At 41.6% G+C, this 237,295-nt stretch overlaps 3 protein-coding genes across 12 annotated transcripts; all 3 read left to right on the top strand.

Moving 5' to 3' along the window:
• Positions 1-31,738: 31,738 nt before the first annotated feature.
• LOC146647818 (receptor-type tyrosine-protein phosphatase F) lies at positions 31,739-203,474 on the top strand. 9 transcript variants are annotated; one of them, XM_085388314.1, is made up of 34 exons: positions 31,739-32,226; positions 95,438-95,612; positions 113,409-113,554; positions 114,336-114,477; positions 135,184-135,372; positions 139,974-140,084; positions 146,576-146,845; positions 148,136-148,717; positions 149,016-149,149; positions 149,502-149,646; positions 153,822-154,127; positions 154,912-155,105; positions 159,895-159,921; positions 162,956-163,073; positions 163,495-164,079; positions 164,833-164,933; positions 165,545-165,792; positions 166,994-167,072; positions 168,164-168,388; positions 174,500-174,654; positions 178,136-178,248; positions 180,655-180,687; positions 182,074-182,171; positions 185,792-185,915; positions 186,254-186,429; positions 190,984-191,103; positions 191,792-191,946; positions 192,425-192,710; positions 193,984-194,162; positions 198,117-198,243; positions 199,173-199,298; positions 200,346-200,500; positions 200,639-200,774; positions 201,413-203,474. In XM_085388314.1, the coding sequence occupies exons 2-34, from the start codon at positions 95,513-95,515 to the stop codon at positions 201,479-201,481; spliced, it is 5,754 nt and encodes a 1,917-aa protein (XP_085244440.1). In that variant the 5' UTR covers positions 31,739-32,226; positions 95,438-95,512; the 3' UTR covers positions 201,482-203,474. The 9 variants fall into 9 exon arrangements, with proteins under 9 accessions (XP_085244440.1, XP_085244439.1, XP_085244442.1 ...); XM_085388313.1 differs by lacking the exon at positions 31,739-32,226 and adding an exon at positions 76,535-76,873; XM_085388316.1 differs by lacking the exon at positions 31,739-32,226 and adding an exon at positions 76,535-76,873 and having other exon boundaries at positions 163,495-164,067.
• A 3,065-nt stretch (positions 203,475-206,539) lies between these two features.
• On the top strand, positions 206,540-207,880 carry larp6b (La ribonucleoprotein 6, translational regulator b). The gene is made up of 3 exons (XM_085390475.1): positions 206,540-206,556; positions 206,632-206,818; positions 206,933-207,880. Exons 1-3 carry the CDS (start codon positions 206,540-206,542, stop codon positions 207,878-207,880), a joined length of 1,152 nt encoding a protein of 383 aa, XP_085246601.1.
• Positions 207,881-210,259: 2,379 nt separating this feature from the next.
• Positions 210,260-219,566, top strand: LOC146647820 (neurturin). 2 transcript variants are annotated; one of them, XM_085390185.1, is made up of 5 exons: positions 210,260-210,414; positions 210,583-211,011; positions 213,674-213,793; positions 216,641-216,950; positions 217,449-219,566. In XM_085390185.1, exons 4-5 carry the CDS (start codon positions 216,668-216,670, stop codon positions 217,889-217,891), a joined length of 726 nt encoding a protein of 241 aa, XP_085246311.1. In that variant the 5' UTR covers positions 210,260-210,414; positions 210,583-211,011; positions 213,674-213,793; positions 216,641-216,667; the 3' UTR covers positions 217,892-219,566. The 2 variants fall into 2 exon arrangements, with proteins under 2 accessions (XP_085246311.1, XP_085246310.1); XM_085390184.1 differs by lacking the exon at positions 213,674-213,793 and having other exon boundaries at positions 210,261-210,414.
• Positions 219,567-237,295: the final 17,729 nt, after the last annotated feature.

Genomic DNA, 237,295 nt, shown 5'->3' on the forward strand with positions numbered 1-237,295 from the left:
CAATTATAATTACAATTTTTTTTAGTTTAAATTTCACAAGCATCCTAACGTCTTTAAAGATAGGCCTGTAAAAGTTATTGAAATACTTTAAAACTTTGACAGCGAAATTTTATGTTCTAAAATTAGAATATCTCACTCTCAAAAGTATCGATCTATCTTTTGGAATACAGCAAATATTGTCATTAGAAAACAAAACCAAAACAGCCTCGGTCCGAACGTGCTATACAGTATGAATTGGAGGAGACACCAGAGTGCCGGTGAGGTTGTAAGTGCTTTGGTCTGTAGCGTGTGCCATGACCCCTGGCAGGGCCTATTAGAGGAAATGTCTCTGTGGTCTACATGCCTCCAACCTCTCTGGCAGCCACCGAGCAACATCAATTACACCCACAGCAGCTCCAGCCTATAGCTACACTAGTATATTGCCATCACCACGGGGGTAATTGGTCCACTATACACTTCCAATTCTGAGCAAGTCGCAGCCTATTTTTCCAGTCAGTCGACACCGGTCCATGTTAAAATAGTTATTACAGCCCGCAGCTTCACTATGGAGTCCTGAAATTGAACAAGGGGGGAGGAGCAAATTATGATACGAGTAGCAAAGCCAGTGATCAACTGTCACATTGTTGATGAATTTAGGACTGATGAACTTTATGTTTTGGCATTGAAAATCTCTTACTAGGTGTAACGTGCAGTACAGTAATGAGGGCTTTCCTTCGCCCTGAGACTGAGTGAGATTGCATGATGCATCCTGCTCCCTGCAGCGTATATGACTTAAATGTCCTTTTAAGTGGTGCATGCATAAACTGTTGTTGGAATTATACGTGTGACCTTTTCATTTAGTTTTCAGTTTTCTTCCCACCAGGCCAATGCCACCACTTAAGGTCACTGGACAGTTCTCTAACAGGCAGGATGACAACAATAATTAACTCCATTTAGTAGAGTCAGGGATAATGTAAATGTCTCATGTCATTTCTCTTTATAATCCTTAACTTGACTGATATTAGCCCTGACAGCAAAAGGACACACACACACACACACACACACACGTTAACACTACAGTTACACGCTTGAATGCTTAATAACATGCATATATGCTGTGAAGTGAGGCACACATGCATGCAACTTTATTTCTGCTTATGTAATGATAACATTTAGTAGATGATAAATAAATATAGCGTAGGGGTTGTATGTGCCACCAAATGCACGTGCACATGCAAGCTGCCCACAGTTGTAATATATTTTCTGTCCTGTGTGTGTGTGTGTGTGTGTGTGTGTGTGTGTGTGTGTGTGTGTGTGTGTGTGTGTGTGTGTGTGTGTGGTGCAAATTGCGCAGATGAAAGGTCAGATGAAGTACAGCCTGGCCCAAAGCGCAGCATGGGGTGTGTATATTCAAAGAGACAAGTGAGGAAGGAGCCACATCACGCCTAAGTAAAATATTTTCACCAAAATTCAGAAGCGTGCAGTGCTCGAATAGATGCACAGAGAAAGAAAATATAAACACAGAGTTGTGCAACCTACACTACGGAGAGATAAAGACAGACATGCAGAACCGCACATGGGTACACACATACAGAAACACCACGTCCCCTGGCTGAAGTGCTGGCTGAGGCACTGGGGCCAATTAGGATGCCAAGGCCAATGCATCATCTGAGGGAGCCAGCTGTCTGTGTGCTGCCCTGATGTGGCTGTCCTCGCTGTGCTCTGTAAGCTCTCTGCTCCGAGGGGCCTGGACCAGATCTGACGGAGACAGGCAATCTCTCCCTCTCTCCCTCAAAAAACAGGAGTCATGTGAGAAGCAACAGGTAAGCTGGTTGGCTCATTCAGCAATTTCATTTCCATTTCCCAGTTTAAATAATTAATGTTTGCTACATTTTAAACATTTAACAAGACCTTGGTCAAGTGGATCGGTATCTTACTTCCTCGCTACAGCCGTGTTGTTAGCCGCGATGTTTTCCAAAAAGTAAGACCCTATTTCTCATGAATAATTTTCCTGCTCTTTCGAATAAATCTCTGTCTTTGTCAGTGGGAAAACGAGGTAAACATGTCAGAACTTTTCAGAAAATTTCTTCCTCTTCCCCCTTGTCTCACCATCTGCTGCTGTGAAATCTCAAAGTCTTTGGCTTTCTTTGTTCTTGATAAACATCAGCGACCCACTGGCACATAAAGTAAAAAGCAGTATAGAGGCTAGCACGGTCTTTTTTCTCCATCTGATAGCTGTGCTAGTATCTCAAAATATATTTGAATCACCGCTTCACATACACAAAATGTAAAAGCTTAAAAAAAACATTGATTCATTGATTAAAAACACTGAATATATAGAAATAGGTCTAGGTATATATAATAATTAAAAGGAGGCTGAATAGTGGCTTTATTTTCAAGACAAAGATGTGATGTGCAGTTGAATCAAGAAGTGCTCAACCTTGACCATCTGCTGGGTGGGAGGAGGGCTGAAGTTTCCCAGAGGAGACGCAGAAGTGCTGCTGAGGGTGAAGGAGAAAGAAAACCCGACTGACAAGAAGGAAGGACAAATACATGTAGCCATTATGCACCGTTTCATATGCAAAAAAGCTCAATATTAAAAATACTTTAAACTTTACATGAAGCTTTTTGCTATACCAGGAATTGCTATGCACACTTTTTTAACAGCGGTGAAAACAAACTACGGAATTAGTTTATTTTTATGGCCTTAGGTAATTTCACAACTAATATAGAGGCAACTTTGTGTATCCATCAATCGATATGGGCACTTTTTCATCTTAGTAACTCTTAACCCTACAGTGAAATATTTGGTTGTAAGCTCAGATCAGCACTCTGTGAGCCAACAGCCAGCAGAATTAACTGTCAGTGCAGCAGCTTCAAGTTTTGTCATAGATCACAGGATTTCTTTCCCAGTTTCTTGATTTGGAGAGCGTTTGTTGACTTCACCAATTTAACTCCATCCGTTACAGTAAAAACTTAATACAGTATTGCGCTAAAGTCAGTTCTTTATATTCTTTATATTTTGCTAGCTTGTTTTTATGTGGCTGATATGCGTATAGGGATGGGTTTCCTTTTCCGCTTCATACATGTTGTATCAAAAATTTCATCTAGATCAAAATATGTACAGCGTACTTTGCACTCAACCAGTTCAGCGGGATCGCAATCTAAATGTGCAAGGGAAGATCTTCTGCTGTCTAAATACCTTCTGGAAAATAATTACATTGCCACCAGTTGCTCAAAGGCAAGTGTTCCAGGGTTTCGGTGCTGTGTAGAACATTTAGCTATGATCTGGGAGCAGATTCAGGCAGTTACAGTGGCTTGCAAAAGTATTCGGCCCCCGTGAACTTTTCCACATTTTGTCACATTACAGCCACAAACATGAATCAATTTTATTGGAATTCCACGTGAACGACAAATACAAAGTGGTGTACACGTGAGAAGTGGAACGAAAATCATACATGATTCCAAACATTTTTTACAAATAAATAACTGAAAAATGGGGTGTGCGTAATTATTCAGCCCCCTTTGGTCTGAGTGCAGTCAGTTGCCCATAGACATTGCCTGATGAGTACTAATGACTAAATAGAGTGCACCTGTGTGTAATGTAATGTCAGTACAAATACAGCTGCTCTGTGACGGCCTCAGAGGTTGTCTAAGAGAATATTGGGAGCAACAACACCATGAAGTCCAACGAACACACCAGACAGGTCAGAGATAAAGTTATTGAGAAATTTAAAGCAGGTTTAGGCTACAAAAAGATTTCCCAAGCCTTGAACATCCCACGGAGCACTGTTCAAGCGATCATTCAGAAATAGAAGCAGTATGACACAACTGTAAACCTACCAAGACAAGGCCGTCCATCTAAACTCACAGGCCGAACAAGGAGAGCGCTGATCAGAAATGCAGCCAAGAGGCCCATGGTGACTCTGGACGAGCTGCAGAGATCTACAGCTCAGGTGGGGGAATCTGTCCATAGGACAACTATTAGTCGTGCACTGCACAAAGTTGGCCTTTATGGAAGAGTGGCAAGAAGAAAGCCATTGGTAACAGAAAACCATAAGAAGTCCCGTTTGCAGTTTGCCACGAGCCATGTGGGGAACACAGCAAACATGTGGAAGAAGCTGCTCTGGTCAGATGAGACCAAAATGGAACTTTTTGGCCAAAATACAAAACGCTATGTGTGGCCGAAAACTAACACTGCACATCACTCTGAACACACCATCCCCACTGTCAAATATGGTGGTGGCAGCATCATGCTCTGGGGGTGCTTCTCTTCAGCAGGGACAGGGAAGCTGGTCAGAGTTGATGGGAAGATGGATGGAGCCAAATACAGAGCAATCTTGGAAGAAAACCTCTTGGAGTCCACAAAAGACTTGAGACTGGGCTGAAGGTTCACCTTCCAGCAGGACAACGACCCTAAACATAAAACCAGGGCAACAATGGAATGGTTTAAAACAAAACATATCCATGTGTTAGACTGGCCCAGTCAAAGTCCAGATCTAAATCCAATCGAGAATCTGTGGCAAGATCTGAAAACTGCTGTTCACAAACACTGTCCATCTAATCTGACTGAGCTGGAGCTGTTTTGCAAAGAAGAATGGGCAAAGATTTCAGTCTCTAGATGTGCAAAGCTGGTAGACACATACCCTAAAAGACTGGCAGCTGTAATTGCAGCAAAAGGTGGCTCTACAAAGTATTGACTCAGGGGGCTGAATAATTACACACACACCACTTTTCAGTTATTTATTTGTAAAAAAAATGTTTGGAATCATGTATGATTTTTTGTTCCACTTCTCACGTGTACACCACTTTGTGTTGGTCTTTCACGTGGAATTCCAATAAAATTGATTCATGTTTGTGGCTGTAATGTGACAAAATGTGGAAAAGTTCACGGGGGCCGAATACTTTTGCAAGCCACTGTAAGTGTAAAAAGTGAGATCTCCACATAGGCTGGATCTGACAAATGCCTACAGCTCAGTTCCCCACCAGCTTATCACCTTTTCCCTTGAGTTCTTTCATATACCAACCAGTATCCAGAAGCTAATTTTCCAACTGCTTTCTCAGCTTCAGTGTCTGCTACACAAATCAAGAAGCTACTACCAGCTGACACCAGCTTAGGAAAGGCATTGCAATGGGTTGCCCAATCTCTTCCACCCTTTTCACCACAGCTTTCGAAATCATACTCATAATGGTGAGTATGGAGTCAGACCACTGACTGCCAGCTCTGAGGAGTTACACGGACACGTAACAACTCTTCTCCAAAGATCAGCCTGTACCACGCTCAACCTGAAAAAGACTTGAAGAACTTCTTTTTGCATGGAGGATTTGTAGGAACATCCACCCAGCGCTTGGAGGTACCTTCTTACTTGTGTTTCCTCCTTCTTCTTTTACTGGTGTTTTGACCTCTTTGATCTCTAACCAAATTGAAAGTCAATATTTTGTATGACTGCCTTTAATCTTGAACGCAGGATAAACTCTCTTAGACGAGCTTTCTTTTAATTTCTTTAATTAGTCATATTAGTCACCAGTAGTTCTCCAGGCTTCATGAAGGACATTCACAGCTCTTCTTTAGGTGTTTGCAACCTTTTTCTGCATTTTCTGTTCAGATTATTTGACACTGTTTCACTAATATTGAGGTCAGATCTCTGGGAAGGACAGTTTATGACTGATAGTGTTCAATTGTCCAGGTTTGCTTTTACTGCGTTGGCAACATTATCAGACTGAAAAATGAAGCCATTTCCAATGAGATGCTTCCCAGATGTTATTGCATGGTGGATCAAAATCTGACAGTAATTTTCTACATTCATAATTCCATCAATTTTGACAAGATTTGTTGGTGCAAAAATAAAATGTCAGTCATATATTTAGCCATACATTTGCCCTTCTGTTATGTGCAGACACAACATTGACTCATTCCTTGAATTAGTTACTTTCTTGGTGGTTGAAAGATTCATGGTTAATACGAAGTGGCTTAACAAAAAGAAAAAAACATTCCTCTGAAAATGGCCAGGTAAAAGGACTAGACTGAAAATTGCTCAAAACTTTGAAAGACCTTCAGAAACCCTGGAGAACTATTGCTTAACACCGCTTTAAAATTAACTGAAGTCTGGAACCTTGAAAGCTAAATGTGAATAAATGAGGGGTCACTCAAGATTTTAGCACAGCAAGCCTTTAATTAGTTTTTAAGGGTTATTGTCAAGTAAGATAATCCATCAGAAAGTTAGTTTCTATTGCAGTATGTTTCTGTGATTCACGGGGCTGGTTTTGGATTGTAGTCGAGCTACAGCAAGAGAGCGGTGCACACTAGATGCTGTGGGTGCGACAGAAGTTCCTCTTGAGAGCAAACAACGCAGAGGCCTGTTCCAGGGGATGATAATTGAATGAAATAGAGATTGGATTGGAAGCTTCTGTCAGTGCCAGACATATCGTCAGGTTGATGACTCGTACCCCCAGGGTCTGGCTGGTGATAAAGAAACGGCCTACTTGGATTGCTCTGTGGTTTGTTTTTGCTTTTAAACTGTCCTGCTCGGACCAAGTGGCTCATAAATACACGTAGAAAATCCTTTTTTTCTCAGCACGAGTACTTGAGCGCAATCTTGTCCATTCCTAGAAAATATGCAGATACTCACATTAACTGGGGCTTTCAGTTAAATACAAGCATACACGTACACATACACACACTCTAACCCACACACTGAGAAAAAAAACAAAGGAGGGAATGGGAACCCTTTCAGTTTTAATTAGTCGCTGCTACTGTGTTTTGGAGGCGGTGCAGGGGTCAACAGTAATTGGGTTGTTTTTTTTTATATTTAGGCATTCAGAGCAGAACGGAGGGATATGGGTCACAGCGAAGTGATCCCAGAATCCCACTGCCTGCTTTCCACCCTCTCTTCCTGCCCCCCAAACGCCCCACCATCCGCTCTGGCACCATCACATTAACTGGAAAGACTTGTAGATCCTGGCAGGCCTGGCAACTGGAGAGAGGCCACTGCACCACCCTCTCAGCACTGCTCCAAGTCGGTTTTCACCAAGACCAAATGGAGGAATCTGGAGAGTTCAGCTGTGACATGAAAGAATAGCCTTCTGGGAACATGTCTGGGAAAATAGAAGGAGGCAAGGATTCAGAGTAAGGCAGAGGAATTGCAGAAGTGATGCCAGGATTTTCTTCACCAGCAGAACCAGGAGAGCCAAAGTGTGGAGTGCCAAGCCAAACGGAGGGAAGCCAGCTTAGAAATATAGAAAAGGAGATGATGGGAATGGTAAGAAGCTGAAAAGATTCAGTGAGAGCACTGCTGCGGAGGATAGACACCATCCAGATGGTCAGCTCAGTTGCTTACAATAAATTATTTATCAACTTCTTTCATTTAATGACACCCAAAGCATAAAACTTGGTCTTTACTTAGTATGAGTATTCCTATGAATACTTGTTTTGTGACAATTGCATCACATTAATACAGAGAGTTAGCATAAATTAGACACAACTACATAATGAATGCACATGGCTCTCCAAGCACTGAAGTGCCTTTGAGGGGTATTATGATACAGCAGAACAATGGCAGTGGACTTTTTAAGCTGATTGCACTAGGCACGTTTGAGTGATTTGAAACGATGTTGAAAGAGATTTTCTCACAGATGTGTATTAAGATGAAATCACCTGTAAGGATTCTGATATTGCAGGCTGTTTGTGATAGATTGTAACTTTTAGCTTATATTGTAGGTTATTGCAATTTACCTTTTTATACATTAAGTTCTAGTGTTCAGGAAGGTTTATACATTTTTGCTGACAGAGTATTTTTTAAAACGAATATTTGTTTAAATTTCGTTTTCCCTGGCATCCAGCTAGAAGTCAGTGCGTTCCATTAAACATGATAGTTGTGCCAGCTCATAGCAAAGTGCAGAAAAAATAGACTATTTGTATGAGGTACTAATGGTTGAATGTAATTTCTTCCCAGTGAGATTCTAGCTAAGCATTAATAATGAGACAGGACAGGCCTGTCGAGTTTAGATTTCTCTATATTTTGAAGAGGTGTGAAAATGCCTCTACAAAAAAATATGCATTCCTACAAAAACGTGCACAAACACGTTGAATGAATTGCATAGTTTGGTTTTCAGCAAGTTGCATGTTCTTTATAAAAGTGCAAGTTAGTAGCCAAGTGTTACTTCTAAGGCACTCATCAGTATCATGAATGTTGTGGTAATTTGGGGCTTTTGATGATTTCTTTGAAGTGTTTTTTCCAGGGTGGAATAATTGTACGGCATATGTAATTGGTGACTATAAAAACTAAGGTTTTATTTCTTTTGGATTTTCTCTAATCCACATTACCTTAATGCCCAGATAACTGGAACATAACCATAACAATAAGCCATGACAGGTACCAATAGGTAGCTTGAATATTAGTCTATAGTTAGAATATTATCATTTCAATTGATAACTGAACCATTGTTTTAATAGAATCCAGGTGGAATTATTAAAGCGGCCTCTCTAAAGATGTTTTAATTAACACACATCAGTATTATTAATTCACCAGTTGCAATTAACAAAATTTGCTAAACAGTTTTGTTTATTTTATCTCAAATAAAGAACCCAGTGTTTTAAAACCATGGCATATCAACACTTAATCTGCTTCTGCAGGCAAAGCTGTATAAATACAGCGCTAATTTAAAAAAAAACTCAGCTGTGCAGGTGGTCTCTTTATATTCAGTTTAATTACTTGATCGTGGGGCGATCGTGGCTCAAGAGTTGGGAGTTCGCCTTGTAATCGGAAGGTTGCCGGTTCAAGCCCCGGCTTGGACCGTCTCGGTCGTTGTGTCCTTGGGCAAGACACTTCACCCGTTGCCTACTGGCGGTGGTCAGAGGGCCCGGTGGCGCCAGTGTCCGGCAGCCTCGCCTCTGTCAGTGCGCCCCAGGGTGGCTGTGGCTACAATGTAGCTTGCCATCACCAGTGTGTGAATGACTGGATGTGTAAAGCGCTATATAAATACAGACCATTTACCATTTACTCCTTCTTAACCAAAGGTCTGGAGATGCTGCCTGCCACCAGCAGTTCCCTGTCTTGCCACCAGGCAACTGCTTGGGAACCAAGGTCGGTGGAGGGATACACTACGGATACTGGATGCCTGTGCTGGCATTTCTCCTGCGGTGTTGCTATCAGTGTGTGAAGAGTGGGAGAAGAGGGTTGCATTGACGATCCAACACAATGGGCAGCACATTGAAGTGGTCAGAAACTTGTAAATAACTCATGAAAGAATAAAGTTACGTTGAAACCAAGCACACCATTGTTTTTCTTGTGACATTACCAATAAGTTTGATGTGTCACATGGCCCTCTTCCTATTGAAAAAACAAAAGTTGTATCCAAGATGGCCGACCTCAAATGGCCACCATGGTCACCACCCATCTTGAGGAGTTTGCCCCCTCACATATACTAATGTGCCACAAACAGGACTTTAATATCACCAACCATTCCCATTTTATTACGGTGTATCCATATAAATGGCCCACACTGTAGCAGTGGCAATAGCAGGCGAGACCTGTTATCCCTCAAGGGAAACTAAATGCTGCTGGTCTAGACTTAACTCTGTGGGAATGATACTTAAATATAACTTCCACTGTTATCGTATTATTTCCACAATTTATTTTGATTATTGAAATTAGCTCATTTAGGTAGTAGACCAGCCAAGTCTCAGAGGATTTTCTTTAGTAATCACTCCAACACTGGTTGGAGTCATTATTCAAAAAAGGTCAAGCAAGATAATTCTGTAAAGTAAGGCAGTATGTTACATAATTACTCACAAGAGAAAGTCATTCATTACACTACTCTTTATACTACTTTAGTTTTTGTCTGTAACACTAAAATGCAATGTCACATAGTTATGAATTAGCAAGTAACACATCAACACAAATCCTGGCCCTAATGTGGACACACGTGCAACCTTTCTTTTAATGTTGTTTGAACAGTTTAAACACAAAAACAGCAACACACAGCAAAGATGAAAACCAGCCCAAAGAGACTTTAAAGCAATCACCACAGTGACTGTACTTTATAATCATGAACAGGTAGACACAGAAGCTGTAAAGTGTGATTGATCAACACTGACTTTGCTATCTTTTGAAGATCAGATTCTAGCTGCTGAGGTGAGGTCAGCATAGACTCAGCTTTATAACACCACTCTGAGCTCTTTGCTAGTTTTGTGTTTGTGTGTTGTTTGTGTAGATGTGTGCAAAGGGCTGAAGTTATGTTAGCAGTATAATGCAGTTGTTTCTGTCCTAGGCGCCAACTCATTACACCCAACACTGCCAACAACACATAAGAAAAACTAACCCAAAAAGCAGTTGTTTGTAACACTGCATAAAGGCGACAATATTAAATATTTCAAAAATATTTCCACCAGTTTTGTCGCATTCTGTTTTTTCGGTTAAATTTACTACTTTTACCTGTTAATTTTCTATTGAGCTCAGCTAAAAGTCACCTCTGTTCAGAAATTTGATTAGCTTAGTTCAGTTCAGTTAGAAATGTAATGAACAACAATCAGCACATGACCCATTTGGTTAAAAGCAAGAAAACAAGGCTTTCACAGAATAACAATTCCATCTTGCAGTGGTGCACCACACCACTTCTTTTCTTTAACTCATCTTGCAAAAATACCACCGCATTGTTCTCACACATCTCAAAAGCATTGGCATTCCCATTTGTGCATGCCATACGTCACTTTTGTAACATTATGTTTGTGGAGAGAAACCCCGATGCGGCTCGGAAGTTTTCGGCTGCAGGGGAAACTGAAAGCCCGGAGAAGCAGAAGCGATTTTCGCATTCTGCCAGAGCTCAAGCTTTGAATCATCATTAGTGTGATTAATTTTCCCTCCAGTCCTACAGTCCTCATTGGTGATTCCCCTCCAACACTTTGGCCATGCTCCACAGAAGTGACAAATGTGTTCCCATGGAAACAGACCTGTCATGCCATTGTCACCGCTGGCCTGTAAAATAAAATCCAGCTCTGCCAGAGAGGAGCCAGCTGGTGACCTGACTGATCTCACATCAGTACATCAGTGTGACTTTTGACAACCAACTTGCTATTAAACTGCATATGAGCTCTCACTGTCACCAGCAGACACATGCCCATAACAGTTTGTTTTGGTCCCTTTGTCTCTCAGCCTCTTGTCCCTTTTCCTTTCTCTCCCTTTGGTACGTCTCTTTTTCTTCGCTTCCCATGACCTGGGCTCTACAAAGACTCAGCACATCTCACTTTGATGACACTGGTCAGTAGAAACACAGGTGCCCTGAGGGGGGACAAAGTCTCTCAGTCACTCACTATTCACTCAGAATAGTTAAGAAGTGACTTTGTTCTTATGACTCAAAAAGCAAAGAACGTTCTCTGTGATCAGAGGCAAGTGGAGCAAGGTTATGGCACAGAGATAAATCTGTCAGTTTGCAGGAATCGCCTGATCACACTGCGTGGAAAAAAAACATTCTCTTACAAATGAGTCGCTATCGTTGCTGCAGGTAATATTCATTAAATGATGTCAATCACAAAAGAACTGTGTGTACTGTAACATATCTGTTTCCCTCACAATGGGACTCAGTAATGTAAGATAAAAGAATTAAAAGTTAAGGCTACAAAGAAATACAAAACTGAATTTCCTCAATTAACAAAATCTGGGAGAGCATTTTGTTAAAAGTTCAAAATTATGGTCATTATTGTTCTCAGTGTAATTACAGAGCTCTGTGAAATTGTTTTCCAGAAAGCATAGGACATTTTGCCTAACTTAAAGATACTTGGTAACCTAAGAAAGTCATTAAGTAATGATGTCACAATCAAACTAAGTTAATTTGTAGACAGGTTTTTTTTGTGTGTGTGTCATTGTACATCCTTCACGTACAGTATTTTGTGACTTCATCACATCAGCAGTAGGCAGCAGTTTAAGCACAGAATGCCTGTTGTGATATAAACACCTCTTTCCATCTGCTCCTGTTTTAATCAGTCCTTTGTGCAGCGTCTGTAGGCTGTTTATCTGCGGCTAACTGAGTCTACCCACAGCTCAGCTCAGTGAAATGCATCCAGCATGTCGACCTCACATCCCTCTCGTCTTAATCCAACCCTCAGCAAATGTTCTCCTGATTAGACATGGCTCTCAACATACGTGTCTTTGCTTTCACGAGGTGGGAGGAGGCGAATCGATACTCAAAATCTGTCTCAGGGTTCTAGAAATAAAGGCTCCAGTGAGTTTTGTGAGTGTCAGGAGCCCTTTGCTGTGAAATTGTTTTTCTTCAAAATATAGTGGCGAGCCTGAGAATGCATAGGCCCGCTTCATATGTGTAAAGTTGGTCAGAAGGTTCCTTTGTGAGTGCGCATGCGCCATTAGCGTGCTGCCTGCTGTAACCCCTAATTTCCCTCGGGCTGAATAAAGTATTCTGATTCTGATTCTGATTCTGATATTCTGTGTTTGGAACTTTCAAAGAGAAAAGTATTGATGATGGAATTACGTAACTCCTTTTCTTCCTCTCCCCGGCTCTGTTATCTTTTACTCTTTTCCCAAAACAGTTCATTAAAAAAGTACAAAAGAGGAAGGCAGCAATTTCTTCAGCTTAACCAAGTGTTACTGACATTGTTGAAATCCCACTTTTTGTTTTAATGCGTGTGATGTATTCACCGGCTTACATCTGCCAGACTTCTGCTCTGCTACATGATGAATTGATTAGGAATATTTTCCATGAATTATTAATGAGGTATATTTAGAGAATTGCTGATATTTGAGGGGTCATGAAGCCCAAGGGGTGGCGGTGTAATACATTTATATATGCTGCTTAAATTTCAATACAGTATGCAGAGGGAAAACAGGTGTTGTGCCCTTAAACAGGGGAAATAGTGAGGAGAGGTGAAAGAACGGCACAGACACGCAGCTCTCACTCTCACTTGTCTGTATTGAGTTTCAGAAGCAATACAACCAAAACAATATTCTTATGGATGCACTCAGTCTCAGGACAACTGTATCCAAACTAAGTCACTATTGTTCGCTGCATTAGCTGATGAGAATACTTTAGATAACATGAACTGTAGCATTAGACAAAAACATCTTTTTAACTCGCACATGTTAGCTGACACAGTCACTAACTTTTCACAGCAATGAAATAATACTTTAAGTACTGCATGTCTTTCAGTAGTTAACTTATACAGATCGTAACAGAAAAATCTTCACACAATATGGCGGAGTAATAGCGAAAACTAGCATACGCAGCAACAGAGATTAACTGGAACTTCTCAGCAAAATAGTCTGCAATTCACATCTTCCGCTACAATGAACAATGATAACAATGTAATAATCAACAGTAACACACATTTATACAGATTTGTGCATGACAGTTACCTTAAACAGGGGAAATAGTGAGGAGAGGTGAAAGAACGGCACAGACACGCAGCTCTCACTCTCACTCGTCTGTATTGAGTGAAGGAGGAAGCGCGCGAACCCACCTACTGGAACCCTGAGGCATTAACAATGGATCGACGCACAATCAACCCAGGCAAAACTTTCACTGCTTATCTCTCTCTATATTCCCACTGCATATTCTATTCGAAAACAGTCAAAGCAACAAATAAAACATTAATAAGGGCATCACATGAAATATAAGGAACAGAGATGTACAACTTCAAAACTAATCAAATTTATGATCCACCACACAGGCAATTATAAAACCTGGATGTAAGTTATACAACATAAATGAATACTCTTGCTGGTCCATGCTGCCTCAGGATGCTGACTGTCCCAAAGTCATAGATTACACACCGTTTTACTGCCACTACATGACATGGAAAAGATGGATGTACAAATGAGGGAGCGCGACAGTGCCTATCAGGGCTCTTTCTGTGAAATGCGGCGGAATTGGCCGCAGAGAGAGGACTCGGGACATATTGCTTTGGTTAATGACTGGTGACACTTGCAAGATTTGTGCTCTTTGAAGGTCGTGCCCCTGCTGAAGTCACACATGGAGGGGAATAAGTCGCGGGTTGATCCCTGCTGAAAGCTGCAGGAATGGACGGAGTCATGATTCATCTCTATCTCATCGCTCCTGCTGCTTGGAGATTCCACGGACGGCTGCTCTCTGTGACACTTTCTTCACTAGCCAGCTCTCAGCCAGTGACAGGAACCATGTGCTAAAATGTGGGCAAGTAGATGGAAGCACTCTGTCATTCTCTGTTGTAAGAACTGTTTGCTAGTATTGGGTAGCTATTAAAGCACCGTTTCACCATTCTGCTGTAATTCCACATTAGCCAGCACTTAAAATCATCATGATAACATTATAGACAATTCTACTCAGACACATTTGATGTGTTATGCAAATACACTCGCTCAGCACTTATGCACACTAGTTAAGTGAACCTACAGAAGCTTATTTTTTAAATGTATTTGTGAATCGTGTTAAAAATTTGCCTTTTATAGACACAAGTGAGTGTAATATGAAGTTACACAGACAGTTCAAGTATATTGGAGAGACACCATTATGTACACCAATGAGCCAAAACATTATGACTGCACACAGAAGTGAGCGCTGCAGTGTTAAACGTCAGAGCACACGTCAGAGTGTGGGATACAGGCCTATTAGACTGGACATCTGTTTTCATAGTTGGACACCAGAGCAGTGGGCAGATGTAAACCACTATGTTAGAATCCATATTGTTATGGAGGAACCACCAGCACTTCATATTCATACACTGATCAAAAATACAGTGTGGTTATTAATGAGAAATGATGAGGTCAAAATTACATAATGAGGCTGAGGAAATACACGCTGCACTGTGAAGCAGGATGTGAGGCTTAACAAGGTTGCTCCAGTTTTAACCCCGACTTTTCAAATGTGGTTAACTTCTTTCCAGGGTTCATTCTCATGATGGCTTCTGCTACAGAGCTGACCTGCTCCGGAGCAGGTTATGCTTGAGATAAGAGTTCAACAAGTATCATCGCTTACTGACTAATAAGTTCTCAGCAAAATAACATTGCAACTCCCAGAAGACCCCATAGCGTCTCTGCCAGTGCAGAGATGGTATTAGGATCAAAGGTTTGGTTTTTTTTTCCAAAGTCTGTCTTAAAGTCTTTGTATTTCCCTGATGAGCAACATGAATTATTGGAGCAACTTTATTCCTTCCTCTCTTTTTTCCTGCTAGCAGCAAGCAGCAGAAATGTTATCATTCAAGATTCAATATATGGTTTTAAAATAAGGAACTTACTTGTCCTTATTAATGTTATCAATATTGCAAATATACCCGGCTCAAGAAATGGAAAAAAGGAACGTTTTAAAAACACATCAGATTTCATTGGGGGAAGAAAACACACTGATGTGGATTTGGTCACATGTTAGGAAAGAAAGGACGCCACATCATTTATGGAAATGATCATTATCAACCTTCAGAGGGTGTGTGTGTGTGTGTGTGTGTGTGTGTGTGTGTGTGTGTGTGTGTGTGTGTGTGTGTGTGTGTGTGTGTGTGTGTGTGTGTATCAGCTCGAACATTTTTGAATGAATTCTGATAAAACTTTACAGGCGTGTAGCATGGGGTCATGTTAACAATCCAGTAAAATTTGGCTAACATCCACCAAGGTCTTCAAGGTCATCTTAATGATTTATTGGTTGAACACTGAAAAAAGCCTTAGAAAGAAGGATTTTTACAAGTGTGCTGTCAACATAGAGAGAGTACTGTATGAGGATTTAAAATATTGTATCACATTTGACCTTTGAACTTTCCTTGAACTGAACTGAAGGTCAAAGTGATAATAATGCTATATAGAATTAATTAAAACTATGTTTCCTACTGTGATTGTTCGCATTGACAACATATAGGGATATACGAGGATTTAGAATCAGTGTATTCTAAACATTATGGGGAATCTAAATAATGTAAACATTTTCAAGAGTTTAAATTAGTGCTTTCAGCGTTAATCTCGTTAAAATGACGTTAACCCCATAACTGCATTAATTCGGAAAATCTCCTTTAGCGAGTTAGTGCGGATCGCCCTGCGCTTGGGACTGCACGGTGCTAACGCATTAGCGAGCTAACCGCGCTAACGCATTGACACCGTGCAGCCCCACCCACAGGCCGATCCACGCTAAGTCGCTAACGGAGTTTTGCCGCGTTAATGCGGTTATGGCGTTAACGTCATTTTAACGAGATTAACGCTGACAGCACTATTTTAAATATAACAACATCTGCATTGCATTATATCATCAAAACATTCTGAATATGGAGAAATCTCTGTGTGCAAAGGGACAAGGCTGAAAATCAGTACTGGGTACCTGTTATCTTTAGGTCCTCAGATGGCACTGCCTTAAAAACAGGCACAATTTTGTCACAGAAATCATTGCATGAACACAGTTCCTCTTCAAGAAGTCCAGATTCTGGTTTCCTAAGTTCCCAGATATTTACAGACTGCTGTTAAAAGAAGAGGGAATGCTACACTTTAGTAAACATGAACCTGTACCAACCTTTTTGAGATGTGTTGCTGCCATCACATTCAAAATTAGCTAAAATGATATAATGTTTTTCTTAAACTGGTCATTTTTCTTGGTCTAAACATTTGATGTTTTGGTGTTCTCTTGAATGAAATATGGGGTTATGCAATCAGTTTTTATTTTCATTTTACACAGATTCCCAGATTTTTCAGCACCGGACTAAACTATGCTTTTCATGTCACCTGTGTTCAAACCACTGATTTTTGTACAGCAGTTTTGTTGCTTCAAGTCTTCTTTGTAAACTGTTCATGTTTGTGTTTGTGACATGCTGCTAACACCACACCTTACATATGAACACACTTAAAGCTAGATTGGGAAACTTTGTGGTGCTTAGAAAATGGTCCATTGGGCCAACCCATCAACCACTGAGTTAAAAACATAATCACAAAGACAGTTCTTAATTGAGGTTTTCCCCCTCAGACACAAAAACATGTACCTTTTTTAGACTTCTCATTCATGCAGTGCACATTAAAGGTTTTAAGATTCATGCTACGATTCACAGGAATTAACCATGGTGTATTTAAGCACCCTATCTCTTGTGCAGTTTATCTTCATTAACCCAGAGATCAATATGTCATCGGCTCAATTACAAGAGGCATTGATGACATTGAGCCCACCATCCATATTTGTTCCGAGTCACTTCATCCTGTCCTTAATCCAACTTAGACCATTTATTTGTGCACCTTCAACCATCTTGGGTATAACCTATTGCGAGACCATTTTCATAATAGTGTTTGTAGAATAAACAGAGCTTGTTATGATTATGTGTGCAGAGCTCCTGCACGTGCCCTGTGGGAGAATGGTTGGCTAACAGAGATAAAAGAATGGCAAAAGGAGTGCTAAAACATCTAAATTTTAAACTATTACTCTGCAGTAAATGAGCGGGCAAATGCAAACAAATGCAGGGTAAATGAGGGTTTTAGCTAATATTAACTAAGCTTATAAGTCAGAGCAGTTAATGATCTTTCAAATCAGCTCATGCTAGTACAAGAACTTTCAATTAATGTCAATTTAAAGCCTAAAAAACTTTTTTTATTCAAGCAATTTCAAGTCTGCACTGATAAGAGTTTTTCTTAGTGAGGAAAGTTGGTCTTGATGGAACTGTTAAAATTAAAGAACAATTACTTCCGAACACCCCACCCAAGGAAAAAAAAGAAAAAAGAAAACAGATTCAGGGCTTTTTTTCCCTCTGCTGCATTTGGACAGTTTCATGCATTTCAAAGGTTGTTTTTTCCTTTTTCTTTTTCTCTGTTTAGAGCCATTTCAGCTCAGTTGTATAAAGAACCATTTCAAAAGAGCTTTACATTACCCCATTACGTTTTTCAATTTCATCATACAGAAGCTGAGACAGAAAGGCTCTGATGTAGGATCACAAAAGTGCAGACCGATGCTCCTTATGAAATACTGGCTTCGGCTCTTCCGTGCTCCTTTAGCACCTTCCTTTGGCTGCCTCTTGAGCGGAGATCCACAAAGAAGTGATTCGAACTCGTGTGATGAGGACACAGGTCAGAAGAGCTGGTAGACTGCTGGTCAAAGCTGAGAGGAGCAGGTGTCACGAAGCTGTGTTTAATAGGATCTTCTCAATCTGCTTAGATGTATTCCATGACTCCAGAGCTGTGTCCCACTTACTGGATGATATTACTCCTCATATCTTCAGCCGGTCTGGTTTGTTGTGAGGTGGTGATTGAGCTAGTCAGCTGAAGTGAACGGCAATCTCTGCTGCCTTTGATTTGCTCTAATGGCCCTGTGATTTCTATTATTTTTGGAGTGCACTTTTGGCAGCTATGCCGGGACTTATTAGACTTGAATTTTATGCATTGAATACAAACAGGTTATATGTCTGCAGTAATAAAACAACAGCTTTGGTATACGCTAGCTTAACAGAAAAATATTTTGTTGCTCCTATGCGGTTTAGTGCATATTTCATTAACAGTCTGACACTTTTGAAGGAAAACATTTCTTTCTTGTGCTTACAGACCTGTTTTTCATCCCTAAACTGGAGATGCAAGCAGCTCGAGACTGTAATAAATAAATAAGTCCCAAAAAGTAGGCATGCCCATTGATGCCCATGACCTTAAGAGACACAGAAGCAAACATGAAAACACACATGCCTGGCCTGCTAATAACCTGCTTAGACAGCCTGGCACACTGAGCCATCTGTTGATTGTATGGTCAGCTGCTCATCACAAAGCCTCTTGACAGCTTTTGTCTTTTTTTAGTTCTGTCACCTAGCTTCTATGGGTCATGCTCTTGCTTCCAAAAGGGCTTATTTCTCTACTTAGGTTGCTCCAGCTTACATCCTTAGAGAGACAAAGGCCAGCACAGACTTTCTATCTTCACTCACTGGGCTGCCCACCGCTTCTTGTCCAAGGTTTAGGTGGTTAAATTTAGATTTAAAAAGACACTGTGCCTTTTTTTTTTCCAAAGCTCAGCACATGAGAATAGTACACCAAAGTATTAGAGCCACATTAAGAAACAAGAGCACTGATAGGCCACAAGGACAAGGGCTATAATAAAACTTTGATGTTTTCTGATGTGTTTATTACCATATGATGTCAGCCTGTTATGCCATAGGGCACACTGAAAAAAATGAAAACTGAAGAAATAAAGTGATTTTTTTTTTTCAAGGTCAGTTTTAATAATGAAGGTCAAGGTACATGTACCTTGACCTTACATAGTATGTTTTTTTGTTTGTATTTGTTGTTTTGTATTGTGAAGTTTGAAGACAATCCATCAAAAAGACCTTTTCATTAAAAAAAAATGTGGGTAATATAAAGTTTTTACAGATTATGTGTGACCTTGACCTTTGATCTTGACCCAGTTTTCCAATAAATTAAATCAGAGCTGTTGTTGGTATCAACTATCACAAAAAAAATTGAAAATTATATGTTCAACACTGTGGAGGCTAGACTGCTAACAAACTGACAGAATTTTTTTTTTCATTGTGTTAAAACAACAACTTTAATCTCCACATTTCAACCTTATTCTCAAAATAGCATTTTGAGTTTAATAGCAAAATGTAAAATAATCAAAATGAACAACAATGGAAAAATGCTTCTATCTTTTTTTCTTTTTTCTTTTTTTTCATTAATGCGTCCATAATCCTCATCATGTTCAACAGTGAACACCGGAAAGCATTAATCTGATTTTGTTTTTTAAACTCAAAACTTTTTAGGACATTTCCTAACACAGACTCTGGCCTTCTATAATAGCTGCAGCATGCGATACTGACCTCATGGTATACCTATATACAGCAGATACGTAACTTAATATTTGCACAATCCCATGCAGTTCCATACGCCACTTACTGTAGAGGCGCCTGACCGCTGCATTAACCCCTGCTCTGCCACCACTTTGGCAGCCAGCGAGATAGTTATTTTCAAGGCAAACACAATTAAAGCTGTGGGTTGAAACACATCAGTAGGGGAGATGTGAGGGAGATGCAAGCATCTGTATCCTGACATGTTGTGTAGCTTCCTGCCTCCTCTCACATAACGCTGCACATTTGTCACCCCCCCCTTTCCCGCCTACACGCTCTGCTGCTGATGTGGAGGAGAGTTCATGCTCTTTGGAGTGGCAGTCTCACTTTTATAGCAACAAGGAGGTGCGGGGCCGACACCCTCACTGGCAGACGTATTCATTATTCAATAAATATTTTTCATATTCCGAGTTATGAAAGCACAGTTCTTTCTTGGTGTGATTATCCTTTGTGGCTGTTTGCCCCAGGCTGTAGAGAGAGATAAACGAAGCATACCAATGATCGATGCCTTCCAGGAAGGACAGTAACAATATATTAAGTAGGAGGGATTGACTGTTCTCCCAGTTTTTTAAACATTGCTTTGTCTTACTTTTCTTCAGTTAAAGTTTTGTTACTGTAGAGATCAGATTAAACCAGCAATACTTAATGCAATCAAGTAATTGCTGTGGAAGGTATTGTACTAGTTTGCTTATTGAGGTAAAGGTTAAGGCCTGGCACTGAGTTTGAGGGTTAGCGGTTGGAGAGTGAAGATAATGTACACCAGTAGAGCTTCCTTAAATGGTGTGTGTGTGTGTGTGTGTGTTTTGTTGCTGTGTGTGTGTGTGTATCTGTGTCTGTTTTTCGCTGTGCTGAGCCATATTGAAAAGATAATCTGTGTTTTTGTGCCATTCCTGCCAAAAACAGTAGACTGATAACCCGATTTGCTGGTAACCTTACACTTGGGGGACACTGATGACAAATACCTTCCTGGGAGGCCTTGGCAGCCGCAGCCCATATATTACTGAAGGGTCACCTTGGCCCAGTCCCCATCTCATCACAAAATAGCGTTCAGTACCTTCTCACTGTGGACAAGGCCATACTTCATGCTGCCATATATCTTAGCTGCAGGAGCATCTCTGGGTGTATCAATATAAATAGTAGAAAACTGATAAACTCAGTGAGGATGTTGATGTTGTAATGCTCTGCGAAAACGATATTATTTTCCACAGCGTTGCAGAGATAAAAACTGCCTGCTCGCTGATTCACGTGAGGGATTGGAGTCTGTCTACAGTACACACACATGCAGGCAAACACACACAGACATGAAGACAGTCATGCAGAGTATCATCTAAGACAAGTATAATGCAAGATTAAGTATTGATGTGTCACAGCACCATAGCCCGAGGTATTAAGCTCTATCTGGCATGTGTTACAATAACTACAAAAGACAATATTCCGAATGTGGAACAGGCCTTGTAGCAATTGTAGGATGTACCAACTTAAGACATGCAATAAAAGTTAAAAAAAAAAAAAAAAAAGTACAATAAAAAATAGTAGAAGGGGCTGATAAATCCCGGTTACCTAGCAACAAGCGGCTTAGAGAGAACTCAACACTAACTCTGGCTTTCGTTCTGTGGGCCAGTCTCATTCCATTTTTCATGATTAAGCTTAGAGAGGGAAGTCAAATTTAGAGACAAACAATCATTGTGGTGTTAATTGCTCAACTGCTTCTGCCAAACCATTAGCACAAGCTAAAACTGTGAGCTATTGTGTGGCAGGACGATTTGGAAATCGACAATAATCAAAAATTGTTGCAACTTGTTGCTAATTTGTAGCATTAGGTGTGTTTGTTCAAGTGTAGCCTGTGGTTAAAAAATATTCCTCTCAAAGACTAATGAATAGATGTTTGTCTGACACTGATAAGTATTGGTGTCTAGCTCTGGTGCTGTGTGTGTGTGTGTGTGTGTGTGTGTGTGTGTGTGTGTGTGTGTGTGTGTGTGTGTGTGTGTGTGTGTGTGTGTGTGTGTGTAAAAGGGGTGTTAAGCACAAGAAAAAGTTTGCAGCTTGACTTTTATGCCAATACGAGTGTGTGTATAATGGATATGTGTGAGTGTGTATGTGTGTGGAGCAAGTGCGTATTTCTATGTGTGGGTAGAATCTGATAGGTGCTCCCTTTTTCCTCAGTGCTTCACCTCCGATCAATGCCCTCCCACAGGAGACCCCATGTCTTCACCCACAAAGAGGTTCTGTTACCTCCTCCCTCTTGTCTGGGAAACAAGACACCTCTTTACAAAAAGTGCTTTTTTTCAACCGCTTTCTTTTCAAGGGACCTTCATTTCATTATTCGCTCTTTTTGCGCTACCTGCATATCTGGTAGAGATGCTCTACTAATAAGGAAACAGATACAAAAGAAAGGGGGGGGGGGGGGAGAAAAAAGAAAGTACAGAAAATAACAATCAATAAGAGGCCCACCTGTCTCTTGCTGTCTCTGAAATTGATCTTCAATTTGCTGTTGTGTTCAGTGGGTTCTTTGGTTAACAGTTTTACTTGTATTTTCCTCTTTTCTTTGCCAAATAAGTCCAGTTAACCTGGCGGTTTCTTTACGGCAGCAGTAATGGATGGAATGGCACGCTGTGAGCACTGTGTCCTCACAGTAAGAAGGTCATGGGTTTGCATCCAGTCTGGGCCGTTCTGTGTAGAGTTTGCATGGTTGTCTGCTTGGGTTCTCCAGCTACTTTTACTTCCTACTACATTTCAAACAAATGCAGTTAGTGAGGTTAGGTTAATTGTGATTCTAAATTGCCCACAGGTGTGAATGCCCTGTGACAGATTGGCCACCTGTCCGGGGTGTACCCTGCTTCTCACCCTGTGACAGCTGGGACAGGCCCTAGCCCCACTGCAAGCCTGAATTGGATGAGTGGAAGAAAATGCATGGATGGATTGTTTGCCTGTGTCACTAATCCCACTGAAAAGTAGCCACTACTACCAATAATAATATTACCATTTATACCAAATCTACAAGGTAATTACAATGGCCCCCCGATGAGCAAGCACTTTTGCAATAGTGGGAAGGAAAATCTCCCTTTTAACAGGAAGAAACTTCCGGCAGAACTAGGCTCTGGGAGGGGCAGCCATCTGCCATGCTACTTCTGAATGTGAGATCCTCCGTATTTCCTTCTATGTGTTGAAACAGTGACTCTATCACAACAAATGTACCAAATCGTCTCTTAGATACTCAAGACAGATATCACTTGGGAAATTTAGGCCACTTTGACACAAAAAGTGATGTTTATTCGCCGGCTTGCCGGGGCTTCAGGTGCACAATAAAATCACAGAGCGCACACAAACATAGTCAGAACACGAATTCCAGAGAGATCTAAGCTGGAACTGGTCCAGAGTTGCACAACAACACAACCTTTAAGAGGAGATGGCTTAAATTTAAATCAGGTATGATTACTGATGTTTATAGATGGCTTTGTGGCACTATTAATGTCTGTTAATAGAGTCTATTAATGTTGAAGCTATAGTCTAGTACTAGAATGGTGGGGCAGTGTGATAAACAATGTAAAAAATAATAGTGAAAGAAAAAGATGGGGAAGGACACTGTTTTTGAGCAGCAGATTGAAGGCCTTTGTTTCACCCCTTTAGTGAAGTATTTAAGCTGACTCTGAAACTATGGTTCAACAAGTTTGTGCTTATGGTGGCATTTTTAGGGACGCCTGAAAGTGGCTGCCGACTCATGCAGAAGGAGCAGGTTGACAGCCTTTCAGTGCCTAGCAAATACAGATGGTATGGTGTGTAAATGGAGGCTTAAGGACGGAGACACAGAGGGAAGGAGTGGGGGTGGGATGCAATGAGACGTGTTCGTCTGAACTGAGACACTGAGCAAACCTAAATGAAAGCAGAGTGTGTCTGAATTAAAGGAGAAGATAATGGGACAGAAAGAGGGAACAAGATGAAGAGAAGCAATTGAGGTGAAGTGAGAGAACACTTGGAAGATACAGTGAATGGGCAGAGAGTGGGCTGAGCTGAGAAAAGGAGCTGTTTACCAGAGAGAGGAAGGCAGCGAACGAGAAAGAGACCGCAATAGAAGAGAGATAGATAATCGACGCGGGTCGGAGGGAATGGGAGAGGGGGCGGTCGAGAGTGAAACAGACAGTGACAGAGTGCACAACGGGGAGAGAATAAGATAAAGGTATAAGCAAGGGCGGAGGTTGTGAGGGAGAGATTTTCAAGAAATGGGTGACAGTCGTACTGCAAAAAAAAAGGAAAAAAGGGAAGAAGAATTCCTGTTCTGTCTGCTGGGTGCAGTCCTTGAGCCGGCCAGAGGGCAGCCAGGACGGATGCGGCCCTGGTTGGGGCTGTGGAGGGCATCGGGCAGGACAAGCACTTGCAATGGGGACATTAACAAAGCGTGAAATTAAAGCTGCCATGCTGCAGGGACCCTGGATCCTTCCTTAACCCACAATCATCATCACCCCTCTGAGGCCTGCCTCAGAGGCTGGAGGGAGGAAGTAGCTGCGGGGCATTGACAGGATGCTGAGGGGTAATAGAGCTTGGTGTATTACTGTAATGATGTGTGGAGAAAGGACAGAGGGGGGAGATTATAAAGGGAGGCTCTAATCACTCCTGCGTGACAGCACGGCTCTATCTGGTACCACAGGCAGTAATGATGCCACACACAGGTGTTCATGGAGTGACAGCACCGAGCTCTGTGTGTTTGTGCGAAATCAGAAATGCTGACAAGGCACATGTTCACGTGTGTGTGTCTACGCATGTTTCCCAATGTGAACATCTATGCGACCTGTCACTCACTGCGCTGCACCTGCATGTCTGTTTTCTCAAGTTGAGTTCAGCTGACAGGATGAGGTGGTAAACACTCTACTCAGCATGTTGATTTACAGCGGAAATGCTGATGTGAAATGGCAGTGGTCTTAACCACCAGTTTTTTACAAAGTATTTTAAATTCGTATTTTTTTCCCTACTTTTTAGGTTCCTGAATAACGCTGTGCTGAAAAAGAAGTTGTTAGGACATGGGTACAAATCCCCAGTGTGTTGTTTTGTTATTTATCCAGAAAAAGAGACAGAAGATCCACTTGCTTCAGTGTTTTAACACTGGAAATTGAATATCTTTTTGCTTTTTGGGCAGAACAAGCTTTTTCACCTTGGGCTCTGTGACAAGCATTTTTTTAACTGCCTCATCGATTCATTAAAAACAGTAAGCAGCACAGGAATCAAATTTAAAAAAAACAAACACTTTGTGCAGTCTTAGAAGATTTTCTGTTGATGCATTTTTCACTCTCCTTACATCACCGTTAAAAGAGCTGTTATATAATTACATTATTTCCTCTGGTAAAATGTTCACCTAATTAGATGTTTTCAAGCCTTTTATGTCATTGAGTGTAGCAATCTGAGCTCCCTTCAAAATCAACAACGTCGCTGTAAACAATCCAGAATGTACAACACAAATACTATGTGCCACTGTCATCTAGCTTCAGTTGGCTGTCGTTAATCTCAAAACACCGTCATCCCCATCTTCAGCAATCTAATGTCATCCCTGCTCTGCTGGATGAAAATGAGGACAGCATTGATTTTGTCCATGTATGCATCACTGTCATGGAAGCGCTGGTGCTCTGCTGCAGTGGCGGCCAGTTAATAACCCTAGTGTGAGGTCTAGTGATGGGGCATCATCAGCCTGCTCTGTGCTGCTGTCAGGAGCCATTTACCCCAAGCATCTCCTCCCCTAATGGAACATCTAAGTCAATAAAAACAATCATCACTGCCAATTCTACTGAAAGCAAGGAAATTATTTTAGGTCATCAAAGAAAACATGGCTTAGGTGTTTGAATCTATCTGTCCAGGGAGCAGCTTGATGTGCACTTAGCCAGACAACCTATTACAGTCTCGATCTTCTGTATTTGTCTTGTGTGAATACATTGATGACCCCAGCAGGGTTTTTTCAGCGGTGAAAGCCAATTGCCTCACAATGAACCGGCTGTTGTTTGACCATGCAGATGCTGCAGTTTGAGCTCTCTTGGTGGGCCGGGGAACTTGTTTAGTGGGAAACAGAAATCTATGTCTGACTGTGTTAGACTGGGTACAAACCTTATCAGCGGCCATGTTTTTACTCTCACCATGGTTTAATGAACCACTCTCAGCATCCACTCAATATCTCTTCAGCGAGGACCTCCATTGTGCTGCCAAAAGGTCAATAGCTGGACAGTGTGTCTTTGAGAGGCTTTCTGCCTTACTTCAGGACTCTTAATGGTGTTCAATGGAGAGAACCACATCATTCCCAAGGGGCCGTTCCCAGATATCCGTCCGTGATACCTAATCCGGGCCCATTAGCTCTCCTTCCAGCCGTGAAAGAGTGTGTCTCTCTTGCATCTCAGGAATTAAAAATTAACTAGCTATTATCCATTTGTCTGATGGGATGCTGTGGATGGTTGAAACAGCAGATTCCCCCAGCGATGGCCTGCAAGGGCCGGTTTGTGGAACCCAATCTGCTGGAGGGAAAACGCTGACTGTGATGGCAGGAAGTAACAAAGAAATAATGTCTCTCCATCACATCCATCACAACCGACTCGCATCTGTAACAGCTAACAGCTGGCTACAACAAAATGACCTCCCCCGTAAAAAGCTGCAGTCTATTCCTGAGCCGTCATGAAGCACGCCTGACCTTGCTGCCAGCGTCCTTACATATGTATGCACTGTCAGTGCACTGTCAGTATAGTGGAAGCTACATATGACTCACACCAAGCAGAATGTTGCGTTTTCGCTCACGTCTTGTAGATGTTTAACATTTAATGAGTAATTATGTCATCATATAAGATGGCACGTTTGCCGCCGTAGGAAGTGCTGCACTGCAAAAAGGCAAATAGTGTCACTGTTTTCAGCAGTGTTCAACACTCAGCAAAATCCTCCACATTGCAGAATAGAAAACAATTTGTGCTGTGTCGCCTCCTATTCCTTCTTAGATCCTTATGCTTAAGGGCCTTGCCAACCTGCTGGCTGCCATGCATCTCTCTTCTATTGCTGAGTGGCTAACTACTCTAACCACACTGGGAAAAAAGGAAGGGAAAAAAAAAACAAAGAAGAGGAGGACAGGCTTGTTTCTCTGCCCCCATCCCTCTGCAGGAATTTTCTGCCTTTGATTTCTTCTTTTTTTCAATAACCAAGGGCTCTTTTCACCGTTGCCAACTCAATGAGAGCTTATGCGTCCTTCATCCAATTCCAACCCACCACTCTCTGTCTCTTGCCGGTACTGTCTCTTCCTCTTCGTTTCTCTGCATTTCGTCTTATAAATATAACTTCTGTGAAAACGTTGCTGTGTGTTTCTTATGGTTCCAGTCTTTGAAGAAGAGGAGTATTTCAAATCATTCACAGCTCTCTCTCATGGCTTCAGAGGTGTACATTTACATGCTGTTTAGTGGATCACGTTGTATTATCAACATTAAAATCCTGACTAATAGAATGTTTTCTTAGATATATTGGAAGAGCTATTTTCCTGTGTCTTTGGGTTAACTAGAAATATACACAGTGGGAATCCTTTCTGCTAATTCGTGTATGTCACACATGCATTTCCTGTCTAAAATTGCTAATGTGGGCTGCCCACATTCAGGTCCAGACCAAAAAGGCTAGGCAGCGCCTGTATCACCTACGACAACTGAGGAAGTTCAGGGTCTCTCCAAAGATCCTCAGGATTTTCTATACAGGTGCTGTGGAGAGCATCCTCACACAGAACATGACATCGTGGTTTGGGAACAGCTGTGTGAAGGACCAAAAAGCTCTCCAGAGAGTGATCCGTACAGCAGAACGCTGCTGCAGGATTGCTCTCCCCCTGCTTCAGGACACCTACACCAGGAGATGCCGGACTAGAGCAGCGCAGATACTGAAGGACCCGTCCCATCCTGGCAACAAACTGTTCCAACTTCTGCAATCTGGTAGAAGGTTCCGCATCTTCCGGGCAAGGACAGAGAGACTCAAGAGGAGCTTCTATCCCCAAGCCATCCGTGCCCTAAACACACACACCCGCCCTCTCACATCATCTATAATTGACTGAGTCAGGACTCTTCCAGACACTAAACCAAGGCACAATGTACATTTCAATTCCTTTAATTTTAAATATGTTTACATTGTCTATCCTGTAAAATAGTCAGATGTCTATTCATATTAATGTACATAATTCACCTACTGCACATTCACCCAATGTATATACTATATATATATATATATATATATATATATATATATATATATATATATATATATATATATATATATATATATATATAGATATATATATATATATATATATATATATATATAGATATATAGATATATATATATGTTTTTCCTCTACACCCCCCCCCCCCCAATTTTTTTGCACATGTCGAGGAGCGTGTCAGGCTACATTTCACTGTGTGTTATACTTGTATAACTATGCATGTGACAAATAAAGAACCTTGACCTTGACCTTGAAACCACATTTAACCACATTCTCAGTACCAGTTTCCTTTTCCTTTTGAATGAGATGCAAAGGTAAGTATCTAAGTTTGGGTCTTTATTCTCTCTGACTGCAGGGATAGTAAACACAATCATTAACATGTTTGACTGCATGTTGGTTAATGATACAAGAACTCTGTGTGTTCTCATCATTAACTTCCATTAACTGTTTTCCTGCCTCATTGAATCCTGCGTTAATTGTACAACAGTTATAAGATAAAAGTATCCTGCTATATGGAGTTCGCGTTAGGTCTTTCTATCATTATTTATCAGCTCTTATCCAAAACATGTTTTCATTAGGATGCGTCAGCTGCAGTAATACATATAATATGTTAAATAGACACATATTGTACTACATCCAGTTCCAATAGACAAGCGTAGGATGCAAAAGTTATGCCTGCATTGGAAATATTTCGAAAATGGTCTATCCACCATGTATTGAAACAGTTAGTATCAGGAGTCAAATCTGAATTTTATTATTATGGAAACATCCAAACAAGTGCAGGGAGATGTCAATGTCATTTTAAGAATATTTAACGGGGAACTTTTATGAACCAGGACAGAACCAAATCAGATTATATGAATCACAGACTTTCCTGGGGGGATTGTGGTAATAATGTAACAGTCTCTTATGAGAAACAATTTTCTCTATGAATTTTGAAATAATTAGCATCTATATTTTATCATAAAAAGCCAATTTAATTCTAATAGCAGCATAGATAAGAAAATAGAGCAGAGAAGTTAAGCAGACTCTCGTATGGACAAGTATATGCATGCAGAGTCTGAATGAGATTAAGATGTTAGGATTGGGGGGGATTTGTGTTTGGCTGCGTCACAATAATGCCTCTGATCAGTCCCATCAGTAAACATTTCTGGGTAAAAGTACCAAAACCTGATGCAGAAATCTTTTTAATATTATTTTTAACCCTTCATATGGAAATTTTTTACCCACTGTGGAACTCCTTGTGCATACAACATGCATAAGCTCTACCCACATCAGTGATTCTCAAGTAAAGGAACAGTGAGGGCCACTCAAAGAACTTCAGTGTCTCTTGAAGTAGTTCATAGTGAATCTTGAGAAATACTTTAGATAATTCTCCAGCAGAAGCCAGCCTCTTTTTATTGTCAGTGTCTTGACTGACAATGTTATTACTTAAAGAAAACCCATTTTTAATATCAAATCAGAAAATTTCCCATTTGCTTCTGGGATGAATAAAACCTCCCTAATCTACACAGAATGCATTTGTTTTAGTCACTTGAAAAATCCACAGCATGAGTAAATTAACATGCCAAAAGAGGTAAGTAACACTATTTCTTCTTAGAAGTCCAAAGTTAATATTAGTCCTGTGTGAGATCTGTGTGTTCAGTTTACATTTAGTCATAGTCCATATTCTATTTTTGTACAACTATTAAGTCAGCCTCAAAACCATCAAGTGCCAACTGAGGGTCTTCTAGATAGAAATAAATTTCTTTACAAGTAATTTCTCTTGACTAATTTCCCCACAGAGTTCAATAAAAATTTAATAAAGAGGAACAACTGATAAAGGGATCCATGTACTGTATGAATCTTCCTCCTAGCAGTGTTGTGGTTTAAGGCTGATATGGTACCTCAGACACTTTTTGATTTGCACTAATTTAGCTACCAATCAACTTCAAATCACAGCAATAATTATGAAGAGAAAGAAGTTTAGACGGGAGAGTTCGTTCCAGTACTATGATGAAAGTAATTGTTCAATTGACTGAAAAAAATGGTTTTAAGGTTCTGTGATGTATATTAGCCCTTAATAATTATAACATTAATGTGCAAAAAATGGAAGATATTCTACTGGTAAGAGCATCACAGTACAAAACTGTACTGCTAAGCAAATGTTTGGAAGGACAAAGTATAGTTGCCCTTTTAGAACTCTTTAGCAGTACTGCTGAAAAAACAAACACACACACACACACACACACACACACACACACACACACACACACACACACACACACACACACACACACACCACTAGACATGTTCTTTGACCTTGACAAACAAAGATTGTTTATAGGTCTCTAACACTGTCCACGAGAGATGTCTAAAACTGAAAAACAGGCCTGGTTTTGGCCACCAGAGATATGTAATGGCGTTATTGGACACATGCACCACTTTCTCTCTGTGGCACCTACATACTGAAGGTTGTTGTGTCAAAACAATGGCCTCCTTTAAAGTGTAATAAAGCTGGCTCGGCCTCTTATTTGTGCAACAAGATTCTATTCCTGGAACAATGCATTAGACCGTGATTATCATTTGTCAGCCAAAAGGAACAGAATTCCCTTTCAATCACTCAGAGGTCAGGTAGCAAGTCATTTTGTTGAAGTAGAGGTGAATATATTCGTGAGCCTCTGTGTGTGTGGTGAACTCAGGACCTGCTTGATTGCCCAATTGCAAGAGACATTTATGGCAGGGTAAAACCTTGTGTAAACGTCATTTGCACCAGTTATTAGGAAGGTGTGGCAGATAGGTTGGAGCTGCAGTACAGCAGGGGTTCTGCCAAGCAAACGATTGATCATGGTAAGGTTAGAAGGCGGAGTAGATGGGTTGTCAGAACCCTGAAGATATTTAGGTCCTCATTACTGGGGGTCACAGTATCCATGACCTGCACGTTCAGCTGTGTCGCTTGAGTGCTCATGCACTAACAGCCAGGCTGCACTGTAAGCAGAGCCCATTCTCTGTCCCCGTGAATTCTGTTGGTCCCAAAAACTGTCCTTGATTGCCAGTGGGTTACAATTAAACTGGATTCCAAGTCCAGATTTAAAGTGATCACCATCAGAAATAAAAAATTATAGCGTAATATACAAGGATTGCAGACCACAAAGTCAGTCTGCAAATCTTTCTTAAAAATAATTGTGGATTGCTTTAAAATCAGTGCAGTATTTGTTGTCAAAAAAAACTTGTTAACATGCTTGGGTGTCACTGCACAGTGGGGAATTGTTCTTGCCACCATCTCCCAAGGTTGCCTTTTAAAAAAAACAAACAATTTCAGCTAGTGGTGAAAGAGCTACAAAGTTGCTTAGCACTTATAAATTATATTCATATATATATTGTACCTTTGTACAAAGCCTTCACAAGGTGAGATCAAGGATGAGGTTTGAGGATGCAGATGCATTTTATTAGCTGAAGAGTAGGGCAGTACTTAATAGTAAATTTTCTATTCTCGGTGGTAATTCACGACTTTGCTCGTTGCAGCAGTTAGTAGACAGTTTAATGTAAGAACTCTGTGTTTGCCTTCTGAACCATAATTAACTTCCAAATTCGCGTATTCGTTGCAGAAAAATGCCTTGTCTTCCATAGCAGTTGCGTATAGTGTAAATAGAGAACTCAAAATGACTGTTTTGAGAGCCCCCTGTGTCTAGTGCGTGCCTTCAGAGGCTACAGGACTTCAGGAACAGAGATGAATGGACACAGAAGCGAGTGCAGCCGAGTGAATCCGAAAATCCTGCTGACCGACCTGTATGTGTTTTCTCCACGGGGGCAGAAAGAAGCGTGACTGTGAAGGGAGAGACGTAACAACTCCCTACCTTCCACAGCTCCTTCTGTGGGGGGAGACTGTGCGCAGACTTGTGCTTACTAATTAACTTGCCAGAGAAGAAAATTCACACAAAAGAGAAGAAGTCTCATTTCTTATCGTCTCGGGTTTTTTTTCCCCCTCACATGCATGCAGCGACACTGAGCACTTAAAGCTGACGTTAACCCGTTAGCGGCGAGACGCAGGAGCTGCCACGAATAGATCCAGTATCCACGACCCCGGTCGGCTGACCGGGATAGGACCTCGTGTTCCTCTCGCACTGGACTCGTATCTTTCCCCCCCTCCTTCGCTTCTTTTACTCCTTGGACTGGTTCTAACTCCCGTTTTGTGGCTGTTAATTACATGAAGTGGATTGTTGTGCTCGCTACAAACTCAAACCGGGACTAAACGTTGTGGTAGAGAGACGGAGAGAAATGCCAACGGCCGTGACAAAGAGGAGATTCAGTAAGTGCACGTTATCTCTGTCTAAATGTCCCCCATTGAACTTGAGACGCGGCTTTTAGCGGTGCCGTTAAGTTGCATAACTTGCGGATTTTTTTTATTGTTCAAACGTTCACGAATTTGTTTGTTAAAAGTGGAAACACTTAGAAAAAATGGCATTAAAGGTGCACTACGTGAACTGCTGTCGTTCCGTTTGGGGGGGGAAATGGGGCTCCGACTAACCTCAGACAGCCACGCACACAGTTTGTTGCTGTTTTATACATGCTAACTCTAAATGTATAGCTAACAGCAACTTTTATTTCAGTGCCGAATGAGAGCGACTAATATGTGGTCCGCTTGAGAGACGGTCCAAGAAATATCCTGCCTCTCATTTCATAAAGAAAGCTACCCACTCAGATGTAGGTAAAAGGGAAAAGATGAGGTGGAATATTAATCTTATTTTTTCCTTTTCTTTTTTTGTAAGCGCAAACCTGCGCATTTCATAGATTGCATGCACTTTTCAGTGAGCAGGAGTCTTCGCAGGACCGAAATCTTTAACCATGCTGAAAATCTGTCGACAATTACTAATGAAAGAATAAACGGGGGGAGCAGTGGTGGTCTTTGGGCTGCGAGCCCATCGTCACCCTGTTTTTCTTTCTTCTTTCATTCCTTTTTTTCGCAGGGTGTGTAATTGCGATGCGGTGATTTTGATCCCATTTTGATCATTACAATAAATAACGATTTGCCCGGAGGTCCTAGCTGTCTCCAGACCTGGCTTTTTCACTTCGTGCGAGCGTGCATGAGTGCGCGGGCACGTCGGTGAGTCCTCACCCCCCCCTCTGGCATATGAAATCTTTGCTCTGTCTTTATTTATCATTACCAGACAGGTCGGTGAGTCCTTGTATGCCCATCAGTTGCAGAGGCTCCTGTCATGTGTGTCTCATCCCTCACACTTGCTGCAGCACTGGCTGCAGAGGAAGGTTTCATGTCAAGAAACTGCTCCTTGCAGCTCTGGCAAGAAAAAGAATAGATTTCATCACCAGCCCTTCATGAGAGACTTTAATTGTGGAGCAATTTTTATGACAGCGTTTACAATTTGCAGGTGCGCCACATCATCTGATAACCTCGAGGCCGGTTCAGATCGTGAACAGATGTCAATTGGTTTTTCACTGGGTGGATATACATATAGATTCCTCAGCATTGCATCAATCCCTCGCCCTGTTGGGTTTATTTAAAGAAAGGATTGGAAGCAATTTTGCAGGGTTGGTTATATGCTGAAGTGGGCTCATGGCCGTGCTTTATCAATACACGAATCCGTTTAAAGCTGTCACAGACACAATGAGGAGAGCTAACCATGAGCCACACTGTAACAGGATGATACAGGGTGAGTTAGTTTCTTGGAATTGCATCAGAGGCTCTCTGCAACCAAATCCTGGGCCCTGCTGCATGTTTGGGTTTCTAACTGCCAGCTGAAAAAAAAGTGACCCGGTGTATTTCTATTCTACATTTGTAGTGAGCTGTCCTATAGATGGTGTGTGGCTTATGCATATAGATTATTTTACCAGCAAACGTATGGATTTGTCAAACTTGGATGTCATTGCTTTCCCAAAGTAGGTGATTCTGATGGTGCTTCTGTTTGGCTCCATGTTTCTGAATTATTCTGGTGGACAGACATGTTATCAATTAAGCGTGTGTTGACAGAGCTGGAGCGTTAAGATTTTCTTCAAATTGCTTTGGATGGATTGTAGGGGAGTTAGAGTTTTTTGCTGTGTTTATCTTGGCTCATTTTCCTGTTTACTCTATTTTTTTGCGAGCTGTGAAAGCTATTGCAGAATGAATCTATATCTTTTTAATGCTCTCAGTGAAGTGTGTTTGTATTTTTGACCATGGTATATGTTTGTTTGAATGCTGGCACATTCCCACAAGCCATTAGGCTTAATTTACACCCCCCCCCCTCCCCCCAAGAAAAGACATGACTTATTTGACTGTGATTGCCGCAGGATTATACTCTGGCCCACGATTGCTTGCTTGTTTTGTTTTGGATTTTGTGTGTGTGTGTGTGTGTGTGCAGGAAAATATCCTAGGCCCTTAGGCGGTGACGTCATTGTGCACACTGAAATTAAGTAGTTCTTATTACTGAGGTCAATCAGCACTTTGCTAATTTCTTTGCTGATTAAAATTCATTGTTTTATTCTCCAGTTTTCAGAGCAGATATTAAACAGATCAAAAAACTTTAGCTAAGAAATCTGCTTTAGTTAAGATACTTTTTGGTCAGCTTGAACTGCACTGTAGACAAAGATGTGTTCTGCAGTGTTTCCCACAGAATTAGACTGGGTTTGAGGTATGTAAAGGATAAGAGATCATTACTTTGCTGGTTCTCCTTCAGTCGTTCTCACATCATTTGAACTGACTTCATCTTAATTGTCTGGAACTGCAGGTAGAAACAATGACTTCTGTCCTGCTCTCCAGCGTCAGCAAGTTCAGCGTAGCAGCACCAACAGGTGTTTCCCACCTGCTGCAGGTTCTACTTCAGAATGACCGTTTAGCTTCAGAGCAGAACAAGAGCTACAGTTGGCAGATGCAGTCAGAGATGGTGGAAGGTTGCTGAATGACATTGAGGACCACAACAGCGATCTGTCAGAGGGAAAACATTAGACAGGAAGGACCAGGGCTAAATGGCTAGTAGCAACTGAGCTTTCAAAATAAGAGTATCTATAAATAAATGAATAAAATTTTTATTTACAAAATATTGCAATACTTGGACAGTCATTAATATACCTGCACAGCTTGCCTAAGTGTGTGTTTTTAATCAGAATCAGAATCAGAATCAGAATACTTTATTGATCCCTGGGGGAAATTATTTTTTGTTACAGTGCTCCATTTTAAACCAACATTAAGACAAGACAGACAATACGCTAACTAAGAATAGTACAATATATACATATATATACATACATACATACATAAGTCACTTATAAATAAATATTTGGAAAAGAAACATGTGTAGCTGTAGCAGCAAACAGTGTGTTAAGTGGATGCGTTGTACAGGGAGATGGCCACAGGCAGGAATGATTTCCTGTGTCGTTCAGTGGTGCTTTTCGGTAATCTCAGTCTCTCGCTGAACGAGCTCCTGTGACTGACCAACATGTCATGGAGTGGGTGGGAGGTGTTATCCAACATTGTCTTTATCTTGGACAGCATCCGCCTCTCCGACACCACCTTGAGGGAGTCCAGCTCCATCCCCACAACATTGCTGGCCTTACGGATCAGTTTATTAAGTCTGTTGGCATCTGCGACCCTCAGCCTGCTCCCCCAGCATGCAACAGCATAGAGATACACTTTTAGATACACTTTTTAAAGCCATTTAAAGCCATTTTAAACCCAAATTCTGAGAACAGGATTTGTGACATCGCATCGAGTTTGGAAGATAATCCTTGTCCACTGGGAAATATACAGTGTTGTCCAGAAACTTGAAGCTTGCATTGCTGATGAGAATGGGCTTTTGTGATGAGGGGGACATCTTGCATTCAGTGGTAGCGATGCACCGATCGATGTGCTGGTAATCTGAATCGGCTGGCTTGCTGCTGATTTAAGCTGACACTCACTTTCTTTTCTAGCAAGGGAATTTAGGTTTATACTGCAGAGGAAGTTTTGGTGCCCACCCAGGGAGGTTTCATCCAGGTCTGAAGAAAAATCCACTTTCCTTTTAAAGATTGGAATACCTAGGATGTCACTTCCTCGGGTGGGATACTCAGGCATTTGTATTAATCGAAAACAAGCAAATAAACAACACAAAACAGGAAAATGCAAAGATTTAAGTTGAAAAAGATAAGGGAGTGATTGGATTTACCCCCTCCTACACACACACACACAAAGCCAGGAAAAAAACAAAAAATTTGATTTTACAAATAAATCACATCAAATAAAAGGCTTTTTATCAAAGCATGGCATTTCTATACATCTAAAGCAGGCCTGTAGGCAATCATTATCAACATGATAGTTTCAGGTTTTTGGTATTCCTTTAAATGGTGGAAAGCTGTCACAATTAATTTAGCAAGGACACACACACACAAAGTAAAAGTAACGATACTCTAACCTGCTTTTAAGATATTTGAGTGAAAAATGAGGTTTTTCACTGAGGATTTACTTTCCTTTTCATGTTGTTGATTTGTTGTGTTTGTTGGCCTCAGTACATCTTTGGCCTTTGTGGTGATTTGTGTATTCTTGTGTAGGGTATTTCCTAGCAGGCCTGGTTTGGGGCTAGTAGCCAGAGCATCTGCCTCAGCTCCCTCATATGCCGGTACTCCCTGGCAGGGGCTGGGCTGAATGGCACTGTTAAGGAGCTCCAGCTCCTCTGTGGCCACACACTGAAAAACCACTCGGCACAGCCCTCTCCCCGCCGATGCTTTCTCATGCTTTCAGTATGGGTAAAATCTTGGTAATTTCAGGGCCCTGAAGTTCTAATGAGAGGTTTTGCCCATAGTGCGTTGGTCTGTGGTGGGCGGGATCAGCATTTCTCAGGTTTATAGGGGATTATAACTGTTCTGAGATGCCTCACTGGCCCACTGTCAGGGCGTTGGCACAGAAAAACCAAAACTCTTTTTTTTTTTTTTTAAACCACTCAAACTGGTTCAAACTGGTTGTGATGTGTTTCTGGCATAGAATTTGTTTGTCTGTAAGCTAAAGTTTACAATCAGAGCTGCAAATCAGGTCAGTAACTGTAGGTATAAGGGTTCAGATTCACATGCACATATGAGGTGTGCTGATTTTTCCGCCTAGGGGATCAGGATATCTTGCCGTTGCATCTATGGGGATGCTGCAAGCAGCAGCTATTGTCCTTTTTAGCATCCCATCCCCACATAGAGACAGGGTGCTCTTAGTAGCACGCATGGTGGATTTTTAACAATGCCTGTTCCTTAACGTCAGCAGCATAGAGGCAAAGAATGATTTACTACTCTGTCTGCAAGGGTAATGTAGGAGCAATTTGACTGCTGATTGAAACCAGGTCTACCATTTCAGAGTCCACTGGTGGCATTATAAACCATTTACACCAATGTTTTACAGGGCACCTCTGCATTTGGAAAAGTGGAAACAGACACAGGGGCTAAAAATGGCCTGCTCTACCATGTGCCCCCCCTTTTTTTTTTATCCATTCCTTGTGCGGTTTGTTGTTTTTTACTTCAAACTATGTGAGTGCTACTGAGTGAAGTAGTGAATACAGATGACATTGAAAGGTCATATGTTAGGTTAATCAGTTCTGTCTGTTTTCATTTAGGCAGTCGGAGATATAGGGGGTCCATCTGCTTTTGATTAGGCAGCCTTTTCCCTAAGTGGTAAAGCTTTTCTCTCCAGCTGCTGAGAGTGAATTAGAGCCATGGTCCAATTTGTTTGTGGAGACCTATGGACATGTATGTAACTTGACTTGCACTTGTGTATACATAAAACATCGCTATTACTTAAATGGACCAAGCAGCGTCGATTGAGTTTTTACTTTGAAGCACAAATCGACTCATTCCACAGTTAAAGTGTCACTGAAGAGCAAGAAAAAGCGAGTTTTCAGAGAAAAGTTCCAAGACTAATGAGTGAAGAATGCTGGAATTTGATGGCTCAGCCTTGAGGATATCAGTGATCTGTTATTGCCTCTATTTATGACAAGAACTCAAGAAAAGCTGCAGTAATTTCACAAACCTGTCAGCTGAGGCCAGTGACTCTGGTGGAGTGGGGCTTTATTGGTTGCTTTATAAGTTGAGTTAGTGTTGCTGTATCTCACTTGTATTATTTAAAAATATTTAATAAAAGCTGGATATTTTAACATTTGTTAAAGCAAAGATGCAAACATCAGTGAAAACGGTTGGCATTTGCTGCACTATAATTAAATACTGTCTTTAAAAGGGTTTTTGATGCAACTTTTGAAGAACTTTTGAAGATTTAAAATCCCGAGAGCCCAGAACATCACCGTCTCTTTTTTTCCCTGTTAACAAATTTTCTGATGTGAGAAATGGAAACTCTGGACAACTGTGGGACATCATACACACAATGTGCAGTTAGCTGCCCATTGGTATGCATAACAAAGTCTACAGTGAGATGTAGAAACTGTTGCTATTCATCTGCTGTCCCTGGGATCTCAGACAGTCCCAGATGGCTCTGCATTCTCAAAAGGCCATCTAATTAAAACCCGTAACCTCCAAAACACACAGAAGTGGGGTGTCTTGAGTTTAGTAACTGTTTTTTTTTTTTTTAAACGTCCTATGTCAGCATTCCTGCTTTTTTGTATATTTTCTTTTCAATTAAGCAAAAGAGAAAGATCAGGATCATGTGATTTGTTCTTAATGATGGCATTGTGTTTATTTTTGCCTTTTATTAAGAGGAATGTGATTCTTAAGTAGAGAATTATCAATAATAATGAGTTTGGGGCCTACTGATGACGATGCTGCTGATGGCTTGGAAAAATGTACAGTACAATGTCGTAAGTACTTATACAATAAGTTAAGTTACGATAATATATCCATGGAAAAGTGGCTTAGAAATTACTATCTGAAATACACTGAATATCACTGCCTCTGTGTTCTCAAAAGAAAAAAATATTTTCTGCTTTTCTGATTGCTAAATTATAGCGTATAACATGCTTGTTGTAGCAACACGTTGTACAATGTAGCATAACTCAGTGCGGCGATAAATCAGGCTATTGACCATGCAATTTCCTCAGTATCTGTTCAACAGCAGTGATATGGTTGTTCATCTGAAGCGATGTCTTGTGGTTTGGCACTACATGAGAATGTTTTTGTTGCATTGTATGTGGAGCAGGGGCGGAGCGGGGGGGTGGCTTACGGGGCTTAAGCCCGGGTTGTTTTGTCAGAAGCCCGGGGTATTTTGGAGTGTAATTTTTTCATAGTTAGATGCCTGGCTGACAACTGTATAAAACAAAAAGTACACACAATATTCGAAGCACATAGTGCACACTGTGGGAATTTACGACTGTGCGTGAATCCCCCCCTGATATTGGTATGATCCAAGCTCAGGCACTAAGCGACTGAGCGAGGGGGCGGGGCAGCTGCTGCCCGTGAGTGCGCTGTTGGAGAGACGGAGCCAGCCATACTAAGGAGAGCTTAAGTTTGAGCAGGTACCAAAGCAAATCATTCGTACCGTACAAATAATGTAAATATGACGGTGCATCACGAAAGATTGATATCAAACTGATCACTTGACCAATATTACGTTACTTGCTCTTCAAGTGAATCAACAAATGGCGAAATGAAAAGCCGAACAAATGCTATTTTTTTTTAGAGTCTTAGCTTACGTGTGTTTATTTCATATTCTCAGTTCTTACCCTCCCCGACTAAATCGGTTTCAGTTATGTACTGAAACATAAGAATGGACATTAGAGGGTTCTTTCAAAGAAAAAACTCAGGTAAATGTTATTTTATATATTATGCTTTGTATGTTGTTCAGTATATTTCTATGCAAAACAAGAGGGATTTCAGTACACAGCAGGATATTCACATTTGTAACCAGATATTTACATACACTTTAGGGAGAAAACATAAAACATTTTTACTGTACAACATCAATTTAGAGTAAACTTTTGTTTTAGATAAATATTGAAATATATTTTGAATTAGTTAAATTTCAGAATAAAGAGAGACAGAGCTATTTTTATCACTTTCATCAAATTTAGGAGTACATGTACACTAAATTTATTGTTAATTAATAAGAAAACTCCAGACGATTCCATTCTGAGCTGAAGAAGCTTCTGATAGGTTAGTAGAGTCCATGTGAGTAAACTGGTGGCACAGCTGTGGATGCATATAAGGCAAAACACAGAGCCTGTTTCTTTGACATGGGAAAATCAAGAGATGTCAACCAAAACACCAGGAAAAGAACTGTGGAGCTCCATAAGTGTGGCTCAAGTTTGAATACAATTTGGTGCCATTTGCAATTAAGAAATACAGATAGTTTCTCTCTTTACTCTTAAAGTTAACAAATATGTTTTTATATTTATCAATCTAAAAAAATAAACATTTAGTCTGATTTGATGTTACAATTAAAAAAGTGTTTTTATCTGAAGAGTAAATATCTGGTTTCAACTGTATATTTGATGATTGTCAGCACAAAGAGGGAGAGAGAGGAGAACGAGGACAGACAGGTCCTCATGTATCTCGTACCTAGTGTTTCTTTTTAGGTTTGTTATTTTTCAAATTCTGTATTTATTAAGTTCTGCAGGCTTGTTTGCACAACAAGGCTAAATAATTATATAAACTTTTCTCAATCTAAATAGTGGACTTTGGTAGAATTAAAAAAATAAGTGTAGTGCAGGTCTATGATGATTTTTAGTGCTATCATCTAGTTCTGATTCTGGTTCTGTCTTGGTTAAGTCCTCAGTAGTCCTGATTTTGAACTGTTGTAGTCCTGTTTTAATTCTGGATCAGTTCTGGGTCTGGTTGAATTGGGGTTTAGTCCTCGTGTCTTGATACAGCCCTGACCTTGTTCTGCCTTGCTGCTTAATTAAAAAACTAGTTTAAGGTGTCCTGCACATGTGATATATATTTTTCCCTATATGAAGTCATTCTTTTTTGAACAGAGCCTATTAATCTTTCAGTCATTTCTACACCCCCCCCCCCCCCCCCCCCCCAAAAAAAAAAAAAAAAAATCCCACATGCATACTACTCTTTGGGCTAAGCCCCAGGTGTTTCAAATGTCTGGCTCCGCCTCTGATGTGGAGGCTTTTGTTTTTGTATCATCCCACTGAGAAACCTCTTGCAGAGACTAAACTCCATTGTTACACTTTGTGCTCTCGAATACCGTAGTTTTATGCCTTCATAAAGATGGTATCATAGTAAATTGAAAATGGAAACATGAGACTCGTCCTCAGGCAGACCTTATTTTTGCGGTGTTGAAAACATATGAAATTGTAATGCCACTGTAATGCATCAAATCCAAATGTGAATTTTATGAATTAGAGTCCAAATAGCTTCATGTGCTCTACACTTGCCGCTCGTGGGTTATTACTTCTTTTGAAGGAGACGTTGACATCAGTTTTGTGGATGCTGAGGCTCGGGCTTTGCCACTGTAGAGGGTATTATCCCATCCTGTGTACTGGTAAACGTATCGGGCTGTTGACAGGAACATGCAACGCACGTCTAAGGCCTCGGTGCCTTGGCCGTTCATCTGCCCAGTCAGCAGAAGTCTGCAGATGACGCACTCTTTCATTTTAGACAAATGCTGGATGGGGACAAATGGATAGAGCAGCGGTTCAGCGGCTGGTGTCATTCGTTGCGCTTGTCATTGACTACCTATTCTTTTCAGCTTCTCATCTAATTAGGGCACACTGACTCACATAGTCTCACAAACACACAGATTGGTACCTGAATTGATGCAGAACATTACATGAAGGTCAAACAGTCAGCTGTCTTATCAAGCTGATTTAAATGTCACATACATAGATTAATCACTGAGTGCAGTTCACAACGAGCTAGTTTTTCACCCTAAACACGGTTTGACTTCTCGATTTTCAGAAATATTGCCTTACACTAACACTGGGTAAATTATCTTTAGAAAAATAGGAGACATGCCCATCTTTCATTTAGTGCTTTACTGTTCTTCATTGACATGTTGCAGCATAGTTGCCTAAGTGATAATGGGAAACATTTGACAGTCATAATGCAATTTTCCAGTTATGTTAAGAATCATGACTTTGCAAGTTTTATCTCGCATGCGTTCTTTCTTTAGATGGATGTTAGTACACTCCAGCTTTCTTTCTTTTTTTCCCCCAAAAGCTCCTTTGCTCAAGGGAATAACTGTCCAGTCCATTACCAGCTTTGGTGAGAATATGGTTATACGAGGACATGGATTCTGGGCGCTCTTTAAGGTGCAAAAATCTTCCGAAAAAGAGCAAGAAATCAGTATGAAGAGAGGACACTCGTCAAATTCCTTTTAGCGTACAGCCTCTGTAAAAGCAGTTGAAGTCTCACAGTTGGTTTGGTTTTTAGAGGCTTGGTAATATTGAAATTGTGTCAAGACAAGACAAACATTTTTTTTCACACGTAAACAAAAACTGAGTAACTGACCTTGAGATGGTTGTGGCAAGTGAATTGTGACACATGAGCCCTCGTTGGCACTAACTGGTCATGCTAAAACACAACAGTTAATGGAAGAAAAGTGCATGCCTTGCACTCAGTCTGCCTCGCTGATATGGCAGATGGATAGGATTTTAGGGAGTGGGGGTGGGGCTCTTTGGCAGTGAGGGACAGAGATGACAGCTCTTCGTGTGTGGAGGGCTACCGAGGGCCTTGGCTCTGAGCACCTATTGTGTCCTCCTGACAGAGCCTTGATGCCATCAACGACCATTAGTGTTGACAGCATGTCATCGTGTCACACTGCAGCTCACGGTGAAGCAGTGAATAACTAAGAGCAGCAAATAAAAATGGCACACTGAGAAATAAACTGGATTTTGTAATGTGAGTCTGAAGATTTTTGTCTCCTATGTTTTGCAGGAAGGCTTGTCAGAGTTTATAAAAGCTGAACAGACCCAACACTTCATTTGAAATAGAAATATCCACTTCAAATAAATCACAAAGAATACAAAAACAATCAAGCTACAACAAAAAGACTAAATTATGTGCTGTCTAAATCTCATCTTGACTTTTGGCCTTTCCTTCGAGTGAGACGGTTGGGAAAGCTAGTGTTATGACACAAGTGAAGACAAGTGACTCCAATAAAGCCATGTAATGAAATAATTCAGTAAATGAATTAAGGGCTGAGCAATGCTTAAACGAGGACTTTTCCCACGGCTAGTCGCGCATTGCACAAACCCCCCAAAAAACCTAATAATATGAGGCTGCCAATATTGTGCCATCAGGTCTCTAACTTGTACTTGTGAAATACTGAAATGTGGAAAGTATTTATATATTCAGAGTATAAAGGATAGCATCTTTAGGGTCTCTGGCGTTAAACAGGTGATAACAATCACAAACATATGTGAATGTTTATTCTTTTTTTAAATTTATGTACTTTTATGATAGTTTGATTCCTTTAGGATGTTATTCGAGTAAGATAACAAGATGGCCACAACAATCACAACAGGGGGACGAACCTGCAAAATTTTGTACATTTAGGCCTCACGTACACGGGTAGTTTTGAAAACAGAGATTTTATTTTATTTTTTTTAAAATCCGGTCCACACGCGCAGATTTAAAAAAAATATCTCTGTCCATATGTAAATGCAAAAAATTAAGTCAAACACTGTTAAGAACGCGCCAAATCCTAACCGCGTAGAAATGTTGGCCAATCAGAAGTCTTGAAGCCGGAGAGGGAAAGAGTAAGCAAAACCTTAGAAGTCTTAGTTTCACTTATCCAAAATGCCATTGACATGTGAATGAAAGGCCCAAACACATAGAAAAAGCTGCATTTTCAAAAATATTCATGTACATGTGGAGGTAGTTTTACACTAAACAACAAAATCTGCTGTAAAGCCAATGTGGAAATGCAAAAAAAAAAAAAAAAAAAAAAGTTCCTTCAGTGGCCACTTGAAGCTGGCTCTGAAAGCATCAATCGTAAAGTACTCACCAAAGACTCTTCTGTTAAAATGCCCAACTCTACATCATTAAATAGCATAGGGGTTTTTGTGGGGGGTTTTATGTTTTGGTCTGAAAAACCTTTTTGGTTTCCCCCCCTTCAGATATCACTTTACAAGTCACTCAACTGGAGTCTGTGTTGTTGGTTCTTGTGGAGCATTTCGATGGACCAATATTTGTAATACTTTTGCTGTGTGCTACAGACTGTCCTAGGAGTTTGCTCCAGTTTTAATGAAGGAAATTCTAGTATTTTATCAGTCTGTAACTTTGCACTAACTCCAAAATATTAACTTGGCAGTGTCCAAAATGGTAATGAACATTAGGCTTCAAAATGCCTAGTCCAGAGCAAATGGGACGCATTCCCATCGACCTTAACAATAGTAAATAACCATATGCTTTTCTTTAGTGTAAGTCCACCTTCTCTGATATTATTAACAAAAAAACAAAAAAAACTTTAAATTTTTAAATTGCATTTTAAAAATTGCCAACAGATAAAGCTGTAGTGTCTGATACTTTCCTTGAGGGATTTGTTTTAGTGTTTCACTCCCATCTCTCTGCAGTGAAGTAAAAGTAAGAGGGAATGGAGAAGCGCTGAGACTTTTGAACTTGCTTTTAATGGAATATCTTTGCAGTGACCAACATGATAAGTTGTTTCCTGGATCCCATTTATATATAAATATGGGCTATGATAATATAAATGGCCCTGTGTGTAGGTGCACATAACCAACATTCATCAGACTCACAATAAGTACATTTCAAGGTTACACACTGCAGTGCACAGCTGAAATCCTGTCGAATTTTCCTAACTGTAGTCAGAAAGTAATGGAATATCACAGCATGAGGTTACAGAGTGGTTTAGGTGGTGGAGGGAGGGGAACTCATTTGGCTCTGTTGGTACTAAATGGAATTTATTGTAGATTTAATGTCTATGGACATTGGATAAAAGACTGCTTTCCATTTCAACAAGGTCTAAAGGTTATTTTCCATTACCGCACATTCATGGGTGTGGTAGATCTTCCAAATAAATAAATATTTATTTACTCATTTTTTTTATGTTTCTTTTTATAGTGGCAAATACACAAGCATAAAATGCAAAATACAGCATATCATAGTATTAAAGCTGGAGCTAATTTTCAGCTTTTATTGCTAGATAGATTTTTGCTTTAACTTAGAACTGTATTTAATATCGTACACAACATATACACTATTATACAAGACAAACTACAAAAATATTAAAAAATACCCAACCTGTTCCCTAGAAGGATGCAAAGTCCCTGATGACTGATGACTACGTGCACTGGATCAACAAATGTGACTTTATTTTCAATCTTAGTTTTAATTCTTGGAAATTTTGGATTCTTGCAAGAATAAAATAGTAAACCCTTACAAGAAGAAGGCTAAGGCATTCTTAGTCTTCATAGATACACCTGAGAAGTGAGCTAGTTTGCATTTAATGATTTAATGATGGCATTAAAACTTGGCAATTTCTTTGAACCTGACTTTAATGAGATATTGCCAGTTGCAAATTTTAAAAAGTGTTATAAAATAATAGTGTAGTCAAATTGTTTAAGCTAATCCACAATCTTTTTGGAAACATTTCTTTTACTATTACAAAAATGATTTTGATTAAATTAACTTGAACAAATTTGTCTTAGAGCAAGTTGCAAAGTTTCCCTCAGGAAAAAGTGACGTATACGTAAACAGTATATGTCTATTTCACAGGAATAGATATGTCTTAGTCCACATTTACATGTTCTGTGTTTTTTCCCTTCTTTTTTTTTTTTTTTTTGAATGTCTCTTGATGATTAGCAGCCTAGAAAAAAGTTTTGTTTTCATGTCAATGCTGCAAGAGTTTCTGAACATATTTGACCTGGAAGGAGTTTTCCCAAAGGTCTATGACCTAAAACTGCATTTGCATGTGGATGACAGACAGAACAAGCAGTGTTTTGGAAGAAAAAAAACAAAACTGTGTGCTGTTGAACAAGACCTTTGTTAGACCTTTGTTAGACATCCCTTTTAGGCTTATATTATAAGTTATATTATGTCAGTGTCATTAATTGTTTTTTTGTTTTTTTTGGTGTTCTGTAGTATTGTATTCCTATCCTGCATACTAATTTGCGGTGGAGGGTCTGTTCTTTCTTTTAACCTGGTTTTCGTCAGCTCTGAGTCATTATGATTTATAACTAAATTTTTTGGATTTTTTTTTTTTAGTCATAGCTCAAACATTTTACTTTACTGACACCCTTTGTTTGTGCCTACCAGGAAGAGTCAAGAGGACCCTATGGACTCAGCAAGGTGAGATCCATGTTACAGCTCCACTAAAAGGGCAATGATTCATGAGGCTAGCTCTTCTGTCCCTGGGGCTGGGAGGAATAGCTGGCATTATCTTCTGCAAATGGGTTTGAAAATGCTCTTGGCCAGGTTGACCAAGGCTGATTTATAGCTCAAGATGCGCTAAATGGCTTGGCTCTCATTCCCAGCATAAGTATGAGCCCCTACTACCACCGCATGCCTAAACATGCACACAGAAATGCAAGTATACTTACACCTCGCCCAGTTCACTGCGTTCAATCTGCAGTTGTGAAGTTTTCAGCAGACGAAAAGAAACAGAAGTAAATTTATGACATCAGAGCAGAATAAGTAGTCTGTAGTTCTTAATGTCAGCCCAAGGATAAGCAGTTTTCTACCTTTATCTTTCTTTGTCAAAGCGTATATACAGATATGAACCTTATCCTTGAGTTGAAGTTGGAACCACTGTCAAAGAAATAGAAATTGCCTCCGAAAAAAATTATTCCTTTTTATCTTGAATCGAAGATAGAGCTCCTCTTTCAGAAATAGTGTGAAACAGTGCAGTTAAGCTTCTCTGGACAGCTTAGTCTTAAGAATTTTCTTTGAGTGTTTCCCATCCTAATAAGTTGTATTTCCATGTCTGATCTTTGGATCCTCTTGGCAGCTCTGAATTTGTTCCAGCCAGGTAATATTGCATACAGTACTTGAGATAAGACGGCATAATCTGAAAATGTTTGGAAAAGCTTGAGTCCCTTGAAATGGTGCCCATTTATTTAAAGCCTTCAATTGTCACAAAGCAATTAATGTGGCAAACAACATCACCGTGCCTCTCGGAAGGGCTCAGGATTCTCTAGTCCCTATTAAGTCAGGCACTCCCCTCTCTGATTCCCATGCTGTTTCCTATGTAACATATAGAAATGGTCTCATGCTTCACACGCAAAGGGGCATTAGTCACATTGTCAGGTAAACGAGGACTGCGTATGAACAGGCGGATTGTAATTGAAGGTCATAACGACATCAAACATGTCCTTTCTTGTGATTGCATTTAGCCTTTTCTTATAGAATTGTAGGGACCGGCAGAACCAGAAATCGGGAAATCATATTACAAATAAGGTTACACAAACTAGATATGACTTAGTTTGTGAAACGTCTAAAATGCAAACTGACAGTGAATGTTTTAGCCAACATCACCTGCTTGTAGCGTTGCAGCAAACCCCTTTTTAGAAGATTCCTAGCTCTGTCTCACCATTCTTACGTAAGATCCAAAGGAAGGCAAAATGTGAGCTCAAATCTTGTCTCCCAGATGAGCCTCTGGAATTCAGTAGAGGATCAGCAGCAGTAACTCTGGATTTTAATGAGTGACATTTAAAGTCTCTCTGTGTTAGAAGTCTCCGCATAATGTTTGTCCAAGCTATTATGTATCTTCTCCTGCACCCCCAGCCCCTCATCAGAAAACCAGCTTTTCCAAGCAGGTTGTTAAAGTTTGTAAATGGTGTACTTACAAGTGGATTATTTAAAAGGTCCCCGTGTCAGACAGATCTTTATCTGGCGGCTTGGCAGCTTGACTCTGGCTCACTTGGCTTCCTGTGTCTGCATGTTGATTAGCTTGTTTTTCTCCCCTTCCCTGGCTTTGGTGTGTAGGTTTCTGAGCTAGCTCGTGTCGTGTAATATAGGCCAAGCTAGGGAACTTTTTAACTTATTTTCCAGTAGAAATATATTTTTAAGAAAACATCATCAACTGATAAGATAAGACTACGTTATTATATTAAAACGAGTTCATTTTTTATGTAAAAGGAAACTAAAGACATGAGAAGCTACCAACTGTAGTTCTAGCTAGCTGGTGATGCTGAATGTTGAGAATGCTCGTTTGGGCCCATTGAGCTAAGCCTCCTGACTCGGAACAATAAAACTGTGATCAAATACTACCCTTAGATAGAAAGAGAGAGTTCAGTGTATCTTGACTGTGTGAAGATCGTTAGCGTTACAACAGACCATTGAGAGCCCCATTAAAGCACTGAAGCTTATGAGTGGCTGGCCTCAAGTGTAAAATAAATGACAGTGGATGAAGGAAGTTGAGTGCTTGACATCAAATTTTGTCATGTTTGTTTGTTCAGCACTTGTTTGATGAAATACTCTTAAAGTAAATTCTCTACATACAAGCATTTTTTCTCTCAGTTGTTATTATTTTAGTGTTGATTTTCTTCTTTAACCTGAAAGTGTGTCTGTTGGGAAAACAGACACTAATTTGCCTTTTCGGCACAGACCAGTAGAGTCCATTTTCTACACATCTGATATGTTTTTGTTTTTTTTAATATATAGTTGTCAGGCAGGCTATCATTTCAGACAAATAAGTATTCGGACCACTTTCTAACTCTTTGATTAGCTTACTGTTGTTGTGCCCCATCACTGAGAGCGGTGCTTTTGGATAAAGAAAGGCAAAGGTAATGTTTAGCTGAAAAGTGCATTTTTCCCATGGATATCACTCTGCTATGTCTTCACTGAGTATTTTCAAAGTAAATGGGAAAGTAGATTGATAGTGCTGTTTGTGATTGCTTTTCATGTATGAAGCTCTGAAGTGATAGAGGCAAGCGTCATTGCCCACCCATACAAAGCTTACGAGATGGGGTTTGAAGTGAAAAGCATGAGACATGCTGCGAGTCTGACCCAATGAAAATAAAGAAAAGCTGTTAAAGTTTTTGTTATCTTTTCTTCTCAACGATTGAGAAAATCATAAATGTTTGATTTAAGAAAGCCCGATGCAATATTTCAACAGTCTTTACAACCTTTTTTCCCCAATATTTTATTCTTGCCTTTTCACAGAGCGTAGTTACTAGCATGACACCATGCCTTAAATCTTTGTTCTAAAAATGATCAAAAATGAGGCTAAGGCAAGTACTGAATAACAAGACATTCACTATTATGAAGCGTCATAACCCAGAAAAAAGGTATTTCTCACATTTGCTTGTTTCAGGTCTTATCTATGCTTTTGTACCTGCACAAAGCTGAGCCACTTTGATCTAATCTGAAAGTAATGTTCAGGCATACTTTATCTGCTGAGGTACCACAACCAAACAAACAAACATCAAAGTAGAAAGTTGGGAAATGAGTAAGATTATTTTAATTGAAAAAATAATTGGAGTTCTAAATGACTCTTTCAGGAGAAAACCTTTGCATAATATTGATAGAAAGCAGCAAATATGGTAGCCACAGTTTGGTCAAAGTTATCATAATTAGGTTCTCTGAAATGACGCACAACTTTTAGAATAGTTTTGACTTATACTTTGGACAGTGTCGCATTGTTGGTAAATGTCTTGGTAAGGTTATTTTTTTGCATCATGTAAAATAAAACGAATCCACATGTTAGTGCTGCCATTTTCACTGGTCAAAGTGATAATGTTCTTTACAGCCGGAGATAGAAATTTTTAATGAACCGTATTAGCCCATGTTAGTCCTTGTGCCTGTTACTTTATTATCCGTGCACCAGCCCTCTGGCGTTGGGATTATTCCAATCAGATATGTCAGGTCTCTTATATAATGCTACAAAGTTCACGGGCAGCTTCATGTGGGTGTAAATTAAGATCAGTGTTTCTTTTAGACGTATTTGATGGCTCTATAGTTTTGTTTTAATGAGCTATGATTATCATTACCTTTTAATAATTAATTTGCAAATGAAATATTAACGAGTGTCTGGATAGTGTTTGCTGTATATAGGTAGCGGGAATGTTGAAATGTTTGCTCCTGTAGTATGTTGCCAGCTTTTTTCATGAAGCTTTGCCTTGTGCCAGGTAGCTAGTGAAAAATAAGAATTTCTTTCTGATCAGTTGGCTGCTTAAAGAAATGGTGGTACATTTGACCTTCTGGATTGCTTAAATAAACCCATGAACAAATAAACCATTGAATGCCAGTAACCATTAGTCTTAGTAAGTGCAGGTTTCTGGCTTTTGTCATTGTACTTGAGGTAATATTTGCAGAGGTTTAACTGTGAATAACTGAACCTTTCTGACAGGTAGTGGGCTGGATAGTATTATGTACTGCTTACAATGTTCCACTGGGGTGAAAAAAAGGTTGGGTTGGAAGCGATCCAGGACCTTGTCCTGACTACACAGGAAATTGTAACTTTGTCGTAATTTGTCTGGAGGGACTCGAACATAATGGTTTTACAAATTGTACAGATTTGTAGCTGCACGTTTGTGATCTGATCACCCAAGGAAAACATAGGTAGCAACAAGGTCACAGACCCAGAGACTTTCCATAGCTCGCAGTGAAATGTATTCCAGTCCCTGGTTTTGGTTCAGAATCAATAAAGTGAAGTCCTCCAAAATGCCAACAAACTAAAATGATTTATAAGATAAGCAAAAATTATTTGTGGTCATCTGCATATTCATTGCTGACTTGTCCCATTATTCAGAGACTCATTTACATTTTAAGCAGCATATCATGGTCAAGGACTGTGTGTTCTTCCTCCTGTGAACCTCTGGAGCATTGCAATGAGTTTACTCTTTGAGGAAAGAGATGGGCCTATTGATTAGAGACAAATTGACCTGTGTTGGGAACAGATGAGTAGTCACTCAGTTCTAAATCTAAAGCATGGCGGTGATTGACCTTGTTCAAACTAAATTAAGGCAACAAAAACATTAGCATGTATTTTGTAATTGTTTCTGAATATGCATTAATAACTTAATCACAGATTAGCAAGATCAATGGATGTATTTTACCATGAAGTAGTAAGGAAGGAAGATGCTTGCCAATTATCTCTCTCCCTCTAGCTTTTATCTGCAGGACTCTTTTGTCACAGATGTTAATTGCAAGTAAATGTTTGTCAATAATATGTCAGTCCATCTGGGCTGATAAATATGTCTTGCGTTGGATGTGTGACAACCTAAATATGAGCAACAAGTGTGAATGTTATGAAATGTCAAATGCGCGATGATTTGTTGATGAAATCACATCATTCTTGATTTCTAGCCAGTTAAAAGAAAAGTGTGACTTTCACAAAAACTGATGAGCTGAATTCTTCTGTGCTGTACTTGAATCATCAAAAAACAAACCTTAACAGACAGATCCGCCCCCAAATAAGCCATTTTATTTACTTTATTTACCTAATTTATGTGCCTCGATTTAAGAGTCCCTGCTGGATGGGACTGCCTGCATACATACAGTCTGCCTAGCAGTTAACCATCCAGGAGACAAAAAGAGAGAAAATAGCTTTACTTCAGTTGATGACAAGTAATAAGCCTCCTGGAAGTGCAGCAGAAGATGTTATCTCCATGTGATAGAAGAAAAGCAGTAAACCTGCGGGGGAAACACAGATGTTGAAGACCTATATTAATGCAACCAATGAATATATTATTTGAGCCTCTTGGGTTTAAAATAAATATGAAATTTTTTAGGTGAAACAGCCAGCAAAAGAAAAGACTTATCAGTGACATATTGTAGTTGTTTACATATTTTGAGCAAAATTTGTGGTGGCAGAAATGCACTGTATTTTTCACAGGGATATGCAGATGTGAATATGGTGCTTTACATATTTGTGTATGTGTTCTTTCCTCTGTGTTGCTGCAAGCACCCTAGGCAAAAGAATGATGAATTCATTGTTGCTTCTTCTGCACTGGTGCATCTTCTGTAACTATGTTTAAAGACCACTCTGGCATTTTTGCATGTTTTAGCCCACCCAATATGTGCTCGTGATGCTTGATGTAGCAGCTCTATAGCAGCTGGGCTTTGCTTTCTGTGTGCTGGCACTTGCAATGGCATGTGGTGTGTTCGTGTACTCTTGGGAAAGTCCAACACTAGAAAGCCAAAATGATGAACGTGAAGTAGGAAAAGGTTTTTTTTTGTTTTTTTTTTCTCTCCTTAGCTGCAGCCTGTGTTTATATTGACTGTGAAATAAGCCATCTTTACAATCCTCATTCTTTATGAAGCGTGGATGCATTTCAGCTATTGTCAAGCAGTAACAGTAGATTTGTATCAGGTTAATCTTTTTTATTTTTAAAAAAGCCTCATCACTCACTCTAATTTTCTGTGCAAAAGTCATGGAGTAGTAGCTTTAGGGTGCTTTTATAATAATATATTTTTACAGTCAAATACAATTGTCAAGAAGTTGACCAAATGCACACACACAGGGCTATTGTTCTGTAATACAGAAATCATAATACCTCACAAGCATTTTTGCCTTGTTTGGGGAGCGATTTAAGTGACTGTGTCCAAAATGAGCAGAATAGAAGCACTGCAAAGCCCGACGAGCACTTGAAAAATTGCCCAACTCTGAATTAGACACAAAAAGCTGTGAAATTAAACAGTTCCTCACACGTGTGATAGATTTCAAGGTTATCTCCGTCATTAAACGATGGAGGAGACAGACATTTCAGGGTTCATGCCGGAGCCTGAAGAGTGCTGCGGCAGCCACAGGTCCAGAGCTCAGTAGGTGTCTATCCTGAGGCCCTCGTTCGCTGTGGTGCACTTCTCTAATGTGAGCTTGTGCTTCTTTGCATTAGCAGCAGTGATGCTTCCATTTGACCAAGCTGTTAACAAGTCAGTGCCATGTTTGTGTCCAATGCTAACACAGTAGGAGCAGCGAGAGTGTGCGCACACGGCTGGATCATCTTGGACACGTCAATAAACAGCCAGGGAAGATGAGGATTATATTGCTTCTGTCAATCTAGAAAGTCAGGAAAAGTAAATGACAGTTTTGCCTCGGGGTAGCACCCAATAATATAGTATCTTGGCTGCTGTGTATGTTATTAATCTTCATAATAAGGATTAGACCCACCAGCAGGCTTTGACAAAAACAATCGACCTGTCACTCGAGGCCAGTTACTCAATATTCATATTTACCCAGTCTGCTGCGCTTGCCTTGGCCTGCCATGCTTCACTTGTCTGATCCCTCTTCCAACCAGCTCCATCAGCATTAAAGCGTCTTAAAAACCTAATTTGACTCTAAAGCCACTTAAATTTTTCTCAAGTCTTTTGTGCTTAATTGAAGTTTTTTTTTATTTTTTATTTTTTATAATACACCTGGTATGAGCCACAAGATGCAGAAACAACACTTCATTTACTGTACAAAACTAGTGTTGGTAATTTTACATGATTATATGAGCTTATTTTGTTGCTGGTTTATTATTACCACATTTAAATGCTTGACTTGGATCCTCTTGGCGCCTAATGCAAATCTCCAAAAGTCTTTCACCCCCATTTTTTTCCCCCCAGATAAAAACATCAAGTTCAGACAGGTCGCTAGTATTCAAGCTGCTCTTTCTTTTATTCTTCTGCTGTTTGTCAGAGTTTAATGTGGTATTAATATAAGAATACAGATTTTTTTTAAATGGGTATTGAAATTCTCTATTTACAAAAATCTATCTGCTGGTGTTTGGTGGAGAACACTTACTAAATATCAGCTCATGGCAAACAAAAGTACAATATAGTTTGTTGCTAACATGCAAAAATTAAGCAGAAATAAGTAGGAAGGATTTTAAAAGCAAAGCATTTCTGACTAAAGATATAAAAGGAGAGTAAATATGAGAGAAAAAAAAAAATCTAAAGGGTAGGAAAAGTAACAGAAACATGAGGTATGAGAATTCTTTTTATATGCTTTTTTTTTAAGTACTTCCTGTATCATCAGAAAGCTCAGTCTGAAATGAAATGTAATTTTGTGGATGAACCTGTGCAAGCTGCTTTGGACTTTGTGCCCCTTAATTAGTGATGCATTCAAGCACGATACAATTAATTGTTTAACATGATACAAATGGATCCAAAACAGTGTTTTTGTGTTGATTTTCTTAAAGGGTTTGAGAGGATACCCTGCCTGTCACTGTATCACAGCTGGGATACAGGCCCCGCCACCCTGAATTAGATAAATGGAAGAACATAAATAGATTTAAATGCTCATTTTTCCCTTCCACATAAAGGAATCAGTCGTTCTTGTTGAAACTGCCTGCAAGAATGAAACAGAAAGCACTTAGAGTCACGTGCACGTGAAACAAACAAGAATTTTAAGTATTTTGCGAAATGTGTTAATTTGAGCTTGATTTTCATCTTGGATTCACAAATTTGAATATTGAAATTTGTTCTCGCAGTCTCGCTGTTAGTCAGAGTGGCACTTTGGGGCACATATGACAATCTGCTATCAAGCAATCAAGATAGTGGTTTTATTGTGTATGGTTCAAAACGACCTATAGTTTACATGTTCCACCAATTACTGCGCGCAGCAGATGTATTTGGCTGATTTTTAAGGAAAATGACTGCAAACACAGACTAAATGGCCATACTGTAACTTGAGCCAGCAGCACCTTGTTTGTATGCTGGCATTGCTGCTTCCTCACGCCCCCACATCAGGTCCCAGTAATGTTCTGGCAAAACGAATCCGTATGAATAGCCATTCTCTGTGATTTTCCATGTTACTGCTGATTATATTTACAGAAAGGCTTCTGTTAGGCTTACTCATTAATACAAAATTTGCAGCAAGGACCAATTAATATTATGGAGTTGTTGAAAATAATATATTTTAAATTATTCACAGTCAGTTTAGAGCAACACGGACGGATTTTCCCAAGGACTTTCCCCAAAGGCTTTGTCTTGCCCTGTAAAACAGCCAGTATAACGCCGCATATTAATTAATGAAAGGATTAATCTGACAAGTTCAAAGTCATTAATTCGTTTGGTTGCTTGTGCTAGAGTGAAAACAAAATCTTCAGCTTCAGCTGAAAGCCTTTCTTCATTTTTAGACCTTTGTAGTCTTGAAAATGCCACACAAATGCTTCTGCTTGTTCTGTGCCTTTAATAGACATAAAGTTAACTTCTGTCAGTTTGTGCTGATTATAAGTGATATCCTGTCTCTATGACGTCTGGCTTTTCATTCCACCTCCCAGTGTGACCATTAGAGACGACACTAAACACATTTGATTTCCAATTTGGTCTGACAGCATGTCTGAAGAACTTAGAGTCACCTATATTGTCTAGCAGCAAGATATCCTCATGAAACTGACTTGAAAGCTGGCAAACTCACCGAAGAAGTAGATTTTCTCATTTTGCGTACTTGTCAGGTTCAAAGCTGCATTTCAAGTTGTTTCACTATAGCTACGAGAAAAGATTTTGTGTCGGACAGTAAGTGCTGAATGGCATCAAGGTTTTTATTGGCATGTTCGTCTTGATGCCTCATGAACCTCTCCAAGATTTCTCCCATCAATCTAATACAAGAGAGTGAGCGTCTTCACAGGCTGTCTGCCATTCTTTCATTGTGGCCCTGTTGGGAATGGTGATTGGATCTCAGTCAACCAGCAATAGATTGATTGGTCTTCGACCAGGACGATCGAGTGGCCCTGCACTCTGCGCACGTGTTTTTAGCTTTGTGCGTGGTGTGGGCTCTTATCCTGTATGTATGCTGCTCTCTCTGAGCAACAGCACATCTGTTTCACTCAATCTCCTCTCTCTATTAAGTTCCTGTTTCTCTTTATTCTTTATTATTCTGGTTGCTTCCGTACGTTTTTTGCCGCTTAACTACTCCCTCAGTTTTCATGCTATTTGCACTGTTCAAACTTTAAAAAATTCTGCTCTTTCTGCTAATTATTACTATGACTTTTGGTGCTCATAACTTCTATACTTTTTGAGATATTGAATTTTTTATGCAATATTTTTTGCCCATTTCTGCCACATTATCAGTGGGGTCACTGATTTTCCTTGCCTGGTTGAGCTGTGTTTTAGCTCAGTGAGATGAGCATCCGTTCTCGGACTGGGAGGTCCGGGTTCAAATCCCGCTTATGGCAACATTTCTTTCAGTTAACAGTTAAATTTTTTTAAATTCTTTTCAGCACAAATTTCAGCTTTTTCAGCTGTTTTCAGCAAAAACCTCTTTTCAGCAGAAATTCTGCTGATTCACCTCTTTTCTGCAAAATTTTCAGCCTTTTCACCTCTTATTAGCACAATTCTCAGCCGCTTCTGCTCATTTCAGCACAATTGTCAGTCTCTCCACATCTTCTTTGTGAGAATCGGTTTGGCTCAGTGAGATGAGTAGCTGCCTTGAGACCAGAAGGGCCAGGTTCGAATCCTGCTCAGGGCAATGTTTTTTTTTTTCCAACTTTTTCAGCTCTTTTCAGCAGAAATCTTCAGCGTTAAGGCATCCACACAGCATTTTCGCAGGAAATGCAAATTTTTCTAGTTTGAATTGTCTCAGTCTCTGCCAGTGCTGCTGTGCTCATTCTCTTGCTAGGTACAGAGAAGGATGATTTTCCCGTGAACAAGTGTTCCTGATGTAGCCATCAAATTGTTATCTGAATCTATTCCCTATGGAAATTAGCATGCACAATGACACTATTAGAGCACGTGTAGTGTAAAATGAGGAAGCTAGACAAGACGTGAAATAGCAGACAAACTTTCCTTAACGCTCATGAAACAAAGACTGATTTGAACAAAAAATAAAGCATCTCTGCAAAGGTAATGAGTTTAGATTGCACAAAAATATAATCCCAAGAGATTACACAAAACACATAGCCTGTACACACATTTCATTTTTATTTAAAGAAAACATTCACACTGGCTGATCTCAAGGCACGTCACTTGTGTGCACCATGTTGTATTAGTCTATTCCTTTTTTAATGACTTGGTAATTGCTTTGTCCCAGGTTATTAAGATGACTGCCATGCACTATTACACCAGTGTAATGGTGTGTAACTATTCCTTTTAACAAAGCTATCAATCACAGGTGTTACTATGGTTACAGTAATAGCCATTATGCAGATGTTGTAGTCAAATAAATGTAACACCTTGCGAGGTAGCACAAGGACCGTATACAGCTTCTACTACCTGAGGAAATCAAGTTTTATGAGTTTTATGAAGAAAAAAATGAGTGGTTATGAAATTCTGTAAATGTTCATCTTTCTATGGATGCTATTTATAGTTTGCCCCCCCCCCCAAATCCATGCTTGAGATTAGTTTTATGAAAATGTACTCGGCCTGCGGAGCAATCATAAGGAATTCAATCATCTGTTTTTTTGTAGAAGGGCCAAGCTATTTCAATCAGAGCTGCTTAAACCTTGGACTCTCTTTTTTTTTCTCCTCTTGAGTTGTTTGAAAGTTTTTATCTAAATCTCCGCTGCTTATTCCAGCCTTGAAGCTGCATAAAATGGAACATGGCAATTCAAAAGACATTTTGTGTTTATCCTGTCGGGCAGGCTAAGGGGTGGTGCAGACGAGTTGGCCCTTTTGCTGTTAGTGGCCATTAAGCTTTAAGCACTGTATGGTATTGACCTTATGGTGACAATGGAGATGACAAGGGCCCGTGGGTCTCTCCTGGAAAACCAGAAAATGTGTCCTTCAAGAGGTTTTCCTTCAGACGTGGAGCCTACAGCTAAGAAAGGTAAGAGTGTCAGTCAACATGCTATTTGGAGAGATCTGAGAAATGTTATTGTAATGTTATTGTAGACATTGCTGTTTCAGAGTATGGTCTGTTCAGGGTACTTCTGTCCTGGTTAGTTTCGTTCTTTGAAACCAAACATGTGTTTACAGCAGTAACTATTCCTAGAAATGCCCTAAAAGGCAACCCTCATAAACATGAGTGAGGAATTAATAAAAGAGGTGGTTGTTAAACTTAATTGTTACAGTTATGCTTTTTCACTTCCTGCTCTTGCCTCTTTATTTACTCTCTAATCTTTTCATTCCCTTCTTACTCCTAACCCCCAACCCCCTTTCCTGGCAGTTTAGTCATCCAATTCCCTGCACCCACTTACACACCTGTCCCACATTCCCCCATCACCTCTGTTAGTGGAAAATGAGTTGCTATAAAAACGAACTGCCAGGTTGTTGTAACGGCATTATCTCTCATAGCTTGTTTTTCTTTTAAACACGATTTATTTTAGCTTCCTGTCTATTTTTGAATAGGCCTTGTTTCTGCCAAGTTTTTCCAGTGCATTTGGCTGCGTGTTGCTGACCCAAGCCTGCCTTGTAATTTATGATACACATTGTACAGAATCCACCTGTGAAGCAGGAAGAACTGTAGGCTGAGCTAATGATAGCATTCAGACTTTATCACTTCTGACCTCTAATTGATTTAATCAAAGTTTGTAATTTGTCATTAATTAGTCATAGCCATATGGGCTGCGCTTGATGTGGAAGTTAAGGCTATTTCTTCCTCTTTTCCTTTAACGGTCACTACAGCAGATCATGTACCTCCACCTTCACCCTATTCCTAGCATCCTCCTCTGTCACACCACGCACTACATCTGTGAACCTTCGCTGTGGTCTTCCTCTTTTCCTCCTGCCTGCGAGCTTCATCTATAACAAGTCCAAACCATCCCAGCCTTTCCTCTCTAACTTTGTCTCAAAAGTGCTTTATTTGAGCTGTCTCAATTTCTCTCATAAATTGCCCACACTTTGACTGGCGCACTTTATGGCCAATAAACCACAGTAAATCTACATGTATGTTTTTTTTTTTTTGTTTTTTTTTGTTTTTGTACATTTTCTCTGACAAAAGTCTATAAAGCAATAATCTCAAAACGAACATGAAAAATGTTATGATTAGGGAAAAAAAACTACTGAAAACAATTTAGAAAAGGGATTTATGGAAAACTCGGTATTGCTAAATATAGGATTTATTGAGTCATATCACACCAGTATCCCCCAAAAGCCAAAATGGGAAACTCAAATTCATCATCTCTATGCAGGCACAGTTTCAGCTTCCTGTGTGATGGTGTTGTGAAATATTGCACACGCCTAACAGAAGTTTAACCTGTGGTGGTGATGCTGGAGCTTGTTGACTCATTTTGGAAATTTCACCACAGTTTTTCATTGCGAAGGTGTACAGTGTACACAGTGTGCACTCACCACTTTTAGGTACTATTAGGTACACTTTGCACACATGGCCGATAATCCCACTGTGTTCATAAACGGATGGAGTCAGCAACAGTACTCGGGTAGGCTGTGGTATTTAAACGATGATCAGTTGGTACTAAGGGGCCAAAAGTGTGCCGAGAAAATATTCCCACACCATTATGCCACCACCAGCCTGAACCATTGATACCAAACAGGATAGATCCATGCTTTCATGGCGTTTACACCAAATTCTGACCCTACCATCCAAATTTTACTGAACTTTTTTCTCTTTTTGTGACAATTTCCTGTAAATGGATGGAAAAATCTCAGTAGATCGTCGGTTTCTGTAATACTTGGACCAGCCCATCTGGCACCAAGAACCACCACATCTTCAACTAACATAAATCAAGTAACTCGATCTGATGCTCAACATTGTTATTTGTTTTAAATTTCACAAGTCTTCTTGACCATGTTTTTATGCCTAAATATATTGAGTTGCTGCAATGTAATTGGATTATCCCATATTTGCATTAACAAGCAGTTGAACATCTTGCAAATTGTTGTTGGGGCTCTCACCATTCATTGGGACAGGCCATCTTGCCGGTTAGAGAGGAAGTACTCATTGAGAAGTGGACAGAGAATCAATATATCATACTGGTTGAGTACCATAGCAGTCAGTGGAACTGGCTACAAGACAGTGGATGATTCTCTTTAGCTGAAGAAATAGGTTTTAGTCAGCTTTAGTTATACAAACTGTATAACTAAATGGCTAATTAACGGGAGAGCTTTGCTTAGAATTACTTAGTTTTTCAGTCCTTTATCATGCACACATTTTTTCCCTACAGTGTAGTTACTGTACTGTACAAGATGTAGTCCTGCTACTTAAGAATGAGTTCAGCCAGAATGAGTCTTTTATTTTTTTATATTTTTTTTTAATACTTCAGTACAAGGGTTGGGCAATTTCTTGCGGTTCCTCTGAATTGTTGTTTTTTATTTAGTTTGCACATACTGTTCTGAATCCTGCTCTATAGTCCTTCGGAGGCACTCACAGGTCTACGTCAGAGAAGGTCTTTTTTTCCCCCTCCCTTGGAAACGGCGCCAAAGTTTAACGTGACAGTTCGTGCGGTCAAAACATGGACAAAGATGCGTACCGCCCTTAAAACGGCCCACTAGTTCCTGTGATGGAAAAAAAAACCAAAAAAAAACCGTCCTATTGTGACAGTCTTGGCTTTGCTCCACTTACCCCCCACCTCCGCCCCTTGACCTCTTCATTAGATAAATAGGCCAGTCTATTCTCTGGCCTTCAGTTGTGATTGACAGCATCTGGCTGTTTCCGATACCCACCGTGAGAAATGTGGAGACAAAAGCCTCCATCTCCTCCATTTTCTCACAGCTTCCTCTTCTTTCTTGCTCCCTTGTATACGTCTCTCAGAAACGGAGCATGTATGATATCATACTTCTTTGAATGATCCACCAATATAATGGAGGGGTGGGACAGAGCAGATGCTGATTTTCCCCACTCAGGGTGTTATTTTTCAAGAGGAAGTAAAATTGATTGGTCACACTTTGCATAAGGATGGCAGTAATAGGTCCTCATGTGATAACAATGCTGTACTGCATGCCGTTTTCCTCAGACATATCTTCATACATTCCTGCGAGGATTTAGGCACATTAGGAAAATTATTTGGTGGGTCAAGTTAATGCACCAGCACAAGCTCCGCAGCTGATTTTCTCAGAACATCCTTCACTCCTTTGCTGTACGGCTTCTCTTAGTCTTTTGTTTTCATTAATATACTAAGTGTTTTATGCTCCTGGAATTAGCTGCAGTTAAAGATGTGATGAAAATCTGTTAATAAACAGGGGTTTGGTCTACATTTAGATGGAAGTTTCTAAACCCCTTCCTAGATTCAATTCAGTGTATAAACTTAGTAGATTATATTTATTGTTAACTGATTTTTCTTTTATTAGTTGATGAATTGTTTGTGCAACTGGTTTGTTTAACCAGCTGCACAGACAGCAAAAATAATTAATGTATAATGATGATTCAGAGTTGTAAATCTTTATATTTATGACACTGGAATCAATAAATAAATGTCAGGCAGGCTTGCCTGGTAAATTATTTCTCACTGATCCTCACGATTATAGGTATTCTATTCTGTTGGGATCGCTGTCAATTAATTGACCATTTGTTTCAGAACCAATCCAATATGACATTTACTCCTGTGCGTTGTGCCATTAAACTATGTAACTGTGTTTGTGATAGAGAGCCATCTAGAACTCTGTTTGACCAAAGACTATATTCTGAGTGTGTTCTGGCCTTCGGCAGAGGAGAGGAAAAATATACACAGTCCTGCCAAATTAATTTAGAGAGTCAGAACCTGTATTAGAAAAAGTACTAAACTGGGTTGCTCAGATGTTATGGAAACTGCCAACCCAGGCCTGTATGTTATGATGTGCTTGAAAGCTAAGCATTTTATCAGCACTTCTGTCTCCTTACTTTATGTGCACTAGCACAGCCGGACAGGCAATCTATCAGCCAGCAAATATAGTGTGCGTCACTGAGAAAAGTGCCCCAGCAGAGTGTGAGTGCCACACACATCCATATGTCTAATGTCCATGATGTCTGGTGTCCTTGGCTTGAAATTCAAAACTGTTGGTCTCCGTTAAAGCAAAACATGTAATTTTGCTAAAAGCTTTTTTCAAACTGCAAACATTTTGGCATTATTGCGTGCGCTGGTATGCTGTATGTACATGTACTTTAGACATAAATGGGATAATTAATTGCGATTTACCCCTGTGAGTCTTATTTCCCCTGAAATGTGTCACATTTTTATTAATGGAGTGAGAGTTAACACAAGGTGCCTTTAAAAAAAACCCTAAATTGATTTATTCCATATTTAACTCCTTTACTAAGATGGTACATGACCAAATGAAGCTCATTGTTAGATTAGAAGTGCTTTCTGAAGTAATGTTTGCACCCTCCTCTTATACAGCTCATTTGGTGCAGGGCAGTCTGACAGTTTCCAAAGAACAGGCCTCGGGGAATGCAGTGCACACGTCTGATGTCATATCTCCTTGGTCCAGCACTTGTTCTTTTGGAGCTTTGCTGAACCAATCCTGCTCCCCATACTTGCCAGACCCCCAGGCCCCACTTTGATCTCACTTAACAACCAGGACAGCAGTTCAAGCATCTTGTTATATTTGACTGTTTAATCCATCAAATGTGTTTGTCTCAGCAATAGGCTAATGAACATCTCTATCAGAGCCTTGCCGCTGCCGAATTACTTCTGTGATAGCAAGTTTATGCAGGATAGAGTTGCATGAAATTTAAAAAGGGTAATTGCTTGTTTCTGCAAATTGCTTATGTCTGTATATTAGTAAGTGCAATGCTTATTTTCCACACTTTCTCTAAAATAACGTGCACTTTGCACAAAGGACAACGAATTACACCATCATATTTATCATATTTAGCATGCAATTCTACTGCTGTGTTCCATGTTCTTGGTTGGTTGACTTTTGATTTATTTATTTATTTATTTTTTAACACAATTTTAGTAGAGCAAAGGAATTAGACTGCTGATTCAGCCTTTTAGGTTGTGTCCCTCTGCTAGCATGTCCAATACAATCTACTGTATCATCCCCCCTGTGGCTAAAATGCCAAGCCACTAAGCAAAATGTCTCAACTAATTAGGGACTTCTGAGCGAAGCTGTAGTAGTGCATCATGACGAAACTTTCTTTTTTTTTCTCTCCTCTTTTCTTTTTCTATCTTTTAGCTATATTTTCACACTGAAATCAAACAACTAGACGCTAGTGTACCGAGCAGAACAGCTTTGGCAGGAGACTTGATATGGAAAATGTCTTTAATTGGAGTCACAGACATCCGTCGTAATTATCGGGAGTGTACGGTGTTCTTCAGAAATGATGGAGTTTACACAGAAAAATGCTGGAATCTCAACAGATGTGCTGGAACTGAAGAGAAGCAGTAAACTGCATGTATTGGAGACATTTTTAAATGCTTTGCCAAGTTTATGGTATAGCCTTTTAGATCTAATGATGTCGTGTGTTTCTTTCATTTTTGGTAATCTGCTAAGATACCAGTCTTTTGTTTAAACGTTGTTGTGGAAAATCTCTTACAAATATTTTCTTTGTTACGGTTGAATACATTTTAGCACATCTTTGCTCTTTCCCGCACATTTTGCAAAATCCCACTGGGAGCCATACATTGTTGTAACTAATAGAATTTCTACGCTCTTCAAGGTCTGTTTCAACTCCTGACAGACATTTTCCTAGTTCACGTTCTCCGTGCTGCTTCTCCCAGATGCTCGGTACGTCTGATGTGTATTTCATAGTCGTTTACAGAATGCGCTCACTGTCACTTGATGTTCTTTTTATATATATATATATATATATATATATATATATATATATATATATATATATATATATATATATATATATATATATATATATATATATATATATATATATATATATATATATATATATATATATATATATTTGCCAAGAACCTTCAATTAGGTTTGAACTGTTTTTATATCTTTGGGGAGGTGATCCTTTTGTCTCCGTAATGTCTTTTGTTGTGGAAAACAAAGCCACCTGGATTCTGTGTAAACTTCATCGGGGTTGGATATAGCAGACGAGGATGTATCCTGTTCATGAGGATGTATGGACTATCACAAGGATTGTCAGTTCTCATTTGTTTATTTCACAGCAAGCACTCTGGCGACGCAAACTGACTGGCTCTCCTCGAGAGTATCTTGTGTATGTCAGTCTGTATTATTGATGCAGAGAACCATGTAGAAAGGATAGCCCTCAAGGATGTCTGTATCTATGTATGGAGGAAAGCCTCTGTTGGCCCCAGATTCTAACCTTGTGAACCCAACAACAATTTACTGGGCCCAAATTTTAAATCTGTATGCCATATGTGTCAGGTCACCAACATTTACACGTATACTCGAGGCAGGGTTCTTGTATGTAGACTTCAAAATGATTAGGATCATTCTTTTAACTCATTGTGTTACTAAGACAGTAAATCAGAACTCCAATTATCACAACAGCTACTTTCACAATCACTGACTTATTAATTTTCTTTTATTATCAATTAATTCAGTAACTAATCATTTTTGACTTCAGATTAAAACCAGTAAACTGAGGAAAGCACATCACAAGCCCCTCAGGTCTAATGCAGTGTAGGTTTTCAGTTATTAGTTCAAGTGAAACTAATGGAGATTTAAGTTGTTACCACAGACTCTGACTGCTGGCATTCCAACAAGACTTGGCTGTTGCTGTCCTCTAATAAACAGCATATATTACCTCTGTTAGCAGCTTTCACTTTGTCAAGTGCCTATTAAATTTAGGGCTGACAGTAAGCTTGCTAAGGCTGGTTTGCATGCATATTATACCGCTACTTATAACTTTAATGCGGAGGCTTGTATCTTTGGCTACAGTGTCCTAAAATCATATTATGATATTTATTATTTCATGTTATTAGTAGAAACACAGGGTAAGAGTGAGGTGAGCCAGAATACTGATGTACGGGATTTCTCGCAGCTTAAGTGAAGACATCTCTATTCTTCGGTGCCTCCTTGCACATCTGTGATCTTTCAGCCTCCCTTTTCCACTTTCGCAGTTTGCATAGACGTTTGATAAACCTTACACCAGGAGATGGATTTCCCAGCCAACCTAGCTCTCAAGTAATGGGAATCTAGAGCGTAACAAATGGTGGTGCCAGTAAAGTGTTGGCTCCGCTGGGTGTGCAGGTGGTCCTCCATTCCCCTTGTCAAACCCCCCACTGCTCCCCCAAAGTGGCCATGGAGACTTGAGCAAGATTATTTTGGAGTTCAGGTTACAGACCAGCTCTTTCACTGCCTATTAGTCACACCCCAATTTCTGTGATAGGATTTTTTTCGTTTCCCCTCGCGTTTTGTAAATGTACACACAGCCTTTCCCCTTCAAATTTGAAAGGTCGTAGCTTGTTTTTAGAAATACTTGTCTGCTTTGATTATTTTCATCTTAACAACGGTGCTGCGCCTGTGGTAAGCTGGTGTCATTTAGCCTTTAAACGTGAGAACTGTGGTGCAATCTCCACTTGACCTAAATTAGGAATAAAAGGTTTGCAGTAGAGTTAACAGGAAATATTAATTTTGGATTTCAATGATTTCAGAGTATTTTCCCTTAGATGGGATCGTTGTTTTCTTTAAACCTTACTCTCACTAAGCCAATAATGTGTATTGATTGGATTTTACCCGTGTGTTTGCACTTGCAAATCAAAGCCTGTGTGTTTTTGTGTCCAAAAAAAGCTGCAAGAGTTTGAGCAGATTTCACTGTTAGTGTATGTGTAATATTTACAGAAGGAGAAACCTATGCAAATACTGTATATCAAATGGCACGCCTAACTGGGCGATACATAATATGCAATATTTAGATAACAATAAACCCTCAGTAATGATTTAGATTTTATGTGGCAGACCAACTTGCTGTTTAAATTTGAGTCATATTTTGCCCCAGAGACCATTCCTATTTCTCCACTTGTATTATTCAGTTACTGTTTAGCTACTTTATTTAAATTGCCAATTTAGTTTAGGTATTTGACATTTAGACTAATTTGCATAGTCACTTAAGGGACACGGGGTTAGTTTAATTCAGCAGTGAACATATTTTTCTGCCATGGTGGCTTGTATTGGCCATCTGGTGACAGAATTTCAAAGTCTCTCCCCTTGAAAATTAGTCACAGGGTTTCCAGAAGACTTACTTCCCTCAAGAATGCATTTTTATATGTCTGAGTTAATATATACACCTGTACAGTTTAATGAAATTTGATACAGCTGACTTGAAATAAATGATGATGAGATTTTTTCCCAAGTCAACTGGATGGCTATTTGTCACAGTGTGCGGCAGCACTCTGTATGAAGTTGCGAAGAAGACCCAAAATGCAGACACCAAGGAACAGGGAACAAAACTTGAATGTTAACAAAAAGCGAGCCGTTTAATATGGCTGATAAAAAGGTACAAAAACAAAAGGTAGATGCACACAGGAGACAACCTAACTAGAGCTAAACTGGGAAAATTAAATGCTGAACAAAGAACAAAACCTTAAACATGGAAAAATCCTGGAAACATGACATGGAACAACAGACGACCTGAAAATGAATGAACAAACACACAGACTAAATACACACAAGGGTAACGAGGGGTAGGTGGCACGGTGGTTAGCACTGTTGCCGCACAGCAAGAAGGTCCTGAGTTCAATTCCACCATCAGGCCGGGGTCTCCCCGTGTTTGCGTGGGTTCTCTCCGGGTACTCCGGCTTCCTCCCACCATCCAAAGACATGCAGCTTGTGGGGATAGGTTAATTGGATAATTCAAATTGCCACTAGGTGGGAATGTGCGAGTGAATCTGAGTGTGAATGGTTGACTGTCCCGATGTGTTAGCCCTGTGACAGACTGGCGACCTGTCCAGGGTGTACCCCGCACTTATCTCGCCCTATGACAGCTGGGATAGGCTCCAGCGCCCCCCGCGACCCTGAAAAGGATAAGCGGTAGCGAATGGATGGTAATGAGGGGAAGTGGAAACACATGGGGAAACAGCTGACACTAATCTGACATAACGAGACAAAGGAAGCAAAGCTGACTATACTGACATAGGACACAGACCTTCAAAATAAAACAGGAAACATGAGACGCAGACATGATAACACAAACTTGATAACATAAGACACGCATCATGAAACACAAAGGGTGAGAGAAACTTAAATACAGGGGAAGAAAACACAAGGGGGATCTAATAAACAAATGAACTTCGATAACTTAATGAACTTAAACATAAACATCAAAATAAACTAAAACTAAAACGCTGGGTCAACAGACCCAGGAACGTGACAGCTATTATGTTTTGTTTTAACAGTGTATTCAGCACTGTGCAAAAAAGAAAATGGGAATTTTTGTAGACACAACATTATTTGTGGGTCAACGTTAAGTAGCTTAACAAACAAAGAATTCCTCTGAAAATGGTCAAGTACAAGGACTGGATTGAAAATGAGTGAAAAAGTAGCCAATGTCCAAGGAAAGACTTTGGGAGGCCTTCAGAAAGGTTAGACAACAATTGCTCAAGACTTGCATGAAACGCAAAATATATTTTATTATATTTTCTTAACATTTACTGCTATCTGTAATAATAATATTCACCAGCATGACTGTGGCGATAGACCGGGTCATCCATTAAAACTCTTGGTTTTAATCTTTAGATTTCCTAGTGTGGTGTTGAACTGTTATTGGGACACTCATCCCCAGAATCGCCCCAGTGTACCATTAAAGTACGAACGGTCATAAAGATCAGATTATTCGATTATTATTAAAAACAAAGGAAGACTTTTAGAAACTAAGCTCTTCCCTCTTTGTAGCTGTTGTTTTGCCAACTGAGCCCTCAAACATAAACCTAGCCCACATGTGCAGATAATTGAATAGCATAAATCAGAATGAGAAATGCAACACAAATAAATGCATTTATTCATTATAGAGATCTGATCTTCTTTGTTTGTAATGCACCTTTTATTCTAAAATTGTTTAGGCTGATGCAGACAGCACCCTCATTGTGGTCACGCCTCTGTTGTGGTTACATATGTCTGCTGTATATACCTGAAATATGAAATCAGGCCTGAACTGCAGTAACCTTCCTGTCGGGGTTGATTATCAGTTGGACATATTTTTGACTGTTGTCTACATAGCGTGTTGCACCTGATTTTTTTAGAAATATATTAAAATGCAAATCTTATTACAGATCCATACATACAGTTTACATTTAAAAGTCAAATGTGGATTCATGAGCAGGGTGGCACGTTTTCACATTTGACACATTTAGACTCAAAGGTCACGCTCAAAAGACAAGTGTAGCCTGGTTCGTTGTCGCACCATGATGAGAGGTGGCATTTGTCCACTATAATGCTGTTCTTAATATTAGTAGGAATATAACTGGAGGGGCAAAACTCATTAAAGAGCTCAGAAGAGATCTGAACATTTTCTGAGCAGGAAGCCGTTTTATAGGCGAGGATGCATCAGGAAATGCTGGAGGAAATTGCATCACGGTTCACCTAACATTTCAGTTTGGGGCTGTCCGATGGGATCAGCCGCAAGGCTCAGAGCAAACTGATCAAATAGTGGACGTAGTGGCTGTACCTTTACAGTCTAACTCTAAACTATGCTGCGAATCTTAAAAGTCTGATCTGTGATCACGGTGGCATGCTGTGTTTGCCGTGTAGTAATACCCACCATGTGACCTCTGCTATGGCTTTGACCTCTGCCTAAAATATTTGAATTCAGCCTGGGGAGGTATGCTAGTACAACGTTGCTTCAGTGTTACCAGCGTGGTGTCCCACTTTATGCCATGCTGGTCCTTCAGACAGTGGGGAGCCTTGATGGAATTTAGTAACTCCAGGAATGCTGATCTCTTTGCCGCGCCCAGTGTGAACACTCTAATGCAGAAAACCCATAATAAGAATAAATCTAATTTAATTTTCGATGTGACCTATGAGGGTTCTCAAGAAAACCTCCAAAATACTGGCATTTGGTATGCAGTTAGATGATATCTCAGTCAGTAAAGCTAGTATCAAGTGGATTATGTTCATTGCAACTAATATATTTCTTTAAGGGTAACCAACATGAAATGGGATTTTCAAAATTAAAAGGGACTTGGATATAACATAAATTATCTCAAGAATAGAACATCCGAGTCTTCTGCTGTTTCAGTTAAACTCAGAAAGGTTTCAGTACCTTTTAATTTCTGTTTTGTGTTGCTGATCACGTCCTTGAAGTGCCTGGGTTTTTCCCTCATATGATCCACTGGAGTCTGAGAGAGCCGGCAGTTGCCCTGACTTGACTGTCAAAGTCCCAGAAGTCTTTGTAAGCTTAGACGTTGGGCTGACGGCACAAATATAAGTAAGACTTTTTCTGGGGATTGTTTTTTCAGCTGTATGGTTGGTACCTGTACAAATTTTCCAATGAAATATGTAAAAACCAGTCAAACATTAGTAATTGGATATGCTTGGATTTGACAAATTCTCTGTGAATTTAGGATTACCGTAGATGTGCAGGTATTTCCCCCTCGGTCTTGTGGAAAAACTCTTTCTTAGGACACTTTTTATTTCTGTGCCTGCCTCAGCCCTGCACTTAGCACTTCTACATTTAGTAAAACTCCCCCTTCAAAAGGTAAAAGTGGCACAGAGAGCTCTGAACATTTTGAAGAGAGAGGGGGGAAAAACAGTTTCCCCCTGGGGCACTTAAGCTCAGATCTTTGTCGTTATTAGCTGGCTTCTTTAGCCACGGAGTCCTCTTTATATAACGATGGAGAACAATGCCTCAAACCCATTTTGCCTGATCTGCCATGCGCTAGAAATCCCAGAGATAAGTAATAGAAGGTGTAACTCTTAAAAGGCTAAATGGAGTTGAATTGGAAGAAAGCGAAATGACTGGCTTTTTTCTCCATTAGCACACAGATTAATCCACTCATTTATTCCCTTTAAATTTATGAGGTACTGATGCTATAATAAGAAGTTTTGTATTGAATATTTCATTTCCTTAATTATTTTGGGATAGCTTTCTAGTCAGTTGAAGTCCATTTGTTACTCCATGCTATGAATTGTTAATTGAGGAGAAAAGCACTGAGATTTCCAGTAAGTTGTGGAAGGCTTAGATTAGTGTTTATCTTTGGCCAGTTATTTAGTTATACTGTTGGGTATATTTAATAGCACTAGGCATTAACTTATAGGGCCATCATCTTCTCATGCTTATCATTTAAAATTTGTAAAATATTAATCCGTCTTACTTTGAGGTCTCCTTTAAATCTAGATAAATTGTAGTTAAACAGATAAAGATACCTATTGAGTAATCTAACACTGCTGCAGTAAAAGAAAGATGCATTTAAAAATGATACTATTTTATACTAAATACAAATAAAAAAAAAAAAATTAAATTCTTTTTGCTGCTTTAAGCTGTGGAGTGATGATGTCATTTTTTCCCCCCATTTTGGTCAACAGAGGGCCCATTTTATTTTCCTTGTCAGTCAACCATTGCTGGAGAGAGCAACCCTGCATAATGCAAAATGGCCCAAGTGATGGATTACTCTTTTATTTGACAGGCTTTTCTTCGGCTGAAAGTATGTGTGTGCGTTTGCTAAGGGATCCATGCATGCTAGGTCTAAGGCTGACATGCAGAATTTGAATTACATGTAGTCATTTGCTAATATTCCAAATTTAAAAAAATGGGTACATTTAAACTATTATTAAGCAAAATTTGTTGTGTTGTCTCCTACATTGGGATACTTATTTAAATATATTTGAATTGCATTGTGGCAATTCCATTAACTAACTACCATTAACACTTCTAAAGCTATAAGCAATCAGCCCAGCATCAGCTATTCATGCAACAAGAAGATGGGTGACAAATGAAAGGGTTATTATGTTCCGCAGGGAATGTGGCTTGCTTGACGGCTGGATCACTGCAAATGAAAACATAGTTGTCCTGCGTGATCGCTTTTATCTGCGGCGAAGCATTTCTATCTTGATGGAAGCAGTCTTTTCCAGGATGACAGTCTCTCCCTACAAAAGGACACGAGGGGTCACTGATTGGTTTGACGAGCATGAAAGTGATGCAAATCATATCTTATCAGGATTATCGTGGCTCAAAATAGACCTTTAGGCAGTGACTATATAAGTAGGGAACAATGGTCTGCATATACGAGGCTTATTTTCATAGAAATCTGCTCATGTTTGTTATACTTGAGTAAATGAAACCCTATTCAACCAAAGAGGTTAAAAAAAATGTTATTACTGTGCTGTTGATTTTCCTTTCAGCTCTGGCTAAAATCCTCCTTGGGAGTTCTCAGAAATGGTGTTTGATCTCTCCAGATGTGTTTAAGAAACGTGTCAAATCAATATAAAGGCTTATCAAACCTCTTCTGTTTGTTTGTTTTTTTTTCTGTTTAATTTGTGGTTTGTTTTCTTTCATAAGTGAACACAGCCTCCTCTAACAGAGGGAATAATTTCACGTCCCCTTTCTTTTTACTCCAGCAACGGGATGTACTGTGGTGCAAAGCAAGCTTCGGGAGATTTCACTAATGAGAGCTATTAACCACGTTGACGTTGATTTGTGGTTTTGAAAGCATCCTGTTGTGTTCAAGTTGTTTTTTTCTAAATGCTATTGGCAAATTATTAGGACAATGAAATGCTTTATTTGAACAAAATTGGGTTTGTTCTCTGGAAAATTCCTTAGAAATGCGAGAAGCACATTTCGTTCTGTTTTCGTGTGGCTGAAGTCCAATGCATATTGACGCTGGACACGCACAAAGCCTAGAGTGTATTAGAAAAGCAGTTGACACTTCTCTTCGTAGCCAGTCAGGATAATCATTTTCTTGAGTGCTAGCACAGTGTGCTCTGTTTGAGGTGGAAATTTATTGAAGGAAAGCATCTGGAAGGCGTTCCTGTCAGAGACAAAGTGTAGCCTTCTCTGGTTGGGAGAGACGACTCTGTGGGGCTTTTATTAGGAGCTTCTCACTGAAAGCTTTTCAGATTTATCAAAGTCTCCTCGGCGCAGGCCATACCTGCTGCATCTGAGCTATTGCAGAGACTATTCTTTAGTACATGTTTGTGTTTGAGTTTCTATTACCCGTTTGGATGCCGGCTTACATATATATAGAAATGTTCTCTTGGAACTGGAAAAAATCTACATGATTAATTTGAAAAACTGCTGTCCAGAAATAATGGCAGTTTGTTGCATTTTGAGTAAAATGTGGAGTGAAAACCAGAGAACATTCAGGGACAGATATCTATTTCTCCATTGACAACATCTTCACAAAATTGGATGCATTGCAGAAACAGCTTGCATCTTTGCGGACAGCCTGTGAAATGTAACACTGCTGAACAGCTGGTCGCAGCACACCACAGCATTGATTTCTCCACGCTGACTTTTTCTTTATTGGAAAACAAACTAGGCTGCTTTTGCTATCACTCTCTCCACCTACACAGAAGGTGAAACATCTAACGGCATCCTGGTCTTGTAACCTTTCAGTATACTTGCAAGAATGTGATGGATGTTTGTTTCTGTGTGTGGGTGTGGGTGTAGCTTTTCTAAAAAATAAATAAATAAAAAAATGCATGTGACGGTAATCTCTGTGGAATGAACATTGATCAAAAAGACAATAAGAGGTCGGAAAATTAGACCAGTCATATAAAGGTGATAAGAGACGTGAAATAAGCCATGTATGCTTGAGTGGATGACACTGAAGGTCACCTGCTGTGATACGTTTGGATCAGTGAAGCCAGTATCTATAGCAATGATTGCCAGTTTGCCCTTTGAAGTTGCAGACATGCACTGACTTCCCTGTCTTGCATGCTGTCTGTGACCCTGTTTATATGCCTTTTCACCCACTGGAGATCATCTTAGTGCTAGAGCAGCCAGTACAACTCCTCGGGAGCAGCACTGTGCAAGAATTAGGCATGCAAGATGAAACAGTATAAATGATGCAATGTCACTCGGGCTCAGTATTGCTTCTCATATTGCATATTTCACCCGAAAGCAACTTTTCCGAGCCACCCGCTTCTTTGCTTTGCCTGCCACCCCCATACCCCCTCACCGAGTGCCATATGCAAGGAAGTCATACTCTGGAGGGCTCAAGGAGCACAAAAGGCTAGAGGGTAGAGAGGGCCACAGCTCTGTAAAGTGCCTCAATGTCGCTTCATTTCCCCATTTTAATTGGGCTATCTAAATGCATCCCCGGTTTGTCAATACCCGCCGGGGTCCCAGATAAAAATGATTTGTCTCATGCATTCGGCGGCATGCTCTGCTGTTCCCCCTTAGAGAGCTTGCCCTGCTAGTTGTCAGCAGCACAGTGTAATGGAGAGCGCTAGTTGTTTTTCAACCAGTAGTAGTAGACAAGAGGTGCATTCCTGTAGAAGTTCCACCCTTTTTTTTTTTTTCTGTACTTTGATTCTGTCACTCAGTAACAGTAAGCATATACACCCAGCGCTATGGAGACATTATAGGGCAAAGAGGCACAGAGACATATGCACAAATTCACATGAACTACATAACATGGGCCTATAGTTGTACAAGCATGTACACACGCCAGTACCCACTGAAGGTCAGCTCCATGAGACCAATCTTATCTGTGTTTTTATGTGCTCTGTGTCCTTGTCTTTTTTACACCTCCTGTTGCCATGTACCATCACTACCTCTCAGTGTTGGAGCCAGTGTTATCTGCAGACAGTCTTGAGGAAAAAATCAGGGCCAAAAGTGCGTCCTTGGTGGTGCGACTGTTAGGCAGAAGTCGCAAAAGATACATTTGTGCTGCATTTTAAAGCTAGCCATTTTGTGGTTTACTTACTCTGTGCAAGAGCTGCTTTTTATAATCCCCTGGGTGACCTCATGTATATATTAGTGTATATGTGTATGTTTGTATATATTGCTGCTACGTGCTTCCTGCAGATTTATTTTAAGTTATGATATGAACCATGTATGTAATGTAAATACCACAGCGCACTATCTGGGGGTGAATTAGCTCACAGACTAATGGCAGTAACCAAGCCTCACTAAATTGTGAACTGGACTGGGAATTCTAAACTAACAGGTGTTACCCAGCTGTGCTTATGGGCACGATGACATAGTGCTAGTCTTAAGAGCCCAGCAGCAGCAGCAGCACACTGACTTTCACAGCTCAGTGTTTACGACACAGGTCAGCATTTTTTCACTGGCATGCAGCCACAGTTCTGTCCATCAACTATTCCACTGAATGGGAAAATAAACCACATCTGTTTGGAGTGCTTTTTAAGGATTTTTAAATTTTTGTGGAGAAATTATATGTTTACATACGGCTATACATTATTTTAGACTGCAGTGTTTCAACAAATATGTCTTATTTTTGTAATGCTGTGGTCATTCATTTGCTTGGTACTCTGCTGGATCTATACCAAGAAACTTACCTCGAAGCAGAACCCTCTTAAAATGTTTTGGGAGACTTGTTAGATGGTGCAGACAGATATATTGATAAAGCCCAGGGCCAGTGTGATTCATCCCATCCTGCAGCAGCCAGTGCAGCATCCCATCAGATGAATGAAGGTACCACAGAGAAGCTGAGTTAAGATAGTTTGATTCATTGGCTCTTCACCTGCAAATAATCCTGGAGTTGCACAACAGATTTTATCCATGCATTTAAAATAAAGCCAGAAAAAAAAAAAAGCTATCTTAAAAAATAAATAAATCAAATTTACCCTAAAATGTATTAACTGAGGCTTGCAGACTGGCCTAAATCAAGGAGAGGCTGGCTCCTTCAGATTGAAGAGGTTGTCAACCCCTTTTTTTCAGCCTAATGAAATGAGCGGGGGATGGGTGGTTGTCACAATGTTATAAATTCTCTTGGTAGGGGTGCTTCCAACTCAATCCGAGCTCTTTGAAGGGGGTGGGGGGTGGGGCCAAAGATAAGTCCTAAAACAGCCTGAGCCTCAAAACCTCACTCGAGGCAACAGTTTTAATCTTGCATCTGGGCGGGGGGGTTCTTACTGCTCAGGTTCCATCTGTGTTTTGAGTTTTACATTACATTAAAATGAGATTACATTTGAAACAGTTCATGCTGTGCAGCTGACACAATACAGTAGCAAACATGACTGTAGCTTACAATTAATTTTCTCTCCCACACTGCTGTTGGGACCACCGACCAATGATCTTTACTCCTGCCTTTTACTTAAGTGTGATTTGTTCAACAGTTTCATCCCAGATTCATTTGACATTTGATGTGGCACAAGCTGTTTACACCCACAGATATACTTTTTCTCCTCTCCCCGGGGATGTGTGGGTGTAATAATTATTTTCCAGAAGGTTCTCTCAAACTCTCAAGAGAGTCTAAGAAAATACGAGGCTTCCAAAACATCCAGATTGTTCTGTTCTCCTTTTTGCAGATAGTTGTGATGTAGATTTCAGTAAGTTTCTATCCACGGTGCATGCATGATATCCCCATTTGTCTTTCAGTTCCGTTTTTTTTTTTTTTTTTTTTTCCCCAAGCCCATGCAGCTGAAATATATTTATATTTTAGTCCCTTCAAATTGAATCACTTTTTAATCAGATGACCCACATCCAATTTGTTATAAGCTAGAAAGAATGTTAAAGATAAAACAATTCTTTCTCTTGCAGAAATGTCTGTTGTGTTCTCAGATCTGCAGCCTCCAGTAAAATCAGACTGTCTTCCATTGTTAACAACAAAGAGAAATGTAGAGCACGTTGCAGTTTGCCATTTCCTCCAGTAAAGTTTAAGCCTGGAACAGATTCAACATTCTTACTCTTGGTAAAAAGCTTTATTTGTCCTTTATAGAATCTCATTGTGATTGTCTTTTGTTATGTTAGTTTATTAAAGTTACTATACTGGCACTTTCCAGAATGAAACTAGCCCACAGCAGTCCAATTCTTAAAACTTAGTTCCACTTACATTAAAATCTAAGTAATATGAATCATTTAAATATTATTGCAAAATGATGGCCTGTCTTTAAAATCTTATCCTTTCTTTGAATTCATTGAGTCATTGAACAGCATTTCCACTATATATATATATATATATATATATATATATATATATATAAATAAATAAATAAATAAATAAATAAATAAATAAATAAATAAATAAATAAATAAAAAAAAAAAAAAAAAAAAAAAAAAAAAAAAATAAATAAATAAAAAACCCCCCCCAAAAAACCCCCACATCATTATGTGGAGGGTGAAACATTGTTGAAGCGCTGTTCAATGAGTCAAGTTACAGTCCACACAGTATCATTGGGATAAATGAGCAAACCTCTCCCCAAGGTCCGGAGGCTCTGTGAGCTATTAAGGCACGGGCGTCTCGCATGGCGAAGCTCAGAGAGAGAGGGAATGTTTTTGGGGAAGAGAATGGTTGTGCTGACATCCTCTCTCGGTGCAATCCCTTGTCCTTGTAGGACAGAAGAGAAAACAGCACCAGAGGCTGACTTGGCTGTTCCTCTGAGCTCCGTCATAAATCCGACTGAACATTTCTGAACATCTGTTGTGGATGATTAGCTCCATGGCTAGCAGAGTTTGACCAGGGGGAGTGAGAACCAGTGTGTTTGCGAGTCGTGTATGTGTGTACTCGATGCCTTGCAGTTTTAAGAATGAGGGTTTTGCATATTTATCCCCCTGACACATCTTCTCCTTTTTTTCCAATATATAGAGAGAAGGAAAAAATATTCTTGTAACTGTTACGTTATCCACAAAACACATTGGCGGGCATGTATTATCACAGTCCCTGGGGAATACTTGTTTAAGTCTCAAGGTCAAACTTAGTTAACCAGTTAAGTTTCACTAATAATGGCAGGGCAGATGCTTGAGTTTCATTTCAAAGCAAGAGTGAGGGCTCATTAGCCTGTGTGAGCTTACACTGGGACAGTCTTTTCCCTGGAAGGTGATCAATAAATAAGAGCCAGATACAGTCTCTAAGCAGCGGGAGTGCATCACAATCACATATACTCCTTCCCTTCTACGTGCAGGTAAACCACAAGATGATCATTGGTCAGAGTTCAAAAAGGTAAAGCCTCCTCCCTTTTCATACTGAAATTTGACACCATGACATCACACGGTGGGTTTGGCTTCTCCCAGGCAGTCCCCGACTGCCCCTCAGTGTGTGAACAAGCTGTGACTCTGAAGGATCTCTTCCCAAGCTACTCTGCGATATAGCCACAGCTGGAAACTTATTACTGGAGAGCAAAAAGACAGTTCTTCTGGTTTAATGAAATGCTGTGAATGGAATAACTAAGCAGGAACTGGAGACGACTTTCTCTCACACAGGGTATCTCTCACTTTCAGGAATAATCTTTTCCGATACTGCTGGATTTTCTTTTGTAGGATTTGGAAACTTGCTTTCTGGAATAAGTGCCTCGCAATAAAGAGGAATAAAAAGTATTTCTTTAAAATATTTCTTTATTTAAGTGGACCTACCTTAGATACATGGGTAAGTTCGAATTTTTTGCCACATAATCAGCCTGACATGAAAAAAACAGTTTTTTAGTTCCTAAAACAAGTAAAGAGGCACAGGTGCATTTTTTTTGAAAGTGGGTGAACTGTGTAAGATGGTGTGAATTTCATTTGCCTGTGTATCCCTCTCCCAGTACCCTGGTTTTTGTTTTGGGATCTAACTTCTTGCAACTTGCTTGGTATAATAAAAGTAACAATATAAGTTGATGTGTTACACTTCAGTGGTCAGGTATTTTCTTACTACTCTTTTGTCTCCCTTACTTTTGTCCTTGCTCACTCTTGCTTGTGAAGCCAAAACAATAGTTTAACCTCGTGTTGGCTTAGCTCTATTGGCTGGCTCTCTGGCAAATTGCCTTGTCTGGTGCAAGCCCTCCCCTACGTATTCAGAGGACTTTGAAAAGAAGGGCCATAGAATGTCCCTTAGCTACCGCTGCTAAGGTTAGACACCCTGCAGCTCTACTGCATTAGGCCTACGCTGAGGCTAAACAACCTGCTTTTTCAGTTGTCTATATCTCCCTGGGCAATCTCGAGGGTAAAATTTCAGGAACAAGAATTTCAGTTAGAAGTTGGCTACGAAAGGCTTTGAAATCCCAGATAATTGCAGAGGAGAACTTCTGAAAGTCACAAAATGTGATTTGTGGAAAATGGTTGAGTCTTGGTTGCCACAAAGCATATGCTGTAATGGGTGTTTCTTTGTGTGTCTTCAAATTTTGCTTTTCCTATAATTGTGAAGTACACCGTTATGAGTAAATCTGCAGGACTCTTTTTGATCCCGTTTAACCAGCTCTAAATGTTCCCTTCAGATGCAGTTGTGTGATAAATCTTTCAACTGAGAAAGTTTTTGACCGAGTTTTTTAATCTTGGCCACAGAAAATGTGGCAGTTGTTACTCAGTAACTCTGGAGCACAAAAGGAGGGTTGATGTCAGTGGGAAAATCTTTTACTTTGACCTTTTCCATCAAAGCTGTCTTAAGCTTTCAAAAAACACAGCCAAGACAGCATGTTTGTTTCATTTTGTTTGGCCTTTGAAAGGGCCAGACGTCCCCATAAGTCTGCTCTGCTGTAATGGGAACTTTGTGCTATTTGTACCAAAAATCGGTTGTTGTTTTTTTTTTCTTTTTTGTTCAGTGTGGAATCTACCTCTGTTAGTGCTGATCTCAAGTGGTTCCCTTAGACTTACTTGAAAAAAAAAAAAAGATGGTTCAGTTTGGTTCAAAATGTCCACTCAGCAGCTCTGTAGTGTCACAAAAATGACAAACTGTCAACTGTGGTCATTTGTTGAAACAGAGCGACCCTTGTCCACCTCTTGGGTGATCTGTAAGTCGATGTCCTTCACCTCCGCCGGGCAGGCCGTCCTCTTTTGCGACTGTGCCTCAGCCCCCTCATCAGCACTAACGTTCCAGAGAAACATTAAGTGATGTCCTGAGGAAATAACTGCAGCCATTTGTGTACCACTGCTCTTTTATTAAATTCCCAGACCAAACATGGCCTATATAATATGCTTTGCTCAAAAGGGTGTCTTGGTTGAAGTCTTTCCTTCTGAATAAATTACCCTGTGAGTAGAGCTGGGCGATAGAACGATAACGATATGTATCGCGATATAACTTTTACTCGATAGAGAAATTAAGCTATCGCGATAGACCTCGCCGCTCTTGTCCTCAAAAAATAAAAATAAAAAAAAGGTCAGCCAATCCAAATTAAGTAGCGCAGAGCCGAACCAATCACAGCCGCAGCGTCACGTCGCGTGACTTGTTACGTACAGCACAAGTGCCAAGCCGCACGTGTGTTTGTTTGGGAAGCAGCCAGCGCGTAATGGAGGAAATGAGTGTGCCGACTAGAAAAATCAACCGAGCGTGACCGAAGAGAAAACAGATGATGGTTCCAATGCCGGAGAGATTGTCAAACGGAAGAGCCAAAGAAGTTCCGTAGTGTGAAGGTATTTCGGCTATTTCAAGTCTGACAAAAATAGAGTAGCGTGCACTGTAAATTGTGCCGAAAGCAAGTCTGGAAATACAATAAACTGGTGCATGCGTCACACTGCGCCATGTTATTGTTTCGGTGAAATGAATTTCTACAATACTGTTACTGTTAATTCTACTCTCTGCAGTGTTTAAATGCTTACATATACACACAGTTACTGTCCCTCCACACTTACGACTCGGTTCTGCTTCTATGCCCCAGCTTTGTTTACTTTTTCCCACCGAGGCTTCTAGACTTCTGATTGGCCAACATTTAGGCACGGTTAGGAATCTAGCGCCACCTGCTGCTTTGGCATGTTCATAGCAGCGTTTTCCTTCATTTCTGCCTTTATGTGTGGACGGGATTATTTTTTAAAACGAAAATGGAAAATCTCCGTTTTCAAAAATACCCGTGTACGTGTGGACGTAGCCTCAGTCTCTGACTGGAAGCGCTAATTCGTCATTCGGCTTTTGTCAGACTAAAGTAACTGTTAAAACTGTTTGAAAAGCTCAGCTATACAACAAGGAGAGATTGAGAATTTCCTTTTAGTTCTCAGTTTATTTGATATTGACAAAAGTTAGTCAGTTTTGTCTGTTCTTCTGTAAAACAAACTAAGATTTATTTTTAGAATTAATATTTTGTTTCTAAGTGGAATTGACAATTTAGTAGTCTGTTTCGTTTGTCCTATTTTGAAACTTAAACGCTTTAGCGGCTGCCTTTTGTGTAGTTTGCAATATTTGCCTTTATTTATCTGAAAAAGTCTCATGTTCCTTAAGTACATCTACCCTGTTGAACTTATTATGGGAAATAAATATTTAAATAAAAACAAGCTGCTGATTATTTCACATTTTACTTGTGAGCAACGGCACATTTAAATCTTACAAATATAGTTATTTGGCTTATATCGTGATAGATATCGTTATCGCCTGAAATGAAAAAAACATATCGTGATATGAAAAAATCTCATATCGCCCAGCTCTACCTGTGAGGAACAGTCAGTCACTCAATCTCTCTCCCTAACAGATTCCTCAAAAGTAATTATGGGCTGAGCATATGGATTTTTCCATAGAACTTGATTTCTCATCATTGGTGGATTGGGTGATGTGTAATGACTTGTTAACGCATGACAGATTTGCTTAATCACTCTCATGCCTGTTGGGACAAGAAAGAAGTTGCTTACAATCACAGATCAATCTCTGTGAAGGCGGCTGTGTCAGTGGAGCAAGACATTTGCCGCGACACATACTGTAAATAGAAAACACAGAAGGGTTTGTTGGGTTGTTCAAGTTCAAAGCTTTGATGCTGATGCTTAAACAAATTCTTTGGTCTCAGACTTTAAAATCTTGGCAGAGGCGAGGGGGGTGTTCATTCGTTGGGTGTCAGCAATTGTTGCCCGACGCTGACAAGGTCATAGGTAGTTGTTTTATGTTGACGAGGCCCAATTCTCAATACTAAATACACATGTTTACACAGTTAACATGTTTATGAGTGTGACAGATACATCCCGCATAACGTGCGATGTCAATCAGCGTCCACTGCCTGTGTGATGTGCTAGCTGTGCTGATAGTCACTTTGTGCTTTTATTTGTGACACTTCCTTCTTGCAGACAGCGACTTATTCGTTGTGACAGGTGCTGAGGAGAAGGTTTCGAAAAAAAGGCCCTTCTTTACCACTAAAATCACCAGTGTTTTGACAAGAATGCTTTTCTCAGCTGCCCCAAGCAGAGAGCTCATTTGATCGAAGTAGGTCTTTGCGTATCCTTTGACATCCGCGCACACGTTGAGGTTTTGACACGAGATCATATCCGAGACAGGTTTATTTTAGGGATGGCATTGTTATTTTTGTTGTAAGTAAGTAAGCGATGAATGGAAATAGTCCTGTTTAAAACAAACAAACAAACAAACAAACAAACACTACATCCGTTAAAGAGTAGCTTTCGGTCATTGTTAAAAGTGAACTGAAGCGAATCTGGGCGCTCGGAGCGTAGATTACATTCTTGTCTTTCCTCCCCTTCATTCCTTTTCCGCGCTCCTGTTTACATTAAATATTTTATTCTGCATTTTAAATGTATCTTTTATGGCCTGTTACAGCTTACCATCAGAGGTCTGTTTTGTGCTCATAGCCTTGCACCTTTCATTTAAACCTTGGCTTTTTGCATTACAGCCATGGGTTTCTCAACGGGAACACAAATCCGCTTTGTCAGAGAGGACATTTTCCCCCTTGCACAAAACTCATTTCAATTCCACATCATCCCATTACGCCTCCACATTGATTGAAACAGCCTCCATTTCCAGGGGTAGCTGCATTTTTCTGTAGTCTGCATGTATGACAAGGCCAAAGCTCACGCTTGTATATGTGCACTATGCGACGGCGCAGGTCCGAAACGTCCAGTGACCATGGCAAATAGAAATTCTGTAATGCATTAAACTATTTTCTGAAAGTGGAGAAAGCTAGAGATCACTGTTGTCTCTGTTGCATGATTGTATTCATGCACTAAACTGTTATGTCACTCAGTTATTCCATGGCACACTGATACTGATCTTATTGCTGAGGTAGTGTCTTTCACTGGAGTAAAACAAGGTCAGATTTCTTCCTCTTGGACGACCATTAAAGGGAAATGAACTTTGCAGCTTTACCTTCCTCTTCATTATGGCGGGATAACTGTGATGCTTAACTGCACAAACAAAAAAAAAATGTAGGCTTAATTTATTCTGTGCTTGGTTCAGGAAGTATAATCATGTGGCTGATTTATCCCTGGGCCTCCACCAGCACCTTTGTTTGCTCAGCCTCCCAATTTCTTCTAATGCCTTGCTGTGCTTAAACCCGACATTCTGCTTCATTACTTTATCAGCCCTCCTGTCACTTCTTTTATCAGCCCACGCGTGTCACTTCTAATGAAATAACGAGTCTTCACACTCTTGGCTACTCATACACGGATTTGGACATGCTTGCGTTGGAGAGCACAGAATGTGTGTTTTGTGGTGGGATGCGTTCAAGATCAAACATTTAGTTTTTGTTCATCTTGTGGCTCAATCCTCAAACACAGGTAATAACTTTTCCTCCTGCAGAACTCTTGGGTCCCAGGCTTGTTTTGGGAAGATGGATGGAGATTCATTTGGCTTCATTATAACGCCTGACTTATTTATAGCCTGCCTGCGCAGCGCCTCTTGGCCCACTGTGGCCCGGTAAGGATGCTGGAGGCTGCGGCATTGATGAAACATTCCTGTGTCCAGGGGGTATTCTCTGAGGAGAGCACTGCTTGTTTAAGGGAGGGTGATAATACAAGAACCATGGGCAATGCCACTGAAATCTTAATTCCACCAGCCCTGCCTAGCTACAGCATTCCTACTTAAAAGCTTTTCCTCTAGACTTGCGCTGTGGGGTGTTGGGCTTGGTTGTGATGCCACAAAGCCCAACATCATGAAAGCATGCGATGTGGTCTTGTCTTGTTCTGTGAAGGTAGTTTCCATAACAAACAACTGAAGGGAAAGCTTGCTTAAAAATATTGAACCCCTAAAACACACTTGTATATTCCGCCTATGCACAATTTGGAGTTCCACAGCACCAATCCCAAAACCTTTATCTGGATCTCCCCCTTTAGCCTTAGAGATTACTGCTTCACAACCCTGGAGCAGGGATGCTGTCTGCCTGGTAATTTGATGGCTAATCCCCTGCCTCCTCCCTACAAATCTCTTCCCTGATAAAGGGGTTGCCTCTACATTAGTAAACATGGGAGACTTGGCCGCTTTGGCTGACTGTTAGACAAGAGGACTGGTTGAGGAAGGGGGAAGTATATGGATAACCAGTGAGGAAAGCCCCTTTGCATTTTGTGCGATGAAATTAAATTCAAATATATGCCAAGTTGACTATTTATACCAGAGAAAGGACTTTAAACTTGCTGTTAGAGCGATCTGTTTCTTGCATGAGGTAAATAATGCATAACACATTTTGTACTTGTTGGTCAAAGTCTTATAAAAATGATCCCTCTGGTTCAGTATCTCTTGAGCTTTGTGGTTTTAATGGTTTGACGGGGAGCTGTGAAAATGTTGTGCTTTATAGAGCGATTCCATAAAAGTCATTGTTAATGCACATTCATTAGCTTTTTGACCCGAATATGTTATTCCAATGCTACTGCCACGACTAGACACGATGGCTCACTTAAAAGGAATTCGCTTTCTCAGATCTTACTTCACAGTATTACGGTGGCCTGTATGGACTCGGTACGTGACCGAGCATTACTGATTGCAGACTCAAGTGTTTCATTTGGTTTTAGCCTACATCCCCTGCATCATTTCTGGTTCCCGGCTCACTGTTTATCTCCTGTGATGGTGCATCAACAAAACGCTAAGCCTGGGAATCAAAGCTGACGCCTTCAGCCTAAACATGCTCAGCCAAGTTTAACAGGACTTGGCAAGATAGCATTTAACCAGTCTACGGGATGACCTCATCATGGCGACTGCAACATTGGCTGTGATGGCTTTTCATTTGCTGACCTGACAGAAGCACTTTAGGCGTCAGGGTGGATCTGTTGAGATGACTGACAGGACCTGTCCCTGCACGTCTTCTTGTACGCGGAACGTCCTGGTGTTCGGTTTAATCGTTGTCACAGAGTGAGATGACATGTCAGCAGAAATTTGGTGAGATCTCTGTTTTGAGCACTTTGCAAACAGTCTGAAATCACATCTAAACAGAGTGACTTCAGTAAAGGTCCCACATTGCATGTCTTTTTTGTTTTTTACGAACCCAAGATGTCTTTGAGCAGCATGTATGTGTATTAGTGACTATAAAGATTGGTTAGACCGTGAGTGAGGTTTACTTGGTTTTTTAGCTTTTTTTTGTGTTTTTTCGTCTATAAATGGCAATAAATCTGTGGCATGTTATGTTCTACTTCACTTTTCTTCCTGTTCTTTGTGCTGCTGTAACATGTGAAACCACAAATGAAAGTCTGTCTATGTCAACTTTAGAACAGTTTACTGCATTGGATGTATTTGTAAGTTTGCACTGAATCTCTGAAGAAGCCCTTGTCTAATTATTATTTTATGAAGTGGATTCTTACCGAACAATTTGATTAGTCATTAAAATCGTCTGACTCATAGTCAGCCTGGATTTTCTCTAACTGGATGCGTCGATGAGGTCTGTAATCACACTGTGTGTACTGTGTGTGTGTTTTGTGTCAACGTCTTGTTAGTGAAGCTACAGAACAGTGACTCTACACTGGCGGTAATTGATAGTCTACGGGCTGTCTCAGCTGCAGGTAAATCCTATCTGTGTGGAAGGGGGTGGGGTAGAGGAGAGAGTATAAATAAGTCTTCCAAGGACTAAGGATTTCAGTATAACTAGAGGCAAAGGGTGATGGTTGAAGAAGTGTTTAATATGGTAGAGGTTTTCCTTTGCAGACACTTAAAATTCTTTCCAGGATAGCACAGGCTTGAATTTACATTTCAGCTTTATTTCCCCGTGTTTCACAATATGTAATACCCCATGTTGTCTTTCTTTTGCATTTATTCCTTAAACTAGTGCATAAACACAAAGTGCATGTGCTTAAGTGTGGCTTTTTCCTCCTTTGAAACGCTTCCATCAGACTGGCAGTGAAAATGATTTTTGTGCTTTACCCAGAGAGATGGACCGTAGAGAGAAAGCAAGATAGAGCAAGAAGGGGCCGAGGGCCAGAGAGATTGGTCCCAGAGAGAGATTCATAGGTAGTAATGAGGACGTTGGTGAAGTGCAGGTCGTCGTGTTGTGGCTCTGGCCTGTCAGTATAATGGACCTTACTAGTCAGCTGGCGATCGAATGTACTGCTCACGACCTCGGCCGCCTGTTGTTCTTCACTCTTCCTGTCCGTCAACCTGCCACCCAGAGATGGAGGACGAAGCAGAATCTTTTCCCAGACGACAGATGCCGTGTCCAGATACTTTCTCATTACCTGAAAGGTGGCCTGAGGAGAGGAAGGCAGGTCTACCTCCAAACTTCCATCTAACACAATCTGAGCAGATAGCCAAGTACTATTTTAATTAATTATTACTATTGTAATTCATTTATTTTTTGCCTGTGGCTAGTAAGCACCAATCAGAATTCAGTTGGTTTGGGACTACAACTAATCATCTACTTTTATTATTATTTTTAATAACAAAAAATTCGGCTAAAAAAAAAGCCCAGCAAAGAACCCTAATCTTATGAGCTAAATCAAGTTAATTTGTTGTTTCTTGTTAAAGCACGTACAGCATTTAACTGATGTTTATATTTGATATTAATAACTTTCTGGTATTGTAAAATTTGGTTTTGTCTACCCTGACACTTGTCGATATCTCATGTTCATATCATGTAGAAGAATATGTTAGATTAGAAACTTATTGGCAGACATGCCGAGTTAGTTTAGAGCCTACATCTTCCTAATTGATAGCTCTAGAGCATAGTTACTTCCTGCTAGCATTATCCTCATTTGATGAACATTGTCCAAGCTGAGAGTCCCTGCTTCTCTTGCCCTTTATCGAATGGCCTCTGTCTATTCCACACTCATCTCTTTTACATTTTAAATCCTCCGGCCTCTGGAGAGCGATGGGGATATATGGTTCCATCTGCTCCAGCAGACTGGCTCGTGGCTGAGACAGAGAGAAAGAGACAGAGAAGAAGGCATGGTCAGGGAGAGAGAGGAGGAAGCAGGGGGATGGAGAAACGGAGACTGACAGAAAGACAGAACAGCTTATTAGAATCTGCCTCTTTTCACTCGTTAGACAGTAGCTGAGAGGATAGCCGCCTGGAATCCAAGGCAGGACACAAGTTGGACCAGGACCTTGAGGGATTTTGTTTTTTCCACATTTGCAATTGCAGCTAACCCAAGTTAAATCTGCCCAGTCTTAACTGTTTCAGGTTGGCCATGAGTCTTAGCTTTCCTTTGTGTAACACCTGGAGTTTTTGTTTCAGGGTAGAGCTCAGAATAGCATTCGTTTGTGTTCTTGTTTGTGCACCTGGTATAAATGCCTGATTGTATACAAGGTGCTTTTCCCACTATGCCTCGAGTTAGTCTAACCATTCTTTGTGTCAACACAGGGTTTGTTCTTCTGTACCTCAGACCGCAGTGGATTGTTTTCCCTTTTACTCCTACATGCCCTAATGTAGGGATAGATAATAAGTTATGTCAATGCACAGTTTCATCTGTGAGTTTTACCTTTGAGAACACAAAAGCCCATTCAGTAGGCTATTGTATAAAAAAGGACATTCTGTGTCATAAAATAAATACAGTCTACAGCTGCGCACCCTCACGTCTGTGTTTAGCGGTTGATTTTCAAAGGTGTTATTGTGGCTGACTTAGCAGTTCCTTCGAGGTAGATCTGCATAAACAGATGTAGTGAGATAAGGAGCTGCTTGCAAGATCGCAACAAGATAAACATTCACTCCTTCATTTATGAATGACCACTTTTTCTTAATAGTCATCGGTAGAAGTCTGGTGAATATGTGCAATCAAAAGTTAGGGTGTGCAATATAGATATACCTCTCAATAAAAAAAAAACAGTGTAATTAAGTTCTAGACACATCAAAGAATTTTATTAATTTTATGAAAAATTGCAAATCCAATAGTCTCTGAAGTCCTGCATTATTTTCTTTTTATAGGATACACTAAAGTAAGGGAAGAAGCTTCGTAAATTATCTGCCAGTCTCATTATATACATCCTCATACACCCCAACCTTACTAAGCATTGTGGCAAACAATAACCAGTTGCTGTGCTGTCATCGAACACTAAGGCCACAGCTTCTTTCTCATGTCGGCCTCTGGAGGGTCCATGCCAGCCAAAGAACTTCACTCACAGCGCTTTACAGTTACTAATCTGGGCTGACACCAAGCTGATTTACAATACCCCCTACCCCAAACAGTGACTGACTAGAGGTAATTGATTTAGAACAGTGCAGACACCCGCTGAATAGTATGAAATCCTCATACACTATACAAAGCTTGCTCCCATATTCCCACCTTAGTGCCAAATGTAAAAAAATAAAAAATATATGCATTTAAAACTAAACTTCTTACAATATTTCCTTTTTGGAAAATTTCTGCTGTTTCTGGACACTGCAGTCTGTCCACATTATATCCATGGATGAGCTGAACCTGAACAACTGCCTCTTGTTTGGCCAGTTATTGATCTATGGAGCTCTATATTTACCAGTCTTTGGGTGCACATGCCTTCACTCTGTCTTTTGCTGACGGAGACGAGGCTTTCTGCCCAGGAGGTGGGGGATTGAAGTCCTCTGCGTGGTGCGAAGGGGTGGAGGAGTGGGGGGTCCATGCCTTCTGTGCTGCCTGCCTAGTCATTTTATGGCACCATCTGTCCACAAGCTAACTGTCAAGTAGTGACGTCTTAGCTCATCTTTCTTGCCCGACAGTGCGAATTTTCTTTTGATATATATGTGCACATCTGCTGTTGAGAATGTGTCTCAGTTTATATTGCTAATTTAATGTTTGGCTATTTGCACAGAAGCAATTAATTATTCACTAATTCATTTCTAGACATCACTAAAATAAATACTAAACAAAAAGAAATCTTAAAACCTATTTAAATCTCTCAGCTAGGGCAAGGTTGTGGGCTTTATACACTATTAGAGACCCTGAAGTAAATAGAAAGCTTTGCTTTTACCATGCTCAGTTTTTAGGCCCCCACTTTGAGCAATTCTAGCTTGGCCTAAATAACATTAAGATTTTATGTTCAGTTGAAGTTGGAAGCTTATTCCCTTGGCCAATTACATTTAAACTCAATATTTAACATTGGTTGACATTTAATCCATGCCTTGGGTTATTTAAAATCTTGACTTTATTCTAAGAATATGATATGTCAGATAAATAGCTTTAGAATTATTTATGTCACCTTTTATTTAATAAATTGCATTCCTCGGGTGTCAGAAGTTAACATACATCCTATGCTTATTTGGTAGCATTGTCTTTAAATTATTTAACATGGGTCAAATGATTTGATTATTCTGCAACAAGCTTTTCACAAATAACTCTGGAATTTTGCCTCATTCCTCCTAACATAGCTGATATAGACGAGCGAGGTTTGTAGGCCTCTTTTTTGCACACACTTTTGAAGCGTTATCCACAAATCTATGTTGGACTTCAGCACCTCTACTTTCTAAGAGAAAGAAGAGGCAGCCTGGCCCCATGGATGTTATACTTGCATGCTGTTTGTACACATGAACTTTGTGCCTTTTTAGTTTGATTATTTTTTTGCTTTTTTTTTTGGTCTTGTGTATTTAATTTTGTCAGAAGCTTTGGAACACATAACTTTTGTTAACGTTTTAGTTTTTCCAATACTTTTTCTAAACTTCTAACCATCCAAAGTTGTGCACCAGATTCAGTCAATTTAATGTAGGGGTTAGTACATTTGCCTAACATGTGAAAGAGCTCCAGTTCAAAACTGGGAAAAAGCACAGATCCATGGAACTGTTTGCTTCAAGCGTAAAATCTGTGCCAAATCAGAACATGCCGATTCATCCGCTGCGACGAGCCCTTGCGAATAAGGGAGCATCTGAAGGAAGCTTAAAACTGAGAAAAATCTGGCTGAAATTGTTGGAAAAACCTTCTGCTTATAGTAGTTTTCTCCAAAAACTGTAGCTTACTATGAGAGAATCTCTAAAATTCACATTGAATTTTCCATACAAGGCTTGTAGAGTTAAGAAACGGCCTTTAGATGACAGAGTGACACATTTTTTTTGTAATTCACCTTCTTACTTGAATGTTGGACTGTAGTTTTTAAAGTGAGCTGGTTTAAATGGGTGCTAAGGAAGGAAAAACTTGCTATTTAATGCACTTGATTGGTTCATGTACATGCAGCATTTCTTTTATTTGATGAATGTATGTTTTACATTGAGCCTGCCTTTTGATTTATTGCAGACCCCTTTGGCCAGCAAGCACTTTGTTGTGTAAGCTATTTTCTCTTTGCTGTGCTGCTCCACAACGCCAATAATCCTTGTTCAATAAATTCAAATGGAAGTGACACTTTGGTATGTCTTCTCTACTATGTGTAGTACATATCATTGTAATTCATTCCCAGATTGATTTGCAGTTGAAAAGATTGGTAGCCCAACAGAGCCGATTGTAAATCCACACTCGGAAATTTATGGAAGTGTCTGAATTTTTGTTAAATGTTCATATAATCAGGCCAAATTACAGATGATAGTGTATCATATGGGAAAAGCCAATATGCAGTGGTGTTTGTATTCTGCTGAGAGGCAAGTTGCCGCTTGCGTTAGACAATAACAGTAGCGTGATGCATCACGTCTGCCCCTCATGCGTCACAAATGACGCCAAAACGCATCATGGAGACTGTGCGTAAATGTCGACTTAAAATTTACACATCTCCTATATTGCCTCATTATTAAATGGTGGTAAATAAACTTCTAGACAGAAAGATACCTTGATTTATTACACATGCTTTCATTGTAGGTCAGCACAATCAGTGCGCCATCGTTTCTATTGCTCAACTTAAGTGCACAAGTCTGTTGTAGGTGTCTTTTAGTCTTGTAATCTTGAGCTCTGCAATAATGTGTTAACAATTAACTTTGTGGTATCAGCTTGTAAACAGAATGGCTGTAAAATTCGATAGGTCACAGGACATTACCCTTTGTTAGGGGGAATTTCAGTGCAGTCTTGTTGCAGCTCTGTAAAAAGGACGTGCACCATCAAGTCTGTAGACACAGCAAGGCTTTTCGAGTCAGAGGGAAAACCTAATTTGGTTACTTTGCACTTTCATTTTACAATATGGTGCTCACCATCTTGAGTAATTCTCACAGGTGTTGTGATATTGTGTTCACTGCTGAGGTTTAAAAAAAAAAAAAAAGGGAGTGTGAGCCTTCTAGGGCATGGAAAACTAATCAACGGCCAAAACACCGCTGTTGAAATTCAGCTTGTAACTGTGTTTATGGAGCCTTTGCAGGTTACGCCAACACAAACCTCTTTGGTCTGGGTTTATCAGCCCCAGAGACGGCCGTGATTAGCTCCCCACGCTGCTAGCCATATATCTCAGCTGTCCCACCTCCCAGCGTTCAGGATGACCCATTAAATAGAGACGGAGAAATAGAGAACATGAGTAGGAGGGTTAGAGACATTGGAGAGCAGAAATGCTACCTGTAGTTAGCGTAATAGTAGTGTTTACTCAGGCTGCGGGCTCTCTCTGTGTGCAGCTGCATTGTCTGTCTGCCAACTGACATTTCTGTATGGGTGGCCACACCCTTGCCACACACATTCACAGGGACTAATAACTAATAATAACCTAAATGACAAGGTTATGACAAGGTGGACGACAAACAAGGCGACCGGGATAGGTGTCTGTTAAGTGTCTATATTCCCCTTCCTTTTGAGCTCACTCAAAGCTCTTTTGTCCTCTACAGTTTACTATTTTAGATATTACCCTGCCATTGTTTCTTTGTTAATTACATCACTAAACCGCTTACTCTTCTGCCTATTGTATCGTATGTAGCTCCACAGACACTTAAGGCTCAAAAAGCTTCCATAAGAAGTAAGTCACTGTATGCCCTGTTGAATGGGAGCATTATATTTAGGCTCATTTCTGCTTCATCAGTTCAATAACTGATTCTTCTCTTTCATGTTCCCTTTGTGTTTCACCAAACTGCCATTCCTGCAGAATCACTTCCCTATAGGATGCGTGGTCTTGGCACTTTGACAAATTGGAGAGAACCACAGTCGCACCATAAATTGTTTCACGTAGCTGCGGGCCTCCGAATCATTACTTACATCTCAAACTATGTGGAGTAAATTTTAAAAAAAAGAAAGAAAGAAAAAGTCTGGGTTTGTTGAGAATTTCTGCACTTTAACAGCAGTTTGCTAGTCTAGGAAATTTGAGACTGGAATTTATTAGTCCTGGCCTCCCCTTAGTTTATTAAAATGTGTGTGTGTGTGTGTGTGTGTGTGTGTGTGTGTGTGTGTGTGTGTGTGTGTGTGTGTGTGTGTGTTACAAGTGATAATGAGGTGGAGGACACAAACAAATCTATGGCTTTGCCGCATTTATTATTTCCCTGTATCTGGACACCTTGTCATGGGTGGTTTGCTAATTGTGTTTCCATAAACTTGCCTACAGTAGAAATTCTGTTCATTATAAACGGCTTTAACTTGACAGCGGAGTATGTTTGGTTTAAACCAATATATATATGTATATAAGTAGGAAATGTCAAACCAAATATTGTTAGCTAGAAAATTAATCTTGACTAGAGATGGACCGATCCGATATTACGTATCGGTATCGGTCCGATACTGACCTAAATGACTGGATCGGATATCGGAGAAAAATAAAAAATGTAATCCGATCCATTAAATATCACGAAAGCACCTCACAAAACTTGCAACACGCCGTAACTCACCTCAGAACGTTAGCATGTCGGAGCAGTATGCATCACGTGATAGAGCGGCTGTGGCATGCGGGACCTGTGGTCTGGATAGCATGTGGAGCTTCGCTAGCAACCTGGCATTTCATCTCCGACAAAGTTATCCCGAGAGAAGTAAAGCAAGTGTGTAAGTCCATCTCTGAATGTTTGTAAAGCATTCCTGCGTTAAGCTTAACGAGCGACTGCCTCTCGCTCTCCGGCTGCTACTTCAATCGTGAAACTGCTTAAATGATCAGCTGATCGGCTTTTCTGTCGCGAGTCCGTCTTTGTTTTTGGCCCACTTTGCACCAGAAAGAGGAAACCAGCGGCTGAACAACAGCAGCACGTTTAAGCTTGATAAGCTGTTGTTAGAATTTATTTAATATTACTTTCTACACCAGGATCTTTTTCTATGTAGCTGACGCTGGTAACTGTGCAGGGGCGGATCTAGCAAAGTTTAGCCAGGGGGGCCGATAGGGCATTAACTGGGAAAAGGGGGCACAAAGACATACTTTTCTTTCTTATTCTCATTTAAAATGTCTAGCTTTTAATAAATAATTATCTGACACACAAAGTTTTAATTTGATGTAAAATGAATAGAAGTCAATTACTGTATATAGTGACTATTAAGTCTAATATATATACCCTAGTAAGCTATACTACTTTTTCCTTTGGGAAGGTACCATCTGTGCAGTCTGCAATTTTGTTGAAGAAAGATGTTGAATCTATTTAATATTTCTTGAAAAATAATTGATTTCTGTGCATTTTTTTTCACACTTCATCAAATTAAGGTTGATTACGTCGATTAAGCATCATGAGGTGGCGCGTGAGGGGTGGTTCCCTATTTTTTTTATTTATTTATTTTTGTTGTTGCTGGGAGTTGGAACCCTATTAGTTAGGTTGCTTAATATTTACGCTAAGTACTCTTTAAAATACCAGAATAGGGAGGATGGTGTAGGTCTAAGTTTATTAGATTGATCAGTATTGCTGAACTATGAAATATTTTTTTTGTATACAGGTATAACAGAATAGCTTTAGTGTAGTTGTTGTTTTAAACTTGAGTATGAACTTGCAGACTTGCAAAATGCAGCAAGATATTTTAAAAAACAGTTTTGTTGATTAAAAAACACTATATCGGATTCATATCGGTATCGGCAGATATCCAAATTTATGATATCGGTATCGGACATAAAAAAGTGGTATCGTGCCATCTCTAATCTTGACAGATGTAAAATATGCAGAACTTCGATGCATGTTTTCACATTGTAATTCATGAAGAATCAGCTTTGTTTGTGCACTTCATTTTCAAACTGGATTAATTGTTGTTGCTGTAAAACAGTTTATCTCCTGAATTTAGCAGACTAATTATTGTGAACATTAATTATCGTCTCTCAGCTGAAATGATCTGGACGATCAGTTAAGCAGTAAATATGCACTGGTTACTTTGTCACTCTTTCGCGCACACAAATCAGGCTTTGGGGTGAAATCATTAGCGAGACAGAAGGATTCATATACAGTTGCACGGGGGCAGACAGCCACCCCTAAACGTTTCTACTGTTTTTCTCGCGCTCTCCCACGTCCTCGCAAACAATGCCCCCTTGTGTGCCGAGCCACTTGCTCAGATTTCGAATCACACTGCACCCTTTCCACTTTGGTGCCCTGTCCTCCTCTCGTTTGCACTGCTGCCAGAACACAAATGGACACAGTGGCAAGTGTTGTCCCGTAGTATTCGTGTGCAGCAGGGAGGGACCAGGCTACACTGGGATAAATAAGTAGGTAAATAAATAAAGAATAAACCTCGCTCTAGGAATTTGTCTTATTGAAGATGAAAAGCATCTGCCTCTCTCTGGCATCTGCTGTGAAAGATATCCCTCCACCGCTAAGGGTTTGGAGCACGGCAAGTAGCCAGCTCTATCAGCCTCGCTCTTTCTCTACCCACCAACGTGAACCAGCGCAGCACTGGTGTACACAGAAACGAACGTCAAAACAAATTTGTCGGCCAACAAACTTTTTTCTTTTTTTCTTTTTGCAAAGCTAACTTGAGGTATTAGCTTGAAATAAAAACGGGTTCTAAATGTCTTTAATACCAGTTACAGAGTGGTGGTGTGATCCAGTTCTTTGGCACCCCAAGCCGAGTGTTTGTGTATCTTTTTCTTCCCCACACTGCAACAGCTTTAACACAGCGACAATAAACCGCTTTCTCATTACCAGTTAAGGTGAAAGGCGCAGAGGGAGGCTTCTTTTTTAAATTATTTTGCCACAGGGGTTTTAAATGATTTCCGCTGCACTTGTGGGTATTCTCCAAAACTCTGCGTGCAGGGAGGAGTATAATACAGTTTGATACGATCACAGCTTGAACTTTCACTGACGATAGATGATGTCGACTGTACACGGTGTTTGGAAATTCCTTAGACGCCAAGTTTGTTAAGAATAAAAAAAAAAAGATTGGCTTTGCAGACATAAAAGCCTAGAGGAACATTCCTTTAAGTGACAAACGGTGATAAAGAGCTAGCTGTCAGTGATGGCTGTCTGCTACTGTGGCCAGGTGAGGCATGAGCAGGGACTCGCGTGCATTCCTTCACATAGTTTTAACTCGGTCGTGCCTGCTTTTTTGTTTGCCCAGTGACATGTCAAAGGAGGTGAAAGCAGATCTCAGATAAAGAAAAATAACTTTATCTAATAGCTATTGTATAGACTGTTTTCAGCTGCCTTGTTTAACAAAGAGGGCGGTCGAAGAGTTGCCCGTTGTGTGCATTTTTTTATTTATTTTTTTATTTGTTTCTACCCGCATTGAAACAGCCACATGAGTAATGGGCTGCTCAACACCTCCACAGGATTAGAGCCCACAGCATTAAGAGTTTTTTTTCCTCCACGAGATACTGGAGGCATTGTGTTCCTGATGCTCTAACGTATTTAGCTAAACTGAATAGACTGGAGCTGACTGGCCACCCAGCAAGCCTCAGGATATTCCACTTTGTGAGCGCTTTGTCTTTTAACACATATCAGCAAACGGCACTGTGTAGCCACCGCAGTGAACTGAGCAGTGAGACTGAACAAGACCGACTTAGATTTTGGGGTTTTCTGTTCAGTTCTTCTTGTAGAAGCTTTGTACAGAATCATCACCAGGCTGCTCTCTTTAAGACAAAAGTGATTTAGTCAAACTTTCAGAACTTTTCTCATTTAAATTCAGTTTTTTTAAGTCCTCTGGAGATTCTGCTTTAATTCCATCAAAAGAGAGATATCTATCTATACCATATTGTGCTCTCTTTTACAGCATTATGATTACTCATCGCAGATGGCCATGGGCAAGGGAGTAGGGATAAGAAATTTAGTTAGCTCATTAATGGAGATACGCAGTTACTTTGTTTATAATAGCATTAGGCATCGAAACTGGAGGCTGTAACAAACTTAAGGTCATATATCTAAATTCTTAATCAGTTGGCTTAGTAATCTTCCTTCACTAAATCTAATTCCTGAAAAGACAAAGCATCGGTTCTTGTGCCATTCCATTTGAGGGACAGCTTTTGATTTTTCTGTTTCCACTTAACACAAAGGAGAAATGCTCTCTGTCTCGTTTAATTGTTGTTCATTTGTGGCACACCTGCTCCAGGCTTGTTGGTCAGCCATGTCCCCCTTGGGGTGTGTTATATGTTAAGTGTTTATGTATGCATACATGTCACTCTGAGATCACTGCACTTTGTGTGATTCGAACCCATCTGGTCACCGTTTCAATTTCCTAATGGGGGAACATTAAGGTGGTCTTTGGGGAGTTGTGTTTAGTTGGTCCACTGGGGTTTTAACTGATCCCCTTTGTAAGAGGTGCGCTGAGAGGCTTAAGCTCGCCTCCACCCCCCCTTTGTTCTTTTTATTTTTTCCCAATAATTTCTCTGTAAAACTGTGCAGCATTTGTTCCCCCCGACTCCTGTGCTGATGTACTTTTTGTGTTACATTCACTTTGCTTACTTCCCCCTGCCACGAGCAGGATTTGTTGTGGGTACTAGATGCCTTGTTGATCGCGAGCAAAGATCTCCAGCAACGTTTGCTGTTGTTTTCTTACAAGTATACAAAGATTCTGTGTCTTTGGTTCTGCTTTGCGACTTGCTTTTGATATTTCTGCATTACTGTGTTATTATGCTCATTCAAATATATGCAAATATAGCGTGAGTTTGAATACTAATGGTTCTGTACCCCTGTTCTGCATGTGTTTGCTCTCCCAGGTGTTAGTCTTTGATCCTGTCAGAGTGGGACGCGTCTAGCAGGGGACTGAGGAGGGAGCAGTGCCAACTTTGAACATGGTGCCTAATATTCACCTGGCAGGGCCCCTTCTCCCCAGAGGGGCGTTGCTGTTCCTGCTTTTACTCAGCTGCATAGTCTTCTCTTCTCTAGCAGACAGTAAGTATGCTCATGTACCTGTGAAGTTCTGCCCTGGCTTTCCCACCGTCTAATAACACATTAAGCTTCATTTAGAGGCGTTCTCTTGATTTAAAAGGACTGCCGTAGCTATAAGTGGAATTTAACACGTGACAAAGGTGCACTTTAACTGAATACATCAGGAGAGCAAGCTCTCACGCTGTGCAGAGCAGAGCTTTGTTTAAAATAGAATATAGATTCCATTTACATTTCATGCCTTCAGTGGATTCCAGCAAACAGAAATAGCTGCTTGTCTAATGCGTGTCCCCAAGTATAAAGAGCTTTAACATCTCAACTAAAAATAAGCACACAATGCAGGCAGCGGAGATCCATCGGCCTCTGTGCCCGGTTGTCAATCCGAGTGACAGTTTTGGCTCAGAGAAAGCGCTCCAAGAGATATGTCACCTCAGCTGTACCTTTGGGTCTCGGGCGCAGCCAAGAAGCACTGCCCTGCCAAAGACGGGGTCAGGGACGAAATTAATTCAACACATGACCTCACCTACAGTGCTGTCATAGGGTCACTGTAATTCAATTATACCCCAACCCCTCCTGTTCCCCCACCCGAATGCAGCCACTGCCCTGTCCTTTCAAACATGTTTCGAATAGGATTTGTTTTTCTGTACCCTTTGTCTTTTCCCGCTCGGCTCTGTGCTATCATCCTTGTCTCTTGTGGCGTGTCTACTCTTGACCAGCATCGCTCTGAACTTGACCTTGCAGAAAAGTTTTACAGGCCTTTTGTTTTTCTTGGGGTCTGGCAAGTCTGTCTCTGCTCTGCTTCTAGTTTGATTGGATGGAATTGAATCTTGAGTGAAGCTGTAGTGCTCAACTTAGATACTAATTGTGGATGATCCAAAATAAAACTACTGTATCCTTCTACAAAATAAAAAAAATCATTAACAATTGATCCAAATTTTAAAAAAGTATGAGTTGCTGGAAGTTATAAAGAAAATTCATATTTGGTCTTTGAATACCTGGCAGAGTGCTCTTCTATAAAAAGGGAGAAAGACGTGCAATGTCAGACGTCTATTTGCGTGCGTGCACCTTGTTAACTGTGATATTATGTTGTATACTTGTGCTGTTTATGCCACAAGTAAAAGCATGTGCTTTTTAGAGATCATCAAGTTAAAAAATGCAACGTCATGGGCATAGAAGAAATTAAGATGGTATATAAATGTGCTGATTCTTTCACGCACCAGTCTGGATGGTTCTACGGGCCGGAGATATACACAGCTAACCAGAATAGTGTTTAATCTGTTCAAACAGAGCATTAATGTTTAACCTAAATCTTGATTATTTTTGTTTTGTTTTGTTTTTTACCCCACCCCTGTCTCTGTCTTAGTTTTATTTAGTGTGAAACATTTAATTTAAAGTACAAATATAGTCTGATGTGACGAGCTGGCACATGTGCATATATTCATAGACAAATAAGGGACACATCATAAAGTAACTCACAGAAAAGCCTGACTGTGGTCTGGGGTTAAATACGCATGTAGGTTAGTGTAAGCACATATGGGAAAAAGGCCCAGACTACTATTATCCAGACTGTAAAGCAAACAGACATAGAATTAAAATAAGACACTGGGGGGTGAGAGGGGGTGTAAAAATAACACCTCCCACTAATGGCAGGTTTGTGTGCATTTCTGTGCCTATAATTTGTATGTAACTCAGTTATGTGAGCCTGATGTTTTGGGTTTGGATTTCCTGTATTACAGAGCAGACACCAGACAGATATTATGGGCGGAGTACCTGGCAAGTTTCTGATTACATGGATTCAGTCTGATGCTCTTGTCTCCCCCTTGAACAAGTTAGGCGGGCAGAGAAACCACACGTAGCAAACATGTGTCAGCAGTGTCAGAACACACCCTTGGATAGAAACCATACATTAGTCTTTATCTATATAAATATATTAGGGGTGCAACGATACACAAAATTCACGGTTCGGTTCGATACTTTGGTGTCACGGTTCGATATTTTTTCGATACAAAAAATGTTCATGCCTTTTTAATTTGTCATTTATTAAAATTATAAATATATATTTTAACTCAAAAGTACAGTTTTTAAATTTAACCCTAACCCTTGTGCGTGTTTTTTATTTTGACAGCGAATGCGCACCTGCGGACCACTTATGTGCAGCCCTGGTTATTTAGCTCATCATATTGCAGCCACAGAAATTCTTTTGTCCATGAAACCATAAAGCTGCACTTTCTTTTTGCCTCATAGTCTGATTTGTCATAACTTTCCGTTTTGTGGTAAGCTTTTCTTTGGCTGTCACTTCTTCACCCTGACCTGTCTTATTTGGCTCAGCAGAACTGAAATGCTTTTACACACGCACTCACATAAGCTCAGCGATTCTCTGCGCGATCAACCTCTCACATGTTTAAGCTGCGGGAGATTTCACTTGTCATGTTTGCATAGTAAGCTAACGATTAATAAGACGATGTCAGAGGAATTGGTGCACAAATTATCATCACTCACAGATCAGTGCTGTCGCTCTCTATACACAGTTCGCACGATTGCAAAGTGAAAGCAAAAAAACAAGCGCAAATTCAAACGCGACTTCAATATGTCACATATTGACAGTGGATCACCGATGCCAATGACATAATTACCCAGCTACATTTCTGAAAGAATGCAAAAGCATTGACATATATTTTTCCTACAATAGCCCGACGGGCAGGGAAGAGATAGATTTTGGTAGCCCGACTGAAAAAATCGCTAGCTCCGGGACGTCGGGCTAGCGATATTGCAAGCCCTGTATCTGATTGAGGAATCACTCATCTTTGGAAAAGAGAGTTTATTACAGAGAAATGGCTCTTTCCAAAATAAAAGCTATACTATCCGCTTCTTCTGGGCTATATTCTCAGCAGCATAAGGAGAATCATGTGCTAACAGCTGTCTAAATGACTCGGCTAAAGTTAGTAGCATGCTTGCTTTTTTTGTCTGCTTCCACTTGTCTTTGCACTAGGATGATGTCGGCGTAAATGTGCAGTCATATTCGTTGTGTTCCCACTAGTGCTTTCAGGTTAATCTCGTTGAAATGACCTTAACGCCACAACACGGCAAATCTCCGTTAACGAGCTACCGCCGATCGCTCCGTGCATGGGGCTAGACGGCCAACACCTCAACGAGCTAACTGCGCTAACACACTAGCTCCCACCCATGTAATTGAGCATTGCGTGGCACATCCAACATACTGTTTTACTTTAGTCCATGACTCGCTTACCTTCAGGGTCATACGTCACATGAAAACCAAAATAATTCCAAACGCCAGATCTGAATGAGGGTGGGGGAGGTGCCCTGCCCTCTTCCTTCTGACGATGCTGTCTGTGTTGAGCGCTCAGTGGATCTGCGCTGGACAGTGCAGCCTAGGCGGAGTAGTCGAACGCAGATTCACTGAGTGCTCAACACAGACAGCATCGTCAGAAGGAAAATTGATAAAATAAATTACAAATGTTGTATTGTTCGATACATATGCGTACCGAACCGAAAGCACTGTATCGAACGGTTCAATATCGATACGAATATCGTTGCACCCCTAAAAAAAAATATATATATATATATACACACACGTTTATTATCTGATACATTTCAAAATTTGTTTCCATACTATTTGTTTGGCATGACACTTAAAGATGGCACAATTCATCATGATTTAGCAGCACGGGTACAGGAAACTCTCCACGAGCCCTATCAGTGTTATAGCCTTCTGACATCATTCATCTTACAGCATCATTGAATAGGCGTACAATACAGAGTGATTACTCTGAGTGCTGATCACAGACGTCCCATCGATCCCCAGGGAGCTCTGCCTAATCAACTAGCTCTCTATACAGCCTCCTTCTACACAATAGGCCTCTGGCCCACAAGGTCAGCCTCAAAGTCACATACCCAGCACTTAAATGTAATGGTTATCTTTTTGTAGCGCTGTCATTGTGAGTTATTTCATTGGCTTTAATAAGCTTTTGATGTATGTGTCTCCTCTCGCTCTTCTCATGTTATAATTTTGGGTTGCTTTTCATGTGAGGTGCGGCAAGACTGCTGAGTCTTCTTTTGTGTCCGGGCCTTTTCTTGTCACTCTACTTCAGCTGTATCATAATTAACAAGTTTAAAATGGGGGCATCTCAGGCCCTCCAAGGTTTGGAGGCCTATCTCCCCCTACCACCACTTCCCCTGCCAGTAGCGGACCCCCTCAGACATCGGTGCGTTGGTGGTTCTTTGTGTCCGGGGATGGGCGTCCAGGTACACACCGGCTCACTCCTTGGCGGCCGCTTATCGGGGCCTGGAGCCTGGGGCTCGCTCGGGCCACTTCGGAGGTGGGGTGCCCCCGGCCTCTCGGCCTGGGGCTCGGTCACTCAGGCGCAGCTGGCTGCCGGCGGAGCTCACGGGCGCGTCACTGCAACTCCCCCTGGCTTCTGCTCCGCGGCTGCTGAGTGAGCCCTCATCTGGGACTCTCCTCAGCTCTTTCCGGGACAGTGGCGCAGCTGCCCCTCTGTTGGTCTTCCTTGGTCTCTTGTGTTCTGGGGGCCTCTGGATGTCTGGAGTTTTGATCTCCTCCACACCTGCTTCAAGCCCTGGAGGACGGGGCTGTGGCCCCCCCACACCCTCTAGCAGATTATTACATGAAGGAACCTTTTAAAAAAACAAAAAACAAGCGCGTCCATGCTCACAGGTGTACACACGGGTGATCACACCCACAAACTACACCCTTTTTGGCTCCTACCTCAAAGCACACTGTGTTCTGTTGATCTTATGTGCTGCACAATAATGTTTAACATTTAGTATTTACTGTCATATTCCCATATATCATTGTGATGTTGTTTATTCTATTACTCTTGTTCTCTTCTGCTTGCTTTCTTTTTTCTTTCTCAGCAGGTGATCCAGGTGATTGATATATGCATTTTTTTTTCTCTGCCCGTTCTGTTGGTTTTTGTCTTTTGCCCTTCTCCCCCGTCCCTCTTCTCAGCTGTTTCTCTTTCCCTCTTTCTTTCTCCCCTTCTTTCCCCCAGTCAAGTCTGTCCCGTATTCAGTAAGTGAAAATAAAATAAACAATAAAAGGTGAATCAAATGGACCATTACGGCAAGGCTGGGATGGTCAGTTTGGTAAAGTAAATCCGTTGGGCATCTTTCTTTGCCTTTAGACAACAATTCTGATGGCAAAAGAGCCAAACGGGACAGGCCAAAAAAAAAAAAACAAGTTTAAAATAACTTTTCTCTGTCCCACAATGCATCTTTGAGATTCTTATTTATGATCCTTGCACTGCAAATAGAGTAATTACAGATTACCAGTGCTTTTAACTATTGTTTCATTGTTACTGAACAATGGCTAAACCATAAATAACAGGTATCCCATGTGCAATCTATGCTATATATTTAAACAGTAGTTTTTTGTTCTTTTTGGCTTTAAACAAAGGCTTTCCCTTTAACAAGGCGCAGAATTTTTTATTATTCTTTAAAACAGCCTTTAAATCCATGCAATGTGCTCAGGAAACCTATGAAACACTCTTCACAGAGTGATTTCTAAATTTGCTACAATGGACTGATGCCAAAGTGGTTTGGAGATGGGTGACCAGATGGGGGGCTGGGGGGGCAAAAATTGGATTGTGTTTTTAAGTATCCATATGGTCACCCAGTTCAGAAACTGACAGGGATAGAAATTGATTCTTTTTTAATTAAAAGTAACCATATCCACCTTGGAGAGCCACTTGGAGAGTAATGCAGTTAGCGCACAGCTGGGGTCCACACACATCATACAGGCAGGCACAATGAGAGAGGAGGCAAACAATACAAAATGTACTCTGAGGAAGCAGCTGCGAAAAGCATCATAGGGTAAGAGGACAACATGTATAAGATGAAGTGCCCGAGGAACAAATCTTAGAGGTTGGAGAGAATTATCGGAAGTTGTTTTCATAAGCCAGCGCAGCAATGTCAGAATAGAGGGAGGAAAGGGGCATCAGAGGTTAATGATGTGAGATTAATAGTTTAATTAGGGAGCTCAACAGCAGAGCCACAGGCAGTCACCCAAACCTTATGTTGTGTCCTGGTTTCAGAATTGCCACAGGACGACAGGCGTTTCCTAGTGTCTAGTGTCCTTCCAGAGAAGGGCACATGAGAAAAAGACATTGCAGTTCTCTGATCATCGTCATATTCTTATTGCCAAAAGAAACATTAGTTCCCTTAATGTACCACAGTAGTTCTTACAGGCCTTTTACGTGTTAAATTGAAATTCATGGTAGCTGGCTCTAAATTAGACACAATTAGACAACTTAGAGGCGCACACCTACGTATTGTTTGCTTTCAGAGTGTCCTGCGCTTACAGGCATTTATCTCAACCCTAATGGCCTGAATATATGTCAAGTGGGATATATTTTGTTTGCAAATGATCACCTAAGACTATAAATCATAAGGGGGGCACCAGAGAACATGCACGCCCGTTTAAAACCACATGTTGTTGTGTTTTATGTTCCTCCTGTAACATAATTTAATTTCCCCCTCAATTTTGATTAGTGGAGAGTTGAATTACTTAAGACCTCCAGGCCATGTGGGTGTGAAGACGGAAACAATGGTTGGGGCTCTTGTGGTCTCAGAGGGAAGGCTAATCTAGGGGAGGCAAATTAATGAGGTTAGTTGGGTCGCAAGGGGGTGTGCAGTGATGGATGATGAGCTCACCCCAAAATGGAATCTCTGAAGAAGCTAGGAGCCATCTCAGCAGCTGAGCCCCAAACACACCGTCTCCCGGGATCGCTTAACACACTTAACATCTTCTGCACGCTATTCTATTAATGTCAGGGTCCGAGCCAAGGATAGACTTTAACTAGCAGCATTAACAAAGCCCCCCAACAGTCAATGAGTTGCACGTTGTGCTGGTAGAAACTTTGGATTTCAATATGCTTTATTATATATTCACAGTGGTTTCAGAATGTCCTTCTCCAGCTTCATATTTTGTTTTACAGAGTATCCCCAGGTTACCACCCACACATGCCTTCAAATGCAACAGTGAGTTATCCTTCTTGGTTTCAAAAAGAGGGGAAAGACACTTAAGTGACAGTGCAAATGAGAACATTTCAGCAAGCGAACTAAACAAACATGTGAGTTGATGTTGCCCCAGGGTTATGCAGATGAGCTTTGGAGTTTGACACCTTACTGTAGCATGTTTTTTCTAGTAGGTGGGATAGTGGCACCGAGATGGAAAACGTACTCGCTGAAGATGGGGACCATTTTTTTTGAATTTCACATTTACATCATTCACATTATGTGATAGACTTTGTGCCAATTATATTCAGAAAATAATGTAATGAGTCTCCCACCAGCAAGCAATTATGAGTGTTAGCTCTGAGGAAGGGAAACTGTAAAATACATATTATGGTTTGCCCTCATTTCATAATGATAATTCAAAAAAAAAAGGGAAAACAGCATCTGCAACAAAAATAGTTTTATCTTCAGAGAGCGCAACAAAGAAATCATAGTGGAGTTTCTGCCTTTATCTAATCTCTGTGAAATCTTTACCTTAAGGACTCATGTGGGTTGAAAGAAGTTGCAGGTAGTGAATCATCTTTGACTAGATCTAGGTTAGGCGCCAGTTTAAATGCCACAGGTAATAAAACACCTCAGACTCCCAATCGTGTGATATCAGGAACACCCACATTCTCACCATCAAAAAGTACACAATGAAACATTTATCCTTCCATATTTTTTAAACAGTTCCTATAAATGCCCACTCGAAGCAGAAGTCACCACAGCACATGGTTGTTGTTTTTTTTTTTTTCTTCAAATGTCATAATTTGACTGACAGTCAAGAAGAGATGCACAGGGTTGAGAGATACCTCCCTCGTTCCTAATCGGCCCGAGAAGATGAAAGCTATTACATTAATGTTGCTTACACTGGGAAGAAAGCAATGAAGGATAATTGCACTTAGAGTTCTTTTTCTTCTCCACTGCCTTGAATAATTCAGGGAAAGCTGGAAGGCCTGATAGAAAGCCTGTCTTCGTGGTCCAGGGGGGCACTGAAAGTTTGATGTTTTTCTTTTCTCTTGTCTCTGCTATAGGTTTTGACATTTTGTCTTAAGTACAGTATCTCGGTCGTGATGAATCGCGTTACTCTTGAGATTTCACTTACGTTCTGATAACACATATAAAGCTCCATCAATCTTCAGCCACTATGCTACCATTCTAAGAAAGTAAGTTCCTTTGGTGTCTGTGTTATCATAAGGGACTGCAGCGTGAACTGACTATTAATGAGCTGGAGATGATAGTGCACCATCCACAAAAGCGTTTCTTGGGTCGGAAACCAAGTAAGGTGACAATACTAGACAGTGAACTTACAGGCAAAAATAAATTGGTTACAGTTTTGAGATTACGGCGGTGGCTGTAGTTAGTAGCAAATGATCTGCTAATCAGATGGTTGGTGGTTCGATCCTTGGCCGCTCCAGTCTGCATGAACCACAAGTTGATCTCTGATTTATTTCTTCAGACTGCGACCGTTAGATACGTGGGTGAGGCATGTTGTATAAATCATGTAAAGTAGAACATAGGAAGAACCGGTCCATATAATATATTATGTTTGTTTCTTTGTTTGGTAGGAAAAAAGCTTTTATTGGTTTCTGCTCCTTAAATTTGAAGATTTCTGTCACAGTCTGGCGAGAGCAGACTGTATGTATTGTGAAGAGTGGACCCAAAATGCAGACACCAAGGAACTTGGATCAAGACTTGAGTATCAACAAAAAGCGAGCCGTTTAATGAGGCTGGCAGAAAAGGTACAAATAAAGGGCAAGGCAAACAGAAATAAAACTAACATTAACCTAAACTGGGAGAACTAAACAAACAACATGGAAAAACCTGGACATGAAACCTAGAAACATGGCATGGAGAACATGGCGTGAACAACAGACGACCTGACAATCACACACTGAAAACAGAGGACTTAAATACACAGGAGGTGATTAGGGGAAGTGGAGACACATGAGGAAACAGCTGGCACACATGAACATAATGACGTCACAGTGGGAGAGTAAAACTGAACATGATGAACACAGAACACCAGACCTCTTCACAATAAAACAGGAAACATAATGAGACATAGACATGACAACCCGAACTTGACAACGTAAGACACAGACATGAAACGCATGAAGAGCAGGGGAGATTTAACATGGTTGGAAACACGAGGGGAAAATAATAACTAGAAACACTTAGGCATAATAATACAAACTTGATAACAAATGACACGCAGCATGAAACACGAAGGTTGAGGGGAAACTTAAATACAGGGGAAGAAAACACAAGGAGTCTAATAACCAAATGAACTTAGATAACCTAATGAACAAAATAAACTCAAACTTAAAACGCTGGGTCAAAAGACCCAGGATCATGACAGAGCCCCCCCTTCAAGGGCGGATTCCAGACGCCCAAAACCATGAACAAAGAAAAGAAGCAGCAAGAAAACAAACACGAAACAAAAACAACACAACCCACCCAGGGCGGGCGGTGGGGGTCCAGGATGGAGGGCCAGAAACAAAACAAAGAAACCGAAGCACTCAGTCCAAACACAAGGGCTTAAGAGTCCGAGACCCTGTTTCAGGAGGGCGACCATGATCTTGGCAGAAAAGGAGTTCATGGCACAGTAGTTCAGGTGGCCGACCTGGAGGCCGATGGCACAGTAGTCCATAGTTCAAGGGTTCAGGGGGCCGGCCATGTGGAAGGCGGCAGTGGAGAAGCAAGCATGGCTGGCCACACTCGGGAGGCTTGGCTCGCGGCCGGCGGTGACGTGGACGAGACCTGTCGGGTGGCTTGGCTGGCGGCCGGCGGCAGTGTGGATGTGGACGAGACCCGTCGGGTGGCTTGGCTGGCGGCCGGCGGTAGTGTGGATGTGGACGTGACCCCTCGGGTGGCTTGGCTGGCGGCCGGCGGTAGTGTGGATGTAGACGTGACCCCTCGGGTGGCTTGGCTGGCGGCCGGCGGTAGTGTGGATGTGGACGTGACCTGTCGGGTGGCTTGGCTGGCGGGACGAGCAGAGGCGTGGCGTCGACCACTGGCTGGGTCGTGGCAGGCGAGACGAGCACAGGCGTGGCGTCGACCACTGGCTGGGTCGTGGCGGGCGAGACGAGCACAGGCGTGGCGTCGACCACTGGCTGGGTCGTGGCAGGACCAGGCAAGGCAGGACCAGATAATGGCGCTGCAGGCGATGGCGTGGAGGGATGCTGGACTGGCTTGGCTGAACCTCCAGCTGGCGCAACAGGACCAGGCGAGGCAGAAGCAGAGGCTGAAGGTCCTGAGGCTGGACCAGGCGAGGCTGAAGGTCCTGAGGCTGGACCAGGCGAGGCTGAAGGCCCTGAGGAAGCTGGACCAGACGAGGCTGAAGGCCCTGAGGAAGCTGGACCAGACGAGGCTGAAGGCCCTGAGGAAGCTGGACCAGACGAGGCTGAAGGCCCTGAGGAAGCTGGACCAGACGAGGCTGAAGGCCCTGAGGAAGCTGGACCAGACGAGGCTGAAGGCCCTGAGGAAGCTGGACCAGACGAGGCTGAAGACTCTGACGAAGCTGGACCAGACGATGACGAGGCGTGAGGCTGGACAGGCTCCTCGGGCCCTCCAGCTGACGAGGTAGGTTGCTTTTCAAGTTGCAGCAACACAGTCTATAGTGGGTGAAATGAGTTTGTATGAGTTCTCAGACTGAGGCGTGGCAGAAGCACAGGCAGAGGCCGGACCAGGCGAGGACGAAGACTCTGAGGCTGATGCCGGAGCCGGACCAGGTGGAGCAGGAGCAGCTGATGCAGGAGCCGGACCAGGTGGAGCAGAAGCACAGGCAGAGGCCGGACCAGGCGTAGCAGAAGCACAGGCAGAGGCCGGACCAGGCGAGGACGAAGACTCTGAGGCTGATGCCGGAGCCGGACCAGGTGGAGCAGGAGCAGCTGATGCAGGAGCCGGACCAGGTGGAGCAGGAGCAGCTGATGCAGGAGCCGGACCAGGTGGAGCAGGAGCAGCTGATGCAGGAGCCGGACCAGGCGAGGACGAAGGCTCTGAGGCTGCGGCTGACGAAGCACAGGCTGGAGCTGCGGCTGACGAAGCACAGGCTGGAGCTGCGGCTGACGAAGCACAGGCTGGAGCTGCGGCTGACGAAGCACAGGCTGGAGCTGCGGCTGACGAAGCACAGGCTGGAGCTGGTCCTGGCGTAGCAGAGGCAGAACCAGGTGACAGTGAGGCAGCCACAGGTGGTGAAGCAGAAGGTGGCCAGACGGGCTCCTCAGGCCCTCCAGCTGACGAAGCGTGAGACTGAACGGGCTCCTCGGGCCCGCCAGCAGACGTGGCGTGAGGCTGGACGGGCTCCTCGGGCCCGCCAGCAGACGTGGCGTGAGGCTGGACGGGCTCCTCGGGCCCGCCAGCAGACGTGGCGTGAGGCTGGACGGGCTCCTCGGGCCCGCCAGCAGACGTGGCGTGAGGCTGGACGGGCTCCTCGGGCCCGCCAGCAGACGAGGCGTGGTGCTGGACGGGCTCCTCGGGCCCGCCAGCTGACGAGGCGTGGTGCTGGACGGGCTCCTCGGGCCCCCCAGCTGACGTGGCATGAGGCTGGACGGGCTCCTCGGGCCCCCCAGCTGACGCTGAAATAGGCTGCACAAACTCCAACTCAGCCCCTGGCTCCAACCTGGCCTGGATCTCGGTCCCACAGTGGCTTAGCTGAGCCTCATGGCTAGCACTTCCAGTGCAAAATGTCCTATAATTTGGCTTCTTGGAAGCAAAGTTCATAGCATGATCAATACACTGGGATGCTAGGTAGTTGTGCAGAGGGATAAGATATTCCGTGGAAGACTTGGCTGGTGATTTTTCAGTCTTAGTCATTTCATAAACATGCCCATGAACCTTTAAGGCAGTGTTTGTTCCAATATTGTCCTTAGAAAAAACGCGTGGATTCAGAATACAATCACCCACCTCATGTTGCTGTGAGCCGTGGTGACGACCTGGACGCCGCCTCCTCCTGGAAGCGGTGGTTGTGGAGGCCGGCGCCGCTACAGCTGAGGTGAATGTAGCACTGGAAGCAGCCACCGGTTGAGGTGAGGGAAACGCAGCACTTCTCTGCTGCAGTGGCGACATGGACATGGAGACAGGTGAGAGACTGAATAAGCCGACTCTTACTCCTGTAGCCGGTGAAGGAAGAGCTGCATCACCGCAGGGCTGGTGTGATTCAGCCTGCACACTGGGCACCTGCTCAGACGATGATGGTGAGGCAGAGGAGATCGTGGCTGTAGCAAACTTCTTTAAATCTGCAGGCAGGCAGTCCATAAAACCTGGGTTAGCCGTGGCTATCCGGGTCAACTGAGCCCGAATAGCCTCCTTCTCCTCCCCCTGCTTCCCTGCACAGGAGATAATCCAAAGTCCACGAAGCTGTGTAACACGAATCTTGAATTTAAAAAAGTCACTGAAATAAATGTCCGCTGGGTCCAGCATGGTCAGGTCGTTCTGTCACGGTCTGGCGAGAGCAGACTGTATGTATTGTGAAGAGTGGACCCAAAATGCAGACACCAAGGAACTTGGATCAAGACTTGAGTATCAACAAAAAGCGAGCCGTTTAATGAGGCTGGCAGAAAAGGTACAAATAAAGGGCAAGGCAAACAGAAATAAAACTAACATTAACCTAAACTGGGAGAACTAAACAAACAACATGGAAAAACCTGGACATGAAACCTAGAAACATGGCATGGAGAACATGGCGTGAACAACAGACGACCTGACAATCACACACTGAAAACAGAGGACTTAAATACACAGGAGGTGATTAGGGGAAGTGGAGACACATGAGGAAACAGCTGGCACACATGAACATAATGACGTCACAGTGGGAGAGTAAAACTGAACATGATGAACACAGAACACCAGACCTCTTCACAATAAAACAGGAAACATAATGAGACATAGACATGACAACCCGAACTTGACAACGTAAGACACAGACATGAAACGCATGAAGAGCAGGGGAGATTTAACATGGTTGGAAACACGAGGGGAAAATAATAACTAGAAACACTTAGGCATAATAATACAAACTTGATAACAAATGACACGCAGCATGAAACACGAAGGTTGAGGGGAAACTTAAATACAGGGGAAGAAAACACAAGGAGTCTAATAACCAAATGAACTTAGATAACCTAATGAACAAAATAAACTCAAACTTAAAACGCTGGGTCAAAAGACCCAGGATCATGACAATTTCATGCTTTTCTGTGTTTTGCATGAAATATCATGTAGTAATAGTAGTTAAAACTATGTATTTGGGTTTTGCACTGTTCACCATATTAACTGCAGCATTTGGTTGTGGGACTAGAATAGGCATTTTGACATTTTCTAATGATAAAAAAGAAGAAATAATGCAGATTAATTGATGAAAAATATGAGCTGCAGCCGTAATTTACACTGCATGAAATTAAATAGCTGTTGAACTGCTGCACTGTTTGCACAGAGACGGTTGCACTTCTGTCTCCTTATATCGATGTTTAAGGCTTTTAAAAGCCCCGATAGTAAAGCTTCGTCATACTTCCACTCCTATGGCTCTTCCCTGATAATTGTAAAATGTGCTATGTACAACACAATGCTTGGCATTCAGCTGTAAAAACCATAGTGCAGATAGCACACATGATGTTTATTGGTTTAAACAAACAGCCTGAAGTGCAGTTGACTTTATCGGGGTAAATAACTTGCAGGGGAGGCAGCTTTATATGGCATTAATTGCAAACAAGTTGGCTGCTAATGGGCTGAAAAGGCCTTAATGGAAGTGTTCCATTAAAACAACCAGTGCTGATGCCATCAGACAAATTTACACTAAGTGTTGCCTCATGAAAATGATAACTTGCTAATCCATTATTAATAAGAATTAATGGTTTTCACTGTGCCATGTGCGTATCGATCCCTGATACTCTACACTACTGAGTAGCTCTCATTGGGCACTCTGGCAAGCTTGGGAATAGACTAATTGTTAGCCACACAAGTGCCATTTACGCAACTCTCCCCGCTGTCTCTGCTTTTATTACCAGCATTGCTCTGAGGCCCCCGACTAGGAAAAAGGCAAACTGAATGGCTGCTTAGGAAAGTATGATGCATACAAAAGGTGTTAGCCAGAGTCAACAAAAGAAAATATCACTAGTAAATGAATGAAGGTTGTAACAGTCTTTCAGTTTTATAAGCTCAAGCATGAGACACAAAGCACAGCTCATTGCTTTTACTGTGCATACTGACTGATATGTCACTGAGATTATTTCTGAGCCAGGACAAACCCAGATCTGTTGCCCTCCTGCAGTTCAGAAACCCCAATACCTTATCTGTCTAATGACCTCAGACCTCACAAATGCTGCTGCAGGCTTTGGGTTAAATGAGAGAAGCTTTTTAATCCCCCCTCCATACATAGCCTTTAGGCTCCTTTGGTGTTTTCTAAAAGCAGGATCTATAGAGATTTGTCAATACCCCGCGCCCGAGGTCATATTTAAATTTCACATTAGTAGTGCAGAAAAATGCACCTTACACTCAATACACTCAATCACCACACTAATCATAAATGCTAAATATTGTTACTTGTTTAAGCTGGCACTTTATATGACGTTTTTGAACAAAAAGGCCTAGCATTTGTTTCCCTAATAACCCTTCAATTTGTTTGATAATGAGGTTAATGCCTTTCTGTATTTGTGGGGGTACACCAGAAACACCTATTAGTCCAAAACTGAGTGTTTTTCACTTGCATGTATTGTTTTGAGCTTTGATTAATTCATTTATTCCATTCATTAGTTCTAACATGAAAGGCTTTTTGCTCTAGTAACATTTTTTTCAGTTCCACCAACCAGGCTGCTGTTTGTGTACAGCAGCACTGTTTTGCATGTAGGATCTTTCTGGTTTATTTATTTGGTAATTAAAACAGTCATTTGAGTGATTTTGATTTTGATAACCCAGTTTAGTGATACTAATTAAAGCATTGTTCTATTATGGCCAAATTCTGGTAAATAAGCAATACTCGTGAGCCAGTAACCCCAACCCTACGATTCTGGCAGCTTGCAGCAAAGCACTATGCCTGACAGTTATGGCAGCACTTTCCACACATTGCCAGAGAGAAGAGCACATGTCAAGATATGAGTTTTGAATGTATTGTATCAAAGCATAAAGAGAGTGCAGCCCAAAACTCATAGTCAGTGGCTGAGAGAAAGATTTGCATAGGTAGGCTTATGTGTTTTCCACCTCGTCCCTGCCATTGTTTTCATGTGACAACTGTCTGACAGCCAGGAAAATGGGACACAGGCAAAGAAAAAAGGTTGAGTCTGGATTTTGTCTGTCTAAGAAAAGAACTGACAAACCCAACAGTTTGATATCACCCTTCAGTGGTGGCTGTGCTGACAGAGGAACACCAACTCTCGCAGTTCAAAAGTAAATGCCTCTGTCCTTTCAGTGGAGTGTGGTAGGACCACCATTAACCCCATGTATAAGTCTGTGGTTCAGGGTCACCGCAGTGACTTGTGATTTTGTGATTGATGCTCGGTGAGATCTGGATTAACGATGAGAGCTCTGAATTTGCCACAGTTTAGCCCGTGAGTCACAGGTCAACTATCGAAATTCAGGGGAAGCTTGTTTAAGAGGATTAATACGGGAAAAGCTCCATGAGTCCAGTTTCCACTGTTTTTCTGTTTATCCTTAAAATCCTAAAGATTTCTAAGATCCAGCAGTTTCTAACTTAAATGAGTGTGGCAATACACAAGCTTATGTCCTTTAATTTGAATCATGTGCGCTGAACTATTTTAATACTGTCTGATCCTTCATCCGTGCAACAAAGTGAAAACCCTGACATCAGTCTAAATGCTGCTGCAACAGACAGATGTTGGCAGCAACTCTTCTAAGACTGATGGCTGATAATCAGGGTTTGAGCATTCCAACGCACCACCCAAGCGCAGGCTCAGGCATGCTCAGGCATACACTCTTAATGCTTATCAGGGTGGACTTGTTAACTCAGGTGTCTTGCCGCCACATGCATGTGTGTCACAGCCACATTCTGATGCTATAGATTATTGTGCTTTCGCAGTTGCTGAATCTGTTTTCTAAAACTTGTTCCTGAAAATAACCAGGACAAAAAAAAATATCAAAAATCGAATTCAAATGTCAGGTGAGTTTGGGGACAAGATCAACATCAGGTTGACTTCCCATTAACACTTTACTGTGCTGTAGTACATTTGATTTGTTTGGGTTTTTTTAAGGTGTTACATTTTTTAGACAGTTATATGACCGTTATGTGCCGTTACATGGCATTTAAACAACATGACATCATCACAAGAGACAAACACGTTTACCTTTCGTAACACACTCTTATGAGTTTTTTAGCTTTTATTTGACCTACACTGCTGTTATATTATATTTTTTATCCTAAGTACTGGCAACGTTGTCTCAGCTTTGAAAGAATAAATATGTGCTTGCTGTTCATTTCATTTTAAACTAAGAAAGTCATGATATCATGTCAAGACTTGAAATTAATATTAAATTTCATGAAATTTTAATGTCAAAAGATTTCATTTTGAAGATATTTTAGCAGAAATAACCTCAAATCAATAGAATTTGCATATTTTCACAAAGGTCACTAGAAAATATTGACGTCTGCATGTCGATCAATTATTCTGTGGTGCTTCACACCGTGGTAGTGCCTTTCTTCCTCCAACCAGTTGAATTTAAATATGTGTAACATATGGTATGTATGCATGCACACGCAACTGCCTGCAGGCTTGCCGTGTCCTTTTATTGTAAAACTGCTGCATTGCATTGAAGGAAGCACCTCTGTGGATATGTCCTCAAGCAAGGACAGCCAACACCACCTCTGTCTCTCTCTCTTTAGCCAAGTGAGTGCAGAATGTGATGATGTAGCAGGTGGAGCTTCTTTTTCTGAAAAAATTACAGCGTTGTGCTAACCAGATAGTGAACCTCCCCACATGCTTCTTTTCCAAAAAAAATACAAATGTTATGCTATAACAAGAAACAGTGGTGGAAGCCATTGCTGGATTTCTCCCCAGCGTGTACTCAGAAATGGGAAGCTGGCGTCTCCTGTGTGTACACGGCATAATGATTTACCCCCTTGTGCATGTCTCCATGGGGCAGTCTGCTCATCTGTGGTCTAGGTGTTCCCTACCTCCCTTTTTAATGACTCTGGAGATGAAACACGAGCTGACAGAGCTGCAATAGGGACATTGTGTCATGGTGCCGAAGACAAGATTATGCACATCTGAGGCTGTAGATAAAGCATAAAGCATTGCAGTTGTTACGTAGAGCTAAGGTATGCACATTGTAGCATCACGTCAGCCTTGACAGGCTGTTGAAACACTCCATTGTCGTATGTACAATGGTGCTGAGTGTGTTGCCCTGTAGAACCCTAAAGGCAAATGGGAGAAATCACAGTTGGAGGTGTTCTCCACGGCAGTACAGTATCAAATCATAGCTGGCACTCTCCAATTTTGGGATATGCCAACTATTTGATAGCTAAACAGCCCAATTAACAGAAGTGTATTTTTTTCTAGTGAGAAACTTCGTCGTGTTTTAAACCATGTGTCAGGTTAAAGGTAAGAACATGATACAGTGACAAGCACACAAAGACTAGACGTGTCTCTCATGACTGAGCTGCAGGTGTGCACAGCAACAATGCCTGTGTGGGTTTTCTCAGGGTTGCCTTTGTGTGGAGAAAAGTGACACCGATAGATAAGTTCTCCCTTTAGTCTCAGCCTCTTTCCCTGTCAATAACTTATTTTCCTTACTCTATCCCTTTCACCTCGTCTTCCTCAGGCTTGCCAAGTTTCGTCAAATCCCCTGAGGATCAGACGGGCATCTCGGGTGGAGTTGCATCGTTTGTGTGCCAAGCCACAGGGGAGCCGAAACCAAGAATCACCTGGATGAAGAAAGGCAAGAAAGTCAGCTCCCAGCGCTTCGAGGTGGGCACTCATGCGTGACTTTCACATCTCTGAGCACCTTTGCATGTACAAACATAATGCAGGCAGGAGCAAACACAGCACGTTAGACTGCTTTTATAACCTCTCATTGAGACCAGACGCATCCACACGTGCGTGCGGACTGGCAGCATTCACACAAATGACACATTCACACAGGACGCACAATGGCTTGCCCCTGTTATTGAGCATCACACCGACTCTTCAGTTCTCCAAGGGAACCTAGACAATCTTCCTTTCTCTTTAATCTCCCTCCATCTTGATTTATGTAGTCTGTTTCATCTCTGTTTGTTTTTTCACACGCTCATCCTTTCCCCCGTGTCCCCCGGCTACACCATCTCTGGGCACGCACCACTGTAACGTATGTGATGTATTTCCCCTCCCACTTGTGCTCCCCTTTGAAGATGAGGGGATACTTTAGCTGGGGGTTCTCGCCATTTCTGGCCACTCCTACCTCTGTGACATTACATAACTGTGGTACCTGAGGAGCTATTGGTTTGTACTTCTTCTGTTCTGTGTCAGTGTTTTTAGACGTGACCTCAGCTGATTTTTCCTTTTGATTAAGGGGGGATTGAAGGGATACATAGAAACTAGTAAAAGAGCACCAATGACAAATAAAAAATGCTTCACCTCCCACATTAGAAAAAATCAAGTAATCTGCATGTAGGAATGTATGTTGTTTATATCGCATAATAAAGGTAGTGTAATATCAAGGCCACTAAAAATGGAGTTCTTGCATCTTTACTTTCCTGTGGGGTTTTTTCAGGTGATTGAATTTGACGACGGTTCGGGCTCCGTACTGCGGATCCAACCTCTGCGCACGCACAGAGACGAAGCCATTTACGAGTGCACGGCCACTAACAGCGCCGGCGAGATCAACACCAGTGCCAAGCTTACAGTGCTTGAAGGTAAGATAAGTCTCCTGCTTTTTCCACTTGGTTTCTCTCTCCACACTTGCTTTCACTGTGGTCCTTTTTTTCCCTGCTGCTTGTGGTTTTCAAATCCTTTATGTCAATATATAAGGAAATAGGAGTGTTTGCTTTAATAATTCATACATATGAAATTGGTGAAATTCCTGGTATTGCCCTTGCCAAGGAGGAACAGCAGTATCTTAATTTGCAAGGTTAAACATTTTTTTTTAAATAAGCTAGTGGCTCAGCAAATGTGTGAGCTGCAATCTTTAGCTTATGTTTTTATATATTTTGACAATTTTATACAGTTTTTGGGTATAACGCGAGATCTTTCAGCTGGTCACTTGGATTTGAGTACTTTTTAAAAACAAAGCCACAATCATCTAAAAAAGCAGCTGTAAATACTGCCTGATGCTAACATGTATGGCTTATATAAACGTTTATAAATCAATAATTCTCTGCCAGTCCACATAACTTCAAGAAAAAATTCTTTATAGGCATATAAATAATGTTTGGATGTTTGAGTGGTTTCTACATGTACAAGCACCCTCAGTGCCCGCAGGCTAGTTTGACCTTCATGGACCTCCTTTTCCTTTTTTTGCCTATAGAGTTAATGTATGTGTATGTGCAAAGTATATGGGCCTAGAGGTGCGAATTTCTTCTTTAATTGATTGTAATTTTGTCATGTGGCAGCTAGTCACCACAGGAGTAGATTTCATTACAAACTTTAAAGGAAACGAAAAAGCTCCAGAGCTAGCCAGAGGGAGGATTAAGGCCGTCTATAGCCATTACACCGGCATTAAAGCAGATCCCCTCTCATTCAAAATCAGCCTTTCCATCCCCAGTTTGAATCCCATCTTCCTTACACCCACCCTTCCTTTTTTTTCTCTGTCCACGCTGATTTGGTGATATCATCGGTTGGGCTTGCATAATCTTCCCGTAGGGGCTTTTCTTCAGTACAAAGAAAGGTTTTCTTTTTACCCCTCTTTTGCACTATATCACGAAGAATGCTGTTTCATAAACAAATAGGTTTATGCGGGCAATATGACATAAAACTCATATGAATGAGATTAGCTTAATCATAGTCTTTGTGTACGGGGCAAGTTTGGAGTCCCTCACTCAGTGAAATACGGAAAATGATCTTACTCGACAGTGAGCAGCTGTTTATACCAGCAGACTTACTTTACATGAAAGCATCTTCTATCTGTCTTCTTTCTTTCATCTGTGGTTCATGCCATTTGATGCTTTTATCTATTAGGCTGTACTGATACATATTTACTGCACACATTTTCACCATGGAGTAGTGGCCAGACCTTAAACTATGACCGTGTTACCTTGTGAGGGAACTTGATACTCGTGAGACTGGCAATATCATAATCAAGAGGGAATATATTGTGCCAGGCTTCAAGCTGTGAACGTGAAGCCAAACCACACATTGTCCTATAAAAATGTAATGGCCAACAGTCACAGCTGAGGTGTTTCAGTTGTGAAAATATAGATATTTCGTCTGATCACCTGCCAAGTTGTTGCTGTTTTTTTTTTTTTTTTAAATTCCTCTCAACTGCTATTTTTTGTTACAAGGATGGCAAGCATTGTCTAATGACATGCTAACTTCATACTAGACTGACTGCTTGGTAGCTTTTATAGACTCAAACTGCATATTCTTTTTCCTCTTCACCACTTTAGGTTCTTTTGTAATTCAGATCCAGTCAGTTGCCAAGTATTTTTCTAATTACTGCTATTTTTCACAATGAAATGAAACATGTATTTTATACACTCCTCAGTTTTTGAAATTGACAATTTATACTTATGTGTACATGCATTAATATATGTTGTTATATTAAACTGAGGGAAAGTGTTTGGCAGTGCTATAGTCATCATATCAGTGAAATAGCAATACCTGAATTGTCACCTCTCTGCATGGTTGGACCAGTTTTGGCTCATTGTTTTAGTTGCACAAAGCAAAACAATACAGGCTCATAACAACAGGTCCTGTCGGTGTACAGACTGATGCAAGCCCCATCTACTTACCTGTCCAAGGTGAGATGGCAGACAGCCAAAGTAAAGAAGTCTTTGTCAGCGCAGACACAAATACCTTTTTTATTTTGGAGCGTGTACTCCAGCAGGACTATCACGAGTTGGTTTGTTTGTGTTGGAGCTGAGCAACCAAACGTACGAGAACAGCTGTTCAAGTGTAAATAACAGTGATGTAATATTGTTTTTGAACTTTTCTGTCCATTCTCAATAAAAAAAACAAAATAGTAACATTGTTAGAATTATTGTATTTATTAGTTAAACAATTTATTGGATGCCATCTAGTCACCACTGATGTTTAGCATGATTGATTTGTGAACAAGCCATCTCGTAAAAGTTGTTCTCTACGCTTTCTCACAAAACCTGTCAAAGACCAGAACCACGCATCGTGTTTAAATAAAGAACTCGACTCCGCCTGAAGCCTTACGATGAGCTGACTGTTCATACAAACACACATGCACAGATATTCACTGTCAAACACACACTCAGAACAAACACGCATTCCCTTACAGAGCAATGACGTCAGCTCCACTCTATTTTTAGACTATTGTTTGTAGCCTAGTGATATATCAAGTTCATATCAGCAGCACAAGAAAACACTGGGGCAGCACCAAACAGATGGAGACTAATGACCCTCGCTTTTAATGGGCCAGGAGTAGCCTGAAGGTTTGAAACGTGGGTGTCACATCAGAATATACATAGCCTTTTCACATCGAGAACAAATCATAAAGTCTGGGGAAAGAAACAGTGAAGGCGTCTGTAGCCAGAAATCTTTGTGGTGTCGTTGAGCAAGGCACAAAACCAGCAGAGCTACTCGGTAAATGTGCTGTTGCAAACATGTCGGGTTTGTCTGTCCTCACTGGAAAAAGAAACCACGGTCGAAAGAATGTCTTCATAAGCAAAACAGTCCTGTTTTTGCTTTTTTCCACTACGAGGAAGCTCACACTCTCCACATGAATTCAAGTGCATGTGACTTTGCATCCCCACGAAGCTGCCGTAGTGCTGTGAGCACCCCCATTCAGAGACGCAGCGAGAACGGTGAAGTCATTATAGCTATAAGTCGATCTGGATTATAGGTTTTAGCAGAGCAAAGGAAGGTCGAGCATTAATTACGATTATTTCATATACTGGCTCTTTATTTTGTTATGCCAGTCGTGCAAAATATGGATTATGACAGTCATGCCAGAGCAGCTTTACACCTGCTTTCTGTGTTGGCAGAGGAACACCATGCTGTGTGCACCTAGGTTCAGCAGTTCATTATTGTCTGGATCACTTGCTGTGATTTTTAGGGTGTTTTTTGGGGTTCGTGTTTATTTTGTGTCAGTAGTAACAGTGTCCTGTGGCACCACATGATACTTCAACAAGTTCCTTGAAGGATTTTTTTATTTTTTTATTGCTTGTATTTTCTTCTTTTTTTTTGAGTAGAAAAACTTAACAATGTGACTGTGGAAGTAGGTGAGCAGTACCTTCTGTTAGTCTTGCTGTTTGTGGGCAAGATTTAACAGAAACTATCAAACAAAATGCAAAGAAACTTGGTCAAGACGTGGAGCACTGGTAACAGAAGGACTCGGGCTCTTTAAAAAATGGCCTGATAAGTCATTGCCTTACACTTTATTTAGGCTTGACCTCACTGGCAGTCACTTATTGTGACTCTGTGGTTGAGTTACTCAACTTTGTATAAAAAAAATCAAGACTTCATGAGAGTTATTTCACTTTATGTCTGACTTGTTGTTGGAGACCTACGTACAGATGTTATGTAATCGGATACTCACCTGCGGGGAGTTGCAAAGGCACGTTTTCACGCTAGCCAAGTCGGGCTTTAGCACTTTTGCAGTCATGAGTCTCGAGTCGCTCTGTAATTCTGTCACGCTGTAACAGCCCAGCTCTTTGTTCGTCGCAGTTCTCACGCCCCTGCTCGAGGGGTCACACCACTGAGACTTACATACGGGCCCAAAGTCAGCTTAGCCATTCTTCATTTTGTGTGCGCAAGAGACAAACACACACACGGGTGCGTAATAATAAGTACAAAACTGCCAGACTTTCATAAGTCAGCTTGTGAGGATCTTTTACTACAAGTCTTCTTTTTTTAACTGCAGTGTTTTGAACAATTGCCTTACATCTAAAATGTCATTTTTATGGGTACACGTGTGTGTGGGGGAGAGAGAGAATTGGTTGCCTGTCTGCAGCTCCGACCTATGTGGCTAAATGATGATGCAGACATTGCTAGCAGAGCTGTGATTGAGAAATACTGTTTCAGCCTTTCATTCCTCTTTTCTCTCAAACTCTTATTTATTTATATTTCCTTCATCTGTTTGCATTCATAATGGTTTTTCTGTGCCTACCCACTTCTGTCTCGCTGCCTGCTCTGCGTCACTGCCGTGGACAGTGTGGTGGCAAATTGAAGTTGTAGTGAGGTAGTAGATGACCAAGAAGAACAATGACTCATTACATGGGTAACGATGCCAATGGTCTGACCTTGAGCGCCACCTCCCCCCCTCCCTTGAATTGAACTGCCTCAGTAAATGTCCAGGTAAATGGTGCTTGTCTCTGTGATGTATGAAATAAACTACTGCCGTCCGGAAAAGACATCTCGGCTGACAACATCAGTCTTAAATACCACTTCTCCATGTCAAGGCAATAATTCATATTTATCACCGCTAACATTAGATGAAATTTAAAATGCAACGACTCAGATCAAGAAAGGACTAAGGCGGTGTCAGAATCACGTCATGACAAAATTTATTAAAAACAAATTTGTCTCTGTGGTCCAGTTGATGGAGTCTTCGCAACTGCATGTCGACAAGGTTTGTCCAAAATCAACACCAAATTTTGATCAAATCGCCTTGAGCAAAAGCCTTAAAAGTGCTTTACTTTAATTGGTTTCCAATAGCTACCAGGGAAGTGCAAAATTGCCAAGTTCTGGGAAAGGCCTACAGCAGTGGTCTCATTATCAGTCTAAAGATTCTTAGCTCAGAGATTTTACAGTAACATTTAATTAGAGATCAGTTATCACAGTGAAATAAGAGTCCATAGATCCTAATGCTGCCTTTTGTTTCCTTTTATGGCATATAGAAGTGCAGACAGTTTCTCTGTATTAACACAGTAATTCATTTTTAAGCATGAAGAAAACTGTTTGTAGTTATTTGTATTAATCAAAAACTGTATCAAACCAAAGTAAGTTGAGAATAATGCCTTTCTGCTTTGACTCACTAACAATGAGTTTCCCTGGCATTAGGTAGTTTAAGCAAAACCTCTCCAGCATAAAAACCCTAAAACAAACTAAAATGCCAAACTGATATCTGTAGTTCTTCCCATGACCGCATGAGCTGAAACTGAAGATGGATCCTGTTGCTTTTTTTTTTTTCTGTGCTGTGCTGGAGAACATTTTCCTGTCCTTTGGGAGAGAGCAGACAGGTCTTAAAGGAAAGGAGGAACCTTATTAAATGGTACCATATCAAAAGCCCTGTCATTACCAGAATCTTCCACTGTCAGAGTGTGAATTAGAAAGGGTCCCTTTCAAACCACAAGTTTTTTGAAGTTCCCTGGTAACTCATTTCTGAACATGCAATATCGAGAAAAAATGTAATTTTTGGAAAGGTCAAGCGAGTAATATGCAAGGACTTGGAGTTTCTGTAGTTGATAAAGAAAAAAGTAGTTCCTTCCTTGATGAAAACATGCCAAACATCAAACTTTGGAGTCATGTAGTTCTGTGTAATATTAATAGAGTTTTGCCCTTTGAGTCAATTTTATGCCTCTCTAAGCTTAAGATGGAGAAAGGAGACCATAATTATACAGCGGTGTTGAAAACTCATCTGTTTTTTGCACACAGAGTTTAGAAAGTATAATTCAGTACAGTGTCCCAGGTTTACTGCGTTGACTGCATTTAGTGCTTCTGTATTTGGTGGCAGTAAACAAATTACGGACTCACTGGTTAGAAAGAGCTTTATTTGCTTGCCATGCATTATAGTCTCTTGTGCAGAGGCAGAAAATGACTGCGACACAATGCCAGTAATAAATATCTCAGGAGCCAGGCAAGTGCGGACAACAAACCTGACTGGATAAACAGCATAGAAATCTCATTGCGCCTCTTCCCGGGCAAGATAAATACATACAGAAGCTATATCGGAATGATTTTAATACCAAACCCTGCTCCTCCAACAACTTAATACTTTCCTTTCCTTCGCTATTCAGATCACCCACAATGACCAAAATAAAGCAGTTTTGTGTAACTGCTATTTCCCAAATTACTTCTCCACTCTCTGCGATTCTCTTTTTTTTCATTACTGGTGGGTTTCTCCTACCATTTAAAGTGTTATCTACCTGCCTTGTTCAACAGGATCAGTAGTCAGTTCATATTTAATATTGCATACCATAGGACGAAAAAAGACAGTAGCACAGACCTGCATGCTCACAAAACCGTCCAGGGACATGCTCCCACTCACACTGATCTACAGGTGTCTCCCATTGTCACCTACCCATGCATACATGCACACACACTCAACACACACACATACGTCCGATGTATTCTTGTGGTCCACTGTGACAGTCTGTGTCACAGATTTAATTTCTCCTACCATCTGCTGGCTGGAGGCCCAGCATCATAGATCATATCCAGTCTGACAGAAACAAACTGCATCTGTCTATGCATGCTTCTCCCAAGGACTTGCACAATATGGCGGGGTGGAGTCACTCTCCTGGCCACCCAATCTGCATCCTTGCACCCTTGCTTCCAAGGACTTGGAGATTATAAGTAGGACAAGTCGATTTTTAGAGTTAAAACATGTTTATGCTGCTTGTTGTTTAGGAAGAAAATTAAGAAAACCGACACATCTACTACCACATTCCCATTTTCCTTAGCCAGCTTTGTCTGTCCTGTGTGCAAGTATACAGATGATGAACTGGCACGAATTTATAGGTGTGCAAGTCAAAAACTTTAAGAATTACCATCTGTTTGTGTGATCAATCATTGCAGATTTCTAAAAATCCCGCCCCAAAAAAGTCATTATCTTCAGTCTTGTTGTATATACATTGGATGTACCAATTAAATCGACATTGATTAATCGCTCTATTCCATGAAATTTATTTGATGCTGGACTCAATATTTTATGTTACATGCAAGACATCTGGATGGAGTCATTTTTGCTTTGAGGCAGCCTTTAATCATCTGTACTTGTCCATCAATTGCTCTGTGCTTTTGGCAAGCTGTATCTGCAGTGTCTGGTATGTCTGCACCATCATTACTGATCTTGTCTATGCCCCTAGGGGATAGAGAGAGAGAAAGGTGGCAGAGGATAGCATGGAGAACCAGACAAGTCAGGCATTTATTACTACCAAAACGCTGTTGTTTTTGCACCATTTTTGTGTGGGGGTTTTTGTTGTGCAGTTAAGTGAATTTCACCTGGTCTTTAAAAGTTACCTGCTTCATTACAGCGTTTGTCTGCTTCCCACCACTTTCTTCAGCATAGAAAGCATATCAATTTGTATTAAACCCCCAAAACACAGCTGCAGACTGGCCTAATGACTGTAGAGCGAATTTACATTTCTCTAATTTACTTCACAACTTCAAGCACACAGCTAAAAAACTTTGACATTGTGAAAGATGTTAAGAAAAGGCTAATGATGGATGAATTTATCTCATTTCAAAGCATGTTTCAGTACATGTGAGCTTTGCGGTTTCTCCCAAAGAACACATTTGCTCAACTTCTAAGCTCAAGAAAGCAGGAAAAAGAAATCGGCTAAACAAATGCAGGCATCAAAGCGCTGTCTCTCTTGGCTTAAAGTCGGAATGACCGACTTTAAGCAAAAAAAAAAAACCAGGACCATCTCATAGTATATGTGTATATACACCAGACTGGAAACAAAAGTCATAAAACATCATTAATTTCCCAGTATTTGTTCCACTGCTGCCACACTGGGTTCCATAGTGCTCTGTTTTCTTGTGTCATAGCTTGTACATTGAAACTTTGTTGCATCTGGCTGCTGCCATGAGACCACAGCTGTAATCTGTCACTGTATTAAACATGAAGTTATGGCCTTTCATGATTGTCAGGACGGATTGCACTTCTCATCTGGACATTTTCCCCTGGATTTCAGAAGATATTAAGATAAGATAAGATAAGATAACTCTTTATTGGAGATGTGACAAGACATGAACATCCGTTTACGTCTGGGTATTGTCAAGAACAGACAGGGATATCTGTGAATTGTCATCTGTTATTAAATATCTGCCACAAACAGCTGCAGCTGGCCTTTATCATTCAATTACAGACTTTACTAAAAAATTTGTTTGTGGGACCACAGCCTTAGTGAATTGGGTAATTTCCCACATCGATGCATACATTCAGCCTGCTTCCTTTACTGGATTACTAGAATGTAAGTATAAGCATTTTTTAGTTTTTATTGTAGTGTCATATCTCAAGCTAAACCAGTTTAAAAAAAAATGTAGGGAGAAAAAGTCACACATCAAAAATGTGATACTAACATTTATCTAGAAATATAGGGAGTCTCTCTGAATATAAACACAGGTTGATGAAAACTGTCACTCACAAATGTGCCCCGTATCAAATTGATATTTGAAGGGTCAAATTCAAGTTAATAGGTACTTATACCCAAGAGCTCTGAGCCCTGCAACCACCTATAATGTAATTTTGCATCAAATCAATTTACTCATTGCTTTATGCTGATCTTTGTGCTTTAGTAAAAAAAGTGTTTTATGCTTGGCAAAAGTTCAAAATCTCAGCCTGGCTTGTTGGCATTCTGTGTTGGTTTTCTTATAAAGTTAATCATGATCTCTGCTGTATTTAATATCCTCTCCTTGTCAGGGAGAAAGCGTAGCTCTATAAATTGTAAATTAGATATAGGCCCAAATGATTACATGTGGTTTATTGACATTGTGTCGACCTTGGAGCAGAATTGCTTTTGATTTCTTCGATTTCAAACAAATATTTCATATAACAATTCCTACTTCATAATTGTATATTTTGTTGATTGGTTTAGTATAAATGGTGTCATCCAAACGCTTTGATGTTGGTGACAGTGAAAGCTGCTTGTCTCGGTCTTTGTCTGTCTGTGAGTCATGCCGAACCAATGATTAGACAACAAACAGACACCAGGGGAAAAAAAGGAAAATCCTTCTTGAATGGAAAGCAAGTAACAATCTAATATAAAAACCTTGAAAATTGATTTACTTTTATGGTCTGTTTTAGCCCACAATTGTTGGGAGTGTTGCGTTGAAGTACATCAATTTTCAGCGGTGGGTCTAAATGTTTTGCTTTCTTATTTATTTAGTACAGTGTACCTTAAAAATAATTTTAAAGAAACATAGTTTAAAGAAAATATGATGTAACTTTTTTATTTCTTTTGCAAGAACTGCATTTTGTGCTAATGTGTGTTTCTGTATTCTCTGTCGAAATAACAATGAAACAATACAGTCCAACAAAAAAGTTACAAAAAAATGTTTAAAGACTAACTTGATGTTTTTCTTTCCTTTTACTTACTAACGCCACCCTGAGTCTCTACCACTGCGTGTACCAAGAGCCAAGCCCACCGTGTAGCTCTGTAAGCCAATGAGTCAACATCTCCCCAGGCCCTGACTGGCTATGGATGGATGGGCTGACTGCTTGTCAAGGGGTCTAATACCTAGACTCAATGAGCTGGCTAATGGGAGTCCTTTCACCCTGACCCCTTTTCCTCACACATTTACACACCGAGCCCTCTTGGCTTATCCACTGGGCCACACAAGGCAGAGGCGAAGGGCTTGACTCACTATCAGCCTTATAGGCTGGCTTTAAGCTCCACGTTTCCCCCATGTTTAAGAGGAATAGTCCCATTTTGGCATAGTCCCATTTCCCTCTATGCTTCCAAGCTGTGTTTTTCAAGGTTGTAGTTTATTGGTCTGCTTGCTGCTGTCAAAGGCTCCATTGGTTTTTGCATCCATTACATCTCTGTCTATATTTTTAACCTGTTTTGCAAGAAACGGATCACTGAACATGCGTGCGCAGTTATAGGTGTGCCTGCTGTAGCACTCAGTGTTAGGGCATGTTCACGGCAAGTAATAAGCTTAACATGTTATTTAATGATTCCTGAGGTAAACTTATGTTTTTACCTTATTGTTGACTTGGTATTTCCTGATGGTGTCGAGGCTGGTGTTTAAACCAGCTACAAGGAATGGTCTAGCCATGAAAATGTGTGAATCGAATTGGCTTTAAAACGCTGCTATCTTCAGGAAAACTGGGCATCTGCAGAACTGTTACCAGCTGTCAAAGCGTTTGCAGCGGAAGGTCATGTTTGTCTTGGTTCTTCTCTGCTGTTGACGATTAAAATTACGGCAGTTTTTCATCTGCTGTGGTTAACGGGTTGTGCCGCAGTGTGATGTTTTTAAGCGCTTTAAAAAATACATTTTTGCCCTTTTAACGTTTATGAGACGGGATGATGTAGAGAACTGACAGGAAAGCAAGGAGAGGGTGGAGGAGAATGACGCACAGATGGTATCGGACTCGAACCGAGGCTTACGGCATATGGGTCGCCTGCTCAACCAGGTGAACTATAGTGGCACCTCATTTTTGAGCACTTCTGCAAACCTCTACATAATCAATGTTGAAGCTGTCGACATTGACTCACAGACTCTGTGTATTATTCATTATCTCTGAGTGAGAAAATAAGTAAAGTCTGTCACAGGAGCCCAGTCAGTGAGGATTTAATTAACAGAACCTGCCACATTCCACTACATCCACTCCACTGCCTTTCTCAGAACTCATAAAAGCCATTCCTATCTGCGATAATTACACTAAACATGCCACAATAAAGCTCTGCCGATGATTAATTTGAGGAGCGGAGAGGATCAATTAATTCATTTATTTGCGAACCGCTGCACTGCTTCTTTTTGTACAGCGATTTCATTAACCGTCACGCTTCCTGATTTTTGATCCTGTCCTTGTTTTTCTTTCCCGTGACACCTGGAGGAATAGCCTGTCTTATTAGCCGCATCGCATTACTGCAGACATTTACCACGAGCCCTCAGGTTTTTCCATCTTAGAGGCAGTTACATTAAAATAAGTAGTAAACCACAAACCGTGTAGTCTGTAATACCATAATCTCAAGGGTCTTCAATCAAACTCCTGTTAGTAGGACCACAAGGCAAGAGGAGCTGTAATATCAAAATGAAAGCCTACAGCTGTGCTACTCGTATAGCACAGTTAATGGAGGATGTGATTCTGTGCAGCAGTGCTTGTCCCAGAAGGTGACTCGGTCAGCATAACCATTTGAAATCAGAAGACCACCCTTGGGTTGCAGTAATGGGTCAGAGGCCAGGGTGATGTACTAACTGGTGCGCCGCAGCATAAATAACAGGCACGGGGCATCTGGCAGGGCCGTAGATCATACTGACGACAGTGGAAGTATGATATCAGATGGGAGAAAGAGGGAGAAGCAGAGATAAATAGGGAAGTGGAGAGAGAGATGATAAGAAGAGAGGGAGGGAAGGAAGGAGTGGAAGGAGTTTGGGGGGAATTAGATGACTGTTATTGATTATCTGCCTGTAGGCGAGGAAGTAAGGCCAAATGTTCTGCTCAGCCAGACAAAAAAGTGTATTATTTCAAAGGTTATGGCATGCATTACAGTCTCTTTACTTCGAGTGCAGTTGGATAAACAAGAGAATAACTGCGCAGTGATGTACTACTACTAGCATGTAGTGCATTAGCGTGCATTAGCAACCATGCATGTGGTGTTTTTGTTATGGCTGTATTTTTGTGATGGTCCGTTGAATGCAGGTGTGTCTATCATGCAGCTCACGTGTCCTAAGGGACTGCTTGTTTGATGCGCTGCTATCTCCATAGCAACTGCCATAACACCTGGTGTAAGAGAGAGCTTACTGGAGCCAACTGGCTTGACAACATGTGGATTTCAATGGATATTTCAGTGCACTTTGTATGGATTTCCCACCCCTCAGAGTACGACTATAGTAGCAAATCTAGTAAACTGACTTCTCTGTCAGTCTAGTTGTCATGTAATTAACCACAGCGACATTAGTCACATCATCAATCTGTAGAAAAAAATTGTTTGGTTGTACTTTGCATCCTGTTTTCTTTGTTTTGTTTTTTTTCCATTCTGTTCCATTGAGATTTTCACCATTTTCATGTCATTACAACAGTATTACATCAATGGCCTCCTTTGATGTTGGGGTGTGCCATACCATCCCTACCGAGGAGACCTCTATAGTGGGAGCTCTGCCAGCTAGTATTCCTCTGAAGAGCAGGAAAGGTCTGCTCACATGCCCTTCGTGGCACAACATGTGAGAAAAACCTGTACCCTGACATTGTGTCAGTTTGCAAGTCAAAAGAACAAGAGTAGCTACAAATTAGTCACTGCCTGTTTGTCACCATATTTCACACTCCCATTCCTATCACATACAAGGTCAAAGTCTACTAAACAGCAGGCGATGTTAATAAGCAACAGCTGTGGGAGTGTGTTTTACTGTAAACTTAAAATGCTGCTATCGCCAGATTTCTGCCCATTACTACTTTCCAGCAGAGTGTGTGACCGCCATTACGTTTGCAGTTTTATGTTTTCACGGTGGACTTAAAAACGTTATCTGCATCCTGCTACCCGCAAAGCTCTTTCGGTTGAACTTGTGCTTGTTTGGCTTTCTGTTTGTACCTTCTGCTGGCGCTGACACCTCTCTCACACTTCCATGTCTGAGGCAGATGCAAATGTCTGTCTCGTGTCTGTTGATGTTCTTGGCTGAAAACAGCTGGAGGCCATGTGCTTTGTTTCCGCCGACTGCTCATCTGCCTCTCGGTGCCAAATTGACTCAAGACTAGTTGAGACATCGACAACGGTCTCCTCACTATATTTAGTTTCACCCACAGGTTGGGCTGCCAGAAAGGTGAACAATTAAGAAAAGAAGTGGAAACATTGAGATGATAATGGTTCTAGTGCTCATGTCAAACAAATAATATATTAAAATAGATTCCTTTGTCAGACATTTAGCCGTCACTTAAGTGTTAAAAGCTACAAATTTCAACACTGAAAATGAAAAAGCTAAAATGGCCTTTGTGTTCTCTGTAAAGGCAGAGCAGTGATGTATGCTCAGAAAGGGTAGATTTTAGAGCAGTAATATTTCATGAGGCAAGTGGCTGTGTGGCTGCCACTGTGGTCTTTTGGTTCACACTATCAAAGCAGACATCACCTTTAATTGTTGTCATCCATCACTTGGCAAACAGGCACATGTGGAGATCATAAAGCCTTAGATTTCTTTTTTGAGACGACTGGCTCAGATCTATGAAACGAGCACCTTTGGAAAGGCGCACTTTTTAACCTTACTTTCTTAAGGCGAACAATTACGCCGAACTTGATTAACTATTCATACACTGCACGCTGACGTAATCCCCGATCACGTTTTTCATAACTGTATATTCTTTCCAAACGGGCCTCTCTCTTATGTAATCTTCAAAATATTAATAGCAGCTCCACCATCGTGTCCTTAGCGCTGTACGGAGGAAGATACCAGGGCGTACAGAGATGGAAATGAGGCAGGCATTCAAGTCTTGTATCTTGTGCCACTATGTCAGGGCTCCCCTCTTACAAAGGAAGTGGGGTGTCTGGAGTGTTTCCCCCCATTGAGATTAGTATGTTTTGGTTGTGGGAAAAACGCTGGCTGACGTTAGTGCGGGATTGAGCTCCAGCAGCCTCCCAGTGGGACAAGAGGACAGGGATGGGTCTCTTTCAGCAGGGCTCTGATTAGACCCATCGCCCTAGCTGCCACGCTCCACTCGCACTGGTAATTGGAGCTGGCAGGAGGTTGGCATGCAACCCTCCCCTGCTCCCTCCTCTTCTCCTCCTTTCCCCAGTCCCTTTTGAGTTTTTTTTTCTCCTCATCTCTCATCTAAATCTTACTTCACCTGCCTATGGTTGTCGCAGAGGCATTCCTCCTCGACACAAGGGTTTATGATTACAGTTTTCTTAATTTGACTAATTAACATAGTAGCAGTGCCTCTTCTCTTAATAAATTATTTTTCCAGTGTTTCTCCTTGCCTTTTGTGTATAATCAAAGCTCCCACTGCTATTCTAATTGAGCAGTACGATCACAAAACCACATTAAGTGTTCCCCTTCTGCCCATTCAGTTTTTTTCTGCGCTGCGATAACCACTGCGGACTATGTTCATGCGCTAAGCTGCTCACATTGCAGTATGACTCTGTGCGTGATAAACTGCTGTTGAGAGAACAATGGTCCTATTTATTATCACAACATGGAAGAACCTGTTCACGCGTACCTACATTTGCATCTTGTGCCCGCCTGACACCGCCTCTGGCCTTACTCATTGCAAATCCAGGGCGTTTCTACTGGTTTTTGTTGTTAACTCTGGCACAGAAACACTTTGCAAGTGAAACAAAAGTTCCAGTAAATACCACCGGTTTTAAAGCTCTTCAGTATGCAGCACAATATTAGATCAGTGGTAGAATAAAGGTTTGTACCCAGCATGCGTGATTGCAGATTGTTAAGTCTGCATGCAAACTGAATAAATTACCAATGCAGTAGTTAGATTAAAAAAGTAGAACACATTAATCTCCTTACAAGTGGAGCTCATGATCTTAGTATTCTTTTTTTTTATTTAAATTTTTTTTGCTGCAGTACTGAACGCCTGTATGACATTATCACAGGATTTTTGCCTTGCTCATATTTTCTTGCATAGACTAGACAAGAGAATCGAGCTTTTCTTGAGGAATAACACTTCGGCATAAAAGAGGCTTTTTATTAAAAATTCCCTCTATCTTTATAAACATCAACCTGCAACGACTGCACTGTTTCATTGGTTTCTCTCCAAATTTCCCCATCTTTTCTTTTTCCTCCAAATTAAAGAGGACTGAACAAAGGCATGTCTTTGTCTTCTCGGGATGACAAGTTGCCAGACAAGGCCAGCTGCAGGAGTTGCAATAATAGAAATAGACAGACAGGGCTCAAATCTTATCCAATAGCTCGATATGATCTTTGATGAGCGCATAGAAAGGAGTTTCAATTATTCCTTTTTGCCAAAAGGCAAGGACATAGCCAGCTTTTTATGTAAAATGTAGGCTGAATGCTTTTAGAGCCGCTGGAGAAATTTCACCTTTTCACAGTGAGCTTTATGTTTAAAGTAAGTTGAAATAACTAGCTGTTATTAGGGCCCGAGCACTGATAGTGCGAAGGCCCTATTGTAATTAGCTTTTACATTTTCTAAAGTTATGGGGATTTTACAATGAACAACTTTAATCAGCTTAACTGTGCTTTAAAGTCTTTTGATATTTATTCTTACGCAGATGTACTATGCATAAATGATAGTGATTTTCTTTTTTCTTTTTTTAAATAATCAATTCTCTGTGATCTTAAGCTTGTGCTCCTGCAGAAGTTAAAAGGAAAGACAGTCATCAGTTTTTGTCCAATAGTCCAATAACATATGGGACATGCAGTTTAAATTTATCAAAAGACATCAGATGTTTCGCCTCCTTTCTTAGGAAAAACGTTGCACATGTGGCTTAGAATCACTTTTATTGATGTTGCTTTTAAAACCATTCAGTTGTCCTTCGTGCTCCTATGAGCACAATTTATGTAGCAAGCAAAACCTGCTTTGGTTGGTCATTAAGAAGAGCCGTGTTACTGTCTTCTAACTAACCTGGGATATTTCCCGCTCCCATTTAGGACACATTACGGAAGCAACACAAAAGCGGAGCGATGCTTCATATTTAAAGCATATTCTATATGTGCAGTCTGAACAGTGTAGCATTTAATAGTTTACCATGTAGAAATTTCCACATCAGTGCACTTTCCCTTGCAATGCAAACATTAAGCATAAATCAAAGACACATTAATCTTTAGGCTTTGCAGAAGCTTTTAAAATTATTCCCCGTTTGTGCTTCCTGAAACGACAGAGTCGCTGAATCATGTAAGAACTCCTTTGGGATCTTTCGACCAGTTTTGCCAATGGTGTTTATTTTTCACAGTCCAGTAACGTTTGCCAATAGTGTTAATCATAAATATTCTATAGGCAGCAATTCCACAGAGTTGGGTGGGTGGGCACTGTCATTTATTATGCCAGTTTCTCATGTGAAAGGCATAGTTCTGTAGTTATGTGTGTATAATAACAGAGATAAATTTCTTCCAAGTAAGGCATGAATGTTTTTTAAGAAATATGTCAAAGAAATGCATCAAATTTAATATAATTTTCTAAGAATCTTTAATTGTAACTGCAGTGTCATGTCTCAGGGAATCAGTTGGTTTTCAATGTGTAGAGAGAAGCCACAATTTTCTGGCTGAGGCTGAGTGACACCAGGGGGTCTGAGCATGTGCTACATGCACAAACAGCTGGCACTGCATGATTCATGAACACTGGAAATCAGTGGTGGATGATGGACAGGCCGCATATTGATTTTTTTTTCTGTTTATTTTATTTTTTGGGCGTATTCCACCTTGTGTAATTGTGTGTAATGATTAATCGTTAGCAACCAACCGACGGTGTTATTCAATTCCATTAAATCTATGAAATGTTTTTACGAGGGTCCAGACTTTTGAGAAAATTCATTGTGGAAAAGTGTTGCTCCATCACTGCCCAAGCATTGCCTCTAATGTAGTCCTTAAGTACAACCTGCTGTCCTGAACACAACCACCACAACTAGGGGTGGGTTCTTATAATCGATTCATCGATTAAAATCGATTCTGGCTTGGATAACGTAAAATCGATTCATTAAAATCCTGAATCGATTTTTTAATATAAATTTATTTTGCCCAAAATGCCAGAATCTCTGGTGAAATCTCACAAAATTTCAAGAACCACCAAACAGTTAAGACAGTAAATGAGAGCAGGAACACGGATTCTGCACAAAGACTTAAACACACAGCGGGACCCGCGGATCAGAATCAGTTAGATGTCGCTTTTCTCACAGTCGGGGCTGAAAGCCGACAGCTCGCTGACTCTGATCTGTCGGCGGGTCTGCGCTTTGTGTGCACGCCCTTTATGCGCCGATTCTAAAGCTGTTAGTTTGATCTCTCTCCAAACAATATTGACCGAACCAGCAGCAAAAGAAGATCCAAACGCTTCACATAAACATCGTCATGAATTCACTCAGACTTTTACTGTTTTGCTTCCACTGCGATGCACAGCTCTCTCTCTGTACTTCAAGAACAGTTTCCCTTTCTTCATTATTCGCTTGCTTGTTACGCACAAGTCTACTGTTGTTTACAGGCTGTCGGCCTCTGTTTTTTCCCTTTTACATTCTTCCGAAAAGAAAACCTCATTTCTGCTGTTCAATACTGAACAAATTTAAACTTTTTAAAATTATTCAAAATGCAAAACACTGTGTCTCTAATAAAACCGCTGTAACTTCAGAGGTGATGTTCATATGTTGATTAATGGTTTTCTTTCGTTTTTGATGTACTGCAGAATATTTTTGTAAAATCCCAGGCCAGGAAAATCACCTTCATGTTTTTCTGTGTTTTATCCTCAGCTACTTTGACACAAAGGCCTCTGCTGTGATGCTCACACCTGTGATAAAGTCTTGCGTGTGTCAGCTTCCTTTTTATTGATACAAAAATATGTAAATGTACTGATCTGAATTATAATATTTCTGACTGTCAACATTTCCCAGATTTAAATCGAATCGAATTAAATCGAATCGTGGATCGAATCGATTTGGGGCCTTGTGAATCGGAATTGAATTGATTCTAGAAATCAGTGACGATACCCAGCCCTAACCACAACCCACACCTACTGGCTAGTGAGTGCACCCAGGGGAGCAGGCACAAAGGGATTTCCTCTCAGATGATCCATTATGAACGTATTCTAAGGTCAGACAGGAGTTCAGAGTCCTGCACATTTAACTTAATTAGTGGTTTTCTCTGAGTAATGGGGGTTGGGGTTAGTTATCAACTTTTAACTCTACTGAATGGATTCCTTACTTGTATCAAAAATTACTGCCGCTTCAACATTATGTAGGGGTTTTTTCTACCAGGCATTTTTCGGCCTTATTCACTTCCTGTCTTTGGCTCCTTTTCTTTCTCTTTGAAGGTTAGTGAGAACAAACCACAAAGGAACACGGGGCACAACAATACTCTTACCATTATTCATACAGTGACAAACGGTGCAGCGGTATTTCATTGTGCTGTATTTGTGTGTTTCATAGAGGTATCCTCTTTTGTAGAGGTTTCCGTTGGGATGTCTGAAAACTGATTCTAAATCGTTAGACAGGAAGTAAGCCTTGCCACAACGATAAGAGGCCTTGCAGAGATCTGTCAGCTACATCTGAATATGAGACAATTTGGGCTACAGGCCAAAAACAAGGGTGAAAGAAGAAACAACTGCTCTGCTCGGGAATAGATTTAAAAAAACCTGTGGTCGTGTTAATGCTCGTCATATAGGTTTACATATGGATTTTTGACTCAGACGAGGCAAGTAGGGGCTTATGCAGCCTACTTAATGGGGTTTCACGGGTTCTATGTATTAAAAATGGCTTTTATTTTGTTTGTGGCATCATTTCTCATACAAATCCTTGCATTTGATCAGTGATACATAGTCCTTAGAGGATCTAAATAAAATGTGTTTTTCTTTGATGATCCATTAATCACAAGTTTGGAAAGAAGTCAGGCTTTTTTATTGATGCGTGTATATATTTACTGTCACAGTCTTATATATGTGACTATTCCAGTGGTTAAGGATTAAATGTTTACCCCAGACACCCTGGATCTAATGATTTTGTAGCAGATCATTCTGTTTTTTTCCATTAAAACGTTCTCATTTCCTGTCCTTTTGAGTTACAGGGTCATAGACAAATCCACAATAATGTGATTTTTATCCATCTATCCATTTTCTTCCACTTATCCAAGGCTGGGTCACCCTGGATTAGTGATCATGAGAGATATTTAATGGCATCATGTTGTTAAGAATAACTCAGTCACAATTACTAATACACAAAAAAGTATCACCATCGCGAGAAACAGATGAGTGGATTAACCCTCCTCCTGACTGTAAAACTGACTTAAATGACTCGGGAAATTTCAGAAGTCTCTGAATGTGGGACTTCATTGACTTTACAGCTTCTTCTGCACAAGGAGGTAAACCTCATGCAGAAGGAGCTGCCAAGAAATCTTCATGGAGGTTTCTGCAGTGCGTGTTTATTGTAATTTTTTGAAAGAGAGAGGCCGCCAACGCTGCCAGCACTGTGTGTAGTGTTACAAGTGAATTATTCAATGTTACAGTCAAGCCACTGTCTGTGTTCTGATCTGTTAGAATGATGGACAGCCTTGAGATTTTCTGTCATTCTTTAAAATAGAACAACAACAAAAAAAAATCCACAGGTGTTGTAAAATATTCAGTCAGCACGACCTTGTGCAGAGGGTTCACCTGCCTCTAACCCGAGGTGAGCTGGAATGACCATGTGCACAGATAATTGCAGAGAGAATGAGCACATGAGCCGAGGTTCCTGTCCGGACAATATATTTCCCAGCTTCTCGTATTGATGTTTTTTTCCCCCATAAAGCAGCCTTTTTGCTTATTGTTACACAGCCTGCAGTTTAAAATCTTTTCATGGTGAACCAAAGGTAAGTTACAGTCATTAGCACTTACTTCAACTCAACACTATGGCCCCATGACACATTTACATATGGGGAGACAGATAAACTAAATTACCGGTTCAAGTGCAAGCTGATAATAAGATCTCTCAAGGGCTATCATGTTTCTTCTTGACTGTTGCTGTCCTGAGGTTAAATTTGGATTTATTATGAGGTTGAAAGCATCTGAGCTAGAACACATTTTTTTATTAAAGACTGCGATGGCGAACAAGTGGTTGCTAGGGGAAAAAATGGCTATTGACTCACATGACTAGAATGCCACATATGCATACTGCAAGTTTTTAATTAGCAGTGGTAGAGAGGTGTGAATGTGAGTGTGAAAAGTTGTCTATGTGTTAGCCCTGCATCTGATTGGTGACCTGTCCAGGGTGTACACCGCCTCTCGCCCTATGGTAGCGCAGATAGGCTCCATCCCCCACCCCCTCGCTACTCTAATAGGCATAAACGGAGCAGGATGGTAGGGACTGTATGCTTTGCGACATTTGAATCCCATGTGTCAAGACTGCCGCTATACACTGGGGAAAAAGCCTTTTTTTTTTTTTTTTTTTTTGTGGATCCCAAATTTTGGTTTAGGGATTATATTTTACTTGTTGTCATGCTCTTACATCCATTATGATGAGTTGGATTATTCAAATGGGTTTGTTTAGTTTGCAAAGCCTAAGGCAGCTCATCTATGCATGGGTACCCAGAGGCAGATTGCAGCCATCTTCCTTCTGTCTAAACCTCAGACTCCTTGTTTTGGGTAATAAGTCGCCATGATAATCAGTCGCAAACAGCATTCTTATTTCCAACCTAATCCAAATCAGTACCAGATCTAGTGTTACCCAGTAGTATCGCCTGCTCTTGCACAATGTTTTTTTTTGTGTGCGTGTGGTCTGATTACTCTGAGGCCTGCAGCACCTGAAATTTATTTGCTCTATTTCAACCTCTTCTCTGGCCTTGCCAGCTCAACAGCTTTGTTGCACTCAACTCCTCTTGCAACAGCTGAAAATATATTTTCTCCGAATATTTTTCTCAACATCTTTTTTCTCTGTCTAGAGTCTAAAATTAAAATTTGCCTTTTTGCTCATTTTCAGAGAACCAGGTTCCTCATGGCTTTCCCACCATCGATATGGGCCCCCAGCTAAAGGTGGTCGAAAAGACCAGAACTGCCACAATGTTGTGTGCTGCCAGTGGAAACCCAGACCCAGAGATCTCATGGTTCAAGGACATGCTTCCTGTGGATATCAGCAGCAGTAACGGGCGCATCAAACAACTTCGCTCAGGTACGGTTTTATTTGATCTGATTTATTACCTTTAAAGTTGAACTTTATGGCATACATATAATGTTGCAATGGCAGCTCTGCATACCAACACACATAAATCATGTTAGACATGAGGAGATTCTGAAAAATACAAACAAAAACCCAAACAGCCTTTGTTCTGATATGATTTCATGTATTCACTTTCATCACAAAGGACATGAAAGTGTTATTGAACTTGTCATTGTCACCTTGATTACTTGGCTGAGTTCTTACAGAATTTTATTCCTCACAACAGCACAGCAGTCACTTTGAAAGTACCTCAGGAGTTGGAATGGTGTTCTCGTCTTAATCTGGGATGCTCGACAGCGACGAATGCTCCTGTAACCTTTTAAAATACAGAAAAATCATTTTCATCACATTAAACATTCCTTAATTATTTGTTAAACATGCAGCTGGGTCACAGTACGGCCAACCAGTGGTGCATTTTCTAGGATTTGACTTTGTGAATGCTCTTCACTCACTGTAGTTGCTCTGTTAATCACTGAAGACATATTCCCTGGCCTGGGCCAGATGGCAAAGGTTTTGCACCAATCTGCATACTAGATGCCTTCATTAGGGCTACATTAAACCAGGAAAAACAGTAGTTTTAGACCAAAATCACTGTGCAATCAACTCACAATCTCTCTACCTTTTTAATAAATAATAAATAAACACTCTTAGTGGCAGCTATTGCACACACATCACAAAGTAAGACATGCTTTTTGCTGTAAAACTTAGCTCAATTTGAAGTTTCATTATTTGATGGAACAGACGAGTTGCACTCATCAGTGCAGACTGACTATGACTGATTGCAGCATGTTGGCAATCTGCCTGCATTTATAGATTAGATGGTGATTAATTGCAAATCCTCTCCAGCCTGTTTGAGAGTGATTGCAGTCTGAGTCGAACCGAGATAGGTTGCGTCCAACTAGGTGACCTGTACAATCACCTCTCGACTAAAAGTATCTGTCTGTCATCCAGACATATAGTATGTCCCTCCTCACAAGAACAACAAAAGAGCCCCAGTATTTTCCACACGTACATAAGACTTGTTACTTAGTCAACATAGAGCCTACTTAAGTATAATTACACTTTTGGAGATTTAGTTAGCACAGTAACATGAGAGAGATGTTCCTGCCCCTCAAGTGCAGGCTGTAATCTCCCGCATGCAGCTCAGACTTACACACTGCACCAGGACAGGACATCCATTCATATAGAAGCCTATATGTTCATAAACCACTGCATTAATAGAAAGGGAGCGCATGTCTAAAAGCAGGTTATGAGCCATGAGGCCTGGCTGTAGGTCTGAGACCCAGGGATTAAATATGAGAGCTACTCCAGAAAAAGACTGGCATTAGAGCTGCACAGCAGAAGCCGGGGCACTCGTGCATGTTCACTTACCCACGCTGGCTCTTGGCCGCGCTGCATCAAAATAACCCAAATTAAATACGAATGCCTACAAAGTAGATACTAACAAAACTCCTTAATTGTTTGATAACATTTTAGTGCAACGTTTAAATTGTGCACAAACCTTTTTAAAAAAAAAATTCTACTTGGAAGAGCAAACTTTTTAATTAGTTTTCTTCCTCGCGTATATTGAAAGTGCCTGAAAATGTGCTGATGTGTAATGCCCTCGGACTAACAATCCTTTTTTTATTCGCTAGCCTGTTCTTGACATCTGCTGCTCTATCAGGATTTACATTACTGCCTGTGACCTGAAATGAGGCCAATTTTGCAATAGCGGGAAAAAAGTGCATTAATTTGCTTTCACACTTTAACAGAAAAGAAAGACCCACTTCTATTGCATCACACAAGCTCGATTTTTTTTTTTTTTTTTTTTATTGAGCGCGCAGCCACATTTATTCTTTCTCTTTCACACCATCCAATTCATTCACTCTATAGAGATACTAACTTTCTTTCAGTTTAATACCTCTGATCTTGATACTTCTTGCTATCTGCCATTCTGTTTACTGTCTATGACTTTCATTAATCGCTCTTGCCCATTTTTTACTAACTGCTGTCTGCAGAGTGGGAGCCATCTTAAATCTGAAAGCTTAATTAATATATCACCTTCAAATTCATCATTTTATAATCCTGCTGTAAAGCAAGGGTAAATGTGGTTGTAGCTTTTGTAGGAGCATTTCAAAATATTTGCTTAAGAGACGGGATCCTTCTGACAAACAGCAGTTTTTTCTTTCAGTGGCCAGTCCAAAATTTACCCTTGCCTCACAGCATTAAGCATTACATTACTTTTAAGTGGCTTCTACTCTTTATCAGGTTGTTTTATCTTTTTATATGTGGCCTGTCAGAAGCCATGTTTTTTTTCTGCCACTGTTGTAAGTGGATTACTAACTAATCTCTCAACCTTGTTTGCATCGAAATTACTCCCACCTAGGTGGTACACCAATTAGAGGTAAGAATGATGGAAAGTGTGTTGGAAAATATCACATCCACGCCATTCCCTCACACCCACATCAGATCTCTGTTTTCTCCCCTACGCCACCGACATCACCGACTTCATCAGTGCTGTTGTTGCCCACCCACTTCTGCCCTCATCTCTTCCCAAAATGTTCTGTCTGTTGTCTGCTCCTTGACAAACAAATGATCACCAACCCGGATGCCATGAGAATAGAAATGAAGTCCAATGTGTTATCTTGTAAATGAGCCTTTTGAAGGACCTTCCCATACTGTAAAGAATGAACAACACGTGAGGAAACGCACACAAACATTATTTCAGAGAAACAAACGTCTCTCGGCTTCTGCCTCTCTCATGGCTTTTCAGCAAAAAAAGGGTGAGGAGTCGCATTTTCAACTAAAGGCCACCATCACCACAAGAGGATTTACCTGTCGCTTCAGTGCAGACTCAATGTGAAGTGAAATGGCTGCATTTACATACAGCCTATGCACCCCCCCCCCCCCCCACCCCCCCCACACACACACACACACACACTAGCATAGGCGCAAAATACCTGCTTGAGATTATTAAGGTGGAAGTTTGAACGCCTTTTTATGGAAATCTTCCAACTGAAAGCACGATTTTCCCTTTAAGAACAGCAATAGTGGATATTGTGGGGCAAGCTGAATTCGTTTTAGAGTCTCTGTGTGTCTGTTTGTCCTGATAAAACCCATATTCAATTAGATGTTTAACTATTTAGGAGCTGGTGTTATGTTATGACAGCCACGCTGCCCCTTAGTTTGTACCCTATAAAACAGTGACATGACCTTGTAGGAAATCCACAAGTGTTCTAGCGCTTGGAAGTTATTGAATGGGGTTTAGTGTTGCAGTTTGACAACTGTGATAGCAGTAACCTTCTACATTTCTGTAGTACTCAGACTGTTTTCCCCCATGGTAGAACAGGCAGATTGACAGATTTGTGACATCTGCATTAGTATGCAGGTACATGTCAGTGCTGAATCAGACAGCGAAGAGCTCAGCAAGCAGAGTAAACACCTTGGAGGGATGTGTTGTCACGAGATCTAAGGTGATATTGTCACATGTCCCTGTCCAACTCCAGTTTTTTTCTTTTGCTTTTGGGGTCTTGTCTGGAGTCGAGTCCTCCATGGTTGGTGGTGAACCTGTTTGCTACATTCATCTCATACTGCATGATGTGAAAAATGTATCCTGACGTCATCTTATGCTGAGTATCTTTGTCACTTTCAAACTGCATGGTGGTTGGCCGCCGTTCGTCCTTCTGCCATGCTGCTTGGAGATGTGATACGTTTTATCACTCACTGTATACCTGTGAGAGAATTAGCTTTGTTTGTAGTGTATTTGAAATCAGGTGGGTCAGGTAAGTGTGCTGTTGCTCTTTCTCAACTTCTCAGATAAGAGCTCCGGCACGGAGTGTCAGAAGGACCTAAGTAAGACCGGTCTCCTGGGATTTTATGCTTTGTTAGGAACAAGATGTTAGTCTTCTCTTTGATAAATAGAGCTACTCAGGATTATGAATACTAATCTAAGCCATCTGGCAGCTGAAGCTTCTCCTTTCAGTGGGACATGGTCAGTAATGAGGTCACTGCTTAATGTGTACTCAACAATGAGTGACGAAAAGAAGCCTTCTTTCTGGAGAAATATGCTTATTTATGTCATTATTATTATTATATTATATGTCATTATTTACATTCAACTTAAAATTAAAGTTACATTGTTTATATAATGTCCTAACAGCAGCGTGACTGTGCATGTACATGTTGAGTCCATTTGGCATAACTTGGCTGAGAATAATCCTTTATCATGTAATCTCTTTGGTTTGTCAGTTATTTCCCAAAGCAGAAAACCTAATTAGACCGTGATGCTTTTGACATGTTATTCAAATGAATATTGACCCAGAGCCCTGTTTTTAACACAACGAAGAGAAAGAGCATCTTTTATCATAAACTTGCCAGATCTGCTCTGTACTTGTGTTGCCGTAAGTATTTTCTTGACTGATCTGTGTCCGTGTCTGAGCATGAACTGGCTTAAACTAGTCGTCTGCAGAGTTTCTAGCAAGTCACTGTACAGATATCTGCTGTGGTTTCATGCCAAGTAATGTGTCCTATTGCACAACTGTCAAGACAGCTAAATTTGCTAATCCTCTATGCAGGAGCCCTGCAAATTGAGAACAGCGAGGAGTCGGACCAGGGGAAATATGAATGTGTCGCCATGAACAGTGCCGGGACCCGTTACTCTGCTCCTGCCAATCTCTACGTGCGAGGTAAAGTCAAATGTCTCTCTCAATCGTGGAGTTAATCAATCATTAAAATCATTCCGTTATCTCAAGAAACCACGCAAGCCTTTAAAGTGCCTCGGCTTAAATGCCTCGTCGAGCCACGATATGATTTAAGCCCTGCTGTGTGGGAATGTGCAGAGTGTGTTTTATTGACAGCTTCCTTCCTCTCATCCAACCTTGGTTGCCTCTGACAAAATGGGACAAATTACATCTCATTATTGATTGTTAAATTCTTATTAATGAATTGAGCAATTTCCAGCTTAGCTCAGTTGACCTTCAGCAGGAGGAGACTTCCAATCAGCCAAGATGAGCAAAAACGCTTCCAGTACCTTTAACTGTTGTGTAATTCTCATTTACCACATTTATGCCCACTCTCTCTGCCTGTGTATCACCTTTAAGCAATTCTCTCAGCATTATCCTCGCCATGCCATTCCTTCCTTACCAATGAGCTGCACTAACCTCAACCTCCTGTTTGGCTGCAAACTCCACCAGGTGCAGCCTCTGTGAAAACAGCTGCATTGAAGCCATTTCCTCTGTTGGCACTGATGCCAGGCCTCCTTTCTTTTTTATTTTGACTGTATCGAAAGGCTCCATTATTCCCCCCGCATAACCCAGAGCTCTTAAAGGCATGGATGAGTCTGGAGTTTCAGGGTTTGTTTTTGTTGCGGTGTCTCTGTGAGCAGACTAATGCAAGGCGAGGGCAGTGTTGCACCCATACTGGAAAAAGCTGGTATAGGGGAGAGAGTAGTGCGGGTCAGCCCCTGCAGATCTCACCACCATGTCAGATGTACATGGAACAGAAAAGCTGGTGGAGGAGGGAGGGAGGGAGTGAGTGAAAGTGTTATGGTAAGAAAAAGACACGCTTGGCTCTCATTTCATAATTTTGTTAAAAGCACACAGTAGTGTATCATAGAGGCTCATTTACGGATGAGTGATTCCACTGTCTCCCTTTTATCCACTGGGATAAAATAAGTGAATAAGTGTCCACTGTTTTCCATCTAATCCACACCAAAAAAAACATAATCAAACCAGTTTGGGGAGTGGAAATGACCTTTTTAAACAAATTTCATTGTCACTCAGATATACTCTACTAATATTTAGCACCGATTTTTCCAAGATAACGGTTTTTGCAGCAGCAGAAACATCCTGCTGGATCAGAGGAATCGGTAAAATTCTCCTCAAGGATAAGAGAGGAATCAAATTTACAGACTGAACACTGAACACAAGGTTTAGATCTTAAAGCTTGACAGGGAGAGGTAGTCAGCCAAACAGCAAAGGCGAGGAAGGGATGTAAGTCTTGTCTATTAATCAGGACTTGTCTGTCACAGGTGCAGACGCTGCCTTTCCCCCCCCCCCTCAGAGGTAATTACAGTAGTTGTGTGCTGTGGCGCCAGCAAGACCCCCAGGCCCAGCTACTCTGTAACACCACCCAGGTAGCTGTCAACCCTTTGGCCTTAACACCAACTTTTTCCGCCAGCCTCACCACACCAGTGGAGAGATAGAAATCAAACCAACCGTAACCTTTTAAAAGTGTGCTCGTCTGGGATAGAGAACAAAGGCTCAAGCCATGTTTTCACCATCTTTGTTACCGCTGCAAGAGCGAGGAGATGAGACCTGGGGCTATGCTATCACTGGGCTGTTAGATTGAGTTTAAAACATATGGGACTTCAGACGAGTGCACTTTGACCTGCCTCTCCTCCTTTCCTGTTGTTCTAGTTTATGTAATTCTCAGAGATGAGGGGAGATTTTGGCTGTTTTGAGGTTTGCTGTCAGCCAAACGCTTTACAAAGCTATAAAATTGTTATTCTCAGCCTTCACTAGTATGAGTAAATAAATGGAAATTAAGTGCTGAGATATGTGTTCACTCTGACTTTTCAGTGAGTTAATTAGAAAATAGGAATCTGTCACTTGATCAAATTTAGCTCCTTCTCAAAATTTTATCTGCCGTGCGTCACGAGATCATTTGTAATCTTGAAATGCCAATAAAGTTAGTGCTGCTCGGACGTGAAATATAAAAGGACTGCTGTAAGAGGAAGAATGCTATTATTCTCTATCAACACCCTTCCAACACCCTCCCACAAGCGCACACTCTCTGCTGTCAGACTCGCATTAAATGTGCTTGTTGTGGGTTTGTCTACAAATGTGTTTGTGCTTTTTCCACTCATCGTCGCCGCCCAATCCGATTCCTGTCTGCAGGTACACAACATGCTGCCGTCACCACCCTTGTCTTGACATTTCACAGCCAACAGAGAGTGATGCCCTCATATTTGTGTGTGGGTGGGGACTGTGAGACTGAAGGAGAAGGTGGTTTTGTGGATGAGGTCTGCTCCTGGATTGTTTTTCCCCTTCATGTCTGCATATCTATTTATGTCCTTTCACTTCTCATCCATTAGGACTGCGTGCGTGGTTGGAGGTGTGCGAGTGCGTGTGCTCCCTATTTTTATTTTTTTTGTGTGACCCTCCTCCCAAGGAGGACTCCATCAACGTGGGCAGAATCGAGAGCGTGCTGTGATTGTGCATGACCGCTCATTTGTCAAGCGCTTATCCCACAACGGAGGAGGGATGTCAGCTTCTGTCTGCTGGCACTCCTTCATATATAAATGTGACATAGCAATATGTCACAGAGGATAAAGTGCTGCAGCAGGTCTTTTCTTTCACCAAAGTATCTTCATGATGCTCTATGTATGTGTATTTTTGTGTGTCAAGGAGGGAAACTTGCAAACTAATTAATTCAGGTCACTTTATGAAGACTTTTACGAAGGCACTGGAGCATATCTAGCATCCCTTATGTAAAGGAGGGGTGGATAATGAGATAAATTTAACAATATCACACTGTTATGATGACTGGGATGCTAAACTAGAGTCTAAAATAGTCAAATAGGTCTCTACACAGTAGAAAAAACATTTAGTGAGTTTTAAAAGCGAGTTTCTCTCCCTGGTGCTTTATGTTGGATCTCTGTTTCATGTGCCTAACCTCCGCTGTGTCAACTGAAACACTGGTCTGTTTCACTCTGTTGTCTTCCTCTTCACTTTGTGTCTTTTCATTCCATCGCTCACCTTCATCAAATCACTTCATCCGCATACAGATCAGCGTGAAGGTTGGTCATTTTCACTTTTGTCCCTTCCCTTTAGTTTGAAGCAGGCTTTAGGTGAGGGCAACCCCAACCCCTCCGTGAATACACTCAAAAAAAAAACTCATTTAAAAATAGCTCCCCCTAATCCCCTGAACTCCAAATGTGTGTTGTCGAGTTGTTTGCATGTATCTGTGTATAGTTCTTGCATGCCTTCCCTTGCCGCTCCCCAAAACCTTGTTTCGATTAGTCTTGCCAAAACGTACAAAGGAGTCCTGAGCAGCTAGCTTAACTCATTATTAAATGTCTGTTGTGTTGTGTTACGTTGCTATTCACTCTCCCCTCCACACCCATATTGTCCCTGTCCAATGCTTCCACTAAAAGCTATAGCTGCTTTAACCCTCAGCCTTTCCATCCGCCTCTGTAGGCCCATCAGTGGTGTGTGATGGATTACTCCGGTATTCAGGTGGCAACCGGATTTGTCAGGTATTTAGGCAGAAACCCCTCTGCTCTCCCACTGAGGGACATGGGTATCAGAACTGACAAAGCCATTCTCAGGGGATTATGTCTGTTTTACTACCATGGGCATCCTCCACCCAGAGACTGACAGATTTGACAGACATGTTAGCGTAATGAGACATTTCCCCAGAACACGTTTGGAAAAAGGTAATGATGTGTAACTGCAAGAAATACAGTATGTTTACTCTTGCCGAAAGCCCTATATGCTTAACGTGCTATATATATCTATAACTATGACTTTCGGTCCCATGTTTACAGGCTGAAAAAAATCGTAAAAATCAATGAATGATTATATTCGCTTTGTCCACAACCCAGGTAATATTTTGGAAATGGTCTCTCCTCGTGCAATATTTGCAAAACGCTGATGTGCAAAGAGCTGACCTGTAGGATATATAAGAATGAGCTGGCAGTGTGCTGACAGGGGGGATGATCAGCCATCATGGTAGCCCAGTGCTGCTGCCAGGAAGCCCAGAGAGCCTGCTGAATCTGTGCCATTGTGTGCCAGATATTGATTGACTGAACAGGTTCTGCTATCCTTGGGCACTTTGTCAAGGCAGTTAAATTTATAGGTATCCAGCAGGCAGGCAGGAGTGGAGACTGCGCTTATTTTGTGGTTTTGATAGAGTCCCGGAGCCCATCTCTCCAAAACCGCTCTCAACAGGAGAGAGGCTTCGGGGGAATCGATAACAATTACCTGCCCTCTAGTCATTTTGTTCCACAGCACCTCTCCAAACTTAACCGCACACCATGAATTATTCACAACATTAAGTGTTCAATATACGCAGACCCCATTGACAGACTGCTCTTAGCACTGTTTAGTCTATGGAGTGATGAAAGAATAACAGATACTTTGAGCTTAATGGTTTTACATTAGGCATGCTCCTCTCAGGTTTCTCTTTTTCATAAGCATATGAAGAAAAAAAATTGCTGCACTTCGAGGGCGTTGCAGTTGTGTGGGAAGACACAGGTGGCCACCAGCATGAACGGGATGCTGACACTTCTTTCTCAAAGGTGTTGCAAATTAACGATGCTGGAAATCAGATCTTCGGTCATTAACGTGAGAAAATGGTGCAAAGTTCCTCCTTTATCCTCTTCCCTCCAGCATACTCAGACTCGCTATCCTATTCCATATCTTTCCTCAGCTCCCGTGCTTGCTTTGCTTGAGAATGTCGTACCCATCCAGTTCCCACCCTGGCAACACTCTGCCTGTCCAGTCTCTGCATGTTATCAGTCATATTCCCAATATCCCCTGATATCAGATGTACTCATTTGTGGAAGTTTTTAAGCTAATTTCTTCCTCCTCCAAAAATGTATTAACTCTGTAAAGTTGTCCGATATCCTTCGCTAACTTTACGAATATTAAACTGTCATCTAATATTTGATTGTAAATTGTGCTGAAGCTTAAACGACCTCTTTAGTCTTCCCGGTGTTATCAGGAAAACACATCTGTGATTTCTTTTCTATTTGTGCCTCAGACCAGGAATATTAATATTTTTGTGGTATTGAGCAAAGTAGTTTAGCCCCAGACGATTCTGTTGATTAAAACAGCAGAAGGTCTAAATACAGCACCTCAATTATTATGGGAAAATTCAGATGAATATGAACCAGGTCCCCCTTATTATAGTGCAGTCCAGAGAACAAGCCTTTTTCCTGACTGGAATCTCAAAAGGTGCTTTTGTGTTTTTCCATTTCGCCACATAATGAGGGGAATAACAAGCATGGCTGTAACGACGTTCCGGTTCAAATTAGATCGGGGAGGAAGGGGTGGGGGTGGAGGAGGTGGAGGGAGACTCATATTTGAAAATCCATTTTCATGTAGACCAGTGCAAAAGAGCAATTACAGTCAAGGGCTTTTTTTTTTCCAGAGAGAGACAGCGATATTTTAGTGTATTAGGGGGAAACATGCAGTATGAATTCTGCAGGGATAGTTTCATGCTGTTGTCTTTAAAAACATACATCCAGCTGTAATGGGACAGTAATAATGCATCCGTTGCGGTGAGCTAAATATTTGGCCAAGCTGTATTGAAGGTTAAAGAAGTCAGAGCTCTCCCTCCTTACTCTTAGCACGCACTATATTGATATTCTTGCATGTCATAAATGTAACAGGTCTGACACTGATGGATGCTCACGTAGCGCTGTCAGGCATTCATGTGAAGTGAAAAACTTTGTTGTAGTTGCCAAAAGTTACCAAAAAAAGATCTAAAATGTTTAAAATGGGATGCATTCTCGCGCATCTTCATTTAAATAGAAAACAAGTCATATGTAAATCCTGGTTGCCTGTTTATTCTAGGCTAGCTTTTCAGTATTGCATGGCGCCTCTGCACTGGTGTTTGCCTTGTCCCTAGCGACGTCAACGGGCCCTTCTTGTCTCCATGGGAACCCCTTTTTAATGTCAGCCTATCTGCATATCAGAACCGCACAAAGAGAGGGAGCGAGAGAGAGCGAGAGAAAGACGGGCTGAGCATAAGGAGCCGGAGAGGCAGCGAGAGGAGAACTCAAACAATAGCATCTCCACAGGGTTTCTCAATGATGCAACTCTCGCCACTGCTTGACACTCTAACAAAAGAGGGCCAGACACAGTCTCCAGCAAAAACTGGGCTATTTTGATTATATTCCCTTTTGTAGGCAAGAGGATAAAACACCCCCTCAAAGATTTCTTCTGAATTTCCAGAGGCATTTTGTGACAGTCCTATTATTCCCATTGTGCTCGCCTGCACATTTGGACAAAAGCGATCACCCTGCATTCTGTTAGCTTTTCTCAGTTAGCTTTTAGCCTTGTGGTGTTGTATAGAGCACGATCATTCTCACTAACAAAAAGAATAATACTCACCTTACATCTCCTACCTATTGACTCCTGTCGCTTTCTTCTTCTCTCCATTGCTATAGTGCGAAGAGTCCCACCCAGATTCTCAATTCCACCCACCAATCAGGAAGTGATGCCGGGCGGCAGCGTCAACCTGACGTGCGTGGCAGTGGGCTCACCGATGCCCTACGTCAAGTGGACCACGCCTGACGAGGAGTTAACCAAGGAAGAAGACATGCCACTGGGACGCAATGTGCTGGAGGTCACTAACATTCGCAAATCGACTAACTACACATGCGTGGCCATTTCTTCTCTGGGCATGATTGAAGCCACTGCTCAGGTTACTGTCAAAGGTGAGCGCTGTTTTCAGACCAGTTAGTGCCCGTTTATTTCTGAGGTTGCATGGCACTTAATAAGCCACATCTACATGCCTCTGAATGTGCTCAATCCAAGGTTTATTTGTCGAGGACCCTTTGTTGATACTGAGAAATAAAAGTTGATGGCTTTTAGTCTTGTTTTTTGCAGCACTGAAGCCAATACAATAATCTATGTTTCTCTCTGCATTCTCAGGTCATTTTTTGTAAAAATGCAGCGCAACTTTGCACAATGCACAACTTTTCTTTCACCAAAGTGTCCTTATGTTGCTCTATTTGTGTATATTTGTGTGTCTAGGAGGAATGCTAATCAATTCAGGTCACTTAATGAAGACTTTTACAAAGGCACTGGAGCATATCTAGCATCCCCTGTGTAGAAGTGGGGTGGGGTAATGAGATGAAATTGACAGTATCACACTGTTATAATAACCGGGATGCTAAGCTTGAGTCTAAAATGATCAAATAAGTATTCAAAGACTCCACACTTTGTTACTTTGAGTGTGTACAAACAGTAAAAAAAATATTAAGTACGTTTTGAAAGCGAGTTTCTCTCCCTGGTGCATTACGTTGGATCTCTGTTTCATGTTTCTAACCTCTGCTGTGTCAACTGAAACACCTTTCTGTTTCACTCTGTTGTCTTCCTCTTCACTTTGTGTCTTTTCATTCCATCACTCACCCCCGTCAAAGCACTTCATCCGTCTACAGTTCAACCCGAAGGTCGGCCATTTTCACTTTTGCTTCTTTCCTTTAGTTCGAAGCAGACTTTTTTCCTGTCCTTTTTCGGTATCTATCTGTCGACATGAACGCGCCCCCAACCGTCTTTGTGTTTACAACATTGTGACTGTGTTGTTTACTTGTTGCAGCCTTTCTTATCAGTTTTTGTCTGCATTGATTTACTTTCCAGTCTACTGGTCAATACACAAAATGCCACAGTCATTAGAGGGACCGCGGCAATCCAGGCCAACTCCTTTAAGGAAGCTATGATGCAGACCATTTGTTTTGTTTGCATTTGTCACCACAGAACAGTTTGCTTGTGTTTTGAGAGATGGACAGGCTGGACTAAATGACTTCAGTCTATTTCCTTTATTTTGGGGAATATTGGTGGTGACTGTTATAAAAATTAGGCCACGAAACACAGCTATTTTCTAGGAGTTACCTAATGTAGCACTGCACCATGTATTTTCCCCACAAGGTAACAAGAATTGTTTTTTTTTTTTAAGTAATTCATTTCAGTTCTTTAAAGCTAATATTTTGCTTCTCCCTCCTCAGCCTTACCAAAACCCCCCACCTCGCTCAGGGTGACTGAAACCACAGCTACCAGTGTGACTCTCTTATGGGAGTCTGGAAACCCAGAACCTGTGTCCTACTACATGATCCAGTACAGAGCCAAATCCTCCGACAATGGCTTCCAGGAAGTTGAAGGTGTGGCTACCAACCGTTACAGCATCGGCGGGCTTAGTCCGTACTCTGAATATGAGTTTCGTGTCATGGCTGTTAATAACATTGGCCACGGGCCTCCCAGCGACCTTGTGGAGACACGCACAGGTGAACAGGCCCCCTCCTCACCGCCTCTACACGTCCAAGCGCGGATGTTGAGCGCCAGCACAATGTTAGTTCAATGGGAGCCACCCGAGGAACCCAATGGGCAAATCAGGGGCTACAGAGTCTACTACAGCTCTGACATGACAGCGCCACTCAGCGCCTGGCATAAACACAACACAGACGATAGCAGCCTAACTACCATCTCAGGACTGACTCCCGATATCACCTATAGCCTCAGAGTGCTGGGTTTCACCTCTGTTGGTGATGGGCCACCATCTGACATCCTGCAAGTCAAGACCCAGCAGGGAGGTGAGCAACCAACCACTGTGTCTGGATTTCAGTGTTTTTAACATCTCTATTCATGCACATACAAGGTTAAAGGTGTGATTAAGCATATACAATGAGTTGAAGCTCTGTAGTTTTTCTTGCTTTTGTGTTCATTATGCATACTGAGTGTCTGGGAAACTGCTCTTTAGGTGATTTGTGCACAGGTTCATCTGCCACGCAGTAAAAGTTATGGAGGTGATCTTTGCAGGAGCTTTAGTAACATCCTCTCTTTGATTCTTTTTGTTCTTTAACATTCGCCCTCTCACCTACTCTTTACCAGTCCCTGCCCAGCCATCCAGCTTTGAGGCTGAAGCCGAGCTGGACACGCGCATTGTATTGACGTGGCTGTGGCCCGTACAGGACCCCATCACCAAGTATGAGCTGCAGTACTGGGAAGCTGGCTCAGACAATAAGGTTAGAATAAAAATCTATGCGTGCATCTATCTGTCAGTCTTTTCTTATATCTGTAGGGAGTCTGCAGATATATGAATGTTGCCGTTGATGATGTAGAGTTTCTTTTTTGTCCTTTCATTCAACTGGACCAGTTGAGGGCAAATTGTTTTTGAATCACGTGGCTCTCAAATTTGACCGTATTCTCAAATATGAACGCATGTATCAATAAGAGACAGCAACTTGTGCTCTTCAGTGGCAGAGTAACTCCAGTTTGTTAAAGCAAAACAGCTCAATCCGTGAGTAGGTTTGTGTGAATGTCTTTGCTTCTGATGAGTTCTTCTGACATTTTTCCTTCCGCTGTTACACCCTCCAGATTCACGTGACCTTCAACCCTGCAGGCTCCTATGCTGTAGAGAACTTAAAGCCAGACACTTTGTACTATTTCTCCCTGGCCGCCCGTTCTGAAATGGGTTTGGGTGTCTACACCCAGCCCATCGAGGCCCGCACTGCCCAGTCCAGTAAGTACACATTCGTCTGTCTTGAAGCTGTCCCTGTCCTCTTTCTTCCCACTTTTTATTCACTAACCAGTGATTTCAGAGCCACCCTCAGCCGGCTGCTGCAGGTTTAGGTTGTTCTGTTCAGTGTGAGCGAGTGACTGAGCGAGTGAGACAAAAGTAGAGTTTTATAGCGCTTAAATCAAAGAGCGTGGGCAACTTGAATGTCAAGTCAATTTCAGCGCCACATAAAATGCTGACAGTGCAGCTATCCCGGTCAGCTTCATGCTTCCACCACCTCCCCTCTGTCACCAACACTAACCCTCATGTCCATCTATCTGAGGGCAGGCCCTGTGTCAAAGGTACGTTTAATGTGTCTGGTTCCCACATTTGCGAGCTGTGCTGTTGTTTTGTCTCATATCATTATGTGCTTTTACAGTGCCAGCACTCAAAATGTCACACTCTGCCAGCTGACTGATTCTTTCTTATTTATTTATTTCATTTTTGTGCTGATGTGGCACGGTGCTTGTCCCACGGTGCGTGTGTGCCTCACACATAAAACTGAGAACAGAAAAAATGTCACTTTTAACTTTTAATTGTAGCGATTATGTGAATAAAAGTTTAACTCCTGAGAAAGTGACTCCTAAAACTGACTGATGCGCTACAGACGACTAGAGAGGAGATTTATCACTCTGCTGGATTTGGAACAAAAGGCACAGAGTTTTACAAAGGTGTTACATCACGAGTTTGTTCCTTCACAAAAGCTCTTTAGCGCAGTACCGACGCCAGCTTACAGAGTGGATATAAGGCTGATACGTTTAACGATGGAAAATGATCAAAGGTTCAAGATTAAGGCTGATCAAAAAATTAACATAAATAGTGAATGTGAACACTGGTGTAAATGAACAATTATCAGGTGTCAAACACTAACGTTTACTCGTATCTGCCACATAAACCTGCCTGTCAAGCAGTGCTGCAGCAGGAGGGGAAAGTGGGACAATGAAGTAAGAATCAGATTTAGATTTTCTGTACGTTATACATACAAACAGACACAGATCATCAAAAATTTCAAGAAAAATGTAAAAAAAAATTAAAAATCAGATGAACAGTAATACTCCTGTCACAGGACCCCTGTGACGTTGCAGTATATGTACTATATGCAGTTAAATTTCTCCCATAGAACAGAGAAAATAAATGAAAACCTAACCTCTGTCAGCTGCACATGACTGTAAGCAGAGACCATGAGTGCTGATGGTCCTTGTGCCTTCTGCTGTCAGTAGACACAGAATTTGGCGGAAATAATTTGGATTTCAGGCGCTGGTAGGATCGTGTGCATGAAATAAGCAACAGCTTTGGGAAGGTTCTGAGGCAAGCAGGCGGTGGGAAAGTGTGACATTTTCTAGTGCTCCATTTAAATATTTAGTATCATTTTTTGAAGACTCAGAGAAATGAACAGTATTGAGCTCTATTCATGTTTTTGTTTTTAAATATTTTTGCTGTGCATTGCTCTACTAGTAAAAAAGGTGGTAGGAACACTGCAGTGGGTTCAACACATCAAACACTAAGATGCATTAATAATACTAAAAATCAGCTCATGGAGGAAGAGCTCGCTGTATAAAAATGGATGTGACGTCATCCATTTCTGTTGTGGTGGCATACAGAGCCAAAGTAACAAGGAACCAGTTTCAACATTTCATGTGTCTCTATTTTTCTCACATTTGACAGAAACGGGGTCGTAATAATGTCATAGAGACGGGGTTTTGGGCTCTGTCACTTCAATAATTGCATCTCCTTCTTAAGTCCATTCTTTGGTTCCCTGTTTTTTTTTTTTCACTCTGAGGCATTTTCTTGTGGTGGTGTCCTTGCCCCGTCCAATTTTACCACTGCAATCTCTTCTGAGAATCGTCAGCACTGTTTTGATTCAGTGTGTAGCTTTTTAATTTTTTAATACATGTGGTGTTGTCAAGTTTTCGTGGTTTTCTGTCTACTCTCTGGTGGATCAGGGGCCACCTGGTGAGACTCACTCCTCTTTTGTCAAGTGCTGTTTTGTAAAGGTGGAGTTTTATATTCGGGCATTAGTTTATTGGAATAATATTTGAGCTCACTGTTCATTTCTCTGCTTATTAAAGAATACATTTCACAGGCATGCATTTACGGAAACATCTTGCTTTGAATTTTCATGGTTCATTTTATTCTCTTTTGATTTGAAGGTTGTTTTTCGCAGAATAAAGAAATTCTAGATTTAGCTAGTTGCATGAAGTGTCTGAATGCAATCATTTCTTTTCAGTTTCCCTTTTTGTTCTTCATTTTGTATGTCATTAGTTTTCTATTTTTACCTCCTGACCTGAGAGTTTTTTGTATTTAAGCTGAAGCTGTTGTTCATAATTAAATTTTATGCAATAACTATTTATTTGAGGAATGTTATCAGACTCCATTTTCCCATTACATTATAAGGCATTATAGGGTGAGGTGGACTGGTACGTTCCTGCTGTGATTCTAGCGAGGAGTGGAATTTATCCCATCTGATAGAAATAAAAAAAATCAGCTTTTCTTGGCAGTGAGTATGAACCAGACGTGGACAGTGCCTGTAATGTTTCTAACAGTTATTGATTATAAAATTATAGCTTTATCTATAACTAAATATGTAGTGTAGCTCAGCTACAGCCAAGTGCCGCAATCAGGCCCAGAGCTTCTGCATGAATGTGCAAACACCAGTCAACACTATCAGGCACTTGTTTACCACTTACAAATCTGTGGCAGTTTGTTTCTCCCTCTGTTTCCTGCAAGAGGGGACACAGAGGGCAGTAAGGGACAAATTACGGTTTTATAAAAACGTTGCCCTGTAGAATTTTGGTGTACTTTATATTCTGTTCACCTCACCCTGCACTCTCATGGCCTCTTGCATAAATGCAGTGCCAAACACAGCTTCAGCAACGGTCCGCTAATGTGTTTTTGCATCCAATCTCTCAGTCTGGAGGCAGCATCCTGTGCAGTATGGAAGCTTTTTGTAGTCACAATTTAAAAAATTTAAATTTCATATTCAGACGTGTAATGATATATTGATAAATATATTTCCCATGCACAAAGGGACTCTAAATGAGCCTTTACTACTTTGGAAAAACAGCAGTTTGGTTACAATTTATACAAATGTGTGGTGTGCAAATCCTGTTATACTTTTTACATTCTTACATTAAACTAGCTTGTTTAATTGCAGGGCAAATACATAAGTGTGTACATTAGTACTTTAACATGAACATAGACGATTTTGAGTTCAGTTTTCTGTATAGAGTGCCAAATCACTACATCAGTATAAAGTACCTCAAGGTGTAAGAGACGTAAGAGAGAAAATCAGAACAAAGCACATGGCGACAGTGGGAAGGATAAACTCCCGTGTGAGAGGAAAAAACTTCCGACAGAACCAGGTTAGAGAGTTGCAGCCATCTGCTGTGACCAACTGGGAGTTAAGGGGAGAAATAAGAATAAAAGGGAGCTGGGACAAAGCAACAACCTATACCATATATCAAATTCAGTGCCTATGTTCACAAAGATTTGAATTTCTTAATTAACATCTGCACAAAGGGGGGAAAAAAAAGCAATTTCAGTCTTCATCTCTAACCTGATTTTATTTACATGACCCATATTTACACGGGACTGCCGTAAACTGTGGACCTCTAGCAGTTCGGAGTAATTGTGGAGGTGTCACATGATCTTAATCTCATGTGAATATGTAAAGTAAAAAAAATCCCACTGCGAATTACCTGCCAGTGTTTTCATTAAGGCTTACATCTCTACACAGCGTGAAGACCCATTCATGGAGGGCTCCTGCTCAGGGAAATCTCAAAGGATGATGAAACAGAAACACACATGCTGACCTCAGATTTTAGTACATTCAAGTTAAAAACAGAATATTTATCATGTGTAAATGGGCCACAGGAAACAGACAGCGAAGGGTAAATTTTCATCGCACGAGGTCCCCGGTATGAATAGAGCTGTGCTGTATTCATACAGTACAATGACAAATTTGAAATATAAAAAATATCTTGTGATTCTGAATATGACATTTCAAATTTTGATATTGACTGTTATACAAAAAGCTTCCATAGATTTTCCCTTATTTTTTTTGCTTGTGCTGTACTTTATTTTTTGTTTGCTTGATCCGTGCCCTTCCTTCGTGTGGTTTTGCTCCCCTCCCCCTACAGCCCCGTCCGCCCCTCCTCAGGACGTACAACTGGTCAGCCTGAGCTCCACCAGCCTCAAGGTGAGTTGGGTGGCACCACCTGCCGCTAGCCGCCATGGTGCCATAGTGCGTTACACAGTCAGCTACCAGGCCCTGGCTGGAGAGGACACGGACAAGCACGAGGTCACTGGGATCGGTGCAGACGCTACCAGCCATGTGCTGGAGGGCCTGGAGAAGTGGACTGAGTATCAAGTGTGGGTGAGGGCACACACTGATGTGGGCCCAGGTCCTGAGAGTGCCCCAGTGAGGATGAGAACCAAAGAGGATGGTAGGTTGATACTTCCCTTGAAGCAGAGTGCTCTCAAACTGTTTTCCTCTCTGTTGCTTGCGGCAGCCTTTGACGATTGTCTTTCACCCTCTTCAGATGTTACACCACAATTTCCTTCGTCCTGCTGATGAATTTTGAGATAATGAGGTGGTGGTCGTGACAGCAGGGGTCACCTTTTCTTTGTTTCCTCCTCTTCCCAGCTTGTTGTCTATGGCCTTTGCACCTTTTGTGGGTTAAGACTGATCACTCCCAGGCCTCAGTTCTCCACCACTCTGGTTTCACTGGCTTCTTGTCTTCTTTTACTGTTCTGAGGAATGAAAGTGGACCAAATCTCCCGCTTTTTCACTCTGTCTCTCTTTCCCCTTTTTCTCACTCGTTTTGTTTGCAGTGTGATAGAGGGCGGCTTCTCCTAAGAGAGTGTCGACTATAATTAATGTGTTTGAAGTTTGCTGCAACACAGCTTATTTCATTCTGGAATTAAGAGCATTACAGACATTGCTAGACCACATGCTGTCCCACAAGGGATGTTTTTGGGACGCAGTAGTCTTAGAAGGTCTAAAGTGACTAGAAATTATTAATTCATGGTCAGTACATGTATCACTTCATTATACACAGCACCCCAGAATTTGTTTTGGATTGTCATTACAAAACGAAGTAAAATAAGATAAGTCACGACCTCGTCTCTTTCTCTTTGCTCTCTTCTCATCCTTTCCACTGTCCCTCCATCTGTCTGTGTTTCTGTCTTACTCTTTTAATCTGCCCTTCGTCCTTGTCTGATTTTCAGTGCCGGGAGCACCCCCGAGGAAAGTGGAGGTTGAGGCCATAAATTCCACAGCTATCCGAGTCACCTGGAAGCCACCCCTGCAGGGGAAGCAGCACGGCCAAATCCGAGGCTACCAGGTCGTCTTCTCCCGGCTCGAAAACGGAGAACCGCGAGGCCAGCCTAACATCATGGATGTTTTTTTGCCAGAGGCCCAGGTACTGCATGATGTTTTACTCTTGCCTGGTCTTTCTGCTCTTCTTCCTCACTGTCTATATCTGTTTTATGCTCATTTACCATTATTTTCATTCCCCACTGCCTCCCTATTCTCTTCCATTGTCTGAGTTCACACTTCATTTCCCCCATACTGGGTGACACACATGGAATTTTCTATCTTGTCAACTGGAGTTTCCATCCTCCCCTCTTTTCTTTTTTGTTATCTATCTCCACATGTGACATTTGACTCTAAATTGGTACCCTGCTCCTACAGCTTTAGATTAGCTGTCCTAATAAGATCCACTTTAATTCTGCAGTAATAGCTATTAAATATTTTATGTGTTACATCAGGACGTGGCTTAGTGGAATCAATGCACCTCTCTTTGCGGTTTTAGCAGTAATACATATGCACTGCCTTGTTACCATGTTTATAAATTAGAGCTATTTTCCTGACACCGTCCTTTACGCATTAATGCAAGCTGCTTGGAATGGCCCAAAGCTGTGCAACGCCATGAGATGGATGAGAGATTGTAATCCTTAAGAGGGATTCAGAGATTCATGAATATCTTAAAACCGCACTCGTACTGCTTTTTTTTCTCTCTGTGTTTGAGAGAGGAGAGACCAGCTTAAGAACCTCCTTCTGATTGTTTGCCGGGAGTAACATTTGCACGAGCACGCATTCACTCCCGCCCTCAGTGGTCTTCCACAAAAGCATCTAATTTGAACAAGAAAGTGCTCTCTGGCCACAAGAAAACCACCCACATATATATATATTATCTGAGCTCTGTTTGCTGATAAATGGCAGCTGTGGCAGACCAACAAGTTGCTGGTTCAGTTCCCAAGCAGTGCAAACTGCCTTGCCCTTTCAGAAGAGTTATTAACCCTCGTTTGCTGTCCTGTGTCTCATCATTACACAAGTGGAAACACTGTTAAAGTCACAATGTGATGAATCAGTGTGTTACATCCCAAGAGATGATAAGTAGGAGCTTGTGGATTCCAGTTGTGTAATGACATATTCTGTGATTTAAAAAAACAAAACAAAACAGAAAAACATCATAAATCATTTATATGTGGCTGTCAAACTCACACAAGTCTCCACAGCAAGTGATTGACTGATGCAGTACAGCCCGTCGATGTCTTCACCTGGACGAAGAGAACTGCCTTGACTCCCGAGCACAGTCAGCCTTTATTTTACAGCAGTAGTGTTTGGCAGCTGCTACTGACAGTTCATTGTTATCAGACTGTCTACAAGAGTGCTTGACAGACAGGACAGCATCGCTTGATCTGGAAAGGGAGAAAACATGGTGGCTGCTTGTCTTCCTGTAAGTGTTTTCTCCACGTCGACATGTTCGGCGTGATTTTGTTTTGCATTGTGGAAAAACTGAACTAAACATGACCCTACTTGTTATGCAAACAATTCTCCCTGCCATGTCTCATTTGTGCCATGTTCACACAATAAACACAAAGACGCACTGTAATTTGGCGCCCAGGATAGCTCTCATGTTCCAGTCTAGTGTCCAGGACACCTCTCAAACAGACTGTCCCCTCCCTGGCAGACGGCTAAATTTCTTCTCACACCTTCTATTATTTTCCTCTTCTCCTTCCCTTCGGTTTGCTTCCTTTTCTGCCGTGACCTCCTTTTGCACTCTCGCTGCTTAAAAAGCTGATTGAGTAATTACCAGAGGCTTGCGTGCAGGTTGGTTACCCTTGATTGAGTCATCTCAACGGATTGTTTTCTGAGACAGCACTGAGTAACCAACCTGCAAGGACCTGCCCAGACGTCATTAAAGACCACACAGTCAGCCAACGGTCCCTTATCCTTGTTCGCCCAACTGGTTTTAGAACAATCCCTTCTTTGTCACACATCTTTCCATTCACGCACCACAACAACTAGAAAAAAAAATCTAGCAAAGATAACATGCGCAAACACGATCACTTGTTAGACCGACCTTGTAGTAGGTGTTCCAGCTGGTCGAGAGGAGTTCATGAGTCATCCTAGAGACATGCAAATCCCTCATACGCACACCTGTAATTGATGATGAATAAAACGGGAGAAAAGCAATATCCTTCTATCCTGGCACATCCCATAGTGTTTCTCTCATGAATTTCCCTAATGTGTTGTGAAATCGGTTCCACATCCACCCTTTTTACCTGAATTGGATTCACAGTAAGCTTGCCAAGAGGAAAAGAAAAATCCAAATTTTCCAGGGCTCTCACATCATACCTGAGCCTCACCTTCAATCACGATTCTAAGCCGAATGATTGAATTGCAGATCCTGTCAAAATGGCTATCACCTTTCCCCTTCTCTTTGTCTCTGTGTTTCTGGCTCCTCTCCTTTTCGCCCTCTCTCAGGGTTAGCTGAAATACTGGGAGGAGAGCTAGGAGAGCTTGGCTGTGCGTGGGCGGTTTAAGCGCCTCTTTTCTTTTCAAGCAGGAGCCCACACAGCGCCCTCATTTCCCTGCTAAATTTAAACCAGAGGCCATGTTAACAGTGTGATGTTATCGACCCCTTTGCAAATACTTCTGTTGGAAAAGTGGCCTGGACCTGAGTTGGCAGCTCCCACACCACACGGTCTGCTCCATCACGGTGCACTTGCGGCAACCTCTGTGGCAGTGTATTTCATATACACATCCATAAAAGTGTGCAGAAAGTGCTGTGATTGAGTTTGAAGCCATTAGCCGCTGTCTGTGATTTCATACATTTTCTGCACAAGTTTGCCTTTATTCAGCACTACTTTCCAGGTTCATTTTGTTTGACCACTCATGCGTTTTTGTAGTTTGTGTGAGCGAGGCAATGCTTCACTGCCTCTACGGCCTTCGCCGCCTCAGATTGGAGTTGAATGGGAATCAGGGGGAGGAAAAAAAGAGAAAGAAGCACCTCAGCCCGTTTCACTCCATCAATCATGACAGCTCCTTCTCTTCCACATCACTCGTTCCCCCCTCGTTCCCACTTTTATAGCCACACATCTCAGCCCATGTCATCACATTTGCATTCACCCGCCTGCAAATTATACCGCTCCGTTTCCACAAACGACGCTTATCAGCAATGATGTGTTTTCAGCTTGCGTTGGCATTTGAAATATAAATGGAGGATAATTTATAATTCTCCCATGGATTTAAGCAACAAAAAAGAAAGAAAGAAGCAAAAGCAGTTCCGATAGGAAGGAATTAAGCCCAAGATGAGATAGGAACTCTTGCGAACCTTAATGTGTTGCTTGCTCTGTTGACATACTGAGTGAAGTTGACAGTAAACAAATTAAGCAATTAGGAACATTGCAAACTGTTATTCATGGAGTTAAGCAGCAGCTGTTCTTTAATGGTACTCTTTAGTGCCCCGTTATGTCTGGGGAGCATGAGGCAGCAGTTTTTGATGTGCCGTGTGCCTCAACCAGTCACAACTGAGACCTTACAGAGGCCTTGCTCATACTTCACTTAACTGCTTGGTAATAAAGACCATCCACAGGGAGGAGGAAAAGTTGGGTCTTTTGTCTTTTCATATGCCAACAGTCAATAGAGGATGATGAACACAGTCTCCCCACCGCACAATAAATCAGCAGCGTGTGAGGCTTGCTCCTTTTGTTTGTGAAAGTCTAGAATAGCAAGGAGGGAGTGATGGGTGATCAGGAGGACCGGCTTTACTTCCAAGTATTTGTATTTTTTGCAGACTCCTGCCCGGTTAAACTCTGGTCATGTTAATAAAATGATCCTGCAAAGTGTTGATGCTGGGCAGATGAAGAAGCTCTTCGTGTGTTTTCTCAGTGTTTGACAACGCATGACATTAAGTTGGTCTTGTTTGTATAGTTAATGGACACAAGTGTTAGCAAGTACAACGCCACTGGAGTTAATATTATGTAATACATTTGGGGGCACCGGCCCATTCACAGTAATTCTTGGTGGTTAAATATTGATTTTTGTCCCAGCCACGTCAATTGCTTCTCCCCTTTGAGTGTTCGCCTCTGTGGTACAAGCAGCTGTGACAATACTCGTGCACCCTAATGATAACATTTTTTTCCCCCACTCCACCATCCTCACCCGCACTCCCACCCCCTTTTTCTGTTCTCCACTTTGTCCCTCATCAGTGTCAACAGTGTCATCTCTCCTGCCCCTTGTCAGCCGGGCCACCCATCAGTGAACCCCTCTGCAGGAACTGAACTGTGGAGCACGTTGCTGGTAAACGCCAGCGGTGGCGTTCTGCATCGATGGGGTTTGATGTCACAGGGCTAGCATAGCAGCACTGGTAATAGGATTTCATGCTCGGCACTGACAGAGCCCCGCGGCACGAAATGGGCTTTCACTTCCCCCAGGAATCACTTGGCCAGGCACAGCGAGCAAGGAGAACATTTTGAATACATATTGAAATATAATGAATAAAAGGCCTTCCCTCAATTTCTGTAAGAAAAAAGGAAATGCTTCACGGACTGTGCAGAGTTTACAGTTCTTATCCAAAGTGTAATAGTCATCATAGCGAATAGAAGTCTCCTGATTGAGCAAGAGGGGGGCTTTTTGTTGGATTCATAGGCAAACCAAAAACAAGGCAGTGCATTTAAACAATAAAAAAAAAAATTACAATTATGGTTACGCAATTTGTTGTATGCCACTCAACTTGTCTTTTTTTTACTCCTTCTCTTCCATCACACTCTATCCCACTGTTTTGTTCCACCACACGACTCTGCTGACACCTACATTCATCTGTCGGTGAAAAAAAGACGAGCGCTTTTTTTCCATGGCTGTTGTGTTGTTTCTGACTCATTTCTCTCCCCACCCTGTGTCCTGTGTCTTCTCTCCATCAGTGGAATATTGAGGAATCCACCGAGCATGTGAGTAACCCACATGTGTGCTGCTGGGTTCTCTTGCAGGGCAAGCTCTTTTCCTTTTTGCAGTTTGGGGGTGCTTGTGTGTTTGGATTATGAGTTGTGTGTGGATGTGTGTTCATTTCTGTGCAAGGTGTGTGACTTTAATCTACTCTGTGTGAACCCTCAGGAAAGATCATAACCGCAGCACGAAACGTGTGTCCAAATGTTTTCTTTTGTGTGTTTGTGTTTGCGCGCGTGTGTTTGTGTGTGTGAGAGAGAGAGTTAGTGTGATTTAGTCTAAGAGCTCCTACAACTTCAAAGCAAGATCTGATGCAGGCTTATTTTACCAGAAGAAAGAACCTTGTAGAAACAGCTGGGCAGTTGCAGGTGAACTGAGGCAATTCTGTACAGAGCGCATGAAGCATCTTCCCCCATTGAGAGTACAGTGTAGTCAAAGGCTTTGTGTCACTATCCCCGTGTGATGCCGACATTAATCGGCCTCGCCTAACCTGCTGTCTTCCCCGCTGTTTCAGATGACATGTCTATCTGAGGGGAGGAGCTGTGACTTTTATCAGCTCCACACATCTCCGAAATTGCCACCAGCCTTTCATGTTCTTTTCACGTGCCTGGTTTGCAGCTCGCTGCTACGTGGCTGTCAAGCAGCTCTTTGTTATGGCTTATTACCCCCTAGACGTCATATTGCACTGGCATAAATGCAGAGCCACTTACTGTAGCCAGTCAAAAAATTCAATAGAAGTCTGCCAGACTAATGGATCCTATTTTCAGTGTATAAACAAGGGCAAAGATATGTTAAGAAAAAGGTTTTCAGCTTTTATAAAGTCCAAAAAAAGAATTCATTTGGGATATTTTCACTCCTTTTTTTCACCTGCCGACATTTCAAATGGAAAACTTAATGAATCAGTAACCACCTGTAGAGGCTGAGGCTGATCTCTTTTTGTTCTTCCTTCATCTGTTTATATATTATTTCAGTTAGTTTCGTATACGAGCCAGTGGGAAGTGCGCACGCTGTCGTATTTATTTGCTATTAGCACCAAGTTAAACGGAAACCTGGCTGCACGGCACACGGATTCCTCAAGCTACACCCACATGGCATGAGTCAGGCTCGCCTCCTCTCCCTCTCCTCTTAATGCGTTGATTAACACCTGACAGACAGCGAGCTACACGCTGTCAGAGGAGGACATCTGTTCACACATCTTTATTATTTCTTCAGCAGCCATGTTTAGGCCACAGCAGACTTTGTGCTTGGTAGCTAATAGAGTACGAGGCAGATGTCAACACTGAAAACATAAGCCTGCGTTACTGACCCATGGCTTTGTTCTCAGGGAGTTTTTTTTTAGCTTTCGGGAAATTTTGGCTGGCGTTAAAAAGCAAAAGATGCATATAGAGGACATTAAATATTAATCTTGAGCAAAAAGTTATCTGAAGGGATTTGTTTTAACAGCGCAGCCCATTTTTCTCTTGGTATTTTTCCACTCTAGTGAGGATAGTGGTGTTGAGAGGCTTGAAGAGAAGAATCCACTTCTATAACTAGTCGACTTGTTAATCTCTATAATGCCCTTTGGTGCTGTTCTAAGCATTTGCTCTAAAGGGAACTTTTAAAACTCAGCAGAAAATAGAAAAACCCAGGCTTCAAAGTGTTGCTAGAACTGAATCAACCTTGTCAGAATGAAGAGAGGACCGATCTGTGCAGCTGCCACTGCTGAGATTGTTAAAGCCATTTTGCATGATTAAAGTAATGAGACTTCCTCCATAAAGTTAAAATGGCTTTATGATACAGTAATTTAGCATTTTCCCCCCCATCCCTCTTAAAGGTTAGCAGGGGAGCACCAAATGTCCCTTAAAGAGAGAGGCAGTAAAAACCACCGTCAAACAGCGCTGGGTTATGTAGACTGTTTAATGTTCTTCTATGGTTAGGAAATTAAAACTTCATTAGTTGGAGAAACCGCGTTAGGGCAAGGCTGTATAATATTCCAAGCGTCTGAGAAGTTTGTGAGAAGTTCCGGCAGGAAGGCTCGTAGGCATCTGTGTGTTCGTCCTCTCAGCGGCTCCAGTCAGAACCGGACAACTCCTGCATGTGCGCTCAAGCCGAAGGCATTAAGTTGTTGTGCGTGTGTGTGTGTACCAATGTGTGCGTGCTGATGTGCACATTTTACGTGCATGTATACTGTGTGTATCCTTCATTTATGTATATTAGTATGTGTATTCCTGTGTGTGTGTTTCTGTTTGTTTGTTTGGATATGGGCTTTGTTCAAGCTCAGAGTATTTAATTCCAGCGTGTGGGTGTGTTTTTGTTCAGACTGATGCAGTGTGGTAAAGTGAGTGCCAGCACTGCAGCAGGTTAGCCGTAACAGTGTGTTACCTCAGTTGTTTTTCTGTCTGTTCATTCCTGACTGCTGAGTTACTCATTTGTTCATTCACCGTAGTGTGTCTGTGTTTTTGTGCAGAGACTGTTTGGGCAATCAGCCAGAGGAGAATAAGTACCAATAATCTTATTCTTAAAAAAAAAAGTAATTTTTAATCACCCTGATGTTTATTTATCTGAAGGATTATGTTCAAAGAGTTTTAACAGCAGTCCCACAGTCGGTGTACTATTTTGTGGGTTTTAATAGTCTGTTTAGCGATGAACTTAAGCTCCTCTGGGTATTATCTCATGCTTATCCATGCAGCAGGCATGAAAACTGACACACGGGTGATGTTCTGATTAATTTAGTTGGTTTGTTAGTTAATGGGTTCAGCGTGTTCCTTACAGTTAGGTACAGGAGCTTTTCAGTACCAAGAAAAGTTCCTGGGCCTGTTTGTGTGCCTTCTTTCTCTGATTAAAAGTTTGACATATTTTGTTTTTAGGCTAATTGCTCAAGAACCCACACGTGGTTGGAGAAGGGGGGTTAATCTTACTGCGGTTTCCTTTGGTGCTGTGTGTTTGTCAGGGGATCGGAGCTTGTGTGAGAGGGTGGTTGGAGAGGTTTCGCTCAGGCTCACTGACGCCTGTTAACAGCTGACCTTGTGATTTTTTCTTTTTTCTTTTTCACTTTTACAGGAGGCCATAATTGGTGGGCTGCAGTCTGAAACCACCTACTCTGTAACTGTAGCAGCATACACCCTGAAGGGAGATGGTGCTCGTAGCAAAGCTAAAGTCATCACCACAACTGGAGCAGGTCAGAATCAGTGTTAGTGGGGTTTTCATGTGAGTCTGTTAGTGTGGAGTCTTGCTTTGGAAATCATTTGCTCATTGAGTAATCACTTTGGCTAATGATTTGTGATTGACAATGAACGACTGAAAAATACCAAAGAAAATCAAACTTGTTGAAACATGGTACGACCAAAGATTACAAAATGTATTTTGTTCAGTACGACCCAAAACGAGTGACTAAGAGCAGCCAAGTGTTTACAGAGGTCAAGTCTTTTCCATAGACGTCACAATCACAACTATCGCCATCTTGTGGCCTTTAGATAGAATACAGGTTTTTACTCATTAAGTGCCACAAATTTGATGTGGATTGAAAAATATGTCTTTGACTTATAAAGCAATTAAAGTGCAAGTAATTTTTTTCCTATTTAAATCTCTACTTCAACCAGTGCCAGGCAAACCCAGTATGATGATTAGTACCACCATGGGCAACACAGCACTGCTCCAATGGCAGCCCCCCAAGGATATGGTGGGGGAGCTGATGGGCTACCAGCTGCAGTACAAGCGCACCGATGAGGACACCTACACCTCGCGCGAGATGAGAAAGACTGACGACCACCATACTGTCACTGGCCTGCACAAAGGCGCCACCTACGTCTTCCGCCTCAGCGCGCGTAACCGTGCAGGCATCGGCGAACCTCACGTTAAGGAGATCAGCACACCCGAAGACGTGCCCTCAGGCTTCCCGTCCAACCTCCAAGTTACGGGCCTGACGCAGTCCAGCACCCAGCTGACCTGGAAGCCCCCGCCGCTAGCGGAAAGGAATGGCAAGATCACACATTACTTGGTGGTATACAGGGACATCAACAGTCAGACAAACAGCACCAACCGCACCACCGAAACACACATGACTATCCAGGACCTTAAACCTGACACCACTTACGACATCCGGGTGCAGGCATTCACCAGTAAGGGCGGCGGACCCCTCAGCCCCAGCATCCAGAGCAGGACCATGTCGAATGGTAGGATAAGTGGTAGGACATCTGACTAACATTTATACATAAACACTTCAGAGATATTTAATATGAAAACATAATGACGTGCTTGCATAAACATTGGCACTCTTAGACGCACAGTCATGTCATTGCTCACCATAAACACATGTCACTCGCTTCTGTTTTAAACTTTATCGGTGCTGTGTCTTTCCCATCTTCCACTCAGCATACTGTAGTACATGACTGTGTTTATTGATTTATAGAGTACTAATCTCATTACACGCTACAGTCACATTACCATGCCTCCTCGTCCTCCCTCCCATTACACACAAATCTAAATGTTACCCAGCATGTAGCTTCTCATGCATTTTATAATCTTATAAATGAAAGATTTCTTATTTATAACCATGCACGATGCCTGTTTTAAGACACATGTTGCCACTCCTCATGTCATATGCATTTCTTGGTAATCACAGTGATCTCGGCCTGTTGAGTGTGTCTTGTGAATGGGCGGCAATAAATGGGACAGGCTCAGGGAAATGGAGTCTATTTTTGTATGATCTGTAATCAAGCGTGAATGCGATTGTTAATGTTCTCTGAACACTCCTGTGGCTTTTCAGGTTTGGTCATAAGGAATTACAGCAGAATATGTTCGCGTTGTTTACTGAAGGGGCGACTTGCTCGTGTGCTGCTTTATAGTAGTGTGAAATGAAATTATGCACAGAGATTACTTTTTGTGGTGTACAAGATGTCTTACTTGAGGTATTAATGAGTGGATTTTCCTCATCCTAGCTTTCCCCACCCTGAACTTTGGTGTCAAAGCTGTCATGAAAACGTCCGTCTTGCTCACCTGGGATTTGCCACCAAACTACAAACCCCAAGCACCTTTTAAGGTAAGTACCAGCCAGGTAGACGGCCATTGCTGACACGAGGTGCAAAAAAGATTGAATATGAACTGAGTTTGCACAGACAAAATACTTGCAGTACAATTTAAATTAAAAAACGCTGGATTAAAAAAAAACAACAACTCTTATTCTACTTCAATAACATGTTCTGACATGCTGTACAGCCATTTGTAATATGAAAAAGCAATATTAGGTGCTGACACTTATCACAATATGATTGAGTCACTTTTTGTATTTGCACAAAAACTATGAAAATCCCAATTCATGCTCGTTTATGAGGTGTAATAATCTGTCAAAGTGATATATCAATTCCCACCCAAATGATAGGGGAGCAAAGACAATTTAAGGTGTAAAAGAACATTGGATATGCGCTAGTGGGCGAGTGCGACGCTTGAAGCACTTGAGATGAGGTGTCAGATAAGATGGGCATCTCCCTTAGGACCATACTGTTTTTGCTTTTCTTTTCTTTTTCTTTTTTTTCCACGTGTGTGCGTTTGAAAGGGAAGAGAGAGTGGTGCGTGTGAGCAAACGATATTCAGGCTGTATATCTGTGCTGCCGTAAATCACAACTCCCAAGTTTTCCCCCCGTGTGCTTACAGATCTTGTATAACCAGCAAAGCGTGGAAGTGATGGGAAACCTGAAGAGGAAGCTGATCACGCAGCTGCAGCCAGACACAGACTACTCCTTTGTACTGACAAGCAGGGGCAACATTGCCGGAGGTCTTCAGCAGCAGGTGTCCATCCGCACTGCCCCTGACCTGATCCAGACCAAGCCCAGGACACATCATGCTCAAGGTGGCAAGATGAACATCACCCTGCCAAAGATCCAGACCACCACTCGTGTCAAGTACGTACTGATAGGGACTAACCACACAGGCTTGCTCTGGGCTAGAAAATGATTGTTATTAGTCAGGAGTAACAAACAGGTTTTGCTTTTTATGTACACAGATTGTGATGCATATAAGTTATACATTTATCATTTTAAAATTGATGTTAATACAAAAATTTACAGCCACGAAACTGTAAATTTGGGACCTAATGCGACACGTGTGTCTGATTGCTACTAAAACTATTCGAGAACTTAGGATTGCAACTTTTACTCTGAGCCATTTTTGTGACACGGCAGCTGATGATAATTGAGACTTAACATCAGGTCGAGCTGTGTTATCTTTTGACGCAAATTGTTAAGAGGAGAACTGCACCTGACCCTTTTCCTTCGAACGCACACACATAGCGACACGTCTGTGTAAAGGGGGAGTACACGGGGTTGATTGGTAAAAAAGATTACAGGGCTGTCAGGGCTGGCCAAGGTCCAGCACAGATTGACAGCCACGGAGTGCCTGTGATTGGGGATGGGAGGGTTGAGGGGGTGTGTAGGTAAGAGGGAGGGGGTGAGGAGTCTTGTTATACGTCTCTTCTCCCACTACTAGACTTGAGTGACTGTTGAATCACAGAGTTGAGGTCTGGAGAGCTGCTGTCAGCAGCACCTGATTTTACAAGTAGTCAAATGCTGCATCGGGGGGGAAACTTGTACCCGAGACAGAGTCGGGGCAGAGACGAAACATATATAACCTAATGCATTCTCCAAAGCATTCTCCTTTATTCATCACCTAGCCTCTTAGCTTGACTGTAAAGTCTTAAATGTCTTACTAATGTCTTTCTTTTCCTTCTATTTTGGTCTTCTTATTGAAAGCAGGAGAATCCACACGAGTAGTCACATAGCTGCTTCTATTAACCTAAGGAATCCTATGGGGATCTATGCTAGCTGAAGGCTCCCCTCACTGGGATTGTGTTTGTTCCAGTCTACATGGCAGATGTTCTTAGTGATTAGCAATTAATTGGCGAATGCATTGCCAATCTGCTGGTGTTTGACCTTGGTCGGAACCACATGTGTTTTACTTAAATTTTGAATTCAGCCCAACAAGGATCACCGTCAAAGTACGCCTCCTTGTTTTGACTGTGCTATTAATGCACTTGGCCCACTTTGTTCTCAGTGTGTACGTGCATCGGCCGGTCTTTCTTAACACAAGCTTTATTTTTCATGGCAGGTGGTACTACATCGTTGTGGTGCCCATGTCCCCGGTGACACGCAAGTGGAAGAATCCAGACGAGATGGACATGGATGAGGTGAGTGCCAGCCCATGTCTGATTGGCTAATGTGCCAGGTCAGGGTCCCAAATAGCACTCTCTGGTCCAACTGGGTAGAAAGTCACGAGTGGAAACTAATTAGCTTTACCCTCCTGGGCGCCTGAAGAAAGAGATTTTAAACAATGACTCACTCAGCTAGGTGGGGAGTGTCCTGAGTGAATGCCAGGTCTGCAGACACTGCCCATTTGTTGAATATAGCAATTTGTGTGTACATAAAATAGTTTGGTCTTTGTTTAATTATTTGTATTGTTGTAGATGTTAGGCAATCAAACTGTGTGGTCATTTTCACAATTGTAGTCAAAAGAATTACTGCTCTACCTCTATATTTTTCTTTAAATTGTTTATAGTCAGGCTTTGCCGCCTGTAGACAAAGTTTTACATGAGTTATTCAAATGAGGACAAAGATTTATGACTGCCTTATTATTCCATTGAATAAAGGTCTTCCTTGTCCATGAGGGAATTTAAGCTAAATGACATGCCTAAATATTAATAGCATAATTTTTAAGTAAACTGCGAGGCTCGTTGGTCTGAATCGCTATTGTTCAAGCTCCCTGTAGAAATAACAGAAGAGACTGAGAGGGAGAGAGATGGGACTCCCTGAGTCATTAAACACCGAGCAGGCCATTGTCTCCTCCCTCCGACATAATGATTTAATAAAGCTACATCTGGAGCAGTGCATGAGACATCACTGACAGAAAACAAAATGCTGCTGAAAACACAATGCCGCAGTGCTGTATGTGCCTGCTCATTTATTAACCGGGCTGGCAGTCATGCTGAGTTTGTGTGCTAGAGCAAGTGCTAATTGCTCACTTCGTAGATTGGCTGCATTGTTTGCAGTTATATTGCTGTGCAAAGGCTATTTTAGCTGTGCACAATCATTATCTCTTATTTGGAGGCATGCTAACAACCAAACCTGGATGTCTAGTGCCAGTGCAAAAGCTTTTTTTAGACTTTAGGAGGAGTTGATGAAATTTAGAGAAGTTGGATGCCATTGTGTATATGGAAGAGAGATTTTTGACCAAAGAGCCAAAGTTGTGTATTATTGAGAAATCTCTCTTTTTCTACCCCAGCTGCTCAAATCAAGTAGAAGTTCTGTCGTAAGACACCGACGTCACTTGGATTCCACCAAGCCTTACATTGCTGCCAAGCTTGCGTCACTTCCAACCACCTTTATGCTGGGTGATGAGAAAAGGTACGACGAATTCTTCAACAAGCCCCTGACGAGCTCACAGCAGTATCTCTGCTTTGTCTTGGCTGAACTTCAATCTGAAGGGACTGACAGCACTGCTCAGTATGTAAGTAAAACATCCAGCCTTGATGGCGTAAGTTGCTTCTTTATTTTGCTTTTTAGTAAAGAACTTGCGTTTGTTTTTTAAACACTGAAGCTTTTCTGTATTTTGGTACATGTTAATTTTTCTTTTCTCGGACATATTATTTAAGTTTATCACCCATCCTCAAACTCTAATCACTCTGCTCCTCAAAGCGTTCCAAAATAGCAGTGGGAAGTCTAATTGTTTTTGTTTTTATTGCCAATTATCCTTTAATACTGCTGCCTCTAAAAGTCATTGTAGCTTGTCCGGATAACTCCCTTATCACTTAACAATGACATCAGAGATCCAGCTTTGCCATTTCGGCAGCAGCAGGGCCCTGCGCACATCTCTTTACAATGCTAATAGTAGACTCTCGGCTTTCTCAGCCAGGCCCCAATGCACTCGTCAAACAGCTCCAACATGGAGGCCCAGTTCTCCGTGGGACGGTCTGGAGTAAACTTCACAGCAGAAAGAATGAGCGACTGTGATTGCTCAGAGCTTCACCGCTACCCGGGACATGTATATTCAGTAGCTGTGCCCTGAGTGATTTTATTTTATTTTTTTTAAATGGAAGAGAGCGAACGCTCCAAGTCCGAAACCCAATCCCAGACTTTTCACCTATTTCTTTCTCTTCACTCCCTCCTCTGAGCTTTTTTCCTTTACCCCTCTCTCTGCTTCTCTCACCCTCTCCACATTTCTCTACCATGAAGAGAGCAGAGAAGATTGATTAGAGCAGCTGAAGTTAAGAGGGAGATGAGGGCCTGGTCTCAGGGTCTCGGGAGTCTGTAAAGCAGGCCTGATTCCCTTGAAATGCTGCTTTACATGTCCCTAAAGCCCCCCACCACCACTACCCTACTCCAGTAATCCCCTACTCTTTCACTCAGGAAAGAGGAGGGACATGCAGGGGAGGCTATAGCGGGCAACCACGGTATACTTTACTTCAAAGCAGATGCTTAAATCCCATCACTGCACAACACTCTCACCGTACCTGCAAGATACACCATGCTGGATCAGCAGCGCTCAAGATTTCTCTCTTTCTGTGCACTTGCCCTCCTTAAACTGCGTCGTACCCACCTGCTTTTAAACTTAATCACTTGGATCAATCAGATTCACTCACTCTGTGAGTCAGCCAGTGTGTTTACCTTCACTTCAGCTTTCTGCAGCAAACTCATTTCCTAAAATGTATGTAAATAGGACACTTAATTTCCTGAATTAGGATAGCAGATTAAAGCAAACATGAATAGTAATGCTGCAGTGTACTTCTGATGTACAAACACAAATGGTTTTCTAAAAAAAACATTTTACGGCGCCACATGACAAAGACTTTAGACAGAGAAAGTGCTGCCGTGACAAAGATTAAAGGAGAGATCATTAGACGTGGCAGTGCATTCTTGGCCCTAAAATGAGTATTCGAGTGTGGATGGCTAAAACTCACATTTTGAAGCTAAATCAAAATAAGCTGACAACCATTTCAGAACGTTGGTGCTTTTGTGAAAACATTCACAGAGATGTGCATACAGATCGTGAAAGCAGTCAGTTTTTTCTACATATCATGTCCCCTAACTGAACTGTCAAAATGCTCTGACAGAAAAAAACCCCACTTCAGGCTACAGCTCACAAATTCACTTAAAATATGCCATCCATGGTTCAAAAATACAATAAGGGATAAAAAAAATCCAATAGCTGGCCTGCTCCATATAATAAGCACAACATCTACACTAACAGGATTATTATAGAGCATGTAAACACCTTGATTTTCTCATTTCTCCTATCCTGGCTTCACGTGTGCTTTTAAGCATACTGAATGGTGAGGTGGCTACTGCAGTCATTGATTTCTGCACAAATCCCCTAACTGCACTCCTTGGGAAACACGGCAGTGTTTGTTTTTGTCACCCCCAACGCGCCACTTTCGAGCGTTTATTACTAAACACACGGGTACAGAAGGTAAAGCATGCAGGAGGATCGAGCAGTTAGCAGAAGCTGCCTCGAGCAGGATCTTCACCAGACCCAGGAGAATAAGACAACAAGTAGTGGAATAAATGACTTGTGTCTTTACCACACTTTCTCGCAACCACCCAAACTCCCCCAGTGTAGATCAAACAAGACCGCCAGGGTTTAATAAGCCCTCGTATATCAACGGCCACAAGCAGCCAGCAGTGGTTGGAGGGAAGAAGAGAAGGAAGGCAAAGGGGGAAGAGAGCGAGGAAGAGAGAGGGGCAGAAGAAGAGAGGGTGCCTTCATGTCTCCCCAGCACCCAAGGCGGATAAACAAGCCGGGGGAAGTGTGAAATGGGATGATAGATGCTGGGTGTGTATAAACAGTATCATTTAATGCGAGAAGAGAGTGAGGGAGGGAGGAGGCATGAAATATTGTGTGATGTGAGACAGAGAGTAGGGGTGGCGTTTGATAGAGGAAAAGAGGGTAGCAAAAATTGTGTCTCGCGTCCTGTCCAGCCTGTGAAGCCCAGATGAGAGGAAGTGAACGAATGTTTGAGGAGGAGCTCGTGTTTAATGTGCGCTTTTATTTTGAGGGAAATTAGATGTTCTGGGAGAGAGAAAAAAAAATCATAATGGGGTGTTTTGCTATTTGCAATGCTACCCAAGCATTTCCTGCGTTCCCAAAAAGAATTGATATTGTAGCACTAAATCTGCCGGTGCTATGAACTCACAATCCCCTCAGCATGGAGGACGGGGTTGTTTTTTCATAATTTAAAAGGCTTTGACAGATAATATTAAAAAGAGAATTATGACAGGAAAACAAGATGGGAACATGAGTTTAAATAAAGGCAAAGTCACCATTCAAATGCACTGTGTCCCATCCACTCCTGGAGGTATTCCCCTGTAGCAATGCCTCCAGATATCTGAGTGCTTGGTATTCAGACAGTTAGAAAGGAGTAATACATGTAGTTTCTGGTGCTGAATGGTTGCATGGATAAGAAAGTAACCGATGAAATAGTGAGGTCATCGTACGAAGTAGCCACACTTCTGTTCTTCATGGATAAAGGCATATTCATACATACTATCGTCTTTCCCCCTCAAGTTTTTGTGCCTTCATTTCTCCTCCCCTATGTCATGCAGTGATGACAAGCGTGTGGGCTTTTCAGCCTCCCCGGGGAGGCAGAGAGAGCGGCGGATTCATAATAGGCGTCTTTGCGCGTTTGTGTTTTTTGTTTGGCGCGCACCCCGCAGCTTATTTAAGCCACTTTTGGAGAGTTGAGGAGCTCGCGGGGTCAACGGCGAGTTGAAACAAATTTGCCTGCGCTGTGCATAGCGGATTCTGTGCTCAGGGGATGGAGGAGCAGTGGCTGACTGCGGAAGCTGTGTAGCTCACGGGCCAGATAGCAGACTCGATACACTGCTACTACCACAACACCTTTTCCTCTGTCTCCTCTCTCTGCCATCTCACATCACCCACTATCTCCCTCTCTCTCTCCCTTGTTCTCTTACTTTGTCTCAGACAAATATAGTCTCTCTCTCACAGACACACACACACACACACACACACACACTCTTCGCTAGTGGCTGCGACCAAAACAAATACCTTCACTCGTGCAGGCTTAGAGAAGTTTGTGAAAAGGCTCAGAAAAACTGATGTTCCAGGTGTGCTCACAGAAAAACATACACGCTTTTGTTTGCAGTTCTTGCACACAGTCGCACACACATACGCAACCAAATACATCACTGATAATTCTTACAGTTGTATATATCTTTATCTACAGTATTTCTTTTATTGTTTATTCTCTTCTACTTGTCATTTTCTTCTATCTCTTCTCTAGTGGGGATGGCATTTAATAGAATTTTATCAAATCTGTTTTCAGCATCTAATTCACTTTCTAAATGCGATTGCACTGCAAAATGTGTTTAGCTTCATCTCTCTGTGTTTTTACCCACGTCTGTAGCCCCTCCTGTAGATGTAGATCCTGCTACATCTCTGTGGACAAAAAGAAAAATTATGCAATTTAAATAAACATGGTAAACTCTTTGGCCTTGTTCTGTTTCAACATTTAGGTGGGTGATACATGACAAAATACCATCCATATAAACGTCAAGGCTCCAGTGTTTCCCAGCAGTGTAACAATATGATCAATGTATTCACTCCATGTGTACGTCGCGCATATCCAAACACACTGCATGCCCATACTTTACAGAGAGACGCGCACTGATCCAGAGTTGTAAGGGATGCACTTATGTCTTTCACTGTCTCTGACTCACTCTCAGATTCGCACATTCCTTCACTGCACCATTGCTCCATTGTGATACCGCTGTGCGAGGGCAGAAGCATTAGGAGCTGCGTGACTGAGCTTTTATCAGATATTAGGGCCGTTCAAATGGATGATCCCACTACTTCACCGTGACCACCAGACAAAAAGCCCTCTCTTTTTGTTCAGCCCTCTCCTCTGCTCTTGCTCTTCTTCTCTTATCCTTCTCTGAAAGCACAGCTGCAGTTATTTGTTACCTCATTAAAAAAAAAGTTTTTCCCAGGATTCCCTGCAGGGCCATATCCTACAGCCTTTTTCGGGCCTTCCCAAAAGAACAGGAAGCCTTGTGGTGTCGTCACATCAGCAGCGTCCCATTGCTGTGCCGTTTTTCTTTGTTCTTGGATAATAGGTTCCTCCCAAAGGCGCTCAGAATGGTAGAAAGCTGGTCTCATGTCCCTGCTGTGTGTCTGTCTGTGTGCGTGTGTGTGTGTGAGAGAGACAGAGACAAATGTGAAACATTGCTGCTGTAAACTATTGCTGTCATGAAAATGTGAATTTTTTCACTTTCCTGCTTGAGTTATCATGTTTCCGGGCCCACTATGAGAGCATGGTGGTTTGCACGTACACCACTGAGACGTGCCGTATCACACACACCCAAAGTGTAAGTTTTCATGGCAGTTGTCCAAGAGCATGAGTGATAACAGAACTATATGACAGAGCGCAGGACTCTTTGAGCTCATCGCAGCTTATCTTTCCAATTAATATCTGCCTGTGCACTGAAGAGCAGGCTGCTGTGCAGCTAATGATCCGGATTACTGCTGCCTGCTGCCCCACCATTCCCACTGCATGCTGGGAGCCCAATTCCCTTAGAGGTCTGCGATCTGTCACCCATATCCTTCCACACTCTGTACTCCCTATCCCAACCTGCATCTCCTATCGTCATTCAATAGGTGTCACGCTGAGTTCTAATGACAGATGCCTCACGCCTCCCTTTTTCTCATCTGTCAGCTTGCTCTCTCACAGTTGGATTCCTTCTTCTTCAAACCTTTTTTTTTTTTTTTTTTTTTTTTTTTTACCATGCACCATACTGCATCCCCTCGGGTACCCCGTCCTCAGATACATACACACCGATGCATACCTCCCCACCTCCCTTTCCCCCATCATTCAGAGACGTGGAGTGGAAAGATGTCTCATTTACAACCAAGGTGGAAATGCACCCTCGTCGTCACCTCCTCCTCTTCTGTCACGGTGTGAACACTAATGAAGAAGAGATGAGTCCTCTCTTGTGCCCCCATTTATCTCAGCGACCAAGGGACATGCACACTTATCCCTGCCTCTCCATCTCTACCTCCCTCACTCTGGTGTCAGTCGCTCTGTCATCAGCCGTCTTAGTTTTTTCTAACAGAAATATATAAACTTGATTTGAGTTTGGTCGATAGCTCTGTGGCCTGCTCTGCTTCATCACTGGACTGTCATCTATTACTAAGTTGACACAACTTGACTATCCGAGTGCCAGAAACAAGATATGGGAAGTGAGATATTTGGTTTATCTCTTATGTAGAAAACTTTGTTTCCAGTTTTGTTACTTCAGCCACAGAAAGTGCTACATATTCAAAGTGTCAGTATCTTTTTTAATTGTCCTTTAAGTATATAAGTGGTTGATCTACAGTTGAACCCTGTGTAGAATTTTAAATTCATGTTAGCAACATGCTCGTTCTCCCCGAGTCCAGTGCCTTTTCCTTTGATGTTTGAGCTTCTTTTTTTTTAACTTTAGGCAGTTTTAAACACCCTAGGGAATCCAGATTACACTTAAATGAGAAGGGAGACCTTGCATACATACTAAAAAGTCTGAAGTGCCTCTCTGATGTACCTGTACTCTCTTTTCTGTTTCCTTACAGATGACATATTCAGCTAGTCCCTACTCAGATCCAATCGAGGTCACTTCAAGTATGGCTCAAGGGATGGAGCAGTCTGAAATGCTGTGGGTCATGGGCCCAGTGCTGGCTGTGCTGCTCATCATCAGCATCGTCATCGCCATCCTCATCTTTAAGAAGTAAGAAGCCATGCTTCTGATTATTAGTTGGTTGAGGTTGAAATGCGGTGACACTTGTGATTGTAGGTTTCTTATGGTTGCATCAGGAATGGTAATGAGACGTGCTTCTTCCTGCCACTTGCACCAGGCTCCTCGCACACCAAACTATAACATCCACTTTCCTTTGCATAATATACACGGTAATGAGAGGAGAGCCAAAGACACGTTGATTTGTTTTTTTCATACAAAATATTTTGGCCCAGCTGGCTATTTTCAGCAGTACTATGTGAAGTCTCAGCAGAAATGGCAACTGACATTGCCTCCCTAATAAAAAGCACAGCTTGGCTGTCAAAATCTCTTAGTTAGGAGTGAGGAATGTGTTTTTGCCAACACCATTGGTCATTTGAAATAAGAAACAGAAGGGTGCAACAGAGGGCTCAAGTAAACGCTTAGTCAATATCTCTTTAAAGCACTTCGGGTGCCTCTGTGCAGCACACCATGACTATGTACAGACCAACGAGGTGCTTTGGAGAAACTTTAATGGCTAATGTTAAAACGACTAGTCGATTAGAATTAATGATTTTAAGTGATTTATTAAACAAAAATGCCAAACATTTGCTCAGTTCTGCTTATAAGCTGTGAAGACTTCCAGCTATATTCTAATGAATATTTGCACTTTGAACATCTTTGACTTTTGTGCTGTCAGACATGACTTTCAATTATAGATTTTCAATAATAAAATAATGGAGCTATAATTAACAATTAACCTTTTTTTCCCAAATAACCAAAAAGTAACTCATGCAGCTCTATAAAACCAGCCTTTCTTCAAGCATGGTAGTCATGCACAGTTATTTGTACATCATTAATTTTAAAGAATATTGCACTGGCTGCAGGACTCTTTCCCCTCACTTCACTTCTTCATGATTAAGTCCTACCTACTATCTTGTCCTGATGGATCCATTACAAGATCTTAATTTCACATCATACGTGCCTCACCTGCCATCCTCAGCCTTGCAGCCTTGCTATGTGGCTGCTGTCTCCGGCAGACTTAGAAAGGGACTGGTTAATAATAGGCCTTGAGACAGCTCACTGCTGAGTAGCACGTCCTCTGTCTGGAAGCCCTTTCTTCATGTAGACACAGATTGACAGGAGGGACTGTGGGGAGGTGGCTGCGTGCCCTTTTCACTGCGGACTGGCAGTAAATGTGCAGAGGAATAATCACACTGTAGCTCTGGTTGTTATTGCTACCTGCAGAGTCGCCAAGACCAACACTAGCAGCAAACAAAGCCATGATTATTCTCAAAAGGCTCGAGCGATTTTTTTTTTTTACGATAACTTTTTAAAAATCATTTGCTTTCAATATTTGGCTTTTTTTTAGTCTTTGGAAAACAGTCCAGTTAGATCAAGATATGTGTTAAAAAATACTTCTGCATAACTATTACACATTAACACCCCGACTTCTTTCTTGCCTTTGTGAATGCAGCAAACAGGAAAGGTGGGTACTTTCCCTGAAACATCCATCACAATTTCATCTCCCACTGCCCAAGTCGTTTTCATCCGTGTTGTGAAATTGGTGGTATTAATCATCTCTATGGGGTTGCAGAGTTGGCTGTCTCTCATCTCTAATTGACATTGCACACCAAAAGCATCATCTCAAAGGAATCTCAGGAATCATCTTTGTGTCTGATGTGTTCGACTTTAAGAAATTGTACAATACATGAGAAAGAGCAGACTCTGCAGCCCTGGGTAACTGAGGTCAGAGGAGCTCCAGGGTCATGTTCGTGTACCGGTGCATGTTTCACATCTAGTCCCAGCGTTCCTCCCACAGATCGTTCTGTCTGCTGTGGTTTGTCTCCGTGCTGCGTTTCATTATCCAGCCAGTGTCAGCGTGCCCCTTCAAGACTGGCCCCATCTGAATATGCCAAGGCATCACCTGCTGCTGAATGGGCCATTGTGAAGTAAATGCCAGACAGAGAAACTGCTGAAAAAGAAATGTTCCCATCTTTTAAGCTGACATTTTCCACTGAGACCCATTCCTCTACTTTTAGCCTTTTTTCCCCTCCTTTTCCTGCTTCCCCTTGGCAGGAGTCGCAACAAAGGGGCCTGTTCTAGCCTCATTAAGCACACCCTGTACTGCAAACACACTCATGTTCTCACAGTGTGCATGTGCGTCTACTTTACATTCTCACATTTTAACCATCACTTTGAGCCCAAGATGAGCCACATTTACTTTAGGACAGCACTAAAGTGTCATGTAGCACTGATTGGCATCTGAGTGGGTCAGAGGTATGGATGAGGTGTGCAGAGGACAGATCTCTCTCATCCCCTCCCTCAGTCTAGCCGAGCCTAAGAGCAAACTCTGGGAAAACCAGATACGGTCTGGCTCAGCTCTCGGCTGGAGAGGAAGTGATGCTTGTCATAGATTAACCGTCATGCAGCTAGCATTAACTTAAGCCTCTGCAGCATAAGATAACAGGTGGCAGAGAGGCCCCCAGCCCCAGTGGCTGAGGTGGACCGGGTTAAGGCTGTGTGTGCACCAGCAGCTTTGTGTATTCTCACCACGCTGGGCTTCAACAGAAGGCCCTGCTCTTTCCTAAAACCCACGCTCGCCACTTGCAAATGGAGTGCAATGAGATGTGAAATTTCCACAGGGCACCCTGATGCTTCCTTCCGCCCATTTCCATTTGCAGTCAGAAGGCTTGTGAGTGTGCAGCTGTATCTGTATGAGTGTCTCTGTGTGTTTGTACTTGTAAAAGTTGGAGAGATGGGAAAGCGTACATCTGTGTGCCTGTTTGTGTGTGTATGTCAACAGATGCCGGCTATCTGAAAACATGCTTTCTTTTCCTTTTCACGGTCGACTGAGCTGAGCCAGTCCGAGCTGTGCTGCTCTGTTCTGTGCTATGCTAGACTCAGCTAGGCCGGGCCCAGCAGCACAGGTGCTGCAGAACTGGTCTAATTACCCTGTGTTGTGCCACCCAGCTGATGAGCTAATTACAGCTTCCGCCTGTTTTCCTCTCAATCTGGAAGCCAGTAAACACAATGTGTTGTTAGCACTCGCGCACACAAACAGCAGCGGAAAGCACACATTTCTGTCTTTACTACACACAAACAGGCAGTCATGTACACATTCCCACACTGCAGCTGTCACCTATCCAGCCGCAAACAAGCCAAACCTAGCCCACTCCAGGAAAATTACGGTGTTTCTTCAAACACATTAAACTCCAGTTTTTTCAAACTAATGAGGATGATGCATACTATCTCTTGAATTGGTGGTCCTCAAAAGTAGCTTTGAAAACCATCAACTATGTCATTAACCTCATCAAGTGTGAAACAGCATGAAAATGTGTGCATTTTTTGTTTGTTTTTGTTCTGAATAGAGGAATCACTGATGTAATTTTGAATCTTTCTGCATACAGCCTGTATGCTTTTATTCAGCGTACGGCTAACTTTGAGCTTAGAGCTCAGCTTGAAATGCTCTTACTGTCTGCTTCTACCACCACAGGAAGCGTGCATCACCCTTACCTAAAGACGAGCACTCGGGTGGGGTGAAAGACTCCCTGCTGGGCAACTCTTCCGACCCTGTAGAGATGAGAAGACTCAACTACCAGACCCCAGGTAACAAACAGCTACACAAGGAACAACAAAGAGTTTATGTAAACTTTTCTCTGCTTTCCGCTCTGAACTTTCTGAACTTTCTGGTTTAAGACAGTAGTGACACAGTTATCCGTGTTATTAAGACAGTTGCAAGCTTACAGAGTTCTGCTTTAATAAAGCATTCGAAGCTCTCTTTGTAATTTAAAGCTTGAGGGTTGATGTTTACAAGTCGATGTAACTTTGATAAGACGGGAAAAAGGCATCAGCCTCAACTTCTTCTCATGGGTCTGTTTAAGGGTAAACCTAGAAACTTGTACATGTGTGTTTTATTTTTTAATCAGTGCTTTGCAGGAAAAGAATTCAGTTTTTTAATATCAAAATGAAGAAAAAAGGATATTCTGCTTTTTGACTAGGGATTTGAAAGAGCGTCATTTCCAAAATGAAAGCGCTCCTAAAATTCATCAGTCGTTAACTCAAAAACAGATTTTATCTTCAGTGCTGAAAGAATATATAAAGGTCACTCATATCTTTAATAGTATTCTTTAATGTCTTTTATTTTCAAGATTTTTTGAAAAATAGTAGATATTGCTTTTTTTCCCCCCCCCCAACTCGAATCTGCACAGCCTTCCCTGAAGCTGAATGCCTTCCTTACTCATTCCTTTGATGGATCTCTTCTTTATTAGTGTTTTGTAGCATGTGTTACTTTATGACATTCACACGTACGGCTTATTTGATTTGTTGTCAGGAAGAAAATTTCACCAATTCTTTAAAAAAAGGGCAGCAAGCAGAAATCAACAAACTGTGATCGCGTCATACCCAGCTGACGGTATCAGTGAAGTCAGGCTGAGTGAATTCAAATTCCAGCCGCACACGCTGCTGAAGTCTGTGTGTGCGTCGTGTAAGGGTGCCCGCCTCGGCATCCTCCTTCTTCCTTTTCCCCCTGATCTTCTTCCTCCTCCTCCTCTGGTCTCTTGCTCCTCCTTCCTCCATGAGCTCCTTTCATTCCCCCCAGCTGATAATGAGTCCTGCTGCCTCTGATGTCAAGGTGAGCCAGGCGGAGGGAACAATGGAGCTGAGACAAAATGTCAACCTCAGTGCACGCGCACGTTTCTGTGTGTTTTTCCTGTGTGTGTGTGTGATTGTGTGAGCGCGTGTGTATCTCTTCTCACGGGTTATTAAAGATCCCATTTGCCATACACTCCCTCGCACGCACACACAGAGCCCCTATGAACCCCTGCAGAGGAATTAAGCAGTGCTGTCGCTCTGAAAGAGCCCTGTTCTCCCATCCTCCCACTCCACCTCTTTCGTCTTTTGTCTTCCATTTCCCCCTGCAGGGTAATCTCTTTCTTTTTCTCCCCTTACACCCCCCCTTTTCTCTCTCCCTTTACGTCAACAATATCTCCTTCTTTTTCTCCTTTTCCACCTCGCTGTTTTGCTTCAAGAGTGGTGATTATCAAAAATTACCAAGGCTGTGTCTAGCTTGTGAAATCATAGAAGACTCCAAGCCTGAGCTGAGAGAATATTGAACGGCCCATTCCTCTGTCCTGTCGCTCTTTTCTCTCTTTGATTCGCCCCCAGCAGGTGAACATTCCTGCTCTGATACTGATTGTTGTCGAAACGGTCCGGCCGATTGCAGCTCACGTCTCCGGCATGTTGGTTTGTTCAACAGGCTTTCGGCTGTGCGTTTTTTGGCACTCCAGCAGCAGTCGTGTGGTTCTCTGAGTAACTGACCTGATTTATCCTTGACAGACGTGGATCAGATGGTATTTGCAAATATTTACTTAAGATCATTTGTTGCTAACACTTTAAATATAGCATCAAGTACCACTTGGAGACAGTTTGCCGAAGTAATAGGAAATCACTTGTTTATGTGGGGAATGTGGTAACTTCATTAAAGAAAAAAAAAGATGTTTAATGAAGCAAAGACCACTCTTATTAGGAATTTAAACCAGCCCTCAGTTTAACTGAAAAAGTCTAATTATTACCCACTCTGTCAAGTTGTTCATCACAGTTGCTTGGCTTCCCGATTGACTGGGTGGGTACCTGTGCATGCAAATGATTCACGTACAGAAAGGGATTTTAGCAAAACTTTTACCTTCAAGTAAAGTTTTCACCAACCAGATGTCAACATTTCCTCTTGACACTTAAGCTGAAACATCTAGTTGCCTTTACTCTGTGATGCAGTGCACTGAGTTTACACATCCTGCCACAGGAGAGTACTTTAAAGTCAAGCTTTGTATGCACTTTTGTTTAACAGTGTAAACTGCACTACTTGAATTGTCCCAAGAGGGCAAACAGCACTTGCTGCACACTCCAGCTAGCTTGAAAGGTTATTTGCAGATACTGTTTGGCCCTAGTCTGGTCTTGAGCCACCTCCATTGATTGAGTGTTCTTCTTCCTTCCTCCTTCACTCTCCTCTCTCCACAGGTCCCAGCTCTCATCGCTGCCCCAACACTCCAAGTTAGTCTGCTTTCTCACCTACTGTGTATTTCCCACACATGCAGTCTTTCTTCCCTCTCTCCCGAAACCCATTCCCGCGTTGCAATCCTGACAGACATCATGAGCCTACAAGCTTACAGCTTCTGGCATTCCAAGGATGCTGCAATGTCCTCTTTTGGTTGTGAACTTCCCACAACACCTTTATGATAGAAGCAGTGGATTAGATGGTTTCATGGGTAGTTGAGCAGTGCGGACAGTTACACATGCTCTACATTAGCCTTGTTATCTATGGCTTCACTCTCCATTTAACCAACAACACTGCTGTAGAAAAAAAAAACCTTGGTGAAAATGCACAAACACATGTACACCGATGTTAATGTGTTCATAGGCTCCTCTGTGTGATAGAATTCAATTTGGGTAATTGGCCAGGTCTCATCGTGTACAGCGGCCATAGTTACTAGCCATTAACCATTAACGTTAGAGCATTATTAGGGCTGGAGCGGTCTCTCATCTGAAAGCATGACCCATGACCTTATAGATGTGCTCAGCCAAAGGCACTAATGTTAATATATCTGCATTTTTAAAGCGTCTGATCTGTGTGACTTCAAGGCTGTGTGTAAGGTTAATGATGCTCCGTGTATAACTTTAAAGTGTCTTCATGCATTACATACAGTTAACTTTTAACACATGAGCCAAGTTCCCAGCAATCCCTTTAAGTACATAGCCCTGCCAAGTTCAGAGGCACAGGGGGAATTTGTGTCGGTAGATTAGCAATAAATCATCCAATAACCCAGCGATGAGAAATCTAGAGAGCGGCAGGGGGGTTGTTTGAAATTAATCCAGCCCGAGCGCTCCAGGCTGGGCCGAAAGATAGTCTATTGTAGGGAAAGGGATTTTCAAAGAAATGAGTTTTGGCTGGTGACCAGTCAGTTTTTTTCCTCAGTAGGAAGTGACAGTGTGACTGATTTGTAGAGACTTGCGGGTTCTTGCTCTGGGCCCACCTCTGCCACCAATTGAGCTTTGTGGAGTCAGAGAGATGTCTGTCTCCTGCTTCCTTCAAGGAGCATGCTCACCCAGTCACTCATGTGCATCTCCGTATCAGCCCCACCTCTGTCCTACTCACTTAGCATGACGATATCACCAAATGTCACCAAATGTCACAAGCCTGTTTCAACTTGTGCACTCTCTCTCTCTCTCTCTTTCTCTCTTTCTCTTTTCTCTCCCTCGCCTCATGCATTGTTGAACAAAGTGCACACTCCTCACTGTTACACAGCCACCCCATGGTCCCACCGGCAGCCTCACTCACCCTGTGGTCCTACCAATGTTTGTGCAAGTCAGTGTTCGTGTTTGACGCAAAAACAGCCAGGTCTCACTCTTTTCTCCCCCCCCCTATTTTTCCTCTCCCAGGAATGAGGGAGCACCCCCCCATTCCCGTCGCTGACCTGGCTGACCACATAGAGCGACTCAAGGCCAATGACGGCCTCCGCTTTTCCCAGGAGTACGAGGTAAGAGCAGCGCACTAACGCTGTATCAGACATTTTCACTCCTTCAAGCGTGAAAATGTGTTTCTTTGTTATGATATCTGGGGGGAAGTTTTTCTCTTTGATCCCATATGCATGTATTCTAATAGATTATGGAAGCCTTCTTACGCGGACATTCCTCAGTCATTTTTACAACTCTATTACCAATCTCACTAGGAAAGCAACGCTTACATTAAATGCTGTGAGATGCCTTTTCACAAAACTAGTAGGTGGCAAGTTGCTTAAGCAATCTGTGTGCGTGTTGATGTTTTCCTGAGGAATGTTATTTTACAGGCAGCCTCGGTGAGAGATTATCTCTAGTCTAGTGTTCTTCCTCACAAAAACAAAAGCAAATTTGCATTTAAAGTGGCACATTGTTCGTCTGGGTACTGAGCAAGGCCAGATGAAGTGGAGAGGCATCCTTGAATGCAGAAAAAACAAGAGCCATCTTTTATTTATTTGCTGATTTGTTTGATGTGTTTTCTTTAATTAGCTTTATTCCATCAATGGGTCCAACAAGTCTTTTTTTTTTTTTTTTTTTTTTTTTTTTGGACTGATTGTTTTACATCGATTTAGAAGGTCATGTTCTCGCCTCTTTCAGTTTGTTCCTGACCGTACATCAAGATGTTATTCTGTGCAATTTTGCACCCCGAGAGAAACAGCAGAGTAATTTTGCCAACCTCATAACCATTTCCCACGCAACATCATAAGCCCAAACTATAGCAAACATTTTATTTGAGCTGATCGGCTATCTGCCCCGTCCAGTGATTACGGGGAAAATGACATCAATTTGATTGCTTTATATAACTGTTCTAACACACTTGCTGACCCACAAAGCAAGCTAGATAAATACAATTATAAAAATTCTTCCTTGAAAATGTAGTGTTTGTGTACTTTGCCTTATGAATGATAGAGGCCTTGTTTATTCAGTTTTCATTTTTTGGAATACTCCCAGCTAAAACTAACACAGCAGCTGTGTGATTAATCCTTTCTTTAGAAAGCGTTAGTGTTTTGCTGCAACACGTTGGAGCTGAAAATGTGTGTTGGAATTTTGCAGGTTCTAGTTTACAGGACCTGCTTTACTGAGAAATGTTTTGATAGGCCGCCGACCTCTGCAGGATGTAGCCTGCCTTTCATCCAATGACAGCTGGGATGGACTCAAACCAGCCACGATCCTAAGTTAGATAATAGTTAAAAAATGGATAAATGGACATTTTGTTCACTGAAACATCAAATATCTCTGAGAAGTAGCCGTTAACAGTGCACGACAAATTATGCATACATTTGTCTGCAAAGTTTTTCATTTTATAACGTACAGAATATGTTTCTAAAGGACATTTTCTGACTCGCTGTGAAATTAACAACTAACCGGGGAGATAATTAGGCCTTGGTAAAAATCTGCTCTCAATTAAGTTCTTCCTTGTGTTGCTCAGTGCCTCTCTACAACATCACCCTGCCGGCCTGTTGAGTTAGTGTAAACGAATCAAGCCAGAGAAGTGGCTTGTATGACTGCAGGCAACCAGCCCAGCACCATTCCCTTCCTGCACCAGTCATTCCAAGCCAGGGAAGACCCCCTCCATCGCCCGGCAGATGGCCATCCATCTCTGTGCCAGCCATGGCGCTGTGGCAGAGCTCATGGCGCTTTGTCACAGTCACGTTCGCCGGCTGCTCCCGTTGCGTCTTACCCCAAGGCTCAGAATATCTAGTGGCTTTGCCACTTCCTCTCATCACACTGAGCAATGAGCACACTGGGTAATGAGCAGAATTTGTCAATCAGGCATGCTGCAGCTCCCCTGACAGTCTTTTTATCGCAGGAAGCAATATCATGCAGCCGTCGTCATAGCAATATCATTATGTTTATTTTAAAATATTTCCACTGTGTCATTGAGAGTACCTTGGGCATTTGCCTCTCACCTCTTTCTGCCACTTCTACCTCTAACTTGTTTGCTAGTTGTCATCAGCCTAGTGTGCCTGCTGTGTTCACTGAGCTCTCAAATCGATATGACATGTTTTGACTGCAAATAAAATTTTTCTCTTCACACTGACGGCCACGGACAGAAAAATTGGCAGTGCTGAGCTCATCAGCAGCAATAGGCTTGTGCCCCTGTGACTCTCACCGCAGAGCAAATTGGAGCTGTAGTTGCATATGAGCATTTTACATTTTTATGTCCTGTTCAGAAACAAAAGTGCAGAATAGCTTAAATTTCAATTTTAAGCCACATTTATACTAATGTAGGTGCCACTTTAGGAACGCTATCAGTTCATTGTGTTTGTAAGAAAGCAGCTGAATGGCAATTTGCTGTACGTTTGATTTACAAATAAGGAGAACTACACCTGCTTTGTTCGTATAAGGACTTTTTGCAGAAACATTTAATGGCCCAGGATCTTTATTTTCCTCCTCTCGAGGCTTCACCTTGCACCATAGATTTTGTCCATTATCCGAGTATTTTTACATGAAAGCTGTGCTGTAACATTTTGACGTAAAATGACCTGTAATAATTAACTCATTCACTGCCAGGGTTTTTGAGCATTTTTACTCATTTTTGAAGAGCCACAGAAAACTGTGTGTTATGATCATATAAACGCTGAACCTACCAAAATGAAGAACAGACTCTCTTCTTCCATCCAAAAAAAAAGCTTGTTTCTACCATTTTCCATTCTTTAGTAATCAGCTGTAGAAGAGAGGTGGGTTCCACCAAAAATGCCTGTTTTGACCACAAAAAGGGAGAAAACGAGCTTTTTGTGAAAAATACATTTCAAGCAGTCTGATGTTCACTGACAAGCTGCCCGAGGTTGTATTCTAGCCCCTCCCATTGAAAAACGTAATTGACGTCTATAGACGTCAATGGCAGTCAACGTAAGTTTTTCAATTGACGTCTATAGACGTCAATGGCAGTGAATGAGTTAAATTACTGAAGTTGCATTAAGTTAGAGAATTAATTTTGAATGTGTCATTTTAACTCCTGCTGGATTTGTGAGGCACGAGGCCCGGGGAATTACTGGACATGGTTCCGGCGTGAGCTGTGGGGGATCGATATGGCATAACAAGAGATTCTGTGACATTATCTAGCAAGGGATAAGAGGCCATCACATATCTCCCCGGATCGATATATATGCAGCCTGCTGTCGTGTTAGCCCAAGAGACAAATGACGTAAGAGGGTCAGAAAGAGAGAGGACAAAAACACAAGCCAGGAAGATACGATAGAGACAAGAACAAACAGTTGTGGACACTGCACCAAATTGTGCAGATGACCTCCCAGGATAAGGTAATTCAGTGGAATTGTCAAATTGTGGACTGCAAACTTAAAACCTTTCTAACTTCTCAACTAAAACTAAAGCCTTTCTACACTCTGCCTATGAAAAATTGAGACCCTTTATATTTGTACTTCATTAGCATAAGACAGCAAATGTCACGCAGATAACCAAACTGTTAATCCACAAAAAGCAGCTGCAGAGCAGCAAGCATCAGGGATTCACTTTGTAAGCTGGTATCCACAGCACAGCTTCTCATTTTGCTCGGTGGCTCTCTGTTCATTCTCTCATAATCATTCGTACTTCATTTATTCATTTTGTTGTTCCCTCCTTCCTCTGTCCTGTCTCACAGTCCATTGATCCAGGCCAGCAGTTTACCTGGGAAAACTCAAACATGGAAGTAAACAAGCCAAAGAACCGCTATGCAAACGTAATCGCCTATGACCACTCCAGAGTGGTGCTCACCTCCGTTGATGGTAAGAGCTCACGTAACCACTTAACCCCTCAGATAGCTATTGACTGACACCGCCATCGATTGAGGCCTCCTTCAAAACTTCCAAGGACATGTTGTACGCCTGCAGGTGCAGGTTTAAAAGATGAAAATTTTGCACACATAAGTATCTTTTTTTGTTCCGTATTGATTTAAGCATGTAAATCATAAAGACCTGTGTAATCTAGGTGATTGACTGACAGGTTGTCTTTGACTTCTGGCAGTGTACAAAGGGAAAATATCCATAAATGAACAGTGAAATATTATAATAGTTACTGTACTGTCTAATAGGAGTTTTATGCACACTGTTTGTCTTTTTTGCAGCCGTTCCAGGAAGTGACTACATTAATGCCAATTACATCGACGGCTACAGGAAGCAGAATGCCTACATTGCTACTCAGGGGCCTCTGCCAGAGACACTGAGTGATTTCTGGAGGATGGTGTGGGAGCAGAGATCCAGCACCATTGTCATGATGACCAGACTGGAGGAAAAGTCAAGGGTAAGGAGAAGCCTTAAAAATATTGTAATGTGCAACTTCATTCCTCAACAATTCCTGCACAAAGCATTAATCATGCATTGATTTAATTTAATTTATTAATAATGAACCCCATAAAAGTGATTATAATAAATTATTAATTGCAATGATAATAATGAATTTTAAGTGGTACATAATGTTTAATGCTTGTTAATATGTTAGTTGTAAAATATTTTGTTTAATATTATTGTTTATCTTTTTTGTTCACTGTTGAGTGACAAATCAACAAACCAGTAGCTGTTATTGGTGCAGAGAGGAGAGCAAAACGAAGGACTCTTGTATAGAACTTAAAGCCACCGAGGCTGACAATGCTGCAAACCCAACCATCAGCTGACGTTTGGAAGTCAAAAAGTGGACAGAAATGGAGTTTTCTGATACACAAATGGCCTGTGTATATATATTTATGTAGCTTCACACTGAGGAACTTTACACCCAACAAAGCCTGAAGGCATATAGACACCCAGTCCTGCTTTAAAGCTGGATTTGTCAGCCTGATCAAAGTCACAAGGACTTCAAAGGATATTTTGCTTGTCTGCGGACAGTATCGCTTCATGTTGCTGCTCTTCTCCGCAGTCTTCGGCAATCTCTAAAAAACTTCTGCGTGAACTCTGTCTAAATATGTTTGTGAGGTAACAGCACAAACCTTCGTACCGTTTCCGATTTCCCATCCTGTTGTTTGCTTGTCACTTACGATGAAGTTATCCTGGCAACTGTGCGTCTAACTTTGCAATCCTGCTATTGAACGGTCCCACGTGAAAGTGATGCATGTGCACTGCTTATATATTCAAATCTGATAATGCAAACTCTTTGATTATTTAAAAATTGTTCAATACTCGATTTCTGCGTATTTATTTTTGGCACTTCCTTATCAAGGTTCCATACATATAGTAATACCACGAAAGCCACAGCACTATAATGAAATTTCTGAAGTTGGAATGAAAAAGGATTGTCATCTAACAACAGTTGTGGGCTCCTAAAATAAATCTATGCTAATAAAAGAAGTGGAGAAAAAAAAGAGAAAGAGCACCAGACAACTTGAGATTCAAAATTGGACTGGGTTTATTTAATTACCATCACAAAATCATGCTCATGAATTCCTTGGAGGGGGAAAAAAAATATCAGCATGGAGCCCTGCCAGTATGTGCTGTTTTGTTAGTGTATGCATACAGTACCCTAATAAAAGACAGTCTCCAGATGAAGAACGGGAGAAGAGAAGAAGTATAAATAAGAGTTTGTTTCCAAAATCCCAGACTCAACTGTTTTGGGGGAGAAGATCATTACCTGAAGCTGAGTTCATCTATACTGATTCTTCGCAATTGTTTTGTCAAGCTTTAAATTACTTGCTATCCTTCACAACATATCATCTGTTTTAATTTTAAGCTATCAGTGCAATCAATCATTTAGGCAAATTGTGAGCACAATATGTCTTCTCAGAACAGAACTCATTTATTTGTTCCTCGGAGAATATATTCAGCTTGATTAGATGAGTTTTATTGCACATTCACTTGATGGGGAGGACATACTTGTATTCACAAACGCCTCTTGGTATATTTAGTGCGTCTGAGTGGCAATTTCAGAGCCCTGTGACAGATAAACAGGCTCTCCTTCTTTGAGCCCAGAGTGGTGGCTGTGCATATACATAAGGATATAAAGAACTGAAACACCACGACACGAGGAACCTAAAGAAAAATGAATAGGCCTCGGAGCCAATCCCCACCTCCTACACACATTTTGAAATCCGCTGGTTTGCCAACACCATGGAGAGAGACACAAAGAACCAAACCCGCCTTCAACCAGCTGGGGGTGGAAGTATTTTTCCAAATCATATCAGACTACATTGGATTTTTTTTATTTTTTTGTGTGTGACATCACAAGAGTGGTGGACGAAGCTTTAGGGGTGTAGTTTCATTTCCGAACCAGGAGGTGGTGTCTCGGTGCAGTGTTAGCCCCTCCAAAATCATTTTTACTTTGCATGAACCTTCCACAAACTTCTATTTTCAGTATAGCTTATAGCTTAACGCTCACAAAGAGCTGTGCAGTAATACTTTGTAAACATATTGTGATACACGTGGTGGATCCAAATCAAAGCAGTCTTTCTCTATACAGAAGATTAAACATTTAGTTTAATCATGATTAGCGGCATGTATGTGACAACTTTTAAATGGCTTTTTCCAAAACGGTATCAGACAGCCAACAGTCAGCTAAACTGATTAGATTCCCTAATTTAATTTTGGAATAATATTGAACACTTAGGCTTCAAACTGTATCAAACAAACAGTGTTTGCAGTGTGATAATGAAGAGAAATGCATTGATACATTTGCAAAATCATCCCAAAATAATGCCTGTGCTTCTAATTAGACACATGGATTTACTTCACTGTTTCAGGGAATTTTGTTTTTTAGGTCCACTCCTTTTATATAAATACACAATCTTTATTTGTCTGCGTCTCTCTCGCAAATGCACTCAGGCGCATATGGTGCGTGAGTCAACCTCCCACCACCCAGTTAGACTGACGTCTCATGCCAAACAGAGCAGCTGCTTGACAAATATAATGATGAGATCCGGCCGCAGGAAAAATTTCTGCTTCCTCTTGCATTACTAGTTAGTAAAACCCTAAAAGGTCAGGACTCGAAATGAGACCAGTGGTATTACTCACGTGTGTGTGTGTGTGTGTGTGTGTGTGTGTGTGTGTGTGTGTGTGTGTGTGTGTGTGTGTGTGTGTGTGTGTGTGTGTGTGTGTGTATAGATAAGAGGTCTATGCCAGCTGCAAAAGGCCAGGTGACGACATGTGAGAAAGCAAGGTTCAAAGCAGAAGCAGATGATAGTGAAACCTGGAGCCTGTGTGTGTGTTCGTGTCCCTCTGTAGTGCTTTGTGTAGGAGAATATGCCACCCAACCTCAGGCAGCACAAAGATATTCATTACAGTGGTGACTGCTAATCCATATGTTTGTACGGCAAGCAGTTCCCCATCACTCAATTGAGTTTCTCCTGCGAGGTCTGCCTCTGCCTCTGAATGGAAACTGTCACCGGGGGAGGTGAAATGTGAGGGGGTGAATTTTAGTGCATTTTGTTTGTCAATTTTTACCAGCTTTCTGAGACAGCCAAAGTGCTTCCAAATGTCAGCTCTGTACTGCAGTATCAATATGATTAGCTCACCCGTGCCACATCTCTTCCTCTCATGTTATCCAAATCAATATCAGCAAGTTCTTGTCCCAGGATTCCTGACGTTAAAGCTGATTCTGTAGTTGTTGTTTCCGTGCCTGTAACTGACTGGGAAAAAGCCTTGAAAGGGTCATACTGAACATGAAGTGCTTCCAAAGACATTTTTAGACAGGCCAGGAACTAGAGGGGAAGACCACAGACTGTATATTAAAGAGAGAGGATATTATAAACATGTCTTAAATATCTTATGTTATCTCAAAAGAGCACATCACTCTGAGTGCAGACCCCTTGTTGTGAGTTTCCAGAAGTAGAATAGGAACCACTCCCAGTTTGAATTTCAGAGACAGACACCTTCTCTGTTTTTAGGATTGGGCTTCAGACTTTCTTTCTTGATCTTTAACCATCCCATGTTTATGCCCCTATAACCTTGGGATGAATGAACTACCTTCATGTTTCTGCCTGAGCGTTTCCCACTTGGGCAAGACCAGGCTGGCTATTCCGAGTGTTTAGGTATCAAGGTGATTCATCACCTTAACCATTAAACTTTGTTCAATAGTTGTTGAAGGCGATGAAAGCATTTCTAAATATCAAATGACTGATTATGTGATTGCATTTTTGTAAGTCCAGTTTTTGCCAAGTTACCTTCAGCAATTAAATTCATCAGTTTGGTCAGGAAAGGTTATTTCTGAGTGAAGAATAGCTGTGAAAAGAAACATTTTCTTTTTTATTCTAAAGTAGTGACAACTACACGTTGCTAAGCCACAAGGAGTAAAATGAAGGCCAGTCGTCATTTCAGAGATACACAAACACTCGGTGCTAGTGTTTGGAGAATCTTTAGTCTCATCCACAGCGAAGTTTGTGGATGAGACCAAAGATATGGAGCACATATGGAGCCAGGTGGCCGAACCTGCTGTCCATTCACGGCTGGCCAGAACAGGCTTTTAGACACATCTCCCTCCACAATGCAGCACCCGATCAGCACAAATGCGCCAAAAGCATACATGACAAAGGAGTGCGAACCACCCGACAATTAGCTAATTGAAAATGATCACAGGCTGGTAAAAGACAAAGTGGGCTTTATATGCTCGATTGAAGCCCGCTTCAAATGTGGACACACATGAACACTCATGCAAAAGCTTGCTTCTGCAGTGCTCTTTTTTTTTTTCTGTAGCGGATACCCGAGCTGATGCCGAGTCTTCAGTTTTTAATTAGACAGTGGACAAAGCCTTTGATCTGACCTCTTTAATGTTCCCTCCTTGTTAATCAGTGTGATCCTACAAGCCTCTCACTAGCCTCGTGGTGCATACTCGCAGCAGTTCACTCCTGACAGCGTGCCCTCTCTTTTGCTTCGCCAGGTGAAGTGTGACCAGTATTGGCCATCGCGTGGAACAGAGACCTATGGGATGATCCAGGTCACCATGTTGGACACTGTAGAGTTGGCAACGTACAGCGTCCGTACTTTCGCCCTCTACAAGGTAGAGTAGCCTTTTTCATTTGCAGTCTAAATGCAATTCCTCATTTTTCTGCAGACAGTTAAAGGCTATTATACATGAATAATTTTTCCATTATTGTAATTGTTTTTGTAACTTCCAACATTCATCTCTTCTTCTTTTAAGAAGCACTTTTTTCTCTCAATTTGATTTGTATACTTCAGTGCAGTGATGATGTGACTAATGGTTTGTCCTTTATTTCTCCTCTTCCATTTCTTTTTTCCATCACTTGGTTATAATTTCTAACATTATTATAATTCCTAATTAAATGCAAGTCTCTGGCTGGAACAATTAATTGGTTTCAATCAGAAATGGTGACAATGCCAAGAAACCCCTTCAGAGAAACCGCTGGGGCTAAGTTCCAAAATTATACACGTTATCTACACCTACACTTGCAGCATGATCACAGGCCTAAAAGTAGAGCGCTCTATGTACTGCTATCAAAGTTATGCGTTAACTTGAGACCTTAAAATAGTTAATCACATGTGCTTTTCAGACTTTACTGCAGATTTTACGTGAACGATGAAGAATGATGAATCGCATGAAAAAAACAGCATGACCTTTACTTATTAAAGATGAAAATGTCTTACTTTAAAGGAGCCAGTTACACTTTACCATGCCAGGATCTCCCACTAGGCTTCCTGTTTTATTGACTAAACTGATTCACCCACAGAATGGCTCCAGTGAAAAGAGGGAGGTGAGACAGTTCCAGTTCATGGCCTGGCCAGACCACGGGGTGCCCGAGTATCCCACACCGATCCTGGCCTTCCTTCGGCGGGTAAAAGCCTGCAATCCTCCAGATGCAGGGCCCATGGTGGTCCACTGCAGGTGGGAACATGAAGAAACAAGCTGTGTTTTTAGTAGTGCATTAATCAAACAGAATAATAGATACATACTAAAAACTGAAATACCATTAAAATATATTTAATGGAAGTAACAACTTGTAACAACAGGAGTTATGAATCTGCTCTGTAAAGGACATCATTTGCAACAGAGATGATAAAATGTTGTTCTTGTGGACACTGATATTAATTTGCTGATGGTATTATTATAGAGTAATGATATATTAATTTGCCCCAGTAATTTGTTACTGTTAGCAGGTGTAAAACAACTAACCCCGGATGATAAGATGCTGAGTGTTCAGCTGTCAAGTGTAGAGAGAACATTAAAGAACCGGGAATCTTACTATACTCTACAGTCCTCCTGATTGCATGTTTGTTTTTTGTGTTAATGATGTCTTTCCACCGCATGATGATCGTCTGTACAAACAGGAAAACATATTAATTTTTCCGTTTCTCTCCATCAGTGCGGGCGTGGGCAGGACTGGCTGCTTCATTGTGATTGATGCCATGCTGGAGCGCATGAAGCACGAGAAATCTGTAGACATATACGGCCATGTGACGTGCATGCGTGCCCAGAGGAACTATATGGTCCAGACTGAGGACCAGTACATCTTTATTCATGAAGCCCTACTGGAGGCCGCTACCTGCGGCAACACCGAGGTGCCAGCCCGCAACCTTTACGCCCACATCCAGAAACTCACCCAGCCCGCACCTGGAGAGACGGTCACCGCTATGGAGCTGGAGTTCAAGGTGATTGACGCACACACATCAAATAAATTTCTTTCATAATTACATAAGCATATTTAACTGTAATCAAGAGTGTGTAAAAGTCAATGGATTGCTGCACAGGAAGTGGTAATAAATAACAAAAGTTACAAAATAAAGTTACCATTCTCCTTGTTTTTCCTCACATTAACGAAACCTGTTTGCTCTGCTACTTTTATGGTGGAATCTTGTCAAAGGTGCAACAGATTGCAGCTGCAAAATCCGTGTCGGTGTCACAAATAATTAATTCACCCAATCGGCCACTGCACAAGTATTCTTTTTGGGGTTTTTTGTGTTTTTGAATCAGTGACATCAGCGCTGAGACATCACAGCCGTTTGCACGGCAGCATCACTGCATACAGACCAACACATGTTTCAGGGACAAATGTACAAGAACAAGCACACATAAACACCAACACGTGAGCACACATACACATGGAGAGTTACAAAATGACTGACACTCGCACATACACACAGCTGGTGCTCAAGGTCGCAGTCACACGCGCACACCTTCTGTCAATAGCCATTGACTGTGATGTTATTACGCACTCTCCTCCCAGCGCGGCTCTGCCATTAGCCCTCTTATGACCATGATCCATTCTGTTTGAAGTGATAATAGCATCTACACTCCTGCCAACAACAGAGAATGAAAGCGTGAGAGAATGATTGTGGCGTACGTGGGGGCCACAGCCTCCATGCCCACACAGTCTGGCCACATCGCACACGCACGTGCACAAATTCTCCTGGAGTACGATAACTGGGCATACACGCTCCTGTGCTGTCCATCTGTGCTCTGTCCACTGCCAGCACTGAGCATGTCACGCCTACAGTCCTTCAAGCAAGCTCTGGGACGCTATGGGAGACAGTCTACTGCAGACAGCAGATTTCTGAATCAGACCATCTCTAGTTAGGAGTAAACTTTTGAGTGGACCTGTTGTGCTTTTTCCTTAAAGTGGTTAATGCTCATAGTAAATGTGGCGAGTTGTGCTTCAGACTCCTGTAAACAGTTTTCTTTTTAACTCTTGGTACTCTGTAATGTCAAAGAGAGCAGATATCCCTATTATGATCATCTTAAACACATAATTCTGGCTGCGAGCAATGTAACCCTGCCCACCTGCTCTTTAAACCTTTTACTTGGTAGGGGTATCCAATCAAAAGAAACTATGGATAGAGAGGCATCCTTGTTTATTTACTTGACTGATTTTTTTTCTCCCTATCTCTTTCCCTGCCTGTTTTCTTCCCACCGTTTCTTAAACAGAGACTGGCCAACTCCAAAGCCCACACGTCACGCTTTATCAGCGCCAACTTGCCCTGCAACAAGTTCAAGAACCGCCTGGTGAACATCATGCCTTTCGAATCCACGCGTGTCTGCCTGCAGCCCATCCGAGGTGTCGAGGGCTCAGACTATATCAACGCCAGCTGCATCGATGGCTACAGGTCAGTGAAGGACTTCGTCTTCGAGATCTGAGCAGCTGTGAATTTAAATAGCTGATCTTGCGCTTGCTGTAAAAGGCGAGTGTGGCGTTATTGTGTTTTTCTGGCAACAAATCCAAACCAGCTAAGCACCACTCATCCACTAACTTCACTACAAATACTGCAGTGTCTTTGACTCACATTTCCAAGCCTGTTTGTTCCTACTGCAAAAGAAAATTGTATTAAAACAAAATGTAAGCCTTGTTTCAAACATTACTTTAAGGAAAACTTACAGGATTAAGTGGAGAATTTATGGAGTAATTTGTTCAGATACTGTTGGTATCCCCAAATACAAACAGCACCAAGTAATAGAAGAGTTTCCCACGCTGTCTTTGAAGTGTCCTTATGAGTGTTTCCCAAAATTCACCACCATCATCTGCACATCACCATCCCTGTTTATTGTCTGTAGACAGGCTGTGTGTAGGCTTTCACTGCTTGTTCATATTGCTAGTTTGGACATCCCTGTATGGGTTAGGCATATTAGGGCCACTTAGAATATTGGGGTGTCACACGGTGTGCCACCAACCTTCTGTCTGTGTGTGAGAGGGGAGGGGGTGACGATGGGAAATCGTGAGGGACATACAGAGTGACACAATAGGAATGGCAGAAATTATATATGCTGGAATAAATAACAAGTTAATCAACTTATTGTAGGGTGTCTTCCTCTCTCTTGTGCCCCCCCTCGGCCCCCCTTGTTGGCGCCCCTGCCTGTATGTGGGATTGGCTCTAAATAAACTACAATTTGAATGCTAATCGTAATTAAGAGATTTTTTCAAAGGTTGATGTGTTTTTAACAGTTTTTAAACAAAAACAAATTATGTAATGCATTAAAAAAATGAACTGTATCAGGCTTCGGCAACAGATGCAAAACTAGTGCAATTAAGAAATTGTTGGTTTTGTTTCTGTCAGTGGATTCATAAACATTAAGAGAGTACAAAATAACACCAGGCAAACCATTTGTGGTTGTTTGAGGGTGTTCACATCTAATTTGTGGTAACAGTAAAAGGCTTTTAGACCCTTTTTATACACAGGGTCAGACTGAAGGCAGAAAATGAAGATGAATGCTGTACAGAGCTGGCAGAGCATCACCAGGGAAGTGTCTGCCAATGTTAATGAGTACTAGAACTCAGGCAGACATTGATAGAGCGGGAATTGCAAGCAAATATTAAATACAATAATTACTTTTTTGTTAACCTTTCTAGTTAGCCTCTGTCTCCTGACTTGGAAGTTTTCATTCATTCCTGTATGTAAACACTCTTTTGCAGCCATGCTCCAATTCAGTGTCCTGGAGTCCCGGCTTAAAACAGCAAAGCAATGCATCGCTATGCTGATACTTTTCTGACTATACTGCATGTAGCAGGCCTGCAGCCTTCTTTCTCTTTTTTTTGGCATCACTGATTGTTACAGGTGTAAAGAATACCATAGGAAGGCACAATGGAGTGGATAAAACGTATGGGAGGGGATTGGAAGATGAGGCAGCAGTGGGCAGTTTCAGCTGTAAGAATTACTCCCGGCTATGTCAATGTGACTTTCATTCAGTAAGCCACTGCTGCCTTTATACTGAGGCTTCTGCTGCTGTCCCCGTGAGCTCTGTGAGTCCAAATTGCTTCCTAGAGGAAGGAAGATGAAAAGGTGCCTCTCTGTTTTATATCTATACAAGCATGGGCAGAGATGGCTCCTCTATGGTGGAAGTAAAGCGGATAGAGTCAGGTAGCATGAAATGTCATTTAGTCTATATGGGGGCCGTGACCGAGACAACACCTCAACTCCCACCTCCCAAATCCCCCTCCCCCACCCCCATCTTCAGTCCTGTTATTAATGAGAAGGTGCTCCACAGAGGCAGACCCTCCATTGTTGCTGTGTAAATGGCATAATTGCAGCAAGAGAGTATCGTAATGAAGTGCGATTTCTAAAACCCTCCCTGCCTTTTTCTTCTCTCTCTTCTATTTTCCCCGCCCGTCTCTGTCTTTTTCCTTCTTTATTTTTACCCCTTTCTATCTGTGTCTCTCTCTGCTCTCCTCCCTAATCTGTCTCCTTTGCACTTTTTCCCCCCTCTCCCTGTCTCTCTCTATCTCCTCCCACCCTTTTCTCCCACTCGCCATCTTAATTTTTCCATCCAAACACCATGGCAGAGACAGACATCCGGGTGGGGACCTGTTGTGTGCACCAGCGGCACTGTGTAATTAAGCTGCTTTTAAACGCGGGCATAAATAAAAACTAAACAGGGGCCTCCAGTGCCCTTCACCCCAGCGCCTTCAAGAAAAGCCAATAATATGCTAAGCTAATGAGAGGCGAGCCATTGATTCCAGCTATGCTATCAGGGGCGCAAGCCCTGGATATGCTCCGATGCGGGCTGGAGTTTTAGCATTGTAATGAGGTTGAAATGAAACACTATGTCCTGAAGCACTGCAGTCATGTGGGATGATGCAGAGAGTGCTTTGTGCTGTTTGGCTGTGCACTCATTGGGACACTGCAGCGAAGTTGTTATTGTGTGATACACTTTGAATTGTTTTTGTTTTGGTTAGGGGCCATTTTATGGGAGGGTTAGAGGGGTCCACCCTATCAATTTCAATTTTAGTATTCATCCCCTGCTTAGCTCTGCTTTTTCTTTGCTTCCCTTTCTTCCTCTGCTGCTCTCAAATCCCCCTTTCCTGCTTTCTCATTTTCTTCCTTTTCCTCTCCCCCTGCCTCCTCTCTTCTGTTCTCTTCCCTCCACCCTCCTCGTCCTCGGCAGCGAGTCCTACATTGCACTCTGATGACCAGCTGGAGAGAGCAGCGTTCGCTCTTTCATCTCATCTCAACATCCTCTCAGTACTTTGCACATCTCTGCTGTATAGTTTGCGCTTTCTTCCCCCCGTTTTCATCTTTTTAATTTGATTCCTCACTCTTTTCGCCTCCCCCTCTCTGTATGTCATCTCTTCTCCCCCAATCTGTTGTTTCTGTGTTTGTGTGAGCGAGGCCCAGAGTACATTCTAATCTCCCAGTTCCACATTAGCACTTTGCCTGCAGCACCTTCATTAGCTGTTCAGCCATGGCTCAGCGTGCGTGTGTCTGCATGTGAATATACTTGCAGAACTTTTGCACCCAAAAATGCCTACACCTGAATGCCAGTTTGCATGTGTTGCAAACATGTGAGAGTGTGTGCGCACATGCATTCTTCTGCTTGGGTTTGTGTGTTGGATTACTCAGAGACTGCTCTCTGTTGATCGGCGCTCTGCTGCCATCTGCTGCCATCTGCTGTTTGACAAAACAAACTGCTCAGCTGGACCAAAGTCACGTAGGACACCAGCACAGCTCTGGCACCTCAGTGGATGAGCTCATCTCTCGTTTTGTGAGCATATCAAGTGCTGCCTCTCTCTCTCTCTCTAAGTCTGTGTTTCAAAGAGGAAAGAGGGGGTCAGAGGATCTACAGGCTTGGATTACTCAAGAATGAGGATAGCTGCCATCAATTATTTACCATGTACAGTAAATATGCAGGAAATGTCTTGTTGACATTGTCACACTTTCAGCATATACAAAGCCTGCAAACAGGATCTGAAATACCCAGCTAAACAGCTTCAAGCTGCTTTTGTTTACCTTTACTAAATATCACATTGTGTATATACTGTAAATGTGTATATACTGTAAATGTCATGCAAATGTGTTGGGTTTTTGTTTTTCTGCCCTTTAAGTTTTATTTCAATAAGTTCATGTCTGAGTATTCAAGGACTTTGTAAGACGTAATTTTCTGGAAGCACAGTGGGAATAATTCCTTTGCTAACCACTCTGCAGCCACAGCTCTTCTTTAATCATTTAATCCTTTCTGGTTATTGCTTTGGGATGTGCTTCTTAATGCCATTTGTAAAAGCACCATAAAATTTATAATTATTATGTGTGATCTTTACTTTTCGCCTCCTCTGTGTGAATTTGCATCTTCAGACAGCAGAAAGCCTACCTGGCCACCCAGGGCCCGCTGGCTGAAACCACTGAAGACTTCTGGAGGATGCTGTGGGAGCACAACTCCACCATTGTTGTCATGCTCACCAAGCTACGAGAGATGGGACGGGTAAGACGCGAGCGCAGACTAAAAATGAGATGACAGTGTCTATACGTGGGCTAGTTTCTTCTTTCAAGGGTTGAACTCCAAATTGTCTAACGCCGTCACTACTTTTGAGACTTAGATTTTAGTTTTAGGATGCGCATCCTCTCTCTGAATTATATGCCTGCGAAGTATAGACTGTAAAGCTGCACTCGGGGAACACTTAGCGTAACACAAAGGCTGGATACGGGGGCAAACCGCAAGTCAGGCTCCATCATGGCATACCGCTCGTTAGCCGCCCCCTCAAAGAGGTACTGTTAGACTGTTTTGGAGGTTTTTTGTTTCTTAACCTTTAAACAGTGCGAAGTTGGTTCTTTTCAGTTGTAATGACAAGTTAAAATAACCAAGTGTTGGCTCCAAATTTTAAGGGTACAGCATAAAAATCATATTGTCTAAACTTCACTTTCAGCGAAATGGCAAATAAATCTCTCAGATCATCAGTCACATTCCTTACAGGGAAAGAAATGGGACACTCATCTTGGCAGCAATTTGATTAAATCCATAATATCTTACTGTGAGCTGTTCTGTGATTATGCAGGTGATTCTGACAGCACTCAACTGCATTTTACAGCTTTTATCACCCTCTCAGCCGTAATCACAGCTGATGAAAAAAAGCTCTCATGCAAATCATCGCTGTAGTTAAGAACACAAACAAATTATGTAAATATTTTGCCACCTAAGATGAATCAGGTAATATTTCAGAACCACAGATTAGTCTATCAGGATTTTCTTTTGTAAGCAGAGCCGTTCTCATGACTCCAAATGATTAATGACGTACAGTAACCCGTCCTAAAAACATACCAATAACAAATCGGAGCAGTCATTTTTCCCCTAATGGAGAAAGGTTGTTTAAATTTAAGAGCTGAAAGTTTCTTCCTTCTCTTTTTCTCTTGTAGGAGAAGTGTCATCAGTACTGGCCAGCAGAGCGGTCAGCCAGGTACCAGTACTTTGTGGTTGATCCGATGGCTGAGTACAACATGCCTCAGTACATCCTCAGAGAGTTCAAAGTCACAGATGCCAGGGTGAGTTCACTCTGTGTGTGTGAAACGCTGCATATGTGCCCACGTGTGTGTGTGGACTCGAATATGTCTACGTACATGTCTTCAAGGCAGTGGAGGTGGGGAGGTTCATTGGCATTTTCCACAAATACAGCCGTCCAACCAAAAATCCATCTTAATTTTAGGTTTTCATCCGAACGCTGACATTCACGCTAAGTGTTAAGAATTATACCGACTGTAATTTCAAGGTAGAGATGATCAGAACGCGCTCTGGGTTATTTTTCCTGACAGGCTGACATCAAGTGAATGCGCCATCAAACATTTTCACCCGGATTTAGCATCAGCGTGCTTGTGCTATGAATCGTACGCGTTTTTTGTGCTTCTAGATGTGAGCGTGTGTTGTATGTGCGCGTGCACGCCGGTGCATGTGTGTTTCACGATCGCTGTGAAAATACATGAAAAGCATAGCCTTCAATCCCTGAGGGCCAGTACTGCAACTCCCTGTGATGCAGTAGTTTCAATGAGCTATAAATATACTTTACTGTCATCTGAAGGCTCCCAGCACAGCAACACTCTAATCCCACATCCACTCTTTCTTTTATATGGGTGTGTGTGTGTGTGTATAAATATGTTCCTCTCTGCAGTTTGCAGACCTGAATATTTGTCTATATGTATGTTTTCGCTTTGTGGGCCACATTTTATGGTCCCTTCTGCAATCCTGTATAAACAAAGGTTGAACAAATTATATGTTTAGAAATGCGCTCATTTACTCCGCATAATTCTGACACTACGCTGCCACAAATCTGTCACTGTGATCCAGGTGGTCAGCTTTATTCATACTGCGTCTGAGGTAGATATTTGATGATCAGACGGCTGCAGTGACAGCCAACAGGATACTCATAAACCTCAACATGAAACCCTCTGCTGGGTTGTTCTTTATTTTTCCCCCCTTTTGAGTTCAAAGCACAGCGAGATCTGTGAAGCGCACACTCCAGAGTACAGCAGAGAGCTATCGGGTCTCTCTTTTAAATGAAACTTCTCTCTGAAGCTCCATATCTGCTCCCCCCTCAGGATGGCCAGTCCAGAACAATCCGCCAGTTCCAGTTCACCGACTGGCCAGAGCAAGGAGTGCCAAAAACTGGAGAAGGCTTCATAGATTTCATTGGACAAGTGCACAAAACCAAGGAGCAGTTTGGACAGGACGGACCAATCACTGTACACTGCAGGTGAGGAGAACGACTGTGCTTTGGACTCTGCTCCCACCACGACTTAAATTTCAGAATATTTAGAGAGCAGGTGTAGTAATACTGTCTGTGTGTGTGTGTGTGTGTGTGTGTGTGTGTGTGTGTGTGTGTGTTTGCTAGTGCCGGGGTGGGCAGGACCGGAGTCTTCATCACCCTCAGCATCGTGCTAGAGAGGATGAGGTACGAAGGTGTGGTTGACCTCTTCCAGACAGTAAAGACGCTTCGCACCCAGCGGCCCGCCATGGTGCAGACAGAGGTAAGGGCGATGTACTGATCAGGCGATTGTTCCCGCAGTGACAGGACGGCGTTTGAAAGTCAGCGTTGTATATTTCTCTGATTTAAACTCTGTGCAGTCTGAAGTGTCCCTTTTCATTTTGGTGCCATAAAAGCAAAGACTTACTGACAAATCCTTCCTTAATCAAAAAAAAAAGGTTGTTGGGAGGAGGGGAGGGGGGTAAGAAATCCCACAGCAAATTCAACTAATGCTATCAAAGCAGCCCTGGGTCAGATTCTCTTCAAGTGAAGAAATCGTAAATACGTTACATAACAAAGGATATTAGAGGGAAAAAGACATGATGTGAATTCAAATGAGTTCATAAACCTTTTAAGGTTTATGATATAAAAATGTCTTTTTAAGATATAAAAAGAAAAGGAAAAACATTGTAGCGCCTCTAGTGTAAATACTGAAAAGTACTACAGCTAGTTTTGAGAAAACCTCTGGCCTGCTTTTTAAAGCTTTGTTTACAAGAAACCTTAATAAATGCAGATTACAAGAAATGCTGCTTTAAACCAAGTTAATGAATATTTTGTTGGCTGGACGAGACCAGTCATTATATTTAACAGCAGGAAGTTCGATGACAACTTTCTCACCGTCTTCTTCCTTCTTCTCCACAGGACCAGTACCAGCTGTGCTACAGGGCAGCACTGGAGTACCTGGGGAGCTTTGACCACTATGCAACGTAACCACTCCCACCGAGCACCTTCCCCGGTCAGACCTCTCAGGAGTGTGCCAAGTGTCCCATCTCAGCCGCCATCCAATCACTTGATCCCCCCCAGTCCCCGCCCCCACCCCACTACAAACCCTGTCCCCTCGCAGCTACCGGAGGGGCGGAGAAAGGGATGAGCTTGCTGACCCGTTGACGGTTTTTATCCATCACAGAGATACACGCCGAGTTAACCAACCACCTGAGATTTTTTTGCTTTAAAATAATAAAACATTACAGTGACTATTGACAACTATGACAACTCTTGTACAGACCCGACGGCGCAGACTGGCAGCTCGTCTCTCTGCTCCGTCGAAGCCAATCCTCCCTGATTGTCAAAGGCTACTGGTAGCACAAAGAGAGCATTTTCATTTTTTTGTTGTTGTTGTTTTTATTGTGTTTTTATGATTCATTTTGTCAAACGTTATTGTTTAATATACATTTTTTGGGGGTTGTTTTTAATAATCGTTTTAATATCATGCATTTCTTCTGTCTTAAACTGCCCAGCAGCCTCGGGTATGCATTATTTTCATAATCATTTATAGGGTACTTTAGCAGAGGGGACATGTGTTTTTAACATGTTCCTAGGTACTAATACAGGAGGACCACTGTTCTCTGAGCTGCTCTCAGATGTTTTTTTGTCACATCACATTGTTGTTTTTATCATTTTATGTGTCATAAACATTGTTTTTGGTCTTACTCAGTTCAATAGCTCAAATTTTGCCTTTTCACTTGCCGTTTCAAGTGTACGGAAAAAAAAATCAACTGAGAAAATTGATTTCAGAGCACAGACTTGCTGTAGTTGTCTTGTAAACGTGGTAGCTAGCTAAAAACACAAGTGAAATATCTAACAAGAGACTAAATCAGAGTTGTACAGAAATGGAAAGCACATTATTTGTACGGTTTTTGGGTTGTTGGTTTTTTTTTTTTTTCTTTTTTCCTGTTTTGTTTTGGGTTGTTTTGGGGGTTTTTTCATCAGAAGCCTATGGCATTGAGGCCTTCATACTCCACTGAGGAGAACTTACCTGAGGAAAGACAGACTTTTATACCCAAAGGGTAGGCGACAGAATATAAACTTCCGCTCTCTGAACATAGATGCTCTTCAAGTCCCTCCCATCTCCTCACTCACCATTAACCTCGGTTTGCTGGAGTGGAACCACGCAGACCAGACGGGAGCGGAAGTGGTTCATATGGGCTGAGGAGCAGAGCCATCAGCGTTGGTACCTGTACAGAATCAACCATTCCTACCAGAGGGAAAAAGACTCAGCCCTTTGGACTGATATTATTTTATACAGAAATAGAACTATATATATATATATATATATATATATATATATATATATATATATATATATATATATATATATATATATATATATATATATGATTGATTATATATATGTACAATTACACATAGATATATACACAGCTTCAAAAGTATATTGTTAAAAAGGATAAATTCTGCTGATCTACCTAGAGACACCGCAGAGAGCCTGCTGTCCTAGCGTGTGTATTAATGGAAACACCCGTTGTATCTACTGTACTACCATAGTAACTTTGACAGCCGGTTGTTCGCCCGAATGAGGAAAAACAGCACAAAACCCCCCCACGCACACCCCGACCCCATCGAATGGACGACTCCTCACTCGCCACGGGCATCGCACCGCTCAAGCACACAGCTTCTCCCACACAAACTGCAGGAAGGGAGCTTCAGATCCACAAAGATCCTAAGTGTGGTGGTGGTGGGAGGAATGGGAGGGAGTGGGGTGGGGGGACTTGAAAACGCTGGCAAAAAAAACAAATGTTCATTTTTACCTTGTGAATGCTTAGTGCTGTAGGGGTTCGATCTGTTGTACACAGTCTGTTTTCTATTTGTTGATAAAGAACTGGAATTTCAAAAGAAACTGTTGATGATAAAAAAAACAAAACCATTGATGTTAATAAAGTTACATAATTGGGTTTTTGTACAAAGACTGGCCTGTGATCCTTTGTTTCTTACTAAAAGTGAAAAGTTTACATCTTACAAGATGCTCTTTACCTCGCGCTCAAAGAGACACCTGTGACCGTGCCTGCTTATCGCCCACTGAGCATGTGGTCGCTCACAACTGTTTTGTGATGCATGGCTGCTATAGTTGCAGTTAATTGAGTTTCCTTTGTGTTGAGGTATTTCTAAAAGTGTGTTTGTGGAGTGGTGGGGAGAGTCTCTGACTTGTGAAAGATGCCAGCCCCTTAGTACTTTTTAGATTTTAATCTCCCCCCACCCCTTTGGAAAGAAAAGTTTTCTTAATTTCTTAATCAGCTTCTGATTATACCTTTGTACACCGTCTAAGGCAAAATAAGCACAACTCAAGGCTTCCACAAGTGTTTAAATATGTGGTTCATTTCACATTAGAGAACGCTTGATTTGTTTTTCTTTGGTTTGAAGCAGAGGAGGGTGCTGGATTGAAGTGGGCGGGGCTGTGACATCCTTGCTTCTGTTGCTGTAGAGTGAACTCCACCCGTATAAAAGCACATGAGCTCAAATTCAGACTTTTCATTTATACGTATAATGTCTCATCTTCCTCCTGTAAAATGTATTTTTTTATGTATGTATATTTGGCTTTACATTTCAATGTGCCACATTTCACTGACTTTAACAGCTGCAGTGAGGTGCGAATGACAAAGTGATCATTATTAAGTGTCCAAAGCCCATTTTAGTGATGACTAGTGAATAAATGTTATATAAGAGTAGTCATTCAGTGTTTAGCAAATTTTCACATTAACTGTGTATTGTTCGTCTGATTTGTAGCATAAACTGTTTATAAAAGTAGGACATGACCAGTAACTCCCTGAGAAGCCTCAACTCTAGCGTTTTAGCCATGACCACTAGTAACCCTGTTTAGCACCTTGGTTCACTCACAGACTGAAGCTGGTTATTAGTGCCAAATAATGGAAAATACTAGTACTTTACTCATAGAAACTTGAGAAACTTCTTGGACGTGCTGTTAGTAAAATGAACTACATAGCGCAGGCCATGTTGTTTTAATTCCATGAAAACGGACCAACGCCTCAAACACATTTCACTGTCAAATTAGCAGAGGAGAGGGCTAGCACACAGCTACAGTCTCTGTTGGCATAAATATAAAAACTTTCAATCTTTAAAAAAGTGTAAACGTGAGTTTTTAAGGAGAAGACACACTGTTAGGTTTTTGACACTGTCCCCTTACAGCAACAAGGTCCTGGGTTTGAATCCAGCCCAGAGCCTTTCTCCCTGTGTCCGTATGACCTTCCTTGGGGGTACTCCAGCTTCCTCCCATATTCCAAACACATGCATGTGGTTAGGTTACTTTGTGGTTCTAAACTTCCCATAGTTGTGTGTGTGTGTGAATAGTTGTCTATCTCTCTGTATTAACCCTGTGACAGACTGGTGACCTGTCCAGGGTGTACCCTGCATCTCACCCCTTGACAGCTGGGATGGGCTCCAGCACCCCTGCAACCCTGAATCGGATAAGCAGAAGAAAATGGAAAAACATGTTGAAATTAAAACTACTTCTGCTCAGAAGTTTGACATCCCAGCACGACAGTCAAGAGGGTTTGATTTCCCCGGGGGCTCTTGGAGGGAGCCTCAGGAGGCCAGTGGAGGAACTGCTGTTTACTGCTGGTTTGGAGTGCTCTGTTCAAATGGATCGTCACATTTTTCTATCGGCCTGTTTCTGTCCACCTGTCTGATTGGGAATGATCAGCAATTGTTTACTTGTGCTTCAGTGTGGTAAAACCCTCTATTTATTCTGTCTAGAGCTCTGCATTTACCCTTTCCACCTTTACAAGTATTGTTTTCCTTCGTAGTGGAGGAAAAAACGAGTATCCATGTCACGAACAGGTCCTTCTGTTTGCAATCAGAGGTGCAACACATCTGAGTGTCAGTGATGATTCAAGATCACATTGATTCATCAGTGCCTGAAAGCTCAATTTGCTGCATACCTTGGAGGGATACAGGAAATGAGTCACTGAGGGAGTGATTTTTTTTTTACCCAAGACCTAATAACAGTTTGGTGGTTGTTTGCTCCTGTTGTCATGGAAATGCTGCTGTCACTCGTATTTGAATAATGATGAGTTTTGATGAAGCGGTTGTTGAAGTTTCGAATTTTTACACAGTGCAGACAATTTCAAGCTAACACTTTGTAATCTTAACACACGTGTGTATATCCAGTTTATATCCATGTCAGCGGATGTGCTCGGAACACCCCGACATCTCCTTTTCCCCTCCTCACTAGAAGCCCACACGGACTGCTAAATCACCACCTGCTGATGCCTCATAACAATAAGACGGGGGGCCGGGGGGTGAGTGGAGCTGAAGAACAGCCTGCAAAGGGTTTTATATTTATAATTAATCAAGTTTGTTGACTAAAACATGGAAATAAACCATCTCGTGCGAGTGATGGATCTGTTGTTGCTTTCAGCGTGTAGTAGCAGGCCCACGCTAAAAAGGATGAATGAGCTTAAGACAAAAGCACACGAGCATGGATTTAAAGGATCATTTTTGTTGCTGTTTGTAATGTGCTGCTGTATCTGTTTTGTTTTTTGAAAGTCAGACGGCATCATAATTTTCCTTTTGATTTGATTGTGCGCTTTTAACTGCTTTAAATTCACATCTCTAATGATTTAAGTGCTGATAGTAATACTGATTAACTGCTGGTTTTTCTGTTGTGCACAGTGGCCCTTAATTGTAGCCCTGGTAATATTTTGTATAGCAACAAACAGTTTGTCCTCGTGATGGGTTTTTTTGTTTCATTTTGGGATTTCGTTTTGTTTGAGTTTTTTTGCTCTCTTTGTTTTTAAATGTGCTGTTGTTGCTGGTGGAAGTTAATTTTGTAATGTGGAATTTCAGCTATAGCATTTTACAAAATGTTGTTTTTGGATTCCTTAGAAACCAACTGAGGCTGTTGTGCTCATATGAACAGTTGCTTGATTCTGTGTTAATTACAGCTGCCTTTAATTTCCAAGGAAATAGCAAAGACAACAGTTTATTGCTCTGCTATCACAATCCTTACGACACACCATGAGCGATCTGATTAGGTAAGGAAATCTAAAACTTACAAAATGAAATGTTTCTCTTGAAGTTGCTTGCTGATTATGAATCGTTTGTCACAGATTTGATCAACTGCGCTTCCAAAGTGAAGATGACTGTGAAGGTGAGGTGCTGTGTTTGAAGATCAAAACCCATTTGGAGGAGCTCTTCTCTGACAGCCACCTGGCAGAGGACGGCTTCCTGCTCAAACATGTGCAGAAGAACAAGCAGGGTTTCGTCAGTCTCAAGCTTCTCACTTCTTTGAAAAAGGTACAAAACACAAAAAACATTTGGTGCTTTCTGTGGTGTTTACATTCCAGCAGTTTGAATGAAAACAATCCAGTAAAATACGAACAAAGCTGAGGTTGCCCGTGTTTGCCACAGATAAGGACCCTGACCAAAAACTGGTACATGACTCTGGTGGGAGCATTGTACTCAGACCTTCTGGAGGTGAATGATGAGTCCACCAAAGTGAGGCGCATAGAGCCGCTTCCCAAATGGCTGATGTGTTCCCCCACCAGCAAGCACCTCCTCGCTTGGAACTTTTCCGAGGAGCAAAGCAGTGACGACGGTGCAGCCCGAGGCCCGGAGCCCGCTGCGCTCTCAGAGAATGTGCTCCAAAAGTTCAGCATTTACGGCAGAGTTACTTCACTCCAGATTCTGCCACCTGGAAGGGAGCTTCCCGCAGATATGCAGTGCTACGGGAAACGTCACAAGGAGCTTGGCCAGCACTTATGTGCGGTGATCAAGTTTGACAGTTTGGAGACCGTTCGTAAGGCCTACAGTGCCCTGAAAGCAGAAGAGGAGAAGTCTAACGGGAAAGGCATGTGTGTTGTACCTATGGGATTCCAGTCAATGCATCATTTCACTGAGGACGAATCCCCAGAAGAAGCAAGCCAAATCCTTCCCGAGGAGGAAAATCCACCTGAAATCCCAGAGAACTTAGTCCAGCAGGAGAATTCTTCACCCACTGCGTTTTTTGATGAACCTCCAGACACACATCAGCCAAACGCGTCCACGGATAACCCTGCACCGCTGAATGTTGACCCGATTTCCAGCAGCTGCAATGGCCAGTCCTTCCCTGGTTGGAATCATAGTGACAGTAGGATGACGTGGAACTCTGGAGACTGCGATAAAGAAATTTCCCAGAGCCCGTGGGTGCTCAAGCGTAAACTAGCGGCCCTTGAATTGAACCGCAAAGAGACCGGGCACCCGAACGCACCCAGCTCGATTCAGAGGGTAATACGTCAGCCCTTTGGCCCTGATGGCACCAGTGGTTTTCAGCTCAGAGTGAGGCACCGGGAACAGCTCGACCTCCCTCGGAAAAAGTGACATTAACAGATTTATTTAAAAAAATGTTTGAATTAAAAGCTGAGAAGCAAAAATATTTGCTTTGCAATAAACAGCACACGCTCTTTAAATGTTTGCATCTTGATTGTTAAGACCTTGTTCATTCGGGGGGGGGGGGGGGGGTGTAGTTATAAACCACTGACAAATGGGGGCAGCATTTAGCCACGTTCACACTTGTTCACACACACTGCAAACGCAGCATGTACATTGAAATCAGTACATTTCAGGGTCTTTACCTTACAATACAAAGCACCTTGAATCCTTGTTATTGTGATTAGGTGCTATATAAATAAAACTAAATTGAATTGAATACATTTTAGCAGGAAGTTTAAATTTTTAACCCAAACTCAGGATTTTAAGAGCTGGAATGAAAGTGTCTCAGAGACTGTGCACACCTCTTTTGAAACCTGAGTGGCCTCTGCACCTCTGGGGCCTCAGCCTGTCTGCTCACAACTGCAAATTGTATTGTATATTTGTTCTCTGGCAGGGATGGATTTACCTTTTTACCGCTTTCCTTAGACAGAAGGCTTGTCTTTCAACATGAAACACTCATAAAAGGCCCTCATTGTCTGAGTGCATCGTTTTCTGTTTAGATTTTGGTTCTCTAAAAAGCAGTTTTCCACTCGCCGAGATGACATTTGGCGAAAGGTTACTTGTCCAATCATCAAACCACGTCTTGTGCAAGACGTGCGTAGTAGCAACATTTGTGCCTTATTTCCAGCCTTTCTAATGACACCTCAACTGGAATGGTCTGTTTATAGTGTTACTGATTGAGGGCTTCCTTAAAATCTTGCCCAAAACTAAACAAAATGTGTTTCTTCACTTATCCACGCCTAGTGGAAAAGATTCAATCACAACGTGTATGGAATTCTATCATACTGAAATTGGAAACATGCTATGTTGCCCCCCCACCTCGAGTATTCTCATGTGTCAGACTGTCTTCGTGACTAATGTAATCGTAACTTTTTGAGCGAGACGTTTTCGTGTATACAGATCAAGCCTTTCACTTGTACTGTATCTGGCTTGATTTAGCAATTAACAGCTGTTGGGTTTATGCTGCAGCTGAGGCAGGTCTATGAAAACTTTACACATCTGTGAACAATATGTACAGAGTAGGCATGTTTCTGTCCGATGTTAGGAAATGTCTGTGTGCAGATAGCTCCTTTTTGAGGCTGGAAAAGCACAATATTCCCTGCTAGGTGGAAGTCATTATGTCTTTACATAGGCTGTTCAGGCCAGTTATTGAGATGTCTGTTAAATAAGTTAGTGTAATAATAATATTTTGCACCTGCCGACTGTAATGAAAAGACGTTTTCTTTTTTCCATTCTTCATTTGTTCTGTTGCTTTTCTCCAAGTTGCTGAGGGTTGTGTTAAAATGCGTTGCCTGAACTTTTGGGCTAAAAGAAATATCTACCCCTTCAGGTCACTGTGATAACAACCTTAGAATAATATCTGTTGATACACAAACGACACAAAGCTTTGGGCAAAGATTCCTTTGGTTTGTCCCACGCAACGATGAAGGAATTTTAAGTCTTAGAAATTTCACACTTGGCCACATCTCCACCCCTCTTGTGGAGCTTTGATTTGTGTATAATTTGGCCTGAGGAAATCTGAATGACTCATGTTGTGAGAATGAGATATTTGTTAGCAAATAATTAGTTTCCTGTTGGTGTGCTGGCTTTATTACTGTGCTGCTTTATTTCCAGAAACGATTCTGGATCATACATCCTGTTTACCTGTAGGTTAATGCAACCCGCTCCACGACAGCACCTGTGAGGCTTCGCGTATCCCCCTCAGTTGTCTCCCGACTGATCGCCGTTTGTTTATACATCGCTGACCCCACACACCTGAAGCATTTCCCCCTGTGGCTAGGGTATTTATTTAGATTACAGTGTGGAGCGCCTGATACCTTCCAAAAACACAACCATCTGCTCCTCATTTGCCACTCAAGGCTAAAATACTGTATTGGAGGGGATGTGGATGTGATCCTGAACAACAACATCAATGGGTTTATCTCCAGCCAGCTGTAGATTGGGTTATCATGAAATACCTCTGCTGTGATAATTCTGTTTACTCGGAGTTTATGTTGTCTTAGCCCCCTTTAAACCAATTGTGAACTTTCTTAATTCCCACTAAAAGATTGGAAGACACTCGTTTTAGCAGACCCTGCTAAACTGCACTGATCTGCCCATTTGAGGCTATTACCAATTGCCTGCTTAAGATGGCACGCTCTCTTGCGGCAGAAGGTAAATGTAAGCCTTTACTCAGGCCAAAGCATCCTTTAGTGCTTCTGGAGAGAGATTATCATGTCAGGAGTAATCCGACTCGGCCCACAAGCACAACTATGGAGGAGGAGGAGCATGAGTTGAAGGGGAAGGCACTCGGAGGCATCGGAGAAGCTCTGTGCTCCACTTACGGTAACTACACTCTCCCTCCTCACCCTAACCCATCTTCACGACCCGCAGAGTTGTTCTTGCTTGAGCTGAAGAGGAGACCTGCTGCTGGAAAAAAAAGGGTAAGGAAATGTGCATTATCCTTCATCGGTGTTGTTCCTTGGAGAAAAAATAATCATAAGGCAACGGAAATTCACAGAAATTCACAACAGATGTGATAAAAGTAAAGAAATCTGTAAGATCTGCTTATTACATGCCACCGTACCCTGGTTCTGCTCTGTTCTCCCAAGGTTCAAGTTTGCAAAGAAGACCACCAGTTCTGTATGGGGAAGCATGAAGACATGAGTTTTCTGAAGTAAAACTGACCACTCAGTGGCTTCTCTAAACATCCAGCTCTCCTCTTTTTGGATGGATAAGGCTGAATGCCATGAAATGCATGCTTATATTCAGAGGAATGCTGATTCTGATCTTTGCAACTTAAAAGATTTCTATGGAAGTGCAAATATGATGGAAGAATAATACACCCTTGGCTTGAATCAAGTCAGGACACCTCCCCTACTTGCAGGCACAAGGAGTTGTGATGATTTTTAGAAAACAAGCAGGAGTACTGTCCTCACTCCTCGCCTGTGATGATGATGGACTTACCCAGCCAGCACTCGCCTGTGGAGGTCAGCTGAAGACGACGCCACACAGCTAAGTCTGGATTAGCCGGCCGAACGGTAAGGACACCACATCTTCTTTTGTTAGTCTAAGCCAGCAGCTTATGAGGAAGGCGTTAGGTGCTGCAGACAGAGATGGCTCTCCAAGTGCTGGGGTGGCAGAAAACACACGTTATCCGTGTCAATAAGTGGCTCCTCGGTAGAGCCACATGACAATAGCGCACTACGGCCTGTCACAAAATGCTTGCAGAGCAGTAACCGCTCACTGGTCGCAAAAGGGGGTATCCCGTGTTGTTGGAAGAGCAAAAAGAAAAATAAATTAGCACTCTGATTTTCTTGCAACCTCTCAACACTCAGAAGAGTTTATTTTGCGAGGGAGGAATATTTTTCTTTGCCTGTCATTTGCCCAACATGGTGGTTTGCCTCATTCTAATGCATGAGTGCACTCTAAATACACGCTCCTTTAAAAAAAACTTAGTTCCCTACTTAGACTTGATAAGAAACTGGGAATTTGGCTAATTATTTTTTTGTATTAATCATTTCAGGGATTTCCGCACCTTTAATAGTTTAAATAATTAAGAAGATCAGGATCACAATAGAGGCGCTTGATGACACTCATCCTTGGCATTTTTTACTGAACTGATGATCCCTTTTGCACTAAGCCCATATCATACATGGAGATTATACTGTATCTGGCTGTGCTCCGAGAGGAGGGATAGCGGCTAAGCCTAAAGTCAGTTGAGCTGTTCAACTTTCATAACCTCCCAAAGCTGCTCATATAAACTGATGGGGAAGCTGAACACATGTACTATTCCTCATTGCCTCAGTACATACGTGCTGCATGCATATAATGCAGACACTGCTAGCCTAAAGAAAGTATGGTCAATAAATGCAAAATCTCAACATATTTTGGATGTTTGTACTTGCTTGTGCTTGCTGGCGTGGGTCATATTCGAAAGTGGTATTCAGTGTGTGCCAGATGGCCGCCAGCCTTTTGTAAAAGCAACATCAACATGTTTAACATGGGTTTAGAGGTGATGTTGTTGTGCTAAAAGAGGATCCGACAGAGACAGATTAAGAGCCAGGATAGACTCTTTAGAAAGTAGCTGAGACGCACATAAAAAAAAAAATGAGGCAACGTTGTGTTTCTCTGCCAAGAATAATGCAATCGCTTCACATCAAAAGGGTGATTCAAATGTCTGCACTGCACTTGGACTCTCTCCTCCCATAACAGCACAGGCCAGAAATACTGAGACAGGTGTCAAATGTGCATCTTTAAATCTACCTTCACCTCACTCCTCAATAATCCTGCTTTAACAGCAATAGGTATGAGTTGTGCGATTCCGTGCTAAGCCGTTGGGTCACTGGATTAATCCGTATCTAATCCAGGGGACCCGATAGTAGGCCTTCTAAAATAAAATTGAAACTTTTTAAGCCACTTACCCAAATCCAGTGGACGAAAAAGGATACCAGAATCGTGTTTAAAATTCAAAGAATGTGACCAAAAATTGTCACAACTTTTCCGGCATTGCTCAAAAGCTTCCCTTTTTGCTCAATAATGAACATCAGCTTTCTAGCTAACAAGGAACAGGCTTGTTTTGATTATCCCATGGTCTCTGAGTGACAGAGCACGAGCCAACCGATGTGGCTACCAGCAAAATTACACCACAGGCTTTTTTTGGTTGCATTAGAACCGGGGCCGGATATAGAACAGCCAATCCTGGCTCTGAAATCCCACTTTATTTTACAACCTCTTAGCCCACCCTGGTGCCACCACAACAAAGCTGGCTCACCAAGTTTGTCACTTTGCTTCTTCATTATTCTGGCATTTTGTGGGCAGGTTGGGATTTAGTGGTGGAAGAGCCTGCAGGTGCTCATTCTCTGTGGACCTTGCATGCTGGGCTAACCTCTGAGCTAGAGGTGTCTGACGGATTAATACGGACACACACACAGAGCGAGACCTGTGCTCTGCCACCAACACTGCAGCCAGGTGTTAACCCACGTGACTGCAGATAAAGCCGGCAGGCATTAGTGCTAATCCCGCCCTGATCTTTGGAATATGTCCCTATTACCTCCCCAAGCACTCTCTAGCTGTCCCCAGGTCTCCTGATGGTCACTTAAGAGGGAAAAGACAAGACAAAGCCTCTCTAGGACTCCAAAAAGCACGTTGTTTCTTTGCAGCAACATAGTAGGTGCCTTTCCCACTCTTTGGTTTGCTACTGCTATCTTACGAGTGCAGGTATTTACGGGGTGTGTTCAGAGTAATACAGAAACAGCCAGTCACATGGCTCCAGCGAAGCCGCAACTCACGGTGCATTAACAGTGCTCTGTAGGCACAGGCCTCATGTTTATGCAGTGGCAAACACACTGTGGTTAGACCTGGAGAGATTTCTTGATATCAAGAAACAGCAAGATGATATAAGAAAGATAATCTAGTCTTATGTGATGGATTTTAGCATGTGTACACCATAGAAGTGAAGTGGGTGTCTGGCCAACAATTGAAGGTTGTACTTTGTCTAAATTTCTAGACAAGCATGCGTCAGATGACTGGGAAAGAGTGAAACCACGCAACTGCTGTACGTGTGTGTTTATGGTATGTATGAGTCACAGAGAGAAAGGGAGACAGGGTGAAACAGAAGAGGCTGTATTTAGAGAATATATAGGAACAAATGCTGCTGCATGGTGAGACATTGAAGTTGGTATCTGCTTCTTTTTTTTCCAGCACAAAGACGCTCTTCATTTTTGCTGTTCTGTGATCTTCTGTCACAATGACCGTGTCTCACTGGTCTCGATCCAGACTGGCTGACAGGAAAGCCCCCCTATCTGCTGTCTTCATTCAAAAGTAAAAACCACAAACGCCGCTTATCCCCATTTTGACAGATCTCTACTTCATCCGTAGGCTGTGACATTCTGTTGAGTGTCTCCTTCTGGCCAGAGAAGGAGGGGTTTGACACGGGTGCCATGCTGCTATATAATTACATTACCACCAGCTTAGAAGCACCAAGGCCACTGACCCAATTATTCCCCGAAAACGTCGATTTTATTGTGTCATTTGAAAAAATGCGATCTTTCAGATCATCAACAAGAGCTCAGTTGATCGCTGCAGATCGGCCTCCAACTGCGCCATGCGTGCATGCATGCGTTAGAGAATACATAATGTCTCGGGAATGGCTTTGACAGACTTAAGCATTTCTGGATGAACAGTTCACTTTCATGGTTTGCCTCAGACACGTTAAGAGCCTTCTGGGACTGTTTTCTCTCTGCTGGTAGCTCTTCAGGTGACATATGGCCCAGAGCAAATGTCAGGTGTGCTATCACTCCCACACTCTCTCTAGAATCACAAAATCCTCATTTCCGGCCGTTTCCATGGCTTCAGACTGTTTTCTCGTCGTAAATAGAAGATTTTATCCCTTTGTTTTGGGCCTGACACAATCAACCGGCCTTCATATGCACACACTGGAGCATGCATGGGCATATCATGATGCTTTGTGAGGGCCAGACATGTTGTGTGGGAGCTGGTTTAGTTGTTTTTGCGAGTCATCTGCACTTTTATACCTCTGCTTGAGGATGAGTTTTCCTTCTGCTACAGAGTCCTAAGGGCTTCCACTATATCCTCTCTGCATTTACTGCTCTTCTCTGTTTGCTAGGGAACGAAAAAAAGCAGTATTTGTCCTCAGGAAGTCAGCTACTCATTTACATATCCATTGCTCTCCCAAGAAAACGCAGGTGCCTCTTCTCTCTATCAGTAAGTGTATATATATGTCCACAGGGGTGGGGGCCAGTTACACATATTAAATGTCTCTGCTGATTAATCATCCGTGAACATCTGAACAAGCTGCAGTGTGATCCTTGGCACTTTTATTGGCGCCAATTGACTGCAGATGTGACTAATGTGTTTCTGAGTGGTGCAATTATGACAATCAAAGTGTCTTCAGGGACATGAGATCAGTGCTTGATGATGAATCTCCATCCAGTGGCAGAGACAGTGGAATACTTATCTGTTCTTTACGAGGTAATTGTTTTATCAGGATGAGCCACGGAGGCTGAGGACACCGATGCATCTCTGCCATGTGAAATCGCTAACTCCATGGATTAATAACTGCCCAAAATTGGCCTATTAATAGCATAGGAAAACAAAGCTCTCATCCTTAGCTGTGTAGAGTAGAAAACGGCTTCATTTAAACTGAGAATTCCACAAGTTAATGCCTGGTGGACCGAGCTCTCTGCCGTTAGGGTTTGGGGTCAAAGAAACAAAATGAAAGTTCCCATTTAGGCCTCCATATATAACTTCTGAGGCCTTCGCAGGCGAGAAACAAGCGTCAGACATATGGCCAGTCAGTGAGTAACATTCGGCCACAGCTACCACGCCACCTCCATGTTTGATTTACTTAGACTGTGTGTCAATTGAGGTTGCTAGGTGAAATGTTTGACTTTCAAATGATTGTCGTTGTACCCCTTCATTGTGCAGAAGCCGCTTACCACGTCAAACACATATGGAATTATGAGTGATGACTCAAGCTTTGGCTGATATGACTGGTTATACCTGTTTATATGCTGTTTGCACCACTGCAGCTCATGCGCACAGTCCCTTTCTATTTTCCATCTGTGTTGTCCGAATCACGCAGATGCAGAGGAGTGCAGGGAATTTTCAACCACCATGAGAAAACTGCAATGCTCCTACTGTTTTTGTCTCTGTCCTGTGATCTATAGGAGTTGCTGACTTTTAGAGAAAACACTTATTTTAGAGTTTTGTTTCTATAAAATATCGGGCAACCATGCAACATGTTTTCTCATTGTAAACAATCCGACTGCCTGCATACATTCCCCTGCAGAATCCGGCCTGGCAAAGCACTTTCTAAAGCTGGTCTGGATTTGCTGTTAGTCACTGCTAGTGTACTGTTTCCGGCTCTGGGGGAATGCTTTGCTCATTGCTGACAAGATGTGAAGAGAACAAAGCAGTGGGCTTGTAAAAAAAAAAAAAAATATATACCAGTGGTTTGACATTAAGGGAAAAAAGAAAACATGGCACATAAGTCCTCCAAATTGAGTTTTGTGGCTGCAGTGTTGCTGCATCTGTTGGAAGGGAGGGAAGATAAAAGGGTATACAAGCTTGCACGTCCTATCATACATAGAATTCCAAATAGGTGTGGTTGAGACATTGTAAAGGAAGGAATGTGTTTTCCCTCTTTTCAAAGGTTTTTTGGGGAGGTTTTAGAAATTGGGGGTGGAGGCGACTCAGATGCTCATTCTCATCAGGTATTTTTATAAATTATTTTCTGCAGGTTTGCAGGGGTTGCATCCCGTTTGTCTTCAGCTCAAATAAGGAATGGCAGTCGTGTTGTTTTTCCTTTTTTCTACTTTTTTCACTTTCCCACACATCTGCATTCTTGGGTGTCAGCGAGTGATGTCGAGCTCACAGATCGTGACCTCACTTATAGTGAGAATGAGCTGGCAGCAAAATCAGAGAAAGTAAACCGGTGGTAAATTAAAAGCCCCGCTGCAGAAGCCTCACTCGAGAGAAGTAGATTTGTGGAAAGGTCGCAGCAATGTGATGGTGGTAGATATAGCAGTTTCGACACTGATGTGTCTGTGCTTTAACGTGACAAGTTCAAAAGTACATGGCTGAAGGCGTGACTGTTTAAACATGTCTGATGTTGCACACTTTGCCTCTCTCTCGCTCTCTCCGCAGAGTTTCAATGCTCCTCCACGTTCTAAGATGAAGTTATGGAAAGGTGCTACTTTTGCCTTCATGCTCTGTGCTGCAGCCCTGTCCACCATCCTCATTAGAAACATGGCCACCATCAGACAGTTCAAGCTTAACACAAAATATCCATCTTCACCCTCGTCGAGACCGTCTGCATTATTAGAATCAGCATCCAAGACCTCACCGCCATCATCGTCATCGCCCTCCTCAGAATCAAGGCCAGTGCCCCAACAGATGGGTGATCTGCATCGGAGGAAACGCTCAACAGACGACATGAAATCTTTCCTCTCAGAGTGTAAGATAAGCTGTAGTTTTCATTTTCACAAGCTTGTGAAAGGGTTCCGACAAAACACTCAGCACCTGACTCTGTTGCTTACGGAGCAGGTTTAACTGTTCACACACTGATGTCAGTTAGCACCGGTCATAGTTCACCGGTTCTCCACAGAACATCTCCAACCTCTAAGATGATGGTCTTTTTTTTACCTCACATTGCAACAGTGACAGACATTCATCAACAAACCTCGCTCTGTGGAACTTAAACACTTTCTGTTTAGCTAGCGCTGATAAGGATAGTTTGTTGCTGTTACGATAGATAACATTTTTGTGGTCCTCTGTTTGCACCTGACTTTGATTTCCATGCCAACGTCAGTGCATTATCTGTGTGAGCCATCTGTTCTGTTGACACTTCTGATTGTTGAAAATGTTAGACACAAAATTACACAGAAACCAGATAATCCCACCTCATGACCTGTCAATAACACTTTCTGTTGATTTATTCCCCTTTTTTTGTCAGTTACCATGATGTTGCAGAGCTTCACCGAGGGCGAGCTTCAGCACATGGTCGGAACTGTGCTAGAAACTAAGCGAAGGAAGAGCCGGCGGCTTGCTAAGACCCAGGGCCGCAGGACTAAAAGGGCCCGAAAGCCCAAGTCGTGCACTGTCAGGACGCTCGAAGTGAAAGTTAATGAACTGGGTCTCGAATATAAGAGCGAAGAGACTGTGCGGCTGCGCTACTGCAGTGGCAAATGCGATAAACACCGGGAAAACTATGACATGGTCATGAAGCACATGATGACAGTGGGCTTCAGAGAGAAGGGCCGCAGGGACAAAGTTAGCATTCAGCCCTGCTGCCGACCGATTGCATTTGAGGACTTTACCATCCTGGACACAACAGTAAATCCCAGCCGCTATCAGAACATACACAATGTATCTGCAAAGAACTGCGGATGTGTATGACCCAGAGATATGGACTTCTTTATGCTGCTCTCTCTCTCTGATGGAAGAGTCATGGTTGCTGTTAACAGAAAATCTATGGAGTATAAACTCAATGAGAGGAAGATGTGAATATGTTCCTGGATGCTCCAAAGCAGCTTTTTTAAAAAATAATAATTTTATTTTTTTTTGTTGGACAGATAGACTATGGCATTTGACCATCAGTCTTCACAAGCTGAGACAGTGTCACGTGGACACCAAGACTTGACATGTACAAAGGCAGACAATGGCTGCTTAAATCACAAGTTTTTATCTTTTCTATCCATGTAGTAACACTGTAAACTGTGGTGTAACAACAATGTAGCAAGGTTTTGTTTGTGATGTCATATTTCAGTAGTAAATGAAACAGATTATGATTTATAAGCTGTAGGGGACCAGATCAGTGCTGTAACTGGACTTCATTCCCACCGGTGTTAATCACAGGACACTTCAGCCTCGTGGCCTGATTATAATGTTTTGTGATCTGGCTTAAAGCGTGTTGTTATTACAGGCCATGACTTTGGTTCCCTACTTCTATGCAATGTTACTAACTGCAGTGTTATTACACAGGTAAAAGAAAAAAGTGTTACTGATTAGAATTTGCTAATGCAAATCTATAGCTCCAGGTTTCATGCTCACGTTAAAAACTCCAGTGTATGTCGATTTGTGTTGAATAACAGCAACAGAGCAATTTAAACATTTCACACATCTGCTCCCTTGAGTTCTACTTTCTCAAAATACCCCAGTCTAAAATACACAATTACCCATAATTTTCAGGAATTATTTTCCCCAAATAATTGCCATAACACACCAAGTCAAATCAACACGCGCGGGAATCCACAAAGTTACATTCATAAACATCGCACGTATCAGGTTGCCGGTGATATAACCCGTTTCATTTTTGTCTCTGGGTGTCATTTGTGAATGTTTACACATGCACGGTCATTAGCTAATTTGAGAAGCAGGTGTAAAAGAGAAAAATGGTTTTAGTGAAAAACTAAAAACTTGGCAAAGTAGATGCTGGGATCTGAAGTGATGTTCGCACCTCTCCATAAAACCATGTAACCTTTCTAATCCAAAACCCACAGTACAGCCTTCCACTGGCCCTTCAAATGCCTCCTTTGTTGTATTGCCTGGTTGACTTTTAGGGGAGAAAAAGCTGTTGAAATGAATCATTAAGCATCTTTTTCACCTTCGCCGATTTTTATTTGGTTTGAACCCATAGCAACTGGCTGAAGTAAAAACACATTATGTCTGTCTGGTTTTTTTTCCTTTTGACTTTTTTTTTTTCCGGGAAGGTGAAATGGAGATGCGGTGCATCTTTTTGTTGTTGTTCTTATTGTATTTATTTGGGAAATAAATTATGGTTTTGCATATTTATTTAGATTACCACACAGAAATGGGACAGCTTATCATCATTAAGAAACTGTGCCAAAAATGTTTATCTTACATTCTATACTGACTGCTGAATAAATATAATTTCAGACGTATGGATGTTTATCGTTTCTCCCAAGTCACTGATTTTGGGGGTGTCAAATATTCTGTACTCAGATTGTATTTAAAATAGAAAATAAATAAAACAATAAACTTTCAATGTATCATCCTCTTGATAATTGCAGAAATTTCAAACAGAAGGTGACGTCTTTGGTGAAGGCAGGATTGGCTTATGATCATATTACAAGAAATAAAGATTAAATATGCAGCGCCACTGTCATGATATTGTATACAGTGCTCTGTGAAAGCAAAAAGAAAATTCTGTTTTTAAATGATCATTTCATTTATTAAAGGGAAAAAAAAAAAGCTACACAAACCTTCCTGCCCAATGTTGAAGTAAATTGCTCCCTAAACCTAATGAGTGGTTGTGCCACCCTTGGCAGCAAGAACTACAATCAAGAATTTATGATAACTGGCAATGAGTTTTTCGTATCACTGTGAAGGAATTTTCGGCCTACTTTTTTTCTTGTTGTTTTAACTGTTTTAATTCAGCCACATTGGAGGGTTTTTGTGGTCTGTTTAACGTCGTGCCAGAGCATCTCAATCAAATTTAGGTCTGGACTTTGACTTGGCCACTCCAAAACCTTCCTTTTATTCTTTTGAGCCATTCAGAGGTGAACTTGTTGATATGTTCAGATTATTGTCTTGCTGAATCTAACTGAATGTGCTTGTGCTTTATGAAATGACAGCTAGACATTCACCTTCAGGATTTTGTGGAGCAGAGTTCATGGTTTCATCAATTACACTAAGCTATCCAAGCCCTGAGTGGCAAAGCAGTCCTAGATCATTACACAAGTAGCACCTTGTTTTAGGGATGATGACTTTTTATAAAATGCTTGCTAGTTTTACACAAACCCTCCAAAAAGTAGCACTTTTGTCTGGTCAGTGAACATGTTTTTCCCCCCAAGTCTTGTGCTTAAGGAGTAATTTTTTTTTTTTTTTTTTTTTTTTTTTTTTTTTTTTTTAAATGACATCAGAAACAGCAGTATGCGACATTACGTGATGGCAGAGCTTCAGTTCATCCTTTGTCATTTTTTTTTTTTTTTTTAATAAATAGGACAGGGGGAATGAATGAGAGAGAGAGGGGGAGAGAAAGAAAGAAAACCAAAGGGGAGAAGAGACGGTGAGAAGGGGGGGGAAGAGAAAGAAAAAAAAAAAAAACTCCTGGGTCACCTGTATGGAGAAAAAAAAAACAAACAAACAAAAACAAACAGAGGAGACAGCAAACAACAAAGAGCAACATAATAATAGAGAAAACAAAGCACCATCACAATAAACTAGCTAGTCATAGATATCAGTATTTACTAAGTAATAAACGATATTGTGCAGCACGCAAGATAGACAGCGCACAGTGTGCTTTGAGGCAGCAGCCAAGAAAGCTTTAGTCCGCGTCTGTGAATACCCATGTGTGCATACCTGTGTGGATCAGCATGCTTGCATTCCAAAGGTTTCTCCATGTAATGATCTGCTAGGGAGTGTGGGGGGGGCCACAGCCCCGTCCTCCAGGGTGTGAAGCGGGTATGGAGGAGATCAAAACTCCAGACATCCAGAGGCCCCCAGAACACAAGAGACCATGGAAGACCAACAGAGGGGCAGCCGCGCCACTGTCCCAGTAAGAGCTGAGGAGAGTCCCAGATGAGGGCTCGCCCAGCAGCCGCGGAGCAGAAGTCAGGGGGAGTTGCAGTGACGCGCCCGTGAGCTCCGCCGGCCCCCAGCTGCGCCTGAGTGACCGAGCCCTAGGCCGAGAGGCCGGGGGCACCCCACCTCCAAAGGGGCCCGAGCGAGCCCCAGGCCCCAGGCCCCGACAAGCGGCCGCCAAGGAGTGAGCCGGTGTGCACCCGGACGCCCACCCCCAGACACAAAGAACCACCAACACACCGACACCTGAGGGAGTCCGCCACCGGCAGGGGAAGTGGTGGTGGGTGGAGATAGGCCTCCAAACCTTGGAGGGCCTGAGGTGTCCCCAGAGAGGTGGCGTCTGATACCCAACCTGACATATAGACACAGACATACAGGCACACACAGACACAAACATCCATTCCCACCCTCATGCTCTCATATGCACTCACTCCACACTCAACCAACGTGGAGACAGACATAAAGAGACGCTGTACACACAATCACACTCCCCAAGCGTACTCTACAAACCGGGTCTAGGTACCCTTGCCCCTGGAGGGGGGAATTGCACCCAGACCCAGGTGGTGTTACCCTTTTCCCTGCGGTGGGGAGAGGCAGACCACCCCGACTCCGCAGCAGCAGGGAGGCCCCACACCCCAGACCGCAGTCGGACGGCCAACTCCTCCTACTAGCCCTCCCGCTCCAGCAGGCCGCAGAGAATGGGGGTGGGAGAAGACTCCAAACCTCCCTCCACCCGCTCATTGTAGTGTTGATGCATGTGTGTTCTAAGGTGCAATTAAAACCCAGGAGGGCATGGAGCTACCTGCCAAGGAGCAGCAGGTAAGCGCATAGTCCCTCCTGCTAACCCTCAATGACTAAGTGTATTTAAAATTGAGAGGTGGGCAACGACGTCAGGGGTGAGGTATACACCCTGATGGTGATTTGGACTCCGTGATTGTGCCCACCCCCAAGATCCTATATGTATGTGTAATGAGAGTGTGAATAATGTGAATGTCTAAGTTGTGGGATAAAATTGAGGCAGAGGCAGCCAGAAGGGGACAGGGGGGGGGGGGGGGGGGTAGCCTCCTCTGCACCCTGGTGACATACCCCCACTCCAAGGCCCTGCATGTGTGGGTGGTTGTGGAGGAGCGGGAAGAGGGAGGCAGCTGGAGATGGGGAGGGAAGGAAGGGAGGGGCAGGTAACCCCTCCCTGGGGCCAGCTCCCCCGCTGACCCCAGTAGGCACTCCCACCCTCCGCGACCCGCCAGGGAAGGGGGGCCCAGGCCCATCAGACCGGGGCCCAGTGCAGTAGCGCCCCCCGGCTCCACAGAGCCCTGGACAGTCCACCCAACCCCACCACAGAGAAAACTGCACCCACCCCACCAACCACACATCTTCCAGACTACATAAGACGGTAAACGCCCAGGCTGAGATCTTCCTCCACCTCTCCTGTATCTCCCCCTCCTGCAGAGAGTTCCTGAGAGAAGAAAGCTCCTGCAAGCTTACACAAACCCTCCAAAAAGTAGCACTTTTGTCTGGTCAGTGAACATGTTTTCCCCCCCCAAGTCTTGTGCTTAAGGAGTAATTTTGGTTGGACAGCAACTCCGGGGAAGGTTCACCAGCGCATAAAGTTTTCTCCATTTGTGGATAATGGGTCTCATCGCAGGTCCTTAGAATCCCAACGACTTAGAAATGGCTTTGTAAGTCTTTCTATGCAATTTGTATGTACTCAGGTTATCTTTGCCCATCCATTTATTCTCTAAGGCGTGTTTAATTCAGGGTTGCGGGAAGGCTGGAGCCCATCCCAGCAACCATAAAACAAGAGGTGGGGTAGACCCTGTACAAGTCACCAGCCTGTCGCAGGGTAACACAAAAAGACAGGCAATCATTCACATGCACATTCACACCTATGAGCAATTCAGAATCACCAGTTAACCTAACCCTACTAACTGTATGTCTTTAAACTGTGGGAGGAAGCCAGAGTACCGGCATAATAATGCACAGACATCATCCTACTAGTGTAGTCTACTATTACAATGTTTGAGATGACGTGTTTGAGATCATTAAACAATTTTTGAATGTTATCTTCCGTCTAATATTAAAATTAGTTTGATGATCTCAAACCTATAAGTGTGACAAATATGCAAAAGAACTACAAAATCTGAATGAGTCAGATACTTTTTCACAGCACTGTAATCTGTTATAGCAGCTCTGTGGTGCTGAACGAGGCAGCCCACAGAGCTTTCACCCAGACAGTGACAGGGAGTAACAAAAAAGCAAACATTGTACTGCCTGTGAATGTATTTACTTTCAGTTATTGAGATTTAGAAAATAAAGAAAGTAAGGCCGGTCTTCATCTCAATATGAAACACTGTGGTTATAATGTTGTTTTTTGTCAAAACATTCGAAAAGCACTTCACAAAAACTAAACAAAAGAGTATTAAAAATGCATCAAACACCATCCTGCCGTTAAAAAACAACATCATAATTCAGACGTGTAAATCTGAGGGACAACATAATCCCCGGCAAGATCTATTGTTTATTCCAGTCTGAGAAACCGTTTAACCAACTAGAAATAAGCTAAACTGTAAATTTGAGACCTGTTTTAAAGTTATCAGTAGGAACTGACTGGGAGTGGAGTGAGTGCTGCAGAAACAGTAGTCAAGAGGAGATTTTGATGTGGGGAGAATTTAAAACACTATCAAATAATCCTCTCAGTGAAATCCCACAATTCTTTATAAGCAAGCTAGTCTTCAGGGAATGTTTTTCTCTAAGATGCATAAATGCATCCCTCCAAGCCCAGAACATTGTCTCAAGAAGTAAACTTTTTCAGGTAGAAGTAAACAACCTTACTTTTTTCTTTGACCACCATGCAGCTTTTGGTTTAGTAGAATGCTTTCTTAACACTTGAAGAGCATTTTCTTACAGGGAAATACCCTTAAAAAGTACGCTTATCTCAACGCTGTGCTGTAACTAAAACAAAACAAAACAAATTTTGTCAGTACCCGATAGTATTTCGAAAAGCAGAAAGTTTAGGTTTGGTTTTACCCAGCTTCTCAACATCTGCCTCCACTTAAATACAGTGTAGGTGGAGATAAATTTGTTTGTGCTCGTAGCATTGAAAAATCAAACAGAAAACATTGCACACGAGAATTCATGAGAAAGAGCAGTCCAGTTATACTGGATAATCTACAGAATGGGCATAACCTTTTTCATGGGAAGGTTTTTACATAAAGGGCCCTTTATTTATTTTACAGCTTAAGGATTTCTGATGTAAAATAAATAATCCCCTAACTTTTTCATTTTCACTTCGAAATGTTGACTGATGTCTTTGTTTACTCATTTTCTGTTTAGAATAAGAAACATAATAAGCATTAGTAGTAGTAGTAGTAGTAGTAGCAGTAGTACAAAATGATACTAAGTGCAGGTTTGGTTTTACTTCCAGTACAAGACTAAAAACTACACTGCAAAACTGTTAGCTAACTAGACTTCACTGCAAAAAAATAGCTAACTAGCTAAGCTAATAGCTTAGCTTGTTAAATTTGGTCAGTGACAATCTTGTTAACGTATACCACATATGTAAAACAGCAGCAATATAGCTTAGCTAACCCTAAATACTATACCTTTAGTTTAAATTTAGTCCCTTGGAGGTTGACCTGGAAGCCCCATTCTGTACTGGATTTTCATGTATAGTAGTCTCTTCTCTGCTGAGTAGAGCTGTGCCCGTCTGTGACTCAGACACCAAACAGCAGTATTAGTGGAAGAATCCAGAAAGGTAGGGCTTGTTGTCTTTTGTATACCTTGAATCCCTGTATTAGCGGGCAGCATTGTTTGCATTTATAATTGCACTCTGGTGTGCCTGCAATGTTCTGCCATGGAAAATTAAACTTGCAAGTTAAATACTGCATGGACAGCTGCTGAAATGTAGTAAACTGACAAGACTTCAGAATTGTCAGTTCTTAACACACTCAAAATCTGGTTTCAGTTTAGACGTCACTTTAATTTTGTAATGCCGTCTTCCTCGGGTCCTCTAAGTGAAAACCATTTGTTTCCCCCTTCACTTTTGGACTCGACATTTTCAGTGTGGTGTGACAAGGGTATAAAACAGTTCAAACATTTATATGTGGATGGTGTTTTCGATAGTTTTCCCAACTTGTCTTCTCGTTACAATCTCCCTGTTACCCATTTGTTTCGCTATTTTCAAATTCGAAATTTTGTTGCCAAGTGTTTCCCAAATTTCCCCTTTACCTCCAGAACAGCAGTGGGAAACTACGTTATCATTTATTCCTCATCACAGAGGAACCATTTCGAAACTCTATGATGCTATTCTGTCTTTTAGTAACCACTCTAATGTTAAGCTTAAGTGTACATGGGAAGAAGAACTGGGATTTCGAATACATGAGGAGTCTTGGGAACGGGCTATAACGAGGATACGATCTTCCACCTCCTGTGCTCGTCTTGGACTTATTCAATTTAAGGTCATACACAGGGTGCATTTCTCTAAGTCTAGACTTTCTGAATTGTATCCAGAAGTGGAAAATAAATGTGATAAATGCCATGGTTCTCCTTGTCACCTTAGCCACATGTTTTTTCTGTGTCCTGAGCTACAAGGTTTCTGGACAAGGTATTTTGCTATTATGTCAACTGTTCTTGGGGTAACTCTTCATCCTTGTCCTCTGATTGCTGTGTTTGGGATTCCTGCTCGCTCACTTACACTTGATTCCACACAAAGGGATATTATAGCCTTCACATCCCTATTAGCGAGACGTCTAATATTGTTGCATTGGAAGTCTGCTAAGTATCCTACTATTTCCCGGTGGCTTAAAGATGTCATGTTTTTTTTAAAACTTGAAAAAATTAAATATACGTTGAGAGGTTGCACAGCCAAATTTTTTCACAAGTGGCAACCCTTTATCTCTTATTTTGCTAGTCTAGAGGTATTGCCTGTTTAAATCTACTTTTGTTACTGTTATATTCCTCTAATATGTTTGATGGTTGTGTTGATCTGTGTGGGACTGGGGGGCGTTGTGTTTTGTTTTTTTGTTTTTTTTGTTGTTTTTTTCATATATATATATATGTTAATTTACTTAGGAAAATTAAGAAAGGTTGATTGTATTTCGGTAACTGCAAGTACTGTTTTCTTTTTTCAATAAAAATATTTTCAAAAAAAAAAAAAAAAGACTTCAGAATTGTCTCTGAGCATTTGAACAGCATTTGTCTACAGCAGGGGTGTCAAACTCAAATACACAGTGGGCCAAAATTCAAAACTGGAACAAAGTTGCGGGCTAACATTAATATTTATTGAAAAACAAAATCTTCCTCCAGATTTAAGAATGAATCTTTTCTTATGGACTCAAACAAGTTTTGCTGAAAAACTGAATATGGTACAAGCAAAGCTTAATACTAAACGATATATATATTAGCTGTATAATACCAGTAGGCCAGCTCTAATAGTAATTTGTTATGGCTTCACGGGCCAAATGTAATTAGGCTACGGGCCAAATTTGGCCCGCGGGCCAGAGTTTGACACCTATGGTCTACAGTGACAAAATCTATTATTAGATACTGAGGTATCATCTTTGTAATACAAATATCCTGTGTTTGCACTGTACATTACCATCAACCAGTTTTAGGCATCCACATCACCACAACTTGTAGCTGAATGGCTGGGAAGATCAGTAGGCTAGGCCATGGGGTATACCCTCCAATGTAGTTACTTTAAATAAAGCATTAAGCTTGATTGCTCGATTGTTTCATCAATAGGCTAAGTAATGTTTGCATTTACTGAGCTTTTACTTGAAATTACAAACAAACTGATGTAATTTCAAATAAGTCTCTAGTGAGGCTGTGTTTAAAAAGTGAACTTTGTCTTTGTTAAGATGCTATAGCAAACTTTAATCCAACCCTATTTAAGTGTGAGCATTTGAGTATGTTTGGTCATATAATACACTGCTCAAACACTTTATTTTCACAGTATAACACAAAATCAGTTAAATCTCAGCGGTATTTATTTGTCCTGATGGGAAGCATTGACTCTGTGAGACTGTGACTCCATTTTACCTGCTTTGGTGCAGAAGACAGTGACAATAGGAGCACTGGAGGCGATGGACATAGACTTCCGTGCACCCCATATCCTACCTGATTGATTTTTGTCTAGTTTAGCTTTGTTGCACATGCAGCCCAGCTCCTCCCGGACAGCATATCCATACGTGTCTCTCCAAGAAGGTTTCCTGTGTCTGCCAGCATAGTAAATCTAAAAACAGCAATCACATCAAAACATTGCTGCTATCCAAGTAGAGCTCGACTGAGGCTGATAATACCTCTATACTGATGTACTGCTATATCAGTACCTGCATTTATAATAGCCAATAAATGAACATTTAAAAAGTAAAGGAGAGACGGGAGAAACACCCTTCAGCTAAGTTGTCAGTGTTGGTGTTGCATAGTTTGTCCACCAGAGGACACTGTGCAGCAACAGCCACAAACACAACAACCAACCAACTAGAGTTTCAACAAGTAATCGTTGGTAAGGGCTAATAACTACATACGTAAAACAAATGTTAGGAAAATCTGTTTATCTTTCATTTGCCTGAAAGTTTTCAGTTTTGAATCAGCAAATATGGGTAAAAATCCTACATCATTGGGTTTCTATGGTGGAGTCCTGGAACTTTGTAGGACATAGGATTGATTGGTATTGTCTCATGTTATTGTAGGTAAAGAACAGTTGTGTTTACTATTTTTATTTAATGGGTTCACTGCTATGACTTATTGGGATTCTGAAATGGAACATCATTATTTTATTCCAGTTTACTGATGATATTCCTGCTGTAAAAAATGGCCGTGGAAAAAGGACGGAGAAGGGAATGTGGTTTAATCAATGAAGCTAATTAAGAACAGTTCCTATAACTAAATGAGCATCTGTGCTGTCATGTAGGCTTTAACTTAAAGTCAGAGGGTTTCTCATGTGGCAACACGAGTGTAGTATATACTGTATTATTTTGGAAATACACCTCTCATGGGAAGGTAATTCAAGAGCTGTATTTGTTTGAGGTATCTGCATGGTGAGCAGATGCCAGCTCGGACTTATTATGATGAACAGTGCAGTGAGGCTGTAGTGGACAGAAATCATGGTAATGTATGTCAGGTGTGCTTGTTTTGCTTAAAATTTATACTCTGGATTTCACCGTGGCTGCAAGATATCTAAAATTTAATGTGTTGTCACCATTATTCATCCTCCGACTATCCACTAAATTAAGCAGGAAAAGCTCTTCCTGAGTTATACATGCATGAAGTGCTTGTTATACCCAGGAGACACAAATCCCAGCAAACTCCAGACGCCAAAACTTCTACAAGTTTCTGCTGGGTTTAAATGAGGCAACGCCGCCTCTTGGAGCTCATCCGTACACCGTGATTGCAGGAATTTGAAGTTAACCGAGGAGTCGGCTTCAGTTATCTGAGTTTAGAGCTGAACAGAGATAGTTCTTAGAGATTACGGTCAGTGAAAACTTTTGTATATTTGTGAGTTAAAAAAACAAAAAAAAAAAACCCTTTGGGTTTTATTTGGCCAAGCAAGCACATGTTTGAGCTTGAGTGGGACTTACTGTATTTACTACAGCTGTGGGGGTGAAATGATTTCAACAGTTTGTATTTTGAAAGATTTCTTATATTAAAGTCAAGCTTCAGGAATAGCAGGGAAGTGCATGCCTCTGTTGCATGAAACACACAGTACCCTCAAACATTTGGATGCAATTAGATCTGAAATATAAAGAATTTCACCCTTGAAATGACAACTCCTCACTCCAGTTACCACCAGAGTGAAGAGAAAAACTTCATGCATGTTGCATTTACATTGTTTTCTTTCTCCAGTTTCCTGATCGCTTCTCATACACTGCGCCCTCAAAATGTGCTTAAAAATGTTTATAGCTGCACTGAAAAAGAATCTGTACCTCTGACATAAACAGATATTTCCGCTACTTACCACTTCAGCAAATGGACGTCAAACCAAAGCGCCTGCACATGCATCTGCAGCAGAGAACTGGAAGACCTGCAGGAAAGAAATGTTGATAGCTGCTTAATCAAAGCAACACAGGTGAGAAATGTAAACTACATAATGACACATGGCACCCATTTGATCACAAAGTATGATTAATCTAGAGGAATCTGTAACACTCCTGCACCGTGGTTTGACATTTTCAGAGAAATAATCATTACAGCTATTTGTTTTTCCTTGTGTGATTTCATGGAGCGTTAAAAGAAGGTTAGACTTCGGGCCAGCGGGAGGTAATTAAAGTCCAAATTGAAAGAAGGGAAGCCTCCTGCCGACAGCTAAGTAAAACCGAACCAAGAAGATGTTGAGCGACGCTCAGTTAAACCATTTTAACCGCAATAATCCCTCCTTAATGTCGCCTTTTTTGGACCTTTCTTGTGCAATGTGTAAGCTGTCCGCGTGCTGGAGAAAGTCATCACAGACGAAACAGACGATTGTTTGTGTTTGCAGAATTAAGGGAAAACCCCGGAATATTCCTGTCAACATTAGTGTTTTGGGGGATAATAGTGTTAGTGCATGTAAGACATCTGTTGCTGCTAACGGCACTGACAAGATCTACAATAAACATGCCAAAGTTTTACAACCCCCCTCCCATGTCCAGCTGCAGCGTGTTGGTGAATTCAGACAGTTTTAGAGGAAGATAGAGGCACGGAGGATGCAGCGATGACTCTGGAGAACCCAAAACAGCCTGAACAACTGCAGCGCGCAGGTGTTTCTCCTCTTCCTGAGCAACCCTGAACTCTCCAAAGACAAATTAGCACAATCCCTTCTTGGCTGTATAACAGTATGCTTACTCTAAGACACTGGGCGTTAATATTTTTAATTAAATTACTTGATTTATATAGGATTTGTTTTGGGGGGTGGGTACTTTAGATCATGGATAAATCATTTTCTCATAGAGATCGATGTATATGAGTCATAGAAATGCAGTTGTACATCCTTCTTCATTCATAATTTATGTTCATTTTGCCTTCCACATCCATAAATATTTAAGTGCTTAAAACATAAATAATCATTAATAATTCATTACATTCATACGGTGGATCACTGAAAAACACTTGTCGCACTTTGTGTTTCAGAAAAGACCTTAGTCTGTGATTAGTTTATGTTGCATATGGCATAAATGATCACAGTGAGGGGCAGAATATCGTAACCAGATCCACTTGGGCCGCTGCAGGATTGAGCTGATTCCACTGCACTAGTGGGGAAACGGTGGCTTGATTTGGCAACGTCTGTCTCTAAACAGATCTTGGATTGCACTGCCTCTGCTGTTGAAGCTAATGACGGCCATTCTGCGGGCAGGCTGGCGTGAGTTTATGGAACTGGGGATGTTCTGTTTTCTGCTTGTGATGTCCTCCGGTGTGAGTCTCTGCAAGCAGTGAACACTCGGCTGTTAGCCTACCTCACTTTGTCAGCCAGGTTCTATTGAAGTGTTTCGTTCGTGTTGAAGGAATGTCGCTGCAGAGATGCTACTGAGAGCTGGGCGAGCTTCAGCAATGAACATTAACGGTGCCGATAGCATGCTGAGATATGTCAGGCATCGACAGTAAAGCTGACAGTGTTTTCTCAGCCTCCGCATTCTTCCTTTATGCTCTCTGTGCTACTTGCTGTGGTGCTCTTATTTATTTGTTTATTTAGTGTTCCATTTAGTGATTGGTTCCCATCTGGATAAGGATACGCTCCACACCTTGCAATCTGTAAACTATAGGCTCTCTCACAGTTCACCCACTAAACAGGCAGGGGAGAGGTGTTTTAAGTTAAAATGCTTTTGATTTGAGTCAGATATTAAAAGGCCTGTGCGTGCAGGGATGTTTATTTTTCAATGCTGGGTGTGTGAGTGTTTGTAGTGTGCATGAGTGTTTGTAGGGGCTTTGGGGTGGGGTGATCACTGGGAGTGGTGGGATTTGATGGAACAGTGGAGGATTAAAGAGAGGGGAGGAAGAAAAAAGGAAAGGTGTAGGTCTGAAAGGCCAGAGGAAGCAATGAGCTTACGGCACACTTCAGCTCCAAGATGTTAATGTTCTTTTTTTAGGGTCATAATTACACTGATGAATCCCAATTTTAAACTACAGTTTGTTTGTCTTGTATACAGGAAGTTGCTGCTAGATATTTAGTCTGCAGATTTAATCTGCTAATAAAGTAATGACTGTTATTTTTCACACGAATAAGCTTTTTAAATGAATTTATTGTCAGATTTAAATAATAAAAAGGTTTGTTATTCATATATTATTATTGTTAAATATTTACAGAGGCAAGGTGGCCTCTTATTTATTTATTTATTTATTTATTTATTTATTGCCATAGAGGCTTCACCTCAAAGTTTCACTGAACTTGAGGCATCCTTCTCGTTTCACAGCCCCACCTTGTGGAATATAGAAGAAGGACAGCTTAAAAAACAGTATATGATGTGATTTTATATCTAAATGTAAAAAAAACCCGGGAGGTCCAACTGCTTTAAGGACATGCTGCATTTACACCTGTTATCAAAAAGTATAGGGATGATATATATATTTCATTTTCTTAAACAACTTCTAGTCCTTCTGCTGTTTCCCAGAATTTAAATGCTTTGAAAAGAAATCCTTCAACTGCTCTGAATATGGAAATCTGAACATCTAAACTTCATGTAGTGAGGAGGAGTCAGATGTAGTTACAATTTAGGAGGAAAAAGAGACAAAATTGAATGCGGCTCATGCATAATGAAACAATTCCTCGACATCTGTGATGCTTTCTGCTGTCGGTACTGCTGTCTGAGCTCTGCAGTACACAAACAAGTGTTTGTCACCAGACAAACGTTCCCTGGGTATCAGCGCGGAGAAAAAACACAAGCCATTTGTCTAGTGTCTAGACTTACAATAAAAAACCATGCTAGATCATTAGGTTGGGTTTGTGCATTTGGCTAAAATTCCACACCATTTTGCATCTCATTCATTCTGGCCAATATTTTTCCTTTATTTATACAACATTTCCATCCCGGAGGAGGATGCTGCTCGTAAATGTCTCATACTTGAAATAGGAATGCTGAAGTGATTTTTATTTTCCCTGGCCTCCTAGGAATGGCTTAATTCCTTGTAAGGAAATAAATGACACAAATAAAGAATCATCGGCGCCTCTTTATGGGAGATCATATAAATATTACTCTGGTTTTGATGACTGTTTTTATGTGGCACCTGCTGTTCACTTAATCTGCTCAGAAGGAAGGATATAATACGACTATGATAGATACTCACCTCTCTTCGCTGACATTAAAATACTACTCCCCCTTCTCCTGCATCACAATCTTTTATCAGCTTCTACCTCAGAACTTAATCCTCTCTGACAAGATTGTCCTTCAAGCATTGCCAAAACTTCTCGGATCAGCTAGAAGTACATGACTCATTTACAGATCTGCCTTTTGTAAACACGGTTCAGCTCACGGGTGATAACAGGTCTTAAGACATGGCGTCCCTTTTAGTGCCATGTGAGTTACAACACCAGCGCCGACTCCATGAAGAAGAGCAGCGAGTGTTGTGTTAGCAATTGTAATTTGTCCTCTGTAAGGAATTCTTAAAGGGAACTTTTTCAGCGGTGATATAAGAGTTCATTCCTGAGCTTTTACTTTCCTAAACAATGCATAATAGGTGCAGTATCACTTTGCAATAGCTTCCACCTGGTCTGAAGTAATGTGTTTCTACAGCGCGCCATTTGCATTTGTTGGGCGAAAAGCATCAGTCTGAGTGTTCATTTGATCCTGAAACGGTGCAAACTGAGGGCAACATTTTTATTTTTACAGTGATGAGAAAAAACTATATTTTTCCCCTGATTTCCTATTTGTTTGCATATTTGTCACATTTGCATGCCTCAGATCATTAATATTAGACAAAGATAAATTGAGCAAATGCAAAATCTGGTTTTTAAGTGATTATTTCATTTATTTGGGAAGAAAAAAACTATCCAAACCTACTTAGTGATAAAGTAATTGCCCTGTAAAACTAATAGCAGGTTATGCCCTTTGGCACCTTTGGCAACAAGAACTAAAAATGCAATTTGTGATGACTGGCAATAAGTCTTTCACATCACTGTGGAGGAATTTTGGCCTACTCTTCTTTACAGGATGTCTTTAATTCAGCCAGATTGGAGGGCTTTCAGGTATGACGGGTCTGTTTGAGGTCGTTCCAAAGCCTCACAATTGGATTTTAAGTCTGGACTTTGAGTAGGCAACTTCAAAACAAACTCCTTGTTGTTTTGAGACTTGAGAAGACAATCTCTTTCAAGGTTTTCTGGTAAAGAGCAGAAAGGATGGTTCCGTCAATTAAGTCGTCTCAGCCAAGAAGCAGAAAAGCAGCCCCAGACTGTGTTTGTCTGTTGATATAATGTTCATTTATGAAATGCTGTTAGTTTTATACCCGATGTAACGAGACAGAAAACTTCCAAAAACTTCAACTTTTGACTTGTCAGAATATTTTTCCAAAAGTCTTTGGGATTATCAGATGTTTTTTAGTAAATGTGAGACGAACCTTTGTTCTTTTTTGGCTTAAAACATTTGTGTCCATGTTTTTTTTTTATTTTATTGTTGAATCATCAACACTGGTCATAACTGAGACGAGTGAGGTCTGCAGTTCTTTAAATGAAGCTCTGGGTTCTTTTGTGACCTCCTGGATGAGTTGTGGATAATGGGTCTCAATGTGGTTTCAAAACCTTGGAAATTAGAACTTTGCTTCTCATCTGTTCTTTAGTTTCTTTAGAACGCAGCATTCTGAAATCTTTTAGCCTACTTCCCTTTGCCACACAGGTTATACTCTAACTGATTTCTTGATTCAACAGGTCTGGCAGTAATCAGGCCTGGGTGTGGCTAGTAAAACTGAGCTGAGCTTTCCAAAAACTTTAGTTAATCACAGTTAATGTATGATTTAACAAGAGGAGGCAAATACTTTTCTACACAAGACGGGGTATTAATAAATAAAATCATCAACTGCATTTTGTGTGTATTCATGTTATCGCTGTCTAATATTAACATTTGTTTGTTGCAAATTTGCCACACAAATTTCATCCATTCATTCATTCTAACGGTTTGTTCAAATCACGGTTGCGGTGCAGGGTGGAGCCCATCTCAGCATGTTACCTGTGACAATATTTCCTTGCAAAAGGTTCCTTAAAAAAAATGACGAATTATCCTTCAAATGAAATCATATTAAAACACTCTGTGTGACCACACCACAGATGAAACTGAGAAGGAATAATTCAGTTAGAACAGATGAAGAGTCAGGAAATCTATGGTGACGTTTAAGAGAAGTAAGAAGAGGGTTTAAGCTCCTTGCATAGTAATTTTCATTCGCTATGAGCGTGGAAAGCACTAATGTGTATTTAATTCTTATATATTTCATGTATTAAGGCAAGAAAGGGGAGCAGAAAGACACCAAGTTAGCAATTCTCTTGAATTTATCAGTTCTACTCATCATCCCATCATCATAAAATATGTGAGCGAAGTGAAAGTGGATGGATAAAATAAAAGGCTGGACAAAATGACGACAACCTTACCAATGTTAACCACAGTCTGAACAGACAAATTCTTGATGGGAGTATATTTCCTGAAAAGCCTCGAGTCAAATGCTGACTCCCAAAATTGGCGCCGTATGTCTACAGGTAGCCGCGTATTTCTGTAGCTGCAGTGACACAACAATCTGGATCGATGTGGTAGACTGAACATTTGCAAAACAGACCAATTTCACTTCAAGTATCATCTGCTGTAATATATCAAAAATATTTACCTTAAAGTGTTGCCTAGTAGTATCCACAATACATGGCGATTATGGAAACACTGTGATTATTATTACCTCTTTATGACACCAGTGCCTAAAGCAAACAATAAAAGATGTGATTCAGAGCACCAGTTATGTTCGAACACGCTTTTTTTTTTGGGAGCTAGCTGAAAACCTACCACTTGTCAATATTAAGTCCACTTTTTCCAGGGGATTACTGTTTGTTTATTTAATACTTTTTTTTTTTTTTTCAAGGAAAGCTATCTACAAACCCCATAAATCAACACAGGCTTGCAGAGAAGAGGATTTTTCTCATCATCCTATGATGGGAAAAAATAAATCTTAATTTAATGCCAGTCTAACAGCATTGCAAAGCATTACAAAATACATTTAAACCCAGTGCTTTGGATCCACATGCTCAAGTTTCATTATTCATTATATGTGAAGATAAATGAAGAACTGGAGCTCAATTTTTTTTTTTACTGCAAAGCAGAATTCATGACTATATTTGGGAGACATCCCCAAGATAACACATGGAAACTAGGATGAGATGCCTAATGAAAAGTCTAGCTAGAGCTCCAGTGTGACTACAAAAGATAAGAGGACAGACTCAGCAGTGGAAACCACGTTAGCACATTTATGTTTCACCTATGTTTTAGTATGCTCTAAATTTCTTCTTGAATGTCTGTGGCTTGCCAACTCTAGTAGAAAACTGTGGTCTTATATTTCTTCAGCCTTAAAAAGTGCTTGTGATCCATTTGATCAGCTGGAAAATAAATGTGGTCCAAATCTGTGCAGGACCAGCAAGTTTTCTATGAAGAACAGATGCAGGGCTAAAACAAACTATTCACAAGGTATGCATTTAAGGAAATATTTTATTTCTGCAAAAACAGACAACAGGAAATAAGATTTTCTGTCTTTCTTTAGAATTGCCTTGAAAAAACTGTTCTAACCTTGTCGTAATTATGCTAGTAATAAATTTATGCTTCACATTGTTTCATTAGTTCCTCCATTTTTTCATGTATCAGTTTGATGGTGTTATGGTAAGTTTAAACCTTGGCATAGATACCAATCGCCAAGAAGTTCTGGGAGAAAAACCCTTTTAGTCACAGTAGCTGAGTGTTAGTGGAAAACCCTGATAAGTACAGTCCCAATTTTAAGCTCCATTTAAGTCGAGACCATGTCCCAATCTCTCTATTCTGACCTAACAAGCTGAATCACAACCTGACTAACTGCTTTGTTCGTATAACTAACTTTAAAACGCATTGCGGTTATAACTTAGTCATTACATAGTTTGACCTCACTACTGACAAAAGCCAGGTGAAAAAACTATTCAAGTGTGTCTCCATTTAAATCACCTTTGGTGGCTTTCTTCTGATTTTAGAACTGGGGGTATGCATGTTGTGCAATTCATTTTCCTCTCTGATGCTTATCTCACCTCCTTCCCCACTACTTTAAAGTACTTTGAGAAAATGTTAAGAAGATTTCTATTGTTTGCGGCCCAATCTTTCAGGTGAAAACCAAATGGTTTATGTGTGAAGTTTAATGTTTGGGAATTCAATGAGGCGAAGATCCTTTGTGCTGACGACGACCCTGCTTTTAACGACATGTTCACAAAGTCAACAATCTTTCAAACAAACACCATCACAATAAAGATGCGTGCCCTTGGTTGTTACCAGTATTTAGATTTTTAAAAGAAAAGCATGAAGATGAATCACATTTGATGAGAATTAAAGAGAATCTGCAGCGCACGTCAAGGCCTCAAGTAAAACTCCAAAAAGTTAGTAGTGCTTGACTTGTTACACTAGCCCAGCATCTAAGCTCGGAGTGTTTAGCTTTGACTTTCACCACACAACTGCAATCATTTACGGGAGACGCTGCAGAAAAATGCTTTCCTGCCGAGTCACCACAGAAAGGCAGATAAGGCTAAGAATTTGCGAGCAGTGGCAGTTATGTTTCTAGTTTGGATGTATACGATTAGGCTGGGCTGTTATGATAGGTACATGCATCAAATATTCATGACCTTGTGCCTGATGAATACTGTATATAAACAAGATTTAGTCTGATTCCTGCTCAGTGCAGTCAGCACAGCATTCATCAACCTGCAGGCCAGATCCAGCACATGAATACAAAACAGATAGGCTGTTCTCATTCCACGTATTCAATTATGTCCAAGGGTAAAATTTGTTCCCTCTTTAGAGAGTTATTCATTATTGTACTGTTGCTTACAGGTACTACTTATCACTAGAGACAATGTCTAAGTATTACATATACTATACTGATACCCCTCTTGCTAGTGCAGAAAACCCAGTTTCAGAGGGAACAATAGCGGTCAGTCCAAAATGGTTTATTTTGTAAAGGGGGCAGCTGGAGATGAGAAAACATGGTGCGCTACTAAATGATGATATATTCAAATGTACATGACATTCAAAGGGTATTACAGTTGTCACTCAAATTTTCCACACATGAATTCTTTCATTCAAAACCTTTTTTCCA

This window comes from Rhamphochromis longiceps, linkage group LG18, assembly GCF_057381845.1.
Source record: "Rhamphochromis longiceps isolate RC_006_pf linkage group LG18, R_longiceps_female_GT1.1, whole genome shotgun sequence".
Taxonomy (NCBI): domain Eukaryota; kingdom Metazoa; phylum Chordata; class Actinopteri; order Cichliformes; family Cichlidae; genus Rhamphochromis; species Rhamphochromis longiceps.

What these genes read in the sequence shown, in the direction of transcription:
- LOC146647818 (XM_085388314.1), top strand. Translation starts at nt 95,513, where the DNA reads ATGGTGCCTAATATTCACCTGGCAGGGCCCCTTCTCCCCAGAGGGGCG. An exon ending in AAGCTGGCTCAGACAATAAG is followed by an intron (nt 149,150 to 149,501) that starts GTTAGAATAAAA and finishes TACACCCTCCAG; the next exon opens with ATTCACGTGACCTTCAACCC. An exon ending in GATGAGAACCAAAGAGGATG is followed by an intron (nt 154,128 to 154,911) that starts GTAGGTTGATAC and finishes TCTGATTTTCAG; the next exon opens with TGCCGGGAGCACCCCCGAGG.
- larp6b (XM_085390475.1), top strand. An exon ending in TTCTCACTTCTTTGAAAAAG is followed by an intron (nt 206,819 to 206,932) that starts GTACAAAACACA and finishes TGTTTGCCACAG; the next exon opens with ATAAGGACCCTGACCAAAAA.
- LOC146647820 (XM_085390185.1), top strand. Translation starts at nt 216,668, where the DNA reads ATGAAGTTATGGAAAGGTGCTACTTTTGCCTTCATGCTCTGTGCTGCA. An exon ending in GAAATCTTTCCTCTCAGAGT is followed by an intron (nt 216,951 to 217,448) that starts GTAAGATAAGCT and finishes TTTTTTTGTCAG; the next exon opens with TTACCATGATGTTGCAGAGC.